The 276,739-nt window shown below is 41.1% G+C and overlaps 1 protein-coding gene, 1 long non-coding RNA gene and 1 pseudogene across 2 annotated transcripts; 1 reads left to right on the top strand and 2 right to left on the bottom strand.

The window, feature by feature from the left end:
- Positions 1 to 30,690: 30,690 nt before the first annotated feature.
- On the bottom strand, positions 30,691 to 48,568 carry LOC139015683 (uncharacterized). Its single transcript, XR_011472478.1, has 3 exons — positions 48,484 to 48,568; positions 31,255 to 31,291; positions 30,691 to 30,954 (listed from the first exon to the last, which is right to left on the bottom strand). It is a non-coding gene; the product is annotated as an uncharacterized lncRNA (long non-coding RNA).
- A 9,657-nt stretch (positions 48,569 to 58,225) lies between these two features.
- Positions 58,226 to 183,130, bottom strand: ACVR1 (activin A receptor type 1). The gene is made up of 11 exons (XM_070422948.1): positions 182,957 to 183,130; positions 130,270 to 130,562; positions 110,454 to 110,527; positions 90,410 to 90,673; positions 88,034 to 88,245; positions 84,168 to 84,267; positions 80,393 to 80,539; positions 71,371 to 71,646; positions 70,459 to 70,656; positions 60,107 to 60,237; positions 58,226 to 59,464 (listed from the first exon to the last, which is right to left on the bottom strand). The coding sequence occupies exons 3-11, from the start codon at positions 110,518 to 110,520 to the stop codon at positions 59,330 to 59,332; spliced, it is 1,530 nt and encodes a 509-aa protein (XP_070279049.1). The 5' UTR covers positions 110,521 to 110,527; positions 130,270 to 130,562; positions 182,957 to 183,130; the 3' UTR covers positions 58,226 to 59,329.
- Positions 183,131 to 187,553: 4,423 nt separating this feature from the next.
- On the top strand, positions 187,554 to 269,674 carry LOC139015781 (cysteine sulfinic acid decarboxylase pseudogene; annotated as a pseudogene).
- Positions 269,675 to 276,739: the final 7,065 nt, after the last annotated feature.

Below are 276,739 nucleotides of genomic sequence, written 5' to 3'. Positions count from 1 at the left end.
TAAAACCCAAACTCAGTTATTTCCTGCTGGATTGTCTGTGACCCAGTAGCTTTAACTATCCTGTTGCCAGGTGAGGTACGTATGATAAGGGTCCCCTAAAGTGTCTCTGCTCTTAAAAGTTCATAATCAGTCCTATCAAACCTCCCATTTTCTTTGAGATGACCTCCACATTAGAATTATTAACTATACAGCAAACCACAACATCTTGGAAGATGTGGTAAATTATTTCCTTGTCTATCTGCTTATCTACTGGGTCAAGAGTGGTAAAAACCACAGATACCTCTACTTACGAATTGTCTGGGTTCAGATTCTTCCTAAGAAACTTTCCTCTTGTTGGAGGAAAAGTCACCCAATACTTGATCCATCACTCAAGACCAAGTTAGCTTACAGCTTATCACTCCCCACACACAGCAAACAGACTCAGAGCAGGGCCTGCTGGCCCACATTCGTCTGAAAGTGAATATGCTTTGCTCCAGGAAAAAAAGGCAAAGTGACCCCAGCTCGTCTTTGATATTTCTAGTCTCTCTTATTTCCCACCCTTTTGCTCCCTGTCTCCTACACAAAGTGTTCCTTGTCTCTCACCCATTCCTCCATTCCAAGAAGAAAGGTTATGAAATCATGGCTTTATTTGTTGATAAATTATATTTCAGACTGAATACAATTCTATCAGGCTACCACAATAGCTGGCTATTTATGTATTGTGTCAACTAATTATATATTGTACCTTTAAGGTTTTTTCTTTCTTTTTTGAAGAAAAACTTTTTCTTCTTAAATGACTTTCAGATAACAGCAATATGATTAGAAAGAAATCTGAAAGCTATGGAGAAACTCAATTTCTCAAAAGATCCTACAGCTATTCCTCTAAGACAACCAGAGCCTGGCTTTATCCATCAAGTCTGATAATTTCTGAGGTTTCAATGGAGAGAATATTGTCATGAGGGAAAGAAGTGAATGGATAACCTTCTCAATAATTAATTCTGACACCACCACATGGGAGTGGGGACATGAGGAGCACATAGAAGAAAATGTTCACCCTATAATATTCCTGTTCAAATGTAAAACACAACTGTCCTCCAAATTCCTAGAACTGGTGTTGACACAGGGTTGGAGCATTGAAACAAACTCCATTTAAAGCTCAGATATAATGAAAAAGGAAACAAAACCAAATAGGAACATACAACCAAGCAACATAGTTCATAAAATATCATTTGCTCATTTTATCTTGTGGTCTCTTAAAGAGGTATTTCCCTCCAGCTCCAGGCATAGTACCCTGTGGACTATTGGGCAGAAATTATCTTTAACAATGGGTGGGGGCTGACCCAGGAGAACAGTAGACATTTGCTCTTAGACCTTCTTAAAGTCCGCCTTCTAAATGTTCTATTTTTCCCCTCAAGAATCTTCCTCTTCTACCACGTTATTATGAGACCCCTCTTCCCACCCATATAGATGTGGATTTACCACTTCACAAGAGAGTCATATCAGAATCCAAAGCAAAAAACAAAGACATGCACAAAATACATGCATATACATACGCGTGCACGCGCGCGTGCACACACACACACACACACACACACAGTAGTGAGGAACCCAATCACTGCATACCAGGTTTATCTTTGTGGACGATTGACAGTCAAGTCTTCAATTAAAAGCACCAAAGATGAGTTTCTCTGAAGAGATTGGCCTGTCCCATTACCTTGGTGCCACTATGTCTTAAAAGACAAAGCCCAGAAAATAAGGTAGAGACAGAGAAGTGAACAACCAGTTGTCATGTCATCTCCTCTTCAAGGTCCTGGAACATGTCATGCTATAGTACAGACACTCTAGCAAGCTCTTATGTTTTTAGGACAAATGAAATGGAGAACAAGGACTTCTTTATACTCTTTCATAAACTTCAAAGGTCAAAGTAGCTAATGGCACAAGGCAAAGAAGCAGATAGAAAACTTGCATTTTCTATCTTGATTGGTAAGACTACTTCCACAAAGCCCCAAAGTTTCACTTAAATTTTATATTTTCTGAGTCATTAATATATCCTCAGTGTGTATGTTAAAACACTGCTACTAATATCTGTCTTTTCTTCACTCATTCTTTCAATGGAGTGACCATTATGTGAAGAAAATTGTTCCTTGACACTTGAGTCAAACAGACCTAGATCTCAGCATCTTTTTTTGTTGATACAAATATAAATAAATCAACATAATTATTCAGAATATATGTACTAAATGCCTACAACACGGAATGTATTATTCCACATTCCTATAATACACGAAAAGTCAAATTTGTTCCTGTTGTTTCAAAAAAGTGGACTTATTTTGTTGAGACCTTTGAATTATTGTCATCTCGGCCATTTGATAACTGTGTAACTATGGTCAAGTTAGTCCTTGTTTCTCTATTTCCTTTCTAATGAATTCTCACTGTGAGGATTACACAAGAATTCATGTCATTTGATGATTTAAAGTACTTGTACATGGTAAACATTCGATAAATGTAAACCTATCCTCTGCTACAGATGAGTCCAAAGTCTTCAGGTCAGGACAGTGCCTTTTAGGCCACATTAAGGATTTGGGTCCTAATTTTTAAAGTAATGGGAAGTCACTGAAAAATTTCAATAAAGGGAATGGCATAATCATACTGAAGTGTTAAATATCACTGGAGCATCTAATGTGGAGAGTGGGCTGTGCCTAGGCAAGAGTAAAATCTAGGTCAGTAGCTCGGAGAATTATTCAGTCACGTGGGTGACGAAAATATTTTTGGCAGAAACCAATTTTGGTGGGGAAGATGGAAGGGAGAGAACTGTTTTGATAGAGAAGGATACAGGAAAGGAGATAAATTATTCATGGTGTTACCCAGGCTTCTGAGGTCTGCACTGGGTGACCAAAGATGCCATTCACTCAGAGGGAACACTGAGAAGAGTCAGGTTGTATGTGTAGGAATTCCATCTTGGATACTGAGTTTGAAATGACCGAAACACCAAGTAGAGCTGAGGAGCCTGTAGTTAGAGATACAGGTTCAGGGTTTATAAGATTGATCTTGACTAGAAGAAAAAAAATGAGTTTTCTTGGTGTGCAGGAGGTAAATAAAACCCAGACTGTGAGTAAGATGTTATGGATACGTGCTTTCGAGCAGACACCCACTGAAGCTGTCTTCAGGTCTTCCCGGATGTTTTTTATAGTCTGCCAGCAAAACTCACAATTGGTTCAACTGACTTAAATGTTTTTAAGAACCATGCTCAAGGGCTCGGAGGCTCTTACCAATCACTTATTGTAAGTGCTTAAGAAAATCCAAAGTTCTTTCCTGAGAAATAGTTGACTCTATGTATGAATTTTAGCCTGCTATATTCCCCTAACTGGGAACCATTTCCTTGTATCTTTGAAGGTAACCATTTCCTTGTATCTTTAAAGAACAAATTATGCAAGATTTCAAGGCTCCGCCTCTTTTTAAGCATAGAGTGATTAAAAGAAGGAAGAAGAGGAAGTTAAGTTTTTGTTTATATTCTTCCGTGTTCCATAAAACATCAGAGATACCTTACAAGAATGTATGGAAATATATACAGATATATTCCAAACAAGGGAAAATACAAGTTAGAGTAAATGGCCATAACTTAGGAAAAGGTAAAATGCAAATATGTAGCCCAAAACCCCCTACACAGATACTAAAGTTGGTGTAGATTTGAATCTGACATTTTTAAATAAAGGGATACACTATTATGTTCTTTATTACATATAAGGAAGATGACTTTTTCTTCTAAAAGCAATTTATTGCTTGGGGTTTTGTTTAGAAGACACTGAAAGATAAATTTAAAAATACACTTAAAATATTCCTTAAGTAAATGCAATAGTAGATTTTATACAGCTATTTTTGCTATCATTCTTCAATTTAAGACTAGGACATAATTCCAAAAACTACTCAATAGTAGCAATTTTGTGGGGTGACAGAAGTGGAGGAAAGATGGTCAGTGTGGCCCAAATATGTGGCTCTGTGATGGCCTGACTTAATCCTTAACTAAAATCTGGCAGAGTTAAATGACCGACACTTTAGTTTTAAATGAGATAGCCTGAGGAAATCAGAGTAAAGGTCTGGACCTCCAGGATAAACAAATATTGTGTGCACACACACACTCTTACACACACTATGTAGCATATCAATTCAGAATGTTGTTCACTAGTCCTTTAGAGCCTATGTTGAGATATGGGGTCTTAAATGCTTATTAAAAATTATATACATAGATTAGGGGTGGTACAAAGGATTGCTTAACAATATATGCTCTGGCATCAAACAGACCTAAGTCTGATTCTAGGCTGTACCACTTGCTAGCTGTAGAGCTTTAAGCAAGCTACTTAACCCCCCTAAAGCCTCAGATTTCTCATCTACAAAATGGGGTCAATATTATTATTTATTTCATAGGGTCAAAGTGAAGATTAAATGATATAAAGGGCTTAACACAATGTCTTCAACATAATAAAGGATTAATAATAGCTACTAGCCAATATTAGCTTAATTAAAACAATAAATAATTGAAACTATTATTACCAGGTATGTTGTTTCCATTTCCCTAGATGACCAAGAACATTAGAAAAGTCATGATCAATCCACAAAATACTATGCTTATATGTGAATGCAAACTATTTCTCTAGGAAGGGTATATACAATCTTTTTCAGATTTTTAATGAAGTCCATGAATGAAAAATGTAAAGACCACTACAAAAAGGCAAACATAAGTTAGCTCTGTCCTTTGTGAAGGTACTGAATCCCAGACAGTTCCCCACACTCAATTTTGAGAGAATACTCAGGAGCTAAGAACACATATATATGTTATATGTTGTTTTTTTAAGAATAATAATGGGTCACTAAATGTCAGTAAACTCTTTTATTAATCTGAAACTATTCTGGACACTCCATCATTGATCTTAATGCTCCAGATCCACCCCCCTTCCATTACCACCCCCCCCCCCCCCACCTCTATAGCCCTATTCCCCCACCCCCACCTCCGGATCCTCGGATGAGTCAATAATTCATTAACATAAGAACTAATAGAAAACTTCCAGGTAAATTAGCTTAAAATCCCTCCCAAAATGCCAGCAGGCATCTCTGCTTCCCCAGTTTGGGGCCACTCTCTCCTTTTCCATTTCCTGAGGTATTTCACTTAATGCCTCTACTTTTGTTTTGATTTTTTGTTTTTGTGTGTTTTTTTCCTAACCCAGACTCCCCATTTTTATCCTTTTCAAAGCTAGCATTTGCAATAAGAATTTTTGTTGTTGTTCACCAGATAAAACAATCCGAGTAAATATCTAAATCTTAACTCTTCTCCATGATGCCTATTGCGTCATGTTCAAAGAATCCTTTTGGTTTGTTGCTACACATAAGACATTGTTTTATCCTTTTCCCAATTCAGGACTATTTTGGACTCGAAATAGTCTCTTTCCACACCAACAAGAATTTATTGATTGGCATGGAAATTTAAAAGCTTTAGGAACTGGAAACCTTCCAAAAACCTCGTAAAATTGGGGCTAAATATGAGACCTGCAGGTATCGGGGTCAGTGAGCTTTGTTTTCTGAAGGTTTGGCTTGCTAATGTATTTGTACATTTTGTGCTTCAAATAAGAGCCATAGCTAGCTCATGCCATTGCTATTTTATCTTTGTTTTAGTATCATAATTTCTGTTTTTAACATTTCATGTAAATATTATAACCATGAATTTCTTGGTTCAAATAGTTATTGAATATTTGGACAATATTCTCATTGCAAACAAATCAAGCCTCTTATGGGTGCCTACCATAAAGCACAGATGTTGATAGTGCTTACCATCTGCTAGGGATGTGCTTGATGCTGCTATACATTATCTCATTTTATCTTTACCATACTCTTATAAGAACAGCTACCCTTCCCATTTTAAAGGTGAGGTAAACTAAGGCTCAGAGATTTTAACTGATTTGCCCCTGCTCCTGAGTGTAAAGTTTTGATTTTTAACTCAAGTTTGTCTGACTCTAAAGCCCTTGTTTCTCTGACTAATCAAGAGGGATTCAATTAATTTCATCAGAAACAACAATGGAACTTCATCAAATTGTGTGTTTGTGAGCCCCCGAAGTTTCCAATTCAGTAGTTTCAAGTGGAACTTGGAAAACTGGCAAGGACTCCATTAACAGTATCTATTGTTAGTTATTAGTTATGCTGCTTCAGTTTTTCTAATAGGACCAAGAACATTAGAGAACAAGTTATTGATATTCAAAACATTGTGTGAATATGCAAATGTGCATCTCTCTGGGAAATGTTCCATAACCTTGTTTAGATTCTCAATGAGGCCCTTGAATCAAGAAAGTTAAAAACTACCGTTAGAGGCAAACACAAGTCGGTGTGTTCAATTATTTTTTAATGTTTCTACGCACACCTGACTACATTTTACCCCCCATTTAAGAACGCCAGTGTGCTCAGAGCAGGTGTGTTTACTTTATATATTGTTACTCTAAACTTCATAGGTCACAAAATGTCTCTAAGATTTACTATTGTTCAAATTATAAATACTTGGAAACATTCATTCCATTTTTCACACAAATGCTCTTCAACTATGCCATAGCCCCTTGGAATTTCAAAGCCCATATGATTCAGATTTATAGCCAGGTTTGGGAACAACTAGTATTACTGAACTTCTTGTTGTAATATTAGTCTTACTGATTAATTCAAACCTCTTTATTAATGAGCACCAGTTACTAGCCTGAAATCATAAAAGTTTTCCTAAATACATATCATATGTGAATAGATACTAAAGCAGTAATAACAAATTTCAAAGGGAATTGGGGGTGGGAGGTGTGAAGAGATTAACCCGGGAATTTATACGCATATATGCATACCCATGGAAACAGACAATAGTTGGTGAAGACCTGGGGAGAAGAGGGGGAGAGGGGGAGAGGAGAATCAATGGGGAAAAAAGGGAACATCTGTAATACTTTTAACAATAAAGATAAAAATTTTTAAAAGAACACATTTTTACAGCCATTCAAAAGAGCTGAAGTTAGGATGGCATAGAATTTGTAAACGAATCCCTTTATCAATTTCATTAATTTAGTAACTATTTTCTTGGGATGTATGGCTTTAATACCTAACACCCACCTTCAGAGAGGGTTCTGGAATCACTGCACCATGTAGTTCCCCACCCCTTCCAACAACAAAAAATAAAATTAAATAAATAAGATACAGCTTACTACCACAACTAAATTCACAATAGATACTGCTTTTGTGCACCTTCTATCCTCTTGACTGTCTATGAACATGAACGCCTGGTCATTGGGAATGCCATCCTTAGTGTGAGATAACATATCTTCTAAGTACTAAGTCTTTATGCCGGGGTTCTTGTCCCAGCATCAAGAAGGGTTCAGGAATCTGGAGAAGGGGCTGTGTGTAGATGACAGGAATCCAGAGACTAATAAAGAGCCCGGAGACAAGATATAATTTTGAAAGGCATTGGGGGGTCAGAGGACCTTCAGCTAAAGGAACTGAAGACTCCCTCCTTGTCTAGGACCCTTGCTTTTATTAACATAATTTGTCCTAAGGCAAGGTGGAGATAATACACTTCAAAGGGTAAGGTTTCAAAGGGTACAGCAGCATTGTCAGTTTGGGGAATAGCCTAAGGCTGTTCAGGTGTTTGGCCAACAGGAGGCAATAACATGTAGATTAAGATGCCCTTTAACTGTCTGGCAGCCACAATCAGTTTCCTATTCAGGTTTGGGGAAATGCCTTTAGCCACTCCCAACAGGTGATACATGTGTGACTCAACCCTGTTGAGTCCCCAAGTCTCATCAACCTTTTGATGAAACTCTTGAAATTATGACATGCTGGAATTGATTCCTGGCACTTTCTTTGAATAGATTTTTTAGACATGATATAGCACAGACTGTTGGTTACTTCTCCATCACTCATTATCTCCTGCCTTCTGATTTGTTGGGTTGCAATGAGTCTGACCCCACAGGATGAATTCTCATTGGTCTAAGTCACTCCACTTTGCCAATGATGGGTCAGCTGGTGGCATATGGCATAGTTCTTACTCATTAACAAGGAAATTGCAGGTGAGCAGTCTTGGTTTGGGGTTTGATCATAATGTCATAAAGAACCAAGGTCCCATGCTAGTTTAAACTCTATAAATAACATATACCCCTTCTTTTGTGTTTCTTTTTTGTACCCCTTCTTAAAAAGGACTTAGTTTCCTACCATACACTAATCTAAATCTATAATTTAGCATTATTGTTTTCAGTAAAAACAGAATTATTGTGTCTTCTTCAAAGCTGGAATTATTCAAAGACATTTTATGATACCTAGTAAAACTGGTTAACTTTTTAAAATAGCTATTAAAAACTGGTATCTTTTAAAAACTGATTAATTTGATCATATTATTAGTTTTTAGTGAGTATGGTTAATATGAAAGGAAGACTTGATAGAGGATATTGTAGGCAAGGCAAGGTAATAGGTGTTCTGTTACAGCAAACAGAACATTCTACATAGAGCTGAAGGGATGCACAATTGGTTGCCCCACAGCAATGGTACAATATTTTTTAATTTCTCCAGATTAATGAGAATCCTGAACAATCGATTTAAAAACAAGAAATTCAACATAATGAAATGCTACAAACAATGTTTAGAAGAATAATTTATTCGCACTATTCACAGTGGTTATTGTTCAAATCGTGATTTTAGCAATGACTTGCAAAAGCTTGCCATTTTATACACACAAAGTCATTGAGAAGACACAGCCAGGCATGTTTCCCCATGACTCACCCTGGATGATTTTTTTAAAATGACTGTAAACAAACTTGACTCAAAATGTATTCAATGACTAATATAAATGCTTTATATAATCTATCACATGTGAGGAATAGAATTTGTCTATTCACTTAGTCCAAAATATTTTGTTATTATTCTCATTTTGTTTTGTTTTTGCTGTAGAACACATTCCCTTTATCTAACACATATTTTTTAACTTTAATTTTATTTTTTCAGATGCCCCCCCTCTCGTTTGCCCACCTCCATCCAGCCCCCACCTCCTCTTCCCTCTGGCAATACCTCACTGTTGTCTGTGTCTATGAGTTATGCATATATGTTCTTTGGGCTAATCTCTTCACCTAACACTTACTTGTAAAGGCTCTAGCAAAAAGCCCTCATCTGAGAAAACATGCTATGTATTAGGCATTTGGGGGCTGAGCCAATTCGAGAACTAGGAACACCTAGCCTGCCATAGAAATTGAACAATTAAACTCTTCAAGTGTGTGGAATGGAAGTCAGAAAACAGATTCTCCTGGCTCTTGCACTAACTCCTGTGTTCAGGGGAAAACTGCTTAAACTATTACAGCAGCTAACATTTATTTAGTCCTTGCAACATGATAGGAATTTTACCAAGCATTAAAAAGGGGTTTTCTCACTGAACAAACATACGTATAGTTCCTATCAGGGACCTAACATTATTGACCTCATTCTCGCATCAGAAAACTGAAGCTCATAATTTGCATCTAAGTTAACACAGCTAGGAAGTGTGGAGCCAGGCTTTGAACCCAGACAGTCTGATTCCAGAAATCAAGCTTAACCACAAAATTTTCCCTCCTCTTCTAACCTCATTTTCCTCATGTATATAATTGCAGGAGAAATATAGGGTGTCCCAAAAAATGCATACATTTCATTTTCAAAATTGAACTATCAGCTGTTATATAGTTTTGGGGACACTCCGTATATTAACAAGATAATGTCTAAGGTACTTTTATGCTTCAACTTAGTTTTTAATCCTCATGTGAAGATATGTTTATTAATTTTAGAGAGAAAGGGAGAGAGACAGAAACTTTAATATAAGTTGCCTCCCATATGCACACTGACTGGTGGTCGAACCTACAACCTAGATATATGCCCCAATGGGGAATCAAACCCACAACCTTTTTGGTGTATGGAACAACACTTCAACCAACTGAGCCATGTGGCCAGGGCAGCTTTAACTTATTTTTAATATCTATGTTTCCAGGCACCTTGCCCTTAAGGAAGATATAATTCAGCCAGAAAGCTGTCTTCAATACAAATATATATATATTACAAGGTTATACATAATTAAAATGGCAAAGTTCAACTAAATAAATATTAATTCAGCACCATGGATGTACCAGATGCAGTTTAGTTATATAATCCGATAACATATTGTATATTTATACGTACATGAATAAAATATTCAAAATGGGAAAGCTTCCGGTTTAGAGAGGAAATGGCAAGTACAAACTGCTCATTTTAATAACAGGAAACAAACGTTATGAAGGAGATATTCTTAGGACACTTTGAGGAGGAAGCACAAGGCACTGAATTCATCCTGAAATAACAAGGGGAGAGAGAAAAGGTCAGACAAATCACCCTCTAGTCTAGAAGATGTCAGGCTGAGCCTTAAACCGCAAGTAGGAGGCAGCCAGCAAGGGAGGGGGTGGGGGGTGAAACTGCCACAGAACATGGAACAGAATGGCCTGTGTGGGAAGCAACAAATACTGTGACGTCGCTCAAGCCTCACATATGAAGGAGAACATAGTGGCAGATGAGACTAGAGAAGGGGAGGTCTCACATCATGGAGAGATTTAAATACCTATTACTTTCTACAACATAGATCCTACCCAATGGGTCATGGTCAGCAAAGAAACAACTCATTGTATCCCATTTCCCTGGCCTATGCCCAAGGTAGGCATCACTCATCACTAAAAGATCACCGATCTTCTCCCACCAAATCTCATCACAGTCTCATAGTCTCCTCAAACCAGTGCCCTAGGCATTCACCATCATGGGTTGAAATGTGGGTCCAAGTTGGATTCCATCTGCCCTTCCAGCTGTAGCTGATGGACAACTGGCCAGAAGCTCTTGTTGGACTCGCTGTAGATTGGACCCTTGCCATTGTCAAAAACAGGAAAACAATGAACAGAAGGCCAATCTTAGAGGCAGAAAATTCAGGAAGATTAGAGTACAAATCTCCTTTTCATGAAATTTCAAGGAAGATTAACGATGTCCTTGTGCAATGGCTTTGCCAAACAACTGCAAGTCGGTTTCCCAATCCTAATGATACCAGGGACGTTGTATGCTGCCATTGTTTTTCTTATATGCTAAAGAGTCAAAGTTCAGCAGGACTGCAGCAGGGAAAGTCCATCCCAGAGGCTGACAGTACTTGCTGCAGTGCAGAATTTAGCAGGATGAGGCTGGGCACAGTTTGTCAGCAAAATCACCTCATTATAACCCAGCTCCAGTTCTAATGAGAACCACGGCATTATCTTAAAACACGTACAGTGGCGAAGCCAGTCTTCAACTTTTGTGGTTTGTGAACAATCCTGTTACACGCCCTGATTATTTATGATCTCATAAGTGGTCTTCCAACTGTATTTTGAAAATATAAATTTTCTTAAGTGAGGTTTTTGAAGTAATCATTTCATTAAGTTTCACCATTAAATGTGACAGAGTTTATGCAAGTTTTTAGTTACACAATTACTCAAATGCATTCTAATCATAAACCTTTTAAACAACAAAGAGGTAGAGACACACCTCATCCTATTGCTCTTCACTTTATGGTGCCTCACAGACATTGCAGTTTTTACACATTGCAAAAAGATTGTGACTGGCTTTGCTGCATTGCAGTGGTCTGGAAAGAAACCTGCAGTATCTCCAAGGCATGCCTGAGGGGAGAATGAGAAGTGAAATTCTCCCACACTCTCTCTCCTACCTATCACCCACTGTGCCCACCTTATCAAAGGATCCCATTCTTCCTATCAGAAGCACTCTAAATTAACATTTAGGTGTGCAAACTTCCGGACGTTTTTTCTACATAGGTGTATGTACACTACATACTTTTGCCTGGAGGACTTCTTATCACTATATAACTTGTTCTACAACTTGCTTTTCCATATAATATGTTTGGGAAATCTTTCCTTGTCAGAATTTATGTGATGTTAGGAGCTGGGAGGCTGAGTGGAAAAGGTGAAGGTATTAGGAAGTACAAATTGGTAGGCACAAAATAGTCACAGGGATATAAAGTACAGCGTAGGCAATATAATTAACTAGAGGCCTGGTGCACGAAATTCGTGCATGGTGAGAGTGGGTGTCCCTCAGCCAGGCCTGCACCCTCTCTCAATCTGGGGTCCCTCGTGGGATCAGGCCTAACCTGGCAGTCGAGCATCCCTCTCACAATCCGGGAAGGCTGGCTCCTAACCGCTGGCCTTCCTGTCTGTCTGCCTGCCTGCTTGATTGCCCCTAACCACTCTGCCTGCCTAATTAACCCTAATAGCTCACCTGCCTTTTTGATCACCCATAACCACTTGCCTGCCTACTTGATCACCCCTAACTGCTCGCCTGCCTGCCTGATCACCCCTAATCACCTCTGCTTTGGCCCCCACCACTGTGGCTTCATCCAGAAGGATGTCCAGAAGGTCATTCAGCTGTCCAGTCTAATTAGCATATTATGCTTTTATTATTATAGATAATATTGTAATAACTATTACAATGCCAAGTGGAGGGATCACTTCATAAATTATATAAATTTAAAGTCTAACCACTATGCTGCACACTTGAAACTAATATAAAATAATATTGAATGTTAGCTGTAATTGAAAAATAAAAATAAACAGTGTATATGATTTTAACCATTATTTAGGATTCCATATTCACATTCCTCTACTAATCGATATTTAGGGTATTTGTACTTTTTCTTTATGATGTGACAATTGATTCCCTTAATCATATATCTCAGTGCACACATGTATGTAGGAAACACATTTTGACATGGCATTTGCCTGTTCAAAGTGTAGGTAGAGTATCATTTTCAAGTACTCCCAAATTGCATTCTACCTGCCATGTATCTTGCTTTTGGCTATTATAAATATTTTAAATGTTTGTCTAGCTGAAGGGCAAAAATATATCTGTTTTAATATGCATTTGAACATTTTCACATGTTTATTAACTATTTGTAACTTTTGAATTTCAATTAGGTTTTCTTCCTTTTTAATTTTTATGAAGTCTTTATGCATATAAAATTTTTTTGTCAGGTTGACAATTGTCTTTTAATTTTGCCTTTGACATCTATTGTACAGAAATTCTGGAACTTTTAAACTAAAATCAATTGATGCTTTCCTTTATGACTTCTAAATTTTCTGAATCCCCAGGGTAATAAATATTCTCACTTTTATTTTTTATACCTGTTACTCACCAGGCCTAATGGCCTGCATTTCAATTTCCTAATTAGATAAGTATGGGTCTGCAGCCTTCTTGAAAAGCATGGTGAACATAAGCAAGGCTCTTTAGGGCGCAGGTGGCAAAGCACAGTGCACAATCAGGGGACAGGCTCTTTCCCGACCTTTCAACATAATCCAGCTCTAAAATCTTGTGGCTTTGGGAGTGTGGCCTGGCCAGAGACAGCCCCTTAGACAGTGACATGTCCACTAGGTGTACCTTTGGCATCACTTAGGCTCTTCTTGAGATCAGCAGAAAAAGCTATCTCAATGGGACTCTACCTTCCCAATGGACTTTGATAATAATAATAATCACAACATTATTATTCAACTAAAGGCCTGGTGCACTAAATTCGTGCAGGGGGGGTGGGTGTCCCCTCAACCCAGCCTGCACCCTCTCCAATCTGCGACCCCTTGGGGGATGTCTCACTGCCGGTTTAGGCCTGACCAGGATCGGGCCTAAACCGGCAGTTGGACATCCCTCTCACAATACGGGACCTCTGGCTCCTAACTGCTCACCTGCCTGCCTTCCTGATCACCCCTAACTGCCCCCTTCCCCCCCAGCCTGATCACCCCTTACTCCCCACCCACCCCTGCTGGCCTGGTTGCCCCCAACTACCCTTCTTCCATCATCCCTCACTACCCTCCTGCCGGCCTGGTCGCCCCATGCAGCCTGCTGTTCGGTTATCTGTCTGGTTGTTTCAGTCGTGACGGTCCCTGGCTTTTTATATATTAGGGTATTAACATCTACATAATAATGATGGTGATAAACATGCCTAACATTAGCAAGAACCTACTGTGTACCAGGATCTCATGTACCATCTCACTTAATACCCCCACCAACCTTAAGATGTAGGCATTATTGCTACTATGACCAACAGCTACTCACATCTTTTGAAGGTGCCACAGCTTATAAATAGCAGAGCCAGGATTATATCAAAGTCTGTCTCATTCCAGAAACTATGAATATAGGCAAGGAATTATCCTGTCTCATACTCAGATGGTTATGAAATAAGCCTTTGAGAATATCCAAAAAACAACTGGGGGAAATGAGTGAAGTGAGTAAGGCCCTCAAATCTGTAGGGGTTTGTGTCATGTAAATTGAGTGTTAAATCACATATATGGAGAAATATATGATACAGAAAAAGAAATAGAATAATTTCAAGATGAATATAAGATTGAAATGTGAAAAAAATTAATCCATAAAAGTACTAAAAAGATCAAATGATCTTTTTTAAACAACTTGGAAAAGGAAATAAACTTTTTAAATATCAAACAAAACTCAGAAACCATTAAAAATAGATGATAAATTTTACTATATAAAAATAAAAACTTTTAGCATTGCCAAAAGACCAAAAGTCAAATGATAAATGACAACTTTGAGGAGGAGAGGGGTGGAAATTTTCAAACAACTTCACTAATTTAAAAAAAAAATGCTAATAAATAGCATTTAATGTAAACTGTTCACATAACTCAGTAAGAAAAGTCCAAGAGGCCCTGACTGGTTTGGCTCAGTGGATAGAGCGTCTACCTGCAGACTGAAAGGTCCCAGGTTCGATTCCGGCTAAGGGCATGCACCTTGGTTGCGAGCACATCCCCAGTGGGGGGTGTGCAGGAGGCAGTTGATCGATGTTTCTAACTCTCTATCCCTCTCCCATCCTCTCTGTGAAAAATCAATAAAATATGTTTTTTAAAAAAGAAAAGTCCAAGAGTAAAATTGAGAAAAGTGAAAAATAAATATTAATAGAAAATATAATACAAATGGTTCTTAAACACATGAATATGCCTCACTGATAATCTTTTAAAATAGTAAACAGAATCCTAATGAGGTGACAGTTTCATCTACCACTTTTCCATGATAAAATCGAGAGAGAAAGAGGGACAATGTTAGAGTTGAAGGGAAAATGCATTATGTAAAATGAATTACAAAAAATGTGTATTCCTTATACATTGTTGGTTGAAAAGTATATTGGTACAACCTCTCTTAAAAAAGGCTTGAGATTAAAAGTTTTTTAAAATAAAGTTTCACATACTCTTTGTTCCAACAATTCCACACTTAAGATGCTACAGATATATGATCACTTATGAAAATGATATGCATATAAAGATATTCACTTTATTGTAATAATCAAAATGAGAAACAAGTTAATAAGGAATTATTTACCACTCAATAGGGTAAATAAATTACAGCACACCAATACAGAAGAATACTCCAAAGTCAATAAAAAGAAATAGGCAGTTTGAATAGACTGATCTATTATTAAGTTAAAAAGCAAGGTACAGAGAAGCATATAGATTATGGCAGCGTATGTGGGGAAAATTTTTTAAATAAATTTTTATTTTTCAATTACAGTTGGCATTCAATATTGTATTAGTTTCAGGTGTACAACTCAGTGATTAGACATTTATATAACTTATAAAGTGATCACCTCAATAAATCTAGTAGCCATCTGACACTATACATAGTTATTATAATCTTTTTTGATTATATTCTCTATGCTATACTTTACAACCCTATGACTATTTTGTAACTACCAATCTGTACTTCTTAATCCCTTCACCTTTTTCACCCAACCCTCCCAATGCCCCTCCCCTCTGGCAACTGTCAAAATGGGAAACTTTATACACACAGAAAATCTCTGAAAGGATTTACAATTAAAGGAAGAAAATTGAATGATCCTGAAATAAGGGTGGGAGAGATATTTATTTTTTGTCATATATTCATGTATCTTTTAAATTTTGAGTCAAGTATAAATATAACCTATTAAAATAGCAATAATTAATGTTATTGGAAAATTTACAAGTATGTCTTCAATTGGAAGTATGTTTATTTAAAAAAATGAAAATAATTTCAATGTCTATCAACAAAGGAATGATTTTTTTAAAGGTGATACATGGCATAATGTGCTGCTGTTAAAAATTAGTGTATTCTTTATACAGGGCTGTTGACTTTTAAGATTTAAAAACATGAGTTATCATAGAATAAGTATAATCTGGTGTCAATACAGAAGTATAATCTGGTGTCAATGTTTTTAAAACAAAAATTACATACATGTATGTATATGAATACATCTAGGTATGCTTGTGAAAGGGCCTGGAAGTTTATGAATATCCAAAAAATAGGAGGAAGCAGTGGGTAATCCTCCTTGGTTTTTATTCACTCTGTGTTGTTAGGTGTTATACTTATCATTAATCATTAAATATATGAATATACTCTTCATAATTAAAATCATTGACACCTTATTTGTATTTAGAGCAGTGGTTCTCAACCTTCCTAATGCCGTGACCCTTTAATACAGTTCCTCATGTTGTGGTGACCCCCAATTTCATTATTACAAATTGAACATAATTAAAGCATAGTGATTAATCACAAAAACAATATGTAATTATATATGTGTTTTCCGATGGTCTTAGGAGACCCCTGTGAAAGGGTCATTTGACCCCAAAGGGGTCGCGACCCACAGGTTGAGAACCGCTGATTTAGAGAATGGAGAAGTGGTTATATAATATTATTTACTTTCTTAGTTTTCTCTGAGTTTCCCAGACATGTATATTGTCTATTTGGTATACTCAATATACTCAAACATTAGGAAATGTATGCAAAATAAATGAGAAATCTTTACTGAATTACCCTATGTTAATGTTGATATGCTGAAATTAACCTACAGTCCACTCTTAGACTTTAATGAAGTGTTTTATATAAAGAGCTTTAAATAAAAGCTATTTGACTGGGTTAAAAATAAAAACACTAAAGCACTTTTCAAATTAAATTAAGAAAACAGCCTCAATTCTAACTCAAAATTTTTTACTATGTATTTATTCTTTTGAAGCCCGGTGGCAGGCCAACTTACAGATGGTCTGATGAGCCACAGGAAAATAACCTCGCTTAGCTCATGAATCATAAACAGTTACTCTAAATAGTCATTAATGCAACTTTTCAAGGCATCTGCCTCACCCCAAGGGATATTTTACCTAAGTTTGCATCTTGCTCAAAAGCAAAATAGGTGGATTGATGCCCTGTTTATAAATGAAGCTGCCTCATAATGAAGTCCTTTGGGTACTTCATAATCTAAGTTCCTCACCACAGAGGATTAAAATTAATTCAATTTCATAAGGAATTCTCTTCTGCAATTAACAGAGTTTATAAGAAGGATCATATTTAGTTTTTACAATTGAGCACCCTAAAATACTAGAAGACCTACACGGTCATATTTTTTAGAATACCAGCCATTAATGGGCAGAAAGCATGTTTTCTACACATTCCTTAGTGTACTTGAATCTTTAATTGTTTTTAACACTTATTAATCAACAATGAATTTTCCATTTTAAGCCATGCATTTTTAATTGACTTTATTGGGGTGACATTGGTACACAAAACCATACAGGTTTCAAGTCTACAACTCAATAAAACATCATCTGCACACTGCATCATGTGTCCATCACCCTTTGCCCACCTCCACCTACTCCCCACCCCCTTTTCCCTCAAAAGAAGTCACTTATCTTACATTGGCCTGAAGAACTAGTCCTGGGTAGGAATAAAATTCTCTAAGGACTGAAGAGGTGAATCAAGTAATATTCAAAGTTACTCAAGTATTGCTCAACTTGTTCTAAGGATGTGATATTTAACTTTATTTTTTTTAGATCCAAGGAATGTATACTATATGTTTTTGCAATATAACTCAATGAGACTCATTTATAAATAATATTAAAGAGAGTGAGTGTAATAATACTAGACTATGTCCCTTCATAATTAAAGACACTGGTAATGAAGTGGCTTCTATAAAGGTTAAAAGTGGTTGCTATTCTATGCTACCCATGAAATATCCAGTTTATCAGGGCCTGGCAGGTAGCAATGAATATAAAAATATCCTAAGAATCCTATCTATAGGCTGTCTCCATTCCTACCAAACATTTTATGGAAGAGTAAAAAGCTTTGGTTTCTGCATTTATTTTTCTCCTATGAAGTGGACATTCCGGAGACGATTGCATTACCTAGAAAATAAGGGCCATGAGTACTATTAGAAAGATCAATGTACTGGAAATCAGGAAATGTGAGTTCTAATCAAAGCTCTGTCAAGTATTGGCTGAGTGTCAAAGGAGTGTCATTTCTTCTATGTGATCCTTAGCGCCCTCATTTTGCAAAATAAAGGGCTAAAATTAAAAATTCCCAAAGGTCTCACTCACCAGGTCCAAGGCAATGGAGAAAAATGTGTAGAGAATGTCCTCTTCAGTGATATGAACAAGTTGAGAAAATACAGGCAAATTTTGAACTTTTTGTGCCCTGGTTTCCACCTCAGGATAATAATAAGATCTACCTCATCAGATAATTGGGAGTTATCAGGGAGTTCACATGTGTCAAGAGCTTAACACATTTTCAATAATAATGATGAAAATGTTGAAGTGATGTTAGTAGTAGTATTTAGTGAGGATGAGTTTATGAACTGGACGTTAAGAGAAAAGAGGTAAGATAAAAATATTTGGATAATCTAAAAACTGTGTATAAAACCTAGAAAATACAAAATGTGATTATATAGTAGTCAGAGGAGAAATTCAGTTGAGAAATTTTTTAATGTGTCATTTATGTTTATCCTTTTTAGGTGCCTTAGATACTTGATCACTGGGAAAATAAATCTCAAATTCTTTTCATTGCTTTAAGCACAAAATTACATTAAACCTAAACATTAGATTTCAAGTATAGGCATTAAAAAAACATCAAATGTAAGGTTTTGCAAAATTATGCAAAAGGACTTACTGAGAGTGATACCAGATTATTCCTTGTCTTGTTCTCATCCAGGGATTTCCTTCACAGCATGCTTCTCTCACCATCATGACCCAGAGATAGATGTTTTTCAGTCATTTGGCTATAAAATATCAATCTTTGAAGAGCGGGCACCTTATCCAAATGAGATATAAAAACGTGAGATGAGCATGTAGAACATGTAAGTTCAAGTGAAGACATCTGTCTTGTATTTCAAACTCTTCCTAATCTGTCTTACTCTGCTACCCCATGTTCAGATTCTGAATTGCTCTGTGTCTATGTATGTGACTCTTTAAAATGACAAGAACTCTACAAATCTCTCGCGTACCTCATTCAAAGAAAAAGAGAAATTTAGAGTTGCTATCTCACCTTCAGATTCAAAGAGCAACTTTTCCTGAGGTAACTAACATATTACAGTTCTTCAAAATATTGAACTAAAGACCTCCTAGTGCCCTTTTTTTACTTCTTCTTTTCCCCCCTCAAGACAAGAGCCATCATTGCATACAATTTTAAAAATCTACTCTCAACAATAGTTAGTCACATGCTCCTACAAAAAAAGATTCTTTACAGGTTAACAAAGAAACCCATGTGCCAACTGGAAATGGAAGTTCTTAAGCAAAGATCTCAACCCCCCTGCCAAGATGGCTAGCAATTTCACACTTGAATTCAGTGTGCCCATTGGTTCCCTTCTGATTCATGGGGCCTCCTTTATCATTAGTGTGGGTGTTCCTTGGAGAAGCTTCATCTAGTGACTGACAGCATGAAGCAACTTAGGCAGGCTTCCAGGAAGTACTGTTTTGCCAAAAGATAACGAAACTCTAGCTTGATGTTTTCCAACTCAAGTCCATGTCCCTGTTAAACTGTGAGGGTGTGAGACTGAAAGCCACTCTCTTTTGGTTTGCAGAAACTTTATAGTTAATGATTGACTGTTATAATCAACACACTAGAGCCAATGAGAGATGAGAGGAGATGGAGCAAAAGGGTAAAGGATGCAGTTATTTTCAATAAAATGTACGGTGGTTCTGAAAACAGACTGTTAAACTCAATCGCTCTCTTTGGGGGGAGAATCCAATCTGATGCACATGATGTAAACTCCTCTGTGTTGCTAAAAACACTTTTTGCACTATCCCCCAGATCAGGTGGACAAAATCAGCCCTCAGCAAAATTAGTATGGTTGTGGTTGTTTTATTTGTTTGTTTGTTTGTTTTATAATCGAATTTCTTCTTTTGTCCACCTAATGGCCAAGGATTAATTTCTTTCTTTTTTTTTTTAATTACTGTTGGTTGCAAGTAGAAACCAATCATTTTAAAATTCTGTGTGAGATAAGAGTAAATTGGCTCAAAGTGAAGGTGTGAATGTTTCTCCTGCAAATAAGGTAAATAGAGTTGGTATATTTTGGGTTCTTCAAAGGTTCATTTTTACTTATTGGGTGGATATTATTTTTCAGTATTTGAGATTCTCGGATCCGTGCACTGTTGTAGCTCATGAGCACGACTGCCATTGCCTGACCATTGTTCTGTGATGGCCATGTCTGCTTGTCTGTCATGGGCAAAGCCCATCCCCACAGGTCCTGCTCGGCCTGGGCCATATAGCAAGTATGCTCTTAAAGCCAAGTACAAACAATACAGGAGATTTAAAACGACAAGAAACACAACAACTCAAATTTATAATGAAAAATAAAATCTACATCGTCCTATTTGGCATAAAGCCCCATGAGGGCAAAATCAGTGACTCCTCTACCTTTGCATCCCCAACACTGAATACAGTGTCTGGCATTTTATATATTAGTTGCCTGAATCATTACTTGTTAATAATGAATAAATAAATAAAGGAGGTCTTTCCAAGTCACCCATAACACCATGCAGCTTAGTGCAGGGGCTACAGCAGCCTCTGTGAGTCTGTGTCCTCATCAGTAAATTGATGGATAATATCTGTCCTCCAGGGTGGCTGGAAGGAGTAACTAAAAGAAAAGGTGCTGACACAGAGCCTGGTCCAGAGCAGGTACTATTTGCTGAACTAGGATCTCGGATACTTTTAAATGAGCTAATAGGCAAGAAAAGAGCATCAATCCCATTCATTCACAGAGTTTATTTGGATAAGGAAGAGAAAGTGGGCATTTCCTAAATATGGGAAATACTTAGAGTCTCCATTCCCTAGGTATAGAAACTGCATTTATAACAGCAAAGGATTTCACAAGAACAACTTGCAACAGTCCGGAATCTTACATCTATGTATATGCTCCCTGAGCTACTGGGCACCGAGTCATTCGGGGGAACTGGGGGCCATGACTGAAATCTAAGTCTGTAAACCCCCGTGGGCAGCGTCGCCAATCTGCCCAGCTCAGAGACTACTTCAAAGAATCTATACAGACAGCTTCGTGTTTCAAGGGCCTGAATATCCATCTTGAGTACCCAAGTCTCATCTGTTTCTCTTTGTTCTTTTAGATGCTATTTTTACTTGAACTAAGTCATTCCAATCTGCATTAGGAAAACGTTAAAGTGAGATAAAGAAAAGTTTATCAAAATTAGTTAAATTTATTAACTATAGAAATGGGTTTAATTGAGGCAGAAAACCATGGTTGTTAAACCATCTCTGTCCCCTGTTACAGCTGTGCATTGAGAGTGACTAGGACTATTCTTCTCAGGTTGCAAAAATACAAAGTGTACTTTTATCCAAATGAATAAGCTAATCAATTTAGAGTGTTCTTTCCTCTTTGATAAAAGAATCTGAGGCCAAGGTTAGTAAAATAAAAAATCTTGAGCAAAGCAACAACAACTAAAACAGACAAACAGAATCAGGACAATGTGTGACAGTGATGGACCCACTGATGAGATTTATTAAATTTCCCACATTGACACACTGGAACTGCTCATTTACCACAAAAGAGAGCACACTATGTCCATGGCTCCAGATTCTATTTTGGATTGTTTGGGGAGGGAAAACACATCTCCTGCTCTGAAGAGGAACACCATGTGCTATTGGAGACATTTATTGCCTTCCCACCTAAGTAGCTTACAGTAGGCTCTTGCTGGTATTCACATAAAAGCATTGTTTGATGGCAGTCAACTTATTTCTGATGTTGGAACGGGCACTCTCACGTTGTCCCACTGCTCAATATGGTCCTTACAGGGTTCCAGGAACTGTCCCTGGCGAGGTGTCTCAAGAGCAGTAGGAAAATAGCCTTGGTTTGCATCACAATTTTTCTTTTCATTGTAGAGCCACCAAAACAAATGGTGGATTGCAAATAACTTTCCTTTAATTAACCAAACTTATCCCCCTCTAAACTATTAGTACCAACTGCAGACATAGGGGGAAACAACTCGGAAGCAGTGAGGTGGACAAAAAGAGGGCGGGTATTTTTGTCATTGCCATAAAATGGAGCACGACACAGGTAATAAAAGAGCAACTGCTTCTGACCAGCAGCACTAACCCCCATAGCCATCCTTGGGCTCAAAAAATGTTCAAGGTTGGCTTCCTTCATAGTCAAAGTATGTATATGCCTAATAGTGTGATTTGCAAAGAATTTGGAGTGTCCCTGATCCCAAATATTCACCTTGTCCTAAAATATTCTCCATAGTCCTAAAATTCACTTGTTAAGGTTCTAGTCTTTGAGGTTAAGAAGTATGGTTTGCCCTCGCTGGGTGGCTCAGTACGGTACACTAAAAGGTTGTGGGTTTGAGTCCTGGTCAGGGCACATGCCTGAGTTGTGGGTTCAATGCCAGTTAGGGTGTGTGTGGGAGGCAACCAATTGATGTTTCTCTTCTCTCTCTCTCTCTCTCTCCCCCCCTCTCTAAATCAATAAAAACATATCCTCAGGCAAGGATAAAAAAATAAAAAAAAGAAGTATGGCTTGTTTTCAATAGTGATACCCCTGAAATGCATAAATCTCAGGACACCAACAAACTTTGCATACATCTTAGAGGCAATGTTTTCTTAAGAGTGAGTTCTTTGGTGAGGGTTCCTCTCAGTGTCCTGAGGCTCCTAGGTCAGCACTCTCCGACTTTGTCGTGCACACATATCACCTGAAGATCTGGTTAAGGTACAGTTTCTAATTCAGTAGGACTGTGGTTGGGCTCAAGTATTCTAATAAGTTCCTTGATGCTGTTGCTGCTGGTCTACAGACCACACTGAAGTAGCAAACTCCTAGACTCTTCCCAAGATCTCCTAGGTTGGGACGCAAGACCAAGGGTCAGCAAACCTTTACTGTAAAAGGTCAGATTGTCAACATTTTAGGTTTTGCAGGCTACAGGGTCTGCCTTCCAAACATTCAACTCTCCCATCACAGAAGGACAGTTCCCATAGACAGTATGTAAGCGAATAGTCATAGCTGTGTTCCAATAAAACTTTTACAAAATCAGGCAGCAGACTAGATTTGGCCCACAGGCCACAGTTTGTGGATCCCTGCACTTCTCACGCGTAATCAAGGCAGAGAAAAATATGTTCAGGTTCTAGCTGGTTTTGCTCAGTGGATAGAACATCGGCCTACAGACCAAAGGATCCAGGGTTCGATTCCAGTCAAGGGAATATACCTTGGTTGAAGTTTCCTCCCTGGCCCAGGCCCTGGTCGGGGCTCATGCAGAAGGCAACCTATCAATGTGTTTCTCTCACATTGCTCTCTCTTTCACTCTCCCTAAAATATCAATGAAAAAATACCCTCAGGTGAGAATTAACAATAAAAAAAGAAAGAGAGAAAAGAAAAGAAAAGAAAAGAGAAAAGAAAAGAAAAGAAAAGAAAAGGAAAGGAAAGGAAAGGAAAGGAAAGAAAAGAAAAGAAAAGAAAAGAAAAGAAAAGAGAAGAGAAGAGAAGAAAAGAAAAGAAAAGAAAAGAAAAGAAAAGAAAAGAAAAGAAAAGAAAAGAAAAGAAAAGAAAAACATGTTCAGAATGTAACCAAGAGAGCAGAAACTGGGAAGCAAAACTATGGGTTTGGACACCCTCATGGAAGATGTGGAATTCCCTTTAGAAGCCTTGCTGGTGCTCTGGAGAGACATGAGAGGTGGAGGTGCAAAAGCACCAAACCACCTACCTCCTAGCAACTTGCCACGAGCTCATGCTAGGTTTTGCTAGCAGAGTAAGAGACCTAGGAATTGGAGGGAACAAGGCAAGTTTACATCCTGAGATCTCATGCCTCAACCGCCAGCCCTTTGTAGATACAGGTAAAATCACACTTTAACAATTTATTGTGGCTGCAGGGAGGAGAAAAGTTATTCCTGACAGGCACTGTGATGTCCATGGTACAGATAACACAGGTGGCCCTCCCCTTTGTCTTCCTATACCTATTTACTCTACAATTCAGAGCCTAGATATGTGTTCCCAGAGCGACACAAATTTAATTCCATCCTGGCACTTGCCACTTTGCACTGTACCATCTGTTTCCTTGCCTCCTTCTCCACTGGGTTGGAAGCCTTTGGTGGCAGGGACTAGATCTTGCTCACTGCTGTGGCTCAGGACCACACGTATACAGTGGGGCCTTGACTTACGAGTGTCCTGACTAACGAGTTTTTCGAGATACGAGCCGTCTCTCGGCCGATTTTTTGCTTTGAGTTGTGAGCTAAAATTCGGGTTACGAGCCAGCTTCAGATACCCCACCGCTAGTTGGCGCAGCGAACGTCACAGTGAATGCCACATCAGCCCAGCATCACGTGTCTCACTCGTTCACTTTAAGATTTGACATACGAGTAATTTGAGTTACGAGCTCTGTCACAGAACAAATTAAACTCGTAAGTCAAGGCCCCACTGTAGTGCCTGATAGCTAATAGACTTCTTAAATATTTATTGAATAAAAAGAGGATGGATGGAAGAAAAGGAGATGTTTAAGGTATTCTCCTCTTCACTGTTCTTCCTGGTATGCTTTTAACACTGTACTTACTGCTTGTAGAAAAGAACAACTCTGCTAAGTGAAAGGAACCTTTGGGTTCCGAGTGCTGTGCTGGTATTCTGTATAGGTGGTAGTATCTGGTATCAGGAACTCTGAAAACTTTTAATTGGCCAAAAAAATTAACTTAGAAGAGAAGCCCAGTGGAAACTGAATATTAAATGCTACTCAGAAAGAAATACCTCAAGCAACAAAACTACTCCTTTGGTATCAGATATCATAGGCAAGGACTCTCAGGCGTGTTTCTAGCTTATAACCTTGGCACATTGAATAACCTCTCAGTGCCTCAATTTCCTAATTACAAAATAAAAATTTTTCAGGGTGGTAGGAATGGCTAGAAGAGATTTGTGTAAAGTACCATCACATGATGACATAGTCTTCCTCTGTGTCACATCATGGCAATACCCAGTGTAGATAAGGTACCTAATAAATGGTAATTCATAATGTGGATTATGCTTTTAAAATGTGAGCATTACACCCAACGCTCATGTTTTATTTGTTTAGAAAATAATGGCTAGTTGCTCAGTGCTGATAAAATGTGGCATGGACTTTGCCAAAGAAAGGAATAAGAGAAGAGAGGAAATAAAAGTAAAAGAGAAAAAAGAGAGAGTAAGGGTGCTCAAAGTATATTACTAATATTATAAAATGAATTATCGGTGGTTCTCCATTGCAGAAATGTAGATCCCAAGAGGTTAGCAGATTTTCTAGAGGCTACCAAGGCATCCTAGAGAACGAGGAACTTGAGAGTAGAATGTGAGCTTTCATCCTTTGTGCATGAAGAGGTTTTCATTGAGAATGGACAGGATCAGACTGCTACGTTTGACAAGGAAACATCTGGTGTTTGTCTTACAGATCTTTTGTGTTAATTCATGTGTAGCTATTGAGCAGCTCCCCATATCCTGGGCATTAGATGACAGATTCTAGAGGCAATTAAAGTAGCAATTTACTAGGTAAGATGCTGGGGCTGACTGGCAGACCAGGAGCAAGGGATGAATAGATTACTCTGACACATGTTTCTATGAAAGAGAGGCTAAGGGGCGGATTTGCTTTAGGAGCAAAAAGCCTCGACTAGGCTTTTATTGTCACAACAGCTTGAACTAAAATTAACTATTAGATACTATCAGTAGGGTAAGCATCCTTGAGAAAGCACATGTGTCGTTTAAGCGAGGACATGTCTAAGTAAACACTCGGGGGCTCAGACTTGTTTGGAAAAGTCAAGGCAGGGGCAGCCACCTTCTGCAAGGTCCCACCACGGGCCCCCAACCTTTTGGAGAATCCTCCTTACAGAAATTCTAAGTCCTGTGCTTCCCCACCGTAAGGGATATTAAAACAGGAAATGGAACAATTTTTTATTTGTTTTTATAAGGCAATTAAAAATATTTTTATTGATTTTTTTTTTTTAGAAAGTAGGGAAGAAAGATGGAGACGGAGGGGGAGGGGGAGGGAGAGGGAGGGGAGGGGGAGGGAGAGGGAGGGGAGGGGGAGGGAGAGGGAGGGGGAGGGGAGGGGGAGGGAGAGGGAGGGGGAGGGGAAGAAGGAGAGGGAGAGGGAGAGAAACATCAATGTGAGAGTGCAACATTGATCTGTTGCCTCCTGCAACCCTCTACCAGTGTTTGAGCCCCCAATCTGGGTATGTGCCCTGACCAGGAATGGAACCAGCAACCTTTCAATGCACAGGACAATGCCCAACCAACTGAGCCAGACCAGCCAGGGTGTACTTCTACTAAAGAACTTGGCCTAGTGTTTTCTTCTAATTACTCATATTTTAGAAGGAAAGAGAGATTGCATCTGAAGTGCTTGAATCTACCAATTCAGCAAGTTCCAGTTCAAACAACCTTTTTCAGCCACTAGAGTAGCCTCCTTTGACATACAGGAAGGGTGGGCTCTCCCACAGAGGTAACCTCACTCATAAGGAAGATTAAGAAGCCCCCAATTCCAAGAATATGTCCTTCAAATTTTAGGGGACCTAAAACAACCCCCACCTATTAAACTTGTAAAGATCTTTCTCAGAAAACAGAATGACATAGGATAGGCACTTAAACATATATTCACTGAATAAACAAATATAACAAATGTGACAGACTGACTGAATAAATAAATGAAGAGATAAATGAATGAATAAAAGATTAAAATATTTTGTGACCAAAGTACAGATAGTATAACAGAATATTAGTTGTCCCAAACTCCATTTACTCCTCTTCCTGCATACATGGCCAAGAAGCTAGGCAATATATTTTCCAGCCTTCTTGGTCACAGCTACATGTGACCAAGTTTGGGCCAACTTCTGTGACCTGTGCCACTTCCAAGTGATCTTTAATTTGAAGAAAAACTGTTTTCTTGGTTTTTGGCTTTTCCTCTTCCCATGAAGACACAACATGTGACTCAGCTTCAACCTCCCAGATGAGGACCACACCCAGGGGCTGGTGGAGAAGAAACATGAATCCCTGAATATCTTCGCAAACCATAACTGCCCAGCGAACAAAAACTGACCAGCCTGTCACATGAGAGAGGAATAAACCAACATCTTATTTAATTCACTGTATTCTTGGGGTCTCTTTGTTATACTAAGCTTTTACTGTAGCTAATACAACTAGCAGCAGCATCAGTTAATGTATAGAAGGAGCTAAGGAGCATTGATGATAACCTTGACCTTACAAGTAAAGCATCTTTCTAAGGTTCAAGGGAGAACCAAAATTAATTTATTGCAATCTTTTCCTTCAAGTCCTCTAAAGCTTCTATGGTAAATAGAGGGACTGGATGAGGACACAGAACATTTTGAGGAATTTTGAAGAATCAGTAGCAATTTTGTAAGAGATTTTATATAAGGAATGAAAATGAGACTGAGAAAGTAATTTTATCATATTGGAAAACTTAGGGAAGGAAGTAATGAGTTCAATTTTCTAAATGTTAAGTTGGAAATGGCAGTTTAAAAAATGAACACAGTCCAGGGTTAAGTTCCTTTTGGTAACATGTGGTTAATAGGTTTCTTAACACAGGACTTCTCAGTACCTTTAATACACTTATGTGCAAAGGGAATCCCAAGAGGGAAGACATAGCATATTATCCAAACTTAGTGATGGCAAATCATCTTCTAAGAGAAACTGTGTTTGATGTTTGTTCTCTTATTCTATGTTACGGTTTCTACTCAGGTTCAAATTTCAGATGCTATGGCAGTGCCATTCAAAAGGAGTGGAGCCTGGCTTTGCAAGTGATTTGATTAATTTCAATGCAATCAAATGATGGAGAATATTCTAAGATTCCAACATCTCGGTCCTGACTGAGAGAGACCTACCACTTTGTAAAGATCAGTCCTGACATAAGGATAGCTACACTCCAGTATTCATTGCACCTTTGTTCACAATAGCCAAGCTCTGGGAACAATGTGAACGTTCATCGATGGATGACTGGATAAAGAAAATACATACAATAGAATACAATTCAGCCTTTAAAGAGAATGCAATCCTGCCATATGCAACAACATGGGTAAACCTGAACGACATTATGCTAAGTGACATGTCAGTCACAGAAGGACAGTTATTTCATAATTCCACTTATATGAAGTACATAAAATAGTTAAACTCATAGAAACAGAGGGTAGAATGATAGCTGCCGGGGTCTTGGGGAGAAGAAAATAAGGAATTATTGTACAAAGTGTATAAAGTTTTAATTATGCAAACGAGTAAGTTCTTGAAATCTGCTGTACAACATTGTGCCTATAGTTAACAATGCTGTATTGTACAGTTAAACAAGTTAAGAGGAGAGATTTCATCTGTGTTCTTTCTTCAGTAATTAAAAAAAGAAAGAAAAGAGGAGCTGTCACCACATAATAAATAATTAGATTATTTCATTTACTCAAAGTTTCATAACTTTTACTTTGATGTTCAACACTGTTAAACTAGGCAAATTCTCTTTTTATCCCATTCTTCCTTGGCTTGGCTTCTTGCTGTACCTTATCTATAAAAATCTCAAAATTAAAAGAAAAATAATTTAAAGACCACTGGTGAATCAGGGAAAATATGGAGTCAACAGCATTTACTCAACCCTTATAAGCCGGTCTCAAATGTAACCTTCTCAATGAAGTTTTCTCAAGGCAGGGTGAATCTCTCCTTCCTCTCTGTTCTTGTAGTTCGGTGGCCATGAGTTATGTTAGCATTTATTACACTGAAATATTTCCAGCTCCACATAGGGAGAAAATGTGTCATAATCACCTTGTTTTCCAGAGCCTCGCACACTTGGCATATAGTAGGAACTCAATAGATACTTGATTGCTGAAGGAAGGAAAATACTTTAAGAGGTGCTTGGAAACTTTGTGTTATTTCATATATTAGAGGGCCAGTGCACAAATTTGTGCACCAGTGGAGTCCCTTGGCCTGGCCTGCGGGATCAGGCTGAAATCAGCTCTCCAACATCCCCCGAGGGGTCCTGGATTATGAGAGGGCGCAGGCCAAGCCAAGGAACCCCACTGGTGCACGATCGGGGCCTGGGAGGGACATGGGAGGTTGGCCAGCTGGGGAAGGACCAAGGGAGGGCTCCAGGGTGTGTCCAGCCCATCTCACTCAGTCCAGATTGGCTGGACCCCAGCAGCAAGCTAAACTACCTGTTGGAGCATCTGCGCCCTAGTGGTCAGTGTACGTCATAGCAAGCGGTTGAGTGGCCTTAGCATATACCCTTTGATTAGTTGACTGGATGACTGGACGACCAAACACTTAGCATATTAGGATTTTATTGTATAGGATAAAGTAGCATCCTTGAGTTGATTAAGTGGCAACTGAAACTGACAAATATATTAAGGATTAGGCAATGGCTGATTGCTAAAGTGCAATCTGCTTTAATAGTTCTTGTATTTGTTTGGTTACCAAGCACAAATTCTCTCTAAAAAACTCACAAGTGATTTTTGAACTCACTGACATAACCCTTTTAATGTATTTCTTCATGGCTTCCCCCAAGTCCCACCTCAACCAAAATACTTGAGGAATCTACTAATGTGCTTCTCATTTTATTTCCTACAGTACTTGACAGATTAGAGCATTTTATAATTCTGGTTTCCTGTTCCATGAAGCAATCGAAATATTTGTGTTTAGCTTTGAGTTCTGAATATTTCCTTAGAGCATTCTGTCAAACGCCCTTCAGGGAATCATTGGGCTGTACATCTGCTACGATGCTCAAGCTCCTGGATGATCTTCTGAGCTAATTACAGCATCCTTCTCCGAGGCATCTGAAACCTTCTCAACACATGTCTCACTACTAAATAGCCAGGGGAAGCCTAAGTAGTATTTCTAATGCTGGAGATTTACATCCATCTACCTTCCAAGTCATGTTTTCCCAATCACTACTTCTCTCTCTCATTGTTTTACATATGCCTGAGCCACAAACAAACAAAAAACCTGAATCTGGTTATAAAGGTTTTATTTGTTCTGGAATCTTCACCTTTTCCCTGCCCTTTCATCTCTTGCAAGTTTCAATGCCTTGGGTTTTTTTGCCTGGACTTTGAAACATTTGCATTCCTCTATCCATGAATATGCTTTTCCTCCTGACATGGGATTCAGAATATTTGATTCTTCAACTCAGGCTACCAAGGTCTTATAGATTGGACTTCAGTATCATCATGAGTCCCGATTTGTTAATGGTCATGATAGGAGCTGGGTCCCCAAGGTGTAATATATTAAGAGACAATACAAATTCTATTATGCAACAAACACATTGAGGAAACCTAAATTTTCCAAGACACAAAGAATAGTAGAATTACCCCTAGACTCAATTTGGTCAGCATCTCTATTTATTAGAGTTGGGGGAAGAACAGACCTTCAAGTGTACATTTATCTTCCTTGAGAAAGATATTTGGAAAAGAATACCACAAAGAGAACAGCAGAAAAGATTGCAGTCAAAATGTTTCAGAAGCTTGAAAAAGATGGACAACGTAGTAGGACCAAGAAGCAAAATCCTAAATTTGCAGTGAAGAGAGATGAGAAGGGATTCATTTCACTCTGCAGAACCCCCAATGACTCAGGAATTAATGGTGCTAGGTATTTCCAGAGATGGTGTGAAGGTGGGGTTAAAATCAGGATGGCTGGTTCCAACTCTGTTGAAGAAACAGTCTGCAAGTTCCCCTTTTCAGCTCGGGAGAAGACCAAATGACATTATATAACAAATTCATTTCAGAAATGCATAACATTTTAAATATCAATAGATACAGATCATTGTTTTAACAGAATAAGAGAAAAAACATATGATCATATTAATGGACGTAAAAACAAACATTTGACAAATGTTAATATTTATCACAATAAAAATTCAGCAATAGAGAGGTACTTTTTCAGCCAAATAAAAGGCATTTCCGAACAACATACAGCTAACTTAACAGTAAGATACTAAATGCTTTTTCTCTAAGATTGGGAACAAGATAGTAGCACCTTACCAGTTTTCTTTAATTGTTGTACTAGAGGTCATAGTCACTGCAATAGGCAAGAAAAACAAATAAAAGTATACATATTAGAAAATGAAAAGTAAAATTGTCTTTGTTTGTAGATGAATCATTGTCTATGTACACATACTGAAAAATCCACATAAAAAAATCTCCTGGGAGCAATAAGTGAATTTAGCAAGGTCTCCGGAAACAATAATAATACACAAAAATAATTGTATTTAAACATTTTAGCAATCAGCCATTAGGAGGTGAAATTCTAACAAAAATTAAACCATTTAAAACATTTAGGAACATATAAAACATTTAGGAACAAATCTTTCATGAGTTATATGTCACTTATATAGCTACACTAAAAACTAAATTATATCACTAAGGAAATTAATAAGGTCTAAATAAATAAAGAGATATGTCATGCTTGGATAGGAAAACAATATTTTTAAGATGCTAATTTTTTCTAAATAGATTCAATGTAATCCCAATGAAAATCACAGCAGGCATTTTTGTAGAAATTGGCAAGCAGATTCTAAAATCCATATAGAAATACAACGGATTTAAAGTAGCCAAAAGATTATATTGGACAAAGAAAAAAGTCTGAGGTCTTACACACACCTGATTTTAAAAATTATTATACAGTCATAATAATTAAGAGAGTATGTTATTGGCATAACATATAAACAATAGAACAGACATAGAGCACATATATATGGTCATACAATCTTTGACAAAGATGCCAAAGTAATTCAATGGGGAAAGAAAGACTTTCTAACAGATGGTACTAGAATTGGGTATCTATATGGAGAAAATGAGACTTGTATCTTACATCATGTGAAAGAATTAACTTGACATGGACTATAATCCTAAATGTGAAACAAAATATATGAGAAAATCTTTGCAACCTTGGAGTTGGCAAAACTTTCTTAGGTAGGACCCAAACCGCATCATAAATAATAATAACAATAATCATAATAGATTTGCCTTCATCAAAATTTGAAACTTCTCTTTGAAAAATCAAAGAAAATGCATGGCAAGATACAAATTAGGAGATAATATTCATAATGCATGTATCTACGAAAAAAGCTTACATCCAAAATACACACCAAACATAAAATTCAGTAACAGGAAAACAAGCAACGCAATTAAAAATGGCCAAAACAATGTTACACCTCTGCGAGATCTCTGCTAATGAAACTTTGAATTGTTTTTAGTTAAGTTATTTTAGACATAACATTTATTATCACTGCAGATCCAGTTGTTGGGTATTGAGTTATCAGTCTTTGAAGAAATCCATTTTGAGCAGGTGTGGGAGGAAGGAATACATTTTGTAAAATCTTACAATGAAGCTCACAGCTAACCTTTGAATAGCAGGAGTTTGGGGTATGATATTAAAAATCTGTAATGGACTGTTAAGGGAATTACCTGACAGAAAAAGAAACATGTGAGCTTGCCAAGCAAGGTTCTCAATGTAGAGTTTGACTTTATTCAATGATCTTAAAGGAACAAGTTACAGTCAAAGATCAAGTGGAAGATCCTGGCATTGTTGTTCCAAGATTGGTTGTTGCTGCTGAGATTGCTTTGTTGAACTATGTCTTCATAAGCTTTTTAGCAGGTACATGTCAAACACTTCTCTTTCATGGTCAAGACCATGGATACTGACAACTGATTCGTCTGTTTTATTCTGTCTTTTTTCATGACCATATCTACTGTCTCATCTTGATTTATAAGCAAAACCTAAAAAATGTACAAAAATGTGTTTTGTGGTTGTTTAGGAATAATACAGAAAATAGTGCTGTATTTTTGGTGAAGAAAGTCAATTTTATATAGTTTATTTCAACATAAATAAAATATGAATTATGTTTTTAAAAATGGGCAAAATATTTTAACAATTCTACAAAAAAAAATGCAAAAGGCCATTAAAGCATAAAACGATGCTTAACAAGTTAGTCATTGGGAAAATGCAAATTAAATCACAATGAGACTTTTTCTTCACACCTTCTAGGATAGCTAAAACAAAATACTGGCAATGCCCAGTGTTCCAAAAATGTGGGACAACTGAAACTTGCATACTAGTTAGGTGGAATACAACATGATATTGGCATTATCTTATAAACCTAAATATGTACTTAACATCTGACTCAGCGGTTCTTCTGCAGAATAAATGAAGGCATATATCCATACACAGACTTGTACATAAATGTTCATAGCAGACTTATCACAATAGCTGACATTTAGAAACAACCAATGTCCGACACCTGGTAAGTAGAGAAACAAATTGTAATACATTCATACATAGACTACTGCATAGCAATAAAAGTACTGCACACGACATAGATGATCTCAGAAATATTACATTGAGAGAGAAGAAGCCAGATCCAGAAGAGTACATACTATAGGATTACATTCATATGAAATTCTAGAAAAACACACACAATCCAATCTACGGTGATACAGAAAGCAGACCAATGGCTACCTATGCTAGGAGCGCAGGGTGAGGATTCACTGGGAAGAAATACAAGGCTATCTTTTATGGTGATGAAAATGTCCTATATCTTGATTGTAGTGATGGAGCCACATGTGCATACATTTTTCAGAACCCATCTCCTGCACAGTTAAAGTGCATCCACTTAATTACATATAAGTTATACTTTAACAACTTTGATTAAAGGACTAAATTAAAATTAAAAAGGGGTGACAAATGGAGAGACAGAAAAGGAAGAGGGAAAGGAACATGTGAAATGAAAGAGAAGACCATTAAACCCAACTTAGGAAGATGAAGAAGAAAAAGAAATGGAAGGAAACAAGAAGATAACATAGAGAGAACCTCAAATGACCTCTTACAAGGATCATTGCTATGGGGTTAGCATTTTACTATTTCCCTTACTCCACACAACAACCTTGCTCATTAAAGATAATTGCCCTTGTTTTATTGTTATGGAAACTGAGACCCTGAGAGATCAAATGCTTTTCCAAATGTTTATATTTGTCAATGGCTCCCAAACTCTTTCTACTACATGTTACTAACTTCCTTTGGAAGTCAATTTTCATAGGGTGGGTTCTCTAGATGCTGAGGTGGAGTTTACATGCGGAGTACTTATCAGAGATCAACCTCTGCAGGAGGGAGAAGGAAGAAGCAGGAATAGGCAGAGGCAGAAGTCAAACTAAAGTTCAAGCCCAACAAAGATTCTGCCAATACACGAAAGAGTATATGACCCTCAGAGTGTTCCATGTGGCATCGGCTGCCATGCAGGTCCACGTGGGGGAAATTCTCTCCAGAGGTCACCCACCTTTCACAGAAATCATTCTGAAAGGAAAGGAGAAGGAATCCTATCGATAACTACAGTAACAAAAACAGTCACTGATATGTCTTATGTGCCAGGAATGGTCCAAAGCACCGTACATGTTTTAATTCATTTAAAACTCATAACAACCCTCTGAGGTAGACATTATTTATTATCTCCACTTGACATCATAGAAACCAAGGCAGAGAGATATTTAGCTTCTAAACCAAGGCCACATAGCTGGAAACTAGAGATACCCGGACAAGATTCCACAGTCTGGCTCTAGACTATGCTTTCCCAGCATCAAAAAACACCTAGGCCTTTTATTGACATCCTCTAGATATGCCTGATCCAGTGCCACGTGGGCTCCCATAGCTCCTTCTCAAAGAAAAGCCACCCACCAAAGGCCTCAAATTGTTCCTCCATTTGAAATAAGAACCTTCTAGTTAAACGTATCTTCCTCCTCAGGCAGTTGGTTCTGGCACACTTGGCCTTGAAGACAACAGTAATGGTTTTGTACATAGTAGCCTCCTGCAGTAGTTTAAGCTGTGAGGGAGAAGCTCTAGCTAAAGCAAAGAGCCACCTTGAGGGAAACTAGAGTGAATTTACTTTGAATTTGAAATGAAGGATTTGGGATGCTGATACCCTGCTTTCACCAAGCCCAGATTGGTCTGGAACGCAATCTGACTCTTGAATACTTAAAAATAGAGATAATTGAACACCCCACGCTGTGATGTGGAACCTTGAAATTCAGTGCTAAATTCAGTGGTGGGAGTGCTGATTTGCATTAATGTAGTCATGCCTACCTCATCAACTTAGGTAACTGATGAACATCCTAGGTACCTACGTGTTCCTAGTAACACACTAGACTAGGAATCAAGTCAGGATCTTATTCCTGGTTCAGAGTTTAACTAGATTTATAACCTTAGACAATTTACCCAGTTTCTCTGGGCTTCAGTTCCTCATCCATGGACTTTGTGGCTTGGATTGAGTAACATCTCTTGCAGTGATCCTGCAATTCTCAGAAATCAGTTAGGAAACTTAAAGAAGACTTGAATAGAAGCTAACATGCTTCCTTTGGAAAACTGTTCTTCCCTAAAATGTTTTTCTGGGGCTGGATTTATAATTACAGGGACACAATTCACTCTTCCACTCCATAAGAAGCCTCTTAAAGCAAACAGTGTCCTCAATGTTCCTATGTGGAGACAAATGACAAGCCCCAAAGAGTCAACATGTGGTAGAGAGGCAGCATGAATTTTAGGAAGAGGCAGGGTTGGAAGAAAACTCTAACATAATTCTGCCATAACTCAACTTAGTTCCCTCATTATTAAACAGGCTTAAAGGTAACTGTGTCCTCCATGTAGAAAGGATCACAGAACAAAAAGAAAGAAGAGATGAAGAACTCTTAGAAAATATATTTTGACTATTAAATGATTTGAGTTCCAGAACAAGGTTAGGGAAGTCCAACAAGGTCCAGAGAGAACCCTCCCCGCTCTGCCTTAATGCAGCAATTAAGAGAATGCCTTCAAAAACATACCTCCTGGAGGAGGGAGAAGGAAGGAAAGGAGTGCTAAGTACCTATTTCATTACTTAGAGCACAAACAGCAGGAAGGAACTCCAAAAATTGGCAATAGGGCTGAAAAGAAACCCTTCCAAGATGATAGAAACCATCTTTTCAATGTTCAATAATAGAGATGCGGCAGAAGAAAAGAAAAAAGATATGAAGATGAAGAAGCAGGCACCTTGTTCGTGGTAACCCTTCCTTCAGGACTGGGTAATCCTGGAAAAGAGAAGATGCATCAGGTGAGTGACCAGCCCCCAAAGGTCCACAGGCCCTTAAGCTAGGGCAGGACCAATGTCATACATCAACCAGCAAGGGCAATGGAAGAGGGAATGCCCCAATGGCCTCCAAAGATGAAAGATGGGAGGCAACACCAGTCTCCAAATGTGCCCTGAAGATGAAAATTGATGGGGCCAAGGGACACCAGAAAGGCTCTGGGGGAAAGATCGTTGTCTTCCCTGAGGAGCCTCCAGTTACTTTAGAAATTGAGAGAATCGGTAGAATTTCTGCTGGACATTGGAGTCAGTTACTCTGTATTGACCACTAAAATGGGCACCCTGTCTGGCAGGGGTTGCGATCAGGAAGAGGAAAGGCAAAATTATTTCTGGAGCCTTTTACTTGTGAAGTAGGTTCCCAGTCACTCACCCAGTCTCTCCTATAGGTCCCAGAATGTCTTGTTGCTTTACTAGGAAGAGACTTATTAACTAAGTTAGGAGCATCAGTCAGTCTATTTGGACATATAGTTAAGGAGGAAGTCCCTAGAAACAAGGGAGGAGGTCTCATGGTGCTCCTTCAGAATGACACAAAAGCTACAGAAACGTCAGTGGCTTGGGCAAGCCAACAGCCAGGAGGGGAGGCTCTGGTCCGGCCCATCTCTGTTACTTCTACCTAATAGCACTGGCATTAAGAAACAGCCCCTCAGCCCCCTACCCCTACCCCCTGTGGCCAACAGATACACAGTTTCTCTTGACATTTCCCTTTTTTCCAAACAACTTCTAAGGCTGGTGGAATCTTATCTGTCACAATCTCATTTCCCAAGAAAACTTTGAGAAAGTATGGGTCAGCAGGAGGTTGGGGCCAGCACAGGCCTCCATCCGACCTCTGGAAGTTGACTTTGGAGGAACACTACACCTTGTCTCCACTCCATTGGGAAGTACCCAACAGCGCTTGAGCCAGCCAGATGTGATGCCCTTCCTCTTTGACCTTTAACTCCAAGAAGTAAGAGTCAGCCCTTATTAAATTTACCTTCAGGAACACAACAAAACAAAACACCCTCATAACTGATCAATTACTATTGTAGAGCAAATGCTACCACACCTGGGTATCCTATTAGGAATGAATGTGTTCCAATATGTCTTCAGTGCACCATATTTGGCTTGCCTTCCCTTTATCTAAACCTTTCCTGGCCTCATAGCAGCTCTGTGACCCAGTAATGGCGAACCTTTTGAGCTGGGCGTGTCAGCATTTTGAAAAACCCTGACTTAACTCTGGTGCCATGTCACATATAGAAATTTTTTGATATTTGCAACCATAGTAAAACAAAGATTTATATTTTTGATATTTATTTTATATATTTAAATGCCATTTAACAAAGAAAAATCAACCAAAAAAATGAGTTCGTGTGTCACCTCTGACACGCATATCATAGGTTCGCCATCACTTCGCCTAGGCCCTAGGGGAAGTCATTTAAACATTATGAAGCCCACTTCCTTCATCAGTAAATATGAAGATACTGCTACCATCTCCAATTGTAAATATGATAAGAAAGAATCAAATTAAATAATTTATATGAAATCACTTTGTGAACTGCGTAGTGCCAGAATAATTATTTAATAATTAGTACACAAACATTAAGGCTTAACCAACTAATATTGGGCAGTTTTTCAAACTATCACATTTGTTTTCTTTTCTTTTACCCCTCCACCCAATTAATCCCTATTCACAATCCCTCCTACACACACACACACACACACACACACTGAAGCACCACATGTGTAGCATAATTTTCTTATCTGCTTGCCCCTCTTTTCCCACTCACACCGACCAGGCTTGACCTTTGCATGCTTCCTCTCAGCTGTCCCTCTTCAAATTAGACCACTAATGACAGAATAAATATCATGACTGGCCCAACCTTCTTTCTTGAAGGAGTGATGTGTTGATAAATGGCTTGTTCAAAGATGTCCTTGGAGCATCTCACAGTCTAAAAATTCAAGTGAAGTATGTTATTCTTTGTAGGGTACATTAAATTATTTCCAAGAAACTCGTAGCCCAAAATAACAACTCAGATCTAGGAAACCAAGAGAAGTTTGTGTTCAGAGGATGCCATGTGAAGCTACTTGTACACATAGAGTTGCATTTACACAGTGGGAGCCATTGACAGTGTGCAAAGGCTGAGTCTGGGCCCAGAATACCACCTGTCAGTTGCTGAAATGAACAAATTAAAAGAAACAGTGGGTTTGTGGCTGGCAAACTGGCTCCCTAGGGGAAAGCAAGAAAGCAAGCCAGCCCTGTTTGTAGCATTTATCAATCTCCACGGTATAAATACTCCAACCACAGATGATATCAAGCGCCTAATGATTTAATAACCAGCTCACAAAATTGGTGATAACTTTCTAATCACTTGTTCCTGCTAGGTCTGATACATCACTGGCTCCTTGGCAATGTGGATAAGTTTACCTCTAATAGTCCCTAGAAGAATAAAGGCCCCCAATTTTCCAGCGAAGACCAGAGAAGTTCACGGGCAGTCTTTCTTCCATTTCTGGATCCTTGGTTCCAAGAAAATACACAAACATTAAGCTCTTTCTTCTTCTGAATGAACTAGTTAATAAACTATTTCATCTACACACACACACACACACACACACACACACACACGCACACACACCTTATTACATTCTTCATGAGCTAATGACTTGTTTCTCCCCTAAGTTACACACTCCATCTGTTCTTTTGTGCATGCCAGGAGGATTTTTGACAAAAATCATGGTCCTTGCTATTCAATGGGTAACCCTCAGCTAAGCACCACATCACCAGAGAGCAGATTAGAAATCAGAATTTCAGATTGTACCTATGATCTAATAAATCAGAATCTTTATTTTAACCAGATTTGGCATGCATATTAAAGTTTGCAAAGTGCTGCTCTATGCTCTTCTGTCAATTTACACTTAGGAGAAAGACAAATGCCCAGAAGAGATTTGCTATTTCCCATGCCACAAAAACAAATAACTATCTTGTTCCTTTGCAGTGATAATTTGAAAAATTCTACATAGATTTTTTTTCACTTAAGACATAAAAATATTCCAGAATTAGTCTGACTTAAAACATGAAAACAAACGGCCCTTTGCAGAGTTGTGACAGTATACTTACTCTTGGTTAACTACCAAAAATAAGGCAAGGTAGAGAGATGCTCTCATCTTGGTTCCAACCTTCCTCTTCAATCTTATGATCGTCATTTAATTACATGCTGTGATAGAAAGAATAGTGACGCTTCTCCATGACCTTGTCCTAATCCCCCAAACCTGTGAATATGTAGCCTTATATATAAAAAAAGAACTTTACAGATTAAGTTAATTAAGGATTTTGAGACGGAGAGAGTACACAGGTGTGCCCAGGAGAAGCACAAGTTTCTTGAAAGAGAAAAAGGAAGGCAGGAGAGTCAGAGATGTGAACACGGGAGCAGGGGTCAGAGCAATGCAGGAGCACAAACTTAGGAATGTGGTCTCTAAACACTGAAAGATGGAAAAACAGCAATTCTCCCCTATGATCCTGCCAGCACCTTGATTTTGGCCCAGTGAAACCTGTTTCAGACTTCTGACCTCCAGATCTGTAAGTTAACAGATTTGTGTTGTTTTAAACCCTAAACTTGTGATCATTTGTTAGACAAACACATGGCTTTCTCCTCAATTAATTAGACTGTGAGCATGTCAAGAGCATGACTCTTTCCTCTATATTGTGATTGACTGCAGTGCCTGGCCATTAGGTTCTTCATAAAGATTTGGAGAAGAAATAAGTGAATGAGGTAGTAATCCACTCTCCTACAGTGCAACTAAACCTGATCTTGTTTTTCAGTATCTGAAACCTTTCAGTACTGGAAGGCTATGACTTCCAGGACCATGTTGAATTGGAGTCGTCTTGTTTCTAGTCTTGGAAGAAAAGCTTTTAACCTTTCACCATTAAGCAGGGTGCTGACAGTGAGATTGTCATATATGACCACTATCATGTTGAGGTATGTTTCTTCTATACCTAATTTAGAAACTGTTATCATGAATGGATTTGAAATTTTGTCAAATGATTTTTCTGCATCTCTTGAGACGATCAAGATGTTTTCTTTATTCTATTAAGGTAATGTATTGTGTTAGTTTTTTGCATGTTGCACCATCCTTGCATCCCAAGGATAAGTCTCACTTCATTGTGGTAAATGATCCTATTAATGTGCTGCTGCATTCTGTTTGCTAGTATTTTATTGATAATTTTTGCTTCTATAGTTGTCAGGAATATTGCTCTGTAGTTTTGTTGCCTTGTGGTGTCCTTTTCTGGCTTTGGTATTGGAGGATTGTTGACCTTGTGAAATAAATATTGGAGTGTTTCCCCCTTTTATATTTTATTTGGAGAATTTGCAAAGGACTGGTGCAATTCTTTAAATGTTTGGTAAAATTTGCCAGTGAGAACATCTAGTCCTGGGGTTTTCTTATTGGAAAAGTTTTGATTGCTCATTCAGTTTTATTACTGGTAATTAGTCTGTACAGCTTTTTTTATTTATTCCTGGTTGAGTCTTGGTAGGTTGTATGTTTTAAGAATTTATCCATTTCTCAAAGGTTGCCCAGTTTGTTGGCATAGAGTTGTTCATAGCAGCCTCTTATATTTCTGTGCATATCTGTGGCATTGGCTGTAATGTTTCCTCTCACATTTACTAGTATAATCTGGTGATTTGGGACCTCTCTCTTTTTTCCTTGATTAGTCTAGCTAAAGATTTGTCAATTTTTAAAAATATTTTCAAAGAACCAACTCAGGTTTATTGATTTTTTTTCAGTTTTCTCGTTCTCTGCTTCATTTATTTCTGTACTAATCTTTGTTTTCTCCCTTCTGCTAACATTACAGGGTATACTCTGTTTTTGTTCTTTATCTAGTTCCTTGAGGTGTACAGTTGAGATATTTTTGTTTTTAATGTAGGCATTTATTCCTATAAACTTCCCTCTTAGAACCATAATTTTTATGTTATGTGTCCATGCTCATTTGTTGTAAGATAATAGTACATTTTTATTTACCCTTTATTTTTTTTTTCTTTGATCCATTGGTTGTTCATGAGGGTATTGTTTAATTTCCATGTGTTTGTGAATTTTCCAGTTTTCTTTCTGTTATTGATGTCTATTTTCATATCACTGTGGTCAGAGAAGATACTTGGAACAATTTCACTTTTTGAAATTGCTAAGACTTGTTCTATGGTCTATCCTAGAAAAAGTTCCATGTGCACTTGAGAAAATGTATTCTGCTGTTGTGGGATAGAATGTTCTGCACATGTCTGTTAGGCCCATTTCATCTATAGTGTTGTTTAAATCATCTGCTTCTTATTGATTCTGTCTATCCATTGTTGAGAATAGAGTATTAAACTCCACAGCTATTATTGTATTGCTGTTTAATTATCCTTTTAACTCTGTTGGTTTTGCTTTATATATTTACTTGCTTTGATATTGTGCATAAATATTTACAGTATATATATATACTCAGTGGCCAGATTATTATGACCACCTGACGTTTGTAGGCAAATTAGCTATAATTTCGCGCTAAAGTTGCTAGAGGGCCAGACCATTATAAAGAGGGAAGCAGGTTGTTTACCACGATAATAGAAGTGATTTTTTTTTTCTGAAGATATGGATAAACAATGCAATTTAACAGCCTTTGAATGTGGGATGATTGTTGGTGCTCGGAGTCATGGAGCGAGTATCAGCAAAGCAGCTGAAGGCCTGTTCAAACACCTTTGCTGTCTGCAGTTACCAAGATAAAACGTCTCCAATTCGCACAGGAACACAAGGATTGGACAGTTGAACATTGGAAGAAAGTCATGTGGTACAATGAATCACGTTTCCAGTTGCATCATGCAGGTGGCAGAGTGAGAATTTGGCGGAAACAGCATGAAAGCATGCACCCCACATGCATGAGTACAACCCTTCAAGCAGGTGGGGGCAGTGTTATGGTTTGGGGCATGTTTTCCTGGCATGATTTGGGCCCTTTAATTTGTGTGGAACAACGTCTGAATAGCACAACATACCTAAGTATCGTTGCTGATCAGGTTCATTCTATCATGTTGATGGCGTATCCCAATGGAGATGGCTTCTTCCAACAAGTCAATGCACCATGCCACGGTGCTTGTATTATGTAGGAGTTGTTTCAAGAGCATGAGGGAGACTTTACCTTGATTAGGTGGCCCCCACAATCACCAGATCTCAATCCAATTGAGCATTTGTGGGATGAAATTAAAAAAGCCATCAGGCAGCTGGTTCCACAACCATCAAATCTCATAGAACTGGACAGTGCTATTCATCAGGCATGGTATCAGATTTTTTGCATCACCTTTCAACATCTTGTGGAGTCAATGCCAAGAAGAATCGCCACAGTATTGAAGGCTTTAGAAGGCATTATATTAGAAGCCCGTTGCATGAAGATTCACGCAATAGGCCTTCCTTCCCCTGGCTGCTGGCACCAGTTTTCCTCCAGCACCCAAGACCCAGGCCTTTGGTCCAGCCACAGCAGAGAAGCCGAGCCTCTTCAGTCTTCAGTCTTCACTTCGAACCTGCATATGCAAATTAACTGCCATCTTTGTTGGGTTACTTTGCATAGTTGCTCTGATTGGCTGGTCGGTGTAGCAGAGTGACACCAATTTGCATGTTTCTCTTTTATTAGTGTAGAATATATATAAATTTCTTGAAATAATGTTTCTATCCCTTTGCTCCTGGTCTATGTGTGCTATTAAGGCTAATGTGAATCTCTTGTAGGTATCATAATGTTGGATCTTGTTCTTTCATTACTCAGCCACTTATGTCTTTTGACTGGAGAATTTAGTCTATTTACATTTAAAATAATTATTTCTAGGTAAGGAATTACTATTGCCATTTTGTTAGTTGTTTCTGGTTGGTTTGTAGTTCTATTGTTTCTTGTTCCTTATCTACCTCTTTTTTGTTGTGTTTTTATGTATTTTGCTATCAGGATGCTTTGACATCTCTATCATACTCTTTTGTGTAATAAATACACGTTTTTCCCTTTGCTTATCATGAGACTTACATAAAATATCTAAATTAAAACACACCATTTTAAACTGATAACACCTTAACTTTATTAGCATTCCTAAGTTTTACACTTTTACTTCTCCCCATCACACTTTAGGTTATTGATGTCACATATTTTTATATTGTATAAGTAATAACAGTTTATTGTTGTCATTGTTATTTTTACCACATTTTAAACTAAAGTGGTAAATGAATTATGCATCATTATTACCATATTACAAACTCAAACTTTGACTATATACTTATCATTACCAGTGAGCTTTATTCAACCTTCTTATGCTTTTATGATGTTTATAATTGTTCTTTTACTTCTACCAAGGAATACCCTTTAGCATTCCTTGTAAGACATATCTAATGATAATGAACTCCCTTGATTTTTGTTTGTTTGGGAAACTCTTTAGCTCTCCTTCATATCCAAAGGATAGCTTTGTCAGGTATAGAATTGTTGTTTGATGGGTTTTTTTTTAATATATATATATATATATATATATATATATATATCCCATTATTGTTTGATGGTTTTTTTAAATACATATAATTATCCCATTCTTTTCTGGCCTGAAACATTTCTGTTGATAAATCTTCTGATATGTTTTTATTTAAATATATGATTTCAGAGAGGAAGGGAGAGAGAAATAGAAACATCAATGATGAGAGAGAATCATTGATCAGCTGCTTCCTGCACACCCCCTACTGGAGACTGATCCCACAACCCTGGCATGTTCCCTGACCAGGAATCAAAGCATGACCTCCTGGTTCTTAGGTCAATGCTCAACCACTGAGCCACACTGGCTGGGCTCCTCTGTTATTCTTATGTGAGTTCCCATCTGTGGAATTTCTCTCTTGCTGCTTTCAAAATTTGTCTTTGACTTTGGACAACTTAATTACAATGCATCTCAGTGTAGTCCTACTCAGGCTCAATCTGTTTGGGTATTTGGGTTTCTTGGTTTGGGGGTGTCCATTTTTCTCCCCAGGTTTGGGAAGTCTTCAGTTATTATTGCTTTGACTATACCTTCTGTCCCTTTTTCTTTCTATTATCTTTCTGGATTTCTACATTGTGGATATTGTTTCTTTTGATTATCACTCATAACATTTTTAGGTTTTCTTCATAGTTTTCCTTTTTTCCTTTCTATTTCTCTAACTGGGTAACTTCAAATGTCCTGTTTTCTGGGTCACTGATTCTTACTAATGCATGGTCAAGTCTTCTTTTGAAGCTCTCTATTGAGTTATTCAGTTCAGTCATTGTAATTTTTAGCTCCAGAATTTGTTTTTTTTCTTTGACTTTTTCATTTTGTTCATTCATTTTTTAGTAATTTTGTTTAGTTGTTTGTTTGTTCTTGTCATTCACTAAACTTCAAGATGATTAGTCTAAAATCTTTGACATTTTATAAGCCATTTATTGGAGCTTTATTAGTTTTCTTTGCTGTCATGTTTACCTGATTTTTTATGATCTTTGATTCCTTGTGTTGTTTATCTGTGAATTTGAGTAATCAGTTTACTCTTCTAGACTTTAAAGGTTCAATCTAGCAGAGACAATTCTGAACCAGCATGCTCAGTTTGGTTCTGAACATGTCCACTGATAACATCCTTGGGGGCATATGGGGCTTTATCAGGGTCTGCTATTGGAAAAAGTCACTGCCCGAGCTTTTAGGTTGGGTCAGGCGCTGCTGGGAAGTGTTGGATAAAACTGCTTTCTTGATTTTGTGCCCAAACCAGGCTGTAGAATGGAATCCCTGGCTGCTTGGATTTTCTGGTTATAACCAGGTAATATACGCAGTAGTAGGTGGGACTATGAATTAGCTTCCTTGCCCTGGCATATGCCCCAGAGCCTGCATGATTTGTTGCTGAGGAACCACATCAGGCAAGAATATACACCGAAATCATTGGACAGATGGGGCCACTGGTTTTGCTCTGTTGATGGGGAAAGCAACAGGCTTTGCTATCTTTTCAAGTGCCACTGTGTAGGGCCATTTGATAGGCTAAACAGCTTTCTGTGTGCTGTGCTCAGGTCCCCTTGTTGGGCGGTGGAAGGCTGTATTCCACAATGGGTAAGTCTAAAAATTAGTTTGCCTATCCAGGCAGAGCAGGATAACCAACTCTAAGCCTGGAATGGCATTTTTTTAATGGGCTTGATTCAAGCTGACCCGTGCCCCAATGTCCCTGGCTAACCAAGTCCACTGGCTTTGCTCTGTGTATGATCAGCTGTGCCTGCCAGACTCTGTTCAAGTGCTGCCAGGATTTGCAACTTTTAGATGTTCTGGCCAGTCTTTCTGGTCAGGACGGGCTAAGAGCAATACTCAGCGGTGGGCCAGGCTACCACTCAGCTTTCCAGAGACATAGAAGCATCGAACAGACTGTACAACCTCAGAGGGAAGGGGGAGGGGGTAAGAAAGCAACCAAAGGACTTGTATGCATGCATATAAGCATAACCCATGGACACAGACAGTAGCAGGGTGAGGGCATGTGCTGGTGGAGGGGAGGTGGTTGGGGGATAGCCAGGGAGAGGTGAATAGGGGGAAAAGGAGATATATGTAATACTTTAAACAATAAAGTATTTTTTAAAAAGAAAGCATATTAAACCTAAAATAAATAAATTAATTAAAAGGGAAAGAAATCTGACTTTGTTTTGAAATATTGCAAGAGTATATAAAGTAATTAATAAGCCTTGGTGTGGGAGGAGAAATTGGCAGAGAGACTCTCAGTCAAAAGTCAGAATATTTATTTTCTTATGATTCTCTCCCCTCCTTCTTATTTTGCAACTCCCTTGAACATATTCCCCTGTGGCTGGCTCCATTTTTTTTCCAAGCCAATTGTACATTTCTGGAAAGATAGGCATCACAGCTTGTATTCCTTGTTACCCATTATTTCTCAGTGAAAGTTGCTTTACAACTACACCTGTTGCATAACAGACATTGAAGACACATTCATAAAATCAGAAAATTCTTTTGACCCTACTAAAGATGGGGTCATCTTCCATGAAATACTTAACACATTCCATATGAACCTATGGTATTTTTTAAATCATGTGGGCTTTGTGTGAGAAAAATTATGCTCCCAGGCCTTGTGTTATGGGGCTTGCTGATGGCCTAAATTAATAATGCTTATGGGTGTGACTGCAGGCAAAAGGAATTTCTAGAAAACTCTTCCACAAAGCAGCAGGTTCTCAAACAAGCAATGCAGCAAAGACATTCCCCAGAAATCCAAAACAGATTTAGTCACCACCTGGTCTCATCAATACCACAGTGACAACGTATCACAACGTTTTAGCTATATCCTATGAACTGCAACTTTATTGAGAACAGATTTACAAAAAACGCTATTGGGACCAGTGATTAGATTTTCTACATTTTGCCTTTATCCCAAAGCTGTTCCCATTGGTTTCCATTATTCCCCACCTTTGTTGTCCCTCCTTTTGCAATCTTTACCTTTACCTACTAGCTTCATGACTGCTTCACCTGGTTTGGTTCTATTTCTGGACATGTTCATAAACTACCATTTTCTGAGTGTTCATATGAGTGTCTGTGTCTTTGTATGCTAAGCAAGTCATTTGAAAAGCTATTATTTAGCTTCTTACAAAAGAAAAACATGTAGAACTCACGTAGACAATTTGGACCTCTGAGAGATTTTCTTGATTTGACAGATTTTTTAAAAATTAGCAAATCTTTATATAACAATTCAGTATTCTGACTTAAATAACTGGAAAATGGCTACACAAGTCATCATTCTTGTGTGGCAGCAATTAGCTGGAAGTGGGTAATGGTTGCCTCCATTGATTGGACCCATGCTTCCCCATATGTCTCGGTCCCCCATTACTCTCTCTTGTGTTACCCTCAACCTACCTAATGCATTTAAGTAAGAGCCCTGTACTATACGAAGCTGCCAAGCAAGGCAGGCACTATACAAAGATCCAGCATCACTTATAGCACATCTACTTTAAAAGGAGAAAAAATAACATTTATGATGTATCAAGTAAGTTCCAAGTGATCCCTGTCATCAGATAGCTCACATTTGAGAAGAGAGGAAACAAACCGTTTGAGGCCCAGGAAACAAAGACCCCAAGTACAACAAGATACACGCTGTCTTAGTAAAAACTGGCTTCTTGTTTGCAATGAGCATTCCCCTAGGCACACAGTGACAGGGATTGCGGCAGCAAGTCTTAACCAAGACACCAGAATCTGTATTCAGGACTGAACTCCAGAAACTGTCACTACAAGGCAAGGATGGAAACGACCTCATTTCCCCACACCTCAATTTCCTCATCTTTAAATGGGGATGCTAATAGCCTCATTAGATGGCTAAGCTGATATATTAGACCAGTAAATGTTAAGCCCTCAGAGAGTGTTGGTACATATTAAATGGCTTACAATACTAGTGATTATTGAGACACTTGTAACTTTTACAACTTTTAAGACAAGGCTCTGAAGTAGGAACCGGATAATGGTGGTGATGGTGAGGTGAAGGAGTGTGGGGACAGGAGACCAAGAAAGGTTTAATGACAGGAAACATATACAGGGCTCAGGGACTTCACCCAGACTGCAGAAATTACACAGACCTCGCAGCAATGAAAACCCCTGGCGCAGGACTCCTGATACACTGAGAGTGCCCACCGCACGTTTGCATGGCTGTCTTCATTGAACGCGGAATGGCACCCGTTGTTTGAAGCTGCCTAGACTGGTTCCAGGTTGCCTCCTGGTAGATCATCAGTAAAAGATTACCAAAAGAAGTATATATTTTAAAAGTATACCCCTTGAACTGGACTGATCCCAGAGCTTTGGGACTGGCAGGGCTGAGCCTAGAGGTAAGGGGAAAGCGGCCCAGCTGGAGACCTGAATCAGTCTAGGGGCAAAGAAAATGTGGTACCAATTGAAAACAATTCCTTCCTACTCACAATTTTGGGGGCAATTGTGTCAACTGTGTATATTGTTCAGCCTTTAGTAATATCCACATCTTTTTCCTTAATAGATACGATCACTTTTTCACACAACCCAAGGTGCTGCTCAGGCTAATGAACAATCTTTCCTCCTAAAATTATATCTTTGTAAGAACCTGAACATCTAAATATGAATGCACTTACTCTATGGCAAAGAAGAGACAAGCCACTTACAGAAACCAAGACAACAGCAAGTTTTGTCTCCTCTTCTTTGTCCTTGTCCCATTTTTGACAGGCAGAGAGGAGAGGCAGGGCCATCATGTGGCTGAGAGAGAGAGTGAGAGGCCAGAGCGAGTCTTCAGGACAAGCAACTGTGCCTGTCTGGGAACCTAGCCCACTGCTGTCAAAAGGCCATTTTTCTCCATATAAACACTTTTGCTCAACATTGCTGCAACTCTTCTTCAATACACGCTGTCCTATGGCATGAACTCCTCTCCCCTTTTCTGAGGCCGCCAACTTCCCCTCTGGAGCCTATTTACCAGACATGGCATCAGAGACCAAGAAATCCCCAAAGCTGGTGGCATGGTCTCTGTGCACAGCCCCTTGGCACGTTTCCCTTAAAAACTTTATGTACAATAGGATTACTTACTGCCAGCGCCCAATCTCTGCCAGTGCCCAACCCGCTCATCTTCCAAACTCCCTCTGCTATGAGGAAAGAGGGAATTTGGAACAAATTTTCTTCAAGAACATTTCTAAGAGGAAATGTCAGATACAGGTATTGGCACAAAGCCAGACACATAGAAGCACTGGGGCAAAATAGCCCAGATATAACCCTTGTATATAGTCAATTAACTTATAACAAAAGAACCAAGAATATACAATGGGGAAAGGACAGTCTCTTTAATAAATGGTGTGGGGAAAAGTGGACAGGCACATACAAAAATATTACATACATAAAAATTAACTCAAAATGTGTTAAAGACTTGAATGTAAGACTTGAAACCATCAAAGAACTCATAGAGGGTAAGCTCCTTGTTATTGGTCTTGGCTATGCTTTTTTGGATTCAACATCAAAAACAAAAGCAAAAATAAATGAGTGGGACTATATTAAACTAAAAAGCTTCTATATGGATAAAGAAACCACCAACAAAATGAAAAGGCAACATTCTAAATGGGAGAAAATATTTGTATATTATATATCTGATAAGGGTTGAATATATAAAATACACAAAGTAGCAAAAAACAGTCCTATTAAAAATATGCAGAGGATCTGAATAAACATTTTTCCAAAGAAGACATATGGATGACCAATAGGTACATGAAAATGTGCTCAACATCACTATCTGGGGAATGCAAATCAATACCATTATGAGATATCACCTCCCACCTGTTAGAATGGCTATTTTAAAAAAGATAAGAAATGTGTCGGTGAGGATGTAGAGAAATAGAACCCTTGTGTACTGTTGGTTAGGATATAAATTGGTACAGCCACTATGGGAAAGTGTGAAAGCACTTCAAAAACTTAAAGATTAAATTACCATATGAACCCAAAATTTTACTTCTGGGTCTTTATCTAAAGAAAATGAAAACACTATCTTGAAATGTGCCTCCATTTTCATTTTAGCACTATTCACAATAGTCAAGATATAGAAACAACCTAAGGAACATCCCATCCTATCCATGAATAAATGAATAAAGGAATTGTGAGATTATATATACAGTGGGGCCTTGACTTACGAGTGTCCCGACTAACGAGTTTTTCGAGATACAAGCCGTCTCTCGGCCAATTTTTTGCTTTGAGTTGCGAGCTAGAATTCGGGTTACGAGCCAGCTTCAAATACCCCACCGCTGGTTGGCGCAGCGAATGTCACAGTGAACGCCACATCAGCCCAGCATCACGTGTCTCACTCGTTCACTTTTGATTTGACATACGAGTAATTTGAGTTACGAGCTCCATCACAGAACGAATTAAACTCGTAAGTCAAGGCCCCACTGTATCCTGCTGAGGATTTTTGCGTCTGTTTGCTAATTTTTTGTTGAGGATTTTTGTAGTGTATACATCTAATTCAGCCATAAAAAAGAAGGAATTCCTGTCATTTCAACAATATGAATGAACCTTGACTGATCATGCTAAGTGAAATAAGTCAGAGAAAGAGAAATATATGATCTCAATTATAGGTAGAGTTTAAAAATCATAAAACAAAAACCATACAACTGAGCTAACAGATACCGAAAAGAGATTGTTGGTTGCCAGAGGTGGGGGATGAAGGGTGGGTGAAATGGATGAAGGAGTCAAAAGGTACAAATTTCCAATTATAAAGTAAATCATGGGGATATATTGTATAGCATGGTGGTATTGCATATTTGAAAATTGCTGAGAGTAGACTATGTTGAATAAAACATATTTTTACCATTGAGTATGTTAGTTATGGGTTTGTCATATATGGTTTTTATTATGTTGAGGTATGTTCCCTCTATTCCCACTTTGCTGAGAGTTTTTATATAAATGGGTGCTGGATTTTGTCAAATGCTGTTTCCACATCTATTGATATGATCATATGATTTTTTATCCTTCATTTTGTTTATGTGATGTATCATGGTAATTGATTTGTCTATATTGTACCAACTTTGCATCCCAGAAATAACTCTTACTTATTCACAGTGTATGATCTTTTTAATGTATTGCTGAATTGTTTGCTAATTTTTTGTTGAGGATTTTTGCATCTGTGTTCATCAGGAGTATTGGCCTATAATTTTCTTCCTTCCTCCCTTCCTCCCTCCCTCCCTCCCTTCCTCCCTCCCTCCCTCCCTCCCTCCCTCCCTCCCTCCCTCCCTCTTTCTTTCTTTCTTTCTTTCTTTCTTTCTTTCTTTCTTTCTTTCTTTCTTTCTTTTGTGTTTTTGTCTGATTTTGGTATCAGAGTAATGCTGGCCTCATCAAATGAGTTTGGGAGTCTTTCCTCCTCATCAGTTTTTTGGAAAAGTTTGAGGATAGGTATTAATTCTTCTTTGAATGTTTGGTAAAATTCACCTGTAAAGCCATCTGGTCCAGGACTTTTGTTTATTTATTTTGTATTACTGATTTAATTTTGTTAGTAGTCATTAGTCTGTTCAGATTGTGTTTCTTCTTGAGTTAGTCTTGGAAGATTGTATGTTTCTAGAAATTCATCCATTTCTTACAAATTATATAATTTCTCATAGCATTTTCTTATATTTCTGTTGTGTCTATTGTCATTTCCCCTTTTTCATTTCTGATTTTTTTTTATTTGAGCACTCCTTCTTTTTTCAATGAGTTGTCTGATGATTTATCAGTTTTGTTTATATTTTCAAAGAAACAGCTTTGATTTTTTTTTAGACTCTGTTTCACTTATTTCTGCTCTGATCTTTATTATTTAATTTCTTTTACTCACTTGGGGCTTTAATTGTTCTTTTTCTAGTTTTTGTTTGTTTGCTTGTTTGTTTAGGTATAAGTATAGTTTGTTTGCAATTTTTGTTGTTTCCTGAGGTAGGCCTGCATTGCTATGAATTTCTCTCATTTCTAGGAGATTTTTATTTAAATGTGCTTTTATTTTCATTTGACTGAAGGCATCTTTTGATTTCTTCCTTGAGCTTGTTGTTCACCCATTTATTGTTTCTTAGCACATTATTTTGTCTCCATGTGTTTGTTTTGTCATGTTCCTTACTGTAACTGACTTTAGTTTCATACCATCGTGATTGGAGTAGATGCTTGATAGGATTTCAATCTTAAATTTAGAACTGTTTTTGTAGCCAAACATGTGATCTACCCTGGAAAATTTTCCAAATGCACTTGAAAAGAATGTATATTCTGCTGCTTTGGGGTAAAATGTTCTAAAAATATCTAAGACCATAGTTCTATGTGTCATTTAAGGCAAATGTTTCCTTGTTGATTTTCAGTCTGGATGATCTATCCATTGATGTCAATATGGTATTTACGTCCTCTAATATGACTTTATTACAGTCTATCTCTCCCTTTACGTTCATCAATATTTGCTTTGTATATTTAGGTGCTCCTTCATTGGGTGTGCAACTGTTTATAAGAGTTATGTAATTTTGCCCTAACTGGTTTGGCTCAGTGGATTGAGCGTCAGCCTGTGGACTGAAAGGTCCCAGGTTTGATTCCAGTCAAGGGCATGTACCTTGGTTGAGGGCACATCCTCAGTAGGAGGTGTGCAGGAGGCAGCTGATCGATGTTTCTCTCTCGTCGATGTTTCTAACTCTCTATTCCTCTCCCTTCCTCTCTGTAAAAATTCAATAAAATATATTTTTTTAAAAAAGTTATGTACTTTTGTTGGGTTGATCCCTTTAACATTATAAAATGCCCTTGTCTCCTATTACAGCCTTTGTTCTTAAGTCTATTTTGTCTGATATAAGTTTTACTACCTCACCTTTTCCTTCATTTCCATTTGCATAAAATATATTTTCCATCCCTTTACTTTTAGTCTAGGTGTGTCATTACCTGAAGTGGGTCTCTTGTAAGCAGCATATGTAAGGCTCTTTTTTAAAAAAAAAAAAACCATTCAGTCACTCTATGTGTATTGATTGGAGCATTTAGTCCACCTATATTTACAATTATTTCTATGTAAGTAGTTATTGCCATTTTACTGTTTTCTGATTGTGTAGTTTTTTGTTCCTTTCTTATTCTTTTGCTCTTTCCTCTTCTATGTTGATTACTTTCCATAGCGCTGTGTTACCATGTGCTTCATATATACCAAGCTATGTTTATAAGTCTATTTACGTTGATGGTCACTTCAGTTTGAGATATTCTAAAATCACTACTATTTTTACTCACTCTCTCCATGCTTGTTTTTGACATTATTTTTTACTTCTTTTATGTGTGTTTGTGTGCATTCCTTATTATTTTAATGGTACACATAATCATCCTACTTTTGCCTTTTAACTTTAGCACCAGCTTTACTGGTATAGTTGGTTGATCCACTATAAAGGGGAATTTTCAGTCATTATTTATCAAGTAGATTTTACTGTTTGTCTTTGTCAGTGAGATTTTTTTTCTTTCCTAAATTTTCTTGTTCATATTTCTGATCTTTTCTACTTAAAGAAAACCTTTAACATTTCTTGTAACACTAGTTTAGTATTGATTAATTACTTAGCTTTTTCTTGTCTGGGAAATGTTTTCTTTCTCTCTCTTTCAATTCTAAATGATAGCCTTGCTGGGTAATCTTGGTTCTAGCTCCTTTTGTCACTTTGAATATTTTGTGCCAATCTCCTCTGGCCTGCAATGTTTCTGTTGAAGAATCAGCTGATAGTTTTATGGGAGCTCCCTTGTAATTACCGTTTTTCTCTTGCAACTTTTTGTCTTTAACTTTTGGCATTTTACTTAGGATGTACTTTGGTGTGGGCCTCTTTGGGTTCACCTTGTTTGGGACTCTCTGCAATTCTAGGACTTGTATGTCTATTTCCTTCACCAAATTAGGGGAGTTTTCAGTCATTATTTCTTAAATAGGTTTTCAATTCCTTTCTTTCTTCTCCTTCTAGTACCCCTGTGATGCTAATGTTACACCTGGTGTTATCCCAGAGGTCCCTTAAAGTACCCTCATTATTTATTTATTTTTTTTGGCTTTCTGATAGTGTGTTTTCCACTACTTTGTCTTTCAGATTGCTAATTTGATCTTCTGCTTTATTTAATATGCTATTCATTCCCTCTAATGTATTTTTCATTCCAATTGTTCTTCATTTCTGAATAGTTTTTTTTAAAATATATTTTATTGACTTTTTACAGAGAGGATGGGAGAGGGATAGAGAGTTAGAAACATCGATGAGAAAGAAACATCGATCAGCTGCCTCCTGCACACCCCCTACTGGGGATGTGCCCGTAACCCAGGTACATGCCCTTGACCAGAATTGAACCTGGGACCCTTCAGTCTGCAGGCCGATGCTCTATCCACTGAGCCAAACTGGTTAGGGCTGAATAGTTTGTGTGTTGTTGTTTTTTTTAATGTTTTGTCTTTGTTGAAGTTCTCAGTGAGTTCCTCTCTTCTCCTAAGTTCATGCGTATCCTTAAAACCAGGGTTTTGAACTCTGTATCTGGTTGACTGCTTCTCTGCATTTCACTTACTTCTTTTCCTGGAGCTTTGTCATGTTATTTCATTTGGGACATGTTTATCTCCTCATTTTGGCTGAATCCCTGTGTGTGTTGTTTCTATGTACTAGGCAAATCTACTGTATCTCCCAGTCTTATCTTTGTGATCTTAGGTAGTAGGTGTCCTGTGGGGCCCGGTGGCACAGTCTCCCATGTCACCTGAGCCAGGTGCTCCGGAGGTGTCCTTTGTGTGGGGGTAAGTGGACTGCCCCTCAGGCTGCCTGGCTGTGAGGACTTGCTGTGACTGTAGCAGAAGAGCTCTCTGGTGCCAACCTAGTCTGCCCTCAAGTGTGTCATGTGTGGTTTGTTGGGTGGTGCTCTTATTGTATAGGCTACCCACTAGGTGTGTTGGTTCTGGAGCCTCTTTGGAGGGGCTCCAGAGCAAGTCAAGATCAGCCACAGCTTTTAACTAGTTTGAGGTTACCTGGCAGTAGATACAAAGTGATATGTAATTTATTGCTGCTTATGCTGGGCTTGGAGGCACTAAGGAGAGGCTATGCTGCAAACCAAGGCTGCTGCTACTAGTGCTAGGCTTGGGACCCTTTGGTAGGCACCACAATGTGAGCTGAGGCCGGCTGCGACTTGTGCCGGGCTTTGGCCAATTATTTGAAGCTACATCCCAAGTCAAGACTGGCTGCTGTTTATGCCAGCCTTGTGGCCAACTGATGGGAGTTACAATGCAAGTTAAGACAGGTCACTACTTGTGCCAGGGTTGAGGCCACTTAGAAAGAGGTACAGGGGATGCTGAGGCCAGCCACTACTTGTTCGGGGTTTGTGGCCTTTGAGACATTTTGAGACAGTCCACAGCATGAAGCAAGGCAAGCAGCTTTTGTGGAGCTGCTATCGGAAGAGGTTTGGGCCAGGTGCACAAGTTAGGTGGGACGGGATCTCAGAGAATCACCAGGGAAGAAAGCATTAGCCAGGTGAATGAGGAGCTCAGATTTGGCACCAGCTGGGCCTGCAGGGTGAGTGGAAGGAGCATTCAACAAGGGAACAATGGCGTCTGCCAGCACTTCCATCCCAGAGAGCTGCCTTGACCCCTGTCCTGCCAGCCCTTGTCTTGTGGCCCTTGTCAGTCCCCATACGTCCCTGGTACCTTCTGAGCTGTTGCTCCTGTGCTAGAGCCCAGAGGGGGTGAGTTTATGTGTGAGTCCATGAATGGGCCCTCAAGAGGATCCCTAGGTCTCCAGCAGCCCTCTGTCTCCCAGACCCAATGACCACTGGTTTTCACACCCAAGTTCTGAGGACTCCTGGCACTGGTGTTCCAGCTTGGAGTTGGAACCCCTCAGTCCTCAGGGGAGACCTCTGTAACCAAGATATCCCTCCAGATTCTTAACTGCCACACTATGGGTGTGAGACCCGCTCATTCTGCCGCTGCTCCCCTACCAATCTGGATGTGGCTTCTTTCTATCCTTAGTTATAGGACTTCTGTTCAGCTAGTCTTCATGTGGTTCTCAGTGGTAGTTGTTCTATAATTTAGCTGTAATTTCGATGTGGTTGTGGGAAGAGGCGAGCACAATGTTTACCTACCCTGCCACCTAGACTAGACCGAAAGTCATGCTTTGATATTTTTCATAGTGTCATGCACTTCGGCTTTCACATTTGAAGTAGCATGCATTTTCCTTAGTGAAGGATTTGTTTACTTTGGCTGTTACAGTTCAACAGGTCGGTAATTAAAAACCACTTTTTGTATTCCAGAAGGTGGCGCTATAACTCAAGGTTTTGGTTTCTCTTACCTGAGCAGGCTCTCCCGGCCGCCCTCCTCCGACAGGACACAAAGACAGCTGGCAGCAGCATGTTGGGAGGTGTAGACTTTGTTTCTGAGGCTTTGGGGGTACCCATAGCCCAACAGAATGACCCATGAGTTGGGTAGTACCAGAGGTCTGTGGGTGGACCTCCTGCTGAAGTCCTAAATTTCCTTCCACCCCCTCAACCCCCTCTCAGAGAGCCCTCCTCAGTAATTCAGGTATTGCTAGAGAGAAACAGGTCCCTCCAGCTGCAGCCCATGCAGCCAAGCAGTTTGTCACTCGCTACTTTCACTCTCCACCTCCTATGGCAGAGAGGTGGATGCTGTGCTTTGCAACGTCTCCTTGGGGAAGGGGGCACCTCAGTGAGCTCCCCCATCTCCAAGCTAATTTCCATCTCCCTCCTATGGCATGCCAGACTCTCCTGCCAGGTTGGTGGATCTCTACAAAATTTCTAGCACCCAAGAGTGTCTGCCCAGTTTGGCATTCTCCCTTTCCCAATCATGGCACGTGGGTGTTGGGTAGGCTCACTAAATCCTTTGTATCCACAGCAAATCTCCCTCCTCCGAGGTCTGATCCACCCACATTCAGGTGCATGGGTGGGTCAAAGTTGCCAGGAGTCCTGGTGTAATGTGCAGAGGCACTTTTGTTCTGTAATGGATGTCCAGTTACTTATAAATCAAAAAGAAATGACTCATGCTGCCATGAGGCTGACACTCTAGAGAAGCCAATGTTCTGCTGCTTGATCTGGTGCACCCAATATATAAAATTGATAAAAATGCATCAAGCTGTACACTTCTATATATGTATAGTCTTACATATGTAATACTTCAATGAAAGTTAAATGCGACTTCATCCTACTTTTGGGTATACAGCCAAAAGAATTGACAGCAAGAACTCAAAGAAATATTTATACACCCAATGTTCATGGCAGCATTTTCAGAATAGCTAAAAATGTGGAAGAAACCCAACTGCCCATCAACAGATGAATGGATATACAAAATGTTGTATATACATACAAATGGGATATTATCAGCCATAAAAAGAAGTAAATTTTAATATATGCTACAATAAGAATGAACCTTGAAGACATTATGCTAAGTGAAAAAGCCAGTCTCCCATGAAAGGAAAAATACTGTATGATTCCACTCATATGAAGTATTTAGAGTAAACTCATAGAGACAGAAAATAAGTTGAGAGTTGCCAGAGACTAAGGAAGAGGGACCTATTGTTTAATCAGTACAGTTTTAGTTTTGCAAGAAGAAGAGTTCTGGGGATGGATAGTGAGACGGCAGCACAACCCTCAAGCTGTACATTTAAATGATTAAGATGATAAATTTTATATCTGTATTTTACCACAATTTTTTAAAGACAAGAGAGGCCCGGTGCATGACATTCATGCATTCTTGCAGACCAGGACCTCTTGCTCCTTACCGCCTGTCTGCCTGCAACGGCAGAGGTTCCTGCCAGCCGTGAGCCCAGCTTCTGGCTGAGCGGTGCTCCCCTTGTGGGAGCACACTGACCACCAAGGGGCAGCTCCTGCATTGAGCGTTTGCCCCCTGGTGGTCAGTGCGAGTCACAGTGACTGGTTGTTCCACCTTTGGGTCAATTTGCATATTAGGGTTTTATTATATAGGATAATAATACAGGTAAATGCATTGTTAACTTACCTCTGGTGAACTTTTCAGAATCTTCACACTTCTTCCTCTTTGGGGATACTCTAAACCCAATCTTTTCAATCTTGTTGAACAGAGTTAAGTGAAAAAAGCCAACAATGGACTCCCCTCAAACATATGGTGAGATGGGTAAGACTGCTTTCCACTCACATATGGCCACATACTAAACAAAATGCTTTCACATACTCCCTCCCATTTCTACTCACAACCATCTTGTTAGGAAGGCGGGTCAGTTATTTTTTGAGCAATAAAAAAAAATCACAGCCAAAAAAAGAAACAAACAAAATTCAAATTATCTTGATACCAAATTCAAGCTGGAAACATCCTCATAGAAGAACCCCTCAAGTTCATTACTGGACTTGAAAAGCAAATTCGATTTATGATGTTTTTCTATTGTTCCCATAAGAAAATGCTCTACATTATCTAGATCTTTTTTATACACTCAATATAATTCACTTCTTGACTTGAAAACATTTTATTTAATTTATACAAATAACTACTAAATACAAAAAGTAGATTAAAACAAAATAGTTATTTTTTTTTCTGGCAGAGTTTAAATGCACATAATGGATAATTCCGAAGAAAATGCATTTTCCCCACAGCGTTCAGGACTAAAATTCTACTGAAATCTTTGCTTCTAAATCAGTAATATATTCAGTGGTGTCACATGGGTAATGGCTAAATACGTTCTGCATATGAACTGAAAAAAAGTTACAGTCTACACACATACAAATGTGAAGCACTTAAAATGTGAATTTAACTGAGGATAAAAGAAAATGTCCATTTCAGAGTATAGTGTTAAAAACATTTCGGTAATAAAATCATAAGACCACATAAAAATAAGCTTTAACATATGCACAGAGCAGTTTTGTAAAAACTGCTATGTGCACAAGTAATAAATAATTTGCAAAGTTGTGTATAAACAATTCCTAATGTTCAGCATCATTGTAAACATCAGCACATGTGTAAAATGCAGCAAAGTCTGACATTACATTTTGTTTTGCCAAATTGAATTCCTATTATCCAAAGACAGACCAATGGAGTATGCAGCCAATGTTTTGGCAAGTTGGGTCTTTAAAATTAAGAGTAACAGTGCAAGTAAGGAATGCAAAGAATTCCTAGTGCAATAAAGAAGAGAAGCACAGGCAATATTGCTGATTAAAAATTCACCACCTCCTTGAATTTCCCGTGGGGAGTGTCTAGGAGACTTGTGAAAGATATGCAAAGCCACTGTCTTAATGCCCAGATCTCTCTTAGGATTTCTCTGTGTTCCTCCAGTTCCCTACCTTTGCAACAGTGTCTGTTCAACATCAGTCTCTGCAGTGTGAACAGTTGTGAAATGCCCAGTTCACAGTCATTGAGCGAGGTTAGGGTGGTTTTGGTGTCTCCCCAACACGTGGCTGGGTGAGATGTCTGCCTTGTCGAAGCAGCCATCTGGGGAGGGAGACAGATGGATTCTGTCTGACAACCAGTCAGGCCAGCATTAGGTCCCAGCTGGACAATGACGACAACGTCAAATCTTCCTTCTTGACACCATGAAAATGTCAACAGTCAGTTTTCAATTTGTCTAGGGAATTATCAATTTTGGTCAAAGTCTTTTTGATACGCAGAGCTGTGAGTCTTGCAGACGGATTTTGATACCAGCATTCTTTCATCAGCTTGGCCAGAGAAGTTAATGTCTGCGGAGAGAAGGAGCAAACATCACAGTGAAAAAGTGGTCTTTTGGGGACCGAGAAGCTGGGCAGATGTATTAGTTATGTTGCAGAGCTCTAGGTCTTGCGAAGTTAAAGTGGTGTCATTGCCATCTTTTTAAAACCAATAATCGAGGCCTTGACCACTAATAAAAAAGCCACTCTTGAGTTTCATGGCATCTGTCCTTTGGACAGCCTAGAATACCCAATGACTTTATCAAGTCAATTACACAGGTCAGGCTAAATCCCTTGATGGTTTTATGGGTGCTACAAATGGCAATACTAACCCAGAGTTAAAACTGAAATGTGCAGAAAGGGTGATTTCTCAATGTCTTAGATTTGCTACTACAGAGCAGACATAAGGACTTTCAGCATTGAACAACTTATGTTTGCAATTTCAGATATGCAGAGATAGAAAAAACAAAACAGTTAAAAGCATCACTCAGTGTCTTGGTTTACACATGAAACTACAATCCTAGGACCAGTGGTATAGTAATGAGACTCCCAATTTCTGAAGCTCATCAGTAATAGAAATTTTTGTGAATACTGTCAGTCATTAGCAAGATCTATCAGCTATGGCTCTTTCAAGAAAGAGACAATTTTTTGTACCTACTTAAAATTGGTTCTTACCGGGTCTGAGAACCATCTGTTGGGTATGTTTGGCCTCTGTTGATCCACACAGACCACCTTCCTCATATCTTCAAAACTTGGGTCATTGGGAACCACATCATAGAATGGTGGCTTGTAATCTTCCACAATACCTGCACACATGGACAAGAATTATTGGCTTAGCAAGAGAGTAGAGGTTCCCTGGGGGGTTTTATTGATGGTATCACATTATAATGTGACAGGAAAAGTACTGATCACCCTCCTCATCACCTTTCTCACACTTCAAGGAGGTTCTGAAAGCTCCAGATAGGTCTTAAAATAAGTGGAGAACAGGGCAATAGATAGATGCCCTGCAGAGAAACTGGAGGAAAAATAATTGTTACAAGAAACTGTGACTACTTCTCATGTAATTACAATTAACAGAATGCTCCGAGAGTGTATATAAACAGCTCTGTAAGATCCAAGACAAAAATTCCTTTGGTGATCAAAAAAAGACACGACATTTTTTGACATGAATCTAGTAGTTTCGGACCATAATAGAAATAAAAAGTTACCCACAAACTAGAGCTACAGGCAAATAATACAAGAACATAATCAAAATACATCTTTATATTATGATTAGGAAAAAAGTCCTTGCTATAAAATAATTCCTCCTATTGAGAGGATGCAGGTAATTAATACAAATTATAAATTTCCTTATTCATTCATTGTACGTGGACTGAGTACATGCTAATTGCCAGATATAGCTCACTGATGGCTCAATTATTTACTCTCAGATTAGAGCACAAAATGTAGAGAAGGGTAGTCATTTGAGAAAAACAAGAATGACTGAGAAGGATAAACTCTTCTCTTATTCCCAAGCAAATATGAAAGTGGTTAATTTCAACAAAATTACACCAACTGCTTATTTTTCAGAAGAAAGAGTAATTCCACAAATAGAAAAATTTTTTAGTTTATCATCTGGGGATGGGGGATCCAAGACAGTAGCATAGGAAGACCCCAAATTCATCTCATCTGAGGGACACACCAAACATACACAAACATGGAGCAATTCCTCCTGAAGAACAACCGAGGGCTGATTAAACAGCTCTACACAACAAACGAGAGAGGAACCACAAAAGGAAGAGTAGGAGAGACAGAGACGTGGTCCCCGTGGGAACCCTACCAGAGAGGGTGACCTGCAGTAGGAAGAGATATCACTGAGGGGCCAACATGGCAGATTCACCTGCTCTGGGCACAGCAATAAAGCAGCGATTAAAAAGGTACCTTATCATTTGCAACAACATGGATGGACCTACAGGGTATTATGCTAAATAAATAAGCAGACAGCCGAAACCGGTTTGGCTCAGTGGATAGAGCGTCGGCCTGCGGACTGAAAGGTCCGAGGTTCGATTCTGGTCAAGGGCATGTACCTGGGTTGCGGGCACATCCCCAGTAGGAGATGTGCAGGAGGCAGCTGATCGATGCTTCTCTCTCATCGATGTTTCTAACTCTCTATCTCTCTTCCTTCCTCTCTGTAAAAAATCAATAAAATATATTTTTAAAAAAATAAATAAGCAGACAGAGAAAGACAAATACCATATGATTTCAATTATATGTGGACTCCAGAAGACAAAACTGAAAGACTCAAAGATACAGAGAACAATCTGATGGTTGCCAGAGAAAAGGTGGGTGGGTGGATGGGTGAAGGGGAATAAGAGGTACCCTTCCCCATCTCTCAATTTTTCTGAAAGAGAATATACTTAATAACCTGGTTTAATTCTTTTTAAAAATCTAGCATAACAGGTAGCTATTTGTGGTAATTTGCCTGGCTAGTTTGGAAAGGGTTGTGTGATTGTGAACAATAACACCAGTTGGATTTTCCTACTATTTAAATGCAAAAGAAAAAAGCATGGCAGGATTTTTTAAAGTGATACCCAACAATGAATTTCACTTTATAAAGCTGAGGTTTCCCCTTATGTTTATATTTACCATATTTTAACTTTATTAAATGCCCCCATGTTTTAACAAAAGGAATCAAGTTTAAAAACAAAGACCATCTAATTGATTATGCCTGGGACTTAGTCACGCCTCTTTCTTCAAATATCGGTCAACTGTTGATTGTTTCCATCTGACACTGGTCATGCTTCTCCAGAATAAAATACACCTGGGATTAAACTCGGGCCACCATGTGAAATTCCCTCTGGTGAAGGAAAGCAATTATTTCAAGCAATACAAAGTACATTCTGTACCTACTAAGTGTGGAACACCACATTAAATAGTGAGGGTGATAAAAGTGTAAGACATGCTCTTGGTTTTCAGGGAACTCAATGTCTAGTGAGGAGGAGGAGCAGGACTAGCCCTGCTCTTTGTGGTGTTGTTTTTTTTAAAGTCTGAATTTTTTTTTCCCTTCACTACTTTATATCTTAAGAGGCAAAGATAGATTAGAAACCATCACTATATTTTTACTTGTTGGTGCCTAACTTTACTCATACCATTCTGATCCATTAAACTGTGTGCACCAGAGGTTTTGTTTGGCCCTAGGGATACAAAAATGAAAAAGATGCAATGTGGGTGATGAGGAGCAGGACAAGAGAAAAGGGAGATGAGAAAGTAAATAAATCAAACTAGCGTCAGAGGTAGGGGCAGGGACATGGTACTCAGAGAAGAAAACACCTGTGTGGTTTATTAAGCACCAGATAATTGGATGTTACTGAAGTATAAGTAACCTTTCCAGAAGCTAGGGCTTGCTTGGGCAGACATAATAATGAGTTTTCAAGGCAGAGAAAAGGATGAGGAAGAGAAAACACCAAGGAAAGGGGGCATTCCAGGTGTGGGGGTCAGGGGAGTGGGGCAAAGATAAGGAGTTACAAAGGACACTCATCCTCAGAGCTGGAGAGATGGAAGTCTCTGTGGCTGAAATCGGGTGCACATGGGTAGTGAAGAGAACAGGCCAAGCTCCACCGGTGTGATTCAGTGGTTGAGCATCCACCCACGAAACAGGAGGTCACGGTTCAATTCCTGGTCAGGGAACATGCCCAGGTTGCTGGCTGGATCCCTAGCGTGCAGGAGGCAGCTGATCAATGATTCTCATCATTGATGTTTCTATCGCTCTCTACCTCTCCCTTTCTCTCTCTGAAATCAATAAAAACATTTTTTTTAAACCATTCTTATAAAATAAAAAGAGAATGAGAGAGAACAGGTCAAGGCCAGACTGTGAAATGATTTGTGTTGTTAAGATAGGAAGTCAGGTACAACTGTTCCTCGCTTCTGCCAGAAAGTGACAAACAATCTGGTAGCCAGGCAAAGAAAAAAGTGAACTTGATGTCCTTTAAAGACAACACCCAATGAACAAACTGCCAAATCGTGAGCCAGCATGAATTCTGGAAAAGTGACTAAAAATACAAAGCACTTCAAGTGCCAAATGTGTGGTACAAACAACAAAAGGCACAAAAATGCAGGGAAGAGGAGCTCTTGCGTGGGGGTCAAGGAAGGGGGAGCTGAGCCAAGCCTTGCTTTTCCATGTCAAGTTGTTGGTGTGACTCAAAGGGCCACACGAAAGAAATCAGAGGCATTATTCATTACCCACTCCCCCACAACCCTCGGCTTGTGTATCTCAATTATACAATCATTTGTTCCTGGGCGTATGTCTAATGGAAAGTTTTCTCTTTTCTGGGACAAATATATCTTTACCAACCAATATCCCTACCATTAATTTGCTGCTTGGCTCTGGCTAAACCCCTTACTGCCATGACTCAGTTCCAACACTTCTAAAGTACAAATCTCGAAGCTGATGTTCAGATAAACAAGGAAGTCCACAGTACTTCAAAAAGCATGACATGCCAGAGAGGTCTTCCCAAAATGCTCGTCTCCAGAAACAAGGCTTTCCTGGTGACCCTCCCCAAGGCCTGAGACCCTCCCCAGGGCCCCCATCTCCTACCCCCTTGACAGCTGCATCTGGGACCTACAGGTCCCTCTGCTTCAGGTCCTCACCTCCACCATATGCCTCTGCCCCCAGCAATATATCTTTAGGAGAAAACTAAGGGAAAAGCTCATTGTGTCCCTTCTCCTCATGTATGCCATCAGCGTTGCCCATGGGATGGTTGGTGCTCATTGCCCAGTAACAACCATTCCACACCACTGCCTGCCTTCATGTACCTGGGCATCAGCCTCAGGAATTACTTACAGTTGCATCAATAGGACACCTTTACGACTCCCCACAGCTCTTCCTTTTGCCTGGGATACCAATCGTCATCATTGTCTGATGTTATTTCTCATTTCCACCTGCACATGCTCCCAAGCTGGTCCACCTGAGTAGGTCCTACTCATCTCATTTATGACTCAGTTCATGCTTCTGTCTTCAGAGACCCTCCCACCTTGCTGCCAATACTCCAGGCCTTTGGCCAAGTTCACTGTCCACCCTGCACTCAGTCATCACCTTGTGTACTTCAACCATAGTGGCTTATACTATTAATTTATAAAAATATATTCGACTAAAATGTGCGTACCTTTAAATTGAATATTTCTTTTTTTTTAGCTCAACTGTTTCCCAGAGGGTAACACTCTACCAAGCATATTATAGACACTAAATACATATTAGTTAAATGAATATTGATTATATGTCCACAATCCTCTATCTAAACCCTTGAGGTTGGATATGCTTTCAGAAATTGGAGCTTTTTACATTTTACAATGGTAGTAAGAGGCACACACTACCTTTATGTGCTACCCTAGCAGAGTCAGAGGAATACCCCACTGCCAAACACATTCCTGCAGAAATATATGAACAGTCACACTAAATAAAATAAAGGCTACAGACGGACACATGTCAATGTAGGTCAAGCCTAACTCCTAAATGAGTTCAGCTCATGTGTTCTGCCAAATAAGTTATAAAAAAGTTTTGGGGTTTCAAAGCTTTGAGGATTTCTAAATTGCCAAACATATGCTTATTAATAAGTATTTTCTAGTCCCCATCCCATACAGTTTAGCCAAGCAACATTTTTTTCTATGAGACACAAATATTTTTTGACTCATTTTAACACTGGATTCCATCACAAAATAAAGCCAGTAACAGTGAAACAAGAGTGTGTCCACACAGCCCCACTGTGGGCACTGAGAGAAACACATGTAGTATCAGAAGGATTAGCTCAAGGAAAAGTGGGGAAAGGGCAACCGAGCTCTGCCAGCACACATGTGACCTCCACCACTCACCCGTTCCCAGTGGAACAGTAATGATGCCAGTGGAGCACTTACCATATGCCAGACACGCACCAGGTGCTTTACACGTGTTATCTCATTTAATCATGAGAACTATCTCATTTAGTCATGAGAATTCATTAAAGTGGATACTATTGATATCAATATTTTTTGGATGATGAAACTTACGTTAGTTATCAAGTCAGAGAGTATAATTTCAGAGCCAGTTAATGACTGTATTTCTCTGCCTCTGGTGGGCCCGGGAGAATCTGCACAACTGTACAGAGGGTGCCACCTCAGAGGTGTCCATGTGCCGGGCTTTGGCCCTGAGGGGAAACACAGCAAGGAGAGACAGAAACACAACACAGTGTGTGCGGCAAACAAACACAATACAGGAACAGATAGGTCCTATTTTTAAAACTGTGTGCCTGTACCATCTAGAGACACTGCCTTTTCAAAAATTCCACTGTACATTCTGATGGGAACCCTAGCACCGGATTTCCTCTGGGTCCTTTGAAGAATCACTGCGTTATTGATAACAGTGAGGTGCATCGGTTACAGAAATGAAAAATTTATATGGCATGTAAATCACAATGAAACTTTGTGTTAAAACATACAGGAGACTGTGTGCTAAGGAGATGCTGTAGGCAAAGGTGTGCTGAACAGTAAAGATTATTGTATTTAGATTTTAAATCCATGAGCAGACGACCACAGTATCAGAGCAACAGAACTATGGAGTTTCTGTACACAAGGTCTCCCACCGAAGGCCGAAGCTCCAGAGGAAGGACTTCTAAACTCAAGAGGGCACACGCTGAGGGGTGCCTGGAAGACCTTCTGATCAGACCACAGCTAAAAGGCACTAATCCAGTTACAACGTCCCCATGTATTTACTGAATCCCTACATAAAGTCCTCTCCTCACACTGCACTGAACTCAGGTAACCAGAAACAAATGCATCTGCAGGACTATAAACAGAGGAAAAGAAGAATACTGCCAGAGATGTAGCAAAAATCTAGAAAGAAAGGCTAAGACTAAGACTCTTAAGGGAGAAATAAACCCCTTAGAAGCTTGAAAGGGAACGCAAGTTTCACCTAAAGCAGTGATCGGCAAACCGCGGCTCGCGAGCCACATGCGGCTCTTTGGCCCCTTTTTGTGGCTCTTCCACAAAATACCACGTGCGGGTGCACACGGACAGTGCAATTGAAACTTCGTGGCCCATGCGCAGAAGTCGGTTTTCGGCCTGGGCGAGTCTATTTTGAAGAAGTGGCGTTAGAAGAAGTGGGGGGTGTCGGTCGGTCGGTTGGGCAACGGGAGACACGGTGCAGGTGGGCCGAGGGATACAGTGCAGGGGCGATTCATGCATGAGCTGAGTGGGCCAGTCAGTCAGCAGTCTCATTGTGCAGTGGTTAGTGCTAGTCGTGTCCACAAATCGCGCGTGGGTGACAAAAGTACCTACTCGAAGCATAAAGTTACCTGTATTTTTCCAACCAGCTGCAAATCCTACAGGTATTTTTGCCATCAATTTAAGAATTGTAATTATTTTGTGTTGGTGGCTTTATTATTATAAAATGAGGACGCTTTTAGCAAAGCCCAGCTTAGGAGTACCCTAATTAAGTTAATAACAATGTACCTACCTATATAGTTTAAGTTTTAAAAATTTGGCTCTCAAAAGAAACTTCAATTATTGTACTGTTGATATCTGGCTCTGTTGACTAATGAGTTTGCCGACCACTGACCTAAAGTATCAGGACAAGGCACGGACATCTGCTCGGACAGGATCCGACCGCATCCTGGGGCAACTGATTTACTGCATTTCATTTTAACACGAGATCTCAAGAGTATAGTCCCTGATCCAGCAGCATCAGCATACCTGGGGCCCTGTTAGAAAGGGAAATTCTCCATCCAAGCTAGACCGACGAAGTCAGGAACTTGGGTGGGCCAGTCCTCTGTGTTTCTAGGTGATTCTGATGTACACTCCAGCTTAAGAACCACTGATCCAAGCAAACCCTGCCTTAAATTCATATAAAACATTCACACGGTAAAGGTGAGAAGACTGTTTTTTCCTGCCTACCAATTCCAAATTCAGTCTCAAACTAAACACGAAAAGTAAAATCCAAACAATACTACTGAGCAATTTGCAGATGTGAGATGGACTGAACTCTCATTTCCTGTACAGAAACGGCATGAGGCTTATTAGGTGTAGCAAATAAATGTAAAATCCCAATAAAATTACTAAATGCAATGCAGTTTTATATTCATGGTCCACTTGAGGATCCCAGTGTTCCAGGAGCACTATCTGGTCATCAGTTTTTACAACAGACTCAGGAGCTCAAAGGACACATAATTATAATGACCTTCTGAAGATAAGATATTCATATATTTAAATGAGGTATATTTTATAGGCTGTAATTTCAAAAATATATACTTTTAATGACAGTTCCTAAAGCTGGTAAGAAAGTGAAATACGTACATCACACCCTGGGGTGAGTGGGATATTGTGAATTAGTACAACTCTTATGGAAAGCAATTTGGCAATATATAAAAACATCCATAATCTGACCTATTTAAGGCTACTTTTTTTCAGAATAAGAATTAATTCCCCAAATGAAAAGTTATATGAACAAAGAGTCTACTACAGGCCCCAAAGGGAGGAGACAGGATGTGTAACAATATGGAAATGGTTAAAAAAAAAATCATGTGACCATTTAAAATAAAAACAGGCTATTTAACAACATTAAAACACACATATAAATGAAAGAGATGATACAGAATTGCATCTAGACTATGATTACAAAAATATATACATAAAGAAGTGAAAAGAAACATAAATTTTTTAATATAAGGGCAATTTTTTTCTTTGTTTATTTTCTATTCTACTCAGTTCTTTCTATTTTGGTAGTAATAACTAGATCTTAATGTTAACAAATCAGGTTTGCAAGCAGCATGGAAGACTCTCAAGTTTCAGTTTAAGCATTTCTCTGTATGTGCATGTATGTGTGGTGTGCATGTGAGCACATGAATATTTATGGAGAAGAGGGACTAGGGCAAAAGGAAGGAAAATATCAAATTAGTCATGGTCAAAGGACAGTAGCTGATTTCCAATGAGACACGACATACCCTTACCCGCCCCCCTAAGAATCAAACCACACCACAGAACAGCAGCTTAAGCCCCAACATTTTAGGAACCAGAAAAACCACCTAAATAATGACATAAAGGGGAGATCAAAAAACAACCAAAATATTCTCATCTGTTCTTCATCTTTTTCCCCCAGAAGTAATGTGGGGGAAAACATGGGACAGATCAAGCAAACCACCATTTGTGGAGCTACACTTTAACCTGATGATGTTAATTTCACACCAAACATTAATCGCAGCGGATCTTTAAAAGCCATTTGGGCCTATGCCTGTGACACAGGGACCTAGTTTGCAACATAAGTTCTGACATAGCCCTAATCCCACGTTTCTGCCGCACTAGGCTTCCAGCTCACAGGCTGGCCTGGCACCGCTCCAGCACCCCTCCCGCCCCCCCAGCTGGACTGCCCCCATCCTGGCCCTGGAATATTAGCTCTCTCTTAGTCGGGGCAAGTTCCCCATCACATGGTTTATTATGACACCGATCCTTCTCTAAAATGTCTGTTAAGAGAAACTAATTGGAATTCGATTTTCAGTTCGAAGGAGCTCAAGAGGGGGAGGGGTAAATAAAGTCGATGTGCAATTTCAGGCAAAGTTCAGAACATTATAAATTAGCAAAACAGTCTCTCTGTTGCAAACAATTCTCAAGGCGCTCGAATGGCACAAAATGCAAGTCAGAGCTCCCAAGGATTGAGAAATAATTACCCCCCAAAAAAATGTTCAAGATCCTATTTTGTTTTAAAGTACTTTAAAAGAACTGTCAGGTTATAATGCATGTGTGTTTATGTTTGATCTGAAACATTAGCTTTGATATCCTTAGAGAGTTTGTTAAAAGCAAATACTCTGCTGCTGGGGGGGTGGGGGGGGGGAAGCTATCATGAAGACATGCCTATGTTAATTACTGCACACTAAAACTACATTAAGTAACCCAGATCCAATTCCCTCTCAGAACCTCCCATTCTCTGGCTATGGGTTCATGAAAATTATGATTGCCACAGGAATCTCGATCCTTGCAAGAAAATATCAGTGGAAGGTGGGATGGAGCACAGATGTTACAGACTTCGTGTATTATTTCTTTTATACTTCAAATCCAAGATTCTAAGAGGTCACAGGAGGGTGAAGTATCTTTTGGAAAGGAATATTAATCTAAATACATGGCACTGTCTTCTGTTTTCCTGGAACAATTCCTCAGTGAAACAAGATTTCCAGTTGTGAAGGTATTTCAAGTTGTGAAGCGGTTGATTTAGTCGACATAAAAGATTCTGCTATAATAACCACTTTGTGGGTAGATGGGGCATGTGCAATTTGAAAGAGTATACTTAGGGCTTTCAGAATATAATGTAGTTGAAGTTAAGTTCAACACTATATTTTTGGTTGATCTGGATACATGAAAGACAAGAGTAAGAGTTTATTGTAGGGGACGCAGGTAAAAATGATTGGCATATGCTTCCCTAACTGCCAAGGCGACACCATTTCATAAAACTTAACTTACAAGAGTACCAGCATAACCACCTACTCAGGGCTTCCTGAAGATGAGCTTCACTTATACAGCCTGTTTCTTACAAAGGAGTGAATTCCAAATGCATCACCTGAGCCTTTTCTCAATAATCTAAACTTAAGTAAAAATACCTAAAATAGCAGAATTCATTTACCCTTAGATTTACTTGTGCATTCTCCTCACATTAAACTTCACTTGTGAGGAGAGCAAAGAAGAAGGGAAAGTGGAATGAAAGGCAGAATAGGAAGAAGGAAGGAAGGAAGGAAGGAAGGAAGGAAGGAAGGAAGGAAGGAAGGAAGGAAGGAAGGAAGGAAGGAAGGAAGGAAAGAAAGAATAATCAAAAGAAAAAAACAAGGAATGACTAGTCTCTTCCAGAAAGCCATGATTTGCTCTTTAAAATACAATGCAGTTAAAACACAATGCCGTTGCGTGCCACCTACCAGTTACATATAAATGCCAGCCGCATGACAAGGAACCATGTGGACTTAAATATCCCTTTTGCCCTTTTAAGGGCAGCAGAATCAACAGGGCTTGAAAGTGGACAACATTACATTAGATCAGATACCTACCATTGCTCACCATCCGCCTGGCCACTTCCCACAAGACAAGTCCAAAAGCCCAAATATCGACTCTCTTGTAAGAATCAAAGCAGTCCACCTGGATGGTTTCATCCAGGACTTCAGGGGCCATGTAGCGCTTGGTGCCTACGCGTGGGTTGTTCCCCACGTCCAGCTGATTGGTGCTCTGGGAATGCATGACTGCCAGGCCTGAAAGGAAGAAGACAACATTGTCCACCAGCTCACGTCCTCTCTCAGAGAGAGCTGCTGGTGAAGTTTCAACCCGTCCCAATCCTAGCAGAGAAAATGGTAAATTGGTTCAGGGATTTTCTTCCCTCTTGCTTGATTGATAATTTTGCTGTGGTTATAGAAGAACAACTTTAGAAACAATTTTTAAGACAAACTCACTTCATATGCTATGTATGTGTACCTACTTTGTGTAAAGAGCTGTGAAATCAGAATGCAATAGTATGGTGGCCCCTGAGGGTGGGCTGGGGCAGGGACTGACTGAACAAGCATGAAGTGATGGGATAATGGGAAAGTCTATCTCTCAATAGGGATTTTGGTTTTACAACATGTGTCAAAACCCTTGGATTGTATACTTAAAATTTGTGTATTTCCCATGAAATTTAAATTTTACCTATTAAGAAAATAAATAATGAACTCTAGTGAGTGATACACTGGTGTCTTTGGACAGAAGAGCTCTTTTGTCTGCAATTTACATTGAAATGTGTCAATGATTAAGAAGGATTGACGAATAGGGGACAGACAGATATGTGATAAAGCTTCAGAATAGTAAAATATTAATGGGAGAATCTAGTGGTTGTGATACAGTTGTTTACTATCTTCAATTTGTCTGCATGCTTGAAACTTTTCACAACAAAAAGTAAAAAAAGTAATTTAAAAATATTTCTAAAAATTTACCCAAATCTGCTATGCAACACTGTCCATTCTTCTTCACCAGGATGTTTTTGCTTTTCAAATCTCGATGAGCAATGGCTGGTTTCCCTTGGGTCCCAAATATCTCTATGTGCAAATGTGCGAGACCACTAGCAATGGACAGCACTATTCGCAGGCAGCTAACCGTATCCAGAGTAGTAAGCTGGAGATAGTCATACAATGATCCCATTTCATGGTAATGTGTGATCAACCACAGCTGGGTACTGGAGTGTCTTGATGTCATGTCTGAAGCAATGAAACCTGGAGCGAGCAAGAAGAAAATTAACAGACATGTGAGAATTCCACACTGTAATTTTTACTATCCAGAAATAGTGACCCATGCAGTAGACATCATCTGTAACAAAATATAATTAATCTAACCAACTACCATGAAAGAAGGTTTACAGAAGCATCAACAAAGAAACATAGTATTGATTGCTTAAAGGGTACTGTCAATGAATAGAAAAATTTCATATTAATTTCTATGGTAAAATAACCCTTTAAAAATATTTTACACTGCATTAACATTTAAATAGAAATATTTTTGTGCTTACCCATAATAACAGTGCCAAACGCTTTATCACACTGATATCCCAAGCACAGATTATTCATCAACTACCCAAAAAGAACAGAAAACTGGAACCTAGACATCTGTGTTCTAGTCCTGACTCTGCCTGTGATTTGCTGTGTAATATTGACAACTCATTTAGGCTCTTTGGAGTCTCTCTGCTCAGTTATAAAATAAAAGGATCAGTTTATGTTAAATGACTGACAGATTCATCAAATAAAAAAAGGAGCCAATGAAATATAACAAGCAAATGATGCTCTCTGTCAGTCACACAGGAAAACCAAGATGATAATGTTTGTTAGCTACAAAAGAAGACAGATATGAAAATGAAAAAATTACAACATAATGTGAAAAGTATTATAATATTATCTCCAAAGGACACCAGGAGCCCGGAGTAGGGAATCATAATAATTCAGACCAGATGTTCCAATAGGCTTCCATCAAAAGTAACCACTGGTCTTGAAGAGAAATGAAATACTGACAGATGTAGATAAAGAGGTAGGAAGAAGTTTTTCTAGATATTCTGTGGGGAGCTTTTGGGCATAATAAAGGAACTATAGAAGTCTGAGGCACTTCCTAACCTATGGAATAAATTGTGATATGTATGCTTGTTATTTTGCTAAAGAAGTTCTTTTCTAGCATTGCTTTTTCTCTATATATTATATTATCTATATATATAAACTGTTAAGTGACCGACCGTCCGTCTGTCCTACCAACTGACCAGCCGGTACACATGACATGCACTGGCAATTTAAAAATAAATGTTGACTCGCGCATGCACGATACATTTAAAGCTCTCACTGACACTAATCGCATGCGTGTGCACGAATCCACGCATCAGGCCATCTATACATATAAAAGGCGAAATGACCGACCGTTTGTCCGTCCAACCAACCGGTACATATGACGCACTGGCAATTTAAAAATAAATGTTGACTCGCTCATGCGTGATATTTGTCCCCGTCTGACACTAGCCTCCCATTTAAATTAATTTGAAGACAGTTTCACGTGATGCCAGCATTTGTGATGACTATTAATCAATCACAAGGACAAAATCTAGACAGAGTAGGAATATTCCTACCTGAACCCGTTTTCAGACATGGTCAGTTATACATTGCTATCTCTCCAGTTTGACGAGCGTGTGACATTAACGTTAAAGTTGTAAATATTTCATCAAAAGGGAAAATAGTCAAGCACTCTGAAAGTGTTTTTACTCTTAATGTGGTGTACAGGGAGATATTAGAATAAGTTTAATCCATTTATCAGTCATTGTTTTTATCAATGTTGTTTTTATATAAGGTTTTTTTTTATATCATGCTGTTATTTATTAATCAACTTATATATTATTTTAATATACATTTTACTAATTTTCTTTCATCTCTGACACTTCTATTATAGAGAAAGGGAGAAGAGCAATATTAAAATATTTCTTCTAATTAACTTCCTTTTAATGTGCATGAATCCGTGCACTGGGCCACTAGTATAATAATATTCTTCTATATATTATATAAAGAAGAATGGTAGAAAAGCACTTCTGGGCTTTTAATATATATTTATATGTAACATATAATGTACATTACGTATCTGTATACTATAATATACAGGGTTGATTTACAGTTGCTCATATGCAAAAACTACAATAATTAATAATAATAATAATACAAGAATACATTGTTTCTCGTACTCACAACTGTAAGCCTACTTTTGCCCTGCCCTGTGTATTATAATATATTTTATAATATACTAGAGGTCCAGTGCATGAATTCGTGCATGGGTGTGGTCCCTCAGCCTGGTCAGCAATCAGGCGGATCGGGGCTGGCCGGCCCAGGGGAGGGACCATGGGAGGTTGGCTGGCCACAGGAGGTTGACTGTGGGAGCATACTGACCACCAGGGGGCAGCTCCTGCATTGAGTGTCTGCCCCCTGGTGGTCAGTGTGTGTTATAGCTACCAGCTGATCATCCGTCATCCCATCGTAATGGTTGCTTAGGCTTTTATATAGAGAGATGTATTTATTAGAATATATGTTATATATATCATATATATGAACTTTATGGATAGTAAAGTTTGGGACATATAAATAGAAGATAAAATTTTTTTTAAAGATAGATATGACTTGAGGAAGAATTAAACATCTTGCAAAAGTATAAAGTAAGAGAAATTGCATAAAACGCCTTACCATCACATAGTACATTGTGTAAAATTTACTCACTTTCACATATATTTTTTTCATGGGATTTTCCTCAATAGAACAGTGAGATAGATATATATCATTATACTCATTTTAGAAATAATGAAGTTACTGCTGGGAGATGCCAAGAATCACAAAGCTATTAAATTGCAGCCAACCCCAGGTTTGGAGCTGGCTACCCTGATACACCCTACCTCGCATAGGAAGCTCTGGGAACAAAGAAAGGTCTTCTATTTGATCAGCAGCATCAACAATAGAAGCAGCTATTAATTATTGAGTGCTAACAACGCACCAAGCACTTGACACACAGTCCTCCAACAACTGCATGAAGTAGGCAGATTACATCTCTGACATTCGGTGTGTTGCAAAAATTTTTAAAACATTAAATTCCTGACTATTGAGTCAGAGGCACTGACCTCTTTCCCCTTAAATTGTCACATTTTAAAAAAAAAGTGACAACAGCCAACAGTATGCTGTGAATACCCTGTCTTGAACCATAAATACATAGGCCATATAATAGTGTTACATCTTATTGGTCACATTGCATAATAAGGTTGTGTTTGATTGGTTAATTCCTGGTACCAAAAATCCTTATATACAAGTATAGGAACCTGATTTTTTTTTTTAGTTATTTTGGAGCAAAAAGGGTAAGTAATTACTATTATTGTTGTTATTATTTTGTAAATCAATAAAAAATCATACCTATTTTTTGTCAGATTGGCAAAAAATACAGTTTTTGGTATGCCACAGAATTTTAGTAATTAGTTTATGTGTGCCATGAGATGAAAAAGGTTGAAAATCGCTGCTCTAGACCTTCAGGAAAAATAACTTTTAAATAAGCAAGATTTTAAAAAGCTGTATTTCAGGTGTGAATTACTCCACTTTCTTCAAAAGGCTAGAGCATTTTTATAAGATAACTAGAGGTCCGGTGCACGAATGCTTGCACTGGTGGGGTCCAGCCGGCCCACCCCAATGGGGGCCATCAGGGGCAGGCCAGTGGGGGCTAGGGGCCACAGGTGGTTTGCCAGCTGGCCCCACCCCGACTTGGGGTCCAGGTGCCTACTCAGAGGCGGGGCTGGCCGGAGTGAGTGGCCGAGGGCATTCCGGTGGTTCCGCAGTTCAGTCCATTTGCATATTACCCTTTTATTATATAGGATTGCATTTTGAGTCAAAGTTCTTCTGTTTGTGGAGATTGAACAGGTGCCTGTAGGTTGGAACTCTGGCACAGCCCTGGATGTGTTCATAATAGGGACAGAAGGTGACCAGGGCAAAAGCCTCTTAAACAGCGAAAGGCATCCTCCAGGCTCCTTGAGAGCTAAAATAAAAGCCCAAATCTTGAGGGAAGTAATCAGTGCTCCTTGGGAGCCTCTCCCTGGTGATTTCCCGGGAACCAGGCATGGGCGGCTCTGACGGCTGGGGAGGGAGACCACCACACAGTAGAGCGAGGTGCTGAGTGCTGGGCCCCAGAAATGAACTCATGGGTTCCCACACTGGTTCATCATTCCCAAGCTGCATGATCTAGCACAGCTCACATAAAATCTCTTCCTTCTAAGACATCGGTAACATCATCATCTACCTTAAAGGGCTACTGTGAGAATAAGAGTTATTATTCCAAAAACAATGGAAATAATTCTTGTCCTCATTGTAATGGAGTGGTATCATAGGTCATTTAACTTAAGTGCATGGATAAAGTGATGCCCAAATACTTCAGATGATGCCTAACACATAGTAAGTGTTCAAGAACAGTTGGTTATTATTACATGTTAAAATAGCCCAGGATTCAATGACAACCACAATGATTTTGTAATGTAGTATCTTTTGTGGACAGTTTCCTTTACTTCCCATTGATCTCCAGAAATGATGACTGATGAAAATGTTAGGCAGTACCTTTTAAGAGTATGAGAAGGTTCTGGAGATGGAGGGTGGTGACTGTCACATGACGTGCACGTGCTCTGTTACACTGAGCTGTACACTTCACTTAGTATGGTAACAATGGTAAGTATTGTGTTATGTATACTTAAAACAATTTTTTTTTAAACAGTGTAAGGTAATTCTCAACCTCTTTGGTTTTAGCAGTGAAGAAAAGAATGTGCAGAAATATAGAACTTTGGCCCCAACTCACAAAGTGGGCCTCCAATGGTGCTGAGAGTAGAAACCGGTTTTCCAAATTTCCACTACACAACAGGGCTTCCCATTACTCATTTAGCTGTTGACGTCTACACCAGTCACAGCAAAAGGAAGAGTTGAAGTCCAAACTAGTCCATTTGAAAGATACTGTTTTACAAGTTTAATTGGGAGGATAAACAATGAGGGCCCAGAGTTTTACATGTATGCATGTGTATACTGTATATATGTATGTATTTGTGTGTGTAATTTAATTATGTATCTGGGGAGCTAGAGTTAGTAATACTCAAGGATGGGGGGAATCATGGTCTGATATTCAAAACACAATATGCTCTTTTAATGGAAGAGAAAATGATCACAAAAAGCCTTAAATCTCTACATCCAGAAAACTTGTAAAGCAGGGAAAGAAGTTTAACAAAAAAGTTTATGCATTTCTACAAGCTTTCTCAATGAAAAGGCTACACAGTAAGATCAATCCATTGGCTGTAATTATGATGAGGGTGGCAAGAGCTCATGAATTCAGAATTTCCGTGAATCGTTGGTAATAATAAATGGACAATGTTTTTCCCTCTGTGATCACACTAAGGAAACTTAAGTTCTCTCACAGGAAATCATATTGCAAATGTGACCTTCAAATTTCCCTTGTGATTAAACCCAACCTAATAAATATTTACTGAGCACCTTCCATGGGTAGTGTACTGTCCTCAGTGTTGAATGTGAAAGCAAAAACAATGGAAATAATTCTTGTCCTCATTGTAATGAAGTGGTATCATAGGTCATTTAACTTAAGTGCATGGATAAAGTGACTATTTGCATATAGCACAGTGATATCCAGAGCATTTTGCTCAGTGAGGCTGTGGGCCCCAGAGAATGAGAAGGGATGCCCAAATATGTCCTTCCTTCAATAAGTCTCAGACCTGCATGCTTCTTAGCAATGTGCATCTGCCCAGTAAGAGTAATTCTAGTGTTTAATTAAAGGGTCGTGGCATTAGGAAGGCTGAGAACCACTGGCTCAGGGTATGAAGTGAAAATTCATCAACTGTCAAAATTACCCTCTAGTGTACCAATTTTTCCTCTGAAACTGAAACAGGTTGAAGTTGTGCAACAGATAAAGCATTGGTTGTGTTAGAAGCTGTGAGGTACAAGAAGTGCTTAGATTTAATGCAGTTCCTCATGTTGTGGTGACCCCCAACCATAAAACTATTTTCGTTGCTACTTCATAACTGTAATTTTGCTACTGTTATGAATTGTAATTTAAATATCTGATTTGCAGGATGCATTTTCAGGGGTCGCGACCCACAGGTTGAGAATCGCTGCAAGAAACAACTCTATTAGTCTATGACCATCTAGCCAACTACAGTATAGAGTACACAACTGTGGTTAAGTGTTAGAGTGCTCAGTGTGATTTTCAGTTCTACTATTTCGTCGTCTGCTGGGTGATGTTAATCTCCGTGTACCTCAGTCATCTCATCAGTTAAAAGTGAGAAACAAGAGTACCTAGCCTCTTATGGGATGAAGCTTAAATGAGAAATCACACATAACTGCTAGTAACTAGTCATCACTATTGCTATTGTCATCATTACTGTTGTTACACACATGCATCCAACCACAACACAAGACAATGTGTGATAAGACTTATAGCAGAGGTTCAACGTGAGGAGTGCAGAAAAGCACAATTAAATCTACTGGGAGATACTGGAAGGGCACTCAGATGTTCTGATGGAGGAAGGCGTGGTTGGAGGGTGGGACAGGAAGAGTGGGTGATCAAAAACAATGTGAACAAAGGCAGAGAGACTTGACTGTTCATGGCAATCCCAAGGAAGGGCAAACATCAGAAGTGGCTGCATGTGGGTATATTTGTACAGGATGCTTCAGAGAATCCTTGGAGCCCAAAATAGGGAGTCTGTCATGTCAGGCCCAGAAGTCACGATTGCTGCAAGCAATGTGAGAGTCAGCAGACACATAGAGCAGAAGTATCTCAGCTCCCCAGGGGAAGATATCTCATTATAGAGAGAAGGATTGGAAAGGGAAGACCAAGAACCACAATATAAGGTAGGAGGATTAGGTGATGACTAGGGCCCCAGGGGAAAGGGAAGGGCAAAAGTCAACAGCAGAAACTGAGATAATTCTGAGATGAAACATACCACCATACTGATGAAGCAAAGCTTTGGACAACTGTCAAACTATTATTTGCAGACAACCTGGCTCAGGTTTAATACTAAATTGGCACTACAATCAAACACTGCTTAACGATGGGGATACATTCTGATAAATGTGTTGGTAGGCAATTCTGTCACTGTGAGAACATCATACAGTGTGCTTAGATGGTATAGACTACCACACACCGAGGCTATATAGTCAGCCTCTTGCTCCTAGGCTATAAACCTGTACAGCATGCTACTGTACTGAATACTGTCGGCAATTATAACACAATAGTATTTGTGTGTCTAAACATAGAACAGGTACAGTAAAAAATGTGTTGTCAAAGATAAAATATGGTCCACCTGTATAGGATACTTACCATGAATGTAGTTTGCAGGAGAGGAAGTTGCTCTGGGTGAGTCAGTGAGTAAGTAAATGATGAGTGAATGTGAAGGCCTAGGGCATGACTGTACACTACTGTAGACTTTATAAACACTATACACTTAAGCGACACTAAATTTATAAAATGAGATTAAATCAAGCACAAGAAAAAAATGATGCAATCAAGCGACATGGTAAACACGGAAACTATGAGGCTGTTGCTTGCATAACACGGCATACTGTTTTACAGTAAACTTTCTTTTTATAAGTAGAAAGAGTATACTCTAAAATAATGACAAAGTATAGCATAGTAAACACATAAACCAGTAACATAGCTATTCATTATCAAGTATTATGTACTGTGCATTACCATTTGTGTTATACTTTTATACGACTGGCAGCACAGATTTGATTACACCAGCATCACCACAAAAATGTGAGTAATGTGTTGTGCTACAACATTTCCATAGCTACAATGTCCTGGGCGACAGGAATTTTCCAGCCATTATCATCTTATGGGACCACTGTTGTATAGGTTGTTCGTCACTGACTGAAATTTATTCTGCGAATGACTGTACCGGAATAGAAATAAATTCTGCAAATAGCTTTGTGTATGCCAAACCTAATCCAATAGTCACAACGTGTCCAACACTATCTTCTACAGGTCAAATTCTATATGAACTTTATATCCATCAATTAAAAAGCACACCATGGAGCATTCATCAAGGATGTATTAGTATAAACACATTTACAGAAACTTTTCAAAAAACATATACGCCAATGGACGCAAGGAATATTCTCACCCTTTATAATTCCATAGCAGTATTTTCAATGAGCTCTCCACATATTTCACAAATGTTTTTAAGCTTTAGTTTCCAAATTAAAATGTATGCTAAATCCCTCTGTAAATCTGAGCTTTAAAAAACGATGCCTAGTTTGAGGGAATGTGCATTTAATTATGATGTCCCTGGGAGCTGTGAATCTCTAGGAAATCATCCAAAGAGCTTTCTTAGTTTGATTCAAGTAATAAATATTCAACGAGGGTGTGGGATAAGTAGAACCACCAAGGAAGCCTTGAAGTGAACAATATGGGGCAAATTTCTGTTGTTTAAATGACAACCTGCATGCCAAAACCGGTTTGGCTCAGGGGATAGAGCGTCGGCCTGCGGACTGAAAGGTCCCAGGTTCGATTCCGGTCAAGGGCATGTACCTGGGTTGCGGGCACATCCTCAGTGGGAGATGTGCAGGAGGCAGCTGATCGATGTTTCTCTCCCATCGATGTTTCTAACTCTCTATCTCTCTCCCTTCCTCTCTGTAAAAAATCAATAAAATATATTTTTTAAAAAAAATGACAACCTGCAGAATGAGAGGGAACAATAACAATTTCCTTTTCATCATTGAGAGAACCTTCCAATTTCACTTCTCTGCAGATATAAACAAGAAATTAGTTTTAAAAAATTAAACAGTATATACATGCGCAAGATCCCTACATTGCTTTCAGGAGAGACTGGAAAATTCACAGGCACTCCATCAGAGAGGGCAAAGGCATGCAAATGATTTCTTTCTAGATAAAAATCATGAGGGGAATTACCCTGGTACTTACCTAAAATATTTTCATGCCTCAGCATCACAGTGTTGTACAATTCTGTTTCCCTGAACCACGACTTCTCATCCCGGGAGGAGAAGATCTTCACAGCAACATTCTCCCCTTGCCAGCTGCCCCTCCATACTTCACCATACCTGCCTTTCCCTGTGGAAAGCAGCACAAAGGTGATATTGGACAGGACAGAAAAGGTCGCCAATAAAGTGCATACCTGCAACTCTTAACCATGCCCACTGTTTACTGGGAAAACTCAAGTTTGGGGACATAAATACCAGGACCTTTTGCCTGTAAAGGTAGAACCTGCCCCTCCCAGCACTCCACTGTGATAACAAGTTAAACACCCTCAGTATCTGCACGGTACAATTAGCTGCACACGATAAAGCTTTACATTTGAATTCCTCTACTAAAGAGTCTGAACACATAAGAGTTTTTAAAAGCACATGAAAGTTAGCAAAACTTAGAAAATGGTACCGATCATTAGATTTCACTGTGGTGTGGAAGGACAAAAACATGTATACGGCTTTACATAGACATTTATATGTTTCAAAAAGGAGACAGTTGAGTTTGAGATGTGTTGTTCTGAAGGGTTAAAAAGGCAATCACACACAAGCACACAAAAAACAATGCTGAGAAGGGGATCGACAAGCAGCCACTGCCATCCCTAAAGGATTTCTTGGCGGAGGATATAGTTCAAAAGAGGATTTGCAAAGTCTTAAACACGTAATCCCAGAACAGTCCTGATTTCTGACATTGGTCATGGGTATTTGCTTGTCAGACAGCCCCTGCAATGCCACCCTGGGCCACACGGAAAAGACCAAATGGAGAAGACATTTTGCAGAATGTGGTGACTAGCTGTGATGATTCTGCTGGGTGCCTTCCCTCTCCGGCAGCAGCAACACAACTATCGGCTTGTCAACTCCATGCGCCCTCTGCCACCCTTCTCCTTAATTATAGGAAGGGGTGAGCAGGGAGGTTGGGAGGAGGAGGTAATTACCACAAGACTCTGGGGATCAACACGGGGTATAATCAAGGGGTACGTGCGCGGCACCTAGATAATCATGCAGCAGGAGATACAACTTGCAGCGCAGTGGGGCTTTCTACCCAGGCAAGTGCTGCTGGGAATCGCAGCTGGTAATAAGCAGCTGTGGCACCACCTGCACAGACAGGAAGACAGCTCTTTGCTGAACAACTAAGCCGCCAAAAACCCAAACAAGGAGAGAGAAAGCGTGTTTGTCCGGGTGACTCACCTGAAACATGATCAAAACCACTCAATTTAGATTTCCTTAGAACAAACAATGTCCCTACTAAATAGCAATTACTAATCCAAAAGGATGTTAAATGTGGTCAGTAAGTGGTCACTGGGAGCCCTTGTCAGGCCACACAAAATAGCACAAGATTAATTTTAATAAAATCAGTTAATAAAGTCAACTGCCCAGAATTTGTAGCTCAAGATGAAGGCTGGGGGCAAGATATTACAAAACCAGCTGCTAGGAAATGATAGGCTAATCTTTTCCTGCCTTAGTTCCCTTCCTTATCTTTAGTTGCCCTTTGTCCTCAGAGTCTCATCAGGAAGGAGAGAAAATTTTCCCAGAGAATTGCGGCCATTACTAAAAAGTTCCCTTCAAGTCTTTTTTTTTTTTTTTTTAAAGAAAACAGAAATGAATGTCAGGATAAGTAGAGAGAATTAAAATAGAAACCTACTTCAATGGTTCTCAAACTCTTTTATGTTGTCAAATGCTTTTTACAAATGCATCCTTATGAATATATCCCTGAAAACAGAAGCAGAGCTGCCTACAAAGGGGATCCATAAGGCCTCTGAAATTTAGGGGTTCACTGGTCATCGCCTAGAAAAGAAGTGATCTAGTCCAGCTTCTTTGCTTTTGAACCAATAATGATAACATACTATCCAAGCAATTCATCACATACATTTTTATTTAAACTATAGCACATGAACACGATAAGCTACTAAAAAAGGCATTGCTTTTACTCAAGTCTTCAGCACTAAACCAACAAAATGCTATATTTGAATTTACATTATTTCAAAAATGACTGAAGAATATCTCTATAACCAGAAACAGTATACATGTTTAAAGGTGCAACATTATTTTGCCCTTTGAACTCTGGGTTCAATCTCTGAGGACTGCCCTTGAGAACTGCTGCCCTGTGAATGGTGAGGATGGGGGTGAGAAGGGCACGTGTCTCCCTTCACTGCCTTCTTGCCACTAGCCAGAATCCCTGTTCATAATCCAATCATATGTTAACTGGTCCAAAAGGACAATGCTGGCTGGATGCAATGAGCACACCTGGGACCTTTTTATTTTCTCCACTGCGGAGAAGCAGTGTGAAGTGGTGTTCGGAAACAGTCGAGTAGCTGCAGACTTAGAGAAGAGGCAACAGGCTCCAGCTGACCGCCTGTGTGCCTGAGTTGGGACTTGCTGCTCTTACTATCCCTCTCCGTCCCCCCTTCTACTACTGGGTTTGGGGGTGTCCTGGTTTCCCGGAAAACAGCGAGAAAAGCCAGAGCACAGCAGCCAAGTGGTGGAGGGAGCCACCTCCCCCAAAGCTGCCGAGTCCAGCCCAGAGAAACCAGGAGAATCAGGAGGAGAGGATAGAGATATTGCCAACCCACTAGCACTACTGTGGTCATCCCTGCATGGCGTCTAAAGGAGAAATTAATGACAACTATCACGTGGCTGGCAAATATCCACCACAACTAATAAAAAATGAAACTTTGAAATAAAAACATTAGGGTCCTGACCAATGTGGCTCAGTTTGTTGGGCATCATCCCTGCACTGAAAGGTTGCCAGTTCGATTCCCGGTCAGGGCACATGCTCAATCCCCAGTAAGGGGCAGGGGGGAGGTGTGTGCAAAGCAGCTGATCGATGTTCTGCTCTCATATCGATGTTTCTCTCTCTCTCTCCCTCTCCCTTCCTCTCTCTCTAAAAATCAACTTAAAAATCTTTTAAATTTTTAAAAAAATAAATAAAAGCATTTGGTACCATCTTTGTAGGGGAAAATCCAGTAATATATAAAACAAGCAATAAAAAAGTCATAAATTTTGACCCAGAAATCCTAATTCCTAGGAATTTATTCTGAGGACTCAAAAGAGTGAAGCAATGGGTGCAAAATCTTTCTCAAGTAGTACTGTTACAGAAAAATGAATATTCAATAGATGATTATTACACAGTCTTTAAATATATTTACGATGTGTCCAAAAAGGGGAAATGTGAGCTTAAAACTAAAAAAAGGGACACAAATTGTACACACACTATGATTACATCTATGCATAAATATGTTCCTATATGGAAAAACTGTGAATGGCCATAGAGAAATACATATATATCTTGTTTAAACAGATTATTTCATTATTTTAAAAGGCTGGGGAAGAGTGAGAGGGATTAGAAACTTGTAATAAGCAAGTTTATGGTCCTAAAGCCTACTTACCTTGGATCATCCAATACCTACAATGAGGAGCAGCCCTATTCATTCATGTTTCAAGCATTTCCGTCATTCCAAAGGGTGGACTTGCAACTGAAAGCTTCTGACTAAGCATGGTCTCTACTAACTAGTGACGGACTCCTTGGACAAGGACTTGTGCACGTTCAGGTGCTCCAACACAAGTCACACAGAGAACAGAGACAAAGCCACACCACATGGCTACCCCCCACCTCATGATGTTAGGAAACAAGAAACAGATTTTCCCAAGTGCCACCCTCCTTCCAGAACCACAACTAACACCGCACATAACCCGCAAAGGAAGAGAAAATGCATTACCGACACACTCCAACAGTGTGATCTGACGAGCCACTGTTCTCTGCACCAGAAAAGGAAGGCCAGAGCCGCTTCCCGACGTACACGAGTGATCCAGTAAATCCTGTGGTTCGAGACAGGGAGAAAAGACACTGATGAAAAAGAGCCCTCGAATTAGAGCACGAGCACACATAGCGTTATCACTCACACAGCGCAGCACCCTGGCCGCCATTAGTGTGCGTGCACAGCTGCTATCACTGGTTTTATTAGAAAAACCAGAAGCCCATCCTTTCCCTAATACAGGATAGGTTTTCCTGGGGGTTGCGTGGTCCTTTCATGCACTAACAGTTTTAGAATTAAATATATAAAGAAGTTGAGTGGACAAAGTCGAAGACAGGAATCAGAAAGTCCAGGCTGAGCATAGGGAAAGGAGCAGAACAATGACCAAGTGGAGCAAAAAGAAGAGAAAAGAGCTTCAAGTCCCAGGCTGGGCCCAACTGACCATATTCTATTCATTCATTCATTATCTAGCAGAGGATCCCCTCTAGCTGACATGCCAACTAAGGGGCTCTCATGAGAAACATACGAATTAGGAATAAGGAACAGATGGCGCTCGTGTAGTAGAAAGACACACCAGTGGCCACATGGTTCATCCAACTGGCACACTCCAGCAGAGAGGGGCTACCTGGATGGAGGTGTTACCCTTTTAAGTGAGTGAGGAGCAAAGGGGTCAAAAAATTAACACCACCTTGTCATCTCTTGACGGGAGTTAGCCACGACTCAGAAAAGCTAAAGCTTTCATTGCAAACATAAAACCATGCCCCAAATCTACTTCTAACAAATAACATATTATGAAAAAGAGTCCCCATGAGTTCACTCATAAACTTTTCCTTCTTAGGAAAAGAAAGCAGAGGTCTTTCTGTATCAGAAATGGATTGTCTGCAATATACATTATTGTGCCCCCGTGTGATGGTGGTTAAGGTTGCAGTCACAGTGAGCTGACATGCCTCATCCTTTCCCAACGTTTTAGCTGGCCTGTTAATACGATACACTGATTTGTTTGAATGTCATCTTTTTTTTTTTATTCTGAGTACCACTGTGAAGTACTGTTGATCAGCAAAATTACCAAAAGCTGAATATCCAAAAGAAAAAAATTTAGAATCCTTAAAACCACAAAATGGATAATCAACAGGAATTGAGTAAGATGAAGGAGACTTCCACATTCCCCTAACCATCTATTTGATGTTCTTTTTTTCTCTTTATTTACTCAACATTTTGAGAGAATAATCCAGAAAATTAAACTAATACGTTATTTTTGCCATAATATATAACCCTGGTCCCCAGGATGGGGGTGGGGAGGAAATCAACAAAAGATATCCAAGCATCTACTTCAACTCTGAGACCCCAAGGCTGCTTTTCAACGTGAGGGAGCGGTTTAGTAAGATGTGCTTTGTTGAATCATACATGAGCATATTGCTTAAATGAGCAAGTATGAAGACCAATAGGGACAACTTGTTTTAAATAGTGTTGTTTACTATGTTGTTATATCGCACTATACTGTCATCTAACATGGCTGAGTTGAGAAGGCCATTTTAGCATATACTCCCATCCCTCTTTCAAAATTATAAAAACTATTTAAACAGTAATTCGCACAAGATACTCCTATTATTGTCCATGGTGATTAGTTATGTCAGCTGTTCTGAGGAATGAAGTTCTGACAAATCTAGTATTTCTGAATCTTGCTTTGTTAAATCTTTGTCAGGATTTATCCTTCTATCTTCTTTTTTTCAAAAGATGTTTTATTGATTTCAAGAGAGAGGGGGAAGAGAAGGAGAGGGAGAGAGAAACATCAATGTGAGAGTATAACATGGATCAGTTTCCACACACTCTCTACTAGAGATGAAGCCAGAAACCCGGGCATGTGCCCTGACTGGGAATCGAACCAGTAACCTTTTGGTACAGAGGACAATGCCCAATCAACCAAGCCACACCAGCCTGGGCAGCCTTGTATGTTCTTGCTGCTAATTCAATAAACTTATTTAATTTTCCTCAAAATGTGAAATTAACCTCTAAGTACTTTTTTAACAAAAAACTGTAATCCTCTACTTTTTGGAATAACATGTCCTCTCTTTTTCCCCAGTTTTGCTGTACTACAATTTAAATAGGTAGGTAACAGGAAGCCCAACAAGGGTCTTCCCCCTTTTTCATACCAAAAAGTACATCTGACGGGTGGCCCAGTACTGGGGAAGGCAGCAGGATGGGATATTTTCCAGCCTGGATCTGCTCTTACCCAATGTTTGAACAGCTCACCAAAAATGGTCCAGGTGCGGGACCTGAGCTGCAAAGATTGTCAAGGGCACGTCTTCTCCAGTAAAAAGGAAGTTGCAGGTCAGGCTTAACTACAGAAATGTCAGACACTTTTAAGGATATTGTCTAGAAGATTTAACACAAGAGGATCTTAAGTGACACATGATCATGGCATTAAATAACATTGACTCCCATTACAAAATGATTACCTTGTCTTTCAATTCATCAGATTATGAAAAGGAATCTTGATTTGGTATGAGTATGTTTTTAACACCTCTCTAACACTCACTAGTGTGATGCCTTTTTCAGAATAGGCACCAGACTCATTCAGCATAGTATCCTTTTAGAACATTCATGCTTTTTTTCTTTTGCACTTTACGATAACCCTTTTATAGCAAATAATTCCCTTTTCCACTTTTTAAAGTCTCTTTAAAATTAACACTTGAGCCCAGCTGGCATGGCTCAGTGGTTGAGCATCGACCCATAGGAGGTCGATTCCCCATCAGGGGAATATGCCCAGGTTGCGGGCGCTATCCCCAGTGGGAGGTGTGGGTCAATAATTCTCTCTCATCATTGATGTTTCTATCTCTCTTTCCCTCTCCCTTCCTCTCTGAAATCAATAAAAAAAATATATTTTTAAAAACAATAACACTTGAAAAACAAATTTAAATTGTAAAAAAAAGGAAGACAGTCACTTTTTACTGTGATTTCCTCATTTAAAAATACACAAGAGTACTTTTAATGCATATAAATACAATAGTTTCAACCCTGTGTTGTTCATTAGGGTAGCTGCTAGCCACATGCTGACACTGAGCAAGTGAACTGTGCTAGTCTGAACTCTTGTAGGCTGTATGTGTAAAATACATACCAGATTTTGAAATCTTAGTTTAAAAAAGGAGTAAAATGTCTTATTAGTAATTTTTTATGATTATATGTTGAAATTATAACTATATATATTAGGTTAAATATATTGTTGAAATTAATATCATCTGGGGTTTTGTTTTGTTTTTACTTTTTTTAAGGTAGCTACTAGAAAATTTAAAATTACATACGTGATGCACATATTTCTCCTGGACATCACTGGGTTTAGCCACATGACTGCACTCCACAAGGGGGCAGCACAGGAGCGTGAAAAATTTAATAGCTTCTTTTTTGAATGTCAAATTTTAAAGTCTTAAATTACAGGGTGTTAAAATAATCTAGAAGGAAGAGTGATTTTTAATACTAAGCAAAAGGTGCTTGTTATAAAAGCACTTTTATTGCTAAAAGAAAAAAGTAACTGAGTACCATAAATTCCAAGGCTCTCCTCTCGCCCCCACCGCCAACAGGGCACTTTTCCCTTACTCTCCCAAAATCTGCTAAAGTAAATCCCATCTCTCATTTAATATAAACACTGTCTAAAATGAATGTTCTCCAATAGGGGAGACCAGACAGGTGCCAGCACATGCTTGCTTAGGATGTGCATGGCCAGTGCTATGTGTGCACACTGTCCAGTCACCGGTTACTGTTAGCTTTCATGCTCAAAACAAGAAGGCATCCTCAGCCGTCTTCCTTATGCTTGGGATGCTAGGGTGACAACTCACTGCTAAAGTGCTGTCTCCAACATTGGTGGTGATGAGCCCTTCGATGGTGCCGTACTCCACATCTCTGGGATTGAGGCGTTCTTGGTTGCGCCTTTTAAATTTTCGGAGAGCGACTCCCAGTATGCAAGCTAGAAGGCATACTGCGAACACTACGGACAGAATGATGAGGCCAACCTCCAAGTGAAAATTCTGTGTTCCAGAAAAGGATTTCCCTGGAAATGGGGGCGAAAACGGTTGTAAGGATCAATGTTTACTTATTATTTAATATTGATGACCAATACCCTAACAGATAGCTCCAAATCCTGACCACAAAGTCTCACAAGTCACAAAGTGTTAAAACTAACATACTTCCTAACATCTGGCCAATAGCCCAATCATTTTAGCTAGTACTCATTTAGACACAACTGGAAAAATTCCATTGAGAACCAACTGTATTAATGCACATATATGAGAGTGCTTTTAAAATATAGAGTACTATACAAATCTCTGGTGCTACTCTTATTAACTTGGATTTGATTTGTAAGGATATTTTATCATCAGCCCCTTGCAGACAGACATTATGCTCTACTATCCCTAGGAGATAGTGCTGAGTTAAGACCAAATTGCCCAATCTCTCCAACGTATCCTAGATGTTTGTTGCTGAATTCTCATTGATCTTTTTATATCATGTTTTCGCCTAGGAACCTATTCCTTCATCTGTTCTTTTACTCAATGTCTTCAATATCCATTCAGTCATTCAAAACATCCATTCACTGACTCTTCAGGCGTTCTTACATTATCTATCCAAATGTTCATGACTCAACACTTATACACCACTAAAGCAAACATTCTCAAAGACTTTCTACCTGCCTAGTGAGTTCAATCAAATTTTCTTACTTGGATAGTGAAGGTCCATAATTAAAAGATCACAAAACAATAATTCTCTCTGAATTTCAGACGCCTTCATGACATTGTCACCAAGCCCCGTTCTTCCCAACATATGAGTTACTATTTTCCACGTCCCTGGCCCCTTCAGCGATCCAATCTCAAGCCTAGTTTCCTTTATACATTTCTTTTAACTTTCCGAATCCAACTAATTTAATCAACCACTTGGCAATATACCCCATGGCACGTATCACTTGTACTATAAAGTGTAAAACTAATTATATACAACATTAAATTATAAATATTACACCTCTCTAATTAAATTAGAAATTCCTTAAGTAAAGAAAATAACTTTCCTATTACAACTCAGAGGCTAGGAACTTTTCAAACTAGAGATATAATTTTTGTGTGAATGCAGACATTTCTTCATGTCTCCCCACTCTATTAATAACAAGTAAACTCACAAAGTTTAAGAGTACAGTTGTATTCCATCAGGTAAGCGTTTTAGCTGTAACCATTTAAGTACCTAATCTCTCTTTTAAAAACTGTCTTTTATCATTCAAACCTATTTGCTTATCAGAATTTAACCTTTTCTGTATGCCTGAAGGTCATCACCATATTTTCAACAATTACTGTAACGTGACCGTGCACCAGTCTTTTTCATTTTTTTAGTCTCCTCCCTTGCTGGCTGACATTTCCAGCAGTGGATGCTCCCACTAGCTTCTCCTACTCCATTTTTTGGGTTGATTCTCCTTTTGTGAGAGCAAAATTAAATAACCATGCCTATTAAAAATGTACGATATTATTAAAAGTAAATTTGCCTTAAGAGTGAATCTACACAGACTAAGGTACTTTAATATTTGTAGAAACTCTGAGCTAGCAAGTTCAGGCTCATTTCATGGGGAAACAATTTCAGAGGAGGACTGATTTCCATTGGCTTCAGAATCCACATTGAATATGACACAGAGAAGATTCCACATCAACTCCAAGGTCCATGGGAAGTCTCACACAGCTTCACGATTCAGTGGTGGATCACTGGGAATAGGACATGAGCTTTTAGTGAGCCTTTCTTTGTCTCCTTCCTTATAAAGAAGAGATTTTCCACTCAGGCACCTAAGTCTTAGGTTTCATTTTCCTCCCTACACACTCAACTCTTTACTAAGCAGAATGTTTTCTGAAATGTCGAATGGCATCCTGGCTCATTAACTGGAAAGGCACCAGGAACTGTTGTCCACCTGCGTGTGACTGCTGAGAGAGACCTGGCTAGCCAAGATGTCCCTGAGGTGGACATTGCCTTGTTGACTTTCCCCAAAAATGTCCATTCTCCTCCTTTTAGATTCTACAGGTTGTGCCTTTCTCTTCTTCACCCAGAACCACCTTCCCTGTCACCCACTGCCTCTGGTTCAAAAAGTTGGAGGAAAGCCTTGGAGCCACTCCCATCTGTAACCCACAGAGAATCAGCCCAACACTAACAAAAACCCTTGATCTAAAAACAGGCAAGTGCGTGAGAACCTTTAGTGGGCAGCTGGGCCGTGATGTTCCTGTTGCACCAGTCCCCCTGGCAGCACTCCACGGCCTGGCCAGGTGATGGCGGGGTCTTACAGGTCATCTTCCCCTGCTCGTAGACCTGGAAGCAGCCTTTCTGGTAGACGTGGAAGCCATCGTTTATGCTCAGTGAGGAGAAGCACTGCTGGCCTTCACAGTGGTCCTCGTTCCCACAGGAGAGGCCTTCACACACACACATGTACAGTTTGGGGTTCACCTTGGGCTTCTCATCTGTAGAAGGATAGAGAGGAAGAAGGGGAGTCACTGAATGGATTATACACCCATGGGGGGAATAAGACAGTTTCTCCAAGACCATTGTCCACATTCTGTGGTCTTGTATCTCTCACTTGACCAAGTACCAAATGATAATCACTACTCAGTATATAAACTCATTTATATAAGCTGTGTACTCTTTTAGTTTCTACTAGGCCAAAGAGTGGTTATCATTTGTCCACAGGCTCCAGAAAATGAGTTTCTCCCACGGTGGTTTACGTGTTATCTTCAGACCAATGGGCTCTCATATCCTAATTCCTTCATCAAAATAAAATGTTTTACCAGAACATAATGCTCATCTCTTTTATTTTGTGTAAGAAAAAGGATGGTTCCTAAATATAGTGTGTGCCAAAAAATGAATACACACTTTGAAAGGCAGTGTTTATTAAATTACATTTCGTTTTGAACCTGGAGAATATTATGCTAGGCGAGGTAAGCCAGTCAGAGAAAGACAAGTATCCCATGATCTCACTCATACATGGAATCTAGTGAACAAAATAACCTGATGAACAAAACAGATCCAGAGACACGGAAGCATGGAACAAACTTCTGAACCTCAGAGGGAAGGCAGGAGGGGAGGGTGGGTGAGAAGAGATCAACCAACGAACTTGTATGCATATATGCATAACCCATGGACACAGACAATAGGATGGTGAAAGTCTGGGGTGGGGGGTCAGGGGTGGGCTAGGAGAGATCAAGGGGGAAAAGGGGGCATCTGTAATACTTTCAACAATAAAGCTTTAAAAAAGTACATTTCGTTTTCAAAATTGAGCTATTAGCTGTTAAAGCGTGTATACGTTTTTTGGGGACAACCTATTTATGGCAGCTGTTAATGCCCATTCCTGCTAGCTCCATACAAATCTTCATCAACCAGTAATACAAGAAATGGTCACGTTCCTGCTGTTACCGGTCTGCCTCAGCTATATACCACATGGTAAGAGTTTACAAGTCTAAAATTACAAACCCATATTATCAATGCTTTAAGCTAGATGCCTAGACTAATTTTTAAACAGTAATAATACTGAAGTTTTTACATTAATTACAACGGAAATTCATAGCTGCTTACATATTTTCAAGTGGCAGAAAAAAAGTTTGGCAGCAGTTATTGAGGATGAGGGCACAAGAAGACAAAGGGAGCAGAACAATGTTTGAACAATAAGGTCACAGATGGGATCCAAGGCACAGCCCACACCTGGTGGGTCTACGACGCAATGGAAAGAGGCAGAAATGTATCATCAGGGAAGCAGACCTCGGCAGACTCCTGTCTCTTTCTGAAACCCTCATTTGCAGTTTCATTTTTCATATGCTCTTTCGCCCCTGGGCCCTCTTGTTTGAACGATTAGTTCAGACTTGCTGGTCACAACAGTTTCCACTAGTTACTAGCGGGGAAGGAAAGCGAAGATAGAATATAAACAGCCACGTCCTAGAAGCCACTGATTAGTTAGCCGTGGCCACATTCACCCTAGCACTGTTCATATAAGGACATTCCGAGCTCCCTGGGATGGTCGAAGGCACAGACCGTCTGCCTTCTCATCCTGAACCCTCTGCCACAGGTCTGCGAGATAACTGCTTCTTTCTTAAAATAACCGGTCGGGTGGCTGTGCTTTTAAGAGACCTTAAGGTAAGGTCTTTGAAAATGTCAAGTTCATTTACACAGATTTGTGTGGGTGCGCGCAGAGATGTGGGTTATCTCAAAAAGGGGGGAAAATGGCATTCTTAATCTTTCTTCTTCCCTCTTCAAAGTGAAAATAGTTCACTGCCCACTGAAATGTGGGTGCCTCGTCCCACAGAGTAAGTGCATGCAGACACAGACACAAGGCCTTCTATTTATAATTGACTTGCTAGTTCTTTTGAAAACCACAAGGGGCTTATCCAAGAGCAAAGACAGGCCTGGAAGCAGAAAATCCAAAATAGCCGCTGACAGTATATGTATGTCACCAACTCACCCCCCCGAGACTCAAAAGCCCTCAGACATTTTTAATGAGCAAAAACTGTAATGAGCCAAGAGATGGTCTTTATTTTCCCTGCCTAGAGAAATCCAAGAGAAATTCCAGCACCAATTTATTTCGATGAGGATGAGAAACATATATATATATCTGTTGACATAATCCAGCAAAAAGTTTACACTTGCCAAAAGCGAGTTGAAAGATAATATTTCTAGGGAGTCTAGACATGCTTGCCACTCTCGAATGGCACAAAGCTGGCTGAGGGCTGCCAACAATGTTGCCCGACAGGTGATGATTCTTTGGAGGGAAACGGATGGGCAGAAGGGAGGAGGGTGCTAGTATGTCGTATTGACTTGTTTGTAATCTACAGCAGGGAATTAAAAAGGCTATATTTAAAAACGCCGCAATAACGCAATTTCTGTAAATTCAAACATAAGACTCTATTTTAAAACCCTAAGTATTTTTTAAAGACTACATATATCCAAGAATACATACCTAGCACATTAAAGAGGTTGTGTCTGTTGACAGTAAGTTGGGGTTGAGGGGTTAGAGTTGGGATGAAGAGGTAAAATAAAATAGGAGAGTGATTCGCTGTTCATAGACTGATAATGGATTAAAGAATACAAATTACTTAACTCGCTGTACCTACGGTGCACTAGGAACAACTATAAACAAGCACCGCTGGCCCTCCATACCCGCGGGTTCCACATGTACAGATTCAATTAACCTCAGAGAGAAATATTTGGAGAAAAAAAATGTTATGTTGTTGCTGATATGTCTATACCAGTGATGGCGAACCTCTGACATGCGTGTCAGAGGTGACACGCGAACTCATTTTTTTGATTGATTTTTCTTTGTTAAATGGCATTTAAATATGTAAAATAAATATAAAAAATATAAATCTTTGTTTTACTATGGTTGCAAATATCAAAAAATTTCTATGTGACACAGCACCAGAGTTAAGTTAGGGTTTTTCAAAATGCTGACATGCCGAGCTCAAAAGGTTCACCATCACTGGTCTATACTATGTAGTTAAGCCTACAATGATTGTACAGACTTTTTTCTTGTCATTATTCCCTAAACCCGTGGTCGGCAAACTACGGCTCATGAGCCACATGCGGCTTTTTGGCCCCTTGAGTGTGGCTCTTCCACAAAATACCACGTGCGGGCGCACGTACAGTACGATTGAAACTTCGTGACCCATGCGCAGAAGTCGGTTTTCCGGTCTGGGTGAGTCTATTTTGAAGAAGTACTGTTGATATTTGGCTCTGGTGACTAATGAGTTTGCGGACCACTGCCCTAAACAATACAACTATTTACATAGCATTTACATTGTATTACGTATTGTAATCGAGAGAAGACTTAAAGTGTATAGGTCAGAGGATGCGCATAGGTTGTATGCAAATACTTTGCCATTTTATATGACAGACTTGGGCATACACAGACTTGGGGGGTGGTCCTGGAACCAATCTCCAGAGGGTACCAAGGGACAGCTGTAACTCTAGACAACAGAGGGCTCACTGATCATTGATCCTAAGGAAACGGATGGTCCAGAGGACCAAGGAATTAATGACACTTTGTGATTCTAGTAAAAACTGTCAAATTTTTAAAAACACAATAATAATTCTTCTAATGTGCTCTCAGAGCGAAGTCTACTTTTAAAGTTCCAGCCCAGACTGAACTCTGCATCCACAGATGCAAGACCTTTCCAAGGTCGGTGGTTTCTAACAGGACGTGGGGACTGTCAGAGGTTTGGACTGTAACCTAAAGAATTTTGCCAGAATTGAACAGCCTCAAGTAAAAATGGTCTTTAGTGAAATTCAACCCACTGTACTCACTATGGGGTCATAAACTAAGTCAAAGGGGTTCATTCATTTCTCAAACAGTCTCTGTGAATCTTTATATTCCTATGGTGGTTGAGTAAAGATGATCAGGGTTAACTACTTCTAAGTTAGTGATTCTTTTCAGTAAGATGTCAAAAAAACAACAACAGAGTTTTCATATCCTCCCCTCCACAATCAAGGGAAAAAAAGGGAAGAAAGACAGCTGTTAATGATATGTAATAATTAACTCAAACTCGGATATAGAGGAGCCATGAGCTCAGTCCAGCAGTTAGCTCATGGGAAAACATAAAACTTTCACCAACTTCGTCCTATTTTGTTTCTCATCCACATTTCACCCTCTGAATGTGTACATTCCCACATAATTAATGAGCAGAGCCCTTCATGTATCTCTTTTTCATATACAGACAAATATAAAGATGCTAGATTCCTAGGAACAGAAAAATGACCACATGCGCACGCCTGCGCACACGCATACACGTTGGTTAAATGCCACTTTGGCAACTTGATCCGGCAAAGTGGATTAGTCAAAGAGATGCCAAAAGGATTTTCCGAGCTAGGATTACTAATTCAACAAAGTTAAAAGCAAGGTAGCAGCACTTTCAGATCTTAATATTCACAATTCTAAGGAACACAGCTGGCCCCAGAACGCCCATGACTCACTGTTTTATAAAGTCCTGTCAAATTTTGGGAATAACCATAACATGTGTGGGCCTGTGATATTTCACTTGGGGCGGGATTGTGGTGGGAGGGGAGTAAGGGTACGAGAATGATCACAAAACCCCTCTTAGGGCCAAAAGCAAGTGTCTGCAGACCTCTCACCTCGCAGACTGTGATCTGAACACCGTGCACAGCAAAGATAATCGCCTCCTCTGACTGATCTCCCACCGTACTGACAGGAGGCGCCACATCTGATAGGAAGTATTTCACACTTGCCTATTAAATAACCAGGAAGTGTCCTGGCAGAAGGCAAGTCTACTCCACCTAACCGACAATCATTTCAATAATTTAGTCATTTAAAAGTCAAGCCAGAGGTATTCCCTCTCTGAGGAGCTCGCCCACATTGTCTGTTCTAGAAGGCACCTCCCGGCATTACTCAGTGTTATGGCTGGCACCCCGCGCCCTTTGTATCCCGAGCAAGGCCCCGGAGCACACTTGCAGCCTGCGTCTGGCTGGGAGCAGCAGAGTTCAATGCCCCTTGGGAGGATCCAGGGCTGGCTCCCCAACCAGAGGTGCAGGCTCGGGACCCAGGGGTTCACCACAGCCAAACCTTTGAAAAGATCTGTTTTGTTCTGGGTAATACCTCACCATCTGGGCACACCTAGTGGCATGGCCCAATCCTAGCCTGGCAGAGGAAGAGGCAGAGCAAAGAGCGCCATGAACTTTTCAAACTTGTCCACAGTCTGGGATAACCTTGTACCTCATAGTAAAAGCATTCACCTGTGCGTTTTGAGTAGGACTTGAGCAATCCAGGCACAACAGGACAAACTTGGACTTCTTCTCTCCAATGTTCTCCCTCTCTCCCTCACACCTGTCTAGTCATGCACTCCCTGATGCTTTAAGGCATTTAAACTGATCATCATTCTAAATGGTGCACAAAACCCCACATTTCCCAATAACATCTGTGACACAACAAACAAATGAGGAAATGCTACAAGGAAGCCAGTCTCTAACTGTGATCCCAGGAACAGCCTGAATTTCTTATGGGCTCACCTCAAAGTAGCACAAAAAAAACCAACACACGTGGTTATTAGAGGATGGTTATAAAAGTCCAACAGCTCAGAACTTTATAGGCTAAAAAAGGAACGCCAAACATCCCTGGACTCCTTCCAACAGTATCAATGATTCATTCATTCAAAATGACGGCTTATATGAGGGCTTATAGATATGGGAGTCCTTCCATGGTCTCCTAATCCGAGAGTACAGTTTGGCACCGCTCCAGAATCTGAAAGCATTTGAGGTCTCTGGCATTAAACAAAGGCTTAAGGAAGGATTTTGCAATGCCAGGTAGCACTGCCAGCAAGCCAGCTCGTACGACAGAAACACAGAGGTCCGTCCGGAACGCCTCGTGAAGGGCATCTGACGGTCTGGCAGCAGGCAGGCAGGCGATGTGCTCAGGGCTCAAATACACCAAGTGCCCAAATGCTCTGATGAGAAAACACTCACGATAAATCACTCTTTTTTTTTCTGATCAGAGAAGTTGATACTTGGTGAAGTTGGAAAGCCAAGAAGAAAATGTGTTCTAGGAGTTAAGAGAGAGAAGAGAAAAATTTGAATGAGATCACATTATATTCAAATAACAACAAAATAATGGTGTTAGGATTTCCAAGATTTTGAACTCACGATGCCTCCACTCCAGGTGTGTTCTTCCTCAAGGTTCCCTAACTCAGCCAATGCCACCTTTATTCAGATGTACAAGCCTGATGCTCTCTGGCTACCACTCCTCTCAAAATTGGCAAAATCATTCATCTGGCCTACAAACGTTCTGGTGGACCTGACCTCTGCCTCTTCGGCCTTCCCCCAGATCCCTTCAGTTCTCAGAAGGCCTCTTCCTGCCTCAGGGTCTCAGGCCCTTTAGGTATGGAATTCCCTCCACCTGGATGCTTAGTTCCCTTCCTGCCGACACTCCCAACCCCCTAGTTAGTTCTTATGCTCCCCTCAGATCTTCCTTATACATCATTTCCTCAAAGAGCCTTTGCTCACACAGCCAAATTTAAAGTAGAAACCACCTGTCCACACTCACAAACATGTGTGTACGCCTGTTCAATGTCTAAGTCTTTCCTCACTGTGAGCCCCATGAGGGTAGGAACCGAGCCTCCTGTGCTCACCATTCCAGACCCCTCAACGGCCTCAGTACTTGGCAGGAGTACCACCAGCCTGAGGACTATCTGCTTCAGAATGAATTTTCTCTTCACAGAAAGGATTCAGAGGTGGGAAGAGACATGATGCTGGTTTTCAGAGCAGACTGAGCCCATAAAGTCTTTAAATGTCAGCAGAGATCTTAAGGCAAGGCTTAGTCACCTAGCCAGCATGTCTGTGCAAACCACTCCCTCCGAGAGCAGCTTGCCACGGCCTCACATCTGCTCTCCTCCCCGGGCTCACAAGTGTGGAAAATCCATCCTTCTTGGGGTGAGCTGGGTTTTTTGTTTGCTTGTTTGTTTGCTAGGAGAAAGAGGTAAAACACAGGAGTTCCTAAAACGGGGAATTAATACATTATAGAGCAGCAGGGCTGTTACAAGTGGTCCTTCCTTGGATGGTTGATTTGAGGACTTTTAGCTTCTACGATCAAAACACAGTAAGTGCCTGACTCCAGTCGGCTGAGAGGGGTCACGCGGGGCTTGCTGCTCGGCAGTGAAAACCATGCCCCTGGTCTTTGCTGCCATTTCTCTCCTATTGGGAAAAGAACGGCGTGCTCAGTAGGCAGCAAGGAAGAGCGAATTACATCATTTTCCCCCTCTTGCTTTGCTGAAGGTGATAAGGATTCCGAAGTCATACTGCACTTGAACTGCTAGAGCTGAGAGAGGGAAAAAGTGCCATCTGTTTATTTTGTGTCTGGCTGACTCCCTGTCTGTGAAATAATCCCTGTAAATGAAGCCTATTGCAGCAGCCACACCTTCCATTTCAAAGCCAAAAATGCAGTCTGTGTTTAAGTGACTAACATTATGGGGCACTGACCTAAGACAATATGGGTCTGTCTTTTCCATGTTTTTTATGATCCCCTGAATGGATCAAAGACTTGCCTTTCACCCAGATGCCGTGTCTGTGAAGCAACTCCTGAAGGGCTATGAACATGGAGAAAAGAATGACCCCTTTCTTCATTTGTGTTTTCAAACTTCTTGAATCTGCTTCAGAAAAGCAAACAATGGCAAGGCCCAATGGAAATGACCTACTGAGGAATTCTTGTGGAGAGAACATACCCCCACCCCATCCCGCATACTGACAATGCCCTTGTCTGAGGGACGCTCCAGCCACGGGAAGTAATTGTACCGCAGTCTGAAGGAGGAGGGGAAATGTCCTGGTGGGTTATACACATTTCGTAAAGTCACTCCCTGTTCAGGTTTAGGAGAGAGCCGGGGATATGGCACCATCTACAGAATGCTCCTGGCTAGGTCTGTTCTCAGTGTGGAGAGGTGTTCCTGTCCCTCTGGATGTTCCTGCTCCAGAGAAGGTTGCCTACCCAGGGTCTACATGGAAAGTTTTGGTTTTAAAGGAAGCCTTAAACAAGGGCGAGATGGGAAAGGACAGTGGAGAAGGAACTCGGGGGCAGCCTCAGCACCCAGCGCCCACCTCTACTTCCCCTCGGGTGCCCGCCTCTAGACCCTTTTCTCGGGGACTCAGGGAACAGGCCTCCAAGGCAGCCAGTCTTTGCTCTGCTTAGCATCTGCAAGTCACCACCACACTGCCACACCCTTTCCGGAAGCTTTCAAACCACAGAGATAAACCCTTCAAAAGATGGGCACTGCGCCAATTTGTTGAACAACTGTCTTACAGAACCAGCCTCCAGGCATTGTGGAACCCAAGAGCTAAAGGTGAAAACTGCGGAATTCCTTACATTTCTCCTCCCTGGCTCCCTACCCTACCTGACTCCAGAGAAAAGCACAGAAGGAACAAGGTAATTTCTAGACTGTTTTCTCTCCTGCCCAGATGAGGCCACAGAGAGTTAAGATACTCAAGGGTGAGAAACTGGGCAGAGCCCAAGCATCTCTCATAGTGCTATTCCCTATCCCCCGATTTCCCAATTCATGTCCCAGGGCCCTAGCAGAACTCCATGAAAGGTTAATGCAGAAATGAACCCCATGCCTCCATCCCATGAATATAAGCCTTGTGCATCTGCATTCCAGACTTTATCACTTGACCCTTGCATTGTATATCTTCTCTCCTCTATCGGTCTAATTAATAGGATTCACAAGAATTCATTAACTCCTAAATTTAAGACCCTTAAGAAAGCTTATTAGCCATAAACTTAAGATCCAACAGTCACCATGAGCGGGTGGAGTTTGGGTCATTCCCCTGAGCCCACAGAAAGGCTCCAGGTGTTGACCCTGAAGGTAGAAACCGAAACATTTCTTTGTGGTTCTGTGAACCAGAACTGGCTTTTCAAACACACACACTCCCTCCCCCGCACTCTCTGTGGCAGAGCACACCATTCCCAGCTTCCACAGTCATCGTGGGCCTGGGCAGAAGAAAGGCAGCTGAAGCCGAGACGTGTCACGAGGCCACTGGCAAGAGAGCAAGAATATCTAAACACAAACCACGGTGAGAGCCACAGGCCAGCGTTTCCGCAGATTCTCTTTGGCTCCTGGAGCTGCAGAGCACTGACGGCCTAAAGATAACCCAAGTATCTATGAAGGGTCACTTTTAAATAGTAGCTTTAATACCACCAGTCATTTCAGAAGTATTTCCTTCCAGAGTCTGCTTCCATCCACACTGGCGTGCCAAGCATGCCCAACAATGGCAACCCACTGAAGAGATGAAAGCCCAGAAGTAAATGGAAGGAGTCCCAAAGGGGAACAGACAGCTCCCAACACGCTGCGACTCTATTCTGTGCCCAAATTTGGACTGCTGAGAAAGAATAATTTAGCTCAGAGACACCTTGTAGAAGTGATCGGCTGACAATCATTGGGGATTAAAGAGCAAGTAGGAAATTAGTTTATCTCAATTGGTTTCTAAGCGAAGGCAGCATAAGCCATGGATGGCTACTATCCAGGAGTGCTTGTAGGAAAGCCTTTCCCTCCAAGAGAAAACTCTACCTCTCAGTCTATTGGACCACAGTTTGGCTGAGCAAAGAGAACTGTGTGGATTCTTCACCACATACTGTACATACACAGCCACTGTGGCCACCCACTAACCACAGAAGCGCCAAGTAGAACAGCTCCGAAGAGCCTACTGATTTTTTTTTCTTCCTTTTAAGCCATAGCCAAGGTTCCCAAGATCTTCCTAAACACCATTAAAATCTACCCAGCCCCTCACCTATCCACCAAGTGAATCCACACTGTCCTCAATGGCAGTCGGCCAGGGGCTGGTGTACAAGGGACAGGTGCTCAGTGAGCTATTTTCAGTTGCTATCAGATCAATCTGGAGCTGCACATGCTCAGTAGGCAGGCAAGTTTTGGTTGCATTTCAAACTCTGGGCAGCCAAGAGACATACACCTTTCACAGCTGCCAGGGCAACCAGCTGCCCGGTGCTCCTCCCAAGACGGGAGCAATGAAAACAGTGTAACCTGGCCAGCCAACATGCCAGTGAGCAAGCTGTACTCCGGTCTCACTGCCCGGGTTATTCTGAGCTGGGCTTATTGACACTCCATGGCAACACAGGAACAAAGGGCCAGAGAGAGGGATTTAAATGTCTCCCAAAAGTTGCTAGAAAAGTCAGCAGCTCAGACATCTGCTTTCATAATAAAAGTAGCCGTGGAGTTATTACTAGATGAGCGTTGTTTGCCGCCGCTGTTATTGTTTGTGAACCGCCTGGATCAAAGGTCTACTCTCTGAACTAAGGTTTGGTTTGTTTTCTTGCTTCTTTTTGTTGCTTGCCATCATTGAATTGGAGGCCTTTGAAAATGCAGCGTGTGGGCTTCCCTGACGCACACTGCAGGGGGACCACATTTTCTCATCCCTTTACCTCTCATCTTGCCATGCCCTGTGATCCACTTTCACCCACAACTCTTCCAGAACACACCAACTGCCCCTACTTAATCTTTCAAGAGCTCTCACTGCCCCCACGCACAAGACCCTGCCAAGCTAGTAAGGCCTTAGCTCTCAACTGGAATTCCTTCTCCAGGCGGCTCGGCCAGTGGGACTTCCCAGGCAATATCCAACATCGCCTCACTTCTCTGGGCTCGATCCCTGCCCTGCCTAACAAGTCCTTCTCAGTCATTCCTTCACTAGTCTCCTGCCTGTTCATCCTTCCGGACCTCATCTCCCTGGGCTGGTGGTGTCCCGAATCCAGCCCAGTGTGATATGGAGGCCCTTTCTGCCGATGTTCCTTGTGCCGTCCTGTGACCTTTGCCTTATCCAACAAGACTGTGACTCCTTGTCATCAGGAACCACTTCTAGTTATGCTGACATCACCAGCGCCTGCCAGTGTACTCATGCTGATTTATCAATTAAAACAAACTGTCTTAAGAAATAACAAGTGTTGGAGAGGTTGTGAAGAAAAAGGAACCTCATGCACTGTTGGTGAGAATGGAAATTAATACAACCACTATGGAAAATTAGCATGGAGGTTCCTCCAAAAAACTAAGAGAGCTACCATATGGCCCAGCAGTGCCATCTACCTGAAAATCTACCTGAAAATCTTGAAAAACATGGTAGGAGAGGGTAAAGGGGGTCAAATATATGGTGATGAAAAGAGACTTGACTTTGGGTGGTGGGCACACAGTGCAGTAGACAGATGACATGTTATAGAATTGTATACTTAAAACCTATATGATCCTATGTCACCCCAATAAGTTTAATAAAATTTTTTTTAAAAATGTAAGATTGTCTTTTAACTGAGTCTCTGCCCCCAAACTCAGAATAAATGCTTTGAAAGGATGTACTCGCTTAACTCCTCAGCCCAGATCAGATCCTGTCTCATAATATCATGTTTTTTTATGTTACAATAATAATTATCATAGCCAACATCATTTACTCATTTGTTTGTCAAATATTGATTGAACACCAACTACATGCCAGGCACTGTCTTAGATATTGGGAATAAAGCAATGGACACCACAAAGTCCCAGCCTCTCATACTCCGGGGCTCACTTGGCATGTATTCCCCATGGCTCCTCACAACTGCCCTGCTCCTGTCTCCGCAGACCACAGCGGTAACAGACCCTGAGGGGTGGAGTAACACATACACAGAGAGACACAGTAAAGAAGACAATAGCTCATGTGTTTGACTTTGTCTCTCCTGAAAAGGGCCTGATTCTTACGCATGACCAAGAGCCCTCCCTTCAGCAGACACTCTTTGAGTAGCAACAACAGCATTTAACTATCAAAAATTTACCCTAATCCTCTGCAAATCTGACATTATGAAGCACATGAACTAGGAAATGATAGGAAAAATAAAGAGAAGCCACGACCGTGTAACTCTATATGGCATCTGTGGCATTCTTCATCAAAGAAGTCAACTTCTACACTGGATTGTGGGCATTTTTCCCTGTTTTTTAATTTATAACTTTCCTGAATAAACTGGATTTTTTTTTTTCATTCAAACAGACTTAGTGTAGGTACCAGAATTCAGGAAGTAAAACAAGGTCAGCAAAAAAATAAATAAAAGAGCCCATTTCATACTCCAAATCACCATTTGAATAAAAAATATGGAGTTGTGTTGTGTGTGTGTGGTTTTTTTAAGGTGAATTTCACCACCCCATTCCCAAGAGGGCTTCCGTGTTCTTCCTCTTATTCCTTCTCTCCTTCCCACATCCCCCACATACACAGATCCTAGGAAAGTCCACGCTCTGCTCTAACCCATAACAAAGAATTAGAAGCAGCATTACCATGGATCTGCGAAACACCGCTCTGCAGAGCTCAGATTCAGCCGATTAGAACAGGCAGCAGCTGCTGCGGTGTTATGACCAAGGCTGAGAAGGCACAAAGGTAAACTTCCCTCTTCCCATCAAATCCCCAGATTCAAGAGAGAGGATTGTCAGGCCACAGGAAGTTATGAAAAAATAAAAGGTCCTAGGCCAGCTGTCTCAGAAAATATACCGGTGAGCTGTCAGAGCCTTCACCTGCAGGGAGTGGGGACTTCTGGGCAGTGAGCTCCTGGGAGCAGACTGGAGTAATCTTTTTAAAACTATGGGTAACGACCCATTTGTGGGTAGTGAAATCTTATCTAGTGGTTCAAGACAAGGTTTCTTCCTTCTTTTTAAATAAAATAAAACGAAATAGAACAAAAAAGAGAAGTAATAGGAGAGGACCTTAAACTTAGCAAGTGATTACTTGTTTCATGAAATTTTTGTTTCATGCGTGTGCGGGTCCTACTCTAAGATGTTTCTAAATGTAGAGGCACTGGATCTAACTCTAAAATGCTTCCTACTGTGAGTCACTGTGAAGAGTTTGAAAGCCACCCTGCCCTGTGTCTCACACTATTTTGGAACTGACATGCGATATGAGTAATTATGACTATTTCACATAATCATTATCTGTGGAAGCTTGCCTGAGGTCATGCAGGCAGCAGAGGCAAGTTTCAGAGGACAGTTAGCAGTGTTTTGAAAGCTAGAAATTAATTTTCAATATCTTTTGTTTTCCTTGCTGTTTATTCCTTTTGCTGTTTATTTCTTTTTAAAAGTTAAAGTTGCTTAAAGAGTTCCTGGACCCAATTTGTGTGTGTGTGTGTGTGTGTGTGTGTGTGTGAGAGAGAGAGAGAGAGAGAGAGAGAGTGAGAGAGAGAGAGAGAGAGAGAGAATTGCCTCACATCAACAAGCAATTCTCAAACACCAGCAAAGTATCTGAGAATTCAATCCTGGCCCTATCTATCCGGAGACAGAATCAGATTCCACCGGTGAAGAGCTCTGTCCCACAAGACCACTTTCCACTTCAGATGCCAGTCTCAATCAGAGATTCCCACCACCCCTCCTTGGGTTCAATTAATTTGCTAGATTAGCTCACAGAACTCAGGAAAACCCATATACTCACTAGATTACCCATTTACTACAAAGGATATTAAAAGATATGAGTCAATAGCCAGATGAAAAGATACAGAGGGCAAGGTCCCAAACCAAGGAGCTTCTCTATCTGCCTGAAGTTGAGGGCCCACCAGGGTGACACACGGAAACAATCTAGTTCCCCAACATAGAAAGTTTCCAAAAAGGAACTGACAAACTGTCCTTTTTCAGTTTTTATGGAGGCTGCATTACATAATTATGATTGACGAAGTCACTGACCATTGGCAACTGATTCAACCTCAATTTCCCTCTTCCTTCCCCAGAAATCAGGGAGTGAGACCAAAAGTTCCAATAGTCTAACCACATGGTTGGCACCTACCCCTTAGGTGGGTGGGATCCAAAAGTTATCTCATTAACATAACAAGAAATGCCATTCTTGCTCTCATCACTTAGGAAATTCCAAGGGGGTTCGGATCTGAGTATGAAGACCAAATATATCTGAGAAATATATTCTGGTCATCTGGATGATTATAAATCACAGTATCACAGTTGCGTGTATGACTACAAATCTCCTGCTGTGCTAGCTTTTCCATAGAGAGAAAATGGCATTCATCCTTTTGCTCTTGAGGCCAAACTTTATAAAAGAAAAAGCTTAGAAGCTATTGCACTGCCCACTCACTGTTGACTATAAAGAAATCATTTAATGAGCTAGGGTCCTGGATTTGTCTTCCCTTCTGTTCAATACTTGACTTGATTAAATTTTTAGAGTCCTACCCACACCCCACTGCTACTTCCTCTTACATAAATCTGCATTGAATATGAACATTTTCTAAGATCCACTGGGGGGAGAAAACTGGATGTGGCTTTAGTTTAACTACCCACAGAAGAAACAAACATTTCCCAGGAAGGAAAGCTAAAAGGAAGCTTTGTCACAACTCACCTTGCATCAGATAATACACCATCATTCTATTAGATAAGAAAATGTGACAATAAAGAAGTATCTTTAAAGAGTACAGCTTCATTAGATATTTACAGTTTAGGTCCTAGTAGTGGCAAATAGCTCAGTACATCTCAATTATCTCCTCCCAAAAAGTCTCATTTGATGATGAGTCAATGAAAAAGATTTTGTTCTGAATAAAAGGGATAAATTATAGCAATGAGAAATGAGAGCAACAAATTTAATACTGACACATTTCTCTTACATTCACTCACCCCTTCAAGAACTTTCAGAATCCTCAATAATGAGAAATTCAAAGAAAGGCTTATTCTATTCTTCCCCGACCAGTGGCAAAGAGGAGTACCTTTATGGTCCCTAACAAAAAGTCCATTGAAGTTATCCCCGTCCTCCCCTCATTGGGTAATTGGGCTGGAAAGTCTGAGTGGTGATAGCTTTGGAAATACTAAAATCTGTAAAAATTAACCAATTTTCAAGTCAACACTGAAAATTATTTAGGCCAAAATCTCTTGCTCAAAACTCTGCAAAGTCCAGACTCCTTTAGGGTAATAAAATCTAACGATGGCTTACAAATTTAATAAAATGTGGGTCATCTTAGCTCTGAAATATTTCTGACGAAGCAATATTGCATTTGAAGCACTTGTGTCATGGTCACCACCTGCAAATGCTCACAGGGACAACGGGAAAGCCAAACGTGGAGGTGCTGGAACAAAGATGGACTTCTCCCTGGCGGCATAATAGCGGTGTTAGAGCATGATTAATCTTATTAATGGGAAGGGAAAGGAAGGCTATATGGGTAATTAGGACTCAAGTGCTCTTCTCTGTGAGAGCAAATAAAACTCTTCCTGCAGCTAGAGTTGTATATATAATGAGCATGAAAAATGAATAGTGGTATGAGAGACAAGACGAAAAACACAAACTCAGGTGAAGCAGCCTCGCCATTTGCTATTACAAGATTTCATCTCAACCTTTCCAGCAGACTGGATTACGCTGGATTCTAGCATGCACCAGATATAATGTGGATGTGGGTGTAGCTAATTTAAGGTACCAGAAAAATGCAAAATTCTGAAGAAGACTGATAATGGCTGAAACTCCTACACACTATTCCTCAAAGTATATCAGACCTTTCATTGGCTCTAGCCTTAAGCAAGAGTTTTAACCAATTCAAAAGCACATCGCTCAAAACCTACCTCATTAGGGTCATCATGAGGATTATGGGAAATAATGCATACAAAGAAGTTAGTCCAACATTTAACACATATTAACCACTCCCTAAATATTACTTCTAGTCATCAGAGGGGCAGTTATAGTAAAGAGTATTTTCCAAACTTCTTTGGTCTTTATGGCCCCAGAGCATTTAGGATTGCATAGAATGTGAGAAACGTTCTAAAGTACGCTGATACTAGCCAAATTCTACCAAAATCACTGTTTGGGGCCTATTATTTGAAGAGATAAAACTATTTCTAGCCAGTATTTAAGAGACATTTGGGAGTAACTGGGAGACAAAGGAGAAAAAGCTTGTTGTTGTTGTTTTAATAGGCAACGAAGAGTAACTACCACACAAAGCATATTAGAACAAAATCTCTGTGAGTTTCTTACTTATTCCCCAAGAATGCCATCAGCTTCAATGAAGCACAGTTAATAAGGACCATCATAGCTGCTCTGTAAATATCAAACATAGTTCTGCTTCCTTTTAAACTTGGTAGTCTAAAGCTCTACACTAGACAATGGGGCTTGTATAAAGATTTTCTGTATCTGCCCTATTATTTACCTCTTTTGGTTAAGTATTTTGTACTTAACGTTTGCTTTATGACTAATGTTGAGTATATCAGAGTGTATTACAATTAGGGGTTCTCAGTGGCTTTAAAAAAATTCCTAGTAAATATACAAAACAAAGAGTCTTTTCATAGAATATGTGTTTGACAGTTACCAGGTTGAGTTATGGAGAGAAGACAGGACTAAGGCAACTGCAATTATGATTAGAGCCCTCTAGGTTGTAGCACTCACTGGATATTCTGTTTTAAAAAAATAAAATAAAAAGCTACTGCAACTAAAGAATGTGTGTTCTTTTCCTTGTTTGTAAACATCCTAGAGGTGGTGGTAGATAAAATGGCAAAACCTTAGTGGTAATCTGTTTCCATTTCAGCCAGACTAACTCGTTTCATTGTATACTAGAGGCCTGGTGCATGGATTCGTGCACATGGAAAGGAAATTAGTTAGAAGAAATATTTTAGAGGCCAGGGAGGGACCGCAGGAAAGATTGGCCAGTCAGGGAGGGACCACGGGAGGTCTCCAGGGCATGTCCACCCCGTCTCGTTCAGTCCCCATCGGCCAGACCCCAGCAGCAAGCTAACCTACCAGTTGGAGCATCTGCCCCATGGTGAACAGTGCACACCATAGTGACTGGTCGAATGGTTGAACGAACGGTCGGACACTTAGCATATTAGGCTTTTATTATATAGGATTGTTACTGTGGCATTAAAAAGACATTTGCTAGATTCTTTGGGCAACTTAAGATCTAAAAGCAAGAAAAAGAAACCAATCTTGTGGTTGATAATATTGATCCATAAATGCCCTTTCCCCTTCTCTTTTCCTCATTCCTTCTCCACTTCTTCTCTATTCATAGTACATTCCCACCTCAATTTTTCTTCCACATTCTTTTTCTTTTGACCGTGCCACATCCATGAAATCAAATGAAATCCAAAGGAACTTCTTGATATCACACAGAACTAAAGGCATAGAATTTGGAGGAACTTCATTCCACAACATTCTTTAGTTTTTATTGTAGTGATCAGTGTTTAGCAATTAAAAAGAGAAGGAAAATTTCTAGAAACTTGGCTATTATATCTCCAGACATTGTCAAATGTCCCTGGGAAGATCATGTAATTGAGCTGAGAACTACTGTTAACCCATCAAGTCTTTCCAGCCCATTTCTTCTTATTAATCCCTTCAACCTAGGACCCAACCTCTCTTCTGGTTAAAACACCTCTAATTCCTTTAAACTTGCCATGCAGGATCTTTATTTCATACCCTCTTGGCACTAATTAAAATCATTGCAATATTAGTAAAACGTTTTTAACAGCATTGCTTAGCACCAGAACCTACACTATACTAGTAGACACCCAAATTATTTACAACACAATGTCCAACAGAAATTAAATGTAACCCACATTATGTAATCTTGCATGATGTAATATTATTGGGTAACAAGAGAAAACCTAGATGACCTTGGCCATGGCAATAACTTTTTAGAGGCACGATCCATGAAAAAATAATTAAGGTAGACATTTCATTAAAATTAAAAACTTTGTTCTGTGAAAGATAATATCAAGAGAATGAGAAGAGAAGCAAAAGACTGAGAGAAAATATATGCAAAAGGCACATCTCATAAAGGATTATTTTCCAAAATATATAAAAACTCAAAAATAAAAAAACAACCAACCTGTTTTAAAAAATGACCCAAAGACCTCAACAGATACATCATCAAAAAAGATACACAGATGACAAATAAGCACATGAAAAGATGCTCCACACCATATGTCTTCAGGGAAATTGAAAATTAAACCAACTCCTATTTGAATGGCCAAAATCCAGAGTGCTGACAATGCCAAATAGTGGCCGGATGTGGAGCAGCAAGAACTCTCATTCATTGCTGGTAGGGATGCATAATGGTACTGCTACTATGGAAGACAGGTTGTAATTTCTTACAAAACTAAACCTACTCTACCATACAACGTCGCAATCATAATCCTTGGTGTTTACCCAAAGGAGCTGAAAACTAATTCCACACAAAAATTTGCATACCAATATTCATAGCAACTTTATTCATAACTGCCAAAACCTGGAAGTAACCGAGATGTTTCTTTAATAGGTCAATGAATAAACTGGTACATCCGGACAATGGAATATTATTCAGTGCTAAAAAAAAAAAAAAAAAAAAATGAAGCCATGAAAATATGTGGAGGAGCCCTAACTGGTTTGGCTCAGTGGATAGAGCGTCGGCCTGCCGACTGAAAGGTCCCAGGTTCGATTCCGGTCAAGGGCATGTACCTGGGTTGCGGGCACATCCCCAGTAGGGGGTGTGCAGGAGGCAGCTGATCGATGTTTCTCTCTCATCGATGTTTCTAACTCTCTATCTCTCTCCCTTCCTCTCTGTAAAAAATCAATAAAATATATATTAAAAAAAAAAAGAAAGAAAATATGTGGAGGAACATTAAATGCCTATCAGTAAGTTAAAGAAGTCAATTTGAAAAGACTATACACTGCATGATTCCAACAATACGTCATTCTAGAAAAGAATGTAGGCTGTAAAAAGATCAGTGGTTGCTAGTGCTAAAGGGTAGCAAGGGAAAGGGATGAACAAGTGGAGCACAGAAAATTTTTAGAGCAGTGAAATAGTCTGTATGATACTATAATGGTGGATACATGTCGTTATACATCTGTCCAAACCCATAGAATGTACACCTCCAAGAGTGAACCCTAATGTAGACTATAGACTTTGGGTGATTATAATGTATCAATATAGGTTCATCAATTATAACAAACGTACCACTTTAATGGAGGATATTAATAATGGGAGAGACTATGCATGTGGAGGTGTAGGGGTATGAGAAATCTCTGTTCATTCCTTTCAATTTTGCTCTGAACCTAAAAAACAGCTTTAAAAAGTAATAATAAAGGGAGGGAGGAGAGGAGTGCTAAATCTGATAGGATTAAGAACAAACAAACTTGTTTACAGTAAGCCAAACCATACACAGAACATTCATGCACCACTTACAGATGGGGATTTGTTCTGAGAAACGCATCCTTAAGTGATTTCATCACTGTGCAAATATTATAGAGTGCATGCACACACACACGTAGATGGTATATCCTACTACATAACTCGGCTACATGGTATAGCCTATTGCTCCCAGGCTACAAGCCTGTACAGCATGTTACTGTATAAAACAATACGAGATTAAGTCAAGTGAAAGAGAAAATGATGCAATGAAAAGATGTGGTAAAGACAAGGTATATGGTTTTACAGCAAACTTTTTTTAATAAGTAGAAAGAGTACACTCTACAATAATGATAAAAAGTATAGTAAATTCATAAACCAGTAACAGAGTGTCACTTATTATCATTATCAAGTACCATGTACCGTACATAATTGTATGTGCTAACTTTTTTACGACTGACAGTGCAGGATTATTTACACCAGCATCTCTACAAACATGTGAGTAATGTGTTGTACTATGACCTTTCAGTGGCTATGATGTCACCAGTTGATACGAATCTTTCATCTCCATTAGAATCTCATAGAACCACCATTGCATATGTTTATCTGTCCTTGACCGAAACGTCACCATGTGGCACACAACTGTACACTTTGAGCTACCCAAACAGCTGTGAGCTTCTTACCTTCCATACTTGGGGAAGGGAAAGCCATCATCATTAGCACAGGAAGAATCATCACTCCATCTACCATTGTACAACTGTGGAGGAAAAAGAGAGATATAAGTAAGACAAAAAATTTAACTGCAGGATGACAAGTTAAATTAAGCATACCATTTTCAAACTGCCATTCAAGGCCTTTCTTACAAATCCCCCTCACATATGTTGCCTTATTTCTTAGTATATTTAAACACATACCCTTTACATAGATCTAAACAAATCATCTTAAGAAGTTAATCAGATGTACCTCCTGCTGGTGGCCACTCTAAGGTGATTTTCTCTGAGCCTACCCTCTTACAAAGAACTCAACAGGGGCAGGAAAAGTTCTCAGCTATATAAGGCTAGGCATTCCCAAAGGATCTTAGATTTGAATTTTATCTTACCCTATTGAATGCAGAATTGGCATTAAATTAAAACCTCTGAGAAGCATGAATAGACTGCTCTTACAATATGATAAAGATTAAGTGACTGAATCATTCAAGCCAAATTACTGTGTTTGAGCCTTACTTCTCCTTGCTCTTCATACTGCCCCAAGGGGAAAAAAGCAAACCTACAACATATCCCTCATCTATGGCAAAACAATGCTTTCTTTTATCAACCTCAAATTTAACAGAGGACAGACATAACCAAGACAGGAAGAAATCATGTAAATGTGTAATATGTAAAACTATAACTGAGAGAAAATAAGGTACCTGATAAAAATTTCCAGTTGATACTGCCCTGAAACTACATTGGCAAAAGATCAATGTTATGGGGTAAAAGACTACAAAAGAGAACTTTTCCATTTGAATAAACTTGAAAAGTTTCAGGAATATGATGACTGTTTGGTTATATGAGTTCTTTATTACAAGAAATAATTTTTAAAAATTTTAAACCTTTGTCTAGTTGTGATTTTCTGGAGGGTAAAAAAAAAAAAAAGAAGAAGAAAATGGGTAAAGTTCTTTAGTAAATAGGTTAATGTGCTATCTCACTCTTACAGCTTCAAAGCAAAGAGCAAAAGCCTGTTGCTATGTAAGCAGTTTAGAGTGGATACCTGATTCATCTTCTTAAGATCACATTCTGAGGTTGGTAGTCTGTTCATTCCCCACACCTCCATCCTCTGTTACCAGCCTTCATTCCAATTTGTTCATAATTGTATTTCAACCTACCCCTTCTCTATTAACAAGATGAGGAAGGGGAGTAAAGGAGATGTGTTTATGTACCTTCCTTTTATACTAAAAGAACATGAAATTTGAGTGAGCCCCTTTTTACTGCTGTTATTATTTCCATGCTCACGTAGATCTTGTCAATAGTGAGCCCTTATTTGCGACATACAAACTACCTCATCTTGGCCCTCACAACCAGATTCCTCCAAGACCACATCATGAACATGAACATTGTGTTGGTTCCGTCTGCCTCAAATGCCCTGAGTCTCCTCCTCCACCCCTCTCCTACCCAATTGCCTCCTCCTGCATTCATAATCTAGCTCAAAAGGCAAACACTAGGTGGAACACCTTTCTGTCAGCAGATTTTAGCCCCCCAGTGGTCTAACACCACTTGGAATGAGTTCATTGTTTATGTCTGTCTCCAGCACTAGACCACTTGTCTCCAAAAGGGTACATGTATCCAATGGTCATGTCAGACAACTCATTGACTTGTGGAATTAACATTCAAAAATGTTTACCTTACAGCCCTGGCCGGGTAGATCAGTTGGTTAGAGTGTTGTCCCAATACACCAAGGTTGCAGGTTCGATGCCCGGTCAAGGCACATACAAGAATCAACCAATGAATATATAAATAAGTGGAACAACAAATCAGTGTCTCTCTCTCTACAATCAATCAATAAATTTTAAAAATATTATCTTATATTAAATGTGTTTATCTAAAAGAGCCATAAATAACTTGGGCCTTTATTTGGTCTCTGTCACAATTCCTGTTGACAGTCTAGTATAAGAGGTATCTTTCAGAAAGAGTGGGAGATATAATGTGAAAGTGTGGAGACTACACCCCCGTACTATCCTTTTAAGGTTCCATTTAAGTAGAATTACAGGTTGAATTGGCTAGTTATAATGAAATGAGCCCTCCCCCAATGGGAAGGGTTCTAAAAACATTAAAGAAACTACAGATTAAATATGGTATTAATCTGTAGAGAAGAGTAAGAAAATGTGAAGCTGATTTCTCTCATCCAAGTAGTTTTTAATTTAATCACATTACTAGAAAAAAGCAGTTAACATTCAGTTGAATCTGACATAAAGTTGTCTCCCCTCCTGGCCAGTGTGGCTCAATAATTGAGCATTGACCCATGAACCAGGAGGTCGTGGTTAGATTCCGGGTCAGGGCACATGCCCAGGTTGTGGGCTAGATCCCCAGTGGGGAGCATGCAGGAGGCAGCTGATCAATGATTCTCTCTCATCACTGATGTTTCTATCCTCTGTCCCTCTCCCTTCCTCTCTCTAAAATCAATAAAAACATATTTTTTAAGAAAAAGAAGAGTGCCCAACTTCAAAATAAAAAAAAATACTTAAAAATGGATTTACATCCAGTATCATAAACAATAAACATTATCCTGAGTGACCTGAGATTTTCATTAATAAGATGTCATCACCATTAGCAGTCCTTAAATATTTCATCTTTAACCTTTCTAAAATTTCTATTTTATGTATGTTTTATAATAGTTTTTATTTTACATAAAACTTATAACCAACATACATATTGAGGGTGCATGCTCAAAAAACTTTTTAACCAATGGGACATGTTATCAAAACCTTTTTAAAACAACTGGACTATCTTAGTTTTATCTTTGAATTCCAGTCCTTCCTTCCTTCCTTCCTTCTTTCTTTCCTTTCTTCCACAACTAATGAGAGACTACTGTTTACTAGACTTTAGAAACTTAGAGTAATCTATATATATAAAAGCCCAAGTGACCAAACGACCATTTCACTTGTGGCTATAATGTGCACTGACAACCAGGGAGCAGACGCTCAATGCAGGAGCTGCCCTCTGGTGGTCAGTGCACTCCCACAGCGGGCACGCCACTCAGCTGACTGAGGGGCGCGAGACACCAGGCTCACAGCTGGCGAGCGCAGCTGCAGCCGCACAAGCCTCTCCAGCCTCCATGGCAGCGTGCTACCAGCAGGAGCAGAGGGGCCAGGATGAGTGAGAGCGGAGTGGAATCTGGCAGAATGACATCCCCCCAGGGGTTCCCGCAGGCCAGGCTGAGGGACCCAACAGGTGCACAGATGCACCAGGCCTCTAATAAAGATATAAGCATGGTGCTTACCATCACTAAGCTTACTGTCTATGTTGGTAATCAAATAATCATGCAAAAGATTGTATAATTAAACACTGAATTAAATGTAAAAAAAGAAAAAAAAAAAACCATGGTTAAACAGGAGTGCTAACAAAACAACTTGAGACTTCCTGAAGGATAGAGTAACTTCCCTGGGGAAGTTATACCCAAATAAAAACCAGACTAGAAAAAGGATAAGCCTGTGTGTGTGTGTGTGTGTGTGTGTGTGTGTGTGTGTGAGAGAGAGAGAGAGAGAGAGAGAGAGGGAGAGAGAGAGAGGTGAAAGAGAGAGAGAATTGGGGTGGGTGGAGACAGGTAGCATTTAAGGAAATAGACACAGCTTGTCAGTTTCCATAGAGACCCTATGGCCAGGGCAAGCAAGGTGTGTCCTCAGGACTTAAGACATATTCAGAAGCGTGCACACACACACACACACACACACACACACACACACCAGGCTAGGACGCAGAGAGCCTAGAGAGAAGAGTTATAAAGAAAGAGGAGAAAACCCAAGAAGACTGGAGGTAGGCCAGGGTCAAACCTCAGTAAGATCCAGTTAAGCCCTAGCAAGCCTCCTCACCTCTCTATATTCATTGCCCTCAAGGCCCTTACCCTTAGTTCTCACAACTGGCCCCTCACCACCCCATTTTCCCAGGCACTGCAAGCAGCCAGCTTCCTGCCTATCTCGGGACCTTTGTGTACAAGACACTCCTGTGCTTGGGCCCTTCTTTCAGGATCCAATCTGGCAAATTCCTACTCATCCCTCAAGTCTCACCTTAAATGTCACTTCCTTCCAGAAGCTTGCTTACACCCTCAGATGCCCTCATTACACTCTCATATACCACTGTTAACTTTCACTCACTGCATTTATCATAATTAATAATTACTTCTTCAGACCTGTGTGCTTTTGGAAATCTGCTTTCCTCACTAGACTGTAAACTTGATGGTAGCAAAATCTATAGTCTATTTTGTTCATTGCTAACAGAGACAAAGAGGTGCACATTTAATACTTGTTGAATCTGAATTTCCTCTAAATTAATGAGCTCAATTTAAATTTAAATTCTAAAGACACAGCAATCTCTTCCAGACCTTTCCTACGCATAGGCACATATACACCTACAAAGAAATGGTGGGATTAAGATATTTACCATCTCTCTAACATTAATCTGTAAAATTTGTTCAGTTAATAGTAAAAGTTAGAAGTTAACAAGCTTCACATTTCAAAATCAAGAATCCTTTCACTATTAAAAAAAACCTAAAAGACAATCACCATTGGCATTTTTTCCTGTGACAAAGCCAAGAAAAGCCCATGCCTCAAAATATCCCTTAACAGATCATAATTGTACAAGCAAAACTAAAATATTAATTTAGGCTCATAAGTATAAAACAGGAAAAAAAAGAGTTAGAAATTCATCCCCCAAGCTAATCTATTGTTTATAGACAGAAAACTCAAAATCTGCCAGAAATCTCTGGGGAAGAAACATCAGCATCATTTTCTGGTTGCCATTTTGCTATGTCTGGAGTGTCTGTGTTGCTCAGTTCATTCAGCTATTAAATACAGACGGGAAAAGGGGGAAAGAATATAGAAAGCAGAATTTTCTGGAATAAATGTCCTCATCATATTTTAATTATTAAGAAATATCAATATGCTACCATTCCAACTTTAAGCCCCAAGGATCTATTTCTAATTTTAAAATATACTAAAAAGAAAATACTGTCTTTAAAAGAAAAAAATGTGGGTTGGCAAAAAAAGAAGTACTGGCAGTGGAAAAAGAGAGTGGTAATAATTCCACAGTTCAGAGATGCCCTACTCCAGTGGTTTACAAACGTTTTGGTCTCAGAATCTTTTTATTGAAAAATATTGAGGCCCCCAAGGAGCTTATCTCTGTGGGCTATGTCTATCAACATTTACTCTATTAGAAAGCAAAAGAGAATTTTTAAAATATTGTATTTCTCTTAAAATAATAAGCACACTAGCTTATTTTTTTATAAATTAAAGAAACAACTATATCCCCCCCCCCCCCCCCCGAATCTATACTACTAAAAGGGTAATATGCTCATTAGACCAGAGGTCTTCCGGGCGTCCTTCCAGACAAAGCCACAGTGGTGGGGCTGAGGCAGAGGTGGTTAGAAGCGATCAGGCCAGCAGGGGAGAGCAGTTAGGAGGATCAGGCAGGCAGGCAGAGTGATTAGGGCAGGCAGGTACACGAGCAGTTAGGAGCCAGCGGTCCTGGATTGCAAGAGGGATGTCCGACTGTCCCTGTGGGATTGGGCCTAACCCGGCAGTCAGACATCCCTCTAGGTCCAGGGGTTCCGGATTGAAGAGGGTGCAGGCTGGGCTGAGGGATTCCCGCCCCCCCTTTCAGGTGCATGAATTTCATGCACCGGGCATCTAGTGAATAAATAAATATACTGAAAAAAGTAGCACTGTTTTGCATTTTTGCAAATCTCAATAATGTCTGGCTTAATAGAAAACAACTGGACTCTCATATATGATTCTACATTCAATCTGCTATAACATCTTGTATCGGTGGAAGTACATATAGTGAATCCAGCCTTGAACATATGTCACTGAAAGAAGGAGGATCTCATGGAACCCCTGAGGAAGTCATTGGAGCTCCACTTGGACCACACTTTGAGAACCATCACCTTATTCTTTATTTGATCAGTTCTTCTACCATACAGATAACCACACGGTACATTTTAGGCTGAGCATTTACCCACTACCTGAGAAAAATGCTACTGTTCCACAGGTTTAAAAATCTCATTAGCCTCCCTAACATCAAGGAAGTCAACAAAATCTATGGTCAAGGAAGAATACATTAGATTTTTTTAAATAAAGGAATAATATTTTATGTACACAACTAAATATTTTTTAAATGAGACATAAACCTGTCATAACTCAATTGCTCATCTCGTTTAGATTCAACCAAATCCTTATATAGTGTTCTAAGGCCAAAATCCCTAACTGAAAAATCATAGGCTACTTACTGGGGATTACAGAATATTATCTAAAAGGTTCAGAGCATGAATTTTTGCCTGCAGTATATACAATCTCCTTTCTGCTCTTGGATAAGGCCCTATATCCCTAGTAACTGATCTTAATACTTCAGACATAAGGACCTCCTGACTCAACTAAGTTACCCCCCTTTAAGTCAGTACCATCTCTTACAATGTTCAGGACTACAATCTAGGGAGATAGCGTATTCCCATGATAATTCTACTAAAAACAGGCATATCACCAGGGCAGAACAGAACTGCTTTCCAAATCCCATGGTACTTTTCAAACTCCATTTATAGATCAGACTGATATCCAGTTAAGGAGCTAGCATTTAGCTCAATTTTTAACATGTGTGGGCTTGAGACCAAGTTTGGCACTTCTTTTGCTCATCACAATTTTACAGCTGGATAAAACCACAGATACACTCCAATACATTACCCCCACAAAAAATCACAAAGTGATTTTGATATTGGTCACAAAGTAATCCAGAGTATAAATGCTATTTTATTGTCAACTTTTAGTACTCATATTAAGCAATCTAATTAATAATCTATCTACGGCAAAAAACGAAGGCTATTTCTAAAAGCTATACTATGAACAGCATACAACTTGTTATCCATAATATTGCAGATGAAAGAAAAGTTATAAGATGAAGCCTATGATTTTTTCCCCTTCACAAAATTCTACCAAATATTCATTTGTCAGGGCTGGTAACCTAAACTCATTTGGTTTGTCCATTGGTTCAAGATATAATTTACTTACTCATACCTACTCATACAATAAGGATTTTCTTGATACTCTTAATTCAACATCTAACATTCTCCGAATTAGAAAGAATCTTGAAAGACAGGTTGTACATTCACCCATCCATGCTTTGAATGACACTATCCAGCTGAAGTCCCTCACCACTGGTGGGGGTTGTCACTACTCTTCCAGGACAGTTTTTTCTTTGTATCTCTTTATACAGTCTATGCTCTACCTTCAGTAAGGGACGGGGTGGGACCTCATAACCTCGTTCTCTTTAAATGTCAATGATAGGGGCAAAGCAGAAAAAGAATGAGAGTAATTCTGCTTTCTCCTAGTTATCTGTCAAAAATACATCCTTATCACCCTAAAGGTAGCAGCACTTACTAACCAGCCAGGCACTATGCTTAGGTATCATGTGTATCATATCATTCAATCTCTCCCCAAAACGCTCTAAAATAAATATTCATATTCACCTCGTTTTACACATAAGAACATCTATAAAATTTTCAGGGGGTAGAATTTTCAGTGGGTGGGTAGAAGTAATCAGAGTTCAGCTCTTAACCAACCACCACTCTCACACCTTCACGACACTAGTTCAGCTGCTTGCGTCTGCTTTTGTCATCCTTAACATTTTCGCCACGCCTCAACACATTCACTTTAACCACCTGATTTTCCTCTTAGAAAACAATCTTTACTCATGGTTATTTGGGTCACTTTTTAATCATGACCTCTTTCCATTTCTCTAAATTCAAAATTAATTTCATATACTCTGAAAAGATCTTGATGTGGAGAAAAAATAAACCACCTTGACAATACAGCATTTCTATATCACATCCCCCACCCCCACATTTCAGTTCTCTTATAACTCACATCTCAAAATAAAAACAGAAATTAGTGTATGTCAGGCACATTTTAGAACAAAGTTAGATCCAGTAAGACAAATTCTAGACAGGAAACTCTGAGAGAAGGTATACTTACAATAACCACCTCCAAGTGGGACAAAAATCAGCCATTATGTGAGAACAGTTATGCCTCTTCTATGCTCAAAGGGAGAGAGAGAGAGAGACAGACAGACAGACAGACAGACACAGACCAAGGGCAGCTTGCTCCACACTACCTGGGCCTTAACAGGGGTGAAAATGACATGGACTGTCAGTTATAGCTGCAAAGAAAGGCTAAACCAAAGCCATCATACCATATAAGTTAAGTCAGGGTCTTTTCTCCAGTTCACAAATGACCTGTGAAATATTTTTAACACCACACTCTGTCTGAACTGGTGATGTGCAAGTTGCCAGGGCTCGGTTTTATATAGACTTCACTGCTGCTGGAGGGTTCCGGTGGGTGTTACTTTCAGAATATTAGCATGTAATTTGATCTTTGGTGATAGATGAATACAAATAGCTTCTTGGACAAGTCCTATAGAACTGAAATCCAGCCCCTGGATCGGTTCATCCCGTAGTTAGAGGAACTAATTACAGATTATTTCAGGGGGAAAAAAGGTTTTGACTGAAAGAGTTACACTGCAAACATTCCAGCTGTGACAAGACATGGTTTGGAAAGGAGAGGGAAAGACTGATTTTCTCTGTGAAGGGCTGGGGGGAGATCAGGCTTAACTGAATGAAAGCAAGTGAACGATTTAAGTTAGGCTACCATGTAAGAAACCTTGAATCCCCAGTAAATGTACTTTAATTGTCTACAGAATGAAAGTGACTTTACTACACTACCAGATACATAGATATTAATATTAACTACGCTAAGCTTCTGAGATTCCAATGTTTTGGTCACCCACTCCATGCCTTACTGGTATCTCAAGGCAGGTTTTATTTCTACACGCTTGACTACATGGAAACTGTCCCTCATTTTCCACTTCATTCCCTCTGTATCAAATAGCCATGGCTCTCCTGCTTTGTTTCAGCTGATAGGACCCCATCACCTCCCAGTTGTTTGGTGATATTCTCCTCGGCAGCTTGGGGCTCACTCCTTGCCCTCCAGTTTTCAAACTGTGGCTGGAACCATTTTTTTAACCTAGTGGTAGGAAGGAGCCTGTTATCCTCCTGCCCCCTGCCCCCGCCACACACACACACACAAAACTCTTAGACATGTAACTGTATAGTCCATTTAAAATCCCACTTCCTCCCAAAGTCCTCAGAATCGGTCTCAGCCCACTAGCTCCTTTCTAACTATGCCTCAACTTTCCCCTTTTATCAAGTAGTGCAGACTTTTCTAGTCCTCCCATTACTAGACAAATGGTGTTTCAGGCACCTACCATCTGACACAACTGCCCCACTTCTAAGGCTACTGTGATTAACCTATCATAATTTGAAGGGCGATAAATGTGAAAGGGACATCAGCACCAGGGAGGTATATTTTTTTTTTCTCTCCTTTTCTCTCGCTCTCTTCCCCCCAAATCCACTCTCTCTTTTATTTTTTATTTTTTTAAATGGGAGACACTAGAGCATATTTCTGTGGAGGTGAGAAAAGCACCCTTTCTGCACCATCCTCGCCAGGGCCTTCCTTTCCATCCACACTCCTCCTCCCCAGCCTCGCCCTGCATTCTTCACAGCACGTACCTCGGTGTGGAATGGGTTGTCTGTTGGTTGATTTTGATGGTATTTCCCCACCACCTTCCTCCATGCACCAACATATAAGCAGCATGGAAGTAAGAGCTCAGCCTTGCTCATGGCTCCACTCCCAGGCCTGGCACATACTAGGCACTCGATGTAAATTAAAACGCATGTGTCTGAACTTCTTAGTCTATGCTACACTTTGGTTTGGGTAGAAAGAGGAAGGTGAGGTTTAAGGAATTTTGTACAGCCTGGCAAGGAAATTACCTCGAGGGGGGAGGGGGTTGCTCCATCTCCTCAATTTAATATAGTAGCAACCAGGTATTTGAGATAAATTAAAAGATATCATCTGTAACTTGGATTTCGGTTTTCAAGGGTGTCATCCAAGAGAAGCAGCCAAACAAAAAGACGGCTGGCAGACTCCGGGTAGAGCAGACAACTCCCTGGTGGACAATATCCCATTTGGAAAGGACTCCTTGGATCTCTAGTTGCAGACACCAGCTGATCCGCCCAGAGCCATCCCCAGTGACCTCTGAGACAGCTTCTGTAGCTTGAAAATATATCTCCTACAAGTCAGAAATTGACACATTATCTCCCCCACCCCCTGTCTTCTAACAGTTATTGACGTTATTTGGAAAGCCATACTTCCATGCCTATTAATAACCCTCAGAAAGAACCCCGAGGAAGTGTCAAGAGAAAAATAGCCTGGCTGATGGGAGCCAAAGACTCAATCAGAGGCTACCACTAGCAATTAATACATTTGAAGAAAAAGAAAGTTGTAACATCTTCTGTATCACATGTTATGTATTCAGCAGACTTCAAACAAAATACTTAGCCGATAAATTCAAAGAACGCTGAGTCAAGAACACTAGACTTTACAGAAAGAAACTCTTTTACAGACCCTTTATCTATTTAAATAGAGCAGCGCTAGCAACAATGCCAGGGATTTATGCCTACCAAGCTACTATTAAATCTTTATGGTTATTTACACTTTTATAAAGCTTCTCCAGGTGACACCTTTTTAAAAATTTTTTTAAATATATTTTATTGATTTCAGAGAGGGAGAGAGAGAGAAGAGAGAGAAACATTAACGATGAGAGAGAATCATTGATTGGCTGCCGCCTGCATGCCCCACGCTGGGGATCGAGCCCGAAACTCAGGCATGTGCCCTTGTCCGGAATCGAACCCAGGACCCTTCAGTCCACGGGCCAACACTCTATCCACTGAGTCAAATCAGCTAGGGCTCCACGTGACATCTTAAATAGCATCCAAATCAATCTACTCTAACATCATAGAAAAACGAGTTAACGTTAGTCTTTAAAAAGACTTTTCTTTTTTTAAATTTATCTTTATTGTCGAAAGTATTACAGATGTCTGCTTTGTTTTGTTTTTTTTTTTTGTTTTTTTCCCCACCGACCCTCTCTTCCCCTCTCCCCCCTCCCTGCCCCACCTTCCCCCTGAGATTCCACAGTCTGTTCATGGTTCTATGTCTCTGGATCTATTTTGTTCATCAGTTTATTTTGTTCATTAGATTCCACATATGAGTGAGATCATGTGATACTTATCTTTCTCTGACTGGCTTATTTCGCTTAGCATAATGCTCTCCAGGTCCATTCATCTGTAGCAAACGGTAAGAGTTCCTTTTAAAGAAGGAACTCTTAAACCGACTTCTCACCGTGGTCTTTCTCCTCTCCCCTCCCCCATCTAGAATGTGATTAATGGAATTCTCTCACAACTTAGCTTAAAATATGTTTTTGCCAGTCGAGCAGCTAAAGCAGAATCAGATAATTGTGGTATGACTCAACAAATGCACAGCTGTTCATTTAAATATATCCATCGAAAGTATAAATACAATCGTGAGAAAGAACATGAGCCATGTCCACAGGGCCAGTGCAGAGTTGAACAAGCTAGCATCGAAGTGACCACGATAGAAAACAAGGAGGAGATGGGGAGATGAGGCAGGGAGCGGTTCCGCATAGGGGTAGAAAGAGACCAGGAAACTGACGTGACCTAAAACCACCCACCCCAACCCAAACACTAAATAACAATGACAAGGTAAAAGTGAAAAGAAATGTGCTCTACTAAGTGGGGAGAAGGAAACAAAATTTAGGAAATAGATGATGCTCCCAAGAGGCAGACATCTTAGAGGGTAGAACTGATGAATTCGATCTGTTATTAAAAACACAAGTAGCCTTGGCTGGTTTGGCTCAGAGTTAAGGGCACAGGCCCATGAAATGAAGGGTCGTGGGTTCAATTCCCCATCAAGGGCACATACCTCAGTTGCAGGTTCAACCCCAGTCGGTGTGCATGCAGGAGGCAACCAATCGATGTGTCTCTTTCACATTCTCACATTAATGTCTGCCTCTCTCTCTTGTCTCTTCTTTCTTTCTCTTTCTGTTTCTGTTTCTCTTTCTCTCTCTCTCTCTCTCTCTCTCTCTCTCTCTCTCTCTCCTCTTCCCTTCCTCCCTAAAAAAAAAAAAAAATCCTCAGGTGAGGATTAATTAAAAAACTAAAACTAAACAAAGACCCCAAGGCAGAGGACAACAGAAGGAGCAGTATTCTCACCTCAGTCCTCTCTCCACCACCTTCCAACTCGGGGATTATGAAATCATGAAAACATGAGAATCCCTCCAATAATCCCAAAGCTAATAACTGAAACACACCACCCCGTACCAGGCAACCCTTTCAGAGTTGTGAGAGTAACAGTTTAAGTAAAGAGGAAACGCAAAGAGAAGACAGAGAATGTGAGGAGGAGCAGGGGAGCACTGATGAAGGAGAGTGGCCAGGTCAGCACTCTAGACCCCACCTGCCTTCTCTGCAGGAACCACAGAGGCCCTGTCAGCACAGGAGAAGCAGAGGCATTGAAAAGACTCGGTGCCTCTCTTCTTTTAATATGGAATTCAAAATAATAACAAATAAAAAGAACATCTAATTCATGATGACAGTTTCCAAGCTCTCTGAACCATCAAGTTCTTCCCCCAAAATAATCTCTCTGGTAGGGGTTGGGAGGAGGTGGACTTAAGCTCATGCTTAGCCTGACTCCTCAGTCTTCCTACATGGAGACCATTCACATTCTCCACACTAACAGGCAAATCTGTCTTATATTATTATGAGCAACAACTATTTCAACAACCACCACTTTCTCAGCCCCAAGTCTTCCCATCTATCTCTCCCTCATCATCCTTTCACAGAAAACTTTCTAGAAAGAGCAATCTACACAGCTCCCTTCATGGTCTCCCTCTACTCCTCCTCTCCATCACTGAAACACCTCTTGCTGAGGTATCTGACTCACTGTAGACATTACCTTATCCTTCACATTTACACGGGAGCTTCCTCAGAACTGATTCCCAAGCCTCATGCCCTCAAGCCCAGAGATTTTGATGCGATTGACCGGAGATGAGGCCTAGAAATGCCCCAGTATGACAGCCCCTCAGTAATTCAGGCGATGCTGGGAATGCCGAGGGTGGTCTCACTCGTCCGCTCTGCAGGATGGCAGTGCCGATAACCCCCTTCGTCCCCTGGGTTCTTCCCTGGCTGGGATTCAGAGGCCCTACTCTCGCTCTGGTGTCTACTTTTAGGGGTTGGATCTTCTCAGTGTCCTTGGATGGCAGTTTCCTCTTCGGCCAATCACCCCTTAAACTTTATTCTCACTCAAGATGTTACCCGGTTTTTAGCTTCAGGGTCACCAAGGTAAGACCAAACAAGCAGGTTAAGAATGGAATCACCCATTCAGGATAATTTTCCTGCCTCCCTGTCTACTCCTTCCTTATTGCCATCTTTCCCAACTGTTTTTAAAATTGATTTTTAAAAATTTTTATTCCAGATATTTCGTTACATAGAAACAGAGAGAAACGTATAATAAACCCTATTTTTGACCTCCCAGTTTCAAAAATAAACAACATTCTACCACCCAGTTTCAAAAAATGAGTAATTTTATTTCCTCTATTCTGTCTATTTTCTCCTGGGGTATTTTAACAAGAATCCCAAATGTCACATCATCTCACCCACAAAGTCTCTAACAAATAAGGATTTTTTTCTAAACATAAATATAAAATCAACATGTCACCTAATAAAATTAAAAGCATTCCTCTTCCAAATATCATCTAAAAGCTGATCAGCATTTTAATTTGCCCAATTTTCAACAATCATATACACCCCCCCCCCCAAAAAATAAATAAATGTGGGGAGAATGGGATAGCCTACCAGAGCGAAACTGTTTTTATTGCTTTTCAGGTATCATAACTAGCATTGTGTGGTAGCTCTGTGGCAGTGTTGAGAATACTGTGTGTATCCCATGGAAGAAAGCAAATGAGTAACTAAGACATACTCGAAGTTTATCATCCCCTGCTGTTCCGGAGAAGCAGAACTCTGTGTGAATTAAGGAGACACAGATGTAATACAGAAAAGGGTAAGTGAGAGCCTTATCAACTGAATTGGAATTGGAAGTGTTTAAATCCTCTCTCATTAAAAAGGCCTAGAAACAATGATCTACCCAGCAGCAAACACACCCAGCCCAAACTTTAATGTAAAAATACTATTTCCTACTAAAAGAAAAGGTATTGGCCCAGCCGGTGTGGCTCGGTAGTTGACCTATGAACCAGGAGGTCACGGTTTGATTCTCAGGGCATATGCTGGGTTATGAACTTGATCCCCAGTGTGGGGCGTGCAGGAGGCAGCTGGTCAATGATTCTCTCATCATTGTTGTTTCTATCTCTGTCTACCTCTCCCTTCCTCTCTGAAATCAATAAAATAAAAACTTAAAAAATGTATTGGACTATGAGGTTGCAATCACTGAATCCAGCCAGTGGGAACACAGAGATCAAATGATTAGGTTCTTCAACAAACTGTACGGAAAGGAAGGGAGTGGAAGAGGAACCTGAGGTTTAAGAGACTTAAAGACATAAAAAGATGGGCAAGACTAAGCTACAGTAGCTAGATATGTGCACGTGGGAAATAAAACCATAAAGAAAGGCCAGGAGGCAGTTACTATGGAAATCAGGAAAGTGGTTAATCAGGGGGAGAGGGGCTGTGAGTGGCATGGAATATACCAATGGACTAAGGAGGCTGCTAGCATTCTGTTTATTGACCTGCTTGGTGGTCACAAAAATGTTCACCCTTTTACAATTTCACTAAGCTACGTATGCTTTGTGTGGATATCTGTATGTGTGTTTTATTTTATAAGAAAAATAGAAAAGGAGAACAAAGCTGTTGTCTTAAAAAGGTACAGATTAACACACATACACACACACACAATGAGGAAATAACAGTATTCCGTATCATAAACAAATGCAAAAATTTGACAGATCTGTGTTACAAAGAAGTTTATGTAATAAACTCCTGAAATATCAATTTTTTTACTTTCAAACAGAAAAGCTGTTTTTTTCAAGTTCCAAGTTTATTAAATTTTAAGAAAGAAATAGGCATCAGTCATAATCAGAAGTCAAAATAAACTTAACACAACATCCTATGATACAATTGTCCTCCCTCTCGCCAACTTCAATTATATGTTTCCTGGCTCAAAGATATAGAAAGACTGGAAAGTCCAGATAATTTTTCCCAAACACTGTGCACCATTATCATCAAATAAAAAAATTAACATCATAAAGATGTGAGCCCTTTTTCACAAAGTACATCTACACATTTTACCCAATCCCAATAATAATATTAACAGGTTTTAAGGAGGAGGAAGTGATAACTAGATATATTTATTTAAACGAATATGATTTTTTAAACACACATACACAAATAAATATTAAAATTCTATAAAATGGAACTACCCCATCAAAAATTTAAAATATCATATTAAGCTCCAATAATTAAAAAAGAAAAAAAACTGTGATCCTGGTACACGCATAGGCATAGGCATAGAGATCAATGAAAGTAAATGGAGATTCCCAGAAATAGACCAAAATGTGTTTGGGAATTTATAATTCAAAAAGAAACCAAAGGAGAAAAGTTGGGACTATTCAGTAAAATCAGTTTGACTAGCCAATGACAGACTGCTAATTTTCTACTAAAATTCCCTCTTTGTTTTTTTTCTTGGACCCACGCTGACCAGCAGAGCCTGCAGGCCCCACCCTCCCTGGCAGCCAGAAGTGCCCACATGACTTAAGTTCTCACCAACAGCGATAGAAATGATGTGCGCAACTTCTGATCACTTGACCCGGACTTTCTCCTCTGTCCTTTGCAATGAGGGAACCCAGATATGGTAGCAAGCCAGCTATGACCATGCAGATAACTACAGTGACAATTAAAGGGACCTGGGAATATGGGCTATTTTGCTGACCTGCTCTGCTCCCACTGGGACTGTTAAATGAGGAAAAACTCAACATCCACGTTCTTTGAACCATAGCATATTTTAGTCCCTTGGTTACAGCAGCTCAGCCTTCCCTTAATTATTAGAGCACCTGGAGGAAAATTAGGTTGCATTCATACCTAACATTCCAGATGGATCAAAAAATTAAAACTAAAAAATAAACACACACCAAAAACACATGACACTATAAGGTACCATGAGGTAGGTTTTTAACTGTAGGAATGGAAAAGGTCTTTTAACTGAGATTCAAAATCCTGAAGCCACAAAAAGTTTGATTATATATTTATCTCTATAATCCTTGTTGAACATCTTTTATTGACTATCTCTTCCACTTAGCTCTAAGGAGCAAGAACTGGGATCTGTTTTCTTTACTAGTGTATAGCCTGCTGCCTAGAATAAATGCCATGAGAGGTATCCAATAAATACTTGTTAAATTAATAAATTGGTAAACTTAAGGATACAAAATTTTAAATAATCTTCACAGCAAAATAATGTTTATACAAAATGCCAAATAAATGTCATATATCGCAAGGAGAACAAAAGGCCTGGCACTAATTTTGTTAATACATAGGAGCCCCCATGAACGGAAAATAAAAAGATTAAAAACCCAATAGGAAAACAGACAAAGGACACAAGCATAAAGGGAATAGAACAGGAAATAAAAATCGCATTCAACTTATGAAAAAATATTCTATGTCAACCAAAATAAGAAAAATGCAAATCGAAGCTACCTTAAACTGTCATTTTTCACCTCTCCATTTGGCAAAGAAAAAAACAAAAACCTATCAGTTTGACAACTGTACTGTGACCGGCACGGGTGTGAGGAGGCAGTGTTCTCATCCACTGCTGGTGAAATCTGAAACTTTGCAACCTCTATGGCTAGAGCAACTTGGCAATAAATTTCTACCAAAATTAAAATGTTCGTACCCTTTGACCAATCAATTCCACCACTAGAAATGGATCCTACAGATATGCCCATGAACGTGTTTGAAATGACATATGTACAAGGTTATTCCCTACAGGCTTGTTAATGAAAATAAAACTGAAAATGACCTAAATGGCCATCAATACAGTACTGGTTACGTAAATCACAGTGCAGCTCTAGCCAGTTTGCCTCAGTGGGTAGAGCATCAGCCCTCAGACTAAAGGGTCCCGGGTTCGATTCTGGTCAAGGGCGCGTAACTCGGTTGCGAGCTCTATCACTGACCCGGGTCAGGGTACATGTGGGAGGTAACCAATCTATGTGTCTCTCTCACATTAATGTTTCTCTCTCTCTCTGTCTCTCCCGCTCTCTTCCACTCTCTGTAAAACTCAATGGAAAAATATCCTTAGATGAGGATTAACATAAATAAATCACAGTGCATCCACACAGTGGAATACTAGACATCCATATAAAAAGAATGCAGTATTAGCAAGGAATAACTTCCAAGAAATAGTGTTTCAATGAAAAAAAGGGTACAAAACAGTGTATATCATTACTATTTGCGTTTAGAAAAATTGCAATAATCTATAGGTTACATGCTGGTATATGGTGTATGACCTGAAATCTGTGAAAGAATACACAAGAAACTGATATCAGTGGTTGCCTCTAGGAAGGGGAACTGGGCACTTGGGAGACTTTTATTTCACTCCTGTTCCTTTCTAATCTTTTTTTTTCAATATAGTTTTTATTGATTTTTTACAGAGAGGAAGGGAGAGGAAGAGGGATAGAGAGTTAGAAACATCAATGAGATAGAAACATTGATCAGCTGCTTCCTGCACACCTCCTACTGGGGATGTGCCCGCAACCAAGGTACATGCCCTTGACCGGAATCGAACCTGGGACCTTTCAGTCCGCAGGCCGACACTCTATCCACTAAGCCAAACTGGTTAGGGCTCCCTTTCTAATCTTATAAATATTGATTATATTACTTTCCTAAAAATAAATATTTTATAAAATAACAACAACACAAATATTCATTTCCAGCCCCGGATATCTGAAAACTTCTCTGGTGAGTCCAACCATCAATTACCCCCATGAAACTACTGAGCTGGACAATTTTAACCCTGTTTCATAATTAAGAATCAAAGGGTTAATTGCAAGTAACTACCACCACCATCTCCTCCTCCTCCCTCAAATAAGCATATATGCAAAATATAAGTCAGTTTCTTAATTCTATCCCTATTATTCATTACTTCCTCTTAAAACTAATTCAACCTCATGCCACCTTAAATGGGCATGAAAATATCTCAAAACGCTCCAAGGATGGTAGCCAAAACTAACAACTATGGTAATATATTAATGCAGCCCAGTGCCAAAAAACTTCCTTCCAAACTCCCGAGATGAAAATTTGACATAAGTGACAACTCAGCAACAGCCCCAAAGCTGTGTAACATCTGCCTTAGAAAATAAAAGCTCACATCCTTAATGACTAAAAGGCCAATGTCAACAGTCATGACTTTTGTTTTTTCCTTAACGAGAGGTCTCCCCCCACCCATATCCCCCTTTAAATTACAGGCTAACGTCTCACTTGAGGACTGGTTATTATTATGTTACAGCCATATAAAGAGCATTAAGCAGTCATTACTTAGACTGAGACTCTACTGAAAAGGAAAAATTCTCCTTAAAAGGGAAAATACCCACAACATATGAAATAGAAGGAAAAACCAAGTCATAAAATAAAATGTACAGTCACCATCGATTTTTAAACATAATTAATATACCTAGTTTGTTTGCAGAGGAAAAGATCTGTATGTGAAAAATGTGTCTTCAAAATTATTAGCTACCGGTAAAAGAGAGAAGGAATGGAGAAAATTATATATATGTAAGTACAGGCACTTATATATAGTATATGCCTTACTTTACACTGTTTTGTGATATTTGAAATTAAATAATCAAAAATAAACTTTTATATAAAGAACAAGGTTTTTTAAAACAATGAATTAGACTTCCCTTAAAAAGAAAGCACTTGACAGCTACTACAGCTCTTCCCCAAAAAATGACAAACTAAGGAGGCTGCATAGAGCAAACCTGAGTTCCTTGCTTCTGTCTACACAAGTTTCAAATCTTATCTGAGCATCCCAACATTTACCTGAGAGAGACACACACGTTTAGCACTTAAGGCCTCCCCTCAGAAACATTTTAGACTCTAGTCTAAAGCATGTATTTGTATTATTACCTCCATAGCTTAACACAACCTAAATGGCATTTCATCCTGATGGCAAGACTTCTGTCCATAGATTTCAAAAGACTCCACAGGGAGCATAATATTAAAATGTAGTTCAGGAAAAGGTAAAAGTATGGAGATAATACAAAGATCAGTGGTTGCCAGGGGCTGGGGTGCGGACTGAGAAAAAGGTGGAGCACAGAGGATTTTCAAGGCAGTGAAACTATTCTGTATGATACAATAATGGTGGATACATGTCATTATACACTTGCCCAAACCCATCGAATGCACACCACCAAGAGCAAACCCTAATATAAACTATGGCTTTGGGTGATGATGTGTCAATGTAGGTTCATTTGTTGCAATTAATGCTCCATTCTGATGTGGTCATTAATAGTGGGTGAGGTTGTGCCTGTATGGGGACAGGGTATATGAGAACTCTCTATACTCTTTGCTCAATTTTGCTATGAACCTAAAATTACTGTAAAACATAAAGTTTATTTAAAAGGGCAGGGGAAGGAAGAAGAGTGACCTAAAAGGTGAAAAGAATGGCAGAAGCATTTTACATGTAGGGAAATAGTAGTAGTTGAACAACTTGGCCAAAGTTGAAGAATAACTGTGCAGCTCCATTAAAAAAAAAAGCCTACCTTCAAGGCCATGCAAGAATTAAGGCTGATTCTAAATTTTCTTATATTACATTCATATAAACCGAAGAAATGATCATTGTGGCTAAGAAATTACCGTGTAGATTTGATCTCTGCCAAAGAGCATTGAAAGAGGTGATTTGTTGAAATGGCTCTACTGCTGGTTCCAGCAATGCTGCTCTGAGAGCTCCTGGGGAAGCTGACGCAGCTACCTTAGAGCTGGTTCCAGGTCATCATCTCTTCCTGCCGTCCTTCAAGCGCTGTGCTCTTGTGCAGAGCTTCGCTCATTAGTTCACCAGGGACATGGGGAGGGAGGCGTGCGCCTGGAATCTCCTGGAATAATGAGAAATCCCCAGGAGCTCCAAGGCGATGCTCACAAGTGACTCGGCGCTGCAGAGGGGAAGAAGAAAGAAAAACCGTCTAAGCAAAAGAAAAGGCTGCAGTTGGGAATGTACTGGCTAAAGGAAGTGCATACTTGACAAGCCTTTCAATTGGGACCACAAAACTAAAGCTTATTTACAGTTAAAGCAAGTATGGGAAGGGTTGAAAAACACGGGCATGCAGTATGTTAAGGTCATAGATCAGTGATGGCGAACCTATGACACGTGTGTCAGAGGTGACATGCGAACTCATTTTTTTGGTTGATTTTTCTTTGTTAAATGGCATTTAAATGTATAAAATAAATATCAAAAATATAAGTCTTTGTTTTACTATGGTTGCAAAGATCAAAAAATTTCTATATGTGACACGGCACCAGAGTTAAGTTAGGGTTTTTCAAAATGCTGACACGCCAAGCTCAAAAGGTTCGCCATCACTGTCATAGATCCATACTGCTCTCAAATAATTTTCCACATGACACAAAACCAAGGAAGGCCTGCAGTTGGTAAATTTCAAGATCATGTTCTTTTAAATCCCATATATCATTACAAAACAAACAAACAAACAAATAAAACCAAGGGCTTTGCATATATTAATTGTTATATGTAGTTGGTTTGAAAATAGAAAGTTCAAGCGGTGTAGAGAATGAAGTGAAAGTCTCTTCTGGACGCCCGGTCACTTGAGAGGCACCCCATGTACCCGAGCAACTAGTTTCTTGTTGTCCACCCACAAACAATCTGGTTTTGGTCCATTTTCAAGCACCATTCTCAGTTGCTGATAGATCTAGTTCAAAGGCTCATAAAACAATGATGGAAAAGGAGCACACAGCGGAAGGGAAGGGGGCTCTAGATAACTAACAAAAAACAAAAAGCCTCCCAAGCTCCCTTTTCCTTTAGGAAGACTTTCAAAACATCAACATTGGCCAAAGGAAGAGGAAATTTTTATTAGAACCAAACTTTCCCATTCGAATAGTTAAGTGACACAAAACACTGAAAAAACTTACTCCTTTCGGAAAACAGTGTTTTTTTTTTTAACCTCAAGGAACATGTTGCCAAGAAAAATTTCACGTAAATACATCTAAGCAGAAAACAAGCCCAAAACGCAGCATTCCTCAATAATTATTTGGAAGGAAAATCACATCAACCTTGAAATTCAAGGAAATGCTTTTACAAATAATGTCAAACCTGTCCTCGCTTCGGTTCAAATTGAAGCTCATGATCAATTTGATTTTAAAATTGTAAGGTGCAATAAAAATAAGGCATACAAACACCCCCCCCCCCCCCCACACACACACACCTCTATAGAAAGGTCAACGAGAAATATGACATTTTCAACAATCATTTAGTGAAGTTAAAGAGTAAAAATTCATTTACAGAATGGACATCCTTAAAAACAAATTCATCAGCTAAGCAGCATTCACAAACCTTGAGTTTCAGAACAAACTGTTGAAATCCTGGTATTTTCCAAGATGCTGGGCCAGGGAAATTTGGCAGATTCACACTGAAGTTGCTTTTCCCGCTGCCAAAGACCCACTGCATTTTAGGAGAAGGCCAGTGGTAAGCTGCCCTGCCCAGGGCCCTCCGTGTCTAATTTATAGGTACATACAGTTTCGGAGCAGGTTGAGATAAGCAAGAAAATAAGAAAATGCTGGTGCATATTTTTCTGATTCTGTTTTTTAAAACCCAGATATGGACTTTTAAAAAAAATGACAAAGGTGCGTCTACTTCCCTAGCCCTACCACCTTCTCATTCTTCAAAACTATGCCCAGGTTCTCCTGCCTCTGTTCAGCTTTCTCTAGTAATACTTCTACTTTCCAGATCTTTCCACTCTAATTCCGCTGGTACTTATAGCGTATATGGCTCAACCTGGCATTCAATCCTCTGCCTTGACCTGAGTTTATCTCAATTTATCTAATTTATACTAGAAGAGGGTCACATATTCTTCTGCTGCTGCTATATCCTTTCTCCACAGAACCTAGCATCTAGCATATAGTTGATGTTCAAGAGCTACCGAATAAAAATCATGTCTCCAAATTAAACATAATTTCATATCTGTTTTAAAATTCATCAGCTCTCACCCCATGAATGGAAGTCAAAACCGTGGTGCCCTGCAAGGAAGAACTCAGGTTGGTAACCTGGGAGCTCAAGTTGAAAGGAAATTCTGGACACTTAACTCTTCAAACGTCCTAGTGAGAACCAATCTCCCCACAAACACCCTTGATGCCAGTAAGCAAGCTTGGCAGAGCCTGAAAGGTAGTGTAGAGCAGTCATGTTCAAACCCCCAAGTGTGATTTTTAAAATAATTTTTTTAAAGACACCAGTGTACCAATTAAAATCAGTGCTATAAAATAAGTATCTATATAGCAAACTCCAGCAACATGTCACAAAACTTTCACTGAGCTGAGTTTCTTTCCAAAACCTTAGCCAACTCATGTGTTTGGCTATGGAGGTTTAATTATTGGCAGCTAATCATGCCTCGTGCCCTGTGAAAATGTGACCCATAAAGGTCAGAGGCACATTCCCGGGAAGTGGTGGAGGCTGAGTGTGAGGAGGGGGAAAAGGAGAAATCCAACTCCAATTGCAGGCTTACCACAGCACTACCTTTTTGTGTAATACAATTTAAAAGAACATACCTTGAGTCATTGTCAACTGATGGGAGCTGACTAACAGGCAAGCATAAAAGGCACTTAAAATCAAACGAGTTTTTGGCAGTCAACATAGCAGCTAAGCAACAGGAAAAAAAAAAAAAATCCAGGGCAAGTTCTTTCAACTTTTTAGCCACAACTGTATCCTTGGCCTCTAGAAATCATGGCTTCCAAATACTGCAAATCCTTGACCTTTCAAGACATCACCCCTCGTATGGTGACCGATGTTAACTAGACGTATGGTGGTGATCATTTTACAATATATACAAGTATCAAATCATAATGTACACCTGACACCATACTTTCTCTTCTAGCCACTCAAACCCCACAACCCAAATCAATCCTGGTGTATCTTGCTGTAGGATTACCACTAACTGACACTACTATGGGCAGCAGCACATGCTAGCAAGAGCAGGGACTGAGGAAACAGCCACACCCAGTTTTCCAACCTCCTAAATGTGAGCTTCCACAAATCATTTCACCTCTGTGTTTTAGTTTCCTTTCCCATGGGACACACAAAATACCTCCTATCTTCGAGTGTTACTCATAATGCCAGCTATCATTTAGTGAGCCTTTGGTTCTAGAACGGTGCTTAACCTCATTTGTTTTATCCGATTTAATCCTAACAACACAAAAATTGAGAGGAAGATAGTATATTCCCATTTGAAAGATAAGCCCAGCCGTTGTGATTCAGTGGTTGGGTGCCGACCCATGAACCAAGAGGTCGCTTGTTCGATTCCCAGTCAGGGCACATGCCCTAGTTGCGGGCTTGATCCCCATTAGCGGGTGTGCAGGAGGCAGCCTATGGATGGTGTTTCTATCTCTCTAACTCCCTCCCTCTCTCTCTAAAAATCAATAAGAACTTTTTAAAAAAAAAGATAAGAAAGCAATGTTAGATGGGTTAGGTAAAACTGTCCAAGATCACACTTTTTAAGTAAGTGGCAAATCCAAGAATCCAAGTTTTGCTGACTCTCAAATCTGTGTTATTAATTACCAGTAAGTTAACTTCCACCTTGACTGTTTGGAAGAACTGAACTGAATGCTCATAGCAGACATTCTTTTTTTTAAAATATATTTTTTATTGATTTCAGAGAGGAAGGGAGAGGGAAAGAGAGATAGAAACATCAATGATGAGAGAGAATCATTGATCAGCTGCCTCCTGCACAGCCCCTTCTGGGGATCGAGCCTGCAACCCAGGCATGTGCCCTTGACCGGAACTGAACCCCGGACCCTTCAGTGCACAGGCCAACGCTCTATCCACTGAGCCAAACCATCCAGAGCCATAGCAGACATTCTTAGTTCCCGTTCCTGTTTTCTACCCCTGAGAGAATAAGAGAAGTGCTAAAACCGTGGCAGAAAAACATAAATCCCAAACAATAACACAAATCACCTGCACGATACTACAAATGAGTATAAAATGTTGTGTATCCTTGAAGAATAATCTACTCCAGGCACTTGGATTTGGGGGGGGGGAAACAGGTTTGATCTATTAGTAATTGTGGAGAATTCAGCTGGTTTCCAAGCTGCCCAATCTCCCAGTGGGAAAGAAAGTAGGTCATATGCCGCAGACAACTGATAAACTCAGGGGACACCACACAGCACAAAGAACAGGGAGCGCCACATAACGTTGGGAAAAGATAACTGCTGATTGAACCAGGAAGTACGGAGGAGCAGGGAGATACGCAGATCCTGTTCTCCGGGTGCTTCCAAATCAGAAATATAAATACAACAGGCATTAACCTTTGGGACTTGGGAATGAGAAGTGAGAATTCCCAGGAATTTCTCTGGAATCCCTCCAATTATAAGTTATTCTTAAAATACTTCCCAATATTTCTTACTCATTATTATGGATATCTAAACATCATTGTTAAATAAATAAGAAAAAACTTAATAGAATTTACAAAGAATTGTAGCCTATAACAAATATTCGAATGCCAGAAAATGCCAGTGAACAGCCCTGGGTAGTAGTCCAACAGCGGGCCCCATCCAGCCCTCAGTCTGTTTGGTAAATAAAACTTTCATGGGAACACAGCCCACTTGTGTATTTTATGTATAGTCTATAGCTGCTTTCACACTGAAACAGCAGAGCGGATAGTTGTGACAAAGTCCATATGGCTTGCAAAGCCTAAAATATTTACTCTCTGACCCTTTAGAGAAAAAGTGTGTTGACCCCTGCAATAACCTGCATTTGGATGTACAAGCATGTTGATGAATCACATGTTGAAAAGGCCATTTTAAAGACTTATTTTGTTTCGGAAACGTATTTCTTGGAATACTACTCATAGGATTTGTGTACTCTATGCTGTACATATAAACATATTATTTTATTTGCATGGATGACTCACCAGGAGCAGCAGACGGGGCCATGTAATCTACAACATAGCAACATCAACATCTACCAGTAATCATGACCGATTCTCTCCTCTGGGCTCCCATCCTGTCCTGGATCTGGGAAATGTCAGTCTTATCCTTCAACTCCATAGGTTAGCTTTCAACTTGACCTCAGAGGATTCCTCAGCTCTACAAATGACTCTGTTGATTGTTTAATTCTCACGGGAGAATTACAACACTTTTCCCTATTTACCTGATTAACCGTTTTTTGTGTGTGTTTTTTTCAGAATTTAGAAATGCTCAAAGAAACCCTGGGAAGGAGTTCTACATTGGAAACACTATTTTCTCAGGTATATATTTAAATATCAAGTAGGGGTCAAACTCACTAACTTTTAAAGAATGGAGGGGAAAGAGGTGTGGAGAGAAGGCAGGCATGAAGAAGAACAAAGTCTCCAGGGTCTTTTAAGGAAAAGATTAAGGTCTCTCTCAAAGCCTAGAGAGAAGACCAGCCAAAGTGGAGACAGGGTGACAAGGAGATTTCCTAATGCTTTGGCCCCAGGAACAGATTTAAGGCCCAAGTATCAGAGCCCCTTTCTCCTCCAGAATTTAAATTATAATTTGGCTGAAATGAGAAGCATTCACTGTGGATTATGACAGAAGTGAGTATAATTAAGCATATATATATATATATATATATATATATATGCCTACGTGACCATTCGACCAATAGCTATGACACACACTGACCACCAGGGGGCAGACACTCAACGCACAGGCATGGAAACATGGAACAGACTGATGAATCTCAGAGGGAAGGGGGAAGGGGGGGTGGGAAGAGATTAACCAAAGATCTTATATGCATACTAAAGGCCCAGTGCATAGATTCATGCACCAGTGGGGTCCCTCTGCCTGGCTTGCAGGGATCAGGCCGAAACTGGCAGTCCGACATCCCCCAAGGGGTCCCAGATTGTTAGAGGGCACAGGCCAGGCCGAGGGACCCCACTGGTGCACAAATCCATGCACCGGGCCTCTAATATGTATAATTTCAAACATCCTCATCTGAATCCATTCATCTGTCCAGCCAAAGACTCATTTATTTGTGCTAGAAAGATGAAGCACAAGGATCCAGGAGAAAACTTAAGGGAACAACGGCTGTGGGATTCTATAGCACTAAGAGGGTTCTAGGCTTGAACCAAAAGGTCCTGGATTGATCCCAGCACTGCCAATCACTAGACATGTAATCTTGGGCCACCTATGGGAGCCAAGTCTCTCACAGGCCAGATGGGCACCATGACTTTCTTGTAGAGTTGCCACATGTGACATACATCACATATAGTGGTTGCTAATAAGTGGGAACTATTACTATAATGCAATAGTTAAGGAGCAATGATGAAGACTGAGAATCATGAGAATTGAATTATTAGGTTGAGTCATATAGAAAGGTCAAAATTTGACCACGTTGTCTCATAAAAAATAGCAGTTTTTAAATAAATAATAAAGGTCTGTGCAAGAGAAGAACATGAAAAAATAATGCCCCGTACTCATCACCCCACTAGTGGCAACTTAGAAGAAATCCAGACACCAGATGGGAAGGCTCGAGTCTAAAATAGAATTCCCTTTTGTCAACTCCCACTAGACAGGAGGTGTGACTTCAGGAAAAGATTCAACAAAAGACAGACAGGGAGACAAAGAAACACACACCTCACTCCTAGGTATCCCACATAATTCACGCATTCTCTCCCTTCCTGCCTTCTTCTTTTCTTTTCTTATTTCTTTCCCTACACAATGCCCAATGGTGTCTTCTGTTAACCAGTTTGGAAAGGAAGGAGCATTTCTGGTCAGCTAACATCACCAATTGCATAGTAGACCTTGTGGAGCAGTTAGTAGCTCAATAAAGAAATTCAAAGGATCTGTCACATTTCCCCCCTTATTTTCCTATCTTCCCTCATCCCATAGGTGTTAATTTTTCAAATCCTGTGAGTCCTCACCCAGTTCATGAGTCCGTGGCTGCTCCATGGAGTCATGTCAACTCCTGGATGAGTTCTGAGTTTCAAGACACCCCACCAGCCCAAACACAAGTGGCTCTACCCCAGCTGTATCTAAGTCTCAAAAAGGTTCTGAATGAGGAATTAGCACACCTTACGTAGGGATGGAGAATAGGCAGAGGTAACAAAGGAGGAACAAGCCATTTCTTCCATCCTCCCAACCCACTCCTCCCAAAACAGAACCAGATTTCCCTGGTAACTGGCTGGTCTTTCTCAGTGTCCTGGGTGCAGCTTGTATGTGTGTGGATCCCACCCCCACTCCGCAGCACTCTCATCACCGGGAGACACCACGTTTTATCTGTGGTCTCTCAGTAGCGTGTAATCCTTGATGATTACCTTCACACAGAATGCTGCAAAGGCTTTCATCATCTAATGATCTCAAAGCACTTTGTAAGCATTCACAGGGATGCCACCCACTGGGCCAGACCAGATGTTCTGGTTTTCTAAAGGGGTGTCTGCATTGTTACTCCTAACCTTTGCGCTGGGGTTCCTGTGTATACATACCCTCACTAGACCACTAGACTGATAGATATTAGCAAAGCTTCTATGGGGAGCTTCTTCACAGTAGGGACCCTGCATCCAACATCCTCCTGTATGCCCAAAGCCGGCTCTGGCGTCACACCAGACTTATTTAGGTATCTGTGGCGTGAACGAAGCTTAAAATTACAGAAGAAAACAAAAGCATTAACAAATTCAAGCTCATAAATTTGGTCAAGAAAACTTCTTTATCAGTAAATGGCTAAGTTTCTACCCTGGACTTAAATTCAAAACAGTGCACAAAGTTCCAAATACTCTTATTTGAGTGAAACAGGTTAACACAAGAAACATAAAGAAATATATCAAGCCTTATAGAAAAAGTACTACTTCATAAAGGCAGTCTTTACTTTAGAATGGCAATACGTTTTAATACATTTGTCAACTAAACAACTACTCCAAATTAAAGTTAAGTTTTTCAAAACTGTATCTACAGAAATTTCCAGAAATATTGAAGAGGGATGCTACAAAAGAGGGGGTACCAAAACAAATGAACAGAAAACTAAAGCTTTTAAAAACCATTCCTCCAATGCCCTCTTGCAAATATTTATGCCACTTAGCAATCTAAATAAAATTTTCACCAGATCACTTTCCCTAATTAGGTTCAATGAGAAGAAACTGAATAAAAGGCATCAGCATTCTTTTTCTAATTGTTTGGTTCAATATATTATCTGTCCACAGGCATAAAGACATTTCCAGACTAGGAATGAAACTGCTTGCCTCCCATGCAGAGAAAACAAGGTAACAAAAAAAAAACAAACAAAAAAAAAAACTGAGTAAAGTAAAAATAAATAAATAAATACATAAAAAGTAAACAATATATTGTATGGCTTTATTTTCTTGTTGTTGTTATTGTGTGTCTGTGTTCAGACTACACCTCCATAATCATGTCAGACAAGCTACACATTTTATATAACATAATTGCCAGTCCTGTAATGAGTGATCTGAAAAGTTAACCTGCAAGTTTGTTGAAGAGAAAAAGAGTCTCTTATTTATCTTTTTGGTTTTATAATAACATCTCTTTCATACTAGATAGTCAACAAGTATTTGCTGACTGATGAACAGTGATGTTGATTTAAAAGAAGATTAAAGTCAAGAAGTCAGGAGATTCTGGGTCTACACTGAGGGAGCAGCCTTGAGTTCTTCATACTCTGCCCTATAATCTTGATGGTATTCTCGCAGGGATTCATCAAGTTACAATGGAGAGAACACTGAACTAATGATTAGACATACCCTGTTACTACAGTTCTGTGACTGGGAAGTCGCTTATCCTCTCTGGCATTCATTTTTTCTGAACTATAAACTGAGAATGGTGGCCCAACTTGCTAAGCTTCCCTCCAGCTCAAAGATCCTCTGTTTAGACATTTCTTTTACAATTTCTAGCCGGATTCCTTAAAAATTACGCTAATAGGAAGAAAGGCTACCTCTTTAATTAGAGATGGTTTTTCCACCTACTCTTCAACTGAGACGTCATCCAACCCATTCATTAAGGAAAAAGGTAAGAGTAACATTTCTCATTTTATTTAGCAATTTAGTTAGTAACTTACAGTAGGTTGCTTTCAATCTGATTTGCGTATCAATAATTTATTTGCCAACTGAAAGATAATTGAGTAAGAAAACACACAAAAATGAATAGAATAACCATGGGGTCTATTGATACAGCCTCTCAAGGGGCATGAGAATACATCCAGTTCCCAAAGCAGGGAAACTAGATGAACAAAACTAAAGTGAGCATGTCCACCTCACCCACCAACTCAAGCCTGTTCGTCTTCCTTTATGTTCTATCTCGGGCAATGGAACCACCGATGACCAATCTTAGGACGACGAAGACATTTACCTTCCAAAGCCCACCCCTGCCTTTGTCCCAGCTCTACCTTTTCCCACCAGCAGCACTCCAACTGCCTCTCCCATGATCTCCTCCGTGTACCTGCCACAGTGCAGTCAATGTCCCTTGAGTTGCCTGTCCTCAGCTCAGCTGTCAATGGCTCTCCATAGCATGTGCAAATTCCCTGATTTCCATGACCCGGCCCAAGACCTCTCCAACCTCATCTAGCCATCACCCCACAGGTACCCTGACCCTAATCACACCTTACAGCTCCCTGAGGACACCACAATCTTGTTCACCTCTTGCCTCTGCACTTGCTTGCCTGAAATGCTTGCTTCCATCTGACAAATTGCTATGTTTCAGAATCAACTCAAGAATCACCTCCTGATGGAAGCTTTCCCTGAAATCCCCAGGCTCACACCCTGTCTGAGTTACACGTACCCTCATCTATAATCCCAAAACTGAATGATCACAGAATCTAAATGGTACATTTCATTTTTTTTATTTATTTCACTGCCTAGTGAATCTGCGGATTCCTCAAAGTAGTATTTTTTTTTATCTCTGAAACATCAGGTATAGTCTTGTAAGCATAAGGTCCTTAATAAATGTTGATGGATGGATGTGTGAACCATGATAATGAATTCAAAGCATAAGAGAAACCCTCCACGGGAAATGAACAATAAAAATTATGCTCATGGGGAAAAGGGAGGCAGGCTTACCAGAATCCACTCTCAGTGTTGTCATAGCTTTTAATTCAAAGCAAAAAAACACACACAAACACTCTCTAAAATCCTAAATTATAAAGGTTAAGAGAGAAGTAAAGTGTTTCTTACGAAAAACAATGTGTAAACAAAACATGTACTCTAAACCCTAGCTTCCTAATGACTTACACATGGAAACTAGGAAGTATTCCCACTCTGATACTATAGGCACAATCTTTTTCTAAATTACATATACAGAAAAGTAACTTGAGAACAACACTCAATGCCATGCTAACACTGTAATATTACTGGAAATTTCAATGTTGTCAATAAAATGTAAGAAAGAAGATGCCTCATCTTATAAGAAAAATGTTAATTTTTTTCCCAGAAAATTATCCCCGAGATTGTCACTTGGCACCGGGCCCTGATACAATTCCCGTGGCTGGGCTCTAACTCACTGGCTTCCTTCCAGATGTCATCAGTCAAGGTGCCAGGGACCAGAGTGGGGGAAAAGATGAGTTATTCTCATGACAATGCTATCTTCTTAATGGTCTTCCCCACCCCACCAGCCCTTCTCCCAACCCCAACCTTTTTATACCACACAGTGAAAAGAACAAACGTATAAATTGCTATATAATGTAACTCAACTTAATTTAATAAGCATAAAGAAGGTAACAGAAAGGAGGCAATGGACCAAGTTAAATATTAAGTAGGAAGATCCGAGGAATAAACTTGCCTGTTATTAGCACTCACTGGCTGGGATCACTAAGCTTACACATGGAATTGCTCAATGCATGAGTCATTTCAAATCATGACTGTACTGATTCATTTAATATGTCCAAGCAAACCTGCAATAAAATGACCTAGAAGTCTTGAGATGCAGCTGATTCTCCAATCAAAATAATGGGGGTGGCAGATATATTTTAGAAAAATCCAAAACATAAATGTGTTTAGAAAATAAACATCAAAATCCTATTGTTTTCACAGTAGAAATGGGCAGAAGAATGTGAGATTTTTGAGTTTATCAAAATTGGGCATGTTTTTAAGAAAATGGTTGAGAATTTACTGCTCTGGAGAATTCCTTTATGGGCAATCAACACTGGTATCCACTGTGGGGCTGGTCCAAGAACTCAGCTTCTGTCCCATTCAGGTCACAGGATGATTGGGAGCCCAACATTTGACTTCAACTTGAGTGATTTTAACTTTAAAAATCAGTCTTACATGCTGATAGATTCTTTTGGGGGTGATGAAAACGTTCTAACAGATAGTGATGACAGTGGCACAACTCTGGATTTACTAAAAGCCACTGAACTGCACACCATACAAGGGGAGTTTTGGTAAATGAACTAACTCAATAAAACTATTATTTTAAAAACTAGTCAGAAAGCTCTTCTACCTTTTTCTGTACAACTTTAGCCCTTGAGTCTATGCTGTGCTGTGCCTGTTAATGACAGGGACATACTGTATCCAGATTCATTTTTGTGGGAAGAGCCAGAGGCTTGGAATCACACAGTTTGGAAGCTGGACCTATGTCTGTCACTTCCCAGGCTCTGGAATCTTGAGCGCGTTACTGTCTGAACTCCAGTCCCCAACTATAAAACAGGCAAACACCACCCACCTAGCAGATGAGGAGACGGAGAATCTGCAAATCACCACCCAGCTCAGACAGAGGGTAACATGGCAGAAAATTAAAATGGAGCAGGCTCTAAGATGGGAAATGTTAGGTGTCGGGAGAAAATAAAAGGGAAGGTGCAAAAGCAGGAAGGATGTAGCAAGTGAAGATCACGGCAGAAGCCAGCCTACCTAGAATCAGGGCAAACGCCTCTAGAATCCTCCTTTAGGTCCCAGGATCCTTTGGGGTGGGAGTGATGAGGAGTGGGAAGGTGGGGATGAGTCCGCTCCCAGGAGCATGTACTAGTATCAAGACTACATTATCTATCATACTTAAATCTCTGGATTCCTTACTTCAGTAATTTATGCGAGTAACCACAAAGTAGAGACATTTTCTATATTTTTAATCTCAAGTATCATTAAGCACTCAGTCCACTAATGGAATTATAGCCTCTTGATTTGAGTTGCTATTAATTAGAGCACATAGTTTTGCTCCAAGATTCATTTTTATAGATGAATTCTATACAATAAAACATGCCTGAAGTTGATCCTTAGCAGTCTTTTCATCACAAGCCTCAAGATTCCACACCTGTGATTAATTTACAACAGCACAAGTTGAAACATCAGCTTTTCGATCATTTTGTGATATTGCAACTCTTAAGAAGCCACTTCCCTGACAATTAATACAAACAATCTATATTTACCATCAAAACCCAAATTCCCAACTGACCCAGAATTTAATGTGAAATTAAATCTTCATCATGGTTTTAATAACACTACTCTCACTTAAAATGTGCTCTATTTGTCCAAGCAACAATTAAAGGGGGGGGGGGAACAAACCTTTAAAAAATACATATAATGTGTGTATATGAACATGTGTATGTACACACACACACACACACACACACACACTGATCGGGCAGGGCCAGCCCCACCCCCCGGTCGAACTCCTGGTTGAGGGAACAATTTGCATATTACTCTTTTATTATATAGGATATAAAGATATAAACTTTATGCAACACATTGCTTGCCTTGAAAAGCAATTCAAGACACGCTAAGAAGACTAGCAAGCTACCAGCCCTGTCCTCCTCCAGGTGGAACACGACAGCCCAGCAGGATCCTGTCACTCAAAGTTCTTCCAGAGACAGATGGGTTAACTAACTAGTCTTCCTCAACTGCATGTTCAAGTGCCTGGAAACTGCTCTCCACTGCAGCTGGGAAGTGAGCTGAATATCGCTGAGATGGGATTCTTCCAGTCAGAAGACAGGACGCTGAAAGTGCGACATGAGTATAAAAAGGAAATAAAAACATTCGCAAGTGCCTGTGTTTACCCTTCACGCTGTCAACAACTCTGAGAAAAATTCCACTGAGTTTCAGGTCACTAAACTCTCATCCATTTCATAAGCACTTGTCTCCCTGATTCTGCTTTTTAATTTCATAAATCCCAGAGGGAAATGATACTGTTCTGGAAGTTTAAGAATGGCTTATTTTCTAAAATTGGCAGGAAGGAAAAAGCTAGCTTCTGTTAGTTCTAATTTTGAACGCATTAAGTATTGGAGAAGGGAACTCTTCGATAATAACCTTTTTTTTTTTTTTTTTAACATTTTAGTTGTTTCATGTGCAGCATTTTTGTTGGTTCTACCAGCATTGCTGTGCAGTCAAGTTTATTTTAAGACAACACATCCTGGCATAAATTCAACTGTGTCTCCTAGACTCCTAGAACTTTTAACCAAATTTAGACTGGTTTAACACAACCGTGAGGTGTCCTTCCCAAGTTTTTCCACTTTGGACATATGAAGAGTGGGTCAGATACATGTCTAGAAGTTACTTTATTTTAAATATCATTTTACATAAACTTTTAGAGCGCGTGCGTGCACACACACACACACACACACACACATGCTTCAACTCCTCCTTCAGAGTCACAGTCAATACCTAATGCCTTCAGTTAAGGCAAGATCCAATATGGAAGGTAATTTTGGGGGGGAAAGCAAACAAATATGAATATTCCAAGGAAGTAGGGGCATGCCAGGGTTGGAAAAAGCTTCCATAGCTTCCATATGTGAATATGTTCTCTCTCTAGCAGGAGACGAGAGGTTCCCAAATGTAAGGTTTATTATACATCCAACAGCAAGAATAGTAAAGAAACTATCTTACACACATGTTTACTGCCATTTCTCAAATACAGTATGAATTCATGGATTCATACACACACATATGTAACACATATTTATTAATATATATTCAATCCACATACTATATTAAAAATGCAGCTACAACCTTCAGTGAAGGCCCTAATTTTCTTTATTTTTTAAAGAAATTACCAGCACTCCATGCCCTACCCCATGCCAAGGTGTCCTCAATCAGTATCATCTTACTGCCCTATGCTGTAGTTAAACCCAGAATTGGGCCCTGGCCGGTGTGGCTCACTTCACTGAGCGTTGTCCAGTGCACCCAAAGGTTGCCAGTTCGATTCCCAGTCGAGGTACGTGAGGGAGGGCAACTGATCAATGTTTCTATCTCACATAGATTTCTCTCTCTCTCTCTCTCTCTCTCTCTCTCTCTCTCTCTCTCTCTCCCTCTCCATCTCCCTCTCCCTCTCTCCCTCCCTCCCTCAAATCAATAAACATATTTTTAAAAAGAAGAAGAACTGAAGCCAGACTGCCTGAGTTAGGATTCAGGCCCTGCCATTTGCTACCCTTAGAGCCTTAGGTGCATAACTTAATGTGCCCCCATTGATTTCATTTGCAAAATCAAGATTTTAAAAAGTGTGCCTGTCTCCTAGACTAATTATAAGAATTGAATGAGTGAATATATGTAAAGCACTTAGAATAGAACATGATATACAACCACCTTTAAAGGGTAAGCCCTAACTATTATTGATGTTGCTCTTAATATCAGAAACATAATCTTGACTTTTGTGATACTCATTTCCTTCCTTTTCTTAATAGCTCTTACATTGTAACAACTACAAAATACAGTCACTTTGTCATGCCTTTGAATTCAATTCTTTTCTCACTCTGGAAGACATAATAAAAGGCAAAGGAGAGTGTATTGCAGAATTGGATTTGAAGTGTGTCAAACTTCTTTACTTCCATAACGAACAATAAATCACTTGTAATAGTCACAATGGACTGCAATCCAGCTCTGCCCCACAGCAGGACTGAAAACCAATGGTGAAAGCAAGGGTCCTTCAACCAGTAAAGTTTATGGATAGATTAAAGGGAAAATTTCACATTGATGACAAGTATATAGACTCCATCCCCCTAAGGGTTATCTATAATGAAGAGAAAACTGAACACAAGTCACCACCAACCAATCAGCCAATAACACCTTTAATTTAATATAATTTATCTATTCTTTATCAATATGGATGCATATGTGAATATCTATCAAGAATACTATGGAGCCCTGGCTGGTTTGGCTCAGTGGATGGAGCGTCGGCCTGCGGACTGAGGGGTCCCGGGTTCGATTCCAGTCAAAGGCACATGCCCGCGTTGCGGGATCAATCTCCAGTGGGGGGTGTGCAGGAGGCAGCCAATCAGTGATTCTCTCTCATCATCGATGTTTCTATCTCTGTCTCCCTCTCCTTTCCTCTCTGAAATCAATAAAAATGTATTTTTTAAATAAAGAATACTATGAAATAATTTATACTATAAAATCTTAACATGAAAACCCAAGTGTCACATCTAGAACTCACTCAAGTCCTTTAAACACATGAAATTAACACAGTGATGCCCTGACATTTAGAAAAAGACAAGCTGGCACAGTAGTGCAAGCAGGACATGTCAAAGGCCATTCATATCTAATATGAATCGCCGAGGAATTGTATTTCCACAGAACAGTCTCTCAAGTTGGCCATCTAAAGAAAAACTACACCTCATACTTTAAAAAAAAAAATGACTAACATAAAGGCTCTATCTAAAGACACAGTTTTTGCCTGGATCTCACTTTGCCATCTTTACTCACAAGAGAGAAGAAACCACACTTGAGATACGGTGGCCACTGGCCACGTGGTGCGGCTGGAAGTGGCCTGCGAGAGAAAGGTCTGCAGCTAGGATCCTTGAGATCACTCACAATCCACAGGTAGTTTCTAAAGGGAAACACGGGTTACACTAAAATCATGACTCGTTGCTCTGCCCTATTCTTGTATCCAGCGTCTTCACTTTGAGCTCCAAGCCCTCCATTTCTGGATGGTAACCTGGACAAGCCTCCCTCCCAGCCAGGCCAGCACCAGGGACTCTTCTCAAGATTCACACCCATCCTTCTTCCCCCTGCCCCCAGTTTTGCCCACCAGGAAATGCTGCGACCCTCTGACAGCAAGACTTTGTCCTCTTCAGCTCTGAGTCCCCATCCCCAGTCGTGTGCATGACGAAGGGTACGCACTCAAGGGAGTGTGCTAAAAAATAAAGGACTGTCTCTCCCCCTCAACACAGACCTTCCAGGATTTAAAAGCAATGTGTGGCCAGGCGAGTGTGGCTCAGTGGTTGAGCATCAACCCATGAACCAAAAGGTCACTGGTTCGACTCCTGCTCAGGGCTCAGTCCCCAATGGGATGCATGCAGGAGGCAGCCTATCCATGATGATGCTTCTCTCTCATCGATGTTTCTATCTCTCTATCCCTCTGCTTTCCTCTCTCTCTACAAATCAATAAAAACATATTTAAATACATAAATAAAATAAAAGCAGTGTGTGTCCCTACCCCGACCACCAGCATTCTGATGGGTCTAGATAAAGCACAGCCCACAGCTCCTCTTTGGATGTCCACTGCAATTGTGGGCAATAAATAACATACTGTTGGTTCATATCACTTGTTTCATTCCTGTTGCACCCAAGCATGGGAGGAACAGACTCTACAGCCCTGAGAAACTTAATTAGTCAAGATTTCTGTCCCTTTTACCTGAAAAAGGAAGGCTGCAGATACCAACTTTCTCATATATGGAAAGTCTGTGGCACAGGACGTGGCAGAAAAGTAAACACTCAAATATGTATCTACTCTCTCCCCCTCATACACCAAAAAGTAAAAAGTCAGAGTACTAGATTTTAACTCACAGGAAACGAGTACAGGACTTAGGTCGACAGGTCACCTCTCTTGAATTTTCAGAGTTGCCTTTTTATTCCTCTCAACTAGCACCTCGTTCCTTCCCTCTTCTGGCGACCTGAGGCTCACCTGGCCAGGAGAGAGAGTAAGTTCCCCAAGTTAGAGGGCTCCTGCACATGGCTGTGCTGGCCCAGGGTCTGAGCAGAAGGCTTTACTCAGAAGTACACACAGAATGAACATGACTTAACCAAGCCTTTGCCACTCTCCAAAATGAGATATGACCAAAAATTAAAAAAATAAAAATTTTGTTACTAATTTTAAGCATAGCAATTCAAAGATATTTGGGGGGAACTACAGTGTTACATCTTTGACAAGTGACTATTCTCCTGGTTCTTAACTAGAACTATCAAACGTTGACAGTAACTCTTGGATACATTTTATATAAATTAACAATTTCTGCTGTCATAAAATCAAACTAACCCAGAAAGATAGGCTTGGAAACCACCAGCCAGCCAACTTCATTCTGCAAGTAACCATTAAGCTTTAATCAGATGTGGTTCAGTTTCTGGAACCTTGAGCGTTAAGAAGGGCTCATCAAGAAAAATGGGCAAAAGTAGGAAGAGGAGGAGAACAAAAGAACCGCCCCCAAGCCAGTCACTTAACACAGACCCTTGACTGAATACTTCTGCCCCTCTTTGCAGCTGTTGTCTCCTGCAGTTGGCACGGGCGCTGCCAGTCTGGAACCGGTTTCCAGTGAGGACAGCATTGTTTTATTGGCTACTTAGGCAGTGCACACACCATTAATGGAGTTTTTATCTCTCCATTTTCCTGTCAGTACAGAACCAGCCAGTCTGACTCTGTTATTATCATTAAGAAAGCTTTTTTTTTTTCCCCTCCCCACATACACACTCGTTAATCCAAACAACATCTGGGAACTTCAGCTTCTATCATATAAAAGGGAAACAGATTTAGAGGGAACAGGGGAAATACAGCTCCAGCCACACTGAACAACAACTAAATTCCAATAGCCAAACTTATCTTGCGCCACCAATATCTCTGAAATGCTATTCACTTCAAAAAGGCAAAATGCTTCCCACCACATTTCTCTAGACTTCCTCTAGACATTTGCTGTGTGTGTGTGTGTGTGTGTGTGTGTGTGTGTGTTGGGGGGGGGGGGGTTGGGGGGAGCCCATTTTGACATGTAGCTTAAAAAAAAAGGAAAAAATATTACTGCTTCCTAGATGGGAAGTTCAGTTGTGAAATAAGTCAAGAATATTCAGATGATTGTTAAAAGAATGCTTTTTTTTTCAAAAAGGAAAATAAAAAAGACCCTTTATGAGACAATACCAGTGAGTGAGTACATCTCTAGTTTACAAACTAATAGGAAAAAAATTGGCGCCACCGAAACCAGAAAGTATGTCCTCCTGTAACAGACAGCTGTCTCCTCTGTAGTTTAAGTGTGCTTTCTGCTGAGATCATGCTCCGTGAGTCATGGAATCAATACAGGAAAATGCACTGAGCCAGCCACACTGCAGACTCACAGGGCAGAGCTGTGTGGCTCAAGCCACCCAGCAACCCTGTCCCGTTCCTGTCCCCAGCACATGCAGTGGGGACAGTATATATGGGCTTTCTACTTCATGCTTGAACATGGCTCCATGGGCCCTCAGTGTGGGTCCTTCCAGCATTGCTTCTATATCAGTAGAACCTAAAGGTTGCAGACCTCAAATGTGCTGATGTCAGGCAACGCCTTAGGCACTTCATCTCCACTCCTTTTTTCAGGTTTCTAAAATGCACCCATAGCTGCTGTACCTAAGTTAGAAGGGATTGACCTTCCCACAAATGCTCCTGACCAAGTAGAAGGCACAATCGGAACATTTAGGGAATGCCAAAATTGGAGAGTCCATGAAGGTTAATAGTTTATTTTTAATTTATCTTTTTTGTTCCATTCAGCAAAAAAATAAATAAATAAAAAGGGAAAATCACTAACTGTCTGAGCCACAGGCTCCTGCTCCCTGGAAGTTCGCCTTGCAGCCCCTGGCAGTCTGTTGTTAATGACAGTCTCCGAAACCTGATCCTCTCACAGTGGGAGATTTGAGTAAGCACTGGCCTCTCTCTGGTCTCGCCTTTCCATTGTCCCACCCTGCAGGGCCAGCTGTTTCTGACAGCCAAATTGCTGCGTGCTAAGCAATGAAGGCTGTCAGAGAAGGAATTTTCATTTCTATAATGCATAGGCCTCTGTGGACAAATTATACAGCTTATGGTGCTGGCTGCAGGATGCTGCTCCAGGCTTGAAGCGCTGCCAAAATGCAGCCTTCCCTCCCCTCTCCTCAGCCCCAAGCCAACAGGACAGTCACCCAAAATGAATCTGAATGGCCAGAGAGAAACAGAACACGTGTTTTCTGCGACATACAAAACATATGTCCAGAATGGCTGTCCAGCCACAATCTTTGATGTAATGGCATATGGTGGAAGCTAACAGCTAATGTCACACCATGGAGCTACCTAGCAGGGCAGCCATTAAGACCTCCTGCAATTTGGTATCCTGCAGTGAGCATCCCTGGGGCATCAGCAAAATCACTGGCCCTCAGCTTCTAGGGGACACCAGGCTTACCTAGAAAACACACCCAGAAGGTATCCCTTCCTGAAAGCCCAGGTGATAACCATTATGCAACAATGCAGGAGGTCCAAGAGCAAGAGGACAAAGCCTCCAACATGTACTTCATAGAATCGTTTTGTAGGCACTGCTTGCCTCCCCAGCTTGGGTACTCACCACTCCCACCCCCACCCACTTCCTACCACCACTGACTTTGGACTGGGGATATGCCCCCTCCTAGTCTGCCTGAACACTGGGGCTAGACCAATCAGCACACTGCATTCGACTGTGGGGTAGGATGTAGCCTCGGCTGGTCAAATCAGATTGGACCTCTCTGGATTTTACAGGAACTGCTAAAAAAAATAAAATAAAATAAAAAAGTTTGACTTTTCTCATTATACTTGAACCTGAGAGAATACGCCATAGCCACTTCGCTACCACAAGGGAGAGGCTGCATGAGAAAAGAGCTGACAGAGAAAGAATAATAAGGAAGGACAGGGTCCCAGGGACACTGCTTGAGTCCTGGGTCAACCCAGATCAGAAACCTACCCTGCCCAGGCCTCCCCAGAATGGCAGCCATTAGTGTCTTCGTCTTATTAAGACTAGTCTAGGCTGCATTTGCTGTCACTTGCACATGCGAACTAACAGATGAACCATCACGCCACCCTCCAAACACCCACCGGTTAATACAAATGCACATGTTATACTTTATCACATAAACAACAACAAAATGTTGCATTCTGGGTTCTTCCCTGTTAGAACTTACTCTTTCACTTTTCTCCTTTAATCCTTCTATGCTAATGGGAGCTAAAATATGCAAACCGTCACCTCATTTTGGCCCCTTCTGCAAGGCAAGTCTAAATATCTGACCTGAATTCAAGGAGAAATGAGCTAAATTCATGACCCACGCTTTCTTTCGGTGTCATAAATCTCCACCCCGCCTGGACCTTGTGGCACAGGGAAAGTGGACTCTGGGCAGTGAGTGGTCCGTCAGCACCAGGTCAATGGAGCCAACTCAGGGAAAGGCCAGGCCACCACGGCAGCCCTGCACAGAGGTGGGGGGTGGGGGGGACACCTGCTCTTCCGCTGGAGGTTCAGGTCAGACAAAGCACCAGCACCTGCAGGCCGACAGCCGCCAAGGCCATCACGCGGGCCACATCCTGCAGTCCTCCCGGCTTTATCATTAACTACTGTCTGGCCAACAAGGGCAGGGTTTGGTTGAAGAACACCGGGGACTTTAAGGCGGGCGGCATATCCAGAACCAGGGTGGGCTCGCAGCCACTCACTACAACTATAAATATCCTCCTGGCTGCTGGCCTGACAGCAACCACAATTCCTGCTCCTCCGTGGGGAATAGAACTGCAGGCCGTTTCCCCCAAGAGAGTCAGCTCCACCACGTATGGCAAAAATGACGGAATGTGCCTACGAGCTCACTCCATGCTCTGGCAAGCCATGCTCCTCACCCTCCTCTTGTCCATACTTGGCTTCCAATCCTCAAAGATCAAAGGGAGACTTCAAAGGTGCAAACCACAAGAATGAGATCGCAGTTTGGTCCTTAGGAAAAACTGCAGAGCACAAAGGCTCAAGATTGTGATAGAAGGGAGGGAGGGAAAGAACAAGGGAGGGCATGAGATCAACTCACTCTCAACCCCTTTCAAGCATGACAATTATGAGGAATATCAAACCTTTATATTAATTCTTTTATACCAGGAATTTAGGACATAGGGTGGGGGTGGAGGGAGCTTGCCCTGTCTCCTCATGTGGGGAAAACAGAAAGAAGGACAAGAAGAGCGCTGAGACTGCTTAGACAAGGAAGTCATGTAAATAAATAAATGACCATATTTAGCTGGATGCTTCTGAGAGACACTGAAGTACACCGAAATTCTCAGGACTGGCTTAGGCTTAATGTCTGAAGATCCACCCTATCCTCTGAACCCAGAGGTCACCCCACTACTTTGGGAAAAGTCATTCTAAAATAGCCCTTGTTCCAGCCACTGTGGAAAAGAAGAAACTACCACGATCCAAATACTGAAGAGGGCCCTGGATTAAGGTCTGGTGTACCATTCATCTCCAGGGCCTGGCACTGCGCTGGCATACAGTTGGTGTCCCAACACATAACTGCCCCACCTGCATAGAGCACAGAGGGTATTCTGAACCGAGTTCACTGCCTTTTCTTCCTATCATCATTCATGTACTTAACCATTAAGTACTGAGCACCCACCACTAGCCAGGCACTGTTTCGGCCACTGGAGGTACAACAGCACAAGCAATGCAAGTCTACATGCAGCCAGAAAACTCCACCTAGAAGTTATTTCTTTCATTCATCTAATCACGTCTCCTGATATATGGCCCCAAATCTGAGAAGATTCCCTCCATTGTAAGAACATATGTCCTTATGTAAGGAATTCAACTCGTAAACCAATTAACTCTAGAAAGTCTTCAACAGCCACTCACACCACCAATATTCCAGGTCACATGATGACCCTTTCTCCTCAATTTCTAGCACTTTGTACCCTGACTTTTATTTTCCCCTGAAAATCCCAGAAATGATCTCATATACAGAGTGGCTTAGGAGAAGTCATTTTAATCCAAAATATTGACTTTGGGCAGGGGACTGTTCTAAGGTTCATCTACTATGATTTTTTTTTTCCTTTATCTGAAAACTAGCAAGGCAGTGTATGAATTCAAGGTTACTTAATACAAAGAATAATATATCTAATCACATCTCTATTATAAAAGCCAAGTGATATTGAATAAACCTCTCAGATTATAACAGTCACGAAATTATTCCTATAAATACAAATTTAACACTAATTAAACCATAGTCTAAATTATATCCTTCCTTTGAGTTTGGAGGTACAGACCTTGAACTAATGGGAAGTGTAGCTTTAAGGAGCTGAAAGATGATGAATGCTCAGGCTCAGTAATATAGTCAATAAGTGTGTTTTTATTCATGTCATTTTCCTATCTTTCTACAAACTAATCCAATAAATACAGCCAGATTGTAATGACCGGTGTAGTCAGCACTGCCTAACACAACACACTCATGTTCTGCTGACTAAATCCTGCAAGTTAGATACTTACTATGAGAGACTTGGAAACATCCCTAAATATTGCTAGTGCCCTGGTTTTTTCTGCAAAATAAATAGTAATAGCAGCCACAATTTTTTGAACACTTCCCAGGTACCAGATACTGCTACGCTAGAGATTTGCATACATATTACCACACTCAATCCTTCCCACATGGATAGTCATACAATAGGAATTATTATCTACACTTTGGAAGCTCAGAGAGGTTAAGTAACTTCCCTAATGTCACAAAGCTGGAAAGTGGCAGAGGGAAATTGAAACCCACACTTGCCTGACACCATCACCCATTATGATACAGTCTCTGCATTCCTTTCCAGCCACAATATTATGGGAGAGGATTAACGCGCGCCTTGTGGAGCAACCTTGCTATAGAATGCTGCCCCTGTAAGTGATGCTCACATTTCACAGGATTATGCAGTGATATTAGGACTCGTGGATGTAAAAAAAAAACTCCAAAGGAAGGTATCATCAGCTTGAAAATACCACAAAGGCTGAACTCAGTCACCTTCAAAATGCTTAGTACAAAACACATCAGAGCACAACTTAAACTATTATAGGGTTAGACGTGCCAGCATCCATTCAAAGACTGAAACTAAAAGAAAAAGATATTATCTGATAACCTTGAAATTCAGCCAAATGAGGAAGAGAAAATGGTTGGGGAAGCAGCCTGAGACCTGTGCTGACTGCTGAGCTTTAAAGAGCACCTGTGCCCAGGGCAGGCCAAGCAGCACCAGCCGGCAGGGCAGGTGAAGCTCTGAGGCATCTCTGCAGGGACAGCGAGGTCGGGGGCTGCCCTTGGCACGGCCCTCCATTGTGCTGAGGGGGATCCAGTTCAGGCGCCTACAAGGACTGTCTTCTAGGTTTGTAAAACCCGCTGGAAAGGATTCCAGTGAAGACAAAGGCTCCCTGGAGGCCGGGCACGACCAATTTCCAACTAACAGTGACGGATCTGCCCATCGGCCTGGGCCTCTCGGCTTCACCTGGCAGCCCTCCAAGCCCGTGGTCCCTGCCGGGCCTGCCCTTCCCTGCAGAGGCTTCGCGCTGCTGTTTCAGCTCCGCAGTGCCCATCAGCTCTGCTCCCTCCCAACCACTCACTTATCTTCCTGAGGAAGAAACAGCTCCCAAAAGAAAACGGCCAGAAATTAATAAACAAAAGCCTTGCAGGGAGAAAGACCACTTCCTGTCTTTCAAAATAGCACCCTCACAATCACCACGCCAGCACTTTTACATCCCATCTTTTGTTTCATTTTTCAGCTTCTTAAGTACCATGGGGCCAGGAGCTCGGGGCTGCAGAGCAAAAGAAACCTCTGGCCCTCAAGGGCTTATCGTCTAGAACAGTGGTCAGCAAACTCATTAGTCAACAGAGCCAAATATCAACAATACAACGATTGAAATTTCTTTTGAGAGCCCAATTTTTTAAACTTAAACTATATAGGTAGGTACATTGTTATTAACTTAATTAGGGTACTCCTAAGCTGGCCTTTGCTAAAAACGTCCTCAATCTGATTGAGGTACGTTCACTGAGGTCGACCCCTTCCAACTCTCCCATCCACACTCGTCTTGTATACTTGTTTCGTCTATCTCCTTTCCGAAAACCGACTTCTGCGCATGGGCCACGAAGTTTCAATCTCACTGTACGTGCGCGCCTGCACGTGGTATTTTGTGGAAGAGCCACACTCAAGGGGCCAAAGAGCCGCATGTAGCTCGCGAGCTGCGGTTTGCCGACCACTGGTCTAGAAGACGAGGCAGGAGTTATCCATTAAAGGGCAGAAGAATGGGACAGAGATGAGAGGTGTCAAATCATGTAGTGATGCCAGTCATGTCAAAAGGTCAAAGAAAGATTCTATGGCTGCGGGCTGAGGTGGTGTAGTTTGTTGAACGGTGCCTCCCCACCCCCCGCCAAAAAAAAAAAAAAAAAGATATATCCACACCTAACTGCTAGAACCTGTGAATGGGGTTTTATTTGGCAAAAAGGTCTTTGCAGATGTAATTAAATATGGATCTCAAGATGAGATTGTCCTGGATTATCCAGGTGGGCCCCCAAACCAATGACAAGTGTCCTTATAAAGGACTCACAAAGGAAAACAGGAGAAGGCCATGTGACAAGCAGGGAAGGGTTGGTCATGCAGCCACAAACCAAGAAAGCCAGGAGCCACCCAAAGCTGGGAGAGGCTGGGAAGGACTAGAAGGACTGTCCCCTGGAGCCTTCCGAGAAGCGAAGCGTGGAGCCCTACAGCTTGACCTGAGACTTCTGTTCTCCCAACTGTGAAAGAAAACATCTCTGTTGCTCCCAGCCACCAAGTATGTGTTCATTTGCTATCCAAGCCCAAGGAAACTAGTAGAGATGGTGAGAAAAACGCTGCTGGGGGGAAGGTCTACGAAGGTGGGCCCAGGCAGGAGGAAGACACCACACCAGGAGAGAGACAAGCTGGTGGTGGAAGAACAATGAGGAAATGCAAGCTGCTACATTAGAGATGAGAGAAAGAAAAGCTTGGAATGTAACTTGGGGTGAAATAGCGACTTGAATGTGTAACTAGGTCATATTAATTTTATTAGCTAATAGAGGAGTCACCAAAGACATTCGAGCAAGGGAATAAAATGTACAATGTGGCATTTAAGAAAAATTAATCTAATATTTAAAAGGAAAAGGGAATCCGAAGCAAATATTCAGCAGACCTTCCTTTGGTGAGGAACGATTGGTGAAGAACAGAAACCAAGTATCCAGAGTCTAATGCCCAGAATCCGTGACTGTTACCTTAGGTGACAAAGGCATTTTGCAGAGGTGATTAAACTAAGGGTCTTGAGAACAGGGGGAATGATCCTGGATGATCCGGGTGGGTGGGCCATAAACTAAAGTGTCCTTTTAAAAGGAAGGCAGGGGGAGGTTTAACTCAGGAGAGAAGGCCATGTGACTAATGCAAACAGAAAGAAGGGCTGGGCTTTGAAGATGGAGGAGGGGGCCACAAGCCAAAGGAAGTGGTCTTTCCTCTCAAGAGTCTCCAGAACTACAAGAGAATTAATCTGTGTGGTTTCCAGATACTAAGTTTTTCATAGTGTGTCACAGTTTTATGTTTTCTCCTCTGAAATTCAGATAAACCTTTCATCCCCTAAATTCTTTCAGGAAGGATTCTTGGTTGGTTTTCCCCTTGGCTCACCCTAGCTGCTCCTGTTGTATTCTTCCAAAGTTCATGTTCAACATCCTCTGTTTCAACAATTCCTAACTCAGTTGCTTTAAACCTTTGTGCATCTTAAAACTCAACATGATCACCTACATATGCCCATACAAGGAAGGTGGAGAGAATCTTCTTACTTACCCACCCACCTCACTCCAGAAAGGGTTTAAGAATAAGCTGTTTCCTTCTGGGGTGATGAAAATGGTTCAGATTGTCATCCGTGTGATCCTTACATAGATGAATACAGATGTAAAAATGCATTCAGCTGTGTGCTTAGGATTTCTGTATTTTGTTGTATATGTGCTCTACCCCAATAAAAGCACAAAAGAGGAAAAGGGAATAAGCTGATTCCATCTCTTCTCCTCTTGAGAACAGGAAATTAGGCTTAAAGTCTACAAAGGAGAAGAAGGAAAACAACATAAGTCACACTGGGGCACTGAGGTTTGTGATAAAAAGAGGTTAGATGGGCGAAGAAAAGACTGAGTATAAAGGATTTATATGTATGGTCCCCAGGAGGATTTGCAGTTAAGCCCTGAGAAAGGCCACCAAAGGAATAAACTAAAAATACAGAAACATAACAAACAAACTAGCATACTAAGACTTTAGAGGGGGTTCCATAGGAGAGTGCCTTTCAAAATTTTTACCTCCAACTATAATTTTAAAAAATCTTACATTTCAACTCATTACATGCATACATGTATAAAATTGAAAACTTTCATAAAGCAATTCTTACTCTTACAACATGGTGGGGGTTTTTTAATCCTCACTCAAGGATATGTTTTTATTGACTTTTTTTTTTCCGAGGGAGAAGGAGAGGAGAGAGGGAAGAGAGGAGAGGGGAGAGGGGAGAGGGGAGAGGGATGGGGAGGGAGAAACTAATGTGAGAAACATCAATCAGTTGCCTCCTGTACCAGGGTTGGAACCCACAACCAGGATATGTGCCCTGACTGGTAATTGAACCCCAGACCCTTTAGTGCACAGAACGACACTCAACCAACTCAGCCACAGTGGCCAAGGCATAACATGAGAGTTTTCATTCCCAACTTTTATTTCCTTTTATTTCCTTTTACTTCTAATGGTGATGGTGACTCACTAAATTGTCCCAGTAAATCATAGGTAGGGATTAAACTGAACAGGAAGAAGATGTTGATAATATTAAAAGGGCTAATCTCCCCTAATTTTATGACTACAGGGGAGAAAAACATAGAAATTTTACTTTACAACAGAGAGCCAATATAAAAATAGTTTGGAAACCATCTGTATTAAAAGGAAACTTTTTAATTTTCTCATTAAAAATTTCTACTTAACCACTGCCAAATCCCAACCCATCTGGGTCCCAAATTTGAGAATCAGTTAGATACTGAATGTTCAATTCACGGAACCTATCTGCTATGAGCTATGCAAAGGAAAACAAGATATGGTCCTTACTTTCAAAGAGTTTATAATCTATTCATATAAAAAGAAAGAAAAATAACTACAGAAGAATATAAATAGTGATGAGTGCTATGGAAACACGGAGGAAGGAGAAATTGGTTTGGACCAGTGGAGGAGCTATGAGAAAGGCTGTGTGGAAGAGAAATGGCATTTGAACTGGGAGGGGATCACGGAAAGAGGAACTCAAACACAGTTGAGTACAGAGGAAGTCTGGCGAACAGGAGGCGGTGGCAGACTTAAAACATGGCCCCAAAATTAGTCTCTCTTCCCTCCTTGAGATGGATGTATATCCTCTCTTCTTGAGTCTGGACTCTGTAACAGCGTGACCAAAAGATTATGGTAGAAGTGACACCGTAACAGTTTCTAGGATCAAGCCTTAAGAAATGAGCCGCTTCTGTTTCCGGTCTCCTGAGACACTTACCCTTGGAACTCAGCGGCCATGCTCTGAGGAAGCTCAAAATAGCCTACGCAGAGACCACATGTTGGTGTTCCGGCTGACAGCCCCAGCTGAGCTACCAGCCGACTGCCAGCATCACCTGCCAGCCATGTGAGTGAATCAACCTTCAGATGGTTCTAGCCCCCAACCTTCAAGCACTCCCAGCTGAGGCCCCAGGCATTGCGGAACACAGACCAGCTGTCCTTACTGTGCACTTTCCAAATCCCTGACTCACTAAACTGTGAGCATAATAAAATGGTTGTCGTTTTATGCCACTACACTTAGGGTGGTGTACTGTGCAGTTGTAGATTGACTAGAACTGTGTAGTTAGTACAAGAGGACAGGGGAGAAGATAACCCTGAAGAAAAGTCAGAAGGAAGATGCCACATGTCTTAAAACCCAAACTAAGGGGTCTTCTCTATACAAGGGTGAGAATTGATGGGTTGAAGGTCAAGTCAATTATATGATTAGGTTGGAAGGTTATATTAGCAGCAGCATTCAAGGAAATTTCCAGCAAGCTCAGAGAAGCACTTGAGGTAGATACAACAATCTTGAGTGCAGATCTCGTGACTGTCCAAACAAAATGCTTAAGAGGGAAAGATAATCTAAAACAACCTGACATTTAATCTAGTAGCAAATCCCACTGGCTCTATCTTCAAAGTACATCCTGATTCCAACCAACCTCTTCTCATACCTCCAAGCCTGGTCTAAGCCATCAGCATCTCTCACCTAGGCCAGTGCTTATCCAACTAAATTTACCTTCCAAAACCAACCAGAGCTTTTGTAAAACACTGTCCTGTGAGTTGGGTCCACTGATCACATGTTCAGTCGTGGCAACGTCAAAGTGCCCTAACAGTGTCTAAACACTTCATCTCAATGTCTGTACCTATCACATTACAGGTCAGGAACAAACAGTACTTGGGACAAGCACTATGGACCATTGTTTCCAAATTCCCTACACACATCAAACATTGAGATGTGGGAACAAGAAACTGAATTCCTAGAAATTTTGGAAATCAAACATTATTTTTAAATACTTCCAACGTTCTTCATTCTTTACTATTATGAATATCTTTTAAAGGTTGCTTAGTAAATAAGAAACATTAAGTGTAGAAGTACTTACAAAAACTGAAGCACATAAAAATTACTCCAACACTGGAAAATGACAATAAACGTTAATGTGTAGTAGTCAAATACCCTACCACTATTCAAATAACATCACTTTGCAGAATCACAAGTCAAAACTTAAGGACTTGTTTTGCTTCCAAAGCTTATTATCTCTTGGCACACGAAACATAGGATTTTTATTTTTAAAATACTCTACACACAAATTTAGTAATACTTATTTGTAAAGTGACTCCCTGTTAACAGTAGACAGGGCCACAAATAATCATGTATAACCTGGCAACAGCAACAAGCAAGTTAAATCATGACCACTTACTTCTCCGTGCTCCTCTCTTGATTCCCAGAATAGTCAACCTTAACCTTCTACTCCATGTGTCAGCGATTCCTGCTCTGGCTTTCAATTTGAAGTCAGTAGACTCCTTAGAGGCAATTACATCTCTATGTAAATTGTGACTAGTGGCTACCATAACGGACAATTCAGGTATGGAGAATCTTAGAGTACAAGACTAAAAAGAGAGGAACAAGCTATCTCAGAAAATCCCAGAATTGGGGGTGGGGGGAGGGAATGGTCCCCAGGGAAAGGAACAAGGAAGTCGAAGTCGGCAGAGAACCAAGTCTGAAAGGACTAAGCGATCAATACATGCTTTGAAAAATAAAAATGAGGAAATAATGAAAACAGATGAGAGACACAGGGCAAAGTCCCAGACAAATTTTGAGAATAGATTTTAAACATTTAAAAAGTAATAATCCCTGGGGACCCGAATACTAAGAGCAGGTCATATAAGATTAACCTAATTTCCTTTTTCAATAAGCTTCGGAAACTAGAAGTTCAAGGAAACACACACTTCTAGATTTTAGTGAGGCATTTGATAAAGTCTCTTATGAAAGATCCAGATGGCAAAAAAAGATAAGCAGATGTATCTGTAAGTTACTGCTCTCAGAGGGCGCTGTATGTAAAGAACTCGTGTCTTCCCAAAGTTATGGAAATGGAACCCAACGTGTGCAACTGGCTATTGGTGTAGGTGAGACCTGACAAACTGAAAACCAGTCAAGTTAAATCTAAGGTCCTACATGTTGTAAAGGGAATAAAAGACAAGGGCACAAGTAGACAAGAAGAATGCAAGGGAAGCAAGACCTAGCAGCAGCGTCTGTAGTAAAGACTTTGAGATTTGCCCTAACCGGTTTGGCTCAGTGGTAGAGCATGGGCCTGCAGACTCAAGGGTCCCAGGTTCAGCCCGGTCAAGGGCATGTACCTTGGTTGCGGGCACATCCCCAGTAGGGAGTGTGCAGGAGGCGGCTGGTCAATGTTTCTCTCTCACTGATGTTTCTAACTCTCTATCCCTCTCCCTTCCTCTCTGTAAAAAACCAATAAAATATATTTAAAAAAAAAAAAAAAAGACTTTGAGATTTTAGTTGGTAGACAACTCAGCAAGTATCACAATGCAGCTATCAGAAATGCAGCACTTTGGCAAGCCTGTATGTCAAAAAATTTGAGGACAGAAAAATCCAGTCAGGAATATGGCAATAGGTCTAGATACCAATTTTGAAAGACTTTCGATGAAACAGAAGCACGAGGGACTGTGGGCAGGATGGTGAGGACCACTTGGAAGCTCTGGAGAGATTTTTGCTTGGATAACAGAAAATTGGGGTGTATATTATTACAGTTCGAATCAGATAAATATAGCATTATACTCTAATCTGTATAGCTAAAAAAGAACTATAACCAAAAAGGATAAATAGCCCTGGCCAGTGTGGCTCAGTTGGTTGAGCTTATTCCATGCACTGAAAGGTCACAGGTTCGATTCCCAGTCAGGGAACATGCCCAGGTTGTGGAATCAATTCCCAGTGGGGGGCATGCAGGAGGCAGCTAATCTATGTTTCTCTCACATCGATGTTTCTTTCTTTCTCTCTCTTTCCCTCTCCTTCTTCTCTCTCTAAAATCAATGAAAACATTTTTTTAAAAAAAGATAAATAGAAGCTGCATTTATTACAGACAAAATAAATTTTAAATAATAAAATAATAACCACCTTATAATAGTCAGAGTTGTCCAAAGGCTGAGTGAGGTCTTAGTAGATAGATACTGCATCTCCTAACTTTGCAGAATTTCAACGAAGCCTAGGGGTTCACTCAGAGGGTACATATAATGCAGGACAACTGCAGGCCCTGGATGGGGGGACTAAGTAACTCCTCCCAGCTCTGAGTCTACCACTAAGAAGAGACCCCCACAGAAGTCAAGGACACCCCTGAGACGTGTGCATCAGGTCCCAGCCCATCTCTCAGAAACATTTAATGAACGGAGCAACTTCAAAGGATATGGGCAGAGAAAGAAATGATGACTACAGGCTGAAGAGGTGGCGGTAGCCATGAACGTGGACTGGTTTCTTGGAATGCTTCCTTAGGAAGCATCTCTTTAATGATACAGAAGATATAAGCCTGTTTCTAAGCTCAAGAGGAAAAACAACAAAGAGAGTAAATTGGAGAAGGTTGAGGGGGAAGGGCAGAGAAAAAATAAGGAGCAAAGCAAGGCCTTGGGAAAGGAGACGAGACTCGACCTGAAAATGCTGGCACAGAGCAAGTGCCGGAGAACATGTTGAAGACACATCCCCATGTGTACAAACACAAGTACTTAAAAGTATTCTCTTAAATAATTATGCAAACACACAGAAGATAGGGACCGATTTTATGACAAATATCACTGTCTGCCTAGTTCCATGACCCTCTAAATGGTATTAATTCCCAGTAAATACAGTTTACATGGAATCCCTTAAAACCACACAAACGTCAATTCCTTTGAAACAGTCAAAATGTCATAGTGCCAAAACTAGACAAAGCAGGGAAGGACTGTCTTACAAATTTAACCCTGAGGTATATTAGGTAATGATAATCCGGCCGTACCAAGATGCAGAATAAAAGACAATAAAAAGACTGGGCATTCGTAGATTACTTTAATAAATAGCATGTCAAGATGTTTGAGAAAGTTCTCCCACTGACTTATCATAGCAGTGACATTTTAACAATAATAACTCAAAACTAGTGTTTAAGCTACAATGAACAGTTCCATGCTCCAATATTTTTCCAAACAGACCAGAGCAGCCAAATGATTGTTACTTATTTGAATTACTGTAATATCCTTCCTGTTCCTAGTTTCACAATTACCCAGATAATAAAATAGATTGTATTTAGTCTGCTCAGAATGCCCTAACAGAATAGCATAGGCTGAGTGGCTTAAATAACAGAGATTTATTTTCTCACAGTTCTGGAGGCTAGGAAGTGGGAGGTCCAAGACCAAGGTGCCCACGGCCAGTTCAGCTCCTGAGAAGGACTCTCTTCCTGGTTCACCTTCTGGCTGCGTCTTCCATGGCAGAGAGCGGGCAAGCTCTCTGGTATGTCTTCTTATAAGGGCCCTACTCCTATTATGAGGATCCCACGCTCAACACCTCATCTAAACCTAATTATCTCCCAGAGACCTCATCTTCAAATACCATCCCATTGGGGGTTAGTACGGAAACTTTAAAGATCATGCTCAAAAACTGCTGCCAGCGTTTGTTTCAAAATCCAAATCTAATCAGATCTTTCTCCTACCTCAACTTCCCTACTGGCTAGCATAGTTTGGTAGTATCATGTAGCCTTCATCCACCTTTCACATTGATCCCCATATGTATCCTAACTGTAGTTAAACTAATCTATGTGCCTTCAGTCCTAGCTAGTTTGGCTCAGTGGATAGAGTACCAGCCTGAGGACCAAAGGGTCCCGGGTTCGATTCCAGTCAAGGGCACGTACCTTGGTTGAAGCTCCTCCCGGCCCGGGCCCTGGTCAGGGCTCGTGTAGGAGGCAACCAATCAATGTGTTTCTCTCACATCAAAGTTTCTCTCTGTCTTTCCCTCTCTCTTCCACTTTCCCTAAAAAATCAATGGAAAAATATCCTCTGGTGAGGATTAACCAAAAAAAATAATAAATAAATAAACAAACAAACAAACAAACTACATGCCTTTGACCTTTACACCAAACGTTCCCTACGCTAGAATACCCTGCCCCAACATTGCCAGGATAATTTGCAGTGAATCTTAAAGTGTACATTTAATACCTCCTTAGGTCAGAACCTTCCCTACATCCTCCCGACCACACCAGGTTAGGTGCTCCTCCTCTGACCTCACGGCTGCACCTGCCACAGGCCGTGGTGATAGCATGTGGTGAGCTATACTGTAACCGCTGACTCACGTGTCTCCCTCACCAGGCTGTGAATTCTCCTTGACGCTAGCAATAGCACCTTTGGTCCCTGTTTCACCATCACATATCAGCACAGGGCCTAAAACAGCATTGGTAATAAAAAAATTTTAAAAAGTAGGTAAAAGCATGAATCAAATAGACCACAGAAGAGTTTAAAGAAAGAAAAAGAAGATGGAAGCATTTTTTTATTCCTCGCATTTCACATCCATCTCCCTTAGACACTTCTAGTTAGTTAGAAATCTGCACCACATTTTGACGCTTACCTCCATCACCAGGAAAATGGAACACAATGTAGAAAGAGCTGGAAGATCAAGAGCAAAGAGAAAGGAAGAGAAGGGTGGCACTTTGCCACAGAACTGGCGAATACAAAATGCACAGCACAGTGTTTGTCCATACAACAAGCTTTACACCTGCCCAACGTTACGGAGGTTACCGCCTTCTAACGGGCTTCATAAATGCCAGTGTCCAACTTTGGCACCCCCCTCACAAAAGAAAACTTGGACTCACTCAGCTCGCAGATGGCTGCAGACTGACTAAAGCCCCTTCCCCAGAAAAACAGCTCTAACCTGTGCCCGCTCATCAGAAGCACCAATTTTATATACAAGAGTCAGAGCAAAACTCTGGGTGGTCTTGGGGAAAGGCTTTAGAAGCTGTAAAGTCCCCGCCATGAAAGCCAGCGGTCATTACCATCCCACTTACCCTTGTGAGCTGATGGGCCTTCGGCAGGAGGGTGGCTGAATTAAGTGCAGGGAAATGACTTTATGCTCTGTCTGACTCATATTTTGCCTTTCTCTCCTCTCAAGAGAAACAAGCTCCTAATGGTACATTTCGTGATGACCAAACATTAACTCATCTGCCTAAATCTCAATGACTAAAAAGTTCCTTGCTTCCTAATAAGAAAGTGGCTTGACATTTTAATGTAAATACAAGAAAGGGAGTCAAATTTTCATTCCTCTTCCTCAACTCACCGCACCCTAAAAAAACAGTAAGTTTTAACGTAGGCCGAAGCACAGATTCTTAGATATGACTCTACAAAAGCGATGACAAGCCACCAGCCCTAAGAACAGGAGGAAAAGAGTGCTGTAACGTGCTTTTGTCCTGTGGCTATAATTCAGGTTGAAGAAGCCCTCTGTTTTCCCCTCTAATACAGCACCAGATTTGAATGACTTCTGTGTTATCCTCATCTCCCCTCTCTGTGCTCTGTTAAAAGTGTCTCCATATCTTTCCAGTTTCCCCCGAGGGACTCCTTCCTGCTTTCAACTTTTCACGCTCACTCAAAACCTCTCGGTCTCCTGTCCTAAAACTTGCTGATTCCTTTTCTTTATTCTCTTTCATCATTCCCCTTCCCCATATCCTAACACCATATCTTCAATGATTCACAGGAAAGATCGTGTGTGTTTTTTTAAATCGACAGTGGTCCACTAGGATAATATGGAGAATATGTAACCCCAAATAACACCTCCCTTGATTCAAAATAAGAAGTATGTACTGTGTGTCCATTGTGTGCCATGTAGGGGCTATGAAACAACATCAGCTTTACTGGACTTCGAGCTCCGAGAGGCTCGGACTCAGCTTCACATCCCCGCACACATGCACCTGTGTCTCAGTCACCAAGGAGGGCCCCTGTGAGTCCAGAGGGGTCTGAGACTCTTTCCTGGTAGATGCCATCTGGTATCTATATATATAAAAGCCTAAGCAACCGAACGACCGGTCACTATGATGTGCACTGACCATCCAGGGGACAGAGCTCAACGCACAGGATTGGGCTCCCTCCATCTGGATTGGGCCTGTAGGGATCAGGCTCCCTCCTGTCTGGATCGAACCTGAGGGGATCGGGCCAAAACCGGCTATCCGACGTCCCCTGAGAGGTCCCGGATTGTGAGAGGACGCAGGCCAGGCCGAGGGAACCCCACTGGTGCATGAATCCGTGCACCAGGCCTCTAGTCTATAATAATAAAAGCGTAATATGCTAATTAGACCAGACAGCAGAACGACCTTCTGGACGTCCTTCCAGATGAAGCCACCATGGCAGGGGCCAAGGCAGAGACGGTTAGGGGCAATCAGGCAGGCAGGCGAATGGTTAGAGTGATCAGGCAAGCATGCAGAGTGGTTAGGGGCGACCAGGCAGGCAGGCGAGCAGTTAGGGGTGATCAGGCAGGCAGAGTAGTTAGGGGTGATCAGGTAGGCAGGCAGAGTAGTTAGGGGTGATGAGGCAGGCAGGCAGGTGAGTGGTTAGGAGCCAGCGGTCCCGGATTGCGAGAGGGATTTCTAACTGCCAGCTTAGGCCCGATCCCACAGGGGTCCTGGATTGCAAGAGGGTGCAGGCCGTGCTGAGGGACACACACCCCCTGCACGAATTTTGTGCACCGGGCTTCTAGTTAAAATATAAAGAAATGCCAAAACAGAGCGACAAAAACTGTGTATATTTCAAATATCTGTAGAATGTAACAGGCAATATGATTAGGCTAGTCTCAAGATAATTATATGGTCCAATAATGAGACACAAGTTCATAGTTGTATGATCCGCCTTCTTTCAGCCCTGTTGGTGTATTTCTAGGCCTTAACATTCACAAGTAATAGCAAGACCCATGGGAAGCCCCTTTCGAGTGGGAAGCCTGGGCCAATGGGCCCTCCTGCCCGCCACCACCTCCCAAGGCCTCCACATAGCAGTGAGTAAAGGAGTTAAGAAACAACTCCACCATTAACACTTGGTCTCAGCCCTCAAGTAATTGACAAACTAATTGGGGGGGAAGGGGGGGGGTGCGGAAGGACATGCTGTCCACCCACACCCTCCCCAAATACAAGGGAAGTACATATAAGGGAAGTACTATTGTGCCAGGAGACCAGGATTCCATGCTGGATCCATCACTAAGTCATTCATCATAGGCAAGGCCTTTTGCATATATTTAAACGTCAAGGTTTTTCCTCTTTTTTTTTTTTTCTGTAAAATGGAATAATACTATTTTCAGCCCTGTCTTCTATAAAAGGTTAAGAGGCTCACATAAGGATTTGGAGTTGCTCTGGAAAACTGAAAAGCCTACCACAAAGGTGAGCTGCATAAGAAGGTTGAATACTTAATCACATGCTGACTTATCGCCATTAAAAAAAAATTTTAATGACATTTATAAACATATAAATTCAGAACGTGACACTGTTGTGTCCAGGGAATAATAAGGGAAAAAGGGGACAAAAGGTGAATGGCTATGATTTGAAAGTAAAGCAACTTTATGGAGCCCCATAGGACTCGGGCAATTTTTCTGTGAATTTATGACTACGGATGGTAATGTTTATTCCTTGTTGAAATAATTTCCACGAGTAACCAAAAGATGATTACTCTCCAAACCTTATTCCCTAAGGTCCCACACTATCCCAGGCTTTTTCTTCAGTTAAAACTTTCTAAGGAAGAGTCACTTGCTCTAGCCACCTCCTTCCTCGACCCACTATAACCTTGTTTCCTCCCTCCTGCTAAACTTACGCAAACATGACTAATGACAGCCTAAGTTACCCAAACAAACTGCCTCTAGACTAGAGCTTATCTATTTGGTTCACGGGGCGACCATGGAACAGCTTTCCCTTTCTCTGGGTGAGTGAAGGAAGACACACTCTCTTTAGCATCCCTCCTACTCCTAGGGCTGTTCCCACTCTTCTCTTAGGGGGCTTCTCCCTGTGGACCCAGGGGCGGGTCCCCTTCTCCCCCTTCTCCCAGGCAATCCAATCCCCACCTTGAACTTCACTGCCACAGCTTGGAGTGACTCTCGTCAGTCTCCAGCCCTTTCTTCTGAGCGGTAACTCTTCTTCTGATGACCCATTACACAGCTCTACCTGAATATCCCACAGCCCCTCAAACAGGACTTGTCAAATTGAGCCCCTCACTTCCCTGCATTCACCACTCCTCCTTCTCCTGTCACGTGATCACCATCCATCCCTGCAATTCTCCTCCTGCCACCCCAGCTCAGATCAGTTACCACAACTCTGAAACTCCAGCCACTCCAGCCACATTTCTCACTATTTCTTGGCCAAAACGTTGCTCCCCCGGCCTCCCCATGAGTGTTTTTCAAAGTGTGGAGCACGTACTACTGATGATCTCCCAAAGTGATGTTACGTGGTTGCAAAACGTTTTCTTTTCCTTTCAAGGATTAATGCTTTCTTCTGATGAATATTAAAATAAATTCGCAAGGTGCACATCGCGGCTGCATTGGACAAAATTTCACGCGCATTAGAATAACCTGGGGACCTTTAAACATGCCACCACCTAGGGGACATGCCAGACCAACTAAATCAGAGCCTCGTGGGGTGGGGATGGGCCTCAGCTCTGTAAACTGCCCATGTGCTTCCAAAGTGCGGACATTAGAATAAACCTGAGACGGGCATTTAAGGGAAAAGGCTGATCCCTTCTAAAGAAAGTAAATACACAGCTATATGTATGGTGAGCAGAAAGGGTACCCCAGTCACCCTGGTCTGCCCAGGACATTAGCACTGAAAGTCTGTCATCCTGGGATACCCCTCCGTCCCAGGCAAACGGGGCAGCTGGTCACCCTACTCAGAGAAGACAGTGTCGGAAGTTCAGACATGAGTGCCAGCATTTCCAAAATGTGTTCAGCAAAATGCGATCCACGCTCCCCAGGGCATCAACAGCTGTGTGGCTACAAATGGTTCCACTACGGAATGAACTTGAGAGACCCCAGGGATATCCCAGGATAAATGATTACGTTAATGGTTTTCCTCAATGCCCGCTTCTCAGAACGTCCAATACACTATGGTCTTTCACACTGTCTGAGAGAAGGATAGACTGTCCTGCAATCCTCAAAATATTTGAAGCCGGATTTTTTGTGAAGCACTTAATTATTTAGGTTTTGAGAAATTTCTTGTAAGTGTTGCCTTCCCATACTTTTAGACAATCTCAGGAAATTATAAATCTGATCATGTTACTTCTTCATTATCAAATCCCATGCTTTAAAATAGTCCAGACTCCTTAGCAGGAGGCCCGTCCACTTTCCCAGCTCCCCTATCTTTTGTCCCTTCTTGTGCTTCAGTCCAATGTTTCTCAAACTTGTAGAAGCATTTCAATCATCGGGGGAGAGTGCTGCAATACTGGCTCTGATTCAGGATTGGGGTAGACCTGAGACCTGCCATTTCTAGTGATGCTTGCTCCCAAACGATGCTGTCACTGGGGGTCCAGGATCACACTTTTGAGTAGCAGGGCTCCTGTCATGTTCAATTCCAAAAGACGCTATCTTGCCCTAGCTGGTACGGCTCAGTGGATAGAATGTCAGCCTGAGGACCAAAGGGTCCTGGGTTCAATTCCGGGTCAAGGGCACATACCTCGGTTGCAGGCTCAATCCCCATGAGAGAGGCAACCAGTGGATGTCTCTCTCTCACACTGATGTTTCTCTCTCTGTGTGTCTCTCCTCCTTTCCACTCTGTCTAAAAATCAAGGTATATTCATTTTGTGTATTTGAAAATGTGTCAATAATTATAATTAGACACTTGTGCTAGATATCATATACTTTCACTACCCTTTAACTCCCAAATATCCTTGAATGAAGATTAGTGGTACATCGTGGTTTTCCTTTAAAAAATAAATTAAATAACGGACGCTATCTTTCCTGTAAGTCACTGTGCCTCAAAGGTGCTTTTCCCAGCAGATAACTTCCTACTTACCCTTCCAGGTGGTCAAGAGCATCACGCCCCAGAGAAGGTGGCAGCTCTGTTTTATGTTTAGAGCTCTGTTTTGCTGCTCTGCTCTGTTGCAGCTTGATTGCTTATTTCTCTGCCTCTCCCTAGGCAGCTGTCTGACAGCCATCCTGTGCCCAGTGCCTGGCACACTGTAACTACTCAGCAAATCTACATCAAAGGAGGCCGTGGCCACGCAAAGGAGGTAACGCATGGACTTGGCACAGGGAAGACTTTTCAAAAATAAGGCTGTTATGCAGAATCAGATCTGCTGGTTGGAGTTCTGTGGTTGGGGACTTCAACCAGAGTCATAAGTAGAATCTACGTTCACATTGCAGAGTTCAGATCACAAGGGAAGAGCATCATCTGTTATTTACACACACAAAAATAAAATTTCCCTGGTTTCTTGCAATGAAAACGAAACCCAGATCATCTTCTGATTAACATTTAACAGACTAAAATCACCAGGCACAGTGGGAAATCAAACACCATTTGACCTCTAAACCTGTGTTCGTCTACTTTGTAGAGAATCCTTCTGACAATTTTAAGTTTAAACAAACCTTTGTGAAAAGAGTACTCCAGCAGGTTTAATGTAGTCACAGCTGTCAAAATCAGAGGCAATGCATCACACTCAAAAGAGCATTTGAAAATGTGTCAATAATTATAATTAGACACTTGTACTAGATCTAATATACTTTCACTACCCTTTAACTCCAACTGATGTGAAATTAAAACCAGTTTCTTAAAAGTGCAACTCGCAGATCATAATTTAATTCTAAAGCAGATATAAAACCTGTCACACTACAGAGATACAGTACATTTTACGCAGGAGGAGAAAAGGGCATGATATTGTAATACATCATTTTAGGTAAGGTGACCACCTTTAATACTGAAAGGGCAAAATACATTACCGAGGTGACATAATCTTCCAATATTTACTTCACTCCTTTGTATTTAAACATTTCTCTTCAAAATTATGTACGACTCCAGCCCAGAGGTGATAGCTGTTAATATGTTGGTATTCTTTCCTATCAGTCTTTTTCCTCCCCTCTATATCCATATGCATATAACTACAAATCTGGACTTGTACTATGTTTTATGTCTGTTTATGTTTATGGAATTGTACTATGAAACTATACATAACTTATGTATATGAAGTTGTACTGTTTTAGTGTCCTGCTTTTTCTATGGAACGTTGTCTTGTATACTTCCCATCATCATTCATTCATTCCAAAAATTTCTGCATGCCTAAGGTAGTATATACAAGGCACAGGACAGACACACACACACACACACACACACACACACACAAACATAGTCCCTGGTCTTGGTATTTATCTACACATATACTGCCGGCATATATAGGAGTACTAGTATATGCAAGATAAATATATAAAAAAAGAATCAAACTGGATAAAAATGCCAACAAAATCCTCTTTGCAAAGGTAATTTCAAGGTAAGATCTGTCCCTGAAAATTCATGTACAATAATACTTTAGTAACTACATAATGTTACATGTTATAAATATATAACATAAGTTATATATGTAGGTTACTATAGAAAAATTGTTTCCATTTTTCTTTGCTACTCTACAGCTAGATGAATAAATGTGTAGACTTAAAGAACTTCAGTAAGTGATTTTTTTCTAAATGAGTAACCAAGAACTCAAAATATTTTCAGGAAAATTACATTTACATTAGCAGCCCCAAATTTCCAAGTCTTTCAAATGAAACTATCCAGGACATTGCTTAATTTTGAGGGGCCAATTCTAAAGAAAAAAATGCAGTACAGGGAATAAACATGAATGCTACATTAAATTTTATTTACTTGGGTTTGAATATTTAAGTACATCTAATTTGGTAACTGCCAGAAACGCCAACCATCTTATTAAACTATACCAGGTAGATACCTCAGATTTTCTAATAATCCCCATTTTCTCTCTTCATATTACAAAATACTGTGAAAGATCAAAAGCTGACTGCTCTGGTCTGCTCCAAAGTCATAAATAAAATGTTGCTGTTTCTTAAAGACTGTCTATCATTTGCCTATTGCTTTTTTTGGGGGGGGGGGGGCTATTATAAAAATAAAATTTTTCTCTAAGTCTAAAAATCCATTGCCTCTATTCTTGATCAATAATAAAATGCTGACAATATGAGTTTCTTGGCCCACTTACCACTCACTGTATTAAAAAAAAAAAAGGAAAAAAGATAATCAGCCATATAAGGTCTGCTTTTAACTCAAAGCACAAACCAGACAGAGTGCTTTAAAACAATCAAAGTAAAGCTGTGGTTAGCAAGGCTTCTGAAGCCCAGGGCTCTTCGCAGACTCAAAACTTTCACAAGGGAAAAAAAATCATCAAGCTCCATTTACTGGAAGGACCAAAAAGAAGGGAGATTGAAAGTGAACCAACAAATTCTCAAACTTCAGAAATAGCTGAGCCCATGCCCTTCTTGACAGATAACAAATAAAGAGTTTAAGAAAGTGACTTTCTTGGGCCACAAAACTGGTTTACACCAGAGATCAAACTAGTGGTTGAGTCGTATTGCTTTCTCATTTCCATCAGGCCACACTGCTTCACTAATACAACTCCAAACCCCTAGTCATAGCACAACCTGTACTGTAATGAAAAATGTAAATGGCCTTTGCTTCAGTAATTTCAATTCTTGATATTTACCCCAAGATATACAAGAGAAAGACAGATAGATCTACATATACATCAACATATAAATAAGTAAGAAGGTGGAGTAGTGTATGTAAGAACAGTCACTGCAACACTGTAACATAATATTACCTAAAATAGCAAGTAAAAGACTAGTTAAATAAATTGTGATACATCCACACAATGGAGTCCCTTTTAAAAGAATAAAGGAAATGTTTATACTGATAGGAAAAAATTTCCCAGATACATTGTTAAGTGAAAACAGCCAGGTACAGAACTGAAATGTGTACAATATGTATAGGAAAAATACATTAGTATATGTTTGCAAATGTAGAGAGCACCACAGGAAAACTATATTAATTTTAGTAATGGTTTTTCTCCAGGAAGGCAAAGGACTGGAGGACAAAAGTTACCTTTCACTATACTTTTCCTATCTTTTAAATCTCTTATTGAGCACATGTAACATAACATAAATATCTTTCCTAAAATGTAAAATATCACAAGGAATAAAAATATATGATTTGAAGGGAAAAAATCATAGAATCCCATGTTAGCATGCACATGTAATGAAATAAAGCTATCTATGAATTAGAAATAAAACCACCAATTTGAATTTTTCTTTTAAAAAAAGTTGTATGGCCCTGGCCAGTGTCCTAAGTGGTTAGAGCATTGGCTCATGCACAGAAGGGTCGTGGGTTCAATTCCCAGTCTAGGGCATGTACCTGGGTTGTAGGTTCGATCTCCGGCCTCAGCTGGGGTGCATGTGGGAGGCAACCAATCGATGTGTGTGTGTGTGTGTGTGTGTATATATATATATATCAACCCCCCTACCTTCCTTCCACTCTCTCTAAAAATCAATGGGGAAAATATCCTTGGGTGAGCATTAACAGAAAAAGAAAAAAAAAAAAAAAGATGTGTGGCCCAAAAACACCAACATTCAAGACAAAAAATGTCCCTGAGAACAAATGAAATACCCTCCTGGAAGAATTCCATGCTCAATACCCACATTTGAGGATTCACTCCACCTGTGCTGAGAATGGCCTAAAATAATAAGCCCTTTAAGGATCAAAACAGAACCAAGTGGGAGAAGGGGAGCAACTGGGGTGGACCTCACTGATTAAGTAACAATGAGTTGGAGAGAATCCCAAATAAACACTCCAAGATAAAGAAGAAAATCATCTGAAGTTTAAAAGGACATTCCATTCTAAACTGGCTAAAGGCAAGAATAAATGCCAGGCAGTCATTCCCCATCTCCGGGCTACAGCAACCACTTTGTCTAGCACCTGGGACACAAAAAACATCATTGTTAGAATCCCTTTCACCTAAATAGGTAAGGCTCTGCGAAATAGGCATAAACATACGGTACAGATGTCACCCATCAAACAGTAGACCTGTCTTTGATTCTGTAGCAGATGTTTATCAGTTCCCATGTTCAAATGTCGCAGACTGTTATTGCCCTCCTTTATTCGGATAAACATTTGATTATTTGCAAGATAGGGCACTTGACCCAAAAAAGTCAATAAGAGACTTTGAACTGTTTGTAGCTGGTTCATTTTATCATTCAAACTTTAGCCCACTTCTTCCCATTTCCAAAAGGGACCTCTCCCCTAGATCCAATGCCCCAGTATGGCCCTTTTTTTGCATCCTCTCTCACAAAACTAACTGCTAATACAAAGCCACAGCTCCCATCCTTATCCAGCAGGGTTCCAGTGCCACATTTTCCACGCCTCACTAGACTCAGCAAGCCCTTTTCTTTGTACTTGTTCCACCAGAAGCTCAAACTCAACACCATGCCCTATCCCAAACCAACTCCTCCTAACAACCTACTGGTTTTGTTTTGTTTCTTTGTTTGTTTTTTAAGATCAATACCATTCTCCCAATCATCCAGGTTCCAAAGTCAGATAAGTTTGCTCCCCACCCATCCTTCCCTCTTTTTGCAAAAAAAAACAAAAAACAAAAAAAAGACTTATTCACCCTATGGCTTCTGCAGTCCAAGGCCAAAACCCTGATTCTACCACTCTCTTGTACCTTTAGCCCCTGGGCATCCCCACTTACCACTAGACTCATTCATCTGTGACCAACAGAAGGCTATCAAACGGGGGTCTCAAACTCATATGCCTATAGGGACAATGCAGTTAGCACGCAGGAGTAAGGCAGGCTAGGAAAGAAGGAAGAGAGGGAGGGGGGGAGGATTGTTTGTGATGCTGGGGCCTCCGTGTCTGGGAGAAAACAGGAATGAGCTGAGGCTGCGGTGAACACAGCATACATGTCTCCTCAGACAGACATAATTACAAGGAGCTTCGGCAGGTTTCTGCAGGAATACGGGCCTGGTGCTGCCAGAGCTTTCAACTTTGCAGGAGCAGGTGGAAATTTGGACTTTTAGTGGGAAACTTCCCCATATTTAAACGTTGGGAACCATTTCAAAAATAAAAGTTTTAAATGCATTATCAAACAGGACACAGCTATGAGGTATAGTCAGCCCCGGCACCACCAGCTATAGAGCATTGGGTTCTAAGTTCAGACATGTGACCTTCAACATTTTCCATCACCCTTCTGAGTCTCAGTTTCTCCTTCTGTAAAATAGGCATAAAAAGAGTAGGTACCTCAAGGAGTGGGTGTGAGCATTCAAAGGAGAATGCAAGGGGCCTGACCAGAGCCTCCTTCACATGTATTATGTATTATTATTGTTGCTAGTTTTAGAATCAAGTCTAAAAACATTAGCCTGGCATTCAAAATCAACCATAATTTGGCTCTAAATCTCCATTGCTCAGCTTTCTTTTACAGTGCTCCCTTTAAGGTACTCTATACAGTCTTGTCACATCACAAAGAACTTCCAGGAGTTACCATATATGTTTGGGGGTGGGATGAAGGAGGTGGGAAGGATGTGCAACCTAATGACTTAAAAAGTATTGGTCACCCTACTCAGTACACTTGGCCCCTGGAATTAGTGCAAATCAGAGACATCAATCTGCTGTTCCTTCCAGTTGTCTCAAGTCTTGATGTCTTTCCAAGAAGCTGCACCTCAAGGCACTGTGTCTGATTCTACTGATTAAAAATATGTGTAACTATGTTTTATACAACTTGGCTCCTATACAAAAGCCAACTACTCATACTTACTTGCCCCATTCCCTTGTTTTGGAATGTTGCCTATTCCGCAACCTACACACATAGAGATAACTCTCAAAACGATAACATCAAAATGGTATCTCTCCGAGGCCGGCCAGACAGCCACTTCCTCAAAGGTGTTGGTTGATCTTTATCTCTGTATCTTGTGACCAAGGTACTCAGCATCCTGCCACACATAGATGTGTGATCCTTCAATCTCTTACGCAAGTGTATCTGAAGTTCGACTCCATTTTACTTAATTTGATAAATGCTTAAGACAGGAAGGACAAAGAGGGGAAAAGATGAAGGGGCAGCGGCAAGGCAGGGAAACCTTAATAAGGTCCATGACAATGATGACTGCTGCCACCAACTAAGCTCTTAGTTACATCTTTCGATGCAAAGAGCTGTTTGCCTTTCTGAACGACAGGTGTATGGGGTCATCTTCGCCACCTCTCTGCTATCCTTTTGGTGTACCTGACCTGTACAGGCACTCCTGCTGCCCCCTCATTACTGAAAGCCACCATCCCATTAAAATATCATCTAAATAAACACCAGCTTAAATTAATTAGCCCCACCTTTGATGCTGATTGGGATCAAGATGAGAATGAACTCTTGGAGCTGGTCCAAAGCACATATTAGTCACTTTAATCTGATTTAGAGAAACAAGCAGAGACCCCTACACAGAGAAAAGAACAATGGGGTGAGGGGGGGGGAGCACTGGGGTGTGGACCTTCTGTAGAATGACTGAGACTCATACAAGAAGAAAAACAAAATTCTCACCCAGATTAGCAACTGTTCAATAAAAAAAAAAATTAAGGCTGATTTCCACAATACCTAGAAAAGTTTTGTTTTGTTTTGTTTTGGGAGAGGGGGTTCAAACTGCTGGTTAGAACCCATTAGCTAGGTTGTAAAATCAATTCAGTAGACAGAGACCAAAAATTTTTTAATAAAAAATTGAGTAGAAATTGGGAAGTACTGCATTATTAAAATTGCAATTCTGCTTTATTTTTAATATGTATGTATGTGTGTACTCAGTCATGATGAAAAATGAATTGCTGAGAGTCAAAAATGTTTTCAAAACACTGAAATTGAACATTCACGTTTATATAATCTGAGACTGAGATTTTCCATTTTTTACTCGGCCATACTCATGAAGTCGGAGAATAGCTGTTCTTGCCACCTGTTGTGCACAACGGTTCAGTTCTTCAAGTTCAAAAGTGCATAAAAAGAATTCCGTTTGGCACACTAGTCCCTTACCATTTGCCTTATTCCCAAAAAGGAAGGTAGGGGTCATTCTAGAAAACCACCCACTTTTTCTTCCTACATATATTTCTATTTTGTACCAGTCCCCGACATCAAGTTACAAGTGCAAAAGCTCCAGCTTTCGGGTAGCATTCCTAAGAAGCATTCACATACCACTTAAGGAGAGTGATGAGTATATTGTATTTTCACCCAGAGTGCCACAACGTTCAGTCATAGCTCCAACAGTGGTAGATGCAGAACTTGGTTTAAAATATCTCCTCACGCCCGGCTGGTATGCTCAGTGGTTGAGCATAGACCTATGAACCAGGAGGTCAGGGTTTGATTCCCCATCAGGGCACATGCCCAGGTTGCGGGCTTGATCCCCAGTGCGGGGTGTGCAGGAGGCAGCCGATCAATGATAATGATTTTCTCTCATCATTGATGTTTCTCTCTCTCTATCTCCCTCTCCCTTCTTTGCTGAAATCAGTAAAAATATCATAATATTCATATATATACACACACACACACACACACACACACACACACAAATATACATATACTCAATCTGGCCCCTGTACACCAAAAATGCTTTTTCTCAAGTTCTTTTTGTTGCACATTTTTCTCAGTACCCTCTCTCTAATCGCCAAGTATCATCCCATATCTAATATCCAGTTTTGTCCAAGATCACTCCTACCTTCCTTAATACCCTCAGTGCATTTCTCATCAAAGTCAAGGTTACCTTTTAGAACTTGGATCAGTAAATTTTCCATAATTGGCTAAAAAAAGAGCAAAAACTACAGCAATCTTATTTTCACTGGCATCCATGCTGCATGGTGGCTAGCAAAGGCCCATCCTGCTTTCACAGATGAGCAAGTCTCCCAGCCACCCAGTATTCAAGATCTTGGTTGCATGCCCACTCAAATTAGCCCTTAAAACCTATCAAAAGAGGAGTTAACTTTGGTTCTCAACCATTTCCAGAGAGGTTGCCCACATTCCACCCCTCACATGAGCTCTGTCTACTTCACTGTTTTCACTGTCAACTGTTTGAGAACATGCCCAACAAGAGAAAGTCAGTGAAAGGGAGTCAATGCACCAAGTGTGTTGGTCCCAGCCATACACATCGGTTGCTTGCTCGCTCGGCGGGACATAAAACATTAGTTGAGGTATTCTTCCTAAGACAGGAGCTATCACCCTTAAATCCAAATACAATGAGAAAAGGAAACACATACGTATAGATCTTTGTTGAATTCACCAAGTACAAGTTACAATGTTTTGTTTTAAAAGGGCCGTATAAAAAACAGTTCCTTCTACCTAGAATGTCTTTTGTCCTTGCTTCCTAAACTCATTCCTAAGGACCACTGTGTCTGGTATCATCTTCTCTGAGACCGATTCCCTAGAGGACTAGGTTCCTTTGCTCCCCTAACGTGCAACCATCCATTCATTCTCCCCACAATTAAAAAACGATTTATTGACTGCGTGGTCTAGGCCAGGCGTTGTGTTAGGAGCAAGAGGTAGACAAAAGATGAATAAGACACAGTCCTTGCCCTCAAGGAGCCCATTCTCTAGGTGAGAGAATTTAAAAGGTTTTAAATTGGTGAAGGGGAATGAATTGCGTGGAACAAATAAATGGAGGAATAAATAACTTGAAGTCCCTGCCCTCAAAGAGATCAATCCTGTCCCAGAATAAGCCGTGAAGATGATAAAACGCTAGAAAAAAAAAATGTCAAAAGGCAAAATCCGGGCAGCATTCTCGCTTGCAATGAGATTATTTCGAGCCCTGAAGAATTGGGCTCTCCCCAAAAGTGGGGGGAAGGGCAATGCAGAGGAACAGCAATGCCAAGCGGGGCCTTGTGACGAGAGAACTAACCTATCGGAGACGCGTCAGGGCCTGTGCTAAATGGGACCGCTGACCTTGCCCCACCCTCCAAAAAAGCAACCTTCTCACAAATTGGAAAGACTAAAATGTAAAGTCACTTTCCCAGTCACAGAAATAAAAGCCAAATACCCAGAGCAAACAATGAAGCAACCATAATGGGCAGAGTGGAATGTTGGTCAGAGACGAAAACCCCAAAATCAAACAACTGAGTGGTGGTGGCTCTGGAAAACAAAGTTCTCCTGGATCCCAGAAGAGGCTTCAGACGTACAAACAAGCTCCGATTTCCAGAAACGCAATAAGAACACAGGAATACTATTCAGCAGTGTCGTCGGTTTGAGCATTGGGGGCAGGGAGGTATTTGTTTTAACTTTGAAAAGGAAGCCGCTGGGTCTCTTATTAATTTTGAGAGCGTAAGTTCAAGCAAAACTACATCCCATCTGAACCAAAGGCCACAGAGTGCCAAGCACAACAACTTGATGAAGCTCTTTCAAAAGGCGTCTTTAATTGGAATGCCCTTTCCAACAGCCAGATCCTGGTTTGGAACTTCTGATTCTTAAACGAGCATGGCAAGCGAGAGCAGTCCATGGCCAACTGCTAACAAGAAGAGGTAAACCTTCCACTCGGTTCTTCCGAGCGCTGGAACTGGCCGCAGAAAGAAACACAGGGTTTTCACTCCAGGAGATCAAAGAAGGCATTCTGTACCAGGAAACCCAGTTCAAATCCTCATTTCCAGGAATAAAGCCACCGTGCCCAATACTTGCTTTGGCAAAATAAAACAAGAGACTATGTGAACTCCAGTTAAAATCACCAATGGCTTCATTTCCCAGCCTCACGGGTTGAATGCTGTTAACAGTCGACCCAGGCACTGCTTTAACTTAAATACCGGCTCCCAGGTCTGAATAGTCACCCTTACCACTGGGTAAAAGCCAAAGCATTTGAACACGTCATGACAGCATTCTTTGTCCCATCCGGAGCACTCGATGTGTAAGACAAGGTGATGCTGAGAAGTGCCAGCTCTCCCATAACCACAGTCAGAAGCCCCGCTGCAGCCATGCTATTATTTTAGTCTCAATCCAGGAATCCCCGGCTTTTCAAAGTTCATGTTACACCACTTTGCTTTTACAAAAGACCTACATTAGTACCTGTTTTTACTAACAGGAAGAAATCAAAAGAGGATTTTTGCTTTTATGGAGAAAAAAGCCCAAAAGGAAACTAGCATTTTCTTTTCAGGGAGCCCTTATAGAGGCAGCAGCACCCCGAGCGGCGATGAGTGGTACCCCCACGCTCCTTTCCCAGGAACCACGCTCAGCATCCCAGCATGGACTGCCGGAGCTCTGAACTGTGTCTATGAGCATCTATGCTTTATCTCCATTTATTCTGTGCATTCCTGCTTTTAGTATATGATAATGTTATTTTTGGGTTTTATGTGTTATTTGGTATGATTTAGTAGGTTATTTTGGGGGTCTGGTGATGTTCAAAAATTTTTCCACATAAATGAATGGTAATTGCTTTTTTGCTTTATGCCATTTCAGCTTAGGAAAGCTTTCATAGGAACGCTCCAATTCAGAGAGCGGGGAAAACCTGTATTGGAAGTGAGAGTGGAAGCAGGAGAAAATAGAGGGGATATGCCTCAGTCTTACTTGTATAACAACAATCATCTTTGCTTTAAATTATCACCTAGGGTCTTGTCAATCAGCCATTTGTTCTTATGTGCCTACTTCACACAGGCACCACGCTAAGTCAGAACAGTGCAGTGAAGTATTCCCCAAGTAATCATTATGTTAATGGTTATGTTTAATTATCTTCTATAAAAATTATGTCTCATGTATGTAGGTGATAAAGTCTAAAGTCAAATTGGCACCCATGAACCTATTACTGAACCCCAAACCAGAATATCACCAATACTGTGTCATCTACCTACCTCCTCCACATTATCCCCATGTTCCAACACAGACACACACACACACACACACACACACACACACACCAGATAATTATCCTGAATTTGGGGGTTCAATAGGAGTAAATGCATCTTTATAATTATCTCCTGTTCCTAATAAGTGAGTTGGCTTTCCAAATATGGCTATGATATAGTTTCCTCTTAAAAGATGATGTCTTTGAAAAGGTGCTTGTTACTTTAAAAAAAAACAACTTACAATAGAGTAAGTGAGACTTAACAAAGCTATGGTAAACTTCTGAAGACAATGCATGAATGAATGAAATTTGGCAAACGCTGGAGAGAGTGGCAAGATCATGGGTTCAAGAATCCCACCAACTCCCAATTCAAACCCCTAGTCCCCATTCACTAGTTCTACAGCACTGGGCAACTCAATGCTGCCAAGCCTCAATTTGTTATTGGAAAGGAGTAAAGTAATAATAAAACATATGGTTATTGTAAAATGTAATTAAAAAGTACATGCAGAGAGCTAAGCACTGTGCCTAGTACTACATACCTAGTCCCCCTCCCCCAATCATCACCTCTGTCATCAAGTTCACTCAAAACATATCAAGGGGCTTTGCCACTGTCAATAGTTTACTTCTCCCTAAATTCTAACTAGTTGTGTGCTGATGCCTTCCCATAAAAATCAATCCAGATGTAGGGATCCAACAGAACAAGCACAGAGGACAGTTCCCAGGTCCCAGCTCCTTTTTGCCTAAAACACCCTATAAGTGCATTGATTCCATCTTCACCTCATGACCTTGAATAGCAGGATCCTTTTTCAAGTCCATTTCTGCCCAGTCCCTCCCTCTCCCAAAAGGCTTCACTACTCAATCTAGCCTTACCTAGAAGCCTATCATGATCCTCAGGGGACTAGCGCAGTGCAATCTAGGGTGAGATAGAGACCTAGTCTCTCTGTACTGATTCAATCGCTGTTATCTGTTCCATGGACAGGTGCAAAAATTTTGGAAAATCATTACTTTGTGGGGAAAAAAATCACTGTTACTGGAATTAAGTTCCTCATGTCTGAAATTTACAGGCATACCTCGTTTATTGTGCTTCGCTTTATTGCGTTTCACTTTTTCACAAAGCGAAGGCAAGACCCTCCTCCTCCACCTTATTGTGATACTGGCTTTGTGATGGTCTGGGAAAGAACTTGCAACACCTCCAAGTTATGCCTGTAATTACATTCCTCAGTGTGGCATACTCCTCCATCTTTACTCCACATCCTTACTATTCTTAGAGATAACGTGAAACTTACTGGATCCAAACGATCACTCTCTCCCAAGGTACAAAAGTTGTACAACTACTACCTCAATCAAATTTTATTTAAAACCACTCTCACCATTTCAAGTAAAACTCACCTGTGTACTACTGGAAAAGAACAGCATGAACCTAATCTATACCCATCCCAGCCCTTGATTTGGGGCATCTCTACAATTTATTGCAACATCATTCACCACCTTGGAGTATCTGCATGAGTAACAGAACAAATGCTGTTATTCAATGTGCAATTCCACTAATTTAAGGCCTACACATTTCAGCGTCAAAGCACTTCTGTTGTTGTTTTTTAATTCCAGGACAGAAACTGAATCACACATAAAAAGCGATTTCGTGTGAGAAACCCGATGACCCAAGCCCTGTCTAGGCCCAAGATATCTTCCTGACCCCTGTGTCCCCATCAGTGAAATGGGTGAGGCCCATATTTCACACTTAAGCATACTGTAAAGCTGGATGGCAAGCCCAGTGTCTGAGGTCAGCACAAGTCTAGTGTCTGCTGGCTGCCCAACCCTGGGCCCCTAGCCAGCCACCCACCTCCAGAGACAAGTGCCAGGGCACACTATAGTGTTTCCATTTAAGGCCCGCCACTTGGATCAGCCCATCTCTGAAATTTCTTATCACCACCTTTCCAGGAAGAATTTTTTTTTGGGGGGGGAAAGGGAGGTGGTGTCTATTTTTTGGGCTGTCTGCATCTCTCCAGCAGGGCTCTTTAAAACCACTGGGTCATGTCTCAATTTGAAGCCTTTTTTCAAAAAATATACAAAATATATACGAGATCAGTCCTTTCTTCTCATGTAACTCCCAATTAACACAACTCAAAAAAAAAAAGAAAGAAAAGAAAAGAAAACCCAATAAAAGTAAAAAACCCATTGTATGACTTGGCTACCTCTTTCCAGAGCCAAATTAAGCACAACTTTTTAACCAAGGCTTTTATTCTTCTACTAAGTGGAACGTCTTCTTCCCTAAGTTTGCTTCCTCTCAGAGAGTCTAGAGAGCTTTTCTCCCATGCAAGGGGCGTTCAAACCTCCAGGCACAAGAATGGGGGTGGGAGACTTTTCTGGCACAAACTGGACAGAGCTGAGCCAGTCTAGAAGCAGACGGAAGTTAGGGAATCCGGCGGCCCCAGAGGCCCACATCTCTCCCCAGCGCGCCCCGGGTTCTAGCCTCACTGTTTTGGTTACAGTGTTGAAGGAAGGGTTTTAAACTTGGCGAAGTACCGTGCAACATCTGTAACCACATTTGCCTTCTGGGGATCCGAAGATGAATCCCACATTCCTGGCTTTGAAGCTTTTTGAAACTGCAGCTAGGAAGAACGGAGGGAGGGAGGGAGTTGAGCAGAGTTTATTGGCTGTCTCTCCAACAGAAAATTCTTCTTGGAAGAGACGGATATTTTGAGGGTGGGGGTGTTTCGCCCATCCCTTCACTCCCTACCCAGATCAGCTAGGAAGGTGAGCCCCGCGGCGCGGAGAGACAGATCAACTTACAAGTCACAGGCGCTCAGCCTGGAGGAGTTCACCACATACATATACATACACACAGACACACACACACACACACACTGCACACCAGAGGCCCCCCACTCCATGCCTCTGCCCTCTCCCACATCCCGACAGCAGTTCAGGCCCAAAGCCAGGCAGTTTTGCTCCGAGGCTGCTTCCCCCACCGAGAGGGGATCGAGCTTCGGGGAGAAAAGAATGAAAGCGAGGGGGAGGCACCGCAGACGCCCACCCTCCCACCCCCAATCCCTGCCCCTTCTCCCGCCAGGCTCCCTCCTCCCGCGATCCCCCCGGCTCCCGGCGCGGCCGGCGACCTGCCCTCACCTCTGGTCCCGCCGCGGCTCCGGGCTGAGCCGGGGGAGGCGGAGTGCGAGCCAGCCGGGCGCTGCAGGTCGGCGCGGCGCGGGGCGCGCTGCCCCGGCGGGCGCGGGGCGGGGCGGTGCAGCCGGCGAGGGAGCCCGGAACTCTGCGGGGCCGAGGGCAGGCGGCGGCCCCGAGCAGCGGCTGCAGCGGCGCGGTGCGTGGAGCCAGGCGCGTTCCAGCCCGCCGACCGGCGCGGCTGGCCGAGGAGCAGCCGGGCAGCGGCAGCGGCGGCAGCGGCAGCCACCGCGGGGACAGAGCCGAGGGAGGGCGGGGAGGCGGGGTGAAGAGGAGAAGGAGGCGGAGGAGGAAGGGGAGGAGGGCGGGCGGAATAAACTTCCCGAGGCGCCGCGGCACGGGCTGGGAGGACGGCCGCGGGCGGGGCGGGCCGGCGGTGGGGGCCGGCCCGGGAGTCGGTGGGGGGAGGCGATCGCCGAGAGCAGCGAAGTTCCCCGTGCGGAGCGGGAGGCTGCGGCGGCGGCAGCGGCTGCACGGAGCAGGAGCCGGAGCGGGAGGAGCGGGAGGAGGAGAAGGAAGTGGCTGCGGAGCGCTCGGCCAATGAGTGTCTGGAGCTGTGATTAACCAGGCAGCAACACATCATTTCCTCCCGGCGCAGATCCAGGGAGCCGGGAGGGAGAGGGAAGGCGCGGGGCGGGGCCGTCCCCGCGCCCCCTGCAGGCGCCGGGCCAGGGGCAGCCCGCCGAGCCCCGCCGAGCCCCGCCGAGCCTGACCCCGCCGCCCCCGGCGCACCCCGAGCTGTCTCGCCGGCCGGGAGGAGGCTGCGAGCGCACCGCCCACCGGGCTCCTCGGAGGCGGGGAAACTGCGGGGCAGGCCCGAGCCGGGCTCCCGCGGCCGGGGTGGGCGGAGGAGAGGCGCGCGGTGCGGGTGAGTGCCCAGGTAGGCGCGGGCGGGGCCGTCTGGACAGCTCCCGGGGCTGCGGGCGGCGGGCGGGCGGGCTGCCTCCCCGGCCCGGCACTGCGGGCGGCGCTCGGCTGGATCCTGCCTGTCAGCCTTAGGCTGGATTCTCCAGAGAGAAGCCTCGGCATTCTCACCCAGGCCCTTTCCGATCTGTCTTCAGATGCCCTTCCACTTTGCTCATTTCCTCGGAGCTTGCCATTTTCCCAGTCCGCCTCATTAGTAATAAAGATATGCGGGGTTGAGAGGAGGGGTGGTATGGGGGGTCTGCAGTCGTCGAGCCCTGTCCTAGGCGCCATGGGAGCTTACAGTGGGAAGGAAGGAACATTCCCCGCCGAAGAGAGGCTGACAACCTCGGTCCTGAGGAACAAAAAACACTCCAGTGGGTGAATATTATCCAGAGCATCAGAAAGGCAGGCAAGGGTCAAATTTTGCATGATGCCTGCGAGTGTAAGGAAAGCACCAAGCCATTTTCTCTACCCTCTAGCCTAGAGTCTGAAGCTTACAATGTACAGTCCGATCTCAAAGCAAAATAAGAGCAGGAAAGCCATAAATGGGAATACCACAAAGTATTTTTATTTCTAGATTCATGTATGCAGCAGGCATTTATTGGGTGACTGCAGTGCTGCAAAAGGTTGCAAAGGAAATAGAAGATCTGGGCCCTGCAGGTCAGGAGTTTACAATCTAATTAGGAACACAAGGCACATACACATGGAACAGCTAGAAAAGAATCCCAGGTATTACAGAACCAAGAAGATGGAGAAGACCGGGCACTTTTTTTTTTTTTCATAAGGGGAGGGCTTTGTTCCTATGTGATTGGTGCTGATCAGGAGAGGAGATTCCAGGTCAGATCAAGCAAGAGTGCCTCGCTGTATCCTTGCTCTTTAGAAAAATATAACAGGGACTGCAGTGTTACTTGGCCAGTTAGAAACTGTATGACCTTGGGCCCATTTTTTACCTCTCTAAGAAGGGAATAGAGCCTGTCTCACGAGGCTTGTTGTGTGGTTCCAATGAGATTGCACATGTGGGGAGGTTTTTCCAGCTGCTGTGTAAATGTTCCTCAGTCCTGTGCATTACAGTCTTCATTTTACTGGCCTCTTGATGGTAGCCTTCTCTATGGTCTCCTCTAGGCTGTAAGCCCCATGAGGGCAAGGACCAGGTTTGACTGCGTTCACCATGTATCATCTTGCTTAGCAGAGTGGCACATGTGGGTGCTCAATAAAGGTTTGCTGAATAAATGAATAAATGAACTAGTGAATCCTGTTTAAACTTCCTTTCATCTGTTCCTTCAGCACTGGTTCCTTCTTATTTGTGGCTGGCTCAATGCAGAAAATCATTTAACTCACCCTTTTGTGACTAACTTGTATTCCTGGAATCTATCTGGGAGGATTCTGGGTAGTTCTTCTGGCCTTGTAACATAAATTGATTGAAGGATGGATGGAGTGTGTGTGTGTGTGTGTGTGTGTGTGTGTGTGTGTGTGTGTGTAGCTGGAGGATACAGCCCTCCACACAAGTCTCATCCACACAAGGACACAGTCCTTTGGCTTTGGACACCTTTAATGCAGGGTTTCTCAACCTTGGTACCATTGACATCTTTGGCTGAATAATTAATTGTTGGGGCTGTCTGGTGCATGGTAAGATATTTTGCAGCATCCTTAACCTCCGTTCATTAGATGCAAGTGGGATGCCTTTTTTCCATAGTTCTGACAACCAAAAATGTCTCTAGACATTGCCAAATGCCTTCTGGGGGCAAAATAGTCCCCTATTGAGAACCACTGCCTTACCCTAACATATAATCCATCGATTTAACTCAGGTGGAAAACACGCCACTAAAGAAACTTGGAAGAACTGCATCTTCTGTTATTCTAAGAGTCTCAGATCTCCGTCATATGTTTCAAGGAGCAGGACTCTTGTTAATTAATTGCCTGCTGCATTGTGAGTTGGCATCTCTTCTGTTTTCTGCATATCCTCCTCCTTTACGCCCAGATCAACATGTTCATTTCTAAAAGTCAACAGCTTTCCAAAACTATTGGGAAATGGGGTCTTGAGCAACCTCAAAGTCCTGTACAATATTTTCCTATAAAATTTAGGGAATTTATTTTGTAGAATTTTGCAGAGAGCTTCCTTGTTATGGCTAAGCGCTGAGACTTACAGACAATAACTATGGCTTCTCTGCACTTAGATGTGATACAGAATATAAATTGTAATTTTAAAAAATGATTTCACTTAAAATATTTAAGCAGGCAACTACATTGAGTGATTTTCTTTCATCCTGAAGCTATTTTATTTTTGGTTCTAGAGAGTTTTTCTTTTACAGTGGTAGAAGAAAGCATGGTTTATTAAAACCCACAAAGCAAAACTTAGCTTAGTTGTACATATCAACTTCCATCAGCAATTTGGTAGGGTGTCTGAGAGCTGTTGTTGTTGATGAGAATCCTGATTGATTAATGTACTGCTGTTCAATTTCTAAAGGTTTCTTGAAGAAAAATAAAGATTAATGGTTGAAGAAATGAACAAATTCTGATTAAGTCTGTTCCTCAGTATGGGCACAGAGAACTAAAAAGCCCTGCTCCTAGCAGGCATTAGAACTGTGTTTATGATGTGAGCAGACACTTTTGTTCAGCAAAACAAAATCATCTATCTCATTAAATAAAGTTATTTGAAGCAGGGGTTTTATAGTTGCTGTTTATATTCGGTTTTGTGTAGTGGTGTAATGGTCACAAGGATATGGAGACTAGTTTACGTCTAGTTTAGTGATTGTTCACATTTAAGTTGAGCAGTGAAGACTAGGTAGGCCATCAAACTACTTAGAAAACGGGCAGAGTTTGAGGGTTGGATGTAGTTTATGGTAAACTGATTCTACTAGTGCAGTGGTCGGCAAACTGCAGCTCGTGAGCCACATGCGGCTCTTTGACCCCTTGAGTGTAGCTCTTCTTAAGCCTTAGGAGTACCCTAATTAAGTTAATGACAATGTACCTACCTATATAGTTTAAGTTTAAGAAATTTGGCTCTCAAAAGAAATTTCAATCATTGTACTGTTGATATTTGGCTCTGTTGACTAATGAGTTTGCCGACCACTGTACTAGTGGCCCAGTACACAAATTTGTGCACATTGAAAGGAAATTAGTTAGAAGAAATATTTTAATATCACTATTCACCCTTTCTCTATAGAAGTGTCAGAGATGAAAGAAAATTAGTAAAACGTACGTGAAAATAACATATAAATTGATTAATAAATAAACAATAACAACATGATATAACAACAAATATTTTCCATAAAATTTTTACTGTCAAAATCTTTATCATTAATTTTTTAAAATATGCTGGATATTCTGGAAAAGTTATATCATTTGGACAAATTTTGCCTTTGCTACAACATCGAGTAAATTTCCCATCAGATGGTTTTTCATCGGAGAAATTTAGAGATAGGCAAAATTGACGTGTAACAGTCTTTCCACCACAACTGTATTCGATAATTACATCCTCATTTACCTCATTTTTGCTGTGAAGGCAGTTCCTACCAGTATTGGTAGTACTTGTCGATGACTGTTCTTCAGACATATTCTGTCGACGACGTCGCTTTCTTTCAGCTTCAAAGGTAGGTTGTGCCAATAGTTGGTCTTCAGATACATTCTGTCAACGACAATGACGGCTTCTTTAGGCTTCAGAGGTATGTTGTGGCAATAGTTGGTCTTCAGACATATTCTGTCGACAATTTTGGCTTCAGAATGTCAACAAAAACATTATATCATTACCCAGTGACCACAGCCACCATTTCCGGGCTGGGGTGAGCTGTGGGCCACATTTTGCGCCATGGTAGCATCGGCTGCTATTTGGTGGGCTGTTGTTCTGGGGTGGTGGCGGGGCCTGTGTCCCACTTGGGGGAAGCCTAGTGTTGCTTTGTGGGCACCAGGTCCGTGGTGCCATTTTTCTGTGCGCATCACAGCAGCTCCTGCATTAAACGTCTGCCCCCTGGTGTTCAGTGCACATCATAGCGACCGGTCAGATGGTCAGACACTTAGCATATTAGCCTTTTATATATATTTTTAGACTGAAACTAAGACCCAGACCCTTAGGAGATCTCCATGTTCTTAAAGAAATCTATGAAATTTGTGCTTCTGCTTCAGTTATAATATTTTTCAAAGAAATTAATATCATATTAGAGAAATTAATGACATGTTCTGGATCCTATGACTATCATGCAACTATGACCCTAGTACTCTTTTTTGCTATGTATCTATAAGAAATGCAATTTACTCAAATGCTCTATAATAATAAAAGCATAATATGCTAATTAGACCGGACATCCTTCTGGATGACCTTCCAGACAAAGCCGGGGCTGCAAGGGACGCCTGGGTCCCGGGAGCAAGAGGGCCAGTGCCGGCAGCCCTGGGAAGGAAGGCCTACTCTTGCACAAATTTCGTGCATCAGGCCTTTAGTATTATCATAAAAATAATTGAAGGCATCACTGAGGGTCTGTGGGAATTTTTTGCCTTTTAAAGATGTCTGTTCATTATTCAAGCATGAGAAATACTGACCCTGGTGCATCATAACTTTTCTTGGAGAAGATGAATTAAAAGGCCTTGACATCTGGAATTTGTCCTAATCCCGAGGCCCATAACAAAACCAATACTATGTCCCAAAGATCAAAGTGACTGGATCAGAATAGTAGGGGGTGGAAGAGAAAATCATAACCTGAAAGGGTCACTAAAAATCCTATCAGACCTGGCACCCTTTTCCCCAAACGGTAAACATTTAACCAGTCAGGACAGACACTTATTTATCTTCCAGTTAAACTTTCCCAGATGTATGAATGACTCATTAATTGTTTATTTTATACAAGGCTTTATTGGCCATCTACCATATTCAAGGAACTGTGGGAGCTACACTACACAGGGAGTCCTCAAGCTGCCTACAGTTACTAACCACTTGGGAAAGTTAAGCCAGTCACTCCTGGCACAGAAGATTACATGCAAACCAATGTGTGGCTATGGGCCAACCATGTGTTAAAAGAGTCATTACAAAACCATTGCAGAAAGGAAAGATTATTCATTAAAACGACGTTAAAGTACTTGGGGGGAAAAATCCTCTCACACCTTTTCTGAAAATATTTCCAGGAGGAAAAAATAGAGTCAAAAAATGTTTTAATTATAAATGAATGCAAAGCAAATATAGGTAGATACTTATCTTTGGATGAGAAAAGGACTTTCTAAATAAAAGCTATAGAAAAAAATAAAAAAAGATTGGTCGGCTCAATTATGTAAAATTTTTTAAAGAAACAATCAAAGGAAGGGGGCTGGGCAGGGTGGTTCAGTTGGTTGGAACGCTGTCCCATACACAAAAAGGTTGCAGTTTGATTCCGGGTCAGGGCACATACCTAGTTTGCGGGTTCTATCCCTGATCCAGGCGCCTATGGGAGGCAACTGATTGATGTTGCTCTCGCACATCAATATTTCTCTCTCCTTCCCTTCCTCTCTCCCTAAAATCAATAAAACCATTTTTCTAAAAAAGAGAAAGGGGGGAAAGCCAAGTAGTGAAGCTACTTACAACATACACTGAGTGGCCAGATTATTATGACCACCTGACGTTTGTAGGCAAATTAGCCGTACACTGCATCGTATGGGATATGGAAGCCGAAGGCCTGTTCGAACACCTTTGCTGTCTGCAGTTACCAAGATAAAACGTCTCCAATTCGCACATGAACACAAGGATTGGACAGTCAAGCATTGGAAAAAAGTCATGTGGTCCAATGAATCACGTTTCCAGTTGCATCATGCAGATGGCAGAGTGAGAATTTGGCGGAAACAGCATGAAAGCATGCACCCCACATGCATGAGTACAACCCTTCAAGCTGGTGGGGGCAGTGTTATGGTCTGGGGCATGTTTTCCTGGCATGATTTGGGCGCTTTAATTCGTGTGGAACAACGTCTGAATAGCACAACATACCTAAGTATCGTTGCTGATCAAGTTCATCCTATCATGTTGATGGCGTATCCCAATGTAGATGGCTTCTTCCAACAAGACAATGGGCCATGCCACAGTGCTCTTATTGTGCAGGAGTGTTTTCAAGAACATGAGGGAGACTTTACCTTGCTTAGGTGGCCCCCACAATCACCAGATCTCAATCTAATTGAACATTTGGGGGACGAAGTTAAAAGAGCCATCAGGCAGCTGGTTCCACAACCATCAAATCTCACAGAACTGGACAGTGCTATTCATCAGGCATGGTATCAGATTCCTTGCATCACCTTTCAACATCTCGTGGAGTCAATGCCAAGAGGAATCGCCACAGTATTGAAGGCAAAAGGTAGCCCAACGAAGTACTGATGGGGTGGTCATAATAATCTGGCCACTCAGTGTATACTCAAAAGGTTAAAATCTTTTAGTATATTTTTTAAAAAACTTGTACAAATCAACAAAATGCACACTTAAATAGAAAGTTGACCAGATGTTATGAATAGCCAAAGACAAAAGTATTACATATGAACATTAGGAAAAAGTTTACAAATTGAAGAAAAGGTAATGCAAACAAAACTGAGAAAATATTTCACATAATTTGCCAGCAACTGAACATATTCTCTATTGGTAAGACTGATTTTATAAAGGACACTCCATTGCTATAGAGAATGTAAACTGGAAAACAATTTCTTGAAAATAATTAGGTAATATGTATCAAATGTCTTAAAATGTCTATACCGTTGTATACTTTAATCCCATTTTAGGAATTTGTGCTGTGAAAATAGTCATCAATTACACAAAAATTTGTATAAAAGAATAATTAACAATTTTGGAAATGCCAACAAGCATAAGTTGAAAACAATAAAATTTGAATGTAATATTCCAGTTCCATAACCCACATAAACACATGAATCCCTCCCCTCACATATACATACACAAAGATGAAAGACTATAAGAAAATATTACACTAAAAAAAAAAAAAATATTCCAGGATGTGCAGTAATTATCTTTGGATCATGGATATGGTTGACACCTACTTTCTTTACACATGTCTGTGTGTTCCAACTTTTCTATAACATTACTTTTATAAATAGAAATAATAAACATTATAAAAATAGAAATTCACCTATTTTTAAAGGGTCTGACAATCATGAAACAAAACCTAATTAGTGAAGAACGTTTATGGATTTATATTTATGAAGTGGGAGGGAAGGTGTAGAGAATGAAATTCTTATTTGACATGTTTGTGCTCTGCTGGTAGGTCCATTTCGTTCTGAAGAACATTTCCCAGAGGATTCAGCCTTCTCATCCTCTGCCAGCATCTTTGTGAGCATTTCCCTGTAACCTTGATGGCTATATGGCCACCAGGCCTGATCATGGTCTTGCTCACATTCTGAAGGTGTTTGAGTTTCTAATATACTAACTACGGTTAATTTGTGGATTTTTTAAATTTTAAATACATTTTTATTGATTTCAGAGAGGAATGGAGAGGGAGATAGAAACATCAATGATTAGAGAGAATCATTGATTGGCTGCCTCCTACACGCGCCCCCCCCCCCCCCCCCCCCCCCGCCCTGCCCCAGATTGCCGCAACCCAGGCATGTGCCCTCGACTGGAATGGAACCCGGGACCCTTCAATCCGCAGGCCAACGCTCTATCCATTGAGCCAAACCAGCTAGGGCTAATTTGTGGATTTTTAAAAGCTAGTCCATGTATGAATGCCCACAGTATGATCAACTTAATTTCTTCCTCAAATTAAGGAAATATACTTCAAATATAATCTCAGTAAATCCAGCATTACAGTGGCTTTTCATTTTTAGGGAACATTCTTTTGCCTGATGGGTCCCTCTGAGCATTGGCATCATAAGGACATTTTCATGGAGAAGAAATCAAATTAATTTTCCAAAATTTTGTGTAGCCCCACTCTACCAATATCCAAAATCCAAAGGCTGCCTTTTTATTAACCTACTTTTTAAAATAAATTACTTTTGCTATTTTTTTAAAAAAATGTGTTTTTATTGATTCTTTAGAGAGAGAGGAAGGGAGAGGGACAGAGGTAGACACATCCATGAGAGAGAAACATCAACATGAATTGGCTGCCTCCTGCATGCCCCCTACTGGGGATCGAGCCACAACTTGGCCATGTGCCTTGACCAGGAATCAAACTGGTGATCTCTTGGTGCATGGGACAATGTTAATCCACTGAGCCACACCGGCCGAGCTTATTAACCTACTTTTGTTTAATGAAACTCCAGGGAACAGCTGCTAAGATTAATTACATATGGCGGAGGACTTGCCGTATGACCTTTGGCAGATAACTTCAAGTTATAGAGCCTAGCTTCTCCACAGGTATGAGGTGAGGAGTGGGTTGCATTTCAGAGGTCTTTCAGTTTAGAAATTCCGCGAGTTGAGTTGGAATTCTTAAGAAACTTGTTTTCTGAAGTTGCTGATACTGCATTGGATGCAGAGCTTAAGATTTCAAGGAACTGACAGGAGGTCAGTGTGACTGGAGTGAAAGGGACATGTGGAGAAATGGCCATAGAAGAGGACTGAGGTGGCTGGCCCAATCACAAGGGTCTCACAAGGACTGGGCAAGGATAGGGATTAAAAGGTCTTAAGCAAGGGAGTGAGTGACAGCTTTGCTTAGGATCATTTATCATTACCCTTTACCCAAGACCTCCACATTCCTTTGTTAACAAAATTTTTTTCCTAATAATTATTTCATACTTCAAATATAATCTTGGTAGAATCCAGCATTACAAAATACACCAGTACTAAAGGATATATTGCATAGTGAAAAGTAAGTTCCAGAAGGACCTGTTGCCCAGCCACCCAGTTCCCTCTCCCTAATGCAAGCTTCTAAGTATGTATCCTTACAGACATTTGTAGACATATGAATGTATATGTGTATTCTCTTTTGCTTTAGCAAAGATTAGTAGCATACTGTACACTCTCCTTAGCTTTCCTTTTTTTAAATCAGCATAACAGTGTATCTTAAAGATTACCAGTCCCTATTGATAAATAGTCTTTGCCATTATAACAAAGTTATTACACCCAAGTTTTGACTGCTGTTATTGTGTCCCCACTCAGGGAAGCAAAGACTCACAAAACTTGAAATTTGAAAGCTACCAAAATCTCATGTAGTCCCAGCCATTGTTTTTACATGTGAAAACGTTTGTCCCAAAAAGATCTCCTCAAGGTCTCCCGGGTGGCTATGACGCTGGATCTGGAGAGCCATTTCTCCACGTGTCCCTTTCACTCCTGTCACACTGGCCTCCCGTCAGTTCCTTGAAATCTTAAGCTCCTCGTCCAATGCAGTATCAGCAACTTCAGAAAACAAGTTTCTTAAGAATTCCAACTCAACTCGCGGAATTTCTAAACTGAAAGACCTCTGAAATGCAACCCACTCCTCACTTCAGCTGGGTTCTCCTAAGTACCCTTCAGTCCGATTATACTTTCTGATCATAAAGTTATACATGTTGTAATTACATACACGTTTTAAACAGTATGCATGGTATGATCCGATCTGTATTCTTTAAACCAGTATGTATGATGCACAGAAATGAGTTTGGAAGGCTGACAGTGGTAATCTGGGGATGTGGCAATGCCATGATCATTATACTCTTTCCTTTTTTATAGCAGCTTCATTGAGATATAATTCATACCACACAATTCACTCATTTAAAGTGGAAATTCAGTGGGGAAAGAGAGGAACTTTTTACTGAACATAGTTTTGTAGTTTGAAACATGTGAATGTATTGCCTAATACAAATTTTTTATTTAAAAAGTAAAATAGAGTGAAAATTCAGTGGCATTTAGTAGATTCACAGAGTTGTCCAACTATTTCTGTAATCAATTTTAAAGCATTACCCACCCCAAATAAAACACTATAGACATTAGCAGTCTGTCATCATAATTATGCTTTTTATTCTTAAGTTGTATTTTTCTAGAAATTTTGCAGCAATTGTTACTTTTATAATAAAAATAAACAAATATAAATTAGAAAATTCAAATAAACCAATGTTTACTATAAAAATAAATATACAGAGGTAATAGAGAAAAGTATTTCAAAGATGGCAAAATCACAATTTAACTATTTCTAATAAGTAAGTAGGCATATGTACTTTAGATAATGTGATAATGTCCTATTGGTCTTTTCTATGCATAGTCATATATATCAATAACATAGTTTTCTTATACTCTTCTTAGTTATATTGTTAACATTTTCAAGGCATTACATATTCTCTGAGAGTATGATTTTTTTTTTACTGATTTAAACCTATAGATATACCACAACTTTTAGCACCATCTCATTATTTCCTTAGGATAGATTTCTAAAAGTAGGAAACTATATCCTATTTTCAATTACCAAGTAATTTAAACTGTTTCCAATGGCTTGTCCAGTTCACCACACCCTTTACTCTCTTTGTCACTATACCTCTTATCCTTGCCAATGTGGAAATTTAAAAAATTCTATGTTTTAATTTGCATTTATTTGATTGCTAATGAGGCTCTTCCTTACTCATACATATATCAACTGCTTGTATTTTTCTAATTTTCTTCTCAGTTAATGACCTTTACCTCTTTTTCCATTAGAATGTTAGTGTTATTGTTATTGATAAGAGTATAAAGAGCTTTTTTCTTTTTCTTTCCTGCTGAGCACTGAAGGTAGGAATTCCAATCTATACACAGTTTTAAAGATTAACTTGGTTTTCACTTATTATTTCCCTCATTTTTGCAGTGGAACTGACTCCCTTTCTCAAGGGGACTCTTCAAGTCTGTGGTACCAAAGAAACTCCTAAGGATGAAGGAGGGGGCAGTCTGTGAAATACCTTACATTTTCATAAAACACTTGTTTGCCAGTTTCATTCTAAAGCTCCCAAAATTGTACTGTATTTATTATCAATAATATAAAACCTGCCTTTGATTTTCCTAAGTAGCCAGATAAGTTGTATTCCCCCAAATTCATCCATCCCTATGAGGGGTAATGTCAACCCCGGGCCAAATGATACGAGGGTATATGTAAAATGCACCCAGCCTCACTCCACGTCTCTCTTTGACGGACAGGAGTTTTTAAGCCAGTGAACAGTCTGAACTTTAACTATGACTCAGTTCCTCCCAGTGCTCCACCGCAGAGCACAAAAGGTTACCAAATCCTCCAGTTTCCAACACAGAGATCCAATTTGGAACGAAGGTCGTAAATGTCTCACTTTTTAACAGCTAAAGATGTTATACTGATCACATCTAAGAAACTGGAGTTTCTAAATGTGAAAACACTTTAACCTCTTTCTAATGGAAAGGACCTTGAGAGGGAAAAGAAATACAAAAACAGCCAGGAAAAAAGTGTTGATGACAGTGATTATTTCTGGATTTAAAAAAAAAAAAAAATGTCCATATAACCTATTTGGTGAAAAGAGTGAGAGGGAAAGGCAATTTGTTGATCTCAGTGAAGACAGAGCAAAGGTGGTTACACACAACCCCTCATAGAGCTGAGATGCGCTTTCAGTTTGGAAAAGCTTACTCTTGCTGCTAGAGATCTGGGTTCCCTGTTGACAAAAATAAAAATATTTTAAAAGTGTAGATTTGTTGACAAATCAAGTATTCATCAGAAATTCTTCCACTGTGAATTGTCTGCTTCCATTTGATTTTTAGTTATGTTTCAGGCACCAGTAACACTGAATAATCAAACACAGCCTGCATTAGGTACTATTTGATTGTGAAAAATTTTTAATTGCTTTATATATTGACAGTCATCACTCTTCAGCCATTGGAGTACAGTGGTGGGGTTTTCTGTTCTGAAGACAGGGGTACTATTTAAAAATAAACTTCAGCCATTATGTCGTTCAATTCCTTCATATTTCAACAAGCATCTCTAAAACAATGGACATTTGCTTACCCAATCATAATGTCGTTATCACACCTAACAAAATTAGTGGATTCCTAACAAAATTAATGATGACTTGGTATGTCCAATCCCCAGGTCAGATTCTAATTGCCTAGATTTTCTCAGAAAAGTCTTTTATCAAATGAGAATCTGGACAATGGTTACATATATCATTTGATTGTATGGCCTTTTAGTAAGTCTCCTTTAGTTTTGGGATCAGTTCATCCTCCCTGTCTCACTAACCCTCTTATTTTTGTTATTGTTGTTGTTGATGATGATGATGATGGCTCCATTCCAGTCAGGGCATATGCCCAGGTTTCAGTCCCTGGTAGGGTAGGAAGGAGGAGAAAGAAAAAGAAACATTGATGTGAAGGTGTAACATCCCTACCTTACAAGGTTATGCTTTCAGATCAATGTTTCTCTCCCTTCCTCTCTCTCTAAAAATCAATTAAATATATATATATAAATAAATATAAATATAAATACACACACACACACACACTCACACACACACATAGAGGCTTAAAGAATTTGAGTGAATTCCCGAAAAAGAGGTAGTTAATCAGTACAATGTAGAATTCAAGTCTTTTAATCCCATTCTAGCACACTCCTTCCCATATATCATGTTGTCATGCCGTCATTTTACAGTATTTATGATTTTAGCAATCTGGTGGTTCAGAAAATGTTTGTTTTTTTTTAAAAAAAAACACTTATACTCTACTTCTTTGATGTTTGTTTACATTTAAAATTCCTCGTATTTTTATAGTCAGGATTTAGAATTTGTAGCTTGCTTTTCCTCAATGCCTGCCCCATTGAAGTTACTCTATAAATGTTACTTTCTGAAAATATACCAAAATTAATTGAAAATCTCAAGTTTTTCAAGAATAAAACAAAGCATAAAATCTTATAGCAGATCATAAAAAGTTCTAGTGCTTTCACTAGAATTTGAAGCAAAACTAATAAAAATGCACATTCAGCAAAAATTAGGATCAACTATTAAAAACTTAGAAGACCTCAAAAACGAAATCACTTGCTGTAACCTATTTTAGTTAAGCAGAGCTTATACTAGTATCTTTCTATTGGTGATAAAATTAGTACAGGAAATAAAGTGTGGCCATTGGTAATCTAGATGTTCCCAGGAAGCACAAAGGTGGGGAGGACACAGGGGAAAAGAGAGTGGAAAACACATCCTTTCTCGTCTATTTCTTACAGGCTCCAGAGAAGGAACCAAAAGTTAAATCCATTTCAATAGCTCCAGCTTTGTCCTTTTTATTATTTTTTAAATAGATTTTTAAAAATATGTTTTTATTGATTTGAGAGAGAGAGAGAGAGAGAGAGAGAGAGAGAGAAACACTGATATGAGATTGGCTGCCTCCAGTACTCACCCCAACCGGGGTCCTAACTCAAACCTGGGCATGTGCCCTGACCAGGAATCCAACTGGTGACCTTTCGGTGCATGGGATGATGCTCAACCAACTGAGCCACACCAGCCAGGGTGAGCTTTGTCCTTTTTAAAAAGTCAACCAACAAAGCATTTTTAAAACCAGTTTTAGCTCATAGGGACTCATTATTCAAATGTGCTGTATGCAAACTTCCTGTCTTCTAGAATTCTGATGAGAAATAGTTGCTTTCAAACAACACAACTTCCTCACATAAAAATGACAAATTCTTGGCCGCATTTTCCCCATAGTCCTTATAAGGTTGTTAAACCAGAGGTCACAAACTCTTGGGAGTTTATTTCAGTCCTTAATCTATCTGAAGAGATTTTAAAAAATATTACTTGTTACCATGGAATATCTGCATGGTTGCTGCTGATTTTTTTTTAAAGAAAGAGAAAAAGCCACTTGTTTTGAAAAAACATGTTTTTAAAATAATTTTATAGATTGCAGATTTTGTAAATGATCCTGTTAATTGTTGGGAGGGGGTTCTCAACCTTGTTAATGTCCCCTTAGCATTAGGCTTTTGTTCCCTCGCATTGGAATATGTCATTTTCTCCAGCAGACTGCATTTCTAGGGTATAATTGCTGTCTCGATGTAAAAGACAACTCATGTGCATAAATTTCCACTCACGAAAACAAGCCTCCGCCGCCCCTACTTTTAATGCAGATGTGATCCGGGGGGTAGAGTTGCCCTTCCTTCCCCAAGCAAAAGGAACAGATTACACATTAAATATTGTCTTTGGAACCAGGTGCACAGAAACAACCAATTACCTAGACAGCTCATCAAGTCCTGATATGTTTACCACATTGTTTTTTGTTTTCTCTTTAAACATTTGGGGAATTATTCTGAGGCTTTCATTTCTCTTTAATGAACAGAATATGCTTATTAATAAAGGCCCCTTTTGTGTGACTCACTAACAGTTGACTCACAAAAGCCTTTTAAAACCATGTTTGAAAGTTTCTGAACTGAACTGGAGTTCCTGAGAAGACGAAGCCTTCTTACTACAAAGAAGGACCCTGCTTCTGGTTCTTCTCTTTGCTAAATAATTAATATCTAGAAAGGACTTGAAGGAGGAGAAGGGACATGAATTTGTGAAGAAGGGAGGTGGAGGGAGGGTGCTTCTGTCCCTCCTTTTGACATGTTTTGATTGTGCATCCTTAAAGGACTTGTATACATGGGAATGTATCAGATTTCGGTCCCTGGTCATTAGATCATCTTGAATTTTTATGCATGTCATTACTTCTTAGGGTTTTTAATGGAAAATGCTGATGCATCCAAGACCTCTTTTAAGACTTGTTTCTGTTATTCCAAGAGACTTTTACCACTTCCTGAGGAGGGGCTGTTTTAGATTTCCACAAAGCCATTAACCTCCCAAAGAATGTGAAGCATAAATAGAGTGGCGTGGCAGCAGACATGTAATTGGTGCAAACTATTAGGAAGGTTGGAGGCAGGAGGCTTTGTGGTGGGCATGCTTGACAGTGGAAGGAGATGATTTTGGAAACCCCATGGAAAGGCTCAGTGGTAAATGGCCTGGAGATGGATCATCTGCTGAGGGAGCAGGGAAGCAGGCCCCACTTGCTGAGAGTATCCCAGCCATTAAACTGTTTACCCTCCAACCTTCCGTTGGAAGCTAGGGGGAGCTCTAAGCAAAGTAGGTGAAAATGTACAGCAGGAAAAAAAAATCTATGTGTGTGTATGTGTGTGTGTGTGTGTGTGTGTGTGTGTGACCACGGGGCAAAAACAAACTGTAAGTCTTATGTTTTTCTTTTTAATAAAACAATGTGAGACATTTTAGAGAAGGTGAAACTTTCAGACGCAGGAGTAAAAAAAAGAACTTGAAATCGTCAAGAATACTGCAAGTTATTCCCATACATTATGGTCGAATTGGAACTGTGGAAGGCAACTTGATATTATAGTGCAGAATTACAAGTGCACATGCCCTTTGACCTTGCAATTCCATTCTAGGAATATTTCCTGCACATATCCTCACCCAATGTGCAATGATGTACATACACGGTTTTCATTCTAGCACTATATGTAAAAGTCAAAGGTTGAAAACAACCTAAATATATTAATAGGATACTGAGTCCCTAATGTATGATACATCCTTACAATGGAACACTATGAAGCTTTTTTTTAAAAGGAAGTTCTTAATATATTGATATGATCTCCTCAATATAGTAGAAACTGGATTGAGGGGAGCAAAGTTCAAGAAATTGGGTCATATGCTACCATTTGAGTTTTAAGAAGAAGAGTCATACAACTATACTGGCTGGTATAATTGGACAAAAATTCTTGGAGTGGTGGATGGTGGGGGAGTGGGTGATGGAAACCACTGAAAGACGGAGACGGGAATAAGATGTTTCACTACTCTGAGTAGCAAAGAAGCTCAAAGTTTAAAAAAAACAAGTTGCTAAGTCTGAAGTGAGGCAGTCCTGGTGCTGTGCATGGGTTCTAGCACTTTCTGACTCTATAACTGCCGTCTTATTTTCTTTAAGTGGAGGAGATACTGCTACCTGCCTCCTGAGGGAGCTGAGGATATTAGATGCAGGCACATAGGGCGTGCAGGGGAGGTGGTCCAGGGCCTGGGGATGTGCGGTTACCACCACGCTTCTTATTAATCTTACCATCACCTTTCTCACAAATAACTGGGTATTTGGGGGAGACGGGGGAAAGTGACAGTGGGAGTTATGGAAGTGATTACTATACCAGAGGGTCTTCAGCTCCAAAGGGGCTGCTGGAGGAGTCAATACAGATCACCTCTCTGCACCTGGCACTCTTATCAGCAGAATTAACAAATGAGGACCCTGTCCTGAGTTTTATATCTCGCACCTCTCCTTCCAAGCTCTGATGGGAAACGGAAAGACACTGATGGGTCTGGCTTTGGGGCAGGAGCCCTTTGAGACGGAGGACAGCGTATTGTGGCCCAGGAATGATGGTTCATCCAACACTGGAGTCAGAGGCCCATCCAAGAAAGCTTTCAACTAAAGAACCATAGAGAAGAATCGAACCACTGCTCTGCTACAGTCCTCCCACTCCTGTTTTTGTTCTGCCATGTTCACTTTTATTGTTGCTGAATATTCTTCTTTAAACTTGTTCACTTTTTAAAGGCAAATGCCTCGTTTAGCCTCATCCCATGCAAAAATGTCTGTGAAATCATGGGCATATTGTGTCGTTTGTACTTTCCCCCCTAATACATTAGAAGAAATTTCTTGCTTTTAAAATTTAAAGATTCCAAAATCATTCATACACACACAGAGGTGGGCTTATGGCACTTTGGCAAACCCTGTCTCTAAGGATTCTAAAATTCACATCACACATTCCATTTCATAGAGAACGAACTGGAGGCGTGAGGCAATTAACGAAACTTATTAGAGATTCTAAGCAAATGTGGAAAAACTTTAAGTCAGGTACTGGGCAACGCTGTGTCTGCTAATGACTGGGCCAGGCTGTCGATCCTATTGTTATGCAGGCAGTTTAAAGAGATTTTCAAATGCGCTCATATTTCTACACGTACAGAGAATCAACTAGACCAGAGTAAAAACTTGATCAATTTAATACTCTGGTAATGATCCCAGTAACTGAGGAGGGGGTGGGGGTGGGGGGAGCGGGGGAAGCCAGTGAGTTTCTTTCTACTCAAATTCCATCTCATTTTTATTTTCTCTTAATGTTTTTTTGAATCCCAAGTTCCAAAACCTGTCTCCTATTATGCAGTGCAAACGAGAACAGATGGGGAAAAGTTATGTTGGAAAGGGCTTTGGAGGGCCACGGGGAAGAGAAATATGACTACCCAATGTGTCACACACCAACGTGCAGCTGCCACCAGGCCCTCCGCAGGACGCGCTGCGTATGGAGCCCGGGTGGGGCTCCGGAGGCGCAGGCAGACTGCAGGGAGGGGGCACACTTACGGAACAGTCGCTTTACTTGTGTTTCCTTGAAAATATGAATAAAGAGCACAGCAGCAGCACAACCAACAAAAGAGATCAATCCAAAGGCCAGCCTGGAAACCGGTTAGCTGTTACCCGCTCCCCCACCCTACCACCTACCCCTCGAGTTTCCTAAATGTTAACCAGTAATCAATCAGCTTTATGCCTCAGCATTTCTCAAAGTCAGCATTCAGGCCTTCTCTCCGTCCATGAGTTATTCTTCTAGAAAGGTCTTACCAGCTTACATGCATGATGTGACCTTCCAACAAGTATTTTTAATACTCACAGGGTGCCCGTGCGTTCACTAAATTTTTCAAGGGCGAGGCAGCGGACCTAACTGGTTTCAGGTCTGCAGTTACTGACTGTGAGACTTTGGGCAAGTCACTGATTCTATGAGCCTGTGGCCCATCATCTGTAAAACAGAGCTAACATGACGTACTTTGTGGGTTTAGGGGCTCTAGGTAATGTATATGAATGCCTGGCACAAGAACATTGCTCAATGTATGGCAACTATTATTACTGCGATTATCAGAAAGCATGGAAATTTGGTTCTCTCTTTTCTTTGAATTCAATATAAAAATACTGAAAGTGTATGTGTATGTGTATTTGTGTCTAAGACTCCCTGAATCTCTGTTGAAAGTAATTATAAGGTTAACATGGTTTAAATTCTTTGATTTAAATGGTGATTCAGGTCATACAGATGGTATCTGGGAGCAAATCTTCATGTTGTAAACAGTTGTGTTATTAAGTCCTGCAGGGAATTCCTCTGAAATTGCATTTGTCTTTGTAGAGTAAGTATGCAAAGTCTTCATATTATAAAACACTGTTTTCCTCCCCAGAGTAGTTCATAACTTACTTAGATCAAAATCCCTATGGGGGGCTTTAAAATGCAGGTTCCTCAGCCTACCTCAGACTATATTTTCAATATCTCTAAGGTATGGAGGTCAGGGATCCTCATCTACTGGTATAAAAGGCTAAGTGACTGTCTGACCATCTGACCGGTAGCTATGATGCACACCAGGGGGCAGAAGCTCAACACAGGAGCTGCCAAGCTGCGGTGACTTGGCAGCTGTGGTTCTTGGGTGGCACACCCGGAATCGAAGAGGAGGGAGCCTGATTCCGGGGTGTGTCACCCGAGAACCGCCCTCTCGCAATCCAGGACCCCTCGGAGGGATGTTGGAGAACCGGTTTCGGCCCAATCTCCACAGGCCAGGCTAAGGGACCCCACCAACTGGAGGAACCACACTCACTCTGCAGACGCCCTTCAAGCTATGGCACCACCCCAGGTGTGACCGGTCGGGGAGTTTGGCTCCAGGGCCTGTCCGGCCCATCTTGCCCAGTCCCACCCTGCTGGCCACCTTCTAATTAATTTCCTTTCAATGTGCACGAATCTGTGCACCGGGGCACTAGTTTTAAATAAAAATGATGGCTCTGGCCTGATTGGCTCAGTTGTTCGGAGCATTATCCCATACACTGAAAGGTGGTGGGTTGAATTCCCGGTCAGAGCACATACCCAGGTTGCAGGTTTGATCCCAGGTTGGGACCGAGTACAGAAGGCAACCAATTGATGTTTTTCTCATTTCTCTCTCTCTCTTTCCCTCCCTCCCTCCTCCCTCCTTGCTCTAAAATCAATAAAAACACAACTATTATAAAAATAAGTAAATTTTAAAAAATGATGATTCCTAAGCAAACTGAAGCTTGAGAACCACTTCCTTAAGAAGTAGGGACAACGATCATTCTAATTTTGAGTTATTTCCAGCTTTCCTTGCTCTCCTATTACACACAGCCAGGCCCAGAAATGCAGCAATTGCTTGTGAGACAGAGGTTTGGGTCTGGTAATTCTAGCTTCACTCCCTACATCCTTTCTTCACTTGTGTTGCTTAGTGTTTAGTTAAGGCTGGACTATCCATACTCTCTTTGTCCATAGGAGGCATTAGCTTGGTTATAGTTTGTCCTATGAGGGTGGCCATATATCCCAGAGTGCCTGGGGCAACCCTGGGTTACCCAGCATAGTTACTAATAGCACTCTTTTTCATTATCAAAAGTTCCAAGGTTTTTATATCAATCATACCATTACATTAGATCTACAGAAACTTTGATTACACATGTAGGACATGAATGAAGATTGGCAAAATGTCTAAGATATGTTATTCACTAATGTGCAAAAAAAACTCCTAAATACCATCAGGAACAATGAGGGCATGCTTTAGGTTGAAGTGACATGGGAATGATCAAAGGAAATTATACTCTTTCAAGTTGTTCCATAAACTGGCATCTAGAAATGAAGGGCATGGGAACACTAAGAATTCAGGACTGATTAATATCTTCTCTCTCCTCCAAATAGTTGAGCAAAGGGCATGGGTGTTGGTATGATATAGAGTTAGATATTGTTCTCCTTCCTGCTTATTAGCTGTGACCTTGGGCAAATTATTCAATATCTCTGAACCTCACTTTCCTCATGTATAAAAAAGATACTAAGGCTTATTTTAGTTTTGAGAATTTAGTGAAATGTGTGTATAAAGCACCTGGCACCTTGGTTGGGTGATTAATAATGGTAGTTCTGCCATTATTCTTTTTTTAAAATATGTTTTTATTGATTTTTAGAGAGAAACAAAGAGTGAGAGAGGGACAGAAACATCAATGATGAGAGGGAATCATTGATCAGCTGCCTCCTGCATGTCCCCTACTGAGGATTGAGACCAAAACCTGGGCATGTGCCCTGATAGGGAATTGAACTGCCACCTCCTGGTTCACAGGCCAATGCTCACCCACTGAGCCACATCGGCCAGGCCTGCCATTATTCTTTTCATCAGGACAACTCTGCACTGCAGTTCTTCCAAATGCACATGACTTTTAAAATAAAGAGTCGTTGCAAGAAGAATCATAAGGATGCTGTGGAAATGGGAAGAGATTCTTTCTCTTTTCCTTCCTTCCTTCCTTCCTTCTTTCCTCTCTTCCTCTCTCCCTCCCTCTTTATCTCCCTCCTTCCTTCCTTCTTTCCTCTCTCCCTTCTTCTTTATCTCCTTCCTTCCTTCCTTCCTTCCTTCCTTCCTTCCTTCCTTCCTTCCTTCCTTCCTTCCCATCTTTGTTTTTTATATTTACCCCCTTTGTTTGACAAATCAAAGTCACAAACTCACTTTTGTATAGAAAAGAAAAGAAAGTATTAAAGAGACAGTAGTGACTGAAGACTGATCAAGAAAAGCATAATTATAATCCTAGGTGAGGCAAAAAGAAAGAAAGAAGAAATGAAAGAAAAGAAGAAAAAAAGGAAGAAGGGAGGGAGGCAAAGAGTGGGAAGGGAGGAGGGAAGGAAGAAAAGAAGGAAAAGCAAGAAAGAAAGAAAAAAGGAAGGAGGGAAGGAAGGAAGGAAGAAAAGAAAGAAAAAAAGAAGGAGGAAAGGAAGGAAAAAAGAAAGAAAATAATTTCACCTGAAAATAGGGGAGGAGGAGAGCATGGTGGGGTGGGCATAGTCCATTTTATGGAAATGATGTTACTGTTCATCTAACCATTGCCTCTCACCAGACTGCCGTTTGGGTGGGCGGGATGAAGAAATACTACTCTGTTAAAACTAAAAGCTTTGAAGTGGAGACAAACACAATCTGGTAGTATTACAGAGGTATTATTCACCCTGATGACTCACTCTCTTTGGCTCCCACAAAGCAGAGGCAAATAACATCAGTGACCTTGAAGATGTTGGCCAAGTATAGATCCAGCATTAAGGCCTGATTTTTCAAATGAGTGAGTGTGTGTGTGTGTAGGGAGAGAGAGAGAAAGAGAGAGAGAGAGAATAAGGGAATACATGTCAAAGAGTAAGAATATAGGGTGAGCAATTCTAAAAGGCCTAAATAAAAACTCAATGTTTAAATAGCTAACTTAACTAGCAAGTACTTATAAGGAAATAACCATTGTGTGAGTAGGTTTCAGATCAAAGCATTGAAAAGTGGGAACATTTAAAATAGTCATTCTTAGCTAGGAGTTGAATATGGAATTCAGTACCTATTCCTGGACTCAAATTTCACTCATCATTTTAATTTATCATGACTCCCTGAATCCAGTGTTCTGAGAGTAATGTTTTCAGTGTTCCAAGCCACACACTGCTCTGTACTCAGAGACCCACAAACCACATTCAAGCAGATGCAGTCCCCAGGCCTTTGCCAGCATGCAATGGGCAGCAGACCGTAATCAAAGGGTAAACCAGAACATGCAGATGTGCAGGCAGCTGCAGAAATGGTAAGCAGAGTCATGGCCTTAGACCAGATGGTCCTTGTGGTCTAGTGAAAAATTATCAGCATGGAACATAGCGACAATGTCAGGTTGGTAGAGATAGTGAGTTGTCAGAATTATACATGAAAGCCTCAGTAAAACAAAAATAAAAGCGTAAGCATGCAGTGATTTGAAGCTAATACCCCCCCAAAAAAGAACCGCAAGAGTTAAATACTGAACAGCTAAAAGCAGAAAGGGTCTTCAGTTATGGAGTCTGCCACCTGGGATAACCAGGGATGGTGACAGAGCACAGCACTGTAACTCTGGAAGAATCTCAGGTTAGCCCTCGCCTTTGTATGAACAAAGAAAGGGGTGGACTGGAAAGGCTGTAAAAGATGGCTTAAAGGTAGCCTGGACACAACCTGGCCTCATATAGCTTGTTCATGGTGTAAGTTTCCAATGGTTTATGGTTATGTTTGGGGTCATATTTGTCCCTCTGTGTTTCCACTTTATAAAAAAGTTTTCATCTACAGAGATACATATGAGTTCTAGGAAGTAAGGAGTAGTTTGCTCAGAATTCATAGCTATAATTTTTAAAACTCAGAATCTTCTCTCTGTAAGTAGCAGGGACCCAACTCAAAATCCCTAAGGACAAAGGGGACTGGATTATTTTAAAAATCCCTGTGCTTCCCGGATCCCAAAGACTGAAATGTAGGTGGGTGTCAGAAACAACTGGAACCACACTTAAATATTATGAGCAGTCTCTGTCTCTTCCTGGTCTTTGTTCTCCATTCATCTGCTCCTGCCTGTCCTCTTGCTGACTGCTAACCTGTGTGTGGTGCTCCCGAGTACAGCCAGGAAATACAACTGCCAACAGGTCGCACGTTCATATTCCTCCCATTTCAAAAAGCAGCAAGACTGAGCTTGAATCTCTTAGTCTAACTCCGAATTCCCGGAGAAAGACTATGATCGGCCCAGTGTGAGTCAGGTACTCAGCCCTGAATGAATTAACTGTGGCCCTAGGCAGTGATGGCGAACCTTTCGAGCTCGGCGTGTCAGCATTTTGAAAAACCCTAACTTAACTCTGGTGCTGTGTCACATATAGAAATTTTTTGATATTTGCAACCATAGTAAAACAAAGACTTATATTTTTGATATTTATTTTATATATTTAAATGCCATTTAAAAAAGAAAAATCAACCAAAAAAATGAGTTCGTGTGTCACCTCTGACATGCGTGTCATAGGTTCGCCATCACTGCCCTAGAGTCACACTGTATTAACTTAGTTCCTATCACAGCTATGGTTGTTTAGGTGTGAGGGCTTAAAAAAAGGATGGCATTGTCCATACACATGGTATCTGTACACCAAGATGCTTTTGGCTACAAGTAAAGATTTTCATTACCTCATATAACAAAAAGTCTTGTCTGAAATGTGGTGAGTCTGGGATTCAAGTCAACTCAATTCAATCCATATTTACTGAATACCTACAATATGCCAGACACTGCCTTAGGTGCTGGTGATGTTTGAGTGAATAAAACAGAAAAAAAAAACCTGCCTTCAGGGAGCTTATGTACTAAGCTTTGCAAATTTAGTGACTCAACAACATTAACAAATTCCCAGGTTCTTTTTTCTTTTAAACTCTGCCAAACCCAGTGTGTCAGCTATAACCATCTCTGACAAAAAGGTTCAAGCTGAGACCCGGCATTTTAGCAATTTACCTGAAGTCACACAGCTGCTAGATGAAGGAATCATGAGCCCAGATTCTGGCCCAGTGTGCAGTGCTCCTTCTTGCCATAGGGGTGGGGAGGGGCCTGACCTCCCTGAAGCACATGGCTACCTGCTGCCTGGGTAAAAGCAGGGGTTTAAGAGCCAGGAATCCGTGGGGTATGGCTTCTAGAGAGTGAACTGCCAGGATTTCTGCGCAGGCTGCATTGGGGCTTCTTGGGTCAAATGGCTCTCCAAGGCTCAGAACTGAACTCTTTAGAGTCTGGTTAGATGCTTTCCCTGGGGTCATGGTTAGGAGATCAGGAGAGAACCTCAGTCAATGTGCCTGTAAGTCAAGGCTTCTATTTGCAAAGGCGTTGATCAGCACAGAAGGAAAGAGGCTGATGGCCATGTCAGTAGGCAGCTTTCCTAGACTGCAGAAGAGGAAGGTTGGGCAGAAAGCATACAAAGGCTGGAATTAGAACAGCCAGAAAGTTCCTAAAGTGTGTTAGGGCATCATTTTGACAGTGTTTGAGGAAAACTGTCTTCATTTCACTTTAACCAAAAAAGATACCTTTGAATCTCAAGTTTCCAACTTTGATATAGGTGACTACTGCTCAGTGGTAGAACCTAGAAACCTGGGGGGGGTAGAGGGGGGAGCATAAATTTAAACAGAATTTAGATAAACTTTAATAATGTAGAAGGGAGAAGTAATCGTAGATAATTTATGTAATAAAAGCCTAAGTGACCGTTACAGCAAAATGACCAGAATGACCGGTTGCTGTGATGCGCACTGACCACCAGGGGGCAGACGCTCAACGCAGGAGCTGCTCCCTGGTAGTCAGTGCGCTCCCACAGGGGAAGCAGCGCTCAGCCAGAAGCTGGGCTCACAGCTGGTGAGTGCAGTGGCAGTGGTGGGAGCCCCTCCTGCCTCCACAGCAGCCCTAAGGAGCAACAAGCAGGCGGGAGGTAAGGAGCGAGTGCTACAGGACTGCAAGAGGGATGTCTGACTGCCAGCTTAGGAGAGTGGGCCTAAGCTGGCACCCAGACATCCCCCAAGGGGTCTTGGACTGTAAAAGGGTACAGGCTGGGCTGAGGTGACACCCCCCCCAACCCCCCCCGCACAAATTTTGTGCACCAGGCCTCTAGTTACTTCTATAAAATACAAACTGGAGACATATCCTATATAAAGAGACAACAATAAACATTCATATTAAGAGACAAGGAAATCATCAAAAAAGGTGATAAACACATGCAGGAGATTTCAATTGTGTTTGCAGTGTTTTATTTCATATACTGAGTGGTGGGTACATAGGTATGTGTTATATTATTCTCTATGCCTTCCTTTAATTTTCTGAAATATTTCATAAAAAAAATAAGTTTGGCCCAGCCAGCATGGCTCAGTTGTTGAGCGAACCTATGATTAACCTGGGCGAAGATCATGGTTCAATTCTGGGTTGTGGGCTTGATCCCCTGTGTGGGGCATGCAGGAAGCAGCCGATCAATGATTCTCTCTCATCATTGATGTTTTTATCTCTCTCTCCCTCTCCCTTCCTCTCTGAAATCAATAAAAAAATATTTTAAAAAAATAAGTTTGGTGTCATTCTATTTTGGGTTGGGTTTTTTTGGAATCTATCATTTGGATTGGATGAGTTGTCATTAGTGAGCAGGGGAGGGAGGGGGGGAAACTCAGTTCTGATGTCTTATTCCTTCCAGAAGAAAGAACCAGATCCTGGGTCCTTGAGCTTAGATCACCAGCAATATTCCTCAAATCTTTACAATCGCGGTGCCGCCTGCCTCTCCCTGTCTCCTGCCCCCTTGCCATTTCCCCCTTTACATTTGGGAGCTCAGTTGCCTCCTACAATTTGCCACTGCCCCGTTTGCACATATCCATTGGTATGTGTCATTGTTCCTGAGTCAACTTTGCTTTTTCAAAGCGCAATATGTTATTAAACAAAATCTTTCCTCTGTTCTGAACAGCAGATGAGTGGTTGGGGTTTTTAATATAGATTGAAGAAAATGGTATACATGCTTAGTCCATTCAAAGGCTAATCACCTGCTAGGGTTTCTTGAGTCCTGCTAGTGTGGGTTCCCCCCACCCCCACCCCCAGGACCCGCTTCTGAGTCACATAATGGTAACACATTGCTATAAAAATGCTAACTTCTCTTCTGTTGTGCTTCTGCTGTTATTCAAAAACAGCCAAATGGATGTTATTGAAATCCGGTCCCAAAAAAAGGTTGAAATTGCTCCCCAGCTGGGCCTAAGACCCTGTGTGCCAAATTTCAGCCTAAAGAGAATTCTTATATTTGAGTCACTGAGCAGCTGAAAATATGAGGTTTGAGGTGGAAATGCTAACAGACTCTTTAACTATCATTTTGCAAACCATGTGATTATAGCACAATGCAAACCTCCTCTGGAGCAACTCCCTGGCAAAGGCAACTGAAACAAGACGTCTGGGCCCTGCAGTTCTGCCTTTACAAGCTTCTGCTGGGCTAGCAGCAGGCAGGGAAGCCTGGCGATGACACCGCCGACATTCCTATTCTTGCTGAGGTTAAAGGATGGGCCCCGTGGTGAATTTCTGTTAACTGACGGAAGTGTGTGCAGTTCATTCCTTCACAGGGCTCCTTGGAACACGGGCTCGTGGTCACCCTTGCTTGCTCTGGAAGTGTTATCGCCAACACAGTGCGTGCTTCCAACCAGACACGAATTGTTTGCCACCTCTAGTCCCATTGGCTTAGTCACACTTGCTCCCATTCCAACTTGGCAAAAATGCCCGCACTGCTTTGCCACTTGCTTCTCTCATCTGGCATTTGAATGTGGGCTGGATCGCTCCTCAGTAATGTCCGGGGCCACAGAGATGCTCTGGTTCCAGGCTTCAAACACAAGTTTCAGGCGGCGAGTACCCAAATGTAGGTGGTCCCCACAGGCTGACCCATTCCTGGACCCTTCTCAGGGTGGAAAGGCCATCGGAGCTTCTTGAGGGCAGGCCCCCAGAGTGCTGTTTCCAGAAGAGTTCCTCATCACACCTCCCACAACTCAGCCCTCCCTAGGTGTTAACAAAAAGCTTTGCTCCCAAAGCCCAGTCAAAACGTGGCTAACCTGTTTCTACCGCTTACCAGATGGTCTACTTTGGACAACACATTAACCACACTGGGCCTCAGTGTCTTCATCTATAAAATGGGGAGAGCACCTGCCTTCTGTCCAGTTGTAAGAATGATAGAATGTGTTTCCTACATTGCAATGCATCATACACATTTTGGGCAGTGTTATTAGCTCCAGAATCACATTATAACTTCAACATTCTAATCTGAGTTAAAACTACTGTTGAAGTCCATAGGAATGGATGTAAAAGATCTGCTCGCATTAGAAATAGCAGGCCACAGATTCTAAGAATCAGTAAGTATTTAGCAGATGCCTCATATGTTCTTGATTCTCTGTTAGGGGTTACAAAGGTACACAGAAAGTGAAGACATGATCCCTAACTTTAAGAAGAATATAAGTTAGCATGAAACACACGATACTTGATAGATAATCCAGATATGGTATCAGTTCAGAAGTGAAGAGGAAAGGTGAGGGCTGGCGGAAGAAGGGTGGCCTCCTGGACCAGGCATGCGGTGGATAACATTGCTTGTACTTATCAAAGATCCCTTCTTTAGGGGATTTGATCTTCTGCCTTCCATGTGGTTTTAGCAGGTTTGCCAGTCACAATATCATGTGATTATAACAATGCAAAAACCTCCTGTGAAGCAACTTTCTGTCTACACATGCGAGTATATGCCCCAGGCTTGGCTATCACTGCATCATATCCTTCTAGCCAGAATGACTGAACAAAGGAATGGTGTTTGACCCAAATTATGTCAATGAGTCATCCTCCCCCCCCCCCCCCCCCCCGGCCTCAACCAGAGATTACAAATAGGGGAGGAGGGAAGCTCTTTCTTGTGGGTTATGCATTAGAGGGATGATGTAAGTTTGGAGATTTCTGGGGCCCTTTGTCACCCCCTTTAGTCTAGAAGAAGGATGTCTGTAGAAGGAGAGATTAAGTTCAAGGCAGGGTGAGGTAGAGACTGGACATGAAAAGAAGGACCTAGTAGCACTGTTGGGCCTCTGGCATCCCTGAGACAAGCTCTTCTGTTCTTCCTGAAACCAGACTTCCATTTTGTGCCTACAGAGGTTGGGCTTGGATTTTCTTCCATTTGAACCAGGAGTCATAACTCTTAGTGGAATTTGCATTGTGTATTTAAAACTAGGTAGAATTTGGATGTGCTTAGGGGGAAAGACAGGGTATTCTGGTCAAGGTCCGGAGATGAGAATGAACATGGTTATGTTTGAGGAATCTGAGACAATCAGCCCCAGATCAGCAGAGGGAATAGTTGGGAAAGAACTGAATAGATGAATCATTAAGGGAAAGGCCAGTTTGGGAGTTTCTTCGAACTAGATAATAGTTGTGGTTTGATTAAGAGGAAACAAAGAGTTTCTAAAAATAAGATAAAGGAAAACTGCATCTGTTTAAAGGCAAAAATTAAAGTCTGTTTATTAGTCTTCCTGGGCTGCCATAATAAAGAAACCACAGACTGGGTGGTTTAAACCACAAGCATTATTTTCCCACGGTTTTGTTGGCTAGAAGTCCATGATCAAGGTACCAGCAGATCTGACTTCTGGTGAGAACTCACTGCCTTGTAGATGGTCACCTCTCACCATGTCCTCCTGTTCACCAGTGGAAAAAGCAAAAGCGAGTTCTGCTGTCTCTTCCTCTTGTCTTAAGGTCACCCATTCTACCAGATTAACACCTCACCTTTATGACCTCATTTAACCTTAATTTCCTTCTTAAAGACTCTATCTCCAAATACAGTCACATTGGGGAACGGAGCTTCACATATGAGTTTTAGGGGAACAAAATTCAGTCCATAACATATGTCAAAACTAAGAATAAGAGAAAGTGAGAGTAATGAGACTCTCCTCCAGTACTAGTGGGAGGGTAAATCGTTGCAGCTACTTAGGAGAAAAATCTGGCAAAATCTAGTCATGGTGTCTCATTGAATAGCTAAGACCCAAGCAGTTTCACTCTGAGATTTAGAGTCCTTTGTGCCAGTGCACCAAGAAGTGCATTCAAAAATGATTTTTTTAAAAAAAATGATTTTAAGATTCTTAATTATGTATTATTTTTAAGAGTAAAAAAAAAAAAAAATGGGAGCAACATAATGTCCATCTAAAGGAAAATGAGCCCTAACTGGTTTGGCTCAGTGGATAGAGCGTCGGCCTGCGGACTGAAAGGTCCCAGGTTCGATTCTGGTCAAGGGCATGTAGCTTGGTTGCGGGCACATCTCCAGTGGGAGGTGTGCAGGAGGCAGCTGATCGATGTTTCTCTCTCATCGATGTTTCTGGCTCTCTATCCTTCTCCCTTCCTCTCTGTAAAAAAATCAATAAAATATATTTAAAAGAAAAAGGAAAATAAATTTTAACACAATTAATCCTATATAGAAGTGAAAAATCTTAGAAATATATGTACCAATATGAATACATCTCAAATATAATAATGTTGAGAGAAAAATAAAGTTACTGCAGGATATATAGAAGAGTATAACGAATCAGTCAGTTGCTGGAGCTCACCAAGTCCTTGTTCACTGATATCACATGTAGCTTGAAAATGGCCATGGTGGGAATATTTACACCATGGAAATTGGCACATATTTTAAATCAAGGTTTTGTTTTGTTTTTTTTCCTTCCTGGAGAGCCAGTTATTAACATTTACTAGGATACCATTGGATAACATTTTTATAAAATGTTTAAAACACAATATACCATAATAACTACATGAAGACAAGTATTTGGTATAATAAACACCACATTTAGGACAGTGATCACTTCTTGAAAGGAAGGAAAGGAATGTGATTATGGAGATATGACAGAATCTGCAATTGATTGTCAAATGTTTTTTCCACCTAAAGGTAGGAGCAGATACATGAGAATTAGTTATTTTATACTCTGAACTTTTGCGTTTTTCTGAAATATTTAGTAAATCAATGAGAAATGGAAGCCAGTCCTCCCATATCGTCAAGTTCTGGGGACAAGGCGAGGGGAGGCACTAAGTCTCTGACCTTAAGCTCAGCAGCCAGGGGGAGATCTGAGGCTCTCAGATGTGGCCATGAGGTGAGACCAGATGAATCTGTAGCTTCTTTGGGGGCTACACACATTTGATCCTGAGGTTCCAGAAGAAAGAGGGAGTAAATACCAACACAATGAAGAGGTGCGATACCTGAGGAAACTCCTCCAGGTGGTTAGCATGATGATTTCTGAATAACCCTTCAGCTCTAACTGACCTCCGCAGTCCACCCAGCAGGTAGGGCACATGAGCTACGGGCAGCAAAACAGAGCTTGTATTCGATAGGTGCTTGTTTCTAGTCCACGGGGGGGTCATAAAAGAACTTGGTACTCCTAGAAAGGGGCACGTATAGGAAGTGTTAAGGGCAGATTTACAGCAGACATCGGTGAGGAGATGCTTGGGGGGGATGACTTGGTTCCTAGGGCGAAGATTTTTAGCCTTTCTGTTTAGATTTCTGGCGTGTTTTCATTCCTAGGTGAGGTGAACTAAAGTGCCCCACTTTAATGACGTTCCCCTCGCTCTTGAAAGCAAGTTAATAAAGCATTTATAGGCTGGTCTGGATTGTGTACCTCTGCCTGACCTCCCTCCTCCCCTTCACATTTAGAGATACAGTTTGCTCAACACACCATGCTGTTTCTGCACATGCTGTTCTCTCTTCCTGGAATCCACTCTCCCACCCACAGTCCTTCTCTTTCTTTAAGCTCCTCCTGTGTGAAAACTTTCCTCCCACCCCTCCACATGAGCCGGGTGTATCTCTGTCTCCTCGGGACCCTCCTCTTCCTAGGAGACCATTTCTCTTTACAAACAGTACGGTAGCTACTGCTCATCTGGCCCTCTCCCCCGGGGCAGTGCTGAGCGCCTTGGCGACAAGGAGCCTGTGTATTTTAACTTCCTATCCCAGGGCCTACCATCTTCTCCTTGGCTCCTTTTTTTCTCTTTAAAACTACCTGTTAACACCCGTGCAGAATTCACTGGTAGGCAAAGAAGCAAGGCCAGAGGGGTGAGGATGCCAAAGGCTAGGAAACAGACACTCGCTGGCACAAAAGGCGTATTTCCATTCACTTGTGGAACTTCATTTGACCTAGTGCTGTTTGTAGAAGATAAACCATCCAAAACACAAAGGCTGGAGGTGCATAGATGGCAGGGGTCAGGGGTGATAAAAAAGCTCCTAACACCTCCTTCCCCTTCTGCTGGAAACCTCTCCTGCTCCTTTTCTTGTGTCTCCCGACCTGGTCTGCAATCTCCTGAATTGTCAATAGCTAGCTATTTCATGTGTGCTATGCCCCGAGTTCTGTTCTGAATACAACACTAGTAGGTTCTACTAATTAATTAAATTGTACTTCATAGACGTCGAGTCAGGGCTCTTGAATACAAGATGCAAATTTATGCAACATATGCAAATCACTCATGTTCTCAAATTCCATGAACAGAATCTGGTAGCCTTGAGATTAAAAAAAAAAAAAAAACCCTGCCAAGCATCATCTCTTCTAATTATTACTTAATTCCCCTTGCCCCCCCCCCCCCCCCCCCCCCCCTTTAACATTGAACTAACACTTTCAGGCTTGGCAGAAACTGGTAAAAATACAATTGAAAATTGGTTATAAATGGGGAGTTCCTTAAGGGCAAAGATCCTGCACTCTATTTTGATGTTCTCCAGTGGCTCCTAATATACTATTGAGCACACATATTCTTTTTTCCCCCTATATTTTATTGATTTTTTTTTTACAGAGAGGAAGAGAGACGGATAGAAAGTTAGAAACATCGATGAGAAACATCGATCAGCTGTCTCCTGAACACCCCACACTGGGGATGTGCCCACAACCAAGGTACATGCCCTTGACTGGAATCGAACCTGGGACCCTTTAGTCCACAGGCCGACGCTCTATCCACTGAACCAAACCAGTTAGGGCTGAGCACACATATTCTTGCATAGGGCACACCACCACCAGTCCTGACTGATAAATTACAAATAATTCAGATAAACAAAAGTTGAGAGCCCCGAAAGCTTTGTAAAATGTGGCATTTCAGTGTAGGAGCAAGGAGATGATGCCCTGCACTAATACCCAGGCTATATAAATTTAAAAAATTAAAATTAAATAAAATTTAAAAATTCAGTTCTCAGAATAGCAACATTTCAAGCGTCTAACAGCTACATGTGCCTAGGGCCTTTCGTGCTGGACAGCATAGATATAGAACATTTCCATCCCTGTAGAAAGTTCAACTGGACAATTCTGTCCAGATACTTGTTACTCAAAGTCTGGTCCTTGGGCCAGCAGTTTGGCATCATATGGGAGCTCCTTGGAAATGCAGGATCCCAGGCTCTATCACGGATCCGCTGCATCGGAAACTACCTTCTACCAAAATCCCAGTTCATTCACATGCTTATCAGAGTGAGAGGCATTGTTTTAACTCTAGAATGGAAATCAGGTCCTTAAATTTTAGCACGCATCAGAATCACCTGGCGGGCTTATTCAATACAGATTGCTGGGCATCAATATGAGTTTCTGATTCAGTAGGTTTGTTAGGTTCCTAGGGCTGCCATAACAAATTGCCACAAACTGGGTGGTTTAAAACAAGAGAAAAGTATTCTCTCTCTCCGTTCTGGAGGCTAACAGTCTGAAATCAAGGTGCTGGCAAAGCCATGCTCCCTCTGAAACCTTCCTTAGGTAGGGAAAATTCTTCCTTGCCTCTTCTAGCTTCTGTGGTTTGCTGGCAATCTTTGGTGATTCTTTTTTTTTTTTTTTTTTTTTAAATCCTCACCCAGGGATATTTTTCCCATAGGTTTTCAGAGAGACTGGGAAGGGAGGTGGAAGGGGGAGGAAATGGGGGTGGGGGGGAGAGGAGAGAGGGGAGGAGAGAGAGAGAGAAACATCAATGTGAGAGAGACATATTAATTGGTTGCCTACTGCACGTATACCAACCAGGGCTGGGGATCAAACCTGAAACACAGGTATGTGCCTTTGACTGGAATTGAGCCAGTGAACCTTTGGTGTGCAGGCTGATGCTCTAACCACTGATCACACTGGCCAGGGCTATTTGGTGATTCTTGACTTGAAGCTGCTTAACTCCAGTCTCTGCCTCCATCACCATAGAGCATTTTCCACTTGTGTATCTGTGTCTGTGTATCTGACTCTTCTTCTTCTAAGGACACTAGTCATATTGCATGAATGGCCCACCCCACTCCAGTGTGACCTCACCTTAACTTAGCTAATAACATTGGCAATGACCCTATTTCACATTTTCATGTACTGGCATTTAAGACTTTAACACAGCTTTTTGAGAGGGACACAATTCAATTCATAAGGAAAGGTCTAGGGTGGCACCTGGTAATTTGCATTTCTAACAACTTCCCAGTTGACACTGATGCTGCCCCAGGGACCACACATTGAAAACCACAAGTCTAAAATATCTACAAAACAGGACTCCATAGAACTTAATGTTGGATTAGACTATAGAAATAACTGTGTTCAACTTCCCAAAGGTGCAGAATTCCATTTTAAAGCCTGCATGAAAGATTGTCATCCAGTCTGTGTGTGGATATATTCGATGACAGGGTTCTTATTACTAGCAGAGCAGCCTTCACAGCTATGCCTGGGAAAATTTGCACCCTTTGAACTTTTCGAATGCCTGCTACATCTAGGCATCTGATGGCAGCTGATGTCTCAATATTGAACTCTTCCCTTCCTTTGTGTGACAGAGTTCTCAGAATCCTAGATGCTGGCTTGCTCCTGAGGGCATACTTGTTGAGATTTTTAGGAATGATAATTATGCCTTCCATTGGTTATGAATTAATTATAAGTAGACATAGGAATCCAACAGATGAAGAGCAAAAGGTCATCCTTATGCACAATCAGCCTTCCCACTAACCCCGCCTCATTGAATTTATCTGACACAGTCAGACATAGAGAAGCAGGACCATTGAATCTACGCCACTGTGCAAGGCTCTGAGGGTAAGAGTTACTGCTACTACCACAGAAAGCCAGGCACCACCACCAGGAGAAGACAGGTTTTCCTGAAATAGAGAAAGGAACGCTGTCTAGCATCTCTTCCCCATGCTAACCAATCCAATGAGATCTTTCTCCTCTGGTTCCCTGTTTAGCATCCGTTCCCACAATTTCCCTTCTTTCAAACAGAACCTGGATAGTATTTACACAAGTCCTCCTCTTCCATGTTGACCAAACGTCTCAGAAAGCTGACCTAATTCTCAACTCCAGCCAATCATAGTGACTCTGATCCCCTTGCAAGTGATTGGTTCCAGCGTGTAGGCTTCAGCCAATCAGTGCATTCTTCTAGAGCCTGCTGTTGGACCAGGGATGAGCATGTGATACACATTAGCCTAATCAGACTAAAGGTGAGCACTTTTGTTGAGTAGTTGGAAGAGAGACTTTCTAATGTAGAAGCATTTTGTCCCAGGACAGATGGTAGCCATTTTATGACCATAAGAGGAGTCAGTCTAAAAAAAGCCTCCACTGAGAGGCTGAAAAAGTTTAAAGAAGAGCAGAAAAATAGATTCCCAGCTCCAATGGCAGCGTGTTTGCTCTACATTCGTATTTTTTTAATTACAAAAGATACTAAATTGTCTACTTGTCTAAGCTAGTTATGTCGGTATTTTTGTCATTTCCAGGTCAAATAATTCTTACCAATAAAATACTCATATATTGTTCTCATGGGTTAGTACAAGTGGCCTAGTGGAAACTTGAAGAAATAGAACTAAGTCCTCCCTCTCCCCCTCCCCCGAGAGCTCCATTTTAGGTCATTAATGTGGCTCTTGAAGTATATGCACTTCACTGGAGAGATTACTCCAGACACTGTGCCACCACCAACTCCCCGGACTCAACACACACAGTACCTGCCACGGAATACACTCTCAGCAATCATATACTGTATTGAACAAATGCAGCTGGAGACTGAATTAACATTTTTATCAGACACATAATTGTTGTCATGTTAAGTTCAGATGAACTAAAGCCCCTAGAACATTTTTATATAAATTGATGTCAAAGCTGTCTGTCTCTACCCTGTATCTGAGCAATTGCATTGTATATGGAGTTTCCTTTTTAAAACTTTTTAAGCTCAATAAAGGCCGTGATATGTATTGCTATTCAGCTGTATCTGGACAATTCCAACCAGGTTGCATTCAGTTGATGTAATTTTTAATTAATTGTGGTTCCATCATTTGTCATATCAGCTATTCTTCCTATTTTGATATCATCTTCAATAAAAAGATATACATTCCTTCTATATCTTCACAGGAATCAAATAACAAAATGTTGGCTGAAACTGCAGCAAGAAGAGAAGACTGACTCTAGCTTCCCTCACTGTTTGCCAAAGCAGCCACTCTATCCCTCTTCATGCATTCCTAACTTGGCCGGTAAAGTAAGAACATCTGCTCTTCCAGAAATGTCAGGATCATAACTTCTACCACTTCTGGTTCACTTCCTCTATCTCCAACCAAGCTTGGTGATTGGTGAATTTTGGAGAAGGCACTTAACATGCCTGACTAAGTTCTCTCTGAGTTCATTGAAGTTGTCTTTGTTCAGGAGCATGAACTGTCCTCCTCTACCAAGCACTGAGGTGCCCCCTAGAGGGTGGCCCACAGTAGTGCAGCTGTGCCCATGACCAGATAGGGAAGTTTCACTGTGTGAAGGTTGGAATATAGAATAGAGGACAGATTGTGGGCACATAATCAACCATGTTCTCCCATCAGTTTTACCCAAAGCTGAGATATATTTTTTCTCTGTTGGGTTGATTCTTTAGTTTATTTATTCAATATTTCAGAATTTAGACACGTAAGAGCAATGTATTATTAATTAACTCTTCCCACAATTCAATCTTAAACAACACTCTGATTGTTCAATGGCTTCAAATCCATAAAAATGTATTACTATTGAAGGCTTCCACACAATCAAGATTAAAGCAGGTCTAGAATATTCCCCTAATCTGATAACTTAATAGTAAAACTAAAAAGGGACAATAAATGAGTTGGGTATGACTTATTTTCAGCAAACTGAAAATATAATTTGAGGTGATTATTGTTTTAATGGAGATTGCTATAACAAATTATCATAAACTGGTGGCATAAGCAACAGACATTTATTTCTCACAGTACTGGAGGCTGGGCAGTCTGAGATCAAGGTGCCAACATGGTCAGGACCTGGTGAGCTCTTTTTCTGGTTTGCCATGTTCTCCTTACATCCTCACATGGGGTGACAGAGAGAGAAACAGTGAGTGCATGCTGCCTTTGGTGTCTCTTCTTATAAAAGCACTAATCCCCTCATCGTGGCTGCACTCTTGTGACCTAATCACCACCCAAAGGCCCAATCTCCACGTACTATCACATTGAGAATTATGGTTTCAACATCTATGCATTTTGGTGGGAACACAAGCATTCAGTCCATAACAATTGTTATGTCCTTTTAAGAAGTTATATATTATCTATTAGTAAAATCTAGGTGAGCACGACAATGGATCAGCCTCCAAGTTACACATTTGTAGTTTCCATGATTCTCACTTTTCCCCCTTCTGAAAATCAGGCTCCTTTTCCTTATCTTGTCTTTTGAATCCACTCCCATGAGCTACAATGCCTCTGAGATTTCTGTGGTTGTTTAATGACACTTGAATTCCCTTGGGAATGTAATTCCCAAGGTCCAAAGACTTGAACTCATTGAAACCACCAGGTCAACTACTACCGAGTCTTATTTCTTGAAAAATTAAAACAAACAATGGCAGTTGTCACTCCAAATTTTCAACTATGTCTAAGAGATTCAGAGACCCACAGTAAGTAATAATTTGTTATTTTGCTGAGGCATTAGGCTCTGGCCCACTTTCAGAATTATAAGTGGCATCACCTTTCTTAGCTAGTGACAGCCTAGTCAACTGGCCCACATCCCCATCTCAATTTTTTTAAATTGCTTTGAGAGAGAGAGAGAGAGAGAGAGAGGGAGAGAAAGAAACATTGATTCATTGTTCCACCTAGTCATGCATTCATTGGTTGATTCTTGTATGTGCCCTGACCAGGGACCAAACCCCTGACCTTGGAGTAATGGAATGACCCTCCAACCAAATGAGCTACCCAGCCAGGGCATGTTCTGTGTTCTTATGGTGATTAGGCCTTCTTTGTCTTTATGAAAATAATGCTGAAAAATGGGGCTATTTCCTTTTCTTGTAACTGAAGTAAAAAAAAGTCTAAAAAAAAGATGACTTTCTTGAATTTGAAAGTTTGAGTCAAATGTCTCATGAATGCCTGGGGGCTCGTGCACTTTGGTGGCATGGTGATTAATTGAAATATTGGTTTGCATTGTGCTGTCTGTATTTTTCTCTTCCATTCATTCCAAGAAGATGGTTGAGTCATCAATTGACTGAAGCTGAAGTTGTTTCAAGGTATCTCTCCTTCTTCTTATGTGAAAGGCTGAGCATGTTGAAAAGCTTGTGCTAGGAGTTCTAGAGAAGCGATTCTCAACCTGTGGGTCGCGATCCCTTTGGGGTCGAACGACCCTTTCACAGGGGTCGCCTAAGACCATCGGAAAACACATATATAATTACATATTGTTTTGTGATTAATCACTATGCTTTAATTGTGTTCAATTTGTAACAATGAAATTGGGGGTCACCACAACATGAGGAACTGTATTAAAGGGTCGCGGCATTAGGAAGGTTGAGAACCACTGTTCTAGAGGAAGATCAGAGAGAGAGAAGGAGAAACAGATTTTTTTCTAAACAGAGAAGGGTTAGAATTTGGTGGGTCCATGATGCCCCAGAGCAGGGGAAGCAGAAAGACCACAGAGGGTACAGCCTCCAGCCTCACTGAATCCCACCGCAACAGAGAACACCAGGCTTCTGTGGCCCAATGGAGTGAGCAGAGATAACAGGAAAAGACCATGTGACCTGAAGATTAGCTATTTGGTAGAAATTGCTAAGTTTCATCAATAGCTACTTTACCTCCCCTTCCTGGGCACACAGGTCAGCTCTATTTCTCTGCATCTAAGTGGAGCTAAGTGACTGAGCCTACCTGAGGAAATTGGGCTGCAGTAATGTGCACCACTTCCTTGCCCAGCTCTTCAGGATGCCTCATGATCTTCCCATCGCCACCTCCAATCTCTCTCTGGTCTGAGGGGCATGAACAAAGGATTGCGGTGCCCAGAGCCTGGCTGAAAGAGCCCATGCTGGCTGGAACCCGGATTCCTGAGCTAACGCTTGAGGAGAGCTGCCCTGGACGGCTCCCTGACCAGGATGGTCACGTTACACTTGGTGTGAGTAAGAAATTAACTTACCTTAAGACACTGCGATTTGGAGTTTTCTGTCTAATAACTAGCTTTGGTTACCCTGCCCCATTCAGATGTTTTACCCCCACTTTCCCAGGCAACACAGATGCCCCCCACTGCTCATATCAGGAGTAGAGGGAAGAAGGGACCCAGAGAATAGCTCAGATTGAATTTCTTGCCAGCTCACCGGGATCCTGCCAGTTGCATTTCATTTGATTTAAAGAAAATGCATTATTTTGAAACAAGACTTGACATTGTAGACTAAGAGCTTCACCTCATTTCTCTATCCGAACTCCTTTTTCTTTCTGGGAAAGGCATAAATTGAGGCATCTGTCTTCTCTGACAAATGAGGTTCCTCGGTGCACACCTTCCCACCAAGGTAGGTAGGCACTAGCTCCCTGACACTCCCCCCTCCCCCCATCCTTTTGCTTCCAGCCCTCCTCGGACCTTCCAGGGGATGGTGCAAGCCTTAGGGAACTGGAAAGCAAAGAGGAAGCCTTTATTTTTCTTTCTTTCTTTCTTTTTTTCAGGTCTTTTGCTTCTTTCGTCCATTAATTAGATTGAAATTTCACCGTCAGGCTGCTCTGCTGGTCTCTAGCTAGTGCTGTCACCTGAAAAGAAACGCTGCCCGCCACACGCACGCTTCTGACACAGCAAGAGCCGCTCAAAGCCTCTTCACGCCTCTATTCCAGGAATAATCCAAGGAGAGGGCTGAGGCCGGTGAAAGCTGAGTGCTGCGGCCCTCTCTGTCCGCGCTTCAAAAGAGGAACTACCCTCCGTCTGTCTCCGTTTTGCGTTAGAGCTCTTCTTTTTCAGTGAAAAGCCCCTGCTCTCTATTCATTATCAAAAATAAAGAGCTTTTCAAGTGCGAGTGGCTAAACCCAGAAAGGCACAGAGCTATTTTTAAGAGGGTTTCAACCCTGAGCGGTTGCACCAGGCCAGCCCGCCGGCAGCCAGGTCCGCCAGGGAGGCCCGGGGCCATCTCAGCCTCTCCTCGGGAGGCCACCTTCAGGCAGGAAGCTCCTGGGCAGAACCATTCTAGTCTCTGGCCCGCAGACAGCCCTGCTGCCTTCCTACCTGGCTCCTCCAGGCAGAACCTCGCCAGGGAGTGGGGGGCGTGGTTTTTCTTCTCACCCATTTGAGGTTTGCCTGCTGCCTTAGGTTTCTCACATCCACTTCCTCCAAATAGGAAACAATCTGCTTGATTCCCATCGGGGAGCAGAGCGAGGAGGGGGGCCGTCTCTATGTCCTCTCCTATCTTCGTCAAGCCATATGCAACTGGCAGCCGCCGCACTTCTCTCTGTGGGAAGAGGATAAGCAGGGCTGGATTCCCGAGTACAAGGAGGCACATGCAGAGTCACCGGCCTCCTGTCCATCGGGACTGGAATCGCTGTGGCCGGGGTCAGCCTAGAGTTCTCCTGGACCCCGTGCGCTTTAGGGGTGGGGGTGGGCTTTCGGATTCAGAGTGAGAGGACCCGAGTTCAAGTCTCACCTCCCGGAGCCTCTGCTCTCTTAGTTTAACACGAGGATAATACCCCATCCTGTCAGAGGTGCTGTGGGGAGGATGCCCTTCTCATGTGGGTCTGGAAAGGTTGGTCAGCCCTGTGGTGCCACATGCATGCTCACTCACCATTGATCTGAGGGCTGGTGAGATATGTGCTCTAACTCTTTTGAGAGCAGAAAGTGGTGGTGCTGGATGACGGAGGGGATATTGACAATTTGATAGAAACTATTAATGATTCAGGATGATGGAGATTATTTTTCCATCCTCCCATTCTGTTAAGCTTCTCCACCAGAAACAAAACAACCAAAAAAAAAGGAGGGGGGAGGCGTGAAATTAAAATGATTCCATTGTTTTCGTAGCTTTGGTGAGTGAGTAAAAGACACGCATGTATAATGAAATGGTGAGAGGGAAGAAAAATGATTAATGTCATACAAAGAATGGCTAAAGGAAATAGAAAAACAATAAACCATTTGCTATGGAGTATAGAGGTACAGAGCTTACAGGGATATACTTCATTAAAAAAAAATTAGAAAAAAAAATTAGGAGAAAATAATAGCCAGGAAAAATATAGGCAAAACAGAATGATCAGATCTAAGGGAAGAGACTGTGCACATATATGCAGCCGATAAGGTTATACTGTTCCACAGATGAGGCAACCAACTAGGCTCTGAGCTTCCAGGAGGCCAAAGCAAAAAGGGATATATGATGTTACTAAATATATAGCTTTCATGAGGAACCCCCTACTGCTACCAATTCCTCATCCTTTTTTATCATAAGCCTCATAAGCATGGGTATTTATCTTCAGGAAGAGAATACTTAGGGAGTTTTATTATGGCATTCTTCAAGTATTTGATGGGCTGCCAAATAGAAAAAGGAAAGATTGCTTTGGGTAATTCCAGATCACAAAACTAGAATCAACGAGTGTAAGTTAAGAGGAACAGATTTTGGTTAAAAATAAAGAACTTTCTAACAATTAGAGTTGTCCATAAATGGAATGAGCTGTCTGGCAAAGAAGTGAGCTCCCTGTTACTGGAAGTGATCAAACAGAGGCTGGCTTACCATCTGTTAAGGATAAAAAGGATTTGTGCATAATGAGGGAATTATGCAACAACATAATACAAGGCTCTTTGTGACAGTTTTATTTATAATAGTAGGAAAGAAAATAGAACCAAGCTAAGTGTCCAACAAGAGGGTAGTCAGATTATTTATGGTACTCTCATGTGATTTATCTTTTTACAGATGTTAAAAATAAAAAAAAAGACATGAGAAATGTTTAAAATCTATTACTAAGTTTAAAAAAACAGGCTACTAAAACAGCATATACAGTATATAGTATAAAGGAAATGTATGTATGGAAAAATAACACTACAGAGGGCATTCAAGAAACATTAATAGTGATGACCATTCATGTTGAACTATGGGCGATTTTCATCCTCTGGGCTTCTCAGGGTTTTACAGGTTTTCTACTTCGAGTACTTACCACTAGGTAATTAGGAAAAAAAGTAGTAAAAAGAAAAAACTCCAAAAGAGTCTCTTATTAACTTGTAGATTAAACTAGATGATCCCTATAGTTTTTCAAACCTAAGATTCTAGAATTTTTATTTTAAATTCAGGTTGATTATTTTTCTCTTATAAAATAATGTTTTTAAAAAAGATTTTAATCAAATATAAACACCTCTCCACTAAAAAATACTAGTTTAAATAATAAGGTTTTAATATAATCTAATGCATTTCTCACTGCTATAGCTATTTTCATCTGAAGTCTCTTATGGAAATACTAGAGGCCCGATGCACGAAAATTAGTGCAAGAGTAGGCCTTCCTTCCCCCTGCTGCCAGCACCGGCTTCCCTCTGGCACCCGGGACCCAGGCAGCTTCCCTTCGGCCCCTGCTTCGTCCAGAATGATGTCCAGGAGGACGTCCGGTCTAATTAGCAAAGTACCCTTTCATTTTTATAGATGTGGGATATGAATTTAAAAGTTAGCACATTAGCCTGGCTAGTGTGCATCGATGGTTGAACATTGAGTTATAAACCAGGAGGTCACGGTTTGATTCCCAGTTAGGACACATGCCCACGTTGAAGGCTCAATCCCTGGTAGGGGGCATGCAGGAGGCAGCCAATCAATGATTCTCTCTCATCATTGATGTTTCTCTCTCTCTCTTCCTCTCTGAAATTAATAAAAATATGTTTAAAAATAAATAAGTAAAAGTTAGCACAGCAGAGTAGAAAGAGCTTAAGAATTGGAATCAGAAACCCCTGGGTCTCAAATTTTGGCTCTACTGCATACCAGTTTCCTCAACTTGGATATGGAATAATAACAACAGTAAATTTTGCACATGACCCACTATGTGCCAGTCACTGTTTACATGCTTTACATGCAATGGGATCCTTAAAGCAATCCTCTGAGGTGAATTCTATTCTCTTTATTTTTAAGATGATAAAACTAAAGCGCAGAGAACTACAATATTTTGTCAAGGTCAGACAGCTCTAACGGATGGCAACCTTAGGCAGTATAGACATCCAACCTCAGGATCCATGGTGCTAACCACTGTACTGTACTGTACTGCCTTAGAGAGCTGTGGACGGATTGATTCAATTAACACACACACAGTATCTAACAGAAAAGTGGGCAGTCAGTGTGTTAGGTTTCTCCCTAACCTTTTGCACAGCTATGGGGACGACTTGTGGTCATCTTCCCTAGGACTGCAATCAACCAGCAGGGCAGTGCTGCTCTGTGGTGGGTCGTCTTTGTTATCCACGGCACTCATGTCAGACTCGGGGTATTAGAACTCATGTCCCACAGAACTCCATTCTGGGACCGGTTCTTTAATATTTCATCAATGATTTACATGGGGAGAACAGAAAATAAGCTTCTAAAGCTGACAGATGATACATGCTGTTAGCAGATGACACCCATCGTCAGTTAGGAAGGCTAGCATCCAGGACAGGATTAGAATTCCACATGGCCTGGCAAGATGGAGAAGAGGTGGAGGCAAGAAGAATGAACTTCATTAGTGACTAGCACAGAGTAATACATTTATTAAGAGGGACACTTTATACCGGCACAGGAAGGCCAGTGACTAACAATGAATGATTGTTGCTGGAGAGAGTTAACGGTTAAAGTTTCTCATAAGGTGGAAATAAGACAGAAAGTCAAGTATGATTCTGGAAATGTACTAAAAAGAAAAGACTGTTTGGGGAAAATCAGTTTTTCCACTATATGTCATATTTTAAAAAGTCTTTTTTGAATGCTGTGTTTTTTTCCTGGACATCTTGGAAAAGACACATGGAAAACAAAAGAAATCTTTATGATTGCAACATACAACCTGAGGAGATAGTGAAAGAACTGAGATCTTTCATTGAAGAAGACAAGTCAATTGCTGGCAATTCTTTTAAGAATTGTGTTCTTTGCAGCATCTATGTGCCAGCGTTTGTGGTTTGTGCCGGATGCCAGGAAACAGAGAACCAAGGCCTGGCGTCTGCCCTAGAGAAGCTCAGAGATAAGAGGATAATCACTTTTCAGTTTACAGAGGCTGTTATTCAGATCTCTGGTATATGTGTCATTCCTGGCTAATTCCTATACATCCTTCTCTTATCTCCTCTTTCTTCCCTTCTTCCCTCATTTCTCCTTTTCTTTCTCTTCCCTTCTCTAAACGTTAGGTTTGTGATTGGAGCCCACTAGCATGGCAGGGTTAGCCAGGTATATTCAGTGAAGTCCTCTTTGAGATTTTGCCAGCATACCAAGCCCCTCTCTTCTATTATGGATGATATAATAGATTTCAAGGCAATTCTATAAACATACCTTTCATCCTCTATATACTCCAATAAAATTGCAGGCAATGAAGCAAGGCTGGGAGAGAGAAAATATGTTTTTAGATGCTAAATAGATCAGTTTCATTGGAGGGAATGCTGGAGTAGATATATTCTAAATTTTTAATATTAAGGAATTTGAACTTTCTCTGGTTGATGACAGAAAGTCAATAAAAGTTTATGAGAAAGGAAGTGATGAGATCAATGTAGGGTTTTAGGAAGAGTAACCTGGTGGTTGGTTGTTAGGGAATGACTGGAGGCAAGAATTCTGTTGGAAGGTGGTTATTAAGCTATAAATAATAAGAACCAGCATTAGGCAGTAGAGTTCGAAGAAGCAGAAGATATGTGGAAGTGAGAGACACTGTAAAGGAAAAATCAGTAAGACTTGGTGCCTAACTAAACCCAAGCATCAAAGGAAAGAGAGGAATTGAAAACAACCCATAGGTAATAGAAGAGGCGTTTGGGAAATGAAAATGTCATTAACCAAAATGGAGCTGTGGGAAAGTGAAGGTAGTTTGTGGTAAGGGATCATGATGGGTTCAGGACTAGACAGGTTGTCTTTCTGTTGATGAAATATATACATAAAAGCCACATATCCAACTGGAAGCTAGAAATTGATTTCCTAGGAGATCTTCGTCACAGAGGCAATAGCGTATTTTGGACACCTCCACCTGTATATTCCACTGACACATCACCCTCCACATGCCTAAGACTGAACTCTACTGTCACTCACAAACACAAATTAAGCATTGATTAATTTCCTTTTAAACTCCCAGGCTACCAAAATCAAAGTCATTTCTAGTACTTTCATCTCCCACCCTTCCTGCTCCCACACGCAACTAGTCACTGAAACCATTGATTCTAAGAGCAAATATGTTGTGTATCAATTCCTATGGCCCTAGTTAATGCTTGCATGCTTTGTTCCTTTAACTACCACACAGGTCTTTTTAAACAGATTTCCTCATAACATAAGTCTATATTTTTCTACTGCTTACAGAATGAAATTCAAGGTCTTCCAGGAATAAACATACCTGTCCAGCATAATCACTGGCAATATCTAGACACACCCACCCTGAAAGTCCCACCTGCTTCCTTGCCCTTCTTTAATGATACCAGGCATTTTTGCACCTGAGGTGCCTCTAATGATGCTGTACCATTATTTTGAAGTAACTTTTTCCACTTAAGGAAAATATCTTTCAAGTTCTGAGTCACATGCTAGTCCCAATGTGAGGGCTCTGACTTCCTAGTGCTTGTCTCTCTTCACTCATGATACTTTTTTTTTTAAAAGCAAGAGCCTGAACCAGAGAGGCGGGAGTAGACATGGGAATAAGCAAAGGCTGTAATAAAAATATAGGCAAAGGATTATGGGGGAAGAGGGACACAGAGAAGGGACAAGTTGAAGATAAAGGGATGGTCTTGGCCAGCCCTGGTTGGGGAGAATTATGATGTACAAACAAACAAACAAAAAGATTAATTTGGCGTTGAGCATGTTTGGGTTGAGATACCAGCAATGAACCCAAATTGAGCTCATAATGGAAAAGTCTTACAGAAATGAAAAGTATGGTTGGGGCTAGAAAAATATATTTGGAGATTATATGCAAACGATGCATGGAGACAGAAGAAGAGAGAGGGTCTCCTAGAGGAGGTCTCCACACAAGAGGCTGCTCCAAGACCTGTCTGAAGACAGAGCTGGAAACATGATCAATTTCTGAGGTGAGAGGAGGAAGTCTGACTAGCAAAAGCACCAAAGACTGGCCACCGAGGTGAAACTCCATAGTTTAGTTTTCCTAAAATGTACATGTTTGTCTTTAAACTTTAATGGGAAACTTCCCACTTCTGAGATGTTATTTCTGATTTGAGGAAACTGCTGATTCTCTGCTCAAATTGGTTCCCTTTTTATTATAACTCTTGATAACCAGCAGTGTGAGAATCAGTCATTGCTCTTTCAAAAGAGGCATCCCAATCTTGTGCATGAGTATCTAACCCAAACCAACAGCAACCTAATATTAGGCTGTAGAATTTAAAGGGACGTAGTTTAGTAGGGGCTGGTTTTCACATGATCTGATAACATATTAGTGGGGAGAGGGGAAGGGCCTGGAATAAGATGTGTTAAAATGGATTCAATTTGACCAAATCACAGCTTTTTTAAAAAAAGGGGTTCTTTGTTGTTTTTAGAGAAATTTATTGAAATAAAAATATTATTTAAAAAAAGACATGTTTGTTGCAAAAGTAATTCAAGCAATCTACAAGTACAGAAGTAAATATAAAAGCCCACCACAGTAAACATTTTGACATATATCCTTTTAGACTTTTTAGAATAGATACACAATCATATCTGCACATATCTTTCCTGTTCCTGACTTGCCCAACTTCCACCATCTCATTCCCTCTAAAAATAACAAGCTATAGCAATTAACAGTTACATTAATAAGGTTACATTTGTCAGCCCTTCCACACACATGCCATTTCACACGACTTATATCCTGGATCCTCGCTCTGCTGTTCAGAAGTAGGCAGGGTGGGATTGTTTGTGTCATTTTATAGACCATTTCTTTTGTCCAAACTCTCAAAGCTACTTGTGCTGAAGAAGTTTTGACTGCACGTGGTTCATGCATACCAAACAACAAGTTTATTTCCTACACCACACTGTTTCCCACGGGGGATTCCACATCCAGGCCTCCCCAGCCTCAGCTAAAGTGCCCTACAGAGTAGTTAGTTCAAAACTTAAATTAGGAGGCAATTTTGAATACCATGATGCACTTGCCTAGTCGTTTTCTTTCGAAGAGAAAAGGGTGGTTTTCCAGCTTGATCTGCCAAGTATCTGGATCACATCATGAAGTGATGAAAATGGAAAGTAAAAAAACAAAAACAAAAAAAGTGCCATGGAACCCCACAATGACATCTTTACATATAATCTAGATAATAAATAATACTGGCAATGGGCACATCCATTATTGGACAACATGCTGTTAAAAAAGGAAAAAAAAGAAAAAAGTCAACAGGCCCCAAATGGAGGTGCTCCTGCTGAGTCCCATGGCACCAAACTGAGACCTCACAATTTAGGTACCGTTCTGACTGCCCAGAAATGCATTAAACCAGTCGATCAGGAGTCACCTGATCAGCAGTAGTTAGGTGACCTGCCGGAGGGACCCTTGCCATCCCCTGAAAGGAAAGGAACCTTGCACAAAAAGTCTTTCATTTTGTTCAGCTCTTCAGCGCTCCTTTCTATCTGCTAGATTGGATTGCCAGATTAAATTATTTTTGCTCAAATGAACTCAAAATTTGTAATATTACCCTAGCCACATGGCTGGATTGGTTGCAGTGGTTCTCAACCTTTCTAATGCCTCGACCCTTTAAATACACTTCCTCATGTGTGGTGACCCCCAACCATAAAATTATTTTCGTTGCTACTTCATAACTGTAATTTTGCTACTGTTATGAATCGTAATGTAAATATCTGATACGCTATATGTGTTTTCCGATGGTCGCGACCCACAGGTTGAGAACCGCTGGGTTAGAGCCTCATTCTGTGTACCAAAAAGGTTGTGTGTTTGATTCCGGTCAGGGCACATACCTAGGGTCCGGGTTCAATTCCTAGTTTGGGTGCAAATAGAAGACAACTGATTGTTGTTTCTCTCTCACATTGATGTTTCTCTCTTTCTCCTTTCCTCTCTGTCTAAAAACAATAAACATATCCTCAATTGAGGTTTTAAAAAGTTTAAAAATGTTTTTAATATTATGACAGTTTTAATAAAGGAAAATTTGAGGGAGAGCTCCAAGTTATCGTGTATTGGAATGAGCATTACTACATTTCCCTTCTGAGAAATACATTTTCCCCCACATTTTAATACTTGGAAATAGGCATTCATCTTGCAAATTCATGGGTCTTTGATTTGATAAAGAGCAGTAAGTGGACATTCATTGAAACAAGATTCTTTTCTAAACTCCTGCGTTTCCCCATCTTGGGCAGATCATTTAACCTTCCAGTGTTGTGAACACAAGGCAACACATATAAAGCTCAGTACAGACTACACAGGAGGTGCTCTTAATAATAAGTAATGTTTTTTGAGGGTTTACCTAGTTCCAGTTACTGTTCTTAGCACATTGAGAGAATTGTCTTATTTAATCCTCACAGTGAATCTCTTAGGAAAGTCCTATAAATACTCTAGTTTTATAGATGAGATTTAGAAAGTTCAGATAAAAATAGTTATAGGTTAAAAACTGGTCATGGCAAAGCTGGGAGTTAAACAAGGAAGTACAAGGCCAGAGGCTTCCCAACTACCCCCAATACTGTTGACCTACTTGTTACCTATAATTTCGCATCATCATCTTTTCCTTCTTTCTTTTCCACTCCTTTATGGATTACTAGCTGATTTTAAATTTTTATAAACTCAAGTACTTTCAGGATTATAAACACTGAAACTGGTGAGGTATGGCAAACATTAGGAATGGTAAGTAATATAATTCTCAGCCTATACACACACATACACAGACACACGCACACACACATACCACCAGATTGATCTTTGGGTACCTTATGCACAGTGGCAAAACAATTAAACAACACATCAATGAATCAAAAAAAAAAAAAAGAAAAGAAAAAGAAAAGAAAATCCCAACAACCTTATATGGACTCTTTAAAAAGTAAAGCAAATTAAATTTATTAGAAATTGTTGTGGTGTCCAAAAAAAAAAAATGGGTTAACTTGAGCTACCAGTTTAGGGGACTTCCATTAAGTTTCCAAGTAATAATATACATTCAGGTAGATTTCAGAAATACCTGTACAAACTTTAAAAGAGCTGAAGGACATACTGAAGAGGGGAGAAGGTAGCCTGGAATGTAGCTATAACTTTGTAGAGAGCAGGTGTTTTGTTGTTTTGAGAAGAGGTGGCAAAGTTATACTCAGAAATTGATTTTGTCTTTGTCAGCACTTTATTTAACACAGGTTTGTTTTGAGAATTATACAACTTTCATAAGACAGTAGCATACAGGATAATATCTCTTAATAAGCCAAATGAAAAAAAATACTCCATGGCAATAATAGGTTAATTATGCCATTTTTCCAGGAGGTGGTGGTAAAGGCATAAAGTCCAAATTTAGAGGTGTACCTTCTATACAAGTTTGGTTTCTTGGAGAAATGGCTTAACCAATGAGGAGCTGAGTATCAGTTGCCACACAAAAACTAAAATCCCTTGTTGCTACAATATGACGCGAGAAAACGCAGCTGCCGGATGACGGCAAGATGAATCCTTGAAGGGGCCACGTTCAGCATACCTTACTGAAACTGTCTCTGAGGAGTCCGCAGACTGGGGCTAAGGTTCCTCACAGAAGTAGGTCAACCAAGTGTGCCTTGCCGAGACAGACCCAAACTCTGAATAGTCCTCACAAACGCTCAGTGTTTAAGTTATAGGTACAAGTTGTGTGTGCTTGATGCTTCAAAGGGCAGGACAATATTCAATAATTCAGAGTTTGGAACAAGGAAAGACTTATTTAAGGAGAAGGTCCAGCTCAAGAAGATGAAAGAACTAATTCTCAGATCCATCTTGAGAGAACTCAAATTCGGGAATCTTGATGGTCAAAGGAAGGGACGATGAGTGAGGCAAGAGGTGGGACTGTAAACAGCCTGCCCCAAAAGGGAGCCAAGGAAAAGCTCAGAATTCCCAAACCCCTTTGTTTCTGGCCCACCAGTGGACCACCACATCTGAGTCCAGTTCTGGAGACTCCTGGACTTTGTGCATATTTCCCCACCTGCCAGAAGCCGGTCCATCCTTGCTGCTTGACACAGTCGCTGCAGGAAAGAAACATCTGCACAGCATATGTTTCAAGGGAAGTGGCATATATAGCATATTGTTCTTAATATGTTTGCTCTCCTTAGTGCCATGTGTTTTAACCAAGGTCACCTCTCCGAGAAAGGTTGTTTCCCCAGGTGGGGATTTTTTCCCTGAGGTTAGGGAGGGGATACAACCCCTTAATTAAGTGCCAGGCGGGTAGTTAAGCTACATAATCTTTACTCCCTGGAATGGAGATAAGAAACGCCCTAACCTTTGTAATAGAAATTGACAGGATTAAAATCGGCTGGTATAAATACGGATGTAACAAGACAATAATCATCAGATCCCCATCAGCTCCTCATCAGATCCACATCAGATCCTCATCAGATCCTCATCAGATCCTAACCAGAACCTAGCCAGAGAACATGGCAAAAGATCCTGGACAGAACCTGGCTACAGAACTTCACTGGAGAACCTAGACAGAACATGGCAAAAGAACCTGGATAGAACCTGGCTAAAGAACCTGGAGAACCTGGCTGGAGAACCTAGCGAGAGAACATGGCACCAGAACTTGGTTGGAGATCCTGACCAGAACTTGGTTGGAGTTCCTAACCAGAACTTCGCTGTAGATCCTGGAGGGAGAACCTCGCTATGCTGATGAACTGAAACCAGTTTCGATGTCATTCATTCTTCACCTTTGGGGATCCCTGGACCCGCTGGGATTGGACCCCAGCACCCACCTATCCTAACAAAGGGGTGAGCCTCAAGCAGAATTCCTCTGCTTAATTAGCATTCTGTAGCAGGAGCTAGTAGTCTGATGGCCATCAGAAAAAGTAAGCATTTCACTGTGCTACAATAGCCTTGCCATAGCTGCTTTTCTCCACATGTTCTTACCAATAAGCCTGCTGCAGGGTCCCTAGGCAGCTGAGCTGTTTCATGCTTATCAATGACATCATATGATGACATCCTCACAGAGCTTACTTCATCCTTTTATTAAAACTAGAGGCCTGATGCACGAAATTTGTGCAAGGGGCTGGGCCTTTGCAGCCCCAGCTTTGTCCTGAAGGTCATCTGGATGCTCATTCAGCTGTTGGGTCTAATTAGCATATTAGCTCTTTATTATATAGGATAACTTTACTTTTGAAAACAACATTTTTTGTCTTTGTCATAAACAAGAGAATTAAAACAATTTCACTTAAATCATAAACAAGTTGATATGGGATTTTTTGGACTGGAACAAGCAGTGTTCCCCTGGGCAAGATGGCGTCCCCAGGCTCTTTGTCTGTCTGAGTCGAAGAATGAAACCACGGATGGAAGATGGTATAGCAAAGGTGGGAACTTATTGAAGAATAAGCACAGACCCCCACAGGGTGAGGGGGAAAGAGTCCCACAGCACAAACTCCCAGGTGGGGAGGGGAGAAGAATCCCACTGAGTTCCTTTTTCCCAGTTTATAAAGGCTGCAGTTTTTGTGCCTTGATAACCCCTCTGATTGGCTACTATTCTGCTTTGATTTGGTCACTATAGCAACTCCTGAGCTCAAAGGTCAAACCTCACACGGGACATGTGATGCCCTCCTCCCTCATTGTTCTCCCATTCCCTCTGGGCTTTCTTCCTCCTTCTTTATTTTGTAAATATAGACCTTTTGCTACTCCCAGTTCCCTTATCTTATGGAAATGTAACTGCAGCCTCTCCCAACTCCCTTGTCTTCTGGAAACATAACTGCAGCCTCTCCCAACTTCCCTGTCTTATGGAAATGTAACCTTTTGCAACTCTGTAGCCCTGTGTTTTTTCCATGGACTCCTTAATTTTAAAAATTCCCTACACCTGCCAATTTCACTCCTAAAAATTCCTGTTTTAAAGTGGATTTGAAATCATATTAAAACAATATACAACATGAGGTCTCCAATATGAGATTTGTATTGAGCACCTCCTATCAAATATATTATCTCTTGGTACACACCTTGGTACACAACAGCAACAAACTGACGGTATGTTTTCCATCTGTGATTGTGAGATAGGGTATGTGGCGAAATGCCTGTAACTGATAAGGGCTACAGGGAATGTGAAGGATAGTAAAACCAACCCAAAACAGATTTATGGTTTAGAATCCCCAGGGACCAGCTCAATCCAACGTGGCTACTAATTTCACCTTATGGTAACCCCTAGCCTCATTATATGCTCATTGTAAGACATTAGCATACAAACGACACACCCTTCAGGCCATGATAGGAGAGAGAAAGCCCATGTATGGAAACAAAATCACCAATGGGTCTGGGGCTCTTAGGAGAAGTCTTCCCAGAAAAATTCTAAATATTGCTCCCTCTTATTGAATGCCCTGCCCCTCAATTAAATGAGCCTCAATTAAAGAAGGAAACCCCACTCGGCAGGGGCTACCCTGTCTGTGGAGTAGCCCTTTCTCTGTCTCGCTGTTTCACTTTAAACTCTATGCTGGCTCACTTCCAATTCTTCCGGCGAAGCCAAGAACCCACAGTGAGTCACGGACACTCGGGTCCCCAGAACCCCTGAACTCGCGTCAGCTCCTTGAATCCACAGATTTGAAATTTGCGAATTATGATGGGCTCACTGGAGTAGTACCTGCTCTTGTCTCGTGCATCTTTCTTCTCCTCACAGCATTCTGTGGAGGAGGGAGGAGGTCCCATTTCCCGATTACCCAGTTAGACTCTGCAGACGGAATGACTTGTCCAAGCCTCCAGAGCCTCAGTGTTTCCAGTGCATTCTGTTGGCCCAGAGGTAGATGTATCATGAAGCCAAAGAGGAACCTCAGCTTTGACCAAAAGCTCCGAATCTCACTTTATTCATAGTTTTGTGGTCTCTCTCTCTTTTTAAAGTATTTTTAAAAATATATTTTTATTGATTTCAGAAAGGAAGGCAGAGAGAGAGAGAGAGAGAGAGAGAGAGAGAGAGAGATCTGAAAAATCAGACAGAGGCCGAAAACCAGGACTACAGGATTTATTAGAGGAGAAGCACCCGCTGGGCTGTCTCGCAAGGGGAGGACAGCAGCACTTGCAGGGGTGGGCACACCTTTTGAGGGGCGGAATGGGAAGGGGTGGGGGGCTTAGTGTACTCAGCGAACACTGATTGGTGGCTTACTGCATTGTCCATATAGGACAAGGGCTTAGGGTATTTGGCAGGTGTGGATTGGTGGTCCAATGTATCGTCCATATAAGGTACCTGGTTAGTCACTCAGGTATTTCTGGGCTGCAGGTTACATCATACCCCACCCACCAGTTGGGGGAAGGGAGGATCTATTAAGTTCAATGATGAGAGAATCATTGATTGGCTGCCTCCTGCACAACCCCTACTGGGGACTGAGCCCACAACCCAAGCATGTGCCCTGACCAGGAATTGAACTGTGACCTCCTGCTTCATAGGTCAACACTCAACCTCTGAGACACGCTGGCTGGGATGTGCTTTCTTTCTTAAAGAATTCTCTCCAAATTTTATAAATGTCATGCTCCTCCAAAACCTGGATGGGAGTCAAGACTGAATAGCAGTCAACTTGATCAAGTCAACCTCTGACTCCAGCCCCCTCCAGGGGTGGAGAACACCACACACAGGATCTCTGGCCAACCCCAGACCTAGGGACTTCACACAGCCTGCGCTTCGCCTGGGGGCCCTCCCTGTAAACTCAGCATTTAACTCCTGCACTCGCTCACCAGGCGCAAATGCTTGGAGGGCAAAGTTGTCAACATTTTTACAACTTCGGTTTTTCTATTAATTGTAGAGTTGCCCCTAGCCGGCAGGAAATGAGATGCAAAAGAAAGGAGAGTGGATCCCTTCCAGACCTCTACAACTCTCAGATTATGCTAAACCAGGAGCAAAAACCCTCTTTAGCATTTCAAAGGGAAGGCAATTGTATTACTAAGCCTCACTCAACCGCCTCCAGACTTTTCTCAGCCAGAGAACAAAGGGAATAAAGCAAACAGCACTTCACACCCTTATTCACTGGAGGTTGAAAGGGACCTCCCACTATATAAAAGTCCTTCTAAAGGTCAGTTTGGAAGTGCATTGAGGAGGTGGGCACCGGCCCAGGGAACACAATGTTTACCACCACCCTCTGGCGGGCTGCTTCTGCTTTCCTTTCAGCACGTGCACGGGGTACATCGGTCAGAATTGGACATTTTCATCTCTGATTAGTTTTTGCTGGTGGTCAAATTATACTTTCTTGGCCCTCCTCAGTAGTTTTTCATATTTTTTTCTTAATATTTTTATTGATTTCAGAGAGGAAGGAAGAGGGAGAGATAGAAACATCAGTGTTGAGAGAGAATCATTGATCAGTTGCCTCCTGCATACCCCATCCTGGGGATTGAGCCCGCAACTTGGGCATGTGCCCTGACCAGGAATCAAACCCTGGCCTCCTGGTTCATATGTCGATGCTCAACTACTGAGCCATGTTGGCCGGGCTATTTTTTATTCCATTTGAACTAAGAAAGGAGGGCTACCCTGAGTCAGGACAACTCCCTGGAGATGATTATTCATTCATACTCATCATGTTGATGGCGACTCTTTGAGTGTATAACGTGTATCAAGCTCTGTGCTGGCACTGGGCTGGGCCCTGGAAGGATGTGACAATGTACGAGCTGATGTGGTCTCAGAGCTTCACCTTAATTGGGGGAGACTGACATGGAACAATGAAACACACACTCCATTATTTAAGTACAACCATGAAGGGGCTCAGTGTGCAAAGAGAGCCTAGTATGACAGTGGGTGTAAAAGAGGGGACTTCTTTGAGAAAGTGAAGGAGTGGGAGCTAGCCTGTGCCAGGGCAGATAAGATCATGCTGGGTATATGGGGGCGGGAAGCAAAAGGACACTGACCTGGGAAAAATATGGCCTGGCACAGGAACTGGAAGAAAACTAATGTGGCTGGAACCCAGAGGGGAAGCTAGAATGGAGTCGGGCACTATGCAGAGTGTTAGGGGCACAAAAAGAATGTTGGGGACTATCTATAATTATAAGAAATATTAATATGCTTTGTTAACCATGATTGTTTTGTTCTAATTAAAGAAAGCATATTCTGACCTGGCTGGGAGCTGGGAGTTAACCTTGGAATGCAGTCTATTCTCATCCAAAAACTGCCTATTATCATGGAATGATTAACAACAGCTCTTTGCAACCCCTTTCTTATTTCTTTTGCCTACTTCCCCATGTAATCTTTATCTTTCAATCTATCCCATATAAACAGCTGGCTTATGGGTGGGTGGAGAGCATACTTTTGTGAATGACCCTCTGCTCTCCCATTCTGCCGGCATTATTGGAATAAACACTCATACATGTTCTAGCCAGTCTCTGCTTAACTGACTCAAGTAATGACAGGCAGTCAGGGCCCATTTGTTGTCTGGTTTCAGGAGGGGAACTTACATAGGGCTGTTTGTATTCTGTAGGCTTTTGTCTTCTATCTCCAAAGCAGTGGAGAGTTCGTTATAGGAATTTAATGAAGGAAGTGACTTAGGAGTTTTCCTGTGTAGAGAAAGAGTTTCAGGATGCAAGAGTCTGATGCAAGGAGATGAGTTAATAAGACCTATCAAAAGCCAAGATGAGATGGTCTCAAATTATAATGAGCTAGAGGCCCAGTGCATGAAAATTCATGCACTGGAGGGGGGCGGGGTCCCTGAGCCCGGCCTGCCCCCTTTCACAGTCCAGGAGCCCTCAGGGGTGGGAGGCGACTGGCCATCAGGGGAAGGCAACTCCCCATCACACCTCTGCTGCTGCCACTGCCAGCAGTGCAAGCCTCGGCCGGCCCTGGTTACCTGAGCCTCGGTGGCCCTGGGCAGCCACCATCCAAGGCTTGCCTGCACTTCAGGCCAGCCCTAGGTGGCTGGGGGGCTGAGGACAGGTCTGGCTGTACCACGTGCCTGTCACCCCCACCCCCCGATGGGGCTGAAAGGACTGGGGGACTCCGGTGGAGCTGAGGGGACTGGATGCCGCCATCTGTGGCTATGAGTGCCGCCATTGTTTGTGATGGTGTGATGGTCAATTTGCATATTCCCGCTTTATTAGATAGGATTGCCTGGGGATCTATCAAAATGCAGATTCTCATTGAGAAGTAGGGCCTGAGATCTGCATTTAAAATCCCACACAGCCCAGCCAGCATGGCTCAGTGGTTGAGCATCGACCTATGAACCAGGAAGTCACAGTTCAATTACCAGTCAGGGCATATGCCCAGGTGTGGGGTGTGCAGGAGGCAGTTGATCAGTGATTCTCTCTCATCATTGATGTTTCTATCGCTCTTTCTTCTTCTCCCTTCCTCTCTGAAAGCAATAAAAATCTATTTTTTAAAAATCCCACACGGCTGGCCCACACCACAAACACTTTTGTAACAGAGTTTTAAATCAAGGTGTTTGCAATGGAGATGAAGAAAAGCAGACAAATTTGAGAACTATTGTGTTGAAAGTCTCACAGGTCTCTGACATGAGCAACTCAGTGAAAGGGGTTGGTGTCCACTGCGCCAGGAGACAACAGAAAAGAAAGAGCAAGTTTGGGTGGGAAGTGAAAAGCTCAGCTTGGACATGTTGAATTTGATATGTCTTAGGAATTTCTAAGTAGGCTATGGTACATATGGATCTGAAGCTCAAGAAAGAGGAAGGAAGCTGGAGACACAATTTTAGGAGTTATCAATATGTAAATGATAGCAGAAGCTATGAAAATGGATGCTATCAGTCTAAGGAGAGAGTAGGGGACACTAACAGCAGGGAACATTAACTCAAATTTGTCCTGTTGGCCATCTGTTGGTCTTCTCTTAAGTATCCTGGGAAGAGAAGTGGCCCAAGATGAAAGGAGTATGTAACAACTAAATGGGGAGGAGAAGCCAGCAAGAGAGAGAGAGAGAGAGAGAGAGAGGGAGAGAGAGAGAGAGGAAAAACAAAAAACAAGTTGCTACCCAATACACATTGCCTTTTTTTCTTGCTGACAGAGCAGCTTTTAGACACAGAGATGGCTTGAGATGAAGGAATGCAAACCCTCCCCATAGCCCCAGTAGATGAGTTGTGGTTGATCTAAACCACACATAATAACCTCACTCCACTCTGCTTGGAGATTGGGCCAATAGTGGGCTCTGACCAATGAGACATAAAGGGCAAAGGTTGGGTTGAGTGGGGATTCAAAGAAGGCATTTTTCTTTCCTATAAAAAGGGACAAAAACAAAAGCTTCATGGCACTACTAGGTATGTCCCCTCCATCCCCCTCCCCCCCTTTTTTTTCCTGCTCTGAACTGAGACATGGTGTCAGAGCAACGTCAGCCATCCTAGGGTTGAGATGAAATGAAATAAGGGTGAAAACTCAACAGCTAAGAATAGTGAAATTAAAAATGGAAAATGTCCATGTTGCTGACAGCACAGCTGAGCCACTGAACTGCTCAGCAATCCCCTCCTCTATTAAATGAGGTGATAAATGCCCATACTGCTTAAGTCACCTAAGGGATTCTGTCACTTGAAGCTGAATGTATTTCTAACTGTTAATCAGTACGTATTGTACAGTAGCATTGTATGATGTAGATATGGCGTTAAGTAGACATGGTTCAGATAGATAAAGTGTTTTTGTGCTTTTTGAGTATTTCCTCATCTGTAAAATGGAGATAATAATTGCATCTGTTCCACGAACTCTCATGTACTTTTGGTGGGAGTGTAAATTAATAAAGGTGCTTTGTAATTTGGCAGGATTTAACAAAACTGAAAATGAATGAAGCCTAAGGCCCAGCAATTCCACTTCTAGGTAAATCTTAGAGACTCTTAGTACCCAATGCATTGAAAGACATATACAAGCTTATTCATTGAAACACTTTTTGTAGAAAACAATTAGCAACAATCTAGATATCCACCAGAGTTGAAAATACGTAGTGAGCTATAGTATATCAATATGATAGTATACAATGGAACAGTTTAAACAGATGAACTAGCTCTCGCTATATATATCAACATGGATGGATCTCAGAAACATAATGCTGAATAAAAAAAGCAAATTGCAGAGTGGGACATGCAGTATGATCCATTTATATATATTTTAAAAGCAGACACTACAGTGAACATTTTTGTGGATCTGTAAGTCTATGGAAAATAGATTGGAAGAGCAGACATGAGATACACTCAGGAATGAGGGATAAAGAAGGTAAGAAAAAATAGGGGTCATGTCTAGACAGATGATTATATCATGCCAGTAACAGAAAAGAATGACTGATTGAACCAATTCAGTTCTGTGCATCTGCAGCTCAACCTTAGAAACAAAATAAAACAAAATATAACGGTATCACTCTTCCAGGATTAAATGACATAATAGCCCAGTGTCTGGCACATAGTAAGGGCTTAACAAATGGTAGTCATCATCATTATTGCTATGCCCACCTGCTGGGTTCTGCCTTTTGCTTTCTGTAAGCTCCTTCTAGTACAATAATCTTAGAAAGATGGGCAGTTTGGTTGGGTACTTTTCTCTGCACCTAAGTTTCCGATTCTCCTTTATTGATTTGAGGGCTGTAAAAGCAAACGGCTTGGTTTGGGCCAGGTCTTGATGTGCTCTAAGGCTACTCTAATGGGTTTTTTAAAAAATGCTCCAATGCATGCCCAGTGGCAGCCCCAACCTACCATTCCCCCAATAAGCACAAAGAAAGGAAACCTTACTAGTGTAAGCCCTTGCATTTCACATAAGAAGCTTATTTAATCTGGACAAGATGGAGCAAAAAGGGAAATTTATTGGTGCATGTGAACATTGGCGAATTTCAAGAAAAAGAACTGGCTTCAATCGACTTTTTCAACTGGCTCAGGGAATTTTCACTGCTGTGCACCTATCTACTTCTCTTCCACAGCTGAGGGTCTGTGGCTTGTAGGGTTCACTTCCAGGTACCAATTTTTGAACCGGTTCCTCAGGTAACTGAAAGAAGCTCTGACTCACCTGGGTGGAAAGAGAAATTTATGGGAAGCATCCCCTATTGCTCTCAGAGTTCAAGGAAATGCTGAGAGCCAGATCTTGGGAAGAAAGGGAAGCAGGAAGCTACAGGACCTTAGTAAAAAATATATCCTCTTTCTTTAGGTCATGCCATGGGAATTATCCAGCACCATCCACATAGAGTCCCTCTGTCATTCTCCCTGAAGAAGTGTCTGATTGGCTTAGTTGGGACAGGGGGGGAGGCCCTATGACTGACAGTCTTATTAAGACCGTATAGAGTAGGGAACGAGCAGTCCCCCCAAAGACAAACTGCTTCCAATATAAGGGGTAGGATGCTGGCCCAGCAAAACCAACACTACTACACAGCTAAAGGTAGTTTGCATCTTATTAGAGTTCCAAAGGTCACAGATGAAAAAATATGATATTATAGCTTCACTATTCATTTGTTTAGTGACTTGGGGAGCTTAAATTCATGATTCTATCTTTTCCCTCTTCCATATTTGCAAAATGGGGTTCATGGCACATCCTCCTGTCTTATGTCTGTAGATATGTTTCAATAAATCAATAATAGCCCTAACCAGTTTGGCTCAGTGGATAGAATGTCGGCCTGCGGACTGAAGGGTCCCAGGTTCGATTCTGGTCAAGGGCATGTACCTTGGTTGAGGGCACATCCCCAATAGAGGGTGTGCAGGAGGCAGCTGATCGATGTTTCTCTCTCATCGATGTTTCTGACTATCCCTCTCCCTTCCTCTCTGTAAAAAATCAATAAAAATATATTTTAAAAAAATAAATCAATAATAACTTTGAGCTCGAAAGGGTCTCAGATCTCTTAAGAGAGCGACTCTCAACTTTGCCTTGGCTGCACATTAAAATACTTGGGATACTACTTTAAAATGAGCACACCCAGAGATCCTGATTTAATTGGTCTGGGAGGGAGAGCTTTGGCATCAGTATTTTTAAAAAAGTTTCTCAGGTGGCCCAGCCAGTGTGACTCAGTGGTTGAGTGTCAACCTATGAGCTAGGAGGTCAGGGTTTGATTCCCAGTCAGGGCACATGCCTAGGTTTTGGGCTCAATCCCCTGTGGGAGCCATGCAGGAGGCAGCTGATCAATGATTCTCTCGTCACTGAAGTTTTTATCATTCCCTCTCCAGGCGATTCTAATGGGATAGACTTATAGGGATAGTTTGCTCTCAATCCACTGTCCTCCTGCAGAAAGTCTCTCGGTATCTTTGAGGGGTGGCTGTTCAGGTTGTTTTACTGATTCCAGAGAGGGGGATATCTTGGTCTGCTCAGGCTGTGGTAACAAAACACTGCAGGCTAGGTGGATTAAACAACAGAAATGTGTTTTCTCACAGTCTGGAAGCTGGAAGGACCAAGATCCAGGTTCTGGCAGGAAACAGTTCCTGGTAAGAGCTCTCTTGCTGGCTTGCGGACCTCTTCACTGCGCCCTCCCACGGAAGAGTGGGAGCAAGCTCTCTGGTGTTCTTATACAGACACTAATCCTATTGGATCAAGGCGTCACACTTATAACTTCCTTTGATAAAGACCCTGTCTGCAAATACAGTCACATAGGGGTTTGGGGTTTCAACATGAATTTTGAGGGAGGTTGCAGCTCATTGGAAATCTCTTCTTCCTATTAAACCTAAACCTTTCCCTTCCTAGCTTCTTTCTACTTTTTAGTCTTCATTCTGCAGAAGGAGTTAAGAGAAATGGGAGACAACTAACACAACAACTATTTTGCTAGGTATTTTGCATACATTGTATCTCTCACGCCTCTGGAGAATGCAGTGAGGAAGGTGTCATTATCCCCAATTTACAGATCCGAAGACTGATGTGAGGGTGGGTGAATCATCTGCCTAAAACAGTGATGGCGAGCCTATGACACGCGTGTCAGAGGTGACACGTGAACTCACTTTTTTGGTTGATTTTTCTTTGTTAAATGGCATTTAAGTATATAAAATAAATATCAAAAATATAAATCTTTGTTGTACTATGGTTGCAAATATCAAAAAATTTCTATATGTGACATGGCACCAGAGCTAAGTTAGGGTTTTTCAAAATGCTGACACGCCGAGCCCAAAAGGTTTGCCATCACTGGCCTAAAAGCATAAAGCTGATAAGTAGCAAAATAAGAATTCAAACGCAAGCCTTTCTGCCTCCCAAATGTGTGTTCTTTCTGGCATTATGCTGGCGGAGTCATCTCTCCTACTCAAAAAGCCTTCCAATATATGAAGGTCAAGTTTCCTCGTAGGCTTGAAAGCTGTGTCTGACTCCTGAGAACATGGCTTGTGCATACAAATGCTGCTTCTGCTACAGCTTATGTGTTGGTTATCTTTCCCTCCCTTTCTCCCCTTGTTTTCATTCTTTCCTTATCTACATTTTATCCTAGCTTTGACTTACTTCTGCCACCTCATACTCTTGATTTTCCTCAGTGTCCTTTCTGAAATTCCTTCATTGTACAAACTAGTATAGACCAAACTTTTGCATGTGTAAGAATCATCTATACCAGCGGTTCTCAACCTGTGGGTCATGACCCCTTTGGGGGTCGAACGACCCTTTCACAGGGGTCACCTAAATACATCCTGCATATCAGATATTTACATTATGATTCATAACAGTAGCAAAATTACAGTTATGAAGTAGCAATGAAAATAATTTTATGGTTGGGGGTCACCACAACATGAGGAACTGTATTAAAGGGTTGTGGCATTAGGAAGGTTGAGAACCACTGATCTATACTAATAATAGAGGAATATGCAAATTGTCTGGGACACCGTCACAGTAACAGTAACGACCAAACAGCAGGCTGCATGGGGCGACTGGGTCAGCAGAGGGGTTAGTGAGGGACGGCCAAATGACTGAACAGCAGGCCAGCAGGAGGGGGAGTTGGGGGTGACCAGGCTGGCAGGCAGAGGTGGTTAGGGGTGATCAGGCTGGCAGAGGGGGCAGTTAGGGGCGATCAGGCAGGCAGGCAGGTGAGCAGTTAGGAGTCAGTGGTCCTGGATTGTGAGAGGTATGTCCCAGATTGGAGAGGGTGCAGGCTGGGCTGAGGGGAACCCCCCCCCCCCCCCGCATGAATTTCATGCACTGGGCCTCTAGTACTAAAATATTCTGATTCCCAAGGTGAGGTGGGGCCCAAGGATGTGCATTTTGAATGATCTCTCGGGTGACAATGTTGCAGCTGGTTGGTAGACTGCACTTGGAATGTGCTTGTATAGATCAGCTCTTCAATCTCTCCAACAAGTTGAACTGTAGAAAGGGTTACACATGCCTGTTTACTCTCTCCTCTACAGGGAAGATCACCTTGCAATTCCAGGACCTACAATTATGACTGGCGCCGACAGAAAAAGTTCGGAGAAGCTAGAATCTTTAGGTCACGGGAGCAGAGAACCCCTTTTCTGCCTACTATTCTTTCCCCCTTTTTCTGGAAGAGCACTTCTCTTTTATTTTTAGAAAGTGCTTTTAGTTCACTCAATGTGATCCTGTCAATCATGTGGTTCCACGTATTCCAACATAGGGAGTAGGCATAGGAATCAGGAGAACAGGTTGAGATGGGCGCACCGTTTCCCTGGACTCAGTGATTGGTCTAGCTTGTTCTGCAAATGGCCCACGAAGGGCCAGTCAAAAGCTTTTTTCCATCCTGGCCGGTGTGGCTCAGTGGTTGGGCACTGACCTATGAGCCAGGAGGTCACAGTTCCATTCCCAGTCAGGGCACATGCCTCTCATCATTGATTCTATCTCTCTCTCCCTCTTCCTTCCTCTCTGAAATAAAAAAAAAAATTTTTTTTAAAAAAGGATACTTTTTCCGAACTGCCACCAAAGCCGGGAAAAGGGGATCTGTCCTTGCAGTTGCCGGGTGTTGGTGATGCTGTGGCCATCTTTGCCTTCACATGAGGTAGCCTATCTGCAGGTAAAGTTGACACAGAGGAAAGTAGGTCCAGAAGATGAAGAGAGAAAGGGGCAAATCTTGATGACCTTGCATCTAGCTTTGTTGCAGTCTGTTTCCCTCTTAGAGGGCTCATCCCCTTGAGCCAATAAATACTCCCTGGTTTAAACTTGTTGAGTTGAGTTTTGCTTCTTGCAACCAGGCTTAGGCTATGAAACATGTCTACCTTGTGCAACACTGCATCCCCAATGCTTAGCAATCAATACTTGCTCACAAAACACCCACCAAAGGAGTAAACAGAGAGACTTCTCACTGTACGATTACTTTTCTGGGTCTCAGAATTGGCTAACATAGCACAACGCTTCCTGATAATTTGATGCAGAAACTGCTTTGGAATCTTTTTTTTTTTTTAATTCCTGGACTGTAGCAGATACTGGGATGAGAACAGTGGTTAAGAATCTTGGCTCTGGACTGGGCAGAATTGGGTTCAAATGATGGCTTCAAAAATGATGGCTTGCTACTAAGTTGGAAATTCCCTGAGGTTCAATATTTTTCCATCAGTAAAAATGAGGGGAACATTATTTATGAAGCAATTATCACTCTGGTCTGCTCCATTCCTCTTCCTCACTCCTTTCTTCATAACTGGACCTGCTCCTCTAGGAAGAGTCAGGTGAACTCTGCTTGGAATTCAAATTGAGAGTGAAAACCCATGGAGCTGGAAGGCAGTTTAGAGTCGTCTATCAGTGCCCTAGACCCAGAAAAGAATCAAGCGCTGAGCCACGGAGCTGTTGTCCTTTCTGTCGTGCCTAACCCTGTTTGTGCAGCTCTGCTGATTCACGAGCCAGTCCAGTGGCCTTCCCATAAATCTCTTTGGTTTATGTAGGATACAATCAAAGAGCCTTAATGAATCAATCCACCTCAGAAGTCAGCTTTGAGAATTAAATATGATGATACATGTGAGGTAATTTGCTCACACTGGGAATACAATAAGTGCTTAATAAATGTTAGCTAATATATGGCTCCAGTTTGACTTCCTATGTGTTGGATCCTACGTAGTTAAACAGATCCCTGTTTATTACCCAGAAGTCAGCTATGTGAGGTGCCCATGTGAGAAGCAGCTTGTCAGGGAACTGGAGCCTGTACACCAGTATCTATTCTTATGCCTTTAATGAGGGTAAAATTCAGATGGAGAGATTCTGATTCAGTAGGTGAGGGGTGGGGGTGGGGTGTCTAGAGCTCAAATTTGAAACCACCAACTATGTTCTCTATCCATGGTATCTTCATCTATATGGGGTCTCTCTTCTGATTGGTGGGTATATAAAACTGCCATTGCTTCTCAATTTTTGGTTCTAGAAGCAGATTGCTCTTTGAAAACCCAGAGCTGTGTGTGTATGTGTGTGTGTGTGTGTTTATCACATGTTTTAAATCAGTCCATTGTATCAGGCCCCCCAAAATGTCAGGCCTGAATCCTTGGAACTTGTAAATGTTAACTTGTAAGGAGAAAGGATCTTGAGATGGAATAGCTGATGGGCCCTAAATGCTACCACAAGTGTTCATATAAGAGAGACGCTGAGGGCAATTCCACTCACACACAGAGGAGAAGGGAATGTGAAGACAAGGGCAGAATGGCAGTGATGGGGCCCCAAGCCAAGGAATACTGACAGCCACAGAAATGGGAAGAATCAAGAAAAGGATTCTCCTCTAAAGCCTGTGGTGGGTTTGAGGGGGGGGGGGGGGGGTGAGGAGAGGGGTATGGACCTGCTGATGCCTCGACTTCTGCCTAGTAAAAGTGATTTTGGATTTTGGCTTGCAGAACTGTGAGAGAATACATTTCTGTTGTTTGAAGCCACCAAGTTTCTGATAATTTGTTACAGCAGCTTCAAGAAGCTAATACACCATCCTAATGAACACATTTGTCAAATGTATTGAAAACCTGCCTAATGAAATGCTGTAGAGATAGGAACTTTATTCTATTTATAAAAACTATTTGGCTTTTCTATCCTGCCAATTTGCCAATGAGCAGAGAAGAGCTGTTAGTGCACAGATTCAGCTTCTCCCCTGGCATCACTCAGAGACTGCCCCCAGTGAAGCACGCTTCTGTGACAGGCACACAGGTTGATCTGCTTCTGATGGAGTTTCCATTGCTCCCGGATCTGAGTTGCAATCTCAAAACCCTTAAGCCCCTTCTGAAGAAGAAATAAAAGTGTGGCTGAGCGCAGGTAATAAGCCCTTTCCCCCTCATTTCTACCTTCTCCAGCAGCAGGAAACAGGCCCATTGAACAATGGCCTTAGTCCATTTCTTCCCTCCCTTTGGGATGGGGTCAAGTGAGGTCAAACCTCCTGGGGGGAAATCAAGAACAATGCTGAAGTCTTCTGCCTCCTTTCAGACCTCTCCCCCTAAGGCAGTGGTTCTCAACCTTCTGGCCCTTTAATACAGTTCCTCATGTTGTGACCCAACCATAAAATTATTTTCGTTGCTACTTCATAACTGTAATGTTGCTACTGTTATGAATCATAATGTAAATATCTGATATGGAGGATGGTCTTAGGCGACCCCTGTGAAAGGGTCGTTCGACCACCAAAGGGGTAGCGACCCACAGGTTGAGAACCTCTGCCCTAAGGCAATGTTGATTTTAATTTTTCTAATACTTTAACAGAACCCCTGAATTCTGAGTTTAGGAACAGGTGGCTTGCTCCATGGGGTAGAAAGTAAGACTTTTAAAAAATGTTTTTATTGATTTCACAGAGGAAGGGGGAGGGAGATAGTAAAGTTTAAAGTAATGTACAAATGTTTGTAAAAATAAATGCGGACAACATGGAAGTCTGCATAGTAAATAGTTTACGTTCCTCTCTACATCTTCCCATTTTACTTCCTCCCATGTTTAACCACTGTTAAAAGTTTGATGTTTCCTTTCAGAAGTTTCTTTAAACTTCTTGTGCACTCACTCTCATGTAAATAGACATACAGGACTTTTTTTTTTTAAGTGATAACAATAATAGGAAAAGGTTAAATGCCAAATCAAAGCAACTCTGCTATTCCAAGATCAGGATCAGGGTTATGAAAAATAGAACACTGACACTTGAGCTGGGAACATCTGGGTAGATCATTAGGATTTTGAACTCCAGATTTCTCTGAATCCTGGCCTGCAGAAGTCATCACCCCTCCGCACTAAAAGCTAGCACTCTTCCCTTGTCTGAAGACAATGCAGAGCCTTTCCTTGCAGGGTAGCATGAGTCTGCTCCCATTTCCCTTCCTGGTCTTTAGGCCTCCAACGAGGGTCAAGTTCCAGCAGGACATCGCTGGAGACATGCTGGCCTGATGAAAAAGGAAAGAGACTCTACCCAAAGGAGTCACATCACCAAACTAGAATGTATTGGCAGGAGCTGGGGGAGAATTACAGGACTGCAATCTGAGGTTTCTCCCCAAATCAGGCTGGTATAATATACTAGGGGCCCAGTGGATGAAGTCATGCACCTTGAAAGGAACTGTGGGCCACGAGGCTGTGGTGGGCACAGGGGTGGGTCTCGACCCATCCTCCATGCCCCCCCACTGCCCCTATGCCGTGGCCTCCAGTCCCCTGTCTGCTGGCAGCCCGGCTCCCACTGCCACCACTCCCATGTGCTGATGGCGCAGAGTGATTGGGCCCTGTGCCAGCAGTGGGTGCAAGCAGGGCCCTCGCCATCAGTGGGTGTGAGCGCTGGGTGGGACCCGCTGCATGCGGGAGCAAAGAATTTTCAGTAACCACCAGAGGCTCACCCCAATGACAGTGGTCTTGTACCCCTGCTCACCTGCTCCACCATCCCGCCACGGCCGAAGCCCACCATGTTTCAGGCTCTGCCTCCTGCTGCCAATGCCCGCCATGTTCCACACGTGCCCCCTGTTGGTCAGCACATGTCATAGCGACTGGTTGTTCAGTTGTTCTGCCGTTCGTTCTATTTGCATATTAACCTTTTATTATATCGGATTACATAGGATTAGATAGAGGAGAGTTTTTTTTGATTTGTGGACACTCACAAAATATAAAATCCTGTCAAGGATCCAAAGAGATGGTGTGAATTCACCACTAGTATGGATCCTAGAAGTATAGAGAAAAGGATGGCTTGTGCTAAATTAAACTAAAATGCCAGAGTTATGGGGGTAGACAGTGGAGAAAGGGATTATAAGGTTTAGGGAAGTGAGCATGCTGAAGTGAATACACGAGCATACTTCAGAGATATCACAGGTTCGGTTCCAGACCACTGCAATAAAGAGGGTTTTGCAATAAAATGAGTTGTAATCTTTTTGCTGGTGGAGGGTCTTGCCTTCAATTGGTAAAACACACACCATCTGTGAAGGTCAATAAAGTGAAGCACAGAGTAATGAGGTATGCCTGTATAAGTAAGGCTGGGAGACACACCAGATGATTACATACAATGGGAAGGACTAGTGGATACATCATTACCAAGACCATAAATAATGCACTGGTGAGAATGGACCAGCAGCATTAAAAAGTTTAGTAATGGATCTCCCTTATAAGACAGGGTTAACAGTAGGAGAGGCCATTACAGAATTAGGCCCAGTGATAATATGGGGATGTTAGGACTCCAAAATAATGTACAGTAGGCTGTGGCACTTACTGCCAGAAGTAAGGTGGATGCAATTTTATTAATAAGTAGCAGAGTCATCTGATAGCTAAGGGGGGTGGGATCATCTAACCTGCAGAAAGTAATGGAGATGACTAATGGAACACAGTATCCCTAAGGGCCAAAAAGATGGGCATCCAACAAGGGTATGATTAAGCTTGTATTGTCAGAAGAAACACAAAATGAATGGGCTCTAGACTGAGGGAAATTATGTTATGATCCCTTGCTCAGCTACTGGACCTGAATTAGCTTTCAGGTACAGAACCCATTGACTGAAGAGTCACTTATAATTAGGTATCCCAAACATTTTGGAAACTGGGAAAATAAGTTCTTAACTGATGCTAATAATCAATAACCTAAAAAATCACCATGATCTCCCTGTTGGAATGATGGCTTATGGAGTCAAGGACCTTCTTACAGTAAACCTACTGGATCTGTTGATCCACCCAGTGGTCATTTTCATAATCTCCAAATATGTAACTGGGATTGACCTGTGTAGTAGTGGATACAACTCCAACTTTGAGTTCTTGGTCTTTGGAGGAAGGGCTCTAATAAAGGAGAAGTCCAAGTAGAAGCCTCTGAAGATACTCCTTCACCCCACAATCTCATTCAAGGACCAAGACCCATATCAGAACCCCAAGGTAGATGGCAAAAATTAGTGCCACCTTTAAGGATACAAAGGATGTAGGGATGAGGAATTCCATTATAGCTCCATTTAATTTGCCAATCTGGCCAAATGGATCTTGGAAAATGATAGTTTAGTGCAAACTTAAACAAACTGTCCCCCTAATTGCAGCTATGTACTAGATATGATTAATATCTTTGCTAGAGCAGACTAACATGGTTTCAGGTACATGGTATATGGCCACTGACTTGGCAAATGCATTGTTTTATATTGTAATAAAACATGGCATCAGGAACAGTTTGCATTTACATAGAGTGGGTAATAATACATATTTACTGGAGGCCCAGTGCACGAAATTCATGTACTGGTAGGGTCCCTAGCAGCTGCCAGTTGCTGGTCAAGTAATCCCTCCCTTCCTCCGGCTGCCACTGGCCGGGGCCTCCCTCCCTTCCCCTGGCCAGCCCCGCCCCCTGGTCGAATTCCTGAACGAACTCCCAGTCGAGGGGACAATTTGCATACTACGCTTTTATTATATAGGATGATTTTGTTCCAAAGCTGTATTGATTTTTTGCTTTTTATAAAAATACTAGAGGCCCACTGCATGGATTTGGGCACATTGAAAGGAAATTAATTAGAAGAAATATTTTAGAGGCTGGGAAGGGACCGAGAGAGATTGGCTGGCTGGGGAAGGACTGCAGGAGGGCTCCAGGGCTCCAGGGTGTGTCTGTCCCATCATGCCTAGTCTCAGACTGGCCGGATCCCAGCAGCAAGCTAACCTACTGGTCAGAGAGTCTGCCCCCTGGTGGTCAGTACATGTCATAGCAACCGGTGGGACGATTGGACACTTAACATATTAAGCATATAAAAGAGATGTGGGCCATCCGGACAACCCTTGGAACAGTGGTTCTCAACCTGTGGGTTGCGACCCCTTTGGGGGTCGAATGACCCTTTCACAGGGGTCGCCTAAGACCATCGGAAAACACATATATAATTACACATTGTTTTTATGATTAATCACTATGCTTTAATTATTTTCAATTTGTAACAATGAAAATACATCCTGCATATCAGATATTTACATGACGATTCATAACAGTAGCAAAATTCCAGTTATGAAGTAGCACTGAAAATAATTTTATGGTTGGGGGTCACCATAACATGAGGAACTGTATTAAAGGGTCGCAGCATTAGGAAGGTTGAGAACCACTGCCTTAGAACTTCATACTGACCCATTATATCAATGATATTATGTTAATTGGGGCTAATGGATAAGAAGTGGTTAGTACACTGGGAAACTAAGTAAGACACACATGGTTCATGGGAGATAAATACTATAAAGAATCAAAGCCCTGACATATAAGTAAAAAATTTCAAGCATATCTTCCAAAGTAAAAGACACTCATTATATCTTGTATCTCTGATTACAAAGAAGGAACTCCTATGCTTGACAGATTGCTCTCAGTTCTAAAGAGAATGTATTCCACACTAGAGAATACTTCTCCAGCACATGTACCAGGTGATGAGAAATGTTGTCAGCTTTGAGTAGATCACAGTACAACTCAGAATTCTGCAGCAAACTCTGGTTGTAGTGTAAGCAGCCCTGCTGTTTGGGCCATAGACTCTGCCGTTCCTATGGTACCAGAGATATCAGAGGCAGGAAAAGATGCAATGTGGTGCCCAGGCTTATGGCAAACACTACTAGGAAATAACAGTGCAGAATCCTGAGATTCTGGCACAAGGAGAATTATATACTTAAAAAATAAACACCCAACTTCTGGCCATTGGCTATTGGTAGAGAAGAAATGCCTGACCACAGACACCAAATGACTATGCCTCAGAACTGCCTATCAAGAACTGGGTTTGCATGGAGCCCTCAAGTCATAAGGTTGCTTGAGCCCTGTAGCCATTTGTTGTAAGATGAGCATGAGCTCCAAGCATGGGAAGGGCTAGAGAACAACTTACACAGCCTGTGGTCCAGATGGTCATGACCTTCACCACTGTGCTCCAGAGCCTCTTGCTCACCTCACTATGATCATATCAGGAGTCTCTTATCACCAGCTGATATACTCCAAGCTTGGTTTTCAAATAGAACAGCTCAGTATGTGGGTGCTGGAAAACAGAAGCAGCTGCACTGCAGCCTCATTCTGAAGTGCCTTTGAACAACTGTAGTGAGGGAAAACTCTCCTAATGGGCAGAGAGTTGGGTGAGGCACATGTTTGTCCACTTTGTGTGAAAGAAGTGACCTGAGATGACAATATATCCAGACTAAAAGGCAAGCCACAGTCTGTTAGAAAATATTCACAAGGACTTGTATTCAGAATATATAAAAGCTCCTACAAATCACTATAAAAAGAAAACAACCCAGCTTAAAAAAAAATGGACAAGTCTTGAAAAGACACCTTAAAAAAGAAGATACACTATAGCCAATAAACATGAAAAGGCGCTCAACTTCATTCATCATCAGGAAAATGCCAGTTAACACCACAATGATATACTATTACACATTCATTAGAAGGGTTAAAACTAAAGAGACTGACCAAACCAGATGTTTGTGAGGATGTAGAGCAATTAGAACTTCGTACACCGCTTACGGGAATGTAAACTTTACAAACACTTTTCAACTGTTGGGCAGTTTCTTATAATGTTAAGCGCACATTTACATTCCAAGAGAAATGAAAACATATGTGTACACACAAACTGGTACATGGAATATGCATGGCAGCATTATTAATAGTAGCCAAGAAGTGGAAAGAACCCAAATGTTCACCAACTCTTGAATGGATACACAAAATGTGTTATATCCATGGAATGGAATATTATTTAGCCATAAAAAGAAATGAAGTACTGGTGCACACTACAACATAGATGGGCCTTGAAAATATTATGCTACAGAGAGAAGCCTGACACAAAGGCTACGTACTGTATGGTACCATTTATATGGTATATGTCTAGAATGGGAAAATCCATGCAAACATAAACTAGATTAGCGGTTGTCAAAGGGCTGTGGCGGGTGGGGTGGGAATGACATCTAATGGGTATGAGGTTTCTTTTGGGAGTAATGAAAATGTTCTAGAATTTTATAGTGGTATGCTTGCACAAGTATACTAAACACCATTGAATTGTACATTTTATTTTTTTATTGTACACTTCAAATAGGTGCATTTATGGTGTATGAGTTACATTTCTTTTTTTCAGATTTTTTTTATTGATTAAGTTATTACATATGTGTCCTTAACCCCGCATTACCCCTTACCCCCCCCCCCCACTCATGCCCTCACCCCCCTGTTGTCTGTGTCCATTGGTTAGGCCTATATGCTTGCATATAAGTCCTTTGGTTGATCTTTTCCCCTTTCCCCCACCCTCCCCTACCTTCCCTCTGAGGTTTGACGGTCTGATTGATGCTTCTCTGTCTCTGGATCTGTTTTTGTTCATCAGTTTATGTTGTTCATTATATTCCACAAATGAGTGAGATCATGTGATATTTATCTTTCTCGGACTGGCTTATAATATATTTCAATAAAGTTGTTATAAAAAATAAAAAACAAACATACATATAATATATTAATCACAAGCAGTGCCACCATTCCAAGGTTACCACTGCCAGCACCTTGGTGCATAGACTTTCACACTCACTTCTGTGCTTATTTAAAGAATAAAATTTGGATCATACCTAACATACTATGCAAAAAGTATTTTGAACTACAACATACGTGGCTTTGAAATTAAAAAGTAATATCAGACCACAGAGTAAATTACCTTGTTCCCGATCTTAGAGGGGACATTTTCAGTCTTTCTCATTAAAGATGATGTTAGCAATGGGGTTTTTGTAGATGCCTCTTGTCAGATTGAAGAAGCTCCACTCTGTTCTAATTCGTTGAGTGTGCGTGTGCTTTTATCAGGAAGGGGTGTTAGATTATGCCAAATGCTTTTTCTGCATCTATTGAAATATCCCGTGTTTTTTCCCCTTTTATTCCATTAATGTAATATTATACTGATTGATTTTTGTACATGGGACCAACAACCTTGCACCCCCAGAATAAATCCCATTTGGTGATGGTATAAAGTCTTTTTATGTTTGGGTGGATTCAGTTTTACAGTATTTGGTTGAGGAGCGTGCTTCTATTTTATAAGGATATTGGTCTGTAGTTTTCTTTTCTTATGATGTCTTTCTTTTGTTTTGATATCAGGGAAATACAGGCCTCAAATAATGAATCAGGAAGTGTTCCCTCTTTTTATATTATTTGCAAAAGTTGATGAAAATTTGGTATTAAATCTTCTTTAAATGTTTGGTAGCATTTACCAGCGAGGCCATATAGTCCTAGGCTTTTCTTTGCTGGAAGTTCTTCGATTGCTAACTTAATCTATTTACTTGTTATGTATCTTTTAAGATTTTCTATTTAGTTGCCAATCAGCTTTGGTAGTTTCTATGTTTCTGGGAATGTGCTCACTTCATCTGAGTTATCTACTTTGTTGGCCTACATTTTTTCAGTGTACTTCTTATGTCTTAATCACCTCAGGCTGCCATGATAAAATGCCATAGACTGAGTGGCTTAAACAGCAGAAATTTATTTCACAGTTCTGGAGGTTGGAAAGTCCAAAATCAAGGTGTCGGTTGATCTGGTTCCTGGTGAGAGCTCACTTCCTAGCTTGCAGACAGCTGCATTCTCATATACGGTATCCTCACCTGCCTTTCCTCAGTGCCTACAGGTGGAGAGAGAGACAGAGATCTCTCGCTCTCTTCCTCTCCTTCTAAGGTCATTAATTCCATTATGAGGGCCCCATCCTCATAACCTAACCTAAGCCTAATTAGCTCTCAAAGGCTACAACATGTGAAATTGGGGGAGAGAGAGATATATCTTACTCTTCTTTTAAAGTATCTAATCTCATCATGAGAATTCCCCCCCTCAAGACTTAATCTAGCCCTAAATAACCTCCCAAAGGCCCCATCTCCAAATACCATGGAATTGTGTGCTAGGCCTTTTTGTGAAGTTGGGGGAGGGGACACACAAACATTCAGTCTATAACACCTTATAATCTTTTTATATTTGTAAGGTTGGAGTAAAGCCCCTTCTTTCATTGCTGATTTTAGTAATTTTAGTTCTCTCTCTCTCTCTCTCTCTCTCTCTCTCTCTCTCATTGCCTTGATTAGATCAGCTAAAGATTTGTCAGTTTTGACCTATCAGTTTGACTCAATGGATAGAGAGTTGGCCCTTGGGCTGAAGGATCCCAGGTTTGATTCTGGCCAAAGGCATGTACCTTGGTTGCAGGCTTAATTCCCAGTAGGGGGTGTGCAGGAGGCAGCTGATCCATGTTTCTAACACTCCCTCTCCCTTCCTCTCTGTAAAATCAATAAAATGTATTTTTAAAAAAGAAACATTTGCCAATTTTGTGCATCTTTTCAACAAATCAGCTTTGGCTGTGTTGATTTTTCTATTGTGTTTTTTATTTTTTATTTTTTAAAATATATTTTATTGATTTTTTACAGAGAGGAAGGGAGAAAGAGGAATAGAGAGGTAGAAACATCGATGAGAGAGAAACATCGATCAGCTGCCTCCTGCACACCTCCTACTGGGGATGTGCCCGCAATCAAAGTACATGCCCCTGACCGGAATCGAACCTGGGACCCTTCAGTCTACAGGCCGACGCTCTATCCACTGAGCCAAACTGGTCAGGGCTCTGTTGTGTTTTTTAAATCCACTATTCCATTTATTTACACTCTAACTTATAATATTTCCTTATTTCATCTTGCTTTGGGTTTGGTTTGCTCTTGTTTTTATAGTTTCTTAAGGTAGAATGCTAGGTTATCAATTTGAGGTCTTTCTTCTTTATAAAATATAGGCATTTACAGCTATAAATTCCTTCTGGGCACTATTTTTATTGCATCCCATAAGAACTGGTATGTTGTATTTTTATTTTCATTTACCTCAGAGTATTTTCTAATTCCTACTGTAATTTCCCATTGACCCTTTGATTATTTATGACTACATTTAATTTCCATATATTTGTGAATTTGCCAAATTTCCTTCTGTTAGTCCTATTTTTATTTCACTGAGGCTGGAGTGCACATTTTATAGGATTTCCATCTTTAAAATTTATTGACACTTGTTTTATGTACTTAAGAAGGATGTGCATTCTGTAGTTGTTTAATGGGATGTTCTTTAGGCTTCTGTTAATTAAATTATAGTGTTGTTTAAATCTTTTATTTCCTTGGTGATTTTTCTGTCTAGTTGTTCTATCCATTATTGAAAGTGCGATATTGACATGTCCAACTATTATTGTTGAGTTGCCTTTTTCCCCCTTCAATTCTGTCTGTTTGTGCTTCATGCTGTGGGAAGCCCACAGTGCAGGAGGCCATGAGAAGGACTGACTTCTAGCTGTGATCCCAACCACGAGCACACAAGCTGCCAGCCATGTGAACGAGCCCTAATGGATGTTCCAGTCCAGTCAAGCCTCCATGTGACAACAGCTGCAGCCAAGGCCCTGCAGAATAGAAATATCCACCAATCCTCATCAACCCACATAATCATGGCAGGTAATAAATGGTGCCTTCGGTTTTAAATGACACAATTTTGGGGCTATTTTTTACTCAGCAATGGTAACCTATTTTATTACTATTTTGTAACATTTATAAGAGACTATGTCCTCTTGGGGTATTGCAGGTGTACATTGCCATGGGTTAAATGATCAGAACTGGAGACAACGATTTTAATAAGTTGACAACTGTTTAATAAGTGAAAGAGAGATGCTATTTAGAATGGTTTGTGTAAGAAGGTCTGTATTTGACGATGGTGTTATGTTGGTTTTTAATATAAATAATTGAAAATGGTAGCCCAGCCAGTGTGGCTCAGTAGTTGAGCATTGACCCATGAACCAAGAGATCACTGGTTCGATTCCTGGTCAGGGCACATGCCTCGCTTGCAGGCTTGATCTTCCGGTAGGGTGATGTTTCTCTCTCTTTATCCCTCTCTCTTCTTCTCTCTCTAAAATCAATAACAACATATATTAAAATATATATTTAAAACATTTAAATGGTATTTAAGAAAGTGCTAGTATAAGCAGAAAATAATGAAGATACAGGAGAGAGAGAGGTTAATAGATGGGAAGAGTTTCCTGATGAGATGGAAGAAAATGTTATCTTATTCAGGCTCTCCCAGGAAGGATCTGACCAGTTCATCAGACATGATCCAATATAGACGTGCTCATGGCTGGATGCTCATATCCTGCCTCCTTGGAAGTCACCCTATGAATAGCTGCTTTGGGTCCAACACTAGTTCTTTTTCTAATCGTCTATAGCTAGGGTCTTAAGCTGTATTTGTTAGGATACTTCTGGGTTACAAATAACAGAAAATAGATTTCAAAGTGGCTGAAACATGGTAAATCTGAAGTTTGAGGGTTGGTTAATTCAGCACTCAACCGCATCATCGAGATACCATGTTCTTACCTTAATTCTGCTGTCATCTTCAGACTTTTGTCTTGTCTTAGGTTGGCTCCTGTAATTATCCCAAGACATCCCCAGGGTCCCATTCAGAAGGCAATGTCTAGGGGCAGAAATGAGAGGTTTCTCGTTGCATATCTCCTTCCCAGAAGTCCCTTAGCCAACTTCTCCTCTATTGGTTAGAATCTCATTATATGGCCAGTCAACAGCAAAGGTGATTTTAGGCAGCTTATTTAAACTTTCTGAGCCTCAGTGTTCTCATCTGTAAAATGGGAAGCACAGTACCCATCTCAAGATTATTGCAAGGAATAGAAGAGAGCATTCTGTCAAGTTGGTAGGACAGGACTTAGCTCAGAGCTCGCCTTTCATCTATTCCATCCTCCATTCTGTGTGGAGAGTGTCTTTTCTTAGAAACAAACTTGAGGCTCTCCTCCCACTTGAATATACCACCATCAGCTTAAAATAAACTTGATTTTAAAAGTTGACTCTGGTGCTGGAGTCAACTTTTCTGAAAGCACTCAAGAGAAAAAAATAATTGGATGTCTTTTAGAAAAGACAAAAGGTGGATGGGCAGCTAACAGTTCTGCTCCACAGGACCACCAGTGTGCAAGAAACCCCTCGGAGTGCCTGGACTCTGGGGTGAGGACTCCTGGGTGTTGGGCAGGAACCGAGGTGTCAGAGTTTCTTGTGGGGTAAGAGGAATCTAGTGCACAGGGTGGGAATCCAGGACACAGAGGGAGTACAGGTGCTGATGTATGGTTTGGGTGATAAAGTGGGTGAACACTCAGAGTGATTTATTTTGATCCCAACTGTATCCCTCAGACAATGGCCCTAGGCTCCACCAGCACCCTGAGTCTGAGCCAGAAAAATAAATCATAAAATTCCTTGAGCTCCAAAGAGTGTGCTGATATGAATACTGAATAGTATTTGTGTTATCATGTTACTAGGTAAGAAAATAAATATCTTGCATTTTCATATGCACGGTGCTTTCTCAAGAAACAATTCCATTTCCCATGTAGACTCTCCTTTTGCTGATCTCAATAGACACAGTGCCATCTACTGCAAATAAAGCACCACAAGCCACGGTACCCCGAGGGATTCCCAGGAGAGCCCCCCTCTCTATGGGCTCCCTGTCTCACCCCCCTCCCAGATGGACTGGAGAGAGTGGGTGGAATACACAGGCTGTTCTCCTGTCACAAACTGTAATGCATCTGTTCTCTGGTGCTTTCCGTGAGCAGCAAGAGTAAGACGTTCCCGCAGGGGCCTGAGGAGCCCCGCCAGAAACTGAATAGTGTCCGTGGAAGCTCTTAGGCTCTCCTCCTGCCTTCAATCAGGCATAAACTTAAGCAGTCCTATATGGACAAGGCATGCTTTTATATTGAAATATAACAAGGATTATTGACATGTCTTCTTTTGGGTAATTATGATATGTTTTCATGTACTAGTGTAGCAGTGTACTCAAGTCCTTTTGTCTTTTTGCAACAGAGATAAGCGATTACTAACAGAATCTTGGAACATTGTTATCAGGACTGCTATGTCTTTGGGATTTATGAATAACCAAGGTTTCTAAGAAATTCACTTCTGGCAAATTCCACATTCCAGTTAATGATATCCTGTCCCGGTCACAGTGCCTCTCGGTTTCAGAAATGGAGAAACGAAAGGAAGACTGTTGCTGATATTTAGACGTCTCATCCGCAATAACATGGAAAACAGAAGCTCTTTCAGATGCACAGATTTCTGTAGGTTGTACTCAACTCTCACCCTCTCCACTCCGCACTGCACCGCTCTACCTCCTGAGCGATCCTGGTTCATTCTGGTGGGTAGTCCCTCAGGGACCGTTTATAAATTAAAACTCTGGTTCAAATGGATTCTGATTTGGTTTTTGGTAGTCAGACCTGGCATCCCTTCCAAATTTGGCTCCATTTTCTCGATTGCATTTGCTGCTCATTCTTTCTGCTTTCTTTTTATTAGATTTTCCAAAGTAAAACTTCCCACAGTTAAGTCTGTGGTCTGGTAATTTATCACAAATATTCTTGAAATTGCCTCATTAAAAGGGGGCATTTCAAGCTGAAACCTAATCGTCTGTTACCACAGTAACCACCACCAACTATTCAGAAGTGCCTGCTGACAGCAGAGAGGTGAGGGTTGCTGTTGACAGGAGAAGGTCGAAGGCAGGCAACTAAAGACTATGGGCACCGTGAAAGGCCTGTGACCGATGTGAAATTTTCGAGCTTGACTTGGATATCCTCTATGCAATAAGGCAGAGTAAGCTGGTGCCTATTCCTGAATTCTCTACATCATGCAGTTTAGGGAATTTGGGAACTGGAAGTCCCTTCACAATCAGATTACTGAGGGGAGTTTAGATTCAAAATTTGTAACTTGAAACTTACTTGATCACACTTTCTGTGTTCACATTTACCTCTCTGTGCCTCAAGTAATCAATTTCAAAAATGGGCAAGAAGGTGGGGAGAGGATGAATTGTGTAAAGGGGGCCAAATATGTGGTAATTTATTAGGGAAACTAGACTTTTGGTGGTGAGCATGCAATAGAGTGTATGGATATTGAATTGCAATGCTGTACACTTGAGATTTATATAATGTTATTATTAACCAACTAGAGGCCTGGTGCATGAAATTTGTGCAAGAGTGGGCCTTCCTTCCCCCTGCTGCCGGCACCCGGCTTCCCTCAGGCTCCCTCACAGCCCTGGCTTCGTCCAGAAGGTCATCCAGAGGATGTCTGATCTAATTAGCATATTATGCTTTTATTATTACAGATGTTACCTCAAAATATTCTTGTTACCAGGTTATTAGTGAGGCAATAACAGTGAAGCCTTTTTGTAAACAAGGTGCTACATATATGCAGGCTAATGCCCGTGATTTGAACCTACAATTGTCCTCTAGAATCTCTTCTGGATCTCCATCAGTCAACCTTCTCGCTCAAAGAAAAGACAGCTCCTCCAATAGAGAGAAGCGTCACACTAATCTTATTGATTGCTTTTTCCAAGCCAGGATACTCCAGTCTTGCCATCATTCACGGGGCCTGTTTCACAGGAGTGAACACTGGCTGTTCTTGAAGTGCTGCAAAGGTGGTTTTAAAAAAACAAAGTTTATGAGATAAATAATGAAGGTTACAAGGAGTAGAAATTACATTGCTTCACCTTCTGTTTCCTTTGCCTTTTCAGTTGCAATTTCGGATAGAAGGTTAAAGAGACAATCAGGAGTGGCAACAACCTGTATTAAAAAAGGGAGAAACGTCAGGTCAGGTAATATATATGAGAAATGTCGGCAGATCTACTTTTAAAACGTAGTTATAAGCTTGGGAGTATTTTGTATGCATTGCTTTCTTGGTAGAACTATGATGCATTAAATCAATAGATTAGACAAATATGACAGAAGAAAAAGTACATCTTGGTGAACAAAGTGTGAGGGATACAGACATGGTGAAGGAGACAATATTGCAGTGTTGACATTCTTATGACCACAAGAGAGAGGGGTGTACTGGAGTGGAGTCTTAGTAGGAATTCTTCCGAAGCACTGTAACTGGAATCATGGAGAAGGGGTTGTGTTATGGATAGAAGTGGATGCATTTAAATCTGCCAGATCTAGAACTTCTTGGGCACTGCCCCCTTTTGTGGTTTCTCTTATTAGCACAACTGCCATCAGAACACATAATTAAAGCATTAGTGACTCGTTCATGCACCTGCATGAAGGAAGGGTAGGCAGGGCTCATTCTTCAGGTGGTCATAAGTTGGCAGTTGGCTATGTCAAAAATTGTTTTAAATTCCCATCTTCTCACCAAGTGGGTAAGGAGTCAAACCTTCCCAGAGATTGGGAGAGGGGGGTGTATGTGGAGGAGCTCCCGGAATGTTGAAAATATTCAGATGTTCCAATCAGAATGGGTTCACCATCAAAGAGAGTTCTTGCACATGTTTTGAGAAAAGACAGACAAAACAATTCCACACAAAATTGCTAGTTAATGAGAAATCTCCAAAAACATACCTTTTACTGCTTACAGCTCAGACCTTATAAATCACAAAATGTAGTTTCATACTGTAGTGTAAGACCTATAGAGTAACATGGGTATTGCTGTCAGCTGTAAATACAGTTCTTTATTATGATTGCAGCTTGCTCTTCCTAAAATTAAATTCAGCATTTGTTGAATTTAAGTTTAGCTTGGCTTACTTTTCTGCCAAATAAAATATAAGTATACTGGATATAGGACTGCGTTGGGTTTCTTTTCAACATCAACCCAAAATTTGAATGTTCTTAATGTTTATTATTAAACTTTCATGCAAAAACAAAATGATAATATTTAAGGGCATCGTCTCTGGCAAGATAGACCTAGTTCAGACCTTGACTATGCCACTTACTTGATCCCTAATCCTCACTAATCTGTAAAAATTGGGTGACAAAAATGCTCATCCCATATGGCAGTGATGAGGTTTAAAGAAGCTCACAGATGCAGACTGTATAGGCATACATGGGAGTTGTTGTGGGTTTGATTCCGGACCCCCTCACTATAGAGGGTCGTGCACTGAAATGAGTTGCGATCTTTTTCCTGGTGGATGGCTTTGCCTTCAATTTGTAAAAAAGCACAACATCTGTGAAGTGCAACAAAGTGAAGGGCATGCCTGCCCTGGCCGGTTGGCTCAGTTGGTTGAGCATTGTCCTGTGCACTGAAAGGCCGCTGGTTCGATCCCAGTCAGGGCACATAACCAGTTTTCGAGTTTGATCCCTGATCAGGGTACATGTGAGAGGCAACCCATCAATGTTTCTCTGTCGCTCTTCCTCTCTTCCCTCCCTCTCCCTTCCTCTCTCTCTAAAACAAACAAACAAACAAACAAACGAAGGGTCTGACTGCTTTTCCATAGCTTTGATATGTAATACTCATTCTCCTCACCCAAGTTTGGAAACAGTTAAGAAATAGACAATTAAGAAGCAAGCCCCCCTTTCTGGGGCCATTAACGTTGCAGGCGGGGGTGGAGCGGGCGTGGGGGGAGGGGCAGTGCGCCTTGGCCTCTCCACTTCCCCGGGAGCCCCCTCTCCCTTCTCCACGCACCCCTCATCCTCTCCTCCCCCTTCCCGCGCGGTCTCCGCTGCGGCTGTCTGCTCTCTGCTGGACCACACTCCCTCCCCTGGGCATCCTCCTACCTGCCAGGCGGCCTCCAGCGGCCTCACCCTCCTGCAGTCTGGAAAGCAGGTGAGTCTGGCCAAAGCGGAGAGTGCAGCGCAGTTCCTGGTCAGCACCACCTCTGGGGCTACTGTTCTGGGGGCCTCTGACCCTCTGGAAAGAATCGCGCGGTGGACTGTGGCTGCACATGGACGCCGCCTGGGGTGGAAGCGGCCTGCTGTCCCTGGGGTGGGATCCAGAGGGCTGACTCCGTGGCCTGGACCCCCACGAGCTCCTCACAGCAGCCTGCAGCGCTCAGCTCTTCTCTGTGACACCACCCATCTGCTCAAGCGCCGCTGCGGGTCCCAGGCCCGCTGCCTCTTCCGGCAGGACAAGTGCTACGATGTGGGAGACAAGGTGGCGCAGTGTGGCCGCCACGCGGACTGTCTGAAGTTGTGGCTCATGCGGAAGGTACAGGGCGGGAAGGGCTGGAGCCGCTGCCCACCGGGCCTTTGTCCTTGTCCGGCACCCGGTGGAGGAAATGAAGAAGCGGGAAGGATTGGAGTTGGTCAAGGAGCCAGAGTTTGTCAATGTGTGTTTCTGGTTTGTGCCTCCCAGTCTGCAGGGCAAGCAGGAGAGCCTGGGTTACAGTGACAGGCTGGCTGAGGTGGCCCCGGTACTCACGGAGCGCATGGCGAAGGAGGGCTCCATGATGGCTGGCTACCAGCCCCATGGGACCCGGGGCAACTTTTTCCGCTTGATCGTGGCCAGCCCCGCGCTGACCCAGGCTGATCTGGACTTCCTCCTCAACCAGCTGGAACGGCTAGGCCAGGGCCTCCTCCTCCTCCTTTTCACTGCTGGCCTTGACCCCTCCTTCATCCCCTCTGGCTCTGTGTATTCCCTCCCTGTGTTCTCAAGACCAATCTTTTTAGGAAACAGAGTGGCTGTAATAATGTTTATGTCCTTTGACCTGCTAATTCTCCTATTAAATATTTGATATTAGGAGAATTTTTAATAAACTACAGCATATCCTTATGATGGAATGTTAGTCTGCCTTTAGAATTATGTTTACAAAGAGGGTGTTTATTGATAGAGAAAAAATAGTTTTAATATAATGTTGAAAAATCTGGATAGAGTACTTTGTTTATTATAATATCTGAGCTATATTTAAAAATACATAGAAAAAGACTGCTGAAATATGCCAAAATGTTAATAGTTTTACCTCAAATGGTATTATAGGCAATTTAAAAATTAATTCTTATCCTGGCCGGTGTGACTTGGTTGGGCATTGTCCCATGCACCAAAAGGCTGCCGGTTTGATTCCTGGTAGGGGATGTTCAAGAGGATGTTATGCTCTCACATCAACATTCCTCTCTTTCCCTCTAAAAAATAAAACTAAATTTAACTTCAAAAAAAAATAGACAATTAAGAAATAGACACAAATAAGGCAGATAGGAGACACTATCATTGAAAAAGCCGACATTGACGAGTGTGGGCTTCCTGATGCCAAACTCCAAAAACAGACAGACGTACCACCTGCTCACAAGCAGCCCTAGACAACAGGTCTCCCTCTGGGCAAAGGTCTTTGCGTCTAAGCTGACACCATGCCTGAGATCAATTGAGAACACGTGATCCCTGTGAGATTTGCTACAGAGAGAGAGGAAGAGGCTGGATTTTGAACAACCAGTTTCTTCCAAGCTCACCAATGAGATAAATCACTCCACCTGAAGGGGCTGGGGGAGGCATCCAGGTGTGCCACAGGTCATGGAACCCCTCTCATGGGAGGAAACATCAGGAGTGGAGAATAAGTGTTCCTTCTAAAAGAATGTTCAGCACAGTGCCTGGCACAAATAAACCGTTACTGTATGTGTCGAAGTGTGAACTGGGCATATTAAAAGATGTAAGAGGTTAAGCAAAAATCCATTTGAAGTGGGTAACATCCGATCTTGCAGAGAGAAAGGAGCTCTGAGGCGCTGTGCAAAATGAAAGGCTTCTAGGCAAAGGGAGCAGGAACAAGGAAGCTAAAGCAGATTTTAAAAAGTGAGTTGGTTATTGCCAGTTCGCTTTCCTTAGGCAATGGCAGGGGTCTATCAGGCAGATTACCCAGCTAGTGCTGATCAGGCGATTCCTAATTGGCTGGCTTAAGATTCCGTTTCTGAGAGAACGAAAACAAAACTGTAATTAAGCTTCGGTTTGGTGGCATTGGACTTAGCATAGTGTCTCCATTTTGATCCCGTTGTCTGGTTCTTAACATTATGTCACTTATTGCTACTCTAATTACTGACCCTTAAGGAAAAGTGAAAACATAAATTACATTTTGGACCCTGATGCATGTGGGAGAGTGGTGGATGGGGAAGTCTAGAGAAGTGGATAAAACTTAAATAGTACAAGGACTTACTAAGCCATAATATGCATTTTCATTTTGTAGACAGTGGATAACCAAAATTAATTTTAAGTCAGGCAGAGACCTTCAAGTTTACATTTAAAAAGGCAAACAGAGTCTCCACAAGCCAGACACTATGCCATGCACTTAATATAATGTTCTCTCTTAATTGTCACAACAGTCTTGAGAATGATACTATATTCTCATTACTCTGATTTTATAGATGAGGAAACTGAAGCTTTAAAAGTTTAAGTAACTTACTGAAGATACTCAGCTTATAAGTAAAAAACCTAGAATTTGATCTCATGGCTACCTGACTCCAAGACTCAGGACTGGCTTCATGGGCATGTGACCTGCCCCTGAACAAGTGTCCTATTCTTGGTTTAATGCTCTTCTATCACCATCTTGAAATTCTTCATAATTTTATTTTATTTATTTTTTAAAATATATTTTTATTGATTTCAGAGAGGAAGGGGGAGGGAGAGAGAGATAGAAACATCAATGATGAGAGAGAATCATTGATCAGCTGCCTCCTGAACATCCCACACTGGGGATCAAGCCCACAACCCAGGCATGTGCCTTGACCAGGAATTGAATCATGACCTCCTGGAATCAAACTGTGACCTCCTGGTTCATACATTGGCGCTCAATCACTGAGTCATGCTGGCTGGGCTCTTGATAATTTTAGAATAAAAGGCCCCATATTTTTCTTTTGCACTTGGTCCTTTAAATTACATAGCCAGTCTTGACATCTTTTCTGTGCATTACCCTAGTCACCATTATCACCAAATCTGGAGGATTCTATTCAAAGAAATATGGAAAATTCATTATACTGTTGGTGGAACTTAAATATATGGATAATTATATATGGATGTTTTTGCATTTATACATATAAATATCTACAATTCAGAGTCAATTCTCCATCACCAAACAATTCTTTCTCTGATTTTCTTTGTTTCCTGGGGACCTCCTCAGGAGGAGGAACAGGTAGGAGCCAGGCCAAGAGGCGATGAAGACAAGATCTGAGGTTTATTGGGGGATGAATACATTCATGTCTAAGCATGTGTGTCTGATCATATTCCAAGTCCAACTTAATTCAGGGTTACCTTTTTATGTTTTCTGTATTTCAACTCACATCAGTTGGCACAAATAATTAAGGGACGATGAAACACATATTGGCACAATTTCACAACTTGTTTCAGACTAGAGGCCCTCTGAAAGTCAAGCAGCTATTACAGAAGATGAGGAAGGTGTGTTTTTTTAAATAGATTTTTAAAAATTGATTTCACAGAGGAAGGGAGAGGGAGAGAGAGAAAGATCAATGATGAGACAGAATCATTGATCGGCTGCCTCCTATATGTCCCCCACTGGGGTTCGAGCCTGCAACCCGAACCGTGACCTCCTGGTTCATTGGTCGATGCTCAACCACTGAGCCATGCCGGCTGGGCAGGAAGGTATTTTAGAAGAATGTGTTATGTGAGCAGTACTGCACTGGTGCCTTATTTTCAATCACTTTAGTTAATGATGAAGTCATGATACTCTGTGAGGTAGTTGGCTACTCTTAATTTCTTTCTTGAAGAAAGCTCTTTTTTCTTAATTAGACAAAAAAATCGAAATACAACAAAGAAAACTTGTAGAAAAATTATTCTAAGTCCTTTCATAGTTTTTCATATAACACACACCCACAGATTACAAAATGGAAAATAATGGGCACGTGGATTATAACCTACCTGTCTTCATTTTCTACTTCATATACTAAGCACTAATAATTTTGAGAAGAAAACACTCTAATGGTTTTGTTGGGCATTTTAATTATTTGCTATAAAGAAATCTGTAAAAAAAAATCTGATTATTTTCTTAGGCTAAAGTGAAATATCCTATTTCAAGGCCATTGATATATATTGCTAAATTGTCCTAACAGATTAGTTTTACCAATATATAGTCCGGGTTCAGTGTGAGAGTGTATTTTTGCATAGGTTTTAAGAAAAAGTTTGGATCTACATCTATTTAGTTCTCTCCTTCTATCTGCTTGTCAGAACAAGGAGCGTACTGTGAACCTAAGGAGAGCAGAAGGTACCTGGCCACTGCACCACACCCACTATGCCCACAAGATCTTAGAGACAAATTCTCCACTGGAGAGAAGAGCTTTTCTTTGTGGTTTACCGTAGCTTTGGCTATATCTTTATTTACCACTAGAGGCCCAATGCACGAAATCAGTGTAAGAGTAGGCCTTCCTTCCCCAGGCTGCCAGTACAGGCTTCCCTCTGGCACCAGGGACCCAGGCTTCCCTCGCAGCCCCGGCTTCATTCGGAAGGTCGTCTGGAAGAACATTTGGTCTAATTAGCATATTACACTTTTATTATTATAGATAGATCTTGTTAGGAAACATGACTATTCCCTACACTTTACTTCCTTTAAAGCTAAGTTCTAATTTTCTCTAAGCTCTTCTTTTCTTGCTAAAGTATTTTATGATTAATTTATTCTCTTACATATAGACCTGAACTTGTTTACCCCTTATCAAAATAAGTGGGTGGTTTCCAATCTGAAGTCAGAGTTAGTCATATTAATGTACATTGTTGCCTAATTTTAAGCCCCTAAAAATGACTTGTAAATAAAAATTAGATCCTAAAGGAAAAAATTCTTCCATTGAATTCTAAACTTTTCATAGCTATTGTTATGCTTGAGTGACATTCTTTTGAGGATTTGCCCAGCTATCAAATCCTTCTAGAACTTTCTAGAAGTCAGCATAGGAGAAGCAGCCTGAAAAACACCTTTTGGGTAAGCTCAGATAGTAGCCATGGGGGCTCAGACACTTCTCCTAGTTCTAGGTTTGCTTTACTGGAGGCCATGTTTTTCAGAGCCTGTATCAATAAAAAGTTTAATAAGGAATTACTCGAAAGAAACCATCTCTGGACAGAACTTGCGTAAGTAATCTTGGGACAATATGACATACTTCAAGTGATAAACTATATTCTAAAGAGTCATTTATTCAGTCATACAAATAATGTAACCATAATACTTTTAAAATTTTTTATTGGATTTATTGGAGAGACACTGGTTATTAAATCATATAGGTTTCAGGGGTACAATTCTATAATTCATCATCTGTATGTGGTATTGTGTGTTCACGACCCAAAGTCCAGTCTCCTTCCATCACCATTTATCTCCCTTTTACTCTCTTCTATCCCCTCCCCCTTTTCCTCTGGTAACCAACATACTGTAGTCTGTGAGGTTTTACTTTTTGCTTAATCCCTTCAACTTTTTCACCCAACCCCCCAATCACCCTTTCCTCTGACAGCTGCTGAAGGGAGGGCTCCACACCTGTCAGGCAGGTGAGGGAACAATGCCTTCATCCTAGAGCCCACAACTCAGTCTTTCCAAGATTCTGCCAGAAGCTCAACAGCCAATTCCTTTCATTACCTGCTCCGCTCAACTAATATTATTAATCATCCAAAGGACCAACAGAATAAAAACACCCTCTCTTAACCCCAAGAGTGTGTCCTCACATCACTGGAGTAGGAAAGTGCTGCAGGCTGAAGGGAGGGCTGCATGCAGGAATCCTTTCCTACTGTTTTCTCATAACGTTTCTTTGGAGCAGTGCCCTAAACTCTAAGGGTAAGTTCTCTGCCTGTAACGTTGGGGGATTGCATCTGTTTGATTATTAGATCATATAGGAGAATGAATTAGAAAGCTTATCGGGGAGGCAGGAGAACAGATTTGGGACACCACATTATATTTTGTTTCTGGCTCTCCTATTTTTTGTTTTGCTGCCAGGCACTCTACAGCTCATTTTGGAAATCTTTGCTCATTTATTCTATTATACGGTTATTATGTTATAATATACTAGCAAACATGTATAAAGATTCCCACATGTTTAGATAGCTAAATTTGGATTTTAATATATTTTTTAGAACCCTGTGGCTTAGTAGTAATGGGAAGAGGGCAGGACGAGGGACTGGAAATAACTATTTTTAAATTGTTAGCAATTATTGGTTTCTTTAGAGTTAAAATTTTGAATTCCCTTTTCAGAGCAGCTTGCTACTTGACTGCCGCTCTTTAATTTCTAGATCTAGGTGCATTGGCTATGGGGGAGATGCCACCATGGAATGGCCTCTGATTGAAGCATATACTGCACCTAAAAAGACAGAACTTCATCGTTTCAGGCTGTCTCTCAATTGCCACCAGGACCAAGCCTTCAGTAAGCCATTCCAGCTTTTAAATAGCTCGGCCATTTCTGTGGTTCCATGAGCATTTAGTCCATGGCTGTACTTCCTTTGCTGAGAAAACTCTGTGATAACCTCAACTGGGGAAGATGCCTTGAAAGGGACGTACATTCTCCAGGAGACTTACCACAACCACTTCCTCTTGCTGCTGGACCTGTGAATTGGGCCAAATCTCAGCTTGCTCCTGGGAGGGGTGGATACACATAATTTACACCCCAAAAGAACTGAAGACCTTGCTAATCATATATATATATATATATATCAACAGAAACCTGGGGACTATCTCTAGGGGTGCATTCTAAGGGCGTTTGTCCAATCTACTGATATCAGTAGATTGGGGTGAACTCATTGATACAGGTGCACTTCCTAGAGATTCTAGATTTGATGTGTCAGCTGGTGCAGCTGGGGGTGGCTCTATGCCTTTCTTGGGTGATTGACAAAACTTGGACTCAGTGGTGACCTGCATTTAATAAGATGACACCAGAACTTTCCTGGCATTATGTGGAAGACAGAATCCACAGGCTTAGGGAGATAGTAATGTTGTACTAGATTTGTCATGGGAAACTTATATACCATCCCCACACCTCTGTTCCACCAGGAGACCAAGAATGCATTCCCTTCACTAAGCCATGGGGATATACTTTAGTGAAGGGAATACCTGCGTCTTAGAAGCACTCGTGGTTGCTCCCATTTGAAGGCCAGGTTTGATTGTCCGGTTTGTGACCATTGAGATGCTCCCTGATTTGATTATGATGTGCCTTGGTATAGTTTATTCGCGTTTCTTTTTATTAGGGTTTACTGAGTTTCTTGGATCTGGATGTTTGCATTTTTCAACAAACTTGAAAAATGTTTAGCTATTATTTCTTCATATATTTTTTTCTGTCCTCTATTCTCTCTCTTTTCCTTTGGGAACTACAAGTATACGTATAGAAAGATGCTTGAGGTTGTCCCACACCTCACTGATATTCTGTTGGTTATATTTTCAGCCATTTTTCTCTTTGCATTTCATTTAAAATAGCTTCTATAGACTTGTCTAATACTTTATTCTGCAGTGTCTAATCTGCTCTTAATCCCATCCAGTATATTTTCATCTCAGACATTGTATTTTTTTTTCAACTCAAAGTTTAATTGGGGAAGATACCATTATTTATTTATTTCTCTAACATGCTTACGGTGTCCTGGACTATCTTGAACATGTGGATTATTATGCTCTTGACCATTTTGTTGTATTATCTGTGTCATTCTGGATCAGCTTTCATTGATCTTTACTTTATCATAATAAGTCAGATTTTCCTACTTCTTTGTATGCCTGCCGATTTTTTATTGGATGCTAGCAATTGTGAATTTTACACTTTAAGATGCTTCATATTCTTGTATTTTTTTTACATGTTCTTGAGTTTTGTTCTAGGATATAGTTAATTTATTTGGAAACAGTGTGATCCTTTTAAGGCTTGCTTTTAAAGTTATGCAGGCTAAGAAATTCAAAGACTGATGTCTTCTTTCTACTGCTCTTATAATATATTTCTGAGTACGCCACCTACTTTCCTCATTAAAGAGCTTAGCACAGTGCCTGGTCTATAATAAAGGCTAGTTAAATCTTATGCTATTTTCAATAATTGGAGTTTGGTACCCAGGTGTCAGTAAATTTATTCACAGCTCTGCATCACTAATTCTCAGTAAAGATGCTTTTCCTTTGTTTTTGTGGCAAGTGTGACTTAAATTTCTATCTGTGATCCTCAGTTTCCAGGTAATTGGGTTCCTGGTCATTTCCTATTGCAATTTTTCAAATACACCTGTCTCTGCCTTGCCTAAGCAGAGATCTTGTGTAAGCATCAAATTAGCAGCAGGAAACAGATGGTCAACTCCACCTAGGTAATTTGAAGAGAGTTTAATAAAGGGATTATTAACAAAGGTGTCGGCAGGTTGCAGGGAAATCATGAGGAGTAGTGCAGGGCCCTGGTTAGTAGAAGGATGCTGTTATTCTCCAAGGCCTGAAGGGACCAAGGACAGAATGGTGACTAGAACCAGAGAGATAGGCCACCGGACAGGGCTGGAATATTCAGCAGCCTATATATGACCCCATGGAGAGGGAGTAGGTGAATAAATGCCCTGACTTCTACCTCTTTCTGACTTGTAGTGCTCCCCACGAGGTGAATCCAACAGGGAGCCAGAGAGCAAGGGAGCCTGTGGTTACCATCCAATAGGCCAGCCTCCTGCCTGGGATACAGAGACAGGGCAAAGGGGAAGAGCAGATGGGAGGAACACATGGGAAACATCTAGCATAGATGCCTGGATATGTGTATCACATCTATTTCAATCCTATGGGTTGACCTTCTAGTTCCTTTGGATTCATGATTTTGTCCCTGTCCACAGAACAATCTATTTATGGCTATGTTCACCAAACCTTTCTATGTTAAGGATTTTTGTGGTCCTGGGGAAGGGAACTCTGAGCTTCTATAACCTGGAATGGGGAAAAAGACTTTCACAATCTGGTACTTGAGAAAGTAAAAAGCCAGTTGCAAGTACCTGGAAATACTAGTATTGCCGCCTCACGACAGGAGGTTTTGCTCTTTAGCTGTGAACTAAATCAAGCCCTTTCGGGTTGACTGGAGAAAATTTGCTTCAAGAAAGAAGAGCTGCTACCTTACGTCGGCTCAGTGGGAGGAGGTGACTGGGTGGGTTTTCCAGTCTGTCTCTTAGAACCTTCCACAGCTCGCCTTATTTTCCAAAGTCTTTAGAGAGGAAGCCAGGGGTGGAGGGCCTGGGGAATAAAAATTAACAATAATAACAACAAAGGAGAGGCAAATGAGGTAAAAAAAAAAATAGGTTGTTCAAAGTCAAGGGTGAAATAATCAAATGGAAAGTGAGAAGCACTAAAGATGAACTTTCAATGCCCCAGTTAGAAAGAACAGGGTTCAGTCCCACTCAGGCTGTGGCAGAGGAACCGGGGGCCTCGCAGCAGCCGATCAGCGCCGTTGGAGGGAGATGCGGGCCTGGCCTGCACCCGCTAGGAGCTTTGCTGAGCCACTCGAGATGGACGGGTGACTTCAGACCACTGCCTGAAGAGATGGTCCCCATGGTGGTTTGAGCATTTTGGATAGACTGTATCACTTAATATCGCAAAAGAGCACTTGCAACTCAAGGGCCCCCTAGCTCCTCAGTGCATGTCGGTTTTCACAGCTCCTGTCTTTCAGAGATGGCATGCTGTTGTGTGTTGTTGTTGTAAGGATGGAAAAAATAGAAACATTTGAATGTTGTGCTGTTTGCGTTTCTCGGCAGTTAAGAGGCGCAGCCCAGTATTAGCTGGCAACACTGCTGTGACATCAGTGGTGACTTTGCTGCTTGGGATGCAGCTCATGAAACAGTTTCCTCCCTGGTGCCATTCTCTTTTCTTCTTTCACCTTTCATGTTCCATTCCATGCAAATGCATGGCTCAATGGCCAGCCATGCTGCCGGTCTTTTCAAGAACGGGCTACCAAAGATGCCAACATAGTTTTCTTGACCCTATTTCAAAACTTTGGAACCCCAGGTGCCACTTTCCTGTGGTTATCTCTGAATGAGCAAGGAAGTTGACCCGTCAGGTCCAGGTGGACTGGGGTGCAGTTTCACATCCCAAGTGGAGTAGGGAGAGCCTGACACAGAGGAAGGGGGGTCTCTGTGCTCCGTGCTGGCATGGGGTGCTGGAGCCTGACTGGGGGCAGGAGGCTGTTCCATGAGGTAGGGGCGAGGGGGCGGAGTGGGCTGATGTGGAGTGTGGGGGACTGGTGGGGTGAGAAAGCCTTCTCTGCCAGGGATGGAAAGTGAAAACAACAGGAGATTGCTTATGTGCAGACGCATCAATTCATTAAGAAATATGTGGAGGACAATTGGAGTCAGGCTTCTCATTACTGCAAAAGAGAAATACACATATGAAAAGGGAAACTCTGTGATATAAGAATTTAATTATAGATGTTAGTATAATCTCATGCTTTTCAATACATGGAGATATATAGAAGTAAATACAGATGTAGAATGTACATGTAGGTATTTGTGTGTAGTTTATATGTTGCAACCTTTCTAATTTTTGAGTTGTTTTATGGGGTAATAGTGCTATTTAAAAATGGAGTTATAGTACTAACAACATGGTGTCAAAAGAATTAAATGAGGTAATTTATGTAAGGGTATAATACAGTGCCTGGCACACAGTAAGCTTTCAATAACTGTTATTATTATCCTCTGGGATAAAAGCATAGCATGAACACTAGTCTGCATCTTGTTGTTTTTTTGCTAAAAATCTATCTTTGAAATCTTTTAATAATAGCACATACCTTACTTTTAAAAAGTAACAAATCTAGCTTATATTCTTTACTATATTTTATAATTAGAAAAAATCAATAATCCTGGGGGATATTCTGCCTTAGTATGTCATCTGCCGATGACTCATAATTTAATTAATTCTTGTTGCCAATGGAAACCTCTGGTTGAACAAGGCATAGTTGTATTTTAATAGCAATTCTTTAGTGGATAGAGTGAGAAAAACATAGAACACCAAAAACATACAATGCCAAATCTATGGACACAAGGCTATTCACACTAATTTTTTTCTACTTTTAGAAAAATTCTGAATCAAAAGAACTGATTAATTAAAACAGCTGTCAAAATTCACTTGTTCATTCATTTCTTCAGTCTCTGGACAAATGGCTATGTAGGACTGCTATGGCCAGATACTGTGTGATGTGCTGGGAAGGCAGCAGTGAACCCGACAGAATCCCTGCCCTATCATGCCAGTGGTGGACAGACAGATAATAAACAAATATCTTACATGATACACCAGGTGATGATAAATTAAATCTTAGATAAGTCTCATTCCTTCACAAAGAAAGACCATTGGGTAATTTTTAAAAGTTTGTGCCTTACAAATCACTTGACCTTTTGAGCCTTGGTTTCCATATATCAAAAATGGAGATAATAATAATATCTTATAAGGTTGTTGTAATCAAGTATGTGAAATGCCTGACATAAAGCCAGCCCCTTAGCAGGTACTTGATAAGCAGAGCCATTCTTGTTGTAAGATGTATAATTTTGGGTTCTTGTTTGTGTGACTAATATAAAGGGGTTGCTTGGGTTGAAGCTGTTCCCTTCCCCAGGCTGGGTATGTCACAGGTCTATCCCAAGACCTTACTAACCTGTTCCAACATTTCCTTTACTGTCCTGTCCCACCTCCCACCCACAGCGACAGGAAGTCCATTCTTCCACTGGGGCGCCCTCTAGAGGAGTCCCAGGAAATCTGTCCTAATCTTTTGCTGCCACCCAGCAGCGCACACTTTGAAGGTCACTTTGCCCTTCCCATAGCTGGGTTTTCTAGGTAGCTCTTCTCTGATGCTGTGGCTCACACTCAACTCTCCAAAGCACACCAAGTCCGGATGTGACCCTGCAGAATATAACTGAATATTCATGTCTTTATCCTGAAAACACTGAGAAAACGGGAAAGGTTTTCAAAAGGAATGACTTTGCTTCATTTGTGTTTGGAAAAGAATCCTTAGGTTGCTCTGTAAAGAATGGGGTAGAAGAGTCAACAGATGAGGCAGGGAGTGTGGGGCTCGGCTGTATCCCAGGTAGATAACCATGACACTGGATTGGGCGGGAGAGAGCCTAGGGCAGTGGTTGGCAAACTCATTAGTCAACAGAGCCAAATATCAACAGTACAACGATTGAAATTTCTTTTGAGAGCCAAATTTTTTAAACTTAAACTATATAGGTAGGTACATTGTTATTAACTTAATTAGGGTACTCCTAAGCTGGCCTTTGCTAAAAACGTCCTCAATCTGATTGAGGTACGTTCGCTGAGGTCGACTCCTTTTAACTCTCCCATCCACACTTGTCTTGTATACTTGTTTCAGATAGACCAGTGTGGATGGGTGAGTTGGAAGGGGTCGACCTCAGCGAATGTACCTCAAAACAATGTACCTCCCCCGCGCTGTGTATCCCGAGGCCCACTTCTCCTGTCGCCCGACTGACCGACACCCCCCACTTCTTCTAACGCCACTTCTTCAAAATAGACTCACCCAGGCCAAAAACTGACTTCTGCGCATGGGCCACAAAGTTTCAATCGCACTGTACGTGCGCCCCTGCACGTGGTATTTTGTGGAAGAGCCACACTCAGGAGCCGCGGTTTGCTGACCATTGGCCTAGGGAAACAGCACGGGCTTGAGATTTAGTCTATTTGGAGGAAGAGTGGATAGTCCTGCTGATGGATTTGATGTGGGAGTGGGAAGGGACAGGGAAATTTTCAGTTTGAAATGAAGGTGAATTTGTTTATATGACTGCACCATTTACTAAAAATGGGGAAAACTCATGGTGTTTAATAAAAACTCTACTGAGAGCTAAGAGAATCTCAAGTTGAGGGCTTGACACTGCAGGAACCAATTAGTACTTTTGGGGTTTACAGCTGGCCCAAAACAAACCTCGGGGTCCCATCCTCGCCCATGGAGACCTCTGCATGGCCTGGACCAGCTCAAACCCCACCTGCCAAAAGTCAGGGCCTCTGCAAGCCTCAGTCCCATGCCTAACCCATCAGTCCCCTCAGAGCAAAGCAGTTTCTCTCCTCTCTGTTTTGAGGCATGTTCATCTTCCATGTCAGGATGACTAAGGATGGGAAAAATCATCCCTGGGTGGAGGAATGGCCTCAGCGGCACGCCCCAGAGCGCACGCCCTAGAGCACACGTCCCAAAGTCTGGGCTCTTCAGTGTACAGTGTGTGCCTAGTCTGGTTTAAAAACATTTTATGGCCAAAAAAAGATTTCTTAAGTTCTTCAAGAGCAAGTCCAGCTAACAATGTTCATAATTTCCATTACAAAGTGGACACTCCACAACTCCCACACTGTGGCCTCTGTACTCAGATGTATGGAAACCTCACCGTCTTTTCCAAGCCTGGAGAGAGGAACTTGCTTCACATTTTTGCAAATAAAGGGGCCATTTATATAAATAAAACATAAAAGCAGTTTCCAAGAATCAGTTGTTTGGATAAACTAGCTAAGAACTAATCTCCAGTGGATGCCATGTGTACCTGAGGAACCCTTTCTATGGAATAACCTTCTCATTCTCGTTCTTTT

This window comes from Myotis yumanensis, unplaced genomic scaffold, assembly GCF_028538775.1.
Source record: "Myotis yumanensis isolate MYYU_CA2020_CCGP unplaced genomic scaffold, mMyoYum1.0.hap1 SCAF_8, whole genome shotgun sequence".
In the NCBI taxonomy this organism is placed as follows: Eukaryota; Metazoa; Chordata; class Mammalia; order Chiroptera; family Vespertilionidae; genus Myotis; species Myotis yumanensis.
Note: the sequence above shows the minus strand (reverse complement) of the source record. Positions and strands in the feature narration are given on the sequence as shown.

Excerpts from the sequence above, each read along its gene's own strand:
- ACVR1 (XM_070422948.1), bottom strand. The coding sequence starts at position 110,520 with ATGGTAGATGGAGTGATGATTCTTCCTGTGCTAATGATGATGGCTTTC. Across the intron at positions 80,540-84,167 it reads CACACTGTTGGAGTGTGTCG|GGAAAGGCAGGTATGGTGAA; the intron begins GTAATGCATTTT and ends TGCTTTCCACAG. Across the intron at positions 59,465-60,106 it reads ACAGATGGTTCTCAGACCCG|ACATTAACTTCTCTGGCCAA; the intron begins GTAAGAACCAAT and ends TTCTCTCCGCAG.